This window comes from Calypte anna, chromosome 7 (genome assembly GCF_003957555.1).
Source record: "Calypte anna isolate BGI_N300 chromosome 7, bCalAnn1_v1.p, whole genome shotgun sequence".
Classification (NCBI taxonomy): domain Eukaryota; kingdom Metazoa; phylum Chordata; class Aves; order Apodiformes; family Trochilidae; genus Calypte; species Calypte anna.
In genome coordinates this window covers 37,961,106-38,249,463 of record NC_044253.1, presented here as the reverse complement: position 1 = coordinate 38,249,463, position 288,358 = coordinate 37,961,106, and the positions used below count along the sequence as shown (strand labels likewise).

The 288,358-nt window shown below is 38.7% G+C and overlaps 1 protein-coding gene across 3 annotated transcripts; it reads right to left on the bottom strand.

The window, feature by feature from the left end:
- Positions 1-104,266: 104,266 nt before the first annotated feature.
- GULP1 (GULP PTB domain containing engulfment adaptor 1) lies at positions 104,267-242,925 on the bottom strand. Of its 3 annotated transcripts, XM_030454659.1 has the most exons (14): positions 242,755-242,925; positions 220,406-220,485; positions 200,719-200,839; positions 180,060-180,149; positions 169,941-170,002; positions 146,124-146,195; positions 137,776-137,874; positions 134,863-135,000; positions 132,161-132,277; positions 131,709-131,801; positions 122,294-122,518; positions 119,395-119,533; positions 113,060-113,154; positions 104,267-106,293 (listed from the first exon to the last, which is right to left on the bottom strand). In XM_030454659.1, the coding sequence occupies exons 4-14, from the start codon at positions 180,085-180,087 to the stop codon at positions 106,222-106,224; spliced, it is 1,140 nt and encodes a 379-aa protein (XP_030310519.1). In that variant the 5' UTR covers positions 180,088-180,149; positions 200,719-200,839; positions 220,406-220,485; positions 242,755-242,925; the 3' UTR covers positions 104,267-106,221. The 3 variants fall into 3 exon arrangements, with proteins under 3 accessions (XP_030310519.1, XP_030310521.1, XP_030310522.1); XM_030454661.1 differs by lacking the exon at positions 122,294-122,518; XM_030454662.1 differs by lacking the exons at positions 122,294-122,518; positions 220,406-220,485.
- Between the last annotated feature and the right edge of the window lie 45,433 nt (positions 242,926-288,358).

The window sequence follows — 288,358 nt, the reverse complement described above, 5'->3', positions numbered from 1 at the left end:
AATTGCTGCCTTCAGGGACAGATGGCAGAAACTGCTGATACCAATTTAATGTTTTAAACACTTGACACATCTGTACTGTATCCAGCTACTCCTTTTATTAGCAGATTTGCAATATGCCTGCTCTTCCTTTTTCTTTTCTACACCCAAAGTCTGATCTGGCCCTAATGCTTCTAGTGAGAGCTTGACACTGAATTTGGAAGCCACCTTGCCTTTCTCCCCTTCCTTAAAATCTTCAATAATTTCAGCAACACATTTCAGTACTAGTGCTTCTGATATAGATCAGAATATACATTCTGACATTTCTAAGCAGCACTTCTGCTCCTAGCTAATTAATTCCTTTTAAAATGAGCTTCCAATATTTCAGTCAGTCCATGCCCAGCTTTTAAAAACTAAAGTTGTAATAAATAAATAATCAAAAAACCATAACTCCTCAACCAGCATCCCCTCCCACTACACTTCTGTTTCCATGCTCATAAATTTGATGGAAATGAGGAGTCTTCTCCCTTTCTCTTTTTCTGTATACTGTACATATCCAGTTTTCATGTATTTATCACAGTCTTCACTCCCTAAGTCAGCCAGTTTGTAGCCACCTTTCTCTCTGATTAAAGAAACATTGCCAACATTTGCTTTTTTTTCTAAATCCATCTTCCCTGTGTGTTCCAGCTCCAGAGTTCAGCTCCTTATGCGTGTGGAATGTGACACTTTCTCATTCCTGCAGTTCTGAAATACTGACTTTACTCTAACAGTTTACAATTTCAAGTTGTTCTTATTTCACATTAGCCATCTCATTTCATATTTCTTTTAGAAGTCTTTCTTGTTTTGGTTCATCTGTTATTTTGGGAGCTCTTCTATTAAAAAAAAATTGATTGCAAGGGTACTGTGAGGTTTTGTTTGGGTTTGGCTCTGTCTCTACAGCTCAGCACCCATTTGGACACATGCTCAGGACTATTACAACAGCTGCATCTGTCTCAAACATTCTGCACTATATTGAGCAACATTAAATTCTTTTACCAAGTCTTACTGATGCTTCTCCTCATCTTTATTTTTGACTGCTGAAATTACCTGTCTGACAGACACTGAAAGTAAACAGAAAAAGATAACATGCAAGTCTCCTGGTTTGGTTTCTTTCCCTCAGCTTGAGGTTTTTTTGTAGCCTAAGTTCTCATCCTCACTCCCATGAGGAAGACTGCTTTCATTCTGTTTATCTTGTAATCTCCTGAGGATGAGGGACATTTATATTTGTTATTTAGAAAGGGACAGTTAAATCTATAAATCCCCTGGGACTGCAGTATTATGTCTTATATCCATTGAGCCCATCATGTTTGCAGCTCTGCAGGAAGCCCACAGGAATTGTTGGCATATTTTAGCAGCAAAATCCTGAGCATTGAAGACATGAACTTGGGTCTTATTTCAGTGCTGCAGAACATTATTTCAGATCTATACAAAGAAAGTCTAAAATATTTACAATCTGTAGTCATTCCTTATGAACAACTTTTACCAGAACAGGTGACTTACAGTTAGATGTGTTAAAAAACCTGAAGGGAAAGTTGCTCTTTCCCCAATACTTCAACTGATGTGTAGCTGCCTTCTTTCTTGACCAAAACTACAGTTTGCTTGATCTTAAAGACAATTCCTATACAGAAAAATAACCTGAGTATTATCAGCAAAACTCAGCTAGGCAGCTGACCCTTTGCTTTCCCAAGGACATAGGAAGAGGAGGAAAGACATACTTGGTACTTCCAGCACAGAGTTGATTGTAGCAAGACAAACCTCTTTTAGGGTACGGCGCTTCAAGGTCCAACCAGGTGTTCCAGCAGAGACTCAGGAACAGTGCTCCGAGCCTATAGCCACAGGGTTGACTAGCCTGGATCAGTGCTGTTGCTCTGAGAGCGACTGACCTCTCTGCTGGCTTGCTCAGGAGTGAGCTGAGCCTGTGAGTTTGAGCCTCACCTTTTATTGCCCCCCTGGTCCTGCTCATGTGCAGTGGGTCCCACCCTAATTGGGCACAGGTGGGCTTGACACAAGCTCATGCTCACTCCCTGGCAATTAGTGGCACCTGGTTGCCTCGTTACACTACAGTTGATTAAGAAGCCAAACCACAACTTACTCAACAATTCCAAGCATCTGTTCAGCACAAAATATCAGTGATGGAATCCTACATTAATAATAAAAAGATCTTGCTGACCCTCTAAGTCATTGACAAAAGAGGCACAGAGAATCTGTTCCTCTGAATCAACAAGTATTAGCAAGTTGTACAACATGGTCTGTGCAAGAACCTTGATACTCTCTTTAGTTTAATCTCAACTCTACTTCTCAGAATCACAGAATTGGCTGGGTTGGAAGGGACCTCAGAGCTCATCAAGTCCAACCCTTGATCCACTCCTGCTGCAGTTCCCAGCCCATGGCACTGAGTGCCACATCCAGGCTCTTTGGAAATATCTCCAGACACAGAGAATCCACTACTTCCCTGGGCAGCCCATTCCAATGCCTGATCACCCTCTCTAAAGGATTTCTTCCTAATCTCCAACCTAACCCTCCCCTGGCAGAGCTGAAGCCCATGGCCTCTTGTCTTACTGAGAGCTGCCTAGAAGACAGATTCTGGCAGTACTGCTCCTTATCAAGTTCCATTTGTTTCGGGTAGTTGATTTTTTTTAGTGTAGTCAAAAGATTAGACTGAGGAGAGACTGTACTTTTAAATTCAATGAACATGGTTATAGTGTTCCCACCTCTTGTGCCTCAAAGAAATCATAAAATGTGTCATTGCTGGGACTGAGTAGTGCCCCAGGCACCACTCTGGGAGATGTCTACACCATTGCCACCTTTAGGACTGTGACTGATTCTTAATGTAAAGAGATGATAAAAAAAAGAATAGTCATTGATTGATTCCTTCGTTCTGGTTATGTCTTGCTTCAGAGCAGTTTCTATTCATTGCTAGTACTGGCATATGAAAAAACCCCAAGTAAACAGAAAACAATGTGTCAGAGCCACAGGATGACACAGAAAGAACAGACACCTCTGTTCATATCCCCTGTCAAGTCTCTTAATAGAAGCACTTGTTGTGGGCTTAGTTGGGTTTTGGGGATGTGATTGTCCTCCAGTTTCTGATGGCAGAGGAATTGTGTCAGCTCCAAGAGCCTGGGGAATTGCTCTTTTGTTGCTAGATATGTTTAGCCATTTGGATTTCTATTTATGGTTTTGCAGGATTCTGCCTCAGAGTCTCACAAAGAAAAGGGTGTTTGATTTTTCACCCATCATCCAAGACTGAAAATCTTCAGATTTTCCATGTAAACATAATAAAAGGCTAAAAAGAAAAAGGATGGGCAATTAACAGTGTAAGACAAAAAGTGGGAAGAGGTTTGAGTTGGGAATCAAGAACATATGTGAGCAGCTTACTCTAAAACATCAGCTGAAAATTCTAGAACTACATAAATGTTTCTTTCCTTCTGATACGATGATTAGATCTCTGGTTAGTGTAAGTTAAGAGTAGTTTACTGACATAATCATAATAAGGATATGACAAATAATACTCAGCATAATGACTCAACATTTCTTCAGCTTCCCAAATAAATGAAATATTTTCTGTTCTTTATGCCTTGCCCTTTTGAGTTAATTCACCAAATATGTTGTGTTTACTTTGTGAACCAGCAGTTTTATCTTACTGATATTTAATTAGTCAAATATGTGAACTTTTTTTCAGCTGAAACCAGTAAAAATGCAAACTGACAAACTCAGCTATTAATAACTACAAAGAGTGATCAGTTCTGCGAAGCTACAATCCATTTTTAGGTAATCAGATGCCAAATTTTCCATTCCTGTATGGCTTCATGATATTGCCTTCTGATTGTCTTTCTACCCCTGAAAACATGAGACATTTTCCAGAATTAAGCATTTCTATGTATGTTACATTTCAGTGGAGCCTGTCGTGCCCAGCTTGTTGGGATTGCTGTGCTGAGAAAAAGCAGTCAAAAACTCAGGCCAACCAGCTGGGTGTCTGAGTGGGTTTGGATATGTATTTTTCTTTTGTTAAACAGTTGTTATATCTAAGTAAACACTTTTCTGCCTCCTGTTTGGGATGTTTAGTTTCTTTGGAGAAAATGGTTTTCACATGGGTCACAACTAGCTATATTAGTACAACAATAAGCAATGTCTTGTTACTCGTTTTCTGATAGTAAAGTCATCTTTCTGTGAGTCATCTTTCATTTACAAAGGAGGGAAGAGTAAGTGAAATTCTGTGGTTTCAGTAGTACCATTGATGAGACTTTTAGCTCTTGTTTTATGGAAATCAGTAAAATCCAGCAGGGGAATTGAGGATTCTTCTGAATGCTGCTACCATGTGGAAATATTTAGGATGGCTGTGAGGGGCTCAGTGACTGGTGGAGGATTAGTGGTCATGAGCTGCAACATCTTAAATGCCCTTGCAGATGATGCTGTTTGGATTTTGAATATGCTTTAACTTCTGCTCACTAACTTCCCATAGCTAATTGTGTCTTTCCTGAACATCCCTGCATAAGCAAGCCCAGATGTTCTTTCAAAAGATCATGAGAAAATTCTTTTAAAAGACCATGAGAAACACTCTCCAGTCCTTGACATCTCTGTTCTGCAGCAGTCACCCACTGTTTGTCCTAACCAACCTAAATATTTAAGGCAAAGTGAAGCTATTGCAAACAACACCCCTAATTGTGTCAAAGAGCTTGTGAGACTTTATAGATACTCATAAAAGCTGTTGGTTTTAATATTTTGTTTTACTTGATTTCCACTATTGGTAATCCTTCACAAACAAATAAGGAAGGAGAAGAAAGAAAAAGGCCTTGTGGAAGGTCTCTGGCTCTCTGAGCTGAACTTCAGCAGATCAGTCTTTGCAATGGGACACCACATCCTAGAGTCATTTGTGGTTTAGGGTTTTTTTTTCTAAAACCACTGTTTACACCTGGATGTTTCTGAATGGAATTCTTATTCTGGCAGATTTGAAGGCCATCCTATGGCCATGCCATTTCACTGTTGGGCCCCAAATCAGTTTTGACAAAGGGACGAATTCTGATCTCTCAGCTGTGTCAGTCACCACCAGTGCCATGGAAGACATCAGCACAACTGGGTTCAAGTGAGTGAGGCAAGCTGTCAAATTCTCTAAAACATAACTCCCACTGGAGTTGTACAGTTACTCTACTGTGAAAAAAAACCAAAAACCCAACAGGATTTTTCTTTTAATTGAAAAAAGGATATTATTATTTTTTTTTATTTTTAATAGGGATTTGTTTATGCTTATAAGGAAGACTTCAAAGCACAAGGGATTCACACCAGTAACCAAGTGTTGGTTCCCTCATAAGGCAAGGTGACAATTTCAGCTCCCAGGGTTAAACAGGCATCAGAGAGTCTAAAAAGGTGGTTTTTAGTAAATGCCATGAAATCTCTGAGGAAACTGCCTTGTCATTTGTAAGAGAATGCTCTCATTGCCTCAAGGAAGGACTTGAAGTACTTCAAATCCTCCAGACATCTTTTCCTGTGTTTCACATTTGGTCCCACAGAAGCCAAAGGGAATTTGGTAAGAGGTGTGAGGGGAGGCCCTGAAACTAGAAAACCTGAGGAGAAAAGGTAAAAAAAAAATACTTAAAAAGGGACTGGCATGTCATTAACAGATGCACACTAGGACATTTAATAACAACCATGTACAATCATCCCTCTCCTGAATTCATGGCAAAAGGTTCTGCAGGATTTTAGCCAGGCATCAAGCTGATGGTGCTTTTAGATAGACAGTAACCACAGGACATCAGGAGTTGGAAGGGACCTCTGGAGATCATCTGGTCCAACCTCCTGCCAGATCAGGTTTACCTAGAGCAGGTTGTACAGGATGGTGTCCAGGTAGGTGTTGAGTGTCTCCAGACTCCACCATCTCTCTGGGCAGACTGTTCTGCTCTTCTGCTACACTCAAAGTAAGGTTCCTCATTGTGTAGTCTCTAAGTATGATAAAGTTTTTTACTTTTGTATGACAGAGGTATATTTTTTTCTTTCCAGATTCTTAGTTATAATTCATATTCATTTAATCTGACCATTTAGATTATTTAAAAGTTGTTTTAGGTTCTAAATGGAATGGTATATTGTTTAAGGTCCATATTGACCCACCTTTAATGTATTATTTTGTACTATAAAACCTGATTCTGACAAGAGAGAACCCTCATTTTATTTGCTGTGGCTTATTTAACCTTTTGGAAACATCAGATGTTGCAGCTTCTTTCTGTTGCTGAGCCTCCTACCCACCAATTATTTTTCTATTGACAAAAGGAAGTTGTATCATGAACATTTCAAAAAGAATATTTCAGTATTATATTATACATGCTGGCCCAATGCCTTTAGCTGTGAATAAGATCCTTTGGTGTTACATAATTTAGTACAGTAGGATCCTGACTAAGGGCTGATGCCCTATTCTGATATTGGAGCAGAAAAATGTTACACTATTAGCTGACCCTTTCAATTTTGAAATTATAGTAACTCCAGAAAACAACAAATGATTTCTGTAACTCTAAAAATGAAGAAATAGCATGCTTCCTCAGAGCTTGATAAAGTGTGCATTAACTGGGGGCCTTGCTTAGCAGTGACAGTATGTCCACAGGAAAAGACACTTGATAGAGTTGACAAGTGGCTGGACAAGAGCATCTCTTCCAGCAAGGCTGGGGCACACAAAAACCTGGTAAATCTGCCATGTCTCTCTCCTGCTGCCAGAAGACTCTGGCCCTATTATGTCTACATCTGCCTGGCAGCTTTGAGTGTGGCTTCTGCCACATCCTAAGAGACTTTCTATTTGTGTCCCCCAAAGTGAACCAGAAACTTTGGGAAGTAGCAGTGTCACCACAGTGGAACATATGAGAGGTGCTTCTAATGAAATCACATCGTGATGCCTTCATAAATCCCCCAAGATTGATTGAAGATGCATGCTGGGTGGAGGAAACAAGCAGGGGAAGAAAAATTCACTGTCACCTGGAAGTGATTTACAAAACTGGGTTGCCCTTGGTAGCAAAATTAAGATTTCCCAAACACTTTAACACTTCTCTGAACAGCTGATGTCACCGGTTCCATTTTTTCCCATTTTCTTTGGGTACTTAGGAGAAAGCAAGCTGCTCATCACCATGTCACCAGAGAACAGAAAATACTTTGTCTTGGCCACTTACTGAACAAGTTAACCTACACAGTGCTTTGAATACAGACTGTAGATACTTCATTAACCAGCTATTTCCCCCCTGGTATTCAACCTCCAGTCATTTTCAAAACAGATTGCTTTTCCTATTAGCTTTAGTTTATAGCACACCTGTATTTTACAGCACTAAGAAACGCCCAAACTAGATGGAAAATGCCAAAGGCAGAAAGCTGCTTGTTTGTAGCATTGAGAAATGTCTTTCAGCATCAGAAGCAAAGGGCCAAGCTGCATAATCATAAACTGTCAGTGATGTTTCTAGATTTTCCTCAGACTAACTCGTTCCATATACTGCGCTGGAGTAATTTTATTGCAGTTGCACTGGGAAAAATAACTTCCACAAATCTCATCTGTTTAATAGGGCAAGAGATATTTCAACAGCTGGTTTACAGCTGATCTTTAACATAGAGAACTGTGTTAAAGAGAAGTGGGCAGCTTTTTGAGAAGCTGAAATTTGGTGACTGTGGCCACTGGAACACTGCTGTCTCTGGCTCCTCACAAAATCCCAGTGGGAGAAACTTTGTTTTTTCCAATTTCCCTTGAAGTTTCAATTTGATTTCACTTGTTTTTATAATTTTCAGTTGTGAGGCTGTAAGGAAGTAGCTATATTCCAGCAAGACTCTTCCAATCTCATAAAAAAAATGTTTAGCTATGTATGCAAAGGCCTTTGGGGCAGACTCATCTGCAACACTAATAAACAAAAGCTGTGATTGCCATGGAAGTGTTGCAGGACACGAAGGAAAACAGTTTGCAGAAATACAGGCACAGGTTTGGCAGTCAAGGAGAAGCAGTAATGGTGAGAGGAAGAGAAAATAGTGCCTATTCTTTCTCTAAAAACAACAACGAGAAGCATACCCTGGCTGCTCAGGCCCTCAGAGAGCATCCTTATTGACAACAGCTACAGATGCCTGGAGTCTTAAGTACCCATGTTTAATTACTAAGTGCTGAACTAATTACTAAGTGTTGAACCTGAAAACCATTACCAAGTTTACACACAGCACAGACATTTCTGGTGTCTTGCTGTACTGGTTCTGGTGGGGAGGGAGTTCATTTTCCCACCAGCCTGTAGAATGCTGTGTTTTAGTTTTGTGACCAAAAGAGTGCTGACAGCACAATAGTGTTTCACTTCCTGCTGGACAGTGTTTGCACAAATCAAGAATTTGCATTTCTCCCTCTGCCCAGCAGTGAGCAGCCTGAGAACGTGCACGAGGCTGGGAGGTGACACGTGGGACAGGTGACTCCAGCTAACTAAAGAGATATTCCATATCATTTTATCATCATGCTCAGCAATAAAAGCTGGGGTGGAAGAGTCTTTCTAAAGTAGTTGTTGCTGTCAGCGAGTTTTACTTGCACAGCAGCAAATCCTTTGGACTGGCCCAGGTAGCAGTCAGTGTCCCATTTCACTACTTCCTTGTATGACTGCAAACATGTCACATATGCAAAGTTTTTTTGACTTAGATGTGCCAGGAACAAGAAAAAACAAGCAACCCAAACCACTAGTTAATATAGCGAGACTGGCAAAAGCCCTTGAGCACACAGTAATTTGCATTTTCATATAGTTACTTTCATGGGGTAAACCCAGAGAAAATCTGTTATTAGAAGCAAGACACCTTCTTGATGCTGATGGTGTCCTCTTCCTGGCTTAATAGAAACTGGTCTGCTATAACTACTCAACCCCCATCTGCATAGGAGGCATCATAACACCCTTCAAAAGCATCCCATTTTTTTCCCATGGGGAATTAGATGTATTCTGGTTATCCCATCTACCCTTAAGAGCATGCCCACAAGTCATTCCAGAACAGACACCACCTCTAACTACACTTACACAAAGCCTACTGGCTCCTTTGAACCGCTCTCCATGAGTCCTTTGTAGGAAAGGGGAGTTGGGGACAAAAAAAGGTGAGCTGCAGCCCAGCTCCCTGAGATGGCAGTGTGGCATGCAGGTCCCCCTCTGCACCTGGCAGAGCACAAGGTTCAGCAGCCAGGACTTGAATTTGCTGCTCACAGGCAGAAAAAGAAAGATTGCACCTCATGGTTTATGCTTCTTAATAAGCTAATAAGATTTTCTTTGGAAAGGCTTTAGCTCAGGGCACTAATACAACCATGCTTTGGCAATACTTTCACAAGCACTCTACCAGTTAAACTAAACAGCTGAGAGAATCCCAGTCAGTTTCACACAAGCACTGAACTCAAGCAGAAGAGCACATGATCTACTCAACTATTCCAAAATTACTTCTTAAACGAAGATAAAGTGCTGAGGACTATGGCAACAGAGGATAAGCTACCCACAAAATAAAATCCCAAAGGAAAAGGAAGTCTATCCAAGCCTCCTGTTAGGACCTGCAGACCTGGTCTGAAGGTAGGGCTTCTAGGTAAGCTGCCTTTGGAAGAGGTCCTATAGAGGTTTAGAATGGCCTGTTATCTAATTTTTTGTCTCTTCCAAAAACTATGGACCAACCCTTCCCTCATCTATACATCTTTTGAACTTAAGTAATCTGAGGCAGCAGAGATAGCCCTCAGATTCTTTCTGATCTTGAAATCACTTTGTGTTCCGACCAACTTCTCAGTCACAACTTTGTACCCAGTGCTATTATGGTCATGAGAAACTGCAAGAAAATCTAAAGCTTTTTCTTGTTTAATACTTGCTGAATACCAAGGCTAAGCTGCAGAAGCTGCTGTGGGAACTTTGTACACCTCCCTCAAAGGGCTAAGTGAGCCTGTGGCAAACTATGAGAAGCTACAACACAGATATCTGCTCCTCCAAGATGACTTAGAGGCATGACATGAAGTTATGATGCGGGGCACTTTGCAGGTTGCTTTGTAGTATTTGAATTAACATACATGGGCTGCTCTCAAGCAAGGCTCCTTCTGCTTGCAATTCTGGGTACACATAATGTCCTGTGATAATAAAACAAACAAACAACCAGAAAAACCAACAAGAAAACCAACTATGATTTGGCTATGATTTCAAATTCATCTGCACAACACAACTGCATATTCAGTACAATTCCAAGACTCCCTTTACCCTACATTTTCATGCTATAATTTAAAGAAAAAAAGAAACAGAATCACTTTGTTCATCAAGCCACGTAGAAATATTTTCAGTTTATACCTGAAGCTTTGTCACTGAAACCAGTATTTCTATTTGTCAGGATACCTAAACATGGACAGTCTGGACTGGAATCACACCCAACCCTTAATGGATGTAATCTCCTGCTTTTCATAGAATCATAGAATCATAGAATAGGCTGGGTTGGAAGGGACCTCAGAGATCATCGAGTCCAACCCTTGATCAGACAGTAGCTTTCATTTCTTACCATGGAATGACTTTAAAGAGAGATCAATGGACAAATACAAGCAGTAACCACGGTGGGGAAAAAAGGAAGACACAAAGAGGATTTAGTTCTCTCCAAGAAGATCTGGAATGTCTCTGTTACCAGTGTTTGGTATCCTAGAAAGCAAGGAATAAGAGGAGGGAGGTAGTCCCTAAGAAGTTAAGCCTGTTTTCTACCTGCTGTTTCTTGAAGTTTCTAAGTACTTACAAAATTCTTCTTGTTAAGCTCAACTATTTTCACTCAGGGTGTTAAATTCTGTAGCCTGAAGCAGAAGCTTCTGAGTGCAGTGAGTTTTGCTGCTGTTTTAGCATTGCAAGCTGCATTTCTTGTTCTATCTTTGAGACAAAGAATTAAATCAGGGCAGCAGGGAGAGTTTCTTAAAATGCTATATTATGTGATTTCCACAGGTATTTAATCTACTTTTTCATTGTACTTACACAAATATTGATGTAGCTTTTTCAGAGCAAACATATTTCTTTTGACACACATGGAAGCTTTTTTTTTTCCTTCTTTTTCCAAGCTTTTGTTTGTGTTTTAAATCAAAATTGGTAACTATATAAAATACTTTCAGTAAAATATGAGTTACAAAGAACTTTATGGAGTACACTCCTGAGCTTTGGAACAGAAAACCAGATTCCTCCACTGACTGTGGGATATGGCAATGTGTTGGTCTAGAAGAAGGGTAGGCAGGATCTGAAATATTCTATATTAGCCCCAAACTGCAGACTACAGTACAATGAATTTTTAATTTTATGCAATACTAAAGATCAGGACTAACTCCAGAAGGCTGTAGAGAGGACCCACACCAGAGAAACAAGTCCAGGCAAAATAAACACTTCTATTTGCAATGTAAGTATCTTAATTATGAGGCATGAAACTTAATCATGAACTTCTGGACAATTCTAAAATACACATGAATTTAAGAATACACAGGAAAAAACCCCAAAGAATATCAGAACACCACAGGAAAGAGACATGAGCAAAGAAATGAAGAATGATGCTTGGCAGATTTGAAGTTATAAGAAGCTTTGTATGTTCTGCTGAGCAAATCACTGAAGTCCTCGTGACATGAAGTATTTCCTCCCAAGGTTTAAGAACAGGAAAAGGATCAGAAAAACATAGGTTGGTGGGAATTTCCTGGGAGATTTAAGCATTAATTTAGTCCTGGAAGTTACATGTTACCTGTTTTTTTTGAACTTGCCACTTGCCATTAAATGACCATGGACCAGTTTGAAAATTTGATCAAATGTCAATTTATTTTACCCTGTTACTATTTGTTACTTAAAGCTCAATGGCTCTACCCTCAGATAATTGTCCTGCAAGAAAGGGACAAGTAGAAAATGGGAAATGGCAGGCACAGTAACAGAGAAAGCCCTGGGTGAGAACCTCAACTGCTGGGTTGACTGTTCACCACAAAGCATGTGGATATTTTATAATAATCCAAAAAGTCCTGCTAGCAGCATAAGATATAATTATTTTTTTCTTACTTCACCTATTATAAAAGGTGCAGAAGTTCCATTTGAACTCAGCATGCTGGATTATTCACACTCAGAAGTAGGAAGAAGAAAAAAAAAGAGTTCATGTAGGTTTTCTGTGAAGCAAAAGAAAGGCAGCTGACCTCACAGCACTCTCATTGCTCACTGGTGTGTGCTTTGTAGTGGCTTTGTTGGAATTGATTATTGATTTCCACATTATTAAAGACTAGTAAGAATGCCATGCAGTAGAAGAGTGAGTTCTCTGCTGGTCTTTAATTCCAGGTCTTTCATAACATACTGGCACGTGTCATTTGGCAGCAAAATCAGGGGATATGGGACAGAAGGGGAAAACAATTTGTTTCTAGCAAAACTGCTGATTTTGACAGATTTTAATTTCTCCTTTCTTGGGTAGGAAATATTTAGTGAAAGCAAGACAAACAACACTGAGGCATTTACTATCTAAAAATAATAATTTTTTTGCCCTGTTCCATCCTCTTTGCTTATTTTGGATAAGATTTTTTTTTCTATCTGATTTGATTCCATAAACAAAAGTACTCCATAAGCAAGAGAGAATAACACAACTCCTTCTTCCCTCTGGACTTTTAATTTTTTCACTTGCTCTCTTTCACATCTACTTTGTTATCAAGGAAACCTAATTTTTTGTTCTTTCTTTTTGGGGTGTGTGCAGGGAGAACAGGAATTTGGTCCTTTATGGGTCGATTACACAGCTATCCAGACCTAAAAGATTCTGTGTCTCATCATAAAGGCAAACAAATGGCTCTCCAGGTGTTGCAGAATTGAAGGACATTCTGTTTGAAGCTGTGTAGTATGGGATTGTGTGGTTTGGGATTAAAAATCCCCAAATTACAGGAAAAGTTAAACTGGGGACTCAGGACAGTATTCCATGGATCATATACCTTGTTTCTTACAGGCTACAATTACCTTATTTAATTGAGGCACTACCAGAGTACCTAAGGTATCACATGCAGAGGGAAAGAGAGCATCAGAAATAGAAAGCAGTGGAGAAGATGAGGGTACCTGGAAATGACTACTACTGCAAAAGGAAAACAATGAAGGCTGAACTACTGATTAAAAATTTCAGAGAACATCTGAAGCTGTGCTGCAAGGTCAGGGTAGCATTATGTCAAAACCAGTGACATTTTCCTATCTGTTAATTCATCTCCATTAACTTCCTATTTTTTCAGTAGTTCCAGGTAACAGAATCTGCCAAACATGTGAATTCATAACACATAAAATGACACTGTTATCCAGCAAAGATTACCAAAATGTGAATACTGTATTTTTTCTAGACCTAAACACACTTGCAAATTTTTCTTGAAGTGAAATATAATCAGAAAAGCAACATGCTGTTTCATCACCTGCAAATATTCTATGTTAAAAACTAAGTGTGAGAATGAGAACTGGATCTCTGGATTTGCAGCTGAGAGGAAAATACAACTGTGGAACACACTACAGCATCAGGCATGAGAAGATTTCCATCTCCAGGGGATAAAAACACAGTGAAGTATTTAAATAATCAGTTATTCATTATGTGGAACACTCATTCCAGTGAAATTAGTGCACAGAGACAACCTGCCCTGACCATTACCCTCAATGAAAACCTGAGACAGTTCAGCTGAAATAAATACAGAGTTAGCTGGTGGTGATAAAGTGAAACACACACTGTAACTCTGCTTATCCTTAAAAAAAGGCAAATATATTGAACAAGTTTATCTCCAGCTTAAAATCCATTACTAAAGCCAATAACAAAGTAGAAAGCTATCTAAATGACAACGATTACAGGCTTCTTCTGTAATGTCCCTTCTCTTACAAACTGCAAAGCACATCCACAGCACTTCCTTAAGCAGTTGTAATATCATAATATTAAGTCTATTTTTACAACAGTGAGACTGGGGTCAGTATTGCATTTTGGTAAGGACCCTTGGCATGCCCACTATTCTGACCATCTCAGTCATTTGTTCAGAGATAGCCAAAGGTTTGGCAGAGCAAGAGTTTGATCTTTGGAAAAAGTGCAGCACCAAGCCTTCACTTGCTAAAAAGAAATGTAATAAATAAATAAAAGTAATTAAATAAATAAAATAAATCAAACAAAAGAACTGGCTCCAGAAAGATGTACTAAGGTTAAGTTTCCTGAGCTGCTGATTCATCTTGGTGGAGCTCCACGCATGTATTGTGAGTTCCAAAAACATCTTCACTGTGTATACAAGCCCTGGCCAAAGACATTACAGAATCCAAACTTCAGCTGACAGCATCCAGAAATGTTTTGCAAGTGTGAAATATTGCACAGTAGAAAAAGGATTGCAAGCTGGACATAGGAGTTACGCTGTGCCCACAATGCAAGAAGTGGTCTGTGTGTTGAAAATGCAAGGGTGACTTTATCTCCTGCAGTTTTTCCTGCCAGTTTGGGGCACCACAACAAATCTTCTCTTAACAAGGATTTCCTGATACTGCCTCAGGAAAATTCTTACAATATGCCAGTGCCAAACTTCTGGGACAAAGACAGGCTGGGTGGATTGCTTTCAGACTGTCTGAAACTACCAGATGGTTTGGGGAGAACATTCCTGGCTCTGCATCCTTGAGCCAACTCAAAGTTAGATTCATCCATGGGTAAGTCAGTAGAGCTCAGATAGGTCCAGCTCCTTGAAGCTCCTGGAAGCTTCCTCTCCAGTTTTCTCTAGAATAACCAAATATATTTAATATCTATTTAGACAGAGGAGCAGCCTCACATGGTTACAGAACTGAATGAAACTCGGAGAGTGGCAAACCTAAAGAACCTGCACTGATGATGAAAAACACTTAAGAAAGAAAAAAAACCCCAATCATCATCTTAGAATGGTTCCACTGAATGACATTGTACAACTTCACCTTTCACAGCTCCATTTAAAAAAAAAAGATTCATTTTGCACAACTGTATAATTGTACTTTGGTGATGGAAATAGCAGCCTTAGAAATTCTGTGTATAGGAAACTACTCATAATACACCCAGTTATGTCTTTGAGAGGTAGGTAACTCAGAGCAGTATTTTAATGCTTAAAAATCTGATTAAACGCACATTTTAATGACAGATACAACACCATTTCTGCACTAGGTAACCTCTGATTAAAATGAGCACTTTTAAGTAGCATGATTATGATCTTTAGAAGTTTGACACAATGTCACATAGCTTTCAGACAGTTTTCACTTGGTCAATAGATCTGAATGTAAAAAATTTGTGACTGGAGAACAAGTTTGTCTCATTCTTAGAAGCAGGAATCATTTATTCCATTAACCAGGCTAAAGACCTGGGCCAGACCCAGAAGATGTTTGCATTTCAATGACTGCACACATAAAAAGAGGTTCCCTGATAAGTTTGTTTGCCCAGTTCTCTTCCATAGCTAATCCATAGCTATCCAGCAAAGGTGGTTTTATAAGGGAAAACAAGGTATCAGTATTAAAATCAGAACAACAAACTAGAAAGATGAAGCAAGGGCCTCTGATGCCTTTACTTCCTTTATCATCTTAGCACCAGGCTTTGGAGCTGACAAAGAGATAGAACAGAAAGGGACAGGGGACAATGGCTTTAGGAAAATACTCTTAATAGTCAGGGGGAAATCAAGAGATGCCTACTAAATATTTGTATTTGCATCTCATTCACTTTGGATTTTAACATTTAATAGCTCAGTTAATTTTAATATATGGCCAGTTTCTCTTCACTTGGTCTCTTATCTGTCAACCAAAACTTTATGCTTTAGATCTTGCCTGAACTATTGTATTGGTCACTATTGCTCAGGCAGAGTACTCATGTTTCCAAGACACTAAACCCCATTTGTGTGGAGTACAGAACCTTTTTAAGATCATAAAATGCAGGTGTCATATGGTGCCCTTCTGTCAGTCAAACCAAGAGCAGAGGAAGTTTTGCAGGTTTGCTTTACTTTTCCTGTTTAAAAACAACACTCCAAGCCCCCCCTGTCCCCCTCCCAAAAAAAGGTGTATAATAATATAGCAATGTATTTTGCTTTAGATCCTACAAGCTGCAAAAAAAGCCAAAGCAGTAAAAGCCATTACTCAACATTACTCAACAATGGCAAAATTCTGGTAACTTGCTATTAGAGTTCTGTGTGTACCCCTGGTTTTACTTCAATCTTTACCCACATTTTCCCAAAAAGTCCTATCAGATTCTTAAACTATTTTCCTTTCATTCTGATGATTTGATGTTTTGTGACTAAATCAGCATTACAGCACCTCCTTCATCTTATAGTACAATTCTGACTTCTGTTTGGATATAATCTGACTTTTTTCTTTTTTTTTTCATATTTAATAAGTCCCTGGCATGCTATCTTACTGGAATTAGAGATGCCAATCATGTTATTGTAAACATCTGAAACTGAGACTGTAAAGCCAAAAGCCATTTATGATTGTACTTAGAATCCAGGTTTTATCAGAAACTGAAAATCAAACCCACCTCCTCTGAACTCCACCCTTCTAGCAAGTGAATCTACTGCAGTATAATTTTTGAACATTACCTTTCAAAGATATAAAAGTTGCACAGCAGAATTTTGCCACAGATTATGTGTTCAGCTTTACAGCAATATTACTTAAGGCATATTGAAACAGCATTGGCACTTTTTTCCTCAAGCATTTCCAAGTGATATATGCAATCTATTACTTTTTTCCATTTTTTGTGCCTCTAACTCAGGCAGAATATTATGTGAATACAGTATTAACATTTTTTTTTCTCCCAACTAAAGAAGCTATGTCTTTTTGTGCAAGTCTTTTCTGTTTTTTGGCTGCATTATTCACCCTATACCTAATAATACTTCATTACTTGGATTGCCTACATATAACCTTCTGTCCCTTGGCTCTTTTCCTTGTTTGGAAATACCTTGCTCATGGCAGTTGCTTTTACCATCTGATCCATAAGGAAAAATTCAGATTTTGTAACTTCTTAATAGCTGAGAGTATCAGCCTTGTTTTGGTTTTCTTCTTCATTGCAGCAGGGAATTAAAAACTTGGTTTTTTAGCATTGTAACCATGAGACAGAAAAACTGGAGCTCCTGAAGATGTGAATGCAGAGTTGTTTAATATGGAAAAGAAGTCTATTTTTCATTCCTAAATCTTTTCCTTTGCTGCACTTCTGCAGTGTGGAAGCTGGAAGGCTTTCTTTGCAAAACAGAATAAAACTCATAAAATGTACTGTGCCAGCAAGACAGCCCGAGTGTGATGTTTAATGGATGACTAAAGAGTTGAAAACAGTTTCTGCAACAGTGTTTACCATGTACTGGTTGTAAAACATATCCCAGAGTGAGCAGTTTTCCTCTCCTTAAGAAACACACGCATGCAGAGCTAGAGTCAGACCATTGCTGTACAAAGAACAAATGAACATCTGCAGTAAAACTTGGCTCAAAGTCAATTAAAAAAAAAAAAAAAATTAAAAAATCACATTCCCCCTCATACTTATTTCCCCTTTTTTAGTGTTGCATGAAATAAATGCAAATTATAGCGCATGCTTTTAGTTAAGAGGACTGCAGTGCCAGTGACAGTTTTTCACTAAAACTGAAGAGCAAATGACAGCACATATAAGGATGATATTAAATATGAGCAGTTCATAAAGAATTATGGAAAACTTATACTTCTATATCTCATTATAGATATACTATGTATACTAGATAGTCTATAACTCAGTATTGTCTATAATAAAGAAAAGGATTTAAAAATTCAGATTATGCTGACGCTGCCAAACAAGTCACAGGAAATGGAAGTTAACGTCGTACCTTGTTAAAAGAATATTGCAAGAAAACCAGCTCAGTTTCACCTACTGATAATCAAAATAGCAAAACTCCAAGTGTATTTAATGCAAGAGAAGGTAATTCATGCATGAGGACCAGTTCATACATTAATCTATAATTAGCTGGCTAAAAAATTGGAATTACCTCACTTCTCAGAGATCCACAGAGTGCCTGAGGTCAGGGACAGTGCAGGAGCTTTGATCTGGTTTAATAAAAAACTGGTATTAGGTTTAGGCTCAGTTGAAACAGACATTTACCCCAAAATCTGCAAGTATGGGAACAAACTCTGCAATATAGAACTGCCCATAAGCAGTAAGCTTTAGGGACTGAAGAGGATCACTGTATAATTTGTATTACACTTAAAATGAACCATTAATTTTATTTAAGCTTCCCAGACAAAACAGTTTGGGAGCTAGCCTCAGACTCTGCTTCATAACCGTGCCTTGAAACAGATATAAGATATTTGAGCTGACAAATACAGCTGTGCCACTTGCATCCTGGGTTAAGCAACAGCTGAATTACAGGTGAAACTGGTCACTGTTCCTCCAGGTTTATATCACTGTTAGTTAAGTATGCAATAAGAAAAGGGGCATGGCCAAGGAAAGAATTACCAGGTAAAGACTTTCCGAAGTGCAATAGGAACTGGTGACTTGGCTGACTCCAGCCACAGAATCTTAAGCAGGAAGATTTTGCTGTGAGAAACTCAAGTGAATTTGTCCTACATGCAGCTCCAGTTCTTGCCTACACACAACTCCATAAAAACATCCTTGAAATGCTTCTCCTTCATGGGCTTCTCTTTTCCAGATTTGATTGATTGAATTTGCCTGATATTTGTTATATTTAAAAACCAAACTAAACTTGTCCTGATTTTTTGGGAGGGAGTTTCTGGCATCAGAGTGGTTTATACACAAGACAGCAATAAACATCACTGTATGGTCAAACACTGATATAATGAGCACACAAACTAAAAAAAAAAAAAAGATTCAAAGGCTTCTGTGGGCGGGTGTAACTTGCAGCATATCCAAAAACTCAGCACCACAGCAGACCTGGGTGAGAACACTCCTGTGTCATATACCCTTGGTGAAGAGTCCCTCAAAAGATCTGTTGAGAGTCATCTGATGGCTCTCCCTTTGGGTGAGAGTGCAGAGGGGCTCTGCAAAGAGCAAACTGCCCAACAAAAGGGACTGGTAGCTCAGAGAAGCCAGAACCAAGTAACATATGACAGAAATACAGAAAAGAGACTAAACCACACAGTTCAAGTGAGGCTCTTCTAGTTTGGCCTCACGGATAAAAAGCAGGGTATGAATCACTTCATGTTCCTGGACTTCCTAACTCTCTCTTTCCTCTTTCACTTGAATCTTGAGGCTCAAGTAAATACATATACTGCAAAGAGATTCTGGCAACCCTTCTGCTGTCTGGGTCTTGTTAAACTCCTACTGACACTCGTGCTTGTATTGTACAAAGGAACAGAAAAGGTCAGGTGCATTCTTAAACAAAATCAATGCCAAAGTTTCTTTTAGATAAATTTATGGTCAACAGTTTACACATATAATTTATTTGTTGAGCTTTTTCTCAGAATTACTGGATTTAAATGTCAGCTACATAAATTATGAAAAAAAAGCAACACCTGTTTGTGTATATGCAACAGAGGATTCAGACAACACTCTGAATGCTGCAGAGGCATTCCTCAGGCTCGGTATTCTCAAGATTTTAAGGAAAAGATCATCTCTGTTCAGGATGTTTTTTTGGCAGTTGAAGTCTATAAACCCAAATACATTTTATATTGGAAAAATTAACAGTGTTTATGCTTAGACTTCTGGTATTTGTATTGGAAGGCTACTCCAGAAAGGTTTAAAAGCTTCGTTCTACTTTCCACATTAAAACAACTTTGATTTAGTTTATACACATCTGTTCTTGTGCCAACCTTCACTGAGGAAAAAAATTCCTGAAACAAATATCTAGAAACAAGAGGAGAGCCCTTCCCAGTCCTCAGTGTGGTAGCTGAAGCACCCGAGGTGGCCTGCCACCTGCCAGACCTCCTGAATATCTTGCTTGTCATTTTTGGTGCTTACTTCACCTTTCTTTTTCTTTAAGGTCTGTGCCAAAATAGTATTAGGACACCAATATTCAAGGCCATTTCCAAAACAGGTACTTTTTGCAGCACTGCTTGCACCCTTCCTTCCACCGAACCCCAAAGTCCACAGCTTTGATGCCTGATAGCGGCAGCCATGCCTGACGTGAACAGCTCGAGGGGGAGGAGGAGGTGGTGGCATGAAACCTCCTCTCCACTTCAACAGAGAAGAAAAGTTTTACCTGAGAAACAAGAATAACCTCTTTCAGCCCTTGTCCTTCCTCCTCTTGCCTCCAAATAGAGTGTTCCGTGATCAGGGGCAGGTGATGTGCTGCTGAGGTAAGCAGGAGGGACACCTGAGGGGAGGGGAGGGGCCTGAGGGGAGGTGCCGACCCACACCTCAGGGACACCTGAGTCACCCAGCAGCCCAGGTGAAAGATGTGAAGGAAAAGCTTCCTACTCAGGTGCAGCCCATGGACTGCTCTTCATTATTGATCTTTCACATAGGCAGCAATGAAGTTTTAGGTTGGGTGTGAGGGAAAATTTCTTCACCCAAAGGGCTGTCGCTCCCAAAGCAGTGGAGTCCCCATCCCTGGAGGGATTTCACATCCATGGAGTTGTGGTGCTGAGGGACATGGGTTAGTGGTGGCTTTGGCAGTGCTGGGTTCATGGTTGGACTTGATGCTCTTATCTTTTCCCAACCACAGTTATTCTATGAAGTTACAAGCAGAAGTCCAAGGGCACTCCAGGGAGACTTGAGCCTTTGGTACACAGGTTAAGGGATGAGGAGCCCAAGGGGTGTTCTCCTCTGTCCTGACTGCAGGGAATGATGGGGGCAGAGAAGCAGATCAGTCCCTGGCCCTGAGAGGGGGGGTCAGCAGCAGAATGTGGGGGGTTTGTGATCAGGAGACAGTCTCAACAACACCAGGCCTGAGGGAAAGGTGAGCTACACCTGCCTCAAAGGCGGGAAAGGGTCCCTGCACTGGAGTCAGCAGGTTCACTGCCCACGACATAAAGTGCTCATTTCTGCTCTGTCTGGAACAGAGAGATAATATGTTTTCCTTAATACATGGAGCAAGAGAAGATCCATTTCTTACAAAATAGCTCCTGTGTGCCAGTGTGAAATTAAATGTATCTTCGGCTTCTTGCTACTGTGCAAATCTGGAGATACCTTTAATAGTTTAGACCCCCATGTAGTGCCACATACAATGATTTTTACGAAGAAATTACAAGCACTAGTAAGAAACACAGGTTTTTGAGATTCTTTTTCTTAAGCATTCCTTACACTGAAGATAGAAGTTTAAATAATAAAAATCCAACAATCAAAACGAAGCAAAAACCAAAAAAACAAGAAGCACAAACCAAAAAACCAAAACAACAAGCCAAAACCAAAACACCGAAAACTAAAAGAACCAAGCCAAAAGCAGAACAAAACCAAAAAACCCAGACCATACTATGCATACTAACTGATGATCTTCAGAAGGAAGACAGGTGTAGTATTCCTAAAAAGTATATACACCATTTTAAAGATCAGGGGGTTGAGTACTTGAGCTTTGAAGAAAAAACCCTGTAGGTAAAGCATTCCTTTTATATCTTCTTAAGCTTGCATTATAGCTATAGGACAACTGTACATGCAGACATTCAATATCAACTCCCTGCTTACCAAGAAAATGACATGGGTACTAATCCTGTGCTCCTAATTCCCCTAGATATGCTAGACAAAAGGGCATATGCTTGATTGATAGATAAATGAAAGCAGTTGTCCTTGGAGCTACATTAGTATGGCAACAACTCAGCTTTGAATCTTGGCATTGAGTTCTGTACATACTGTAACAGGAGTTCCTCAAAGAGAGAAAAGGTGCCTTTAAAATGCCAGCAAAGCCTGCATGCGAATCATATTTTTTGTTTCAGTTCATGGGCAGTTTTACCACTGACTTCAGTAACGCCAGAGGCTGAATTGCTAAGTCTGCATTTAATCTAAAAGTCCACATTGAATCTTGTAACTCTATAAGAGTGTTTGGAATGGTGGGTGCTCTCTAACACAGACACAGCGTGCTATGGATTATCTTAAAATCACCATTGCCAATATCCTCTCCCTTACATTCAGACCTTGCCTAAATTGGAGCATTTGCAAACTTCAGGTCAGATGCTAAGTGGTCAAAGTTAACCAAGTGTGGTTTAAATCTGTTCAGCACTACTGTGAAGACATTTCTTAGGAGTTTCTCTTAGCTAAAGGATGTTAAGCTACAGCAAATTTAAGTCAGCACATATTTTTACCCATGTGTTTAGAAGCAAAGGGAGGGAAAAAAAAAAAAAAAAGAAAGTACTTATTTCCAAAAAAAAGTTCTCTTGGGTTGTCTGCTTAGCCTTAATTCAGAACAGACTCTTGATTCAACAGATTACCTTAAACAACCTAATAAGACATTAGTTTCTCAAAAATAAAAGTGTGTTGAATCCCTTCATGTACAGAACAAGATTAGGCTTTCTTTTTCTCTTCCAGAACTGAGATGTTTTGAATCAACTGCTTTTCAGAACCTCTGTCCCAGCAAAGTGGGTTTCTAAAGTTTTTACAGCTCTCCTTTTGCTGCAACTAAAGCCATGATAAAATGCTGAAAAGATACCTTAAATATATATATACCAAAACATAGCATTTTAGTGGGAAATTTTTCAAGTTTTGTTGGAAATGTTATCTAACATTCTTAAAAAGAAAACCTTCTCTGCTTTTGTGTCTGTCAGGTTTTTTTTCTGTACTTGACAAAACTGTTAAAATGCTGTTGATCTTCTTGCTCTGAATCCAACAGCAGAATTAAGCAGGATTCATACATTCTTCTCCTTCCCAAACCAGTATGAAAGTCAAAAAACCCTCAGAAGTTTGAACCTGTTCTTTGCAAATTGATACCTCCAATGTCCTGTCTTAGACAGATGGGGACTCCACAGGGGTGCTTTGGACAACTACCTGGTGGAAAACCAAGTCAGTAAAGGTTTCTGGGACTTGAGTTGCAACAGACAATTTCACATTGACACAAAAACCCCTGACAATAATGTTCTGCAGAGTATAGAATTGTTCCAGGAAATATTTCAGAACAATAATGCCTGTTTGCATGCTTCAATGCTCTCCAAAGAAGGGAGGGTCATTAAAAAACCTGCTACATATTCTTACCTCTGATACTTAATTCCAAGTAAGAGCTTGTACACATAGGAAGGTGAATGAAAGTGAAGTCTTTTCGTATATTACAAAACCACATACCTTTGTCCAAACATGCAGAAATTAAAGGGAATCAGACTTGAAAACTGAGTAGCTACTTGAAAACACCTCGATCACAGCTTTTTTGAGAATGCTAATGGGTGGCATCTTGGCTAATGATGAGAAGTTGCAAAGTTCAACAAGGGGAAATGGCAAAGAGAAGCACAAAAATAAATATCATGGATCTCTAGGAAATACAGAAAGGAAACACAAAACCAGAAAAAACCCCCCCGAAATACCCCCCCAAAACCCAAAGCCAAGCAAAAAAAAAAACCAAACCAAACAAAAAAACACCAAAACCACGAAACCCCATGAAGATGAAGTAGATGCTGGAAAAATACAAACAGAACCAAACCTGTCCAGAGAGAGATACTTTGGGTCAGGAAAGGTGGGTGATCTGTGAAGTGTCTTTCATTTCTTATTTTGAGATTCCAAGATTAGCTTTTTAGGGACTACCCAATGACACTGTATGTATGCTAAAAGAGTATCTAAACCTGTAATAGCAAAAGCTCTTCAGAATAAAAAAGTAATTTTTAATTGGATTTATTCAGATACTGAAATGGAGCCAATAAAAATATAAGGAAAAATACCAAACCTCAGGTTATTAAAATTTTTTATATATGTCAAGAAACCTGCAAAGATTTTTTTTTCCCCTTTAAATGTATTGAAAAATGTGTTAAATATTAGCAAACTGCAAGCAGATTCTAAAAGCACACCAGTAAGTAATTTATATTAAATTGTGTTCACTCAACATATAGGCAGACTTCTATTCAATTTCTTAGAGCTAGAGCCTTCCAAACACAAATTCATAGGTTTTTACAAATGAAATCTAAAAAGAAATAAATAAACTAACTAAATAAATAAATCATGATGACTTTTAAATTAGAAAATCATTGGGCTTTTTGAAAAAAATCATTAATAAAAAGCTATAAAGACTGTTCAGACAGAGCCATTTTGCTTTGATACCACATGAGGAATTTTAGGCTAACTCATACTTATTTGGTTTAGTTGTCCTTTAAATGTGTCAAGACTTCATTTTAGTATAAACATCTGTGATGGGGACATGGGATTACAAGCATTGTGTACAAGAAAACAAAATTTTGAACTTCTAACCAACAGGTCTGACATCACTCTGGAGATATGAAATGAGAAGTAGAGACATTGACATTAAACTGCAGTTTTTCTTCTTGAAACAGAGATGCTCTTGGCCCTCTAAGTCCCAAAAGGAAGTAAAGCACAAACTTTCACACCACACACCATTAGGAAAAAAGGAAGACATGCTTAAAAACCATTTTGACCTAAAAATTAGAATCTGTCATTTCAACAGTGCACAGAATCTAGGAATTTTCAGTGCAAACCTAATGAAGTTATTTATATTTCCTTTCCTCCTATTACAGTCTGTCAGTTATCTGTACACTGATGATACTGCTGAGAAAGAACTGTTAGAGTTTGCAGTGTAAGCTATACAAGGGGTAAGAAGGCTGCAACTCATTTAAACTTGTGACACCATTCTGGTATTTTATCTCCTTACAGCAGAAAGTACTTCAGCCTGTAATATTTGGCCTCCCAGTGCTGTAACTGCCCCAAGTTAACTGGGGAATCAAATCCTTAAGCTGGCATCATAGAAAACTAAAAAAATCCACGGCTATTTCAATGTGAGCATTAGACAACATTCTTTTTTTTGAACTTGGAAGAGCAAAAGAGTTGATTTTATATCCATTTTGAACTCCACCCTACATACTTTAGCTGCAGTTATAATAAGAAGAAGCAGTATTCAATTCTTGGTTGTTTTCAGAAAGAGAAATTATTTGTTCTGTAATTCCTAACAGCCGACCTCAACTTCACCACAGTGAGAGGGAAAGAAAATGCTCCAATAGTTTTCCAGCTGACATGAAATGAAATTACTTTTTTTCCCTGCTCATTTTTCTACTTGTGAAATGTTCTGTAGACTACATCGTCTGTCACCTTAACCTCCCAGGAGCCTAGCAAAGGATTTCTATCTTTTCTGCAAGTCAAGGAAGTAGTTTTTGGATCATATGACTGTAGAAACAAATAAAGAATTATTCTCCCCTGTGAGGAATTCTCCTGAGCTCCTAAGGCTGACTTCACTTGTGAAATCTCCCATATTTATCATAGAATATATTACAGAATAGGTTAGTCCTTCCTTCTTATTTTAATCTCTGATCCTCTATTGATGAGCAAATGACAGCTTGCAGCTGACTGCATAAATCCTAATTCAAACCAGGAGGGGTTTGTGCCAGCTGCATACTTTAAAGATGGTGTATTCTTGCACTTCATAATTACTAAGTGGTCAAAGTCAGCTTTAGCATCAGCTGCAGTTCTCACATATTCTCAAATATTTGCCATAAATAGGACTCTGTCTCTAGACGTAACATTAGTCTAGATCTTACTTATTAATGAAGCAAATCTCCATTCTCCCTCCCCATGAGGTCTCAGAACAGATTGGCTTTGCAAGATGGACTCAGTCCTTTATTTCTAGTCTCCAATATCAATTTTACAGACACTGCTGAGCAGACAGAGAATGGCTGGGATAAAACCAGAAAAATATTTCTTCCACCAACATAAAACCCCATTCGTTTTTAATTGACTGAGAAATCCAATCATTTTTAAAGCTCTTGTTATGCATAAAGTCCTTTTAAATTTTAAGAGCAAGGGCCCTATCCATTAATTTTTTTTCTCATTGCACGAAGGGGTGAAAGCTGTTAACAATCAGAACATTAAGCATCATATTAACTGATTCTGCCTTAAATCCTTACTTGATTTTATGTGAAGGAAAATAAATAACTAAATAAAAATTCCACAAGGTTGCTGCTCTTTTTTTTTATACATAGTAAGACAATTCAGAAAATATTATAAAATTAATAACTCAACAAAATAAGTCATCCATGGTTGATACCAACGTACTCTTCTGAAGAAACAGAAAGGCTGTTACATTCCAAAGCTCAGAGCCCAAAGTTCAGCATTATTCTTTTTTGACCTAATTCCCTCCACAGTTCACTAATAACTGCCCCAGTGCCAACAGATGCAGAGTCATCCCTGGGCCAAAAATACTCCACTGGGGATTGTGGCAGATGCTTGAACACCAACTGCTGTGCTGACTCTCATACACACACACTCCCAGAACGTCTCCATTGCACATGCAGCATTCTTGTGTTTCTATGCTCAAACCACACCCCTCTGGGCATCAACATAAATACAAAACTCCATAGAGACCACAGTAAGTATTAGAGGATTGCTCTACAGCCATAAGTAGGAATCATAAGTATGATTTAATAGTTACAGTTACACTTTTTCTCTCTAGGAGGACACTACGTAACCTGACCTAATACCAAGGCTTGGTTGTGCATAGGCAGAACTTCCAAGTTCCAGGAGATGAAGTTTTTGATGGAAGATTCTTAAGGAGCTAAGAAGAAGGTTACCAAATCCAGGCCATGACAGAAACTTCATGCAAATGGCTGCTGTGTGCAACCTGTACATAGAGAAGTGTAAAAACCAATGTCAATTCAACAGAGAGTAGGGATTTCAGCCTGTATCAAGCAGCAGTGCAGCAGAAGCCTGAAGGGAGAAGAAACCTCTTGTGCTTTCAGTTTCTGTGAAAGCTGTGATGCAAAATAGGTTTAATTCAAGACAAAGGCCAATTTTAACTCACCAGAACATACACACGTTCTCTAGGGGAAAACTTTTATCTCAAAATCCATTTGCAGCAATAACACTGCCATAGATGAATGAATTTGATAGTTTTGCTTTCAGATGAAGATATTAAAAAGGAATGAAAACTATGAAGAACAGAATCCTCTGTTACAAGAATCTGACTGGCACTTCATTCCCACAGAACTGTAAATGCCACCTCCTGTTTTTGCTAACAGAGCAAAACTCTTCCTTGCAGGTCTGTTGGTGCAAGTATCTCCAATGTTGTAGGAGCAACCACATCTTCATTTCAATGACCTAAATTCCCTTGTATATTTTTTTTTCTCCTCAAATTATCCAAAAGAAAAAAAATCCAATAGAACAAATGAATGAAATACAGACTTGAATAGAATAGGAATACAGATCCTGGAGATAAAAAGTAGCTTTGAGTGGCTTGTGAGGAAAATTTATATAAGAAGACATTTACTTATTTTCATTGAATTCGTAGAATCATAGAACATCAGGTTGGAAGGCACCTCAAAGAACATCTGGTCCAACTTCTAATATTGTTGTGTCCCAGCACCCTGTCAAGCTGAGACTTAAAACTTCCCAAGGTGCAGGAACCCACCACTTCCCTTGGGAAACTATTCCAATGTTATTCCATGTATTAGAATCAATTCAATGTTATGAAGTATCACAGTTAAACAGTAAACTTTTCCCCTACAACATAACTACTTCCACCTTATTAGGGACTGAGTTCCCACACTAAGAGCACAGGTGAGTTGCACATTACTAATTAAGCTCTAATTACAATGCTCATGAGAACTATTACTTTCTCTCTCTCAGCACATACAGCTCCTCACAGCTGGGGAAGACCCAAGATGAGCAGTAACACCAAGCAGTGAGAAACCTACACAAGTGTAATGAATTCTGTATCCTGCCTAGCAGGGCTTTGGCTATCCAAAATACATCCAGGAGCACATAGTGAACTCAGAGTTCCACCACTGGAGACAGTTGATGCTAATGCCACATCCATTAAGTAGCTTACCATCAAGAAAGCCCCAAGAATACTATCATGGAGCAGTAAAGTTCTGCTTGCAAAAAAACTTTGCTTGCTCACTTACAAAGGCAAAAAATACCCCATTTTAGAGCTTAATAATGGTAGAGTGAAGTTACAAGGGTTTATAGCTCCAGAATCCAAAGGAAAGCTTTATAATTTAAGTGCTCCTCTTCACTGAGGGTTAACCAGTGATGTATTTCAAATGTCTTTGCAGTCCACCCAGACATCCTCAGCCCCTGCCTTTTAACTCAAGCTGCCCAGCCTCTCCATGACACAGAGCAGCACTCAGCCCTGCACACACCTCACAGCACTGCAGTGCTCAGGCACCACTTTCCATCACAGCTTCTCTTAGGCATGTTCATGTGTGCTGCCACATAGGTAAATTTGAATCCAGACCAAGAACAAAAACACATTGTAAGTTATAAAATCGATTAAAAGAAAAACGTTACCTCTAAGAGTGAGAAGCCCACTCAAAAACAGGGCCAAAGGAAACAGATTTAGCCTTACTTCATTCTTCCTGGGATCAAAGACATTGTCTTAACCCCAGTTCCTTCTCTTGCCTTGGCAATGGGCCCTCATTGCTTGATAGATCCCAGCTGCTTTGATCTCCTCTCCTTTAACTCATTCCTCCCCAGGACTGCAGCACTAACACCTCGAAGGGGGAGGGTTTGTTATTCACACACCTGACAAAACTGATTCCAAGTACCCTTTCCATAAGCAAAAGAGAAATGTCTTAGCAAAAGAATATGGGAAAACTTCCAGAATATTTAATGCATTTGGAGCCCTCTTGACTCTGAGAAGTCAGACTCTCTGAGAAGTTACACTTTACATAAATCTGGATAGAGGGAGCACACCCTGGCTTAGTCCAGCAGTCAGAAGTTTCTAGAGCTTTCCCCTTCTTTTCCCCCAGCACTATTATTAGTAGCAGAGATGCCTTGTCCAGTCCAGCTCTTACTTCACAGTTCCTCCTCTAGCAATTGTGAGACACGGAGAGAGAGGCAAAAGGCAGGGGGAGGATTTGGTTGTTTCTGATTTCACAGTTTAATGGGTAGCTTGAGATTCAGAGCAACTTAAACAGGCAGAAACCAAGAAGGGATTACACAGGCAAGCTACCTGAGACTGGAATAAAGGCAAGAGTTGCTGCAGTACTGTGTCCCCTGTCCCCAGTGTCATGGAGAGAGGAAGAACAGGAGGCAAATCTAGCTGATTTGGATACACCAGTGGATTATTGGGATGAATAAATCCATACAGGAGTCAACATTTCCTATTTACTGCAGATTTATGTGCTATACAGTACTACTGACTACTATGAAGTTACACACAGGCAATTTGGGCACAAGCATAATTACACCAGCTTTTGGCAGCTCTAGTTCTGCTGCTGCCTGAGAAGAATGATTTGGAGAAACCTCATTATTCTGTAAATCACTGAGTAGGTGCTTGGTGCTGGACAAGCCATGCAGAAACACATGCTGGCTTTTCACCTCTCCAAGTTGTCTTCTATGCCATTTTTTTCCTTCAAAAGTTGGAAGAAAGAAATTATATCTGCAAATTCCTTTCCAAGCTGAAAGATCCAATAGCTCAATTGTTTATTTTTTTTTACCGTGAGATTGAATTTTCTTCTGCAAATCTGGATGAGAAATGGCAAGTAAGCTGAATTCCTGGAAATCATAACCTGTTGTAGAGTTATTAAATAATATGTGACATATTTCCTCTTCAATCCACAACTCAAGTGATGGAAACCAGACCCTCTGTAAGATTTGAAGTGCACATGTCACATGTAATGCCCATCAGTACCAACTACTTCTTAAAGGTCTTTTATGAGACTGGTGCCTTCAGGGCAATGGAATAATTAGCCCTGCCTGTGCACAAAGGCTACAACATTTCTCCAAGATTTCTTCAGGTATTTAAAGAGGTCTTGAAACATCATAGAAAAGGGTTTTTGACTGGACTACAGGTCTGCTTAGAAGTATCTAAATGGAGAAAAAGGTGCAGTTGGTGAAAATGGAATGCACCTTACCCTTTGACTCTCTCATCAGTTTGGGCATAAGAGAAAGTGAACTTCATAAACACTGATATTATGAGAATCTGTACATACACAAAAGATCATCAGCATCATCAGAACTCTCAATAGGGCCAGAGGCAATCCAGCAGCACATGCCTTCCCACTTATCCCAAGTGTTCATTTGTGGATGCAGCTCCTGAGAGGTGAGTGCTTTCACTGTGAAGGATGGTGATCTGGAAACTAAAAGATTTTTTGAAGATGATAAATTTGAGATGTAAATGATCAAAACATCTCAAAGATCAGATGCTTAGTAACATAATTCTAATGTTCCCTTGAGATACAAGATATAAGCATTTGGACTTAAAAACAAGGAATCTGGTAGATCAATTCATCCCTCTAATGTACTATAATGTGGTTATTCAAAGTTACAGACTTTGCAATAAGACAGGCTTAGGAGTTCAACTGCCTACCATAAAACTATTAATTTAATTAGCTCTGGATTACACTGCTTTTGATTGTGGTTTGCTTGTTTACAATTAGTATGTCTTGATATTACATTTTATTATTGAATTTGATTTAAAATTAAGGTGGTTGTTTTTTTCCCCTTTTGTTCTGGTAGCAAGTTATACAGGCATATGAAATCAAAATGTCAAATGGCACCTTTACCAAAGGCCAAGAGACTTTTTTTTTCCAATAGAGACTGAAAATACATTATGTGACATTTGGCCCACAGACTGAATGTTTCAGAGCAGTCAGATTTATTGGAGCAGCTCTTAAAACATCACATTATGTTGAACTTGTTATACAGCTCACTACAGCAAGCAACGGTGTCAGCTGAGAAGTGGCATCTTGAACTGTAAGGTTTCATTTGAAAGCAGGAAATCTGCATGAAAATAAATTATTTCCTGCAGTAGGAATTCTCCAGGGAAAAAAAAAAGTAGCTATTACCTCAGATTATAAACATGAACTAGGAATGGGTGGAATAAAAGACAGCCAGCTTACTATACATGAAATAAGTTAAAACAACCTTCCCACTTTGCCAGTACACAAGTCTGCTGTTCAGAGGCAATTTAACTCTTCCCCAGACAAACTTGAGTGATGACTGATGTAAGAATCCGACCTCCCTGGATCTCAAGGGTCCTGCACACTTTGGGATTTTCTTCTCCAATACACAGTGGCTCTAAATAATTCAGGAATAGAAACTGAGATGAAGAAAGGCATGTAAGAACAGGACTCCCATCGGCATCCTGAGCAGGGAGTCGTAGATAATTAAGCACAGGAAATACTAAATGTCTTAAGCCCTACTCTTTCCAGATTTCCTCCTCTCACTAAAGATTCACAGATGAGAGGCCTCTCAAGGGTGATATCTAACACGAGATTAAATATTTCTGTACAAAAAGCTTGGATATCTGGTCCCTCTCTCAAATTTGATTCTACATTTTTGCCTTGGCGCTGGCTGCTGCTGAGTATTTGGGAGGAAACGTTGGAATGGATGAAAGAGGTTAAGGGTAAATCAGCTTTGTGAAACACACAAAACCGATTTTATTTTTTTTTTCCAAACCTTAAAACTGACATAACTATGAACTAACATTATAACATTTAAATTTTTTGCAGTCACGTTCTAGAAACAAAAGATTTCATAAACAATTGCAAATGAAACTATGAAGCCACAATAGGAATTAATTTATAACCTACCATAAAACAACAAATGACAACTCCCAACACAGAATCATCAGCCCAGACTATTTTATGACTCTATGGTTCAGCCCACAAAGACAGTGACAGATCACAGCTTACAGCCTACACCTAGAAAAGTTGCTAATTAGTCAGACATATAAATAAGTATGAGTGACCTTATAGAGACTAAACTCCCAAGTATTATAAAATTACTGGGTATAACTTTGAAAACCAAATGAAAGAGTTATAGTTACTTCATGGACTACAAGGAGATGCCTAATATAGGAACTTCTTTTATATAAGACAATACAGAGCCTATCCAAATATCAGATTACTGGAAAAGTGCACCAGGGCAAACCCTAGAGATGAAGTAATAGGGTAAGTGAGCCAAGGTTTCTCTTTCCTAGCCTGCTTTAAGTGATGTTTTTGTCACAGATGTAACTAATGACACACACTGTTGGAGTGAATGTGGAAAAAACTTTGCACAAGAAATGTTATACTTTTATTTTCCTTGCCAGACTTAAATTGATTCCACATACTGTTACCACAAATCCTTTGAATACTCTGTTCTGTGCAGAAACATACTTTGCTGGCACAGATATTCTGTGTTCTAGTTTTGCTGCTTCTACTCAATATTAAAACTACTCTTTGTTGCTTGAAATTTTATTAGAGACATAGGGTTTATATGACTAAGATGAAAGCTTAGCTTGTACCACAATAAAAGCTTGGGAGAATCACTGCAGCTCCCTTGTCATTTCAGTCTGCCCAGTTTTTCTTCAGCTTGAATAAGAAATGTGAATTTAGCTTTATGACCTGGGGGCCACTTTTCAAGAAACTCACTTAAAGATAATGATCATTTGAGGATGTATCCATTCATTTGGAAGATAGCTGAAGAACATTGAGTAGAAAGACAAGAAGGCACCAAAACATCCAAACTATTTTCTCCTTTCAGCAAAACTCTTACTGTGCAAAGAAGAGTTCAGCAGAAGTGCACGTCAGTTCTATGCTTTAATACAAAGGGATTGATGAAATTGGGGTCAAAAACTTTTACCTTGAGTTTTTTGTTTTGGTTTTGTTTTTCATTTTTGACACTAAACTGGGCTAAAATGCCTCCCTGGCTTCCCCATGTGCTCAAAGGGCACTGCAAAGCTTTGCTTTTCCCTTTGCCTCGAGGTCCCATATAATTGATTCTGACCAAGTGTTGGCAGTTACATCCAACTCCCAGAAATTTTTCCTGAACTGCAGTTATTCCTGGTGATTCATATGTCTGAGAATCTTACTGAAAAATAAACTATTGGAACCTTTAAAATAATTAAGTTGGCTCTTCTAACGCACAGGATCTTTTGAAGAGATTGCAAAGAGGGAAGAAATGTAAGAGGACTGGAGGGCTGGACCATGTGCTTGTGGAATCCTGGCATTGGGAAAGCATTTGTCTTTATCTACATAGGCTGGGGCCAGATGCAGAAAGCCAAGGGCAACTTACCTCCCAGATGCAATGACTAATGATGTGTAAACATATCAAAGAGATTTCCTCTTTTCCAATAAAACTGAGCCCAACATCATTTTTGTTTCAAGAGAGAGGAGAAATTTAAAAAAACCCTACACTTAGAGAAGGCTTGCACTCTTATCTAAACTGCTCAGTACCTTTCCAGTAAACCTTTCTGTGTAACTTTCCATCGCTCCTCTTCTGTGTGAACAGAGGTATTCAGCCTTGCCCACATAAAGTAAAGTTTTAAGCAAGGTAACAATCAATAAAGATTCCAAACTCAAAAGACCTGCTGCTAGGCTTGCTGCTCACACACTCAGAGAGGTTAGCAAGCTGCTTAATCTACTCCTAGTTCTGTTTGTTCGCCTGGAAAATGAAGGGGAAAGTCATAATTACATGTTTTCAAGCACTCTGTAAAAAACCATAATTACTACCTCATTAAAAATCTGCATGATTTGTTCAACTCTGTACACCATCAGTACCCTCATGTGTCCTCCTAACTCAAGGATTTACTTGTTAACATTTCCAGAAGATTTCTGTTGTTGCTTTTAGCCCTCTTCCTTCTCTTAGGTTTGGTATTCTCCATGCCAAGTTGTATACCAGCCTGCTAAACACTGAGAAAGTGCAGTATTCCCTCAAATGCACATATCAGGGTATTCAGAGGGGGGTGTACAGCAGCCATTTACTGAGGAAAAAGGAAACCTAGACAGAGTGATATGAAATGAAATGCTGACAGCATGAGGTTTTTTGAGGCCCTGAGCACTGACTTGTGTCCCTCTGGGAAGGAACAGGCAGCTGATAATTGACTGGAATCAGTATCTCTCAAATTTCAGAGGAGGTCAGGTTTGGTAATAAGAGAAGGAGCTGAGTTGCAGTGAGTTATTTCCTGAGAAGAACTCCTTTTCTTATCTCCTAATACAAAAGCTCTTCTCTTTCACAACCTCAGCTGAGATCCCCCTGGCTGGACATGTGAGTCTGCTCCATATAGAAGCCAGCACAACAGCCAAGTGCTTGCTTAATAATAGCTTCCAGCTCCTGCTTTTCCCATGGCAGGCACAGAGGGGAAAGAGTGCCCTGCTTGTTACAGTCATTGGAATTGCATCCCCTCTCCTAGATTTACATTATCCAAGGCAGTATTTCCCCTTCCTCAGAGGCATGAGTAAATCTGCTCTGGGGTCTCCTTAGCTGCAGTCTCTATAGGAGGACATAATGGTTGAAGACAAAAGGAAATGGATTCCTGAGTTCTGTCTCTCATTACTTACTTGGAGAACAGCTCTGTGTTTGTATGTGTGCATTCAGCTAGACAAATGTACTCAAAAACCCCACACTGACATCTACTTCTCTGCTTCCTTTTCCTCAATACTCCCGAGCCTTCTTTTGGCTGATTTTGGGTACTTGAACATTTTTGCACATTCTCTGAACTGAGTTGCTTTTCCCCCTCTATCTTTCTGCCCCTGGGGTCAGTGCTCTTCCGCACTCCTGGCTGCTCTGCACTCTCCCTCTGAGCCTTTATGTCCAAGCAATTAGACATTATGTCTTTGTTTCTCCACCAGGGAAATTCCAGCCCTTCAAGCTGTGGCTCTGAGGAGGATGAGGGAAAACTAAAGCTTACTCTTACTCCTTTTAATTTTTATTTTTTTCCATCATGAACAGACTGCTCAGAGTCTGTAGAACTCTGCCCTGATCCTTAACACAAGAGGGAGGTGAACACCAAAAGGCAGGAGGCACGTTCATGTGTGCTCAGAAAATCTTCCATATTGCTTCTGTTTTGTTTCCATCTTAAGAGGTAACTCCGTTCCAAACAGTAATAACTAAACTAAACCATATTCTCTCCCCAATGCAGTGAGTCACCAGGACTTTCCATAACAATAATAAGATGAATAAGTATATTTTTCAGACTTTGACAGTCAACTATGCTTCAAAGGAAAAAGGAGCTTTGACACTACTTGTGGACTTAGTCTTCACCTCCTAGTAAAACATGGGTTTACAGCAAGCTTTTTGCTCTGTGACTAAGAAAGGAGTTATGCACTTTTAAATCACAACTGAATATTGTACATTTTGGTCTTACAAGTCTAACAGCTTTTTAACTAAGCTGACCTGTAGGCAAGATAGCATCTGCAAGATGAAAATGAGAAACAGCTGCATCACAGGGCTTTGCAAAATAAGACCTTGTTTACATGCTGTACAGATATGCTCGTGGCGATCCAGGGATATTTCAGAAACATTGCCAGCCTCCTGAAAAGGAAATGTTACCCTGTCTTTAATGAATTTTTATGTTGGTTCAGAGCAAAATGGGGCACATGGCCTGACTGACCTGTCAATGGGATAGACACAGCATGCACTGAAGCCCACAGCACTGCAGAAATACAGAAATTCTCTTTCTGCCAGGGTTTTACAGGGATTCCAGTGCACTATTTTATATCACTGGAAAAAATGACAAATGGAGATGCTGTTTGCTTAAAGGGAGTGTCTCTATGTCACTGTAGAATTTAATATATCTCTGCTTTTCATGGTACAGAATTTCCCACAGTTTGTGAGATGAACATGCTTAGAAACTCAGTTCAAGCACTTCAGACTACTGCAGTTTATATAACAACCAAAAGGGAATCCAACAATTTAAGGTCTTAAATCATATATAAGAAGTTTGCTTTTTAAAAAAACTTACAATCAACTTCTATGAATTAACAAGGAATTAGTGGAATTGAAGTCCCAGCAAACCATTTTTTCACTACCAAGAGCAATGAGTGAAGAACTCTTTACCCTTCTGAACTTGAAATCCAGTTTGAGAAATCACCAAAGGCCCTGAGAGGGAGGCAGAACCCTGCTGGGATTAATCAGTGGGGTTAAGGGATTTCTAAGGGGTCAAATGATAACTAGACACCCTAGAAGCACCTTATGGCTGGTCATTTCATTGGATGCCACATTCAGAATTTGGTCATTTCAAAATATATCTACTTGTATGTCCCACAGGCCACCTACCACAAAGTACCTGTTATTTTCTGCTTGTGTTCCTATGTTTTACATTCACAGCATGTTACTGTCAGGGGCACACCAAGTCTTCTTTGTCAGCATCATTTTTGCATCAGTGTTAAGATGCTGTTTACTTCCAATCTCAGGCAATGTATGAAATTGTTAATGGAAGCCCACTAATGACTGCTTTTGTTTCTCAGTACTCCCTCTATTACCTGCCCACACACATCACAGATCAGATTTATTATTATGGCTTGTCTTTCTGATTTTTATAAACTAGACAACTTAGACTGGGAATAGAATTTTAAAAGGTACAGTATCAAATAGATTGCAAAATAATTAACTCCATAATATATTCCACAGAGCTATAGTATACCTAGAATAAGCATTCATAAACTCATTATGATGTATCATGCTTGGCACAGAGGTAAGTTGGCATGTAATTAGCTCATTTGTTTCGTGCTTCTTCACCTGGTAATACTGTAATTATTTTTTTTCCAAAGCAATCAAGTTATTCCAGCACAATTTAATTTAAACCTAGCGTATGATTTAATGTGCCAGATCTTGTGATTCTGAGAAGGCACAGAAATCCCTCCTGCCCCTCCAACCCCAGCCCCCTAATGCCTGTCCCCCTGCTACATGGCAGACTGAGCAAAACCCTGGAATGTGCAGACAGATGATTAACCCTTTGCTGTTGAGATGGTGAATTCCTTGGTTTAAAGGCATCACTCTGCTTCCTTTTGGAAATCTCTGTTTAAACAAAGAAAGAAACAAGAGCCTTCCAGTAGCTTCATTGGGTTTTCATTTCAATCTTGCAATGAAACCAAACTACATATTCATTTCTGAGCTATCATGCAGATTTGTTTTTCCAGGAGGACCTATCCTCTTATTCCACAAATTCCACAATTCCTCTTATTCCACAAGGATTTGTTTCCTGTACCTGTTCATATTTCCTTTTACTCTGCCATGCTATAGATCATCCCTGTCTTGTGAGCAACAGGGAATTATTTTCTTATTCAGAACTCAGAACCTGGAACCTATGGTCCAGATTTAGGGATTGAGGGGGAAAAGAGAGGTAAGAAGAAAAGATAATCCATTTCTGAGGCATTGGAAAAATAGTGTCTGTACAGACTGAAACTACACTTGCCCCTTGTTGCTTCTAATTGAAAACAAACAAGCAAAAACCAACTAAAAATATTTTCTTTTGTTCCATCTCAAAGCTGGTCCTGAGAGTTCAGATTTTCATGGATAGAGGTTGGGTTTTTTCTTTGGCTGGGTTTTGGGGTTGGGTTTTTTTTTTTGTTGTTGTTTTTTAGGGGGGGTTGGGTGGGTGGGTTTGTTGTGGGTTTTTTTGGCCAAAGGTAGTTAGGATATGTGTTGGATATTAAAATGGAACATAAAACCAAAGTAGAGAAGTTAGCTGTGATCCCTCTCTCTCCAAAAGAACTCTATAAACATATCTGCACCTGCCACTCTGCTTTGAAGACCTCAGATCCTTCAGGGTCACCTTGACTGCTGGCTGTTGTGGGCCCAAGGAACAGGGCAGGTTGCAGAAAACCTGTCATATGGGATTCTTAGTAGGTGAAGAGAGTACTTGCACTTTAGAAAGTGATTTAAGCCATTGTGCCTGTGCAGCTCAGGAAATTCTAATATGTCCCCAGGAGTCTGAAGTTACACAGAAAGCCTCTTACCTTACCATGTTGCAGAGAGAACCTAGGTACTCATTCCAAAGAATCTCAGAAGGAATATTTGAGAGAAAAGGACCACTCAACATTAATCATCTGGCAGAACTGAGCTCTCACAAACACTTAAAATACAAATAGAAAATATCCTGCTGCATTCATTTGCCTTGTTTGAGAAAATGCACACACTCTCTGCCTTAAACAGAGATGGAAGTGTTAAATTACTGCCTGCATAAATAAACTTAATCCACAGTGTAGCTGAAAACTGGGTGTGCAAACTGCTCAGTGTAATCAAGGATGGCATTTTGGCTTGTATCTTTTAAAAAGTTCATGCAAAACCCCCTTTTTGTATGTAAAAAGAAATCTGTTGGTGATGATGTTTCACGCTCTATTCTGCTCCTGTAACAGCTGCTCAAGCATCCTTTCTTCCCCAGTGAGGTTGTCTATACAGCCTCTAAATTCAATAAATTTAGAATTTAAATTTCAATTGATATGAAAATAATTCAAGAGATTAGAAATCTCATCTTTTTCTGGTCCTAGTCCACTTTACATTCCTATATTGCAATACAAGTTTTTAAACATATGCCAGACATTTCTTTTATCTCTCCTGAAGAGTCTTGCAGCAAGCACTCTGATTGGTTTGCACCTATATCACCTCTACCAGAAGTTGTGTGGCATCTACTGTCTGAGGCATAATATTCCCAATCTCTTGGATGAAATTCAGAAAGGGGGGTGTCAGTTAAAGCAGCGTGATGCTGTTCTAATATACACAACAATATTCAGTGCCACTGAGTCTTTAGCTGATCCTCAAGTCACCTTACCCCAGGAGTGTATCATCAGCTGTGCATGGCTACAGGCAAGTCACAGCTGAGCCTTGTGCTGCTGAAACCCACTCCTTGACAATGCACATGGAGGCTTAAAAAAATAAAAAACCAAAAACCCACCTGCACTAGATGAAACATTTAAGTACTCTGGTATTAAACTCTTCAGTCCATTTGTGGAAGTCTGGGTAATAGTTCTGCATTCCAGTGGCTTCACAGGAGGCAGCCCACAAATAGCTTCATAATTCTGTATTTGAGGTTGCATCTGACAAGAGCACAAGGAATAAAGCACAGGTCACCCAGGGGAAATTGCTTTTTAATGAGCAGTCTCAGTCCTCTAAACTGAATGAAACAGAAATCAAGTATATGAGGTTATAATCAGGGACTATAAAGAAAGAACTAAATTATAATTGGAAAGGCAATTACCTCACCTGTAATTTAGAACTGTATCTTTGCCTCCTCACAAGCTCATTCCAATATACTTTTAGTAAACAGTCTGCAATTTTGAAATTACTTTTTACCTGATATATTACTGATATCATATTTTACTGATAATCATATATTACTGATATCGTTTCCTGATATATTACTGATAGCATTATTCTCTTTTAAAGAACAGGTGAGGGTACACATGCAAACAATAAAAAACAGAAAAAAAAGAGGCTCCTATATTATATAGAGAAGTAAACATTACTACTTGCAATTAATTCTTTATTTAGGAGAAATTACTGTAATCTTTTCTTTTACTAAATGGTAGCCTCCATGCATCTACTGAATGCATGAGAACATATATAATAATGCTGGTCATTTGGGGAATACTCAAGGTGTATGTGTAGCACTAAAGACTGATTCAGCAAATTAAGTCTTCTGCTGAAAAAAAGGATGTTTCAGAAGTTGAAATCATTGGTGACAGGAAGAGAAATTAAGGCACAGCTGGAGAACAACTCTTCTCCTGCACTAAGCATGAGGGCAAGCACTGTAGCTGGCTGCTAGACAGAGCTTTCCACTTTTCCTGTTATAGTTACAAAAGTGGTTGCTTTTAAAAATTAGGGAAGAAAGATGACAGTGCAGCTGCCCCAGTCACAGTATTTAAAGACATATAGGGGAAGGCTGTGGATGTGCTCTACCTGGACTTCAGCAAAGCCTTTGACACCGTCTCCCACAGCATCCTCCTGAAAAAGCTGTCAGCCCGCAGCTTGGACAGGAGCACCCTGTGCTGGGTTAGGAACTGGCTGGAGGGCCGGGCCCAGAGAGTGGTGCTGAACGGGGCTGCATCAAAATGGCAGCTGTGGTGTCCAAAATGGCGGCTGTGGTGTCCAAAATGGCGGCCGTGGTGTCCAAAATGGCGGCTGTGGTGTACAAAATGGCGGCCGTGGTGTCCAAAATGGTGGCCGTGGCATCCAAAATGGCGGACGTGGTGTACAAAATGGCGGCCGTGGTGTCCCCCAGGGATCAGTGTTGGGCCCAGTGCTGTTCAATATCTTCATTGATGATTTAGATGAGGGGATTGAGTCCATCATCAGCAAATTCACAGATGACACCAAGCTGGGGGGAGTGTGGATCAGCTGGAAGGCAGGAGGGCTCTGCAGAGGGACCTGGACAGACTGGAGAGTTGGGATGATCCCAACAGGATAAAGTTCAACACAACAACCCCATGGGGAGCTCCAGGCTGGGCACAGAGTGGCAGAAAGGGAGCTGGGAGTCTGGATTGACAGGAAGCTGAAGAGGAGCCAGCAGTGTGCCCAGGTGGCCAAGAAGGCCAATGGCATCCTGGGCTGGCTCAGGAACAGCGTGGCCAGCAGGTCCAGGGAAGGGATTCTGCCCCTGTGCTCAGCCCTGGGGAGGCCACAGCTTGAGTCCTGTGTCCAGTTCTGGGCCCCTCAGCCCCTCAGGAAGGAGCTTGAGGTGCTGGAGCAGGTGCAGAGAAGAGCAAGGAGGCTGTGAAGGGATCCAGCAGAATTCCTGTGAGGAAGGGCTGAGGGAGCTGGGGGTGTTGAGGCTGGAGAAGAGGAGGCTCAGGGGAGACCTCATCACTCTCTCCAACTCCCTGAAAGGAGGTTGGAGCCAGGGGGGGGTTGGGCTCTTTTCCCAGGCAACTCTCAGCAAGACAAGAGGGCACAAAGGGTCTCAAGTTGTGCCAGGGGAGGTTTAGGTTGGAGATGAGAAAGAATTTCTTTCTGGAGAGGGTGATCAGGCATTGGAATGGGCTGCCCAGGGAAGTAGTGGATTCTCCGTGTCTGGAGAGATTTCCAAAGAGCCTGGATGTGGCACTGAGTGCCATGGGCTGGGAACCACGGGGGGAGTGGATCAAGGGTTGGACTTGATGAGCTCTGAGGTCCCTTCCAACCCAGCCAATTCTATGATTCTATGATTCTATGACATGAAAGGACAGCCTGGCACTTTGCTAGAAAGGTACCACAGGGCAGAGAGAAGAGCCCACACCCTCCATTTACCTGCATCAGAGGCTGATATTTTACAGGTTGGCACCAAGTTCCTATGTGTCAGCCAACAAATGTGGTCAGATTTACAATGGAGAATGTGTTAAACTTACAAGAGAGATGGAATAAATTACTCTGTTGTTCCAACAACTGAGAAATGGCAAAAAAAACCCAAACTGTGTTCAAGTCACACTTTTCTCCTGGTACTTATCCCAAAATGATACAAGTTAAAAAGTCTCCATTACTAAGTTGATGAGTTTATCATTAATTCCAGTGCACTTCAAAAATATAAATTAAGTCCATGAATATTAACCTTTTATATGTCAAACCAGAACTTTTTTTTTTCCCAGGAGCTGTGCTTTTACACCAAATTCCTCTCTGTATCTGCTGGATTTCAGATTCAGCTAATATTGAATTTTAGTGATGCAATAGGGTTAAACAGTGACTTCCCAATACTAAGGAACAATACATGAACTTTTAAATATTCTTAAATCTATCAAAACTATCATATGTAACTGACAATGTTGAGTACTTGGCATAAAGGTTTTAACTTTCAGTGGCTGGGATTAGTCAACATTTATCAGGATAACTCATTTGGGGATGCCAAGTCCAGATTTTTGCTTTATCAAGAAATAACAATGGTTAATAAATAAATAGATAAATAAAGGGTTAATAAATGAATAAAGATATTTAAGGAGATCACATGTCTTTTCTTCCTCCAAGAACATGAACATGAAAGCTGAATCTCTCTTCATGGACCTCTTCACCTTCAGATTATTGACTTCCTGGCATCTCTCCCTGTTTCAAGGGACTGTAGACCTTCTAGAAAGGAAAACAAGGTTTTGCTTGTGGAAAGCTTGATTTTGCTAATCAACCATGTCTCAGGAGTCAAGTGGAGAGATTTCCAAACAATTAAACACTTCTACATCCAGGAAAAAGACTTCCAGAATGTGTTCACAGTTTCAAGAGTACTGTACTCACAGTTTCAGAGAAGGAAGGTGCAGTTTCACACAGTGTTTTTGGCTTTTGTGACATAAACCTCCTGTGTTCAGCAGCCACACATATTACAACTTGGCCAGGACCTCTGTTCTTCAAAAATTTTCCCTGTTTTGCTCTTGGGGATTTACTCAAGCAACACTGGTCTTCTTGGTCAGCTGAGCACTGGGTTCTGAGAAATCCTCTGTATGTGTAAACTGGGTGTCATCTCAGGAATGTCTTGAGGGGAAAAAACAGCATTCAGGCATAAAGATGATATTCTGTAGAAGAATTTAGATTTACAGATAAATTCAGGAGAAAGATAATTTCGTTTCTTTGGATATGAAAGTTTTTTCAGCCACAAAAACCCCTTGTTTTCTAATTTTTCCTCTAAGTGAACAGTATCTTTCTGCTGGTATTTTTAAGATTGAGCCAACTTTGAAATACCCTGTAGTACAGTAATTTTATTTCTTTTTTAACTCTTTTCCCTGTGCCTTAGTCAAGGCTCGGTCTTCTCATGAAGAGGTAAAAGAAGCTCATTAAATGCCAGGTGTGGAGTCACAAAATGAGGGGTCCAGGAGCAGTTTTCATACAGTGTCAAAAATTAACACCTTCAGAGTAAAGAAAGGCAACCTTCTTAGAGAAGGGCATCCTGCCTCTGCTATGGAACTACTTGCCCAAACGAAGACAGCTTTTCACTCCAGCCACAAGTCTGCAACAAAACCTCATCCTCAGAAGACTCATCCTGGTGTCTTCTACAGAGACATTTTAAAAACAATGTGTGCTAAAACCAAGTCTCTGAAAGACTTGGGTTGTGTTTGGGGTTGGTGTTTTTTGTTTCGTTTTGTTTTTGTGGGGTTTTTTTTCAGCTTTTCTAGTATTTTTCCATGGTTTGGAAAACGAGCTTTCCAATCTTTACTTTTATCTCAGTTGAGCAGTCCCACTGATTCCACATTTTGTTTGAAACCAAGCAATTTTGTGGATGGAATTTCTATAATTTCCTTCAGATGTATGACTGTCATAAGGATTAGAGCAGAAAACCCATACATTTATGTGGAGAGACAGCAATCTCATGATGAATACTGATGTTTTTCTCAAAGTCAATAAAATATAAAACAATTTTTTTATAGGACAACTTGCACTGGACATTCATTTGCTCCACCTTGCTTCTCTCAGTTTCAGTTTGAAACTTCAGAATCTCTCTTAGTCCCCAAACTACCCAAAATGTGACTATGTTTCTACTTCCATGCTTCCTCTTCATTCAGACTCCACGTGTGGGTTTCCCAAAACTAATTTACAGTAAACTACTCATTCTGGAAGCTCAAACCTACAAGTCACTTTTTGTAGCTCAAGGCAGTGGAATGACTAAATTTTTGAATTATTTTGTAGGAAGCAAGGAGAATAAGTAATTCTTTCACTTGCAAAACGGGCACATTCTTGCTTCTCTGCCCTTTCCTCTTGTACCTGATTCTGAACTATTCAAAACTCACTCCAGAGCTGCCAGCACTTCAGCTCAGTTTGACAAAAATGTTGGAAAATGCCTGTGGAAATGATGCCCAGTAATTCTTCTGCTTTCCCAGCTTTGTATTCGAACATGCGTTTGAATGAGCATATTCAAATAAAATGCCACTATTGCAGTCTGTCCAAATATGTGTGACAAACTTACTATATTTAGAATGGCTTTGCAGTCTTTGGATTCCTTTCAATTAATTAAAGCTTCTGTCATTTGGTGCCAATTATGTGTCATAAATCAGGTTTTGCCTCATTCTAGGTGAACAAGGAAGGACTGGCATAGATCTGAAAGTGTTCTCAGCTGCTGAACTACAAAGATCTCCTTCTGACTTATAAAAGGAAGGAGGGTTAAATGAAATGTAACTTTGAGCTGTACTCGATAATATAGAAAATCCAGCTGTTTTAATTCATGTCAGCATTTTTTGACATGTTTCAGAATAGTTATTTTGGCTTTTTTTGCCATATTAACTCAGCATATTCTGAGGCATTGTGAAAAAAGAACATTTTCATTTGGCTTTTTTAGGAAGCCTGAGCAAGAATAACAACAAAGAACCAAATATGGGTTTTTCTGGTTGAATGAAATCTGTAAATTAAAGCTGACAGTTTAGTTAAACATCATACACAGACTAAATATTTTCAACTTTCAAAGTTTGAATTTAGGGGTAAATAGGTGAATTGCTCTTAAGCCAGCAATTATATATACATCATGTCTTTAATGGAAAAAAAGCAAATAAAATCCCTTTGGTTTATTGTAGTCCAATGTTCCAGGGATATTTCATAAACTTCCTGGGCATACCTAACTGGTTTTTAAACCAATACTTTAAATAGCAGTGATTTTTGTTTAATAGGATTTTTTTCATATCTGAGGGCTTTATACTAGGCTAGGCATAAAGATGCTAATTATAATTGAATAATAAATATAAATTAAAAATAACTTCCACTTAAACCAAACAGTAACATGCATGGAATTTTTTTTTTTTAGTGCCTAAATTGACATCTAGGCTCACCTGATCATTCAGGTGAATAAAACATACTATGAATCAAGCTGCTAAAACAGCTGTGCTTGATTTGTTTTTCTTGAAGTCCAGACCTGGGTATTTCTGGTTGATACAAAAGCTCCTGCAATAAAAAAAGCTATTTTAAAATTACCAAAAAACACTTTTGAAGAATCTCCTCTTTCTGTCTGTCTTGCATACTTGTGTCAGACTAGCTGGGTAAAAAAATTAAAGAAATAAAATAAAGAAAGAAATAATTAAGAGCAGGAATTAAGCTCAGAAATGTCAATTTGAAGGTAGCCTTGAAGTCTTGAATTTACCATTAATATGGTTACACTACAGGAACAGAGGAGTGAATACAAACCCAGAAAGTTGACTAAGCAAGGCAAACAACTTCTACTTCCAGTGCTACCTTTCTGAGACTGACAAAATTGCATTTTTAATATTTCAAGTGATACCTATCCAGGGAGAGCTTGAAAAATCTTACACTGAAAGAACCTAGATGCCATAGCAACAGGGCTAAAATGAAATAGAAATTTATCCCAGTGACAGAAGGTTCTATTAGCAATGAATTTGATTTTCCTTGTACACATCAGTAAAGAAAATATTTCCTTTCCAGTCTGCCAATAGTTAAGTACATTATGCTCCTTAATATGCTGCATAATAAAAAACTGCTGGAATAAAAATAGAATTTGGTTTAACAACAAAAATAATATTACCTATGTCACGTAGAAAGGTTTTGGTTTGAGAGCACAGAGAGATGATCTTCTCAGTGAGATGGACTTGAAAAAGATTTCCAGTTTTCATTCTGGAAACACTGTGGGGTGAAAGAAAACCAACCACATATTCATCACCCTTCTGCTTACCTGAAGAATCACCCAGAAACTTTATATCTTTTTCTTCTCAAGCACTGCAGAGGTATCCAGGGTCTGTCCAGACAGATCAGAAGTCTGCCAATGCCTGGTTAAGTCTCTAGTGAAATGATGGTGATTTTCAGGATTATGATGGTGCAGAAGTGCAATTAAATGCCTGAAGCTGGACAGCATGGGAATCATGAGGCCAGAGGGGATCAGGGAATTAGGGAATTAGTGAATTAGTGTCTGAAAATTGGGTCCTCTCTGAAAGAGCTCATAGTATTGTAACACCCAACCAGCTGGGATCAACCACGTAGCTCAGCATGAATGCAGAGGTGACCATGTAGGTTCCCAGACATGGATTGGTTCATGAAAGGTGAGGTCAAAACTAAACCCAGGTGCTTTTCAGCAGACCTGGTTAGCTGGCAGAAAGGGACCTGGGAGTCTGGATTGCCAGGAAGCTGAAGAGGAGCCAGCAGTGTGCCCAGGTGGCCAAGAAGGCCAATGGCATCCTGGGCTGGCTCAGGAACAGCGTGGCCAGCAGGTCCAGGGAAGGGATTCTGCCCCTGTGCTCAGCCCTGGGGAGGCCACAGCTTGAGTCCTGTGTCCAGTTCTGGGCCCCTCAGCCCCTCAGGAAGGAGATTGAGGTGCTGGAGCAGGTCCAGAGAAGAGCAAGGAGGCTGTGAAGGGATCCAGCAGAATTCCTGTGAGGAGGCTCAGGGGAGACCTCATCACTCTCTGCAACTCCCTGAAAGGAGGTTGGAGCCAGGGGGGGGTTGGGCTCTTTTCCCAGGCAACTCTCAGCAAGACAAGAGGGCAGGGTCTCAAGTTGGGCCAGGGGAGGTTTAGGTTGGAGATGAGAAAGAATTTCTTTCTGGAGAGGGTGATCAGGCATTGGAATGGGCTGCCCAGGGAAGTAGTGGATTCTCCGTGTCTGGAGATCTTTCCAAAGAGCCTGGATGTGGCACTGAGTGCCATGGGCTGGGAACTGCAGCAGGAGTGGATCAAGGGTTGGACTTGATGAGCTCTGAGCTCCCTTCCAACCCAGCCAATTCTATGATTCTATGATTCTATGATCTGCACTGCTGCAGTGCAAAGCCTGTGCTCTTAGAGTGTTCCTCCAGCCTTCATCCTTGGCTCCCCTCTCAGCTGGTGTGCTGGAGCCTGGAAGGGGTTTTCCAGGGAGAAGTCTGCAGCTGTCTTAGGAAGAACCTGTGCCAAGGCAAGTTTCTTTCAACAGGAAGCAGGCTCTGAGAATACCTTCTGCATCTTCAACCTTCTTCTTGGCATGAAGATACTGGAACAGACTTAGGGATATTACTCAGCCTTCCTAACAGCACTGTCTCCCTTAATACTGTTCTAAAGGATAACATTTAAGCACTGACTTGGACAGGGGATTGACATATATTAAACTGCCAATGCTATTTAATCTGCAGATTTCTCTCTAAATGTCCTTTTCAGGCTTTGCCTCTTGCTATAGGTTGACAGATAGGAAGAAAGTTTATAGAGACCTAAGATACCCCAGATGAGTGATATCCTAAATGCAGTGGAACTATATATAACTATGAAATCCATTACTGCCAAGTGATTTTTTTTATTATTACTTATTTCTGCTGCAGCACTGGTTATACACAGAGTAATAACCAAGAAAGGACATAGTAAATCATAGATTACTTGAACATCTTCCCTCATGTTTTTCTGCTTTCTCTCCCATGTTAAGACAAGAATTTCTAGAGTAAAGTAATTATCAAGAGGCCTTAAAAGTATCAGTAATATGAGTCGAGTGCATATTCTTAAGTGTATCCTTGTGTATCCTAAGTGTCTCCTTGCTACACAAGGAAGCATTATAGAGACCCCAACTAGGGACAAACAAATGAACGTGACATTTCATTACTTCATTAAAGTATTAATATCTTTCCATATAGAGTATCTTTCCAGGTACATCTTGCTTACAAAAATAGACTAATTATCAGGTGTGGTTTTGCAGAAAAAAAGTTAGAAATGATTGCCTTGGCTTCTCCTTCTCCTCCACCTGTTTTTCTTGTTCTCTAGCATCCTAAGATGGTATCGTTGCTAAATTGGAGAGATTGCAAGAAAGCACACATCATTGGCACATCCTCAGCTGGATATATTGCATGTTATTTAGGAAGCAACAAAAGCATAGGCACCTTTTTTAGAAAGCAAAGCAGTTCTTTCTAGAGTGAATAGCATTGACTTACCCATCCTGAACTCCTGTGAGAGAAGGACTGAAGATGGGACTGCCACTCTCTTTTGCCACAATAATAAATGTCCTTTTTCAGTCTTTCCCCAAAACTCCTGTTCTGGTGTACTTTTACCAAAAACAGAATAAAAATATTTCCTCTGGGATTCCAGTCTCCTCAGCTGTGTTACTTCAGGGCCTTAAACCTCCTTTAGAAAATGAAGCATCCACATCACACAGCAGTGGTAGCACACAGAGGAAATATCCATATTTCAACAAAGCAGCAAACTGCCTGAATATGCCCCCAGCCTTGAAGCCAGGTGTTTTCACTGATATCTGAAGCGTTTGACTAAAAAGCCACTAATTAAGATAAATAAATAGTAATGATCTTGTTCCTTTTAAATCTAATGCTTGTAAAAAAAAAAACACCTGGCTTCTTCCAGCTCAGTGCTAGCTTTAAGGACAGAGTTTTTTAGCTATTCACTGTTTTCAAGTGATACACTTGTGGGGGTTCCTCGGCACATCCCACAAATAAGGGCTAAGATTAGAAGAAGAAATTCAGTGTATACACTTTTGAAAGTAGTTTTCCACATTTTTCACACTTATAATCCAAGCCAAATATCCTATGGCTGTTAGGACTGATTTAATTTTTCCCTTCTTGCCACCATTGTTGGTATTATTCAAGAAAGCAAAAGAAAAATTCTGCTATACAGATTTCTTGCATCTGTCCCCTTTCTAAACTGTTTCTTTTTGAGGTAGGAAAGGTTACAGAGCCCATACCTTTGTCTTTCAGCTTTTCTAGAAATGTATTCAGGACAGACCTAATAAAATGGGGTAAAAAATGTTAGGAAAAAGAAAATGGACCAAAGAGCACCCTCCCAGCTACAATATTTGAAGGCTAGAACTGGAAGAACTGTTGAATGGGATGTGCTGGGAACTGCAACATTTAGGCTTTCTGTCTATTTTTGAGTATTGGTCACTGATAACAAGAGCCTGAGAGCTCAGAGTGATGCTGCAGGTTGGGGTTGTTCAGCCTGGAGAAAAGGAGGCTCTGAGATGACCTTATAGCACCTTCCAATACCTGAAGAGGGCTTCAAGAAAGCTGGGGTAGGGATTTTAAACTGGTGTGTAGTGAGAGGACAAGGGGAAATGGTTTCAGATTTGAAGAGGGGAGATTTAGGTTAGATATTAGGAAGAAAAATCTTTAATTTAAGGGTGGTGAGATGCTGGAACAGGTTGCCCAAGGAAGCTGTGGCTGCCCCCTCCCTGAAAGTGTTCAGGGCCAGGCTGGATAGGGCTTGGAGCAACCTGGACTGGTGGGAGGTGTCCCTGCCCATGAAGAGAGGTTGGAACTAAGGTCCCTTCCAACCATTCTATGATCTGAAGGAAGAGGAAAGAATCTCCCAAACCCCTTCCAAAACTCAGACTTAACATTAAGCCTCCCTGCTGGAAGATTGGGAGCACCATTTCAAATTCCCATACTGGAAGGAGAATGGATGAATAGTTTCATAAGACAGTTTAAAGATGAGAGAAAAACTTTTAGTTATTTAAACCAGACAAAATAAATAAGTAAAAAAAAAAATGTTCAAATGTATGCTAGTTTTTCTTACCCACATGGAATAGGAAAGGGAAAATAAATAACAGTTGTTCTTCATCATATGTCTTGGATTCTTAGTGCTTGTTTACATGTGACTTCAGAGCTGATCAGGACACACATTTGCTCTGGCAGGCCTGCTGCTTGCTCTTTTTGTCAGCAGAGCTACTAGAAATCTCTTTTTAATTTTACCACCCGGGCAAACCTTACCACAGCTGTAAAACAAAACTCATGCAAGACCAACTAGAGTATTTGCTTAGGCTCCCCAGGCCAAAAGGCTGCTCTTGGTCTGGAACAGGGGCAAGTTCAAGAGGAGAAGCCCCCGTGTAGCTCAGAAGCATGAATAAAGAGAAGAGAGGAGAAATGATGGGTGGGATCAAGGCCCAAGTCTGCAGTTCCATCCTTTATTTCATTTGGGTCACTGCTGAAAACAACAGGGACAGAGTGGATCTCTACACAACAACTTAACTCCCTTTTGAACCCTGTGAAAAACCTGAACTTGACTTGCATCCATTTACTTGCTTAATTTTGGAATACTGGGCCAGATCCAGCTGAGATCTTGGCTCATCCCATCAGGCTGCTGGGATGTAATAAATACACATAATAAATACTTGCACAGGGTGCAAGTCCTGAGGAAAAACATTTCTCATCACGCACTGCATATGCAAAGAAGCAGAACTGGAGGCCAAGCTTATGGAAAATATACATCTATCTTTTGCTTCCAGGCTTCTGCTTCCTTCTTCTACCCTTACTAATGGCTCCATCTTTCAACTTCAGAGAGCTCTGCTAATCTGTGGAAGCTTTCTGTCACTTTTAAAATTATTTTTAGGTATTCTTGAAGTGTTCTTTCTACATTTGCTCAGATTTGCTTTAAACCATGCCATGGGGGGAAGAAGTGTTCAAAACAAAGCTCAGGAAAGAAGAGCCCATTTTATGAGAAGTGCTGGCTCTCAAAGAACTATATGGCTTTAAAAAACCCAGAAGGATCCTTGGCAGACCATGATCCCAATATGAGTGGAAGAAACAGGATGATTTGACACTGATAAGCTCTCACTTTGCAAGCTCTAAGCAGAAATCAGGCCACTAAAAAGTACCATGAGATGATTAAACATGAAAGTTTGCTGTGACTAATACAGCAGTACAGAGTAGAATACTAAAAAAAAAAAAAAAAAAATAAACACATGCCAAATAGTGTTCTCCAGACAAAAAATAGGAACAGCACCAGAAGTGGCACCTTGTAGAAAGTTGGCCATGATGCTCTCTAAAGTAGCTGCACAAAAGGAATTAGGAATGTGGAGAGAGTCAGATAGGAAATAGTTTTCCTTTGTAGAGGAGAGAGTGCAAGGTAGCTACATACATGAAATCTGAATAAAGAGCTCCAAAAGACTGTCCTCACTATGAAATAACAAGCTAGATGGGCCTGGGTAAAGCAGCATGGGAAATTTAGCCTGTTAGAAAATATAACGAGGATCTTTGTAACATAAACCTGCTGGCACTTCCTCGCCAGGCTTTGTTAAAAAAATAGTTTAAAAAAGAAAAAAAAAAAAGGTGCAAAGTCTCCTTCATGACTTGCAGCTCTGGGCCTGATAACAAAGCATCATATTTGTACAGATCCATGAGGCTTTAAAGAAATGCCTCAGAAGTGTTCCCAAACCATGCAACTAATTAACCCCCCCTCGTTGTAAGGCAAGCAGGTTTTTACTATTACTAGTAAGGTAATATGGGATTTTGATTGTTTCCCTAGTCCTTAACAATATTAATTCCTTTCAAACCAAAATAACTGTGTTTCCATTTTCCTCAAGGCCCCTGGGTCCTTCCTAGAGGAAACATCTTGTTCTCTTTTGGCTTGTCTATGGATATTCATTTATTATTTTAGGACATGAGTTTTATCGGAGGTGTCAGAGGCAGAAAGGACTTAGTCATTTAGGACTGACTTAGTCACAAGCATGGTCTTGCAGTCCAGCCCATTATCAGGTGACCTTGGCTCTTGCTGTATTTAGCTTACACATTAAGAAGAAATTCTTTGGTGTGAGGGTGGGGAGGCATTGGGAGAGGTTGATCAGGGAGGTTGTGGCTGCCCCATCCCTGGAAGTGTTGAAGGCCAGGTTGGATGGGGCTTGGAGCAACCTGGGCTGGTGGGAAGTGTCCCTGTTCATGCAGGAACTGGATGGGCTTTCAGGTCCCTTCCAATCCAACCCATTCTATGATTCTATGAATCAGTGTTGTGGAAAGAGGCTCACACACAGGGTTTGCAAGAGGAAGAAGTTATTGCTGCCTGGTGCATATTTTCCATGCCAGGTTAACAACTGGAGTTTGACCCTGACTGAGTTAGCAGGATGCAATACTAGTGCTAAAAAGCAGTGAATTCTGTCACTGGGCAGCAAGACAGGATCTGTCTCCACACTGCTGGTGTTCACAGACCTGAGACAACCACTTACCTTGAACAGCCCAGGAGTCTTTAAGTCTGGGGCTTTGGTCACTTGGTTGCATATTTTTTGGGAAGCCCAAGGTCTGCATTGGGAGGTCTGAGAAGGAAAGTCCAAAATTAATCAATTCAGAATTGGAATCACAATGAACAGTAACCTATTGGTCCAGTCAAGCAAGCTGTTGGTGGTTCATTACCTGTGGGTTTAGAAAAAGGCTACAGGTTTTTGGAGTGCTGTTTTCTTTTATCATGGCAGGCTTTGATGATTTTAAAATTTATTTCAGAGGGTGAATGCATGTGATATGCTAGCAGCTTAATTGTTCATCTGACTGATAACTGAATAGTTTTAATTCAGTGTTTATCAGTCAAACCTTTTCCATTAGGTTTTCAAGTATGCATGTGTTCAATTTGTCCTTCCTTTAGCACGTATGTTTTCAAATTCTCTGCCACATTTTCCTTCCAAATGACATAATTACTTCAGGATGTCTTTACTTCTCTCCTGTTATTTTTGCTGAAAACAGTGAAAATATACTTAAACAGCTCCTTGGCAGCCATCTATATCATACTGACCCAATTTATAGCATCTGCCTTGCAACAGTCTGTACCATCATTTGCCAAACATTCTGTAATTGCAAATTAATAAGAAAATAATAGTGAAGTGTTCCTACCCTCTCATGCTCTCTAGTCTGTATCCCACATGTCCCACAGAGCCTACATAATGAAATGTTTTGTTTGATAGGCTGTTGAGTCAGCACAGAGAGGCAAACCCATGCTGGAAGCATCCATGGAGTAATGCTCATGGCTCCCCAGGCCAAGGTTCCTCCATCAGCTGCTGCACGTACAGGGCTGTGTCTGTTATTAAAGAAAGCTGCTGAAGATTAAGCAGTAAAATTTAATGGCAGAAGAGAAGATCCTTCCGCAGACAGGAAACACAAAAGAGCAACAGAAAACAAACGTCTGACTTGGTACCTAAAGGCTCTGAGTGATGGTTTGCTTTGAAGTCTGTGTACATCCCTCTCCCCTGGCTTTTAGCACTCTGCAATGAACACCGGGGCTTTTTGATTGCTAAACCTGTGTTTGTGAGCAGCAAGGGTACAATTCAGTTCAGTGCAATCAGATTGCTCTATAGATGGCACTTTCACAGCCTTCTTCCAAAGCCCTCCTGTGCATTTTGAACCATTAAAATGATTAATGGGTGAAGTACTCACAGAACTGTAAAATTAACCTTCTCTCTTCTTTTTAGTTCTAACCCCAGAAGATTTATGCCAAATGAATTAGCATTAGAAATTACATTCCTTTCTGAAAGCTGTAGGTGGAATACTTCCTTTTCTTCCCCCTCTGCTCCTCTTATACCTTCCCAGAGAGAGAATGACAAGATGTTAACCTGATACCTGCAGAAGAGAATTGAAGAATACATTGCGTTTGCTTCTGAAAGCTGACTCCTTCATCTTCTCAGCTGATAGATTGATTTTGTGCCTTTTTTCCCCCCTGGTATAACTTCCTCCTCAGTGATTTTCTGTGATTTTTCCAGTACAAAACATGTTAGCTGTATTCTCAAGATTTTCATTTCCCTAGACATTCTGCAGCATGGCTATTTTTGCTGTGGCATGTTAAAAATAATGCTCTGCATGGCCTCAAAAGGAATGATCTACTTGAAGCCTCAAATGAATTACTTGAAGATATCACTTGTCCCTGTTTTGAATCACACTCTCATTGCATAATTTACGAGAACCAGCTATCTGGAAGAAACAGTGAGATGTAAAAACTGCAATAGGTAGGAAAACTTCAAAAGCTGAGGAAGTCTTTCCAAATGGGCAAGCTGTGGGGAAGGCAAGTCTGATGATACTTTCTTAACTTTCTTATTCAATTTATGTCTATTTTTTAGGTAGAGGTAATTTGCAAGAGGCAAAGCAAAGCATGACAGAAGCCCTGTCATAACTCTACTAATGGCACAATTTCTCATTTCCAGTGCCAATTTTTTGCAGTTGCTAAAGGCAGCTCTGACCAAGATGCTCCCAACAGATGGACTGGCTTTAGGAGCAGTGCTCCATTTCCCAGATGCCTTGTGTCTGCCTGCCATTTGCAAATACCCTAAATAAAACCCAGTTTTCTTTGCAAGGGGGGCTGTATACATCCTGGCTTATACAGCCACCAAAGCTTGAATGTCAGACCTATGGCTTTCAAATGGATCTACCAGATTCCTTGCTAGTTTTATTTAACAGAAAATGCATCAAAGCTTCACAGCACACTTTTAGCAACTTAAGCAGTCAAACAGGACATAAAAGGCTTGTAAAATCTTAATGCTTTGTATCCTAAGTTAGCTGAGTCATAACAGGTGTGGAGAGGTCAGACCAGTAGGGCCACTAAATCGAAGTTAAATCATCAGGTTTCCTTGAATACACAGCAAACAACGTAACATTTTAAGTCATGGACCTGGGCCTAAATAAATGTACTTTTCTTTCTCTGCATGAGTCGGCTCTGCAGCTGACTGCTGGCCACAGAAGCCAAGATAGGGTGGGAGAAGTTGGCCTCTTGTAGCTCTCCCACCCACACGGCATCTCATCTCTGCCCTGAAATTGTCCTCAGAATAGTCTGGCACCTCACAGAATCAGGAGTTGTGAAGTGCAGAAAGACATCTACAATAAATTTCAGCATCAGCATATTTTGTATTCTGCTCCTCAGATTTTGTTTCCCTGCACAGCTGTGTCTGAGGAGTCCCAGCACAGCACCAGATCAACTGCTTTTCATGGGTGTTGCCTTGAGTCTCCCCAGCCCTTGGAAAAATGCAAGCAGCTCAGTCAAGAATAGGTGGAAGGAGGTAAATAATAAAAGTTTCCCCCGCGTTTTGCCATGCCCATTCAGAGATGCACCATCAAGTAAACGCTAAGGAGATGGATTCCTCATTCTATGACAACCAGAACTTAGATTTCTGCAGTGCTAAGATGCTGAATTACTTTGAAACTAGTTTTATTCTACTACATCCAGCAAGTGTAACAGATGATTAAACCCACCTTTAAAATCTTGGCCTTCAAATCACTGTTTGCTAAGTAGAACACCATATAACTGCTGAGGGAGGAAGGAGCAAGCACGCAGGATGTGTTGTGTTCACTCTCAAAAATTGAAACAGTTAAACAACCCCCCCTTTCCACAATGAAATTTTAAAAATGGAGTTAATTAGAAAAATATCAGTTTAATACTGAAAGGAAAATTTTCTAATTGGTTAACCCATGGGAATGCTCTGCACTAAGACTATAGAAATAGTGTAACCCTTCTGAAAATGACCAGAACATACACATTTATATAAACATGTCCTACAGCATACAGTAAGCACTGCAAAGCAAAACCTACTGAAAACTGATAGGAAGATTGGGTCATGTTCTGCTTGTGGTGTGGCTTTGGAAGTAATGAGCACCCAGACCTCTTAGTGCCTTTGTCTTTAAAGCCTCACTACCAGCTCACTGCAACTGCTGCTGCTGGATACCTGTGAGGTTTAAAGACCACAAGAACCTCTTGCCTAACATAGATCCTCTCCTTCTTTGATGCACTGAAGTTGCATCTAGAGTCGGCACCAGTGATCAAGCATTTAAACGCTACACAAACAAAAAGCACATTTTTGGATATATTTCTGTGAATACCTCACTGAGTTTGTTTACTGAGTTGCTCAGCAGCTTCACTTTCCATTGACTTCAGTTGCTGGCCCTTCAGGTCCTCAGCTTGCAAAGGGAGGAGTGATGGAAAAGAGAGTATGGGCACTATTTCCAGAGTATAATGATAACTTTTTTGCAATATTTAGATCCCTTCCAAACAGCTGTTTCAGCTAGTCCCTAAACTTTTTACTTAAAAAGACTACTTTATTTACTTAGTAAAACCAAAGAAAATTGCAAGTCTTAGGAGGATTTTCAAAGCAGTTCAGTGTCCAGCATCTCCTGAAATTCTCTGGGATTTTGATGTCTAATTCCCCTAAACTTTACTAAAGTCACCAGCTTTGTGTGTAGCTCTGAAAAAAAAAAAGTCATTACCATCAGCCATCCCATCATCATGCTCAAAATAAAAAGGTGGTTGAGAATAAGGTGAGGGTGAAAAAAAAAATAAAATGTCAGGTTCCAAGGAAGATGGCAACGTTTTATTGTCATCTGAACTTGGGTTTGCACCACAAAGAAATACAGAAAATTCTCAGTGGTTTGATTTTGAGGAATTAGGTTGCAGTTTTGTAATGATGAACTATAGGAACTTTTGTAACATCACAGTCACTTATCAACCACGCTGATATTTTATGATGAAAATCCTACACACATTAATAATTCCAGTATTGCCAACAGGAGCATTGTGCATTCCTGTTTCTAAAAATCCTATCATCTACTTCTGCATTTCTCTCCCAACCACTTTCATTTTTACCACAGTGTCAATGGAAAGACAAAAGTTTTCATCCCAAAATAAATGACCATATTATATATGGAATATATAATAAGACCATATTATATATGGATATATGATATATACAGTGAAACATGTTTTTTCCCTTCCTTAACATATTTCTGAACTATGAGTTTACAAATATTTTGGGGTATTCTGGGAATCCTGAGTTAGAAACTTCATATTAGAAATGAACCTTAGAGAGTGATGTGTTTTTTGGTGTATTTTCTTTTTTCTGAAATAAGTAGGCATTTTGAGGACAGATAAGAGCAAAGAGAATCAGAAATTCCACAGTGGAAACTGGAAACATGAACTAGATAAGGGTTTACAGGATCTGAAGATATGGGGCAGATCTGTTTCATGAATTAACATTTATTAGTTGATATTAACTTTGGTAATTGGTTGATATTAACTCCTAGGTAAAAATGAAGGTCTGCCCCAGAAACAGAACCACCAGGAAGGTGTTTAACAGGTCCCAGATTATGCTGCTACTAATTTAAAGACATAAATGCATTCTTTGAAACTGAATGTCATAGTAGGGAATTCTCTGCTGCTATCAAAAGCAAGTGTGAGAGAATTCAATATTCTACTGTCAGATATGAAGATTAAATAAAGCAGCTGCAGTAAAGTAATGGTGAGATGCTTGGCAATATTTATGAACCCCAAACTCTCCAGCCCTGTCTCTCAGACCTCACTTGGCAGAAACTTTGAACTTGCACTTTTCATCATGTGATTCATAGGAAAAATATGTTTTACACACAAAGACACTTCAAGATTTATTTCCTTACAAGAAAGCCTCCTACTTCCCGGTCTCATGCTGAATCATCTAGAATCTAAATTATCTCCAAAATTCCTCCTTATTTGATTCTATAAACCAAGGCATAGCAACGTGTAGATCACAGGAAGGCAATGGTCTAATCCTGCCTTAAAAGACTTATAGGATCAGCTGCAAACATCCATAGGGGTAGCTCGGATGAACTGTTGATCTCTGAAGTCCCTTGAGTGTCTTTGAACTAGGACCTGAATAATTGGGAGTCTTAAGTGTTCACTTTTTCTGTGAATCTGCCCATAATATATGTTTTAAGGAAAAGCAAAGACAGGAAAACCCCAGTCATTTATTTACCAAATATTCTTGAATTTGTTTTCACCTTTTTTTTTTTGCCTGTTCAACTTTAAAGCTTAATGACTACAAAACATCAGTTTGCCAAGTATGAAATCCTAACAATTACTCAGGTGGGCATCTGCAGCCTTCATCTAAACTCAGCCACTCTTTACAGGGCCAGTTGCAGAATTCTGTTTCTGTGGCATAAGAAAACTATTATGGTTTATAGTTTCACTCATCTGGGAGAGGAGCAAAGTCTGCAGATAAAGATATCATGGTAGCAAAGAACATCATTTGTGTGGGGTACCAGAAAGATTGCTTTTGGTTTTACACCTTCTGGTTGTATTCACTCTGACTGACCCATGCAAGCTTTACATCTGCCTGCAGACTACACAAGTGATGCTCTCTGTAAAGATGGGACACCCAGGTACCTTTTTTTTTTTAAAGTTCTTTTTCAAAACCTGTTTTTAGCTCTAACCATAACACATAATAGCTAAAATACTGTAGCTGTGATTCAGGACCCAGAAGATATCAACAGAGCAGAAACTGGGTATTTATTAAGCAATGTTGGTTACTGAATCATTAATGTAAGCACAGGCTGTTGTTTGTAGCAACTGGGAAAGCACATCTTTTGGGGACTATCTCATCCCATCTATTAAAAAAAAAGAAAAAAAAAAAAAAGAAAAGGTAGAAAATACTCTAAGTTCTAAAGGAGATTTGAAGATTTGAAGGCAGATTGCAAACCTCATCTGTTTTCACTTGTGGATTTAGGAGACTTAATCCAGACCTGGTTTCAGTGCAGCCCAGCATCAATACTTCTGTTAACACACTTCAAGAAAGAGCTGGAGTTAAAGAAATCATCTTCCTCCTGACAGGTCTTGTACTGCTTAGAACGGAGCAGTACGGAGGTTATTCTGCCTCTGGATGCCTAAATGCCTCAGGGTCCTTTTAATAAAAGCATTTTGGGCATATCATGGGCTTTTTATCAAAGGGAATACAGGCTTCTGGACAAGTACAAGGAGCTCAGAGGTCACTACTGCAGGTCTGGGCATTTTTGAGATAATTTTCAGAATGATTTTTAGACTGTGAAGGACTGCCTTGGGCATGTTCTTGTGGGAACTCATAGTCTGTTTATTGGTGCAAATTTAACTCCTGAAACAAGATAACTCTGTTTATTGTGAGAAAGGATTATGGTGAGAACTTTTCTGCTGATGATTTTTTTTTAAATTATGTTGTTCCTGTCTACTCCAGAAATCAGAAGAGGGTGGGTATCCATCCCAATTTCTTTCTCAAAATGACTTCCTGAGATCATGACTCTTCTCATGTGGGGGCAAGAGCACGCTCCATCACCCAGCCAACATGAAATACATCCACATAGAAAAACAGGGCCAATACAGAGAATCCCCCCCCCCAAAGAAAGAGAGAGAATTTTGTCCCAGATTAATGCTACTCAGTGTAGACCTGCCACTAATGCTCTGCTTTAATAGGTAACATCTACCCTTATAACATGATTTAACTCTGTAATTACTGTAATTCTAAGTCATAAGTAATTGTTCTATACCACAGAAAATTTTCATATAGATCTGCAACTGACCGTATGAAGACCCATTATGTTCAGATAAAAACTAAAAATACTGATTTGTGAAGGGAGAAATCACATGTCCTAACCAGAAATATAGCTGGCAGAAAAGCTAGGCACTTTTTTCTAGATTGACTGAAGAAAGTGTAGAAGTTGGCTACACGCATAAAATGGCAACTTTTGCTATCCCAGCCTGACACAGTTATTCTTGGCCCTCTCAGCACCACTCCTAGATCTCCAGTTTCATGAGGACTTCAGCCAACATCAGGCCATTGCCTAACATTAGCCCCCATCACCCTCTTTACTCCAGTTGAGATAGGCCTGAGATACCTCAAACCCCAGATATCCGAGCCCAGTGTGAATCACAGAAACTCCTTCCTCCCCGAAACCCCCATGCTAGTTGCCTGGTGTGCAACACGGATTCAAAAGCCCTTCTAGGCCACATGCCAGCACTGCCTCTAGCCTTGAACTGAAGATCTCTGGTCAGCCAGAAATGACCAAACAGGAAAGCCAAGGAGCTATGACTAAGCCTGCATCAGGAACATCTTTTTCACCCCTGCTCAACCCTGTAGCTTCAGCCCTGACTGACACCGGGACTCGACCCACATCCATCACCACTTTAACCTCCTGGCTATAACATAGTGCTGCTAATGCAAAGTTTCATTCCTAGTTCCCCTACTAAATGTAATTCTGACCCTTATTTTTCTGTGTTTATCCAGCTTCTCTCTCTGCCAGGAGAGCTGGTTTCAGCACTGGCTCAAATCCACCTCCAGTGGCTCTCCAGTTTCGCAATCCCTGTTACGTGGTTGCTCTCCTGAGCCTTCAACTGCTGCATTAAACACAAGCTGGAGAGGCTGGATCCTGCCTTGCCTGATTTGTCTCTGTGGAACACACTTGTCTTGCATGGATCTATAGTGCTGCAGGACTCAAAATGTCTGAACCCTAATATCAACCCAGCAATAAACTCATTTTCATCTAACCTGCAATCCTTGGCAACTAAACTGATCAGGATGTTCCTGCACTACGTCCCTTTCTGAGTTGGAGAAACATATTTCAATTGTGTGTAGCCCAAGCTACTTAAGCTCAGCCAGCCTAAACACTGATTTGAACCTAACTGAGCATCCTCTCCAGGAAATGGACCTGATTTTAAGTCCAACATCTTGACACAGTTCAAACTAGGCGAGCACCTTCATGTGGAGCTGCTCATTGGCAGCATTAAACTTAACCCTACCACTACTCTTAGCCCTAACTTCATCTGTCACTGTAGACAGAATAGGCTCATTGGGTCCTAAATCCTATTCTGGAAAATAAAAACAATAATAATTTATCTTATAATATAATAATCTATAATAATCTAATCTAATCTATAATAATAATCTATTTTATAGACCCTTTTAAATTCAAGCATTGATGCTAATACAATCACCAGCCCTAAGCTGAAAGGTTGTTTTATTTTTAATAGTCCTTTACAGGAGATAAGTTAAAACCAGCCCTACAACTGTCAATAATTTTAATTTAGCATCTCCTGCCATCTGAATCCAAAACCTCAGCCAAGTCTCACAATGTGTGCTAAATGTCTTTACTCTTGGCACCTCATTAAAGCAGCTGACTAAATTGACATGAACCAAAAGAAATATTTGTTTTGAAGAATCTGCCTTTCAGACTCAAAATCACAAACAACTTAAGTAGAAGGAAGAAGAAGAAGGAGAAGTGCAAAAAAAAAAAAAAATTGCATTTATCTTACTAGCTCCCCTTACCTCAGCAGGTTTCCACCCTTGATTGAAAGATGAGGGCTGCCCAGCTGGAGCAGAGCTCTGCTTGTGATCTCACCCTCAGCCAGCCCTTTGGAAAGGTGGATTTTCCACCTTTGAGCCCTGGATGGTGCAGCCCTACAAAGAATGAGCAATACCAGCTGGTCTAGGTCAAACTGGTGACTCTTTGGGCCATTTTGCTCTCTCTGCCAACTTTCTAACTTCAGGTGATTTCTCACTGCAGTCTTTTTGTGCTATTGGCAATTTGGCTGATGCAAACCAGAGCAGCTGAGAGACACGTGGCTGTATTTTCTGTTGAAATATAAATACAACTTCTTCATTCTTTATACAAAGAAAAAAAAAAAGATTAACAAAAGGTCAAGTGAATCATTAAACAGGAGAACCACAAAATATAATTATTCCTGCTAAAAGTGCATATGCTAGGATATGCAGTGCCATTTTGCATAATTAACAGGAATCTTTTAGATCTTCCAGGCAGCTGTGCTCACTAAAGTGGAACCAACCTCAGTCAAGGACACAAACATTTTGAAGTGCAAGATCACTTGAGTTCAAGAAAGAAAAAAATAATTTAAGTAGTAACAGTCAAGTCAATTGGAAACATGGCAACTGGGGGAAGCACAGCTGTGTATATTGGAAAGCTGTATTTGCCAGGAAGGGATAATGTGAAGCCTGGCAGAAACTACAGCAGGGTTTAGGTGTCCTGAACTCTTGCCCATCTCCCCATAAACCTAAGGATCTATGTGGATATATTAAGGTATGGATCTATTCTGCTCTTTCTTTATTACTCTAGGAATATTTCTGGTTTGTGACTACCTCCTGTTGTCATGGGAAACCCCAGAACTTGTGGCATTACAGGTTTTGGTGGTATCTATGCAGGAGAGGTATCAGTTTGGTCAGTACATGGGCTCTACCACCTTTTCATAGGTGCATCTGAAGCCCAGCTGGTTTTTGGAGGTGCATCCCACTTTCCCTTGTGGCAAGGCAAGAGCTGGCCATTCATGCCATATATCCTTTGCTCTTGTTCCTTGTCTTTCACTTGTAACTACTCCAGCTATTGACTGTAAAAAATAGGAAGCATTACACAGAGGTCGTGTTACACACACCAGGTTCAGACTGTTCTAATAAAACATGGTGAATGTTTTGAAACTTAGCAATGCTAAGTTTACTTTGACCTAGTATCACTACTGAAAGATGTGTGAGGACAAATTTCAGTATTATTTATGGCCATCCAGCAGAAATGTGGTGAGGAGCACAAACCTTAATGTTATGTAAGACTTGGTCATTATAGACAGCCAATCTATTCAATGGGGAGTGTCCTCTTTTGGTACTTCTTTCATCTCAAAAGTGGAAAAATGGGATCAAAGGGGAAATGTTACTGGCATTCCCTATATGTTCCTAATATCAGCAGAACTTCAGGGTTTGATTAGATGAAGGATTTTGTCAACATGAAAGTCCAATAATCATCCAAACCATGCTGTGTGTCACAACTGCTTGAACTCCTCCGTTTCCCAGATATTTCCAAGATCAGTTGCCAAAAGCAAATGCTCAGAAAAATGTCAGCTGCCAGGTGCTTGGTGACTCTGGACTGAATGCATTCACTCACACAGGGCTCATTTTCACTTTCTGATTTCTACTGAAGAAGGTTCCATTATTTTAGCTTGCATTAGGTAATACACATGTGAGCTGCTTTTAAGAATTAACTCCCATTTGGAACACTGATACCCTAGAGCTCAGTTCCCTCAATTTCTCCTTTCTATTGAAAACTAAACTGACAGGATAGGAAAGTATCTACAGGACACTTATTAAGCCAAGCCCCAAGCAATGGTTTCTCTCAGGCAATTGTCAGTTCATAAAAATTGTTGTGACTGAGCCCTTAGGCACAGCAAGGATCATCTCTGTGTGGCAGTGAAGCAGCCACGAATGCCACATTCCTGTTCTAAGAGGCAACAGCTATCCCAGGATATATTACACACCCAAGAACAAGTTCATAAGACCTGTCCTTTTCAAAAAGTGAGTCACTTCTGACTTACTCCAACAGGTTCCTGATCACTGTTCTATTAGAGAAGACCTCAAAAGAGGGTTTGCAGATGTTTTTTTAAGAGACATTATACCAAAGGATTTATAAACCAAATGGACAACAACAGAGAGTGTTTCTGTGTAAGAGCAGAGGTAGCATGAAAGACAGCAAAATGAAGCCTTAATAAAATATCGTAACAAAATAGAATATTTGGATTTAAAAAAACAAAACAAAACAACAAGTTCTGAGAAGGAAAACCAGGGATAAAGAGCTCTGTGAGGAAGAGCAGACTCAAAGGGAGGAGGAAAATGGGGAAGGAGTTATGAAAAACCAGTCAGGAAGAGAAGAAATCATTCTCCTGGGAGAAAAAAGAGTTACAATTCACAGGAGTGGTAAAAGGCACTAAGGAGAGAAAACAGAAAAAGTCAGAAATAAGCAGTCCTGATATCTCCTGAAAATAACAAATGGACAAATGGCAAACTTGCAGAAAATCATCCAAAGTCAAAACAATAAGGATCAAATGCAACTCTGCTGAGAAGACCCCCAGAATGCCTTTACACTGTTAGTAAGGCTGTTGGACCCAAAATCTCCAGCTCCTGCTACCACCAAGTGAAGGAGTGGGAGGAAAAGGCATCTGACAGGTCTGGAAGCTCACCAGCAGGACTGCAGAACTTCTACTCTTGTTAAAAAGGTGTTGCTAATGTTTAAAACCTGTTGTCACCATGACTTTTCTAGGACGAAGCCTGGCATGAGCAATCCACCTTCTTTGCTCCATAAATTCTTCCTCTTTTCTCCCTCTTTTCACCAACAAAAAGTCCTGTGTTAATTGTATTAACCTTTGAGGCACAAATTATTCTGTGTCACTACTCTGGATTTTAGTTGGGAATTTCTTATGTAACAAAGACCTTAAACTATTAATATATAACTCTCCAACTCCTGTTTTAATAAGAGTAGATGTCCTACATCAATTAGCTATCCATGATCACTGTCCTTCTTCCTTAGGATTTCTAATAACTTTGCCTAAGGCTCTTAGCAGAATTCTGGAATTGACAATTTTCATGCATTCCAGCACTCTACAAACCACCCTTTTGAGGTCCAATGTGTAGCCAGAGGAAAGAGGATTTTTTTTCTAACACATCTTGCCCTGAAGCTTCAGCATAATTGTAGTTTCTCCTATTACTCATTTGCAACAACAAAGCAGGCCTGTAGGAAACTGAAATAAACTGGGACAAAGGATGAGATGGACCTTTTTCCATTGAAAATCTGCTCTCAGAAATGAAAGGTGGATTGTAACCAAGCTAGAGATATATCAGTTAGTCAGTTCAGTGTGATACCTAACATTTTAAAAATTGCACATGAGTAGATGTTCTTTATATGAGAGAGTAGGGTTTTCTCTTTTTTTCCCCAAATTCTCCTTCCATGATAGTACTATGTCCAAGGAAATATCCATATTACTGGTTCTTATGGCTGTCTCTCTGGCTCCACCTGCTCCAGTAAATGACCTTTGCCTGAGAATGAGATCAAGTTTGAGATCAAGTGTGCTAGGCTCGCCTATGACAATGTTAGATGATTCAGCTGGAAGGCAGGAGGGCTCTGCAGAGGGACCTGGACAGACTGGAGAGTTGGGATGATTCCAACGGGATGAGGTTCAACACAACAACCCCATGGGGAGCTCCAGGCTGGGCACAGAGTGGCAGAAAGAGACCTGGGAGTCTGGATTGCCAGGAAGCTGAAGAGGAGCCAGCAGTGTGCCCAGGTGGCCAAGAAGGCCAATGGCATCCTGGGCTGGCTCAGGAACAGCGTGGCCAGCAGGTCCAGGGAAGGGATTCTGCCCCTGTGCTCAGCCCTGGTGAGGCCACAGCTTGAGTCCTGTGTCCAGTTCTGGGAGCTCAGGAAGGAGATTGAGGTGCTGGAGCAGGTCCAGAGAAGAGCAAGGAGGCTGTGAAGGGATCCAGCAGAATTGCTGTGAGGAAGGGCTGAGGGAGCTGGGGGTGTTGAGGCTGGAGAAGAGGAGGCTCAGGGGAGACCTCATCACTCTCTACAACTCCCTGAAAGGAGGTTGGAGCCAGGGGGGGGTTGGGCTCTTCTCCCAGGCAACTCTCAGCAAGACAAGAGGGCAGGGTCTCAAGTTGTGCCAGGGGAGGTTTAAGTTGGAGATGAGAAAGAATTTCTTTCTGGAGAGGGTGATCAGGCATTCGAATGGGCTGCCCAGGGAAGGAGTGGATTCTGTGATTGCTTCCCAGCTCCCAGAGAAGAGGTTCCAGCAGGTCTGACTACAGGGAATGGTCACCACAATCACTGAGGTGCCAAAATGTACCCAGGAATGGTTTGGGCACAGTATTGTTTGGAAAAAGATAACTTTATGCCAGGTAAAGTTGTGTTTAGTAGCACAGACATTCCCACTCTGGAAATGTTCCCAGGCAAGCTTGGATTTACTGACACAGAGCCAGCCAGAGGTGTAGCAGCATTTCAAGGGGACCCATGCATTAGAGAGGAGTTTTATGATCCATATGTAATTTAGATCTTCTCTTACTGGTGTCCTGTAATCTCCATGGGAGTAATTAAAAATCTACTGGCACTAGTCTGTCTTTCAGTAACATGGAAAGGAGGGAATAAACCTGGGTTTTTTTAATAGACCTGTTTTGGCTTTTTAATAAATCACCAGTTTGTGTGAAGCATGTCCTAGCTAAGCCACACAATGGGCACATCAGAGATTTGCAAAGAAAAAAAACCATGATTAATGATGGATGGATATTAAAGAGATCTTTCCAGTCATTCAAGTGATAAGATTGTCCCTGCTCACCTTCAGAGCAGTTTTGAAGTTTTTCATCTTATATGTACACACATTTCCTTTCCTGGCTTGAGAAGAAAGTAAGTGCTGAGCACACCACACGTGCTCACAAACACACAACCCAGACTATACAAATTTTGGGAAAGCACAAGCTCAGATCCATTAGAAAACCCCAAACAAACAACAAATCTAAATTAAAAAATACTCCAGAAGGTTCACTTACCCTGTTATATTCCAGCCAGTCATGCATGCCTTCCTGTGTCTTTTGGCATGAGGTTAAAAAACAAAGCTGCCTCTGAATTCTGCAAAGAGGAGGAATATACATACCCTTTACAACAAGTTGCCTCAGCTCTGCTCTGAAGCTTTTTTTAAGCTATTCACATCCTTTTGACAACCTGTCACAGAAAGAATGCAACGTTTCCTCACAGGAAAACTCGTTTGTTGAACTGGGTTTTAACAAGATTTAACACAAGCCAAGTGCTGTACAGCATCTTCCAGGGTTCACCTGGGTGTTTGTTCAAAAATAGAAAAGCTTCAGAGAAATGCTTTAACAAATACCTCCTTTGTGCAATTCTGGGTATCTTCTAGGCTGAATAAAGATGTGAATATATATATATGAGTTGTGCCTTAGTGTAGGACCTATGGAAATGGTTGAGGAAGAAACAGGATTTGCTTAGTGGGTCGTGGTGCTTCAGCTCATTAACAACAAAAAAGAAATTAGTTCCTACCTGCAGCCTGGTGGATTTGAATGGTCTGCAAAATGCAGCAATCAGAGGAATTGGTGACTTTTTGAAAAACACAGGCTGTAGCCAGCCTGGCTGCCACTCAGATGTATATAATTGTTTCAGAATGAGCAAAGAGCACAATGAGGCCATGTGAGGCCAGCAAGAGGAGAGGAGGGAAAGTTCAGATTTAGAGGCTTCCTGTATGGAAAACATCTGCACTGGAGCCAGAGAAACAGCACTTCCCTCTAGGACAGCTTAGATGTTTACAAACTCAGATGGCTGAGGCAGCACCCAGTGCTTTGTGATCCAGGGATGCAAGAGCATGCTCAGAAACAAGTCCCCTTCTCCAAGGGCACTCCCTCTATTTAATGGTGGTTGCCTGAATCTCTGAAACAACTTTATGTTGTCATCAGTTTGAATGTCAACGTCCCCCTGAAAATAAAATCTTGTACATTATTCACAGAATCACAGAATTAGCAGGATTGGAAGGAACCTCTAGAGATCATCTAATCCAACTCCCACTCCAGCAGGATCACGTAGAGATTCACTTTATATTTCTGTCAGAGTGGTTGAGCCACTAAGGTCTGTGTTTTCACAAAATGCAATTATAAACTGAGGGGATTTTTAATTTTGACTACAAATTGTACCCTGTCAGTTCTACTGATCTTCTGGGGAGAATGGTTTCATTATGTTAACTTGCTTAAGAACGTAGATACGCCTCACACCTGAAGTGGCTCAGCAAAACTCACCTGACCAAAAAGAAACAACAGCAAAAGAGGACAAAAGAGGACATACAGAGCCAAACATTTTCAAAATCTCTTTTAAGAAAGCATTATTTTGAAGTGCAGTAGTCCTTATGCCTCACCATTTTATAGAGAAGATTTCTCTTTTTTTGGTATAAACAGTATTTAGTGAGCATGCTTGAGGGGACCACCTTGTAAACCACAGTGGTTGGACATTACACCCCATGCTGCTGACATCCCACAGGTGATGTTAGGGTTTCTCTCTCTATAAAAGCAATTCTCACTCAGGCTCTCTTCCCCCTTTGACCCCAGGACCTCCTCCATCCACAGACTACCCAAGGAACAGGAACAACAGCAACTTGTTCAAAGTTCCCCAGCACATAATTTCCAGAAGTCTACCCTCCAATTGCATAATTAAGTATGTAAGACATTAGGAAAAATATGACTCAGAAAGACTTAGAGTAATAAAATTAACAGGAACAGAGGCACAGAAGGAAATACAGAATATCAGGAGAAGCTCGTTCTGGTTATGGCAGTTTAACCACTCTCTGTGCAGTTTTGGTCTTTATCCCATCAAAAGGATCCATAATGGGATGACAACAGTGTTTCAAGTGCTGAAAAGCCTACCTTGCAGGATACTGATGGAGCTCCAATGAGTTGCCATATTAAAAATATGCTTTGCAGGAGATTGATCATGAGCTGTAAGAAAGAAAGTAGCAAAGCATTCTTAATTCATCAGAGAAATGTAAAATTAGTGACTGCTAAAGCTTAAAGAAAATAAATATGGAATAAAAATTAGCAATAGTAAGCTATTAGAACCACTTTTCATTTTATGAGACATGTTCTGGTCCTTGAAGGTTTTTCCAACACGGCTTGATATCTCAGAGCTCCAGCACAAATCATGGACTACTAAGCACCCTCAGAACAGATTGCAAGCCAGAATCATCCCACTATTCCCTTCTATCTCTGTGTGACTGTCACATAAACAGCAAGACACACAGGATGTCCAACAGCTGGATGCTATGAGCCCAAAGAACACTACACATGTACCAAAGGATGAGGTCACACCACAAAAAACAGCATTAGGAGGGAGCAAGACAGGTGTTGCTTATTCCTGACCTTCCACCTTCATGAGATGTTGAGGACATGGTAAGAACAGATGTCTATTGCCAGGGGGGGAACCAAATGGTGAGCAGAAGCTTAAAGAAAGGATGTAAACAAGAACTTTCCCACTAAGTGGGATCACAGTGCAAGGTTAGGTGGTTTCTCCCCCACAAGCAACATACCAGAGGGCCTCTCCACTTTTTAGATTTTATTTTTTATTTTTCTTCCAGTGCAGTCAAGTGAGGCAGGAGCCAGTTCTGAGCCAACTTCTTCTGGCCTTGTGTGACCCTTGTAGGAGAAGCTGCTGAGAAGGAGCCCAGCTAGACACAGCTTGCCAGTGGGTGCAGTCACTGAGAAATTCCATGTCAGACTCAGTACCTTGAATATCTGCCAGTGACCCAGCAAGCCCGAACATTGCTGCAGACACGTACATTGCTGAGGGACTCGAGGGTGTCAGGCAACAAGATTGATGCAGCAAGTGATGCTATAGTTCTCTACATCCAATTTCATTTGCATAGAACAAATACTCCTCTCAGAACACTGCTGAATTCCTTCTAGCTGAGACATACTATTTATACAAGTTGCATTCTTCTGGCACAATGCAGCTACTAAACCCTGGTATATGCTATTTTATTTCATTCTATATGGCACATATTATACAGTTTCTGGTTAGTGACAGGAAAATTAAAAATAAGATTAATTTCTACTTCCAGTTGCCATTTTGGGATCATCATTCTACAAAACTGATGCACACACATTCTCAGGCTGGAAACTATTTTGTTTGTATGGCATGAATTGTTGCTCTGAATCATAAAATCCTGTGAGGAAACCACAGTTTCTGCTATAATTGTTTCTACTTTGAAAACCAGGTCATTCCCAATGTATAAATATCCACTCTGACAGTGGTATTGCCTTGCAGGATGAAATAATACCTTGTATCTTTCAAATAAAGGAATGAGCATCCTGTTCCCCAAACACTGGGTTGCTGGAGACCAAACTGAAATCCCCACTTGAATAATATTTGCATTTGAGTTCTCTCTGTAGGAAGAGACAATAACAAAGAATGGAAACACAACATTGTGCTGAATTTTTACCTTATTAAGAATCGATACATGTTAGTTTGTATCTGGGATCTTAAATCCTTTCTTTATGTGCTTTCCCAACCCAACTTCTGCAAATCTCGGGACTTTCATTGCTCTCCTTGTGCATAAACTGTAACTTGTCTTGACAAAAAGAGGCACAGACCTAACAGAACCAGGGAACAGCCTGCTGATCCAATAAAACCTTTATTTGCTCTAGAGTTCCTTCCTATGCAGCAAGGGGAACTGAATGATTAGATTTCCTCTTGTGGCAGCCAACTGATACCAAAAAGGAGCAGAAAGTCCTTTGCTACCTGTCCTCTGCAATATTTCCTAAGCACTCACCAGATCTGGTTTGCTCTGACTCCTCCTGTTCACCCCTGCCCATCTTCTCTGGGGGGAAAACCAATCATCCTGGAGAAAACAGACTGGAGTAGGGGGTCACATACCATACATAACTCTTTCTGACTTCAGTCGTGGTGGGATTAGAAATGAAACTTCTGGACACTATTTCCTTGATCAGAAGAAGGAAGACTAAAGAAGTAAGACTGGAGGCATATTCTTTTACTACTAAGGGATGCAAATAGTCTTTTTTCTTCCTCTGTTAAAAGAGGATAACCAGCTTCTTTTTTTTTGAAGTTTATTTACTGGCATCTCTTGTTTTCCATACCTATTTCTCATGGAAACACTTCTTTTCTTCAGCTCAGCCTCTTTGAAATGGAAGACTGAGGTGGAATCATCAGTCGCCAGCACCCAGTAGCAGGAGGAAGACCTCTACTTGCTCATCACCCATTTGTAACTCAGACCTCTTGATTACAGCTGCAGCCTGGGAGGAAGGAGGATGGGACTACAGAAAATATGGATTCAGAGTTGAAACAAAATATTGTGCAACATGGTCTTAGTTCTTAAACAAGGCAAGTCCTTAAAAAGTGACAATTGTGATGACAAGATTTTTTCAGAGATTATTTCTTAGGATTTATCCTACCAAAACAGTCATTAAAATGCATTGTTATCTTGGTGAAGCTTTGTTAACAGAAAGAAAAATGTCGTTTGTTAAATAAGGCATACAGAGAAATGGATAACTTATGAAATGGAAATGGTTTTGCAGTAAAGGTGTCCTAACCCTACTGGCAAAGAGTGTAGAAGTCATTTGGAAGAGGGTGTAGGGCTAACAATTAATCTCTATATGACTAAATCATTTAAAGTTGCCCTTAAAAAAAAGCAGACAGTGACTAACAGGACACAAAACACACAGCCAGTGATTCCACCTAAGACAGCTTGGGACAGAAAATGTTTTCATGAAGCAAAGCAATGGGCTCTGCCTGTACTAAGCAGGGCAGACACAGTGAGGAAGAGAAAGCAAATGCAGCAAATCAGCAAGGTGAGAGGAGGTGTCTGCTGCACAGTGCTTCTTATGCTCAGAGTACTTTAAAATGCTCTTCAGCATTGATTTGGGTTGAAGTGGAAGCTTCTAAACCCACAGGATGGCAGGACAGTATCATTTTTCCTATAGGACTGGGTTCCTCCACACTCCACTGCCTCACTTGCCTGCTTTGCAGATGGAGCACACCTTCTGTACCATAAATTTATTTATTTATTCCTCAAAAAATAAGAGAGGAATAACTGTGTCCATGACGGTGTTGTCTGGCATTGCCTGGGTAGAACAGCCACAAGCAGATTTAACATTAACTGTGTATTTCACTTTTTGGGTTGTTTTTTTTTTCAGAAAACTGGGGCTATTGGAGTTCACATCCTCCATAGGCTGCTGCAGAGAAGGACACCCTTAAGTCCAAAATGAAATCCTATTCACACTACCAAGAGTTATTTTCCTTGTGTTCAGCATTTCCTCTGCTGATCTAGATGCTTGGATGATATTAGCAATTTAATAAGATAAAGATGAGTTGGAGTTTAATGTGTCTGGAGGGATTTCTGGTTTCCAGGAAGTGTCAACCTTATTCCCTCTTTAAAACTGGAAAAAAAAAATAATAATACATTCATGAACCTATTAGGATCTGCCTTATTCAACACAAACCAGTATTTTTCTGATAGCACTCCACCTCTTCAGCTTGAATTAGTTTACTCTCCACAGTGGTTCTTCATGCTCCCTTGTCCCTTTTAAAGAGCCATTTTACAGCTGTCCCCTCTGCAGCAACCCCATGGAGATGTTGTTTCTATCCTGTGACCATCCTCCATTGCTTTGTTATTGTTTGCAAAGCTGTACATAATACAGAAAAAACAAACAAACCACCCTCAAAACCCCCAAACCAACAACCAACAACCATTCACCTTCACGAAACCACATGTAAACGTGTAATCCCAGCAGGGGAAACACAAAGGCACAGTAAAAGAGAAGAGAAGACAATTTTAAGAAGTATATTTCTGGAGCATGATCCTGTTCCTTTTTCCCTAGTTCCACCTCAACCCACTGTCTCTACTTAATCTGTCCTTTTCATGAAAATCCTTGTGATATGGGGAAGGACTGATGTTTTCCAAAACCTGGACATATGCTATATATTGCATTTAAATTGTAGCTCCTTAATTTGGCAATTACTTTTTTGGTTTTTTAAGCACAAACTTCTCTTTTGAGTTAGCATGAAATGCCTGCTTGCCACTTATTGCTCACTTTTTATTCTTTAATCTTTCACTATTTTATCCAACTATCCCATAAACAATAGTGCTAAGGATACTCTTCCAGGCTTTTTCTTCAGTGCTAATTTACTTATATTGGGATTCATCCTGCATTTACCCTGAGATCTCTCTTATCAGCTCCCCAGAAGAAACCTCCAGTGCCCCTTTAGCATCCTCTGTCCCTGACCTCTCATCCAGGTTCTCTGTGCTGGACCCATTGGGTGTAGGATCACACCTCTGCCAGTCAAAGCTGGAAGCTCTGAGGTTGTTTGGGCTTCAGTAGTTGTTTCTCACAGAAGTAAATTGCTTGCTGGAAGCAACCCAGCCCGAAAAGTATTTTTACTTTAGTCTGCATGATTAAAACTTCCTTGGGAGTTGGAAGCTCCTAAACTCCTATGCTACGTATGGCCTGAGAAGATACTTCAGCCTGGTCTTGTACCTAAAAAACCCCAAACAAACCCACTCAAAAAACCCCAGATCACATCTATCTTGCTGATTAATGTCCTTTCATAGGGTTCTGATAGATTGTGTCTTGGCTGCCTGGCTACAGTCATACTACTGAGAGCTGTCTCAGCTTATAGGGAGTTTTATAGGTAAAGAGGGAAAGGGTTCAGGTCTTGCAGCATTTATATTGAGATCACATCTTTCTAATTGATTGATTCTAATGATTCTGATTGATTCTAATGAATCTCAACATGTGAGGCAGAGTTCACCTCCACCAAATCCCTGCTTCGATGAAGCTTACCAGACAAGTAAATTAGAACAGTCACACTGAAAGAAATGAAGGTTTTCTTTTTCTGTGTGGAGGGCTATCAAGCCACCAGAAGCTCAGCTTAGCATAAACCCAGAGGTGACTGTCCCAGTCAGGAAGATCTCCAGGCCTTAGAAGTACATGAAGGGATGTGAAGATACAACTCACAAATCTGTGAGATAAATAAAATGGTCCATAAAAGGTAAAAATGAAGCATATCTTTAACTCAGAGGACAGAAGAGAAAGAGAAGAAAGTGCTATGAATTCTGTACCACAACTGCTTCACACAGTTGAACAATATGATTAGAAGAAATTCATGGGACAGACTCTTTTTCTATAGATATAATTGATCTCTGAGATTAATCTCTGGCCTCTAAGATTTCTGTTCATTTTCAGAGGAAACTATAGACTGGAGAACCCAACTATCTACTGCTAAAGAGTTTTGTGAAACAATTTTCTACTGTGGGGGCAGAACAAAGGACAGAGCAAGGGTTTCCATAGCTGAAAAGTTCACAGGGGACAAACAGATCTCACAATCCCCAGCTCACAGACTGAAGAAGTTTATTCTTTAGAAAGTACATAGTTCATAGGATTAACACTGGTATAGAACTGTAAACAAATACTGGCCCTAGTATTATATAATGGATTTGACTGTGTCACTCTTCTTAGGAAATAATTGTATTTTAATTGAATTAGTGCTCACTAGCAACTGGAGGAATTAAAACTGGAGATACTAAAATCAAATGTTATTTAGAGAGGAAACTGCATGAGTGATCTAACCAACTGCCCATACAAAGTGAACATTTTGGCTCTTCAGATGCTCTGGAAATAGATCTGCTTTGTGCTGATAATAGTGTTGCAGATTACAGGGTGAGACTGATAAAACTATCACGGGTTTGCACCAGGGAGTGGAACAAAGCAGTTTTGCTCATCTCATGAGGCAAGAGAATGGCAGAATGTGCTCAGTAACACTGTGGTTGGAGGTTGTCATGGGTGCTCTCACAGATCCTGACCATGTTCCTGGGACAAGGAGCTCACCAGCTGCAGCTACTGTACCTTCTCCCACTAGCACTGCCAAAGGGATGCTTTGGTAGAGGCACAGGGCTGCAGGCAGCACAGGTCTATCCCAAACAGAAAAGGCAAGAAAAATCAGCAACAGGTACAAGATTGATGACACTGCAAACAGCTGTGTGCCAGATGCTGTCACACCTACCTCCTGGAGGCTTGGTTGGCTGATGTAAATCAAGAAAGTCAGAATGATGAAGCTGCCTTCCAGATATCATCTTCTTTAAGGGCAAGCAAGACACTCCCAGCTTCAGGACCTAAATCAGTGTGTGCTGATCCATGGGTGTCTCCTTGGCTGCCAGGCACCTGAGAGAAACACAACTGCTGTGAAAAATTCAAGGATGGTGCAGTATTTAGCTGTCCTAGGTGTGGTTTTGAGCAAAATATCAGCCAACAGCATAAGAAATCACTGTTTCAAGGGGCAGCCTTCTCCTGCCTGATGTCAAAGGCCTCAGATGAAACACTGCTTTACCAAGGAGGCTCTGGGATGGCATTTGAAACAGTTTAATGTTATTAAATGTTGTTGGCAGCAATGCACGTGCAGTGGGCATAATGGAAAAGCAGCATACAAGACAATCTCGGGATCAGCCCATCCCATGGGATCTCAGAGGTGTCAGAGATGGTACATGAGGCTAAACAGGGAATTTCAAACCATCAGTTCAAGCAGAAAAACATGGGCTAATTTCACAGGTGAAAGCATGACATCTGACTACTCAACAAGGGACCTACAAACAGAAAGAACTTAAACATGTCCTCGGGGTAGCTGTAGTTCTACTGCAAGCCAGAAAATCCAAGTGTTCCCTTGAGAGGCAAGGTGAATGAACTCAAACATCTCTGTGGGAACCAGGAGCAGAAGTCTGGCACTGGGGCAGTGAAATCTCTGCCTGCTCACTCTCCAGCTGCCCAAAGCCAGCATCTGCACAGGGCTGCCACTTTGAAGGAAACTGCACTTTTAGGCCTTCTTTTTGGAGCCCCAAAGTGCAAAATCTCTGTCACACACAGCAGAGAGTCAGAAGTAGCAATAGGACAAATTTCCTATAAATATGCCAACTATTGTTCTTTTCTTATCCTATGATTCATTTGGGTTGGTACAGATTCTCTGGGAAAGTGGATGACTATCACACATTCTGTGTTACATATTCAGCCCTCAGCAATCTGCTCATTGCTGCAGTCAGTCAGTCAAACCCATGTTCACCAATTCCAGGAAAGAAAACTCCCTGGGGTCAGCTTGTAATTCTGGCTATAAAAACTTTGCCTTTCCAGATTCCCCTTCTCTCCTAAAAGCTTTGGACTAGATATAAGCTATGGAAGATTTGATGAAGGGTGGGCCATTGCAGGCCACAGGTGGGTCCCCAGGTCCAGCTTTCATAATAACTCTTTCACTTTTAAAGCTTTTTGGATTTTGCTGATCCCTGTGACTGCTCTGTGACATGATCTGGTCTGAAATGGGGGAGGAAAAATGACATGTTCTCTCACTGTAGAGCTTGAGCAGGTCCCACAAGTGCCTTCAATGATCCCATTAGCATATGCTGTGTGTAATGCTGCTTATTTTTTCTTTTTCTCTGAGTGGAAAAGTGTGTGTGTGGGGAGGAGGCCAGTGAGTGTATTTGTATGCATCAGTATTTTTACAGAATGATTTAACCACAAGTAATGAACAGGATTAATGAAATGTTACTTTTCAAGACCAAAAGCAAACAAATGCTGATGGTTTGCTCTACCATGTGGTAGAAGCAATGGCTGGATTAACCATTTTCCATCTTTACAGCTTTCCATTTGTATTTCTTTATGCTTTTAACATAACAAACAGGAGACGAACATGTGGATTGTGTCATGAATGGAACACGAACATGTAGATTTCTTCATCACTGCTGAAATCCCCTATCATAAGTGAATTTAACCAAAGGAGATTCTGATTTAGAGGTTTTAGTTTGTAGCCAAGACTTCTCTCAGCTCTAGGACAGGATTTAAATAAAAAAAAAAAAAACCAACTCTAATTGGCTCCTACTGCACTAAACCACTTAGATTTTACAAACAGTGTAATCATGTCCCAGATGGCAAGTTTGGTTTTTGGTTTTTTGGGGTTTTTTTGTTTGGTTTGGTTTTGGTTTTTTGCTTGATTGGGTTTTTTTAATTTAAAGGATAAAGCTGAAGTATCCAGTTCATTAGCAAAATATATTTGAGAGTATTTTTTGGATCTATCAAATTCAATTGCATTGAATTCACTTGTAATCTGAATTAAGCAAAGCATAAAAATGAGCAGAGATAGAAAAGAAAAAAAAGATGGGACCCACTGCTTTGGGATATTGAAAAGGAATCTCTGTTTATGCTGAGCGTTTGCTAGAGGACTGCAAGCCTTGAAGCCATTTTAGTGGTAGCTGTAATAGATGCAGGGCTCTGATGAAGAGGAGGATTTTCTGCTTGTTGGGAGATGATGTGTTTGGTGCCAGCAACCCCAGTTGGCACCCAGCAACTTCTCTTTCCCACGGCCAGCTCTGGCCTCCTACAATTAAGGACAATTATACAGTTTATTGGTTCAAATTCTTGCCCATTTTCCACAGGACCTGACCCTCTTCCATGAGGCTGGAATGTTTAGGGAGAAACTCCATCAAGAGGAACTTCTTGGATGTTTATGCCTATCTACTCATAACAAGGTTTAGTTGCCAGAAAAGTGGTTTATATTTACTGTTTGCCAGTTTTCTAGAAAAACCAAAAGGATCAGGACTTAAATGATCTGCATTCAGTACAAGCCATTGATCTATCCAAGCACTCTTGGATGCTGAAGCAGAAAATAATAGCCTTGTTTCTTAATGATGTCTTTCACAAAAAAACCCCACCATATTTCACTTAACTGTGGCTGACAGAAATAATTGCTATTGTGAATATACTCCACCTCTCATAAGAACATTTCCTTTTACCAACCTTCTTCCTTTTACCAGACTGTGAGAAAAAGATTCTCCTGACCAGCAATGCTTTCTACCTCTAAGTCCTTGTGTAACTTAATAAAGTTTAATCAAAGCCACAGACTTTAGACCATGGCACCACTATGTTCAGCCTCTTTTTGGTCATGTAGCTCTGATTTACAACAGAGCATTTTAAAATGCTTTACTCACATCACAGAATTTTGTGCATTTTGCTTGTTCTGGTCCTCAGTGGAAACCCCTGAAACTCAGAAAATGTGTTTCCAAACTGACCCCCAAGCCACAACCACTTGCCTCAGTATTCCAAATGTAGGTGTGAGTTGTGCCAGGAAGGAAGGTTTGGACTGAGCAGAGACAAAACTCTAAGGGGCAGCAGCTCACAACATGGAGTACTGTAACTTAAGAGAGTCAAGACTTGCCTGTTTCACAGATAGGAACCTATATGCTTGAAAACTTTTCCATTAACAAAGAAAGGAAATAAACGGAGCTGAAGAACAATTTTGGCTCACAGAATGAAAACAACAAAACACAGGAAAGGAAATCAGTCTGCAAACAAAACACAATTAAAGCATCAGACCCCAAGCCAGGCTTTCAGTAAAGCACTGCAAAGCTCCAACAGCTTTTTTGAATTAGTCTGGAAGCAATACATATGGCTTCCAAAATGTGTACCCTGGGTCTATAAACTTGGAGGAATGCATGTGTTCTCAAGATGGCTGCATCAGCTAAGGTTAAACAAAAGCATTCCAAACATGTCTCAAGTGCTTTCCAGAAAGAAGTATAGTTGAAGGAGAAGTTAAATAAATTAACCCAAAGAAAACTCATCTGAGAAACAAAATGGAAGAGACTCATTGCAGGTTCCTCTTGATTTTTTCCTTAAAAAAAAAAAAAAGGTAAAATCTAGATATGAGGCCACAAATTATAAACACACCGTTTATAAATCTCTCTATTTCTGGTAAAAAATAGACCAAATTCCAGTGAAATGACTGAATACCTTTGTGGCTAGCATTCTTTGGGCATATTAGAAATTATCTGAATACAATTTCTACATCTGCACTTGTGTTCAAAGTGGAGCCAAGTTCCTATTTAGGCTTCCACCACCAAACACAGACAAACAACAACAAGCAAAATGCCACGCAGATACTTAGGTTATTTGAATAGTATTACTGTGAAAATGGTTTTTTCATCTTCATTTTTGCCAAACTAGAACTGGTGACCCTCCCCTCAATGCTGCCTGAACCCCATTGGAAACAGAAACTGGCTCAGGTGGCATTTCACTTTGCAAGTTGAAAATAAGGGTGTTTTATTTCTGGTATTAGTAATAAGATAAAATATAAAATAAAATAAAATAAAATATCTGACTTACCTATAAATATGGCAAGTTTGTAAGTGCATTACTCCTTGTGCCTCCTCTCTGAACCTAGGACTGACACAAACCTCCCCCCTGCTGAGCTATTTAACCCCTCAAATACCATGTACAGTCTTTAGTGCATGCTCCATTTCACTGGGCCCCATGATTTCCTCCACTGAGTATTTCTTAGTTGGTAACTTCTGTTTCTTTCCAAATGGAATAATTCAGGCTGGGAGGTTCTGTATGGTCTCACCAGGTGCTCAGGACACAGCTAACACCAAAGTTAGGTCAGGCTTCTTAGGACCTTGCCTAATGCAGCATGAAATGCCTACAAGGATGGAGTGACCACAAACTCTCCAGGCTACCTGCTAAGGTGCTCAGCCACTTCAGTTGTGGGTTTGCAGGGAGCTTCCCTAGCTGCAATTTGTGATTTTATGTCTCATCCTTTTGTTTTGAACCTCTGAGAAGAGTCTGGCTCCATCCTCCTGACTGTAACCTGGGAGTTAAAGGCAGCAATGGGATGCTCTCTGCCTTCTGCTCTCCTTGCTCAACAAATCCAACTCCCTCAGCCCCTCTGTACCTGACATGATCCCATCTCAACCATCTTGGAGCACCTCTGCTGGAAGCACACCATTTGTCAGCATCCTTCTTGGCCTGGGATGCCCTAAAGGGGACACACTCCTTTGCAAAAGCCACACAGGGAGGAGCAATCACTTCCCTCCACCTGCTGGCCACGTCTGGGCTCCCAATGTTGCTGGTTTATCTTAGCACCCCTTGAAGATCTGGGGGTCAGTCTAGGCCACTCTCCAGCTTCTGTGCTCTCAGACTGTCTTCCAGCATTCTGAAAAACAAGAAAAAAAACCAAGAAAAAACAAACAAACAACAAAAAAACAACCCAAACCAGCTCCTCCCAATCTGCATTCTGCCTCCTGCCTTGGGGTGCCTTGAGATGTTTTTCCTCTAGCCTGTGCTTTCTGGAGTCTACACTCAATTTTATCTTTCGTCTACCTGACAAGGTCCCAGCCCCATCACATTCTTTGTACTCATGGTGTGTAGCTCAGAAGCTGTCAGTGACTGATGAGCTTCCTTCATGGCCACATGGCACATCTTTATGCTAATGCATGGAAGAGCTCAGTTCAAATTCCAGACATAATGAGAGGGGTTCTAGGATAGAAACATTGTTCCTCAGCAGCTACCCCACAGTCCCCCTGCTTTGCAAAGAGGGAATGCTGTGGTATTCCAAATATTGCCATATGAAAGACTTCTCTAAGCTCTCAATTTTTAATGCTCGTGGGCAGTCATCAGGTTGCTATATTCATCCTGGCAGCAAGCCACAGAAATTCCCTAACTCTGGCATGCCTCTTTTCTTGTCAAGATGGAGGACATTAGGAAAGATTGGCAGAAAATATGTCCCGTGCTCTTGTGGTGATGTTGCTTCAGAAAGGTCTTGCAACAGAAAGGGATTAATTGTAAAAGTACATCTCAGCTGTGTAGTAACTGCAGAGTAATTTTTTTTTGTAATGCAGCCTTGCTGCTGGGACTGAAATCTGAACAAATAACCTCCCTGCTCTAGCAGAAGGGTGTGTTTCTTCATCACCTGAGCCACGCTGCTTCTAAATGCAGAAACACAGCAACACAAAATAATTGTAGTGTTCTTGTTGACACTCCTGTAACAAAAGCAATCCCTGTATGTTCAGCTCTGGGCTATAAACAGAAATATCCAGTACCTGGTGAAGCTTCATCTTGTCCTACATGGGACAGACACCTTAATCCCAGAGACATGTCTTGCCTTTACAGGACTGTAAAGGGCTGCTGGTGGTATCTTAAGCCACCAGACCTTTGGTGCACTTAAAAACCAGGGATGCTTCTTTATAAAAGTGCTGCTGAGGTAAGCTCTTGTGCAGGCAATCATGCTTGGCTTCCTCCAGAAAATCTGATTTATTAAACCTATATTGTCTCTCAACTATACCAGATACCTACCCTCTAGTTTGTCAACTTTGAAGATTCTCTTTTTTTCCCACCTGCCTTCAGGCAGTGCAGAAACATAGATTTTGACTGGTTTTGTTAAATGCCCTTGGTTAGATACTGCTCTGTACAACTGAGGGATGCACATGCCTGCAGCTGAAGCTGCTTGTTCACACACTTCCTCCTTTCTTCTCCTTTCCCCTGTAGTTTTCTAAAAACAGCCAGTGAGCACCCAGGCCATTTACTTCTTGGTAATGAACTCCCCAGAGGTCACACAGCTCATGCCTTTCCATCAGGGATCTGCCTTTTTCATTCTGTACTGGACATGGGTGGGAATATAGTTATCAAAGATGAGGAAAAGGCTGAGGTATTTAACACCTTCTTTACCTCAGTTTTCAACAGAAAGACAGGTTATCCTGTTGACAGCAGGCTTCTGGAGCTTGTAGAAGGTGATAAAAATCTAAACAGCCCCCCTGTAATATTGAAGGACACAGTCAGTGACCTCTTGAGCTGCTTGGACCCCCACAAGTCTATGGGACCGGATGGGATCCACCCAAGAGTGATGAGGGAGGTGGCAGAAGAGCTCGCCAAGCCTCTCTCTATCATCTACCAACAGTCCTGGCTCACGGGGGACATCCCAGATGATTGGAAGTTGGGGAATGTCACGCCAATCCACAAAAAGGGCCGGAAAGAGGACCCAGGAAACTCCAGGCCCGTCAGCCTGACCTCAGTGCCTGGCAGGGTCATGGAACAGATCATCCTCAGTGCAATCACACAGCACCTGCAGGATGGGCAAGGGATCAGACCCAGCCAGCACGGGGTTAGGAAGGGCAGGTCCTGTCTGACCAACCTGAGCTCCTTTTATCATCAGGGGACTGCCTGGGGATGAGGGGAAGGCTGTGGATGTGGTCTACCTGGACTTCAGCAAAGCGTTTGACACCATCTCCCACAGCATCCTCCTGGAAAAGCTGTCAGCCCACAGCTTGGACAGGAGCACCCTGTGCTGGGTTAGGAAGTGGCTGGAGGGCCGGGCCCAGAGAGTGGTGCTGAACGGGGCTGCATCAAAATGGCGGCCGTGGTGTCCAAAATGGCGGCCGTGGTGTCCAAAATGGCGGCCGTGGTGTCCCCCAGGGATCAGTGTTGGGCCCAGTGCTGTTTAATATCTTTATCGACGACTTAGACGAAGGGATTGAGTCCATCATCAGCAAATTCACAGATGACACCAAGATGGGAGGAAGTGTGGACCAACTCGAAGGCAGGAAGGCTCTGCAGAGGGACCTGGACAGACTGGAGAGCTGGGCCGATTCCAACGGGATGAGGTTCAACACGGCCAAGTGCCGGGTCCTGCACTTTGGCCACAACAACCCCATGCAGCGCTACAGGCTGGGCACAGAGTGGCTGGAGAGCAGCCAGGCAGAAAGGGACCTGGGAGTCTGCATTGACAGGAAGCTGAACATGAGCCAGCAGTGTGCCCAGGTGGCCAAGAAGGCCAATGGCATCCTGGCCTGTATCAGAAACAGCGTCACCAGCAGGTCCAGGGAGGTGATTCTGCCCCTGTACTCAGCGCTGGTTAGGCCACACCTCGAGTACTGTGTCCAGTTCTGGGCCCCTCAGTTTAAGAAGGATGTAGAGGTCCTGGAACAGGTCCAAAGGAGGGCAACCAGGCTGGTGAAGGGACTCGAGCACAGACCCTATGAGGAGAGGCTGAGGGAGCTGGGGCTGTTCAGCCTGAAGAAGCGGAGGCTCAGGGGAGACCTCATTGCTGTCTACAACTACCTGAAAGGAGGCTGTAGCCAGGTGGGAACTGGACTCTTTTCACAGACGACCTTCAACAAGACAAGAGGACACAGTCTTAAGTTGTGCCAGGGGAGGTTTAGGTTAGATATTAGAAAGAATTTCTTCACGGAGAGGGTGATCAGGCTATGGAATGGACTGCCCGGTGAGGTGGTAGATTCTCCGTCCCTGGAGACATTTAAAAAAAGACTGGATGTGGCACTCAGTGCCATGGTCTAGCAACTGCTCCGGTGGGTCAAGGGTTGGACTCGATGATCTCTGAGGTCCCTTCCAACCCGGCTAATTCTATGATTCTATGATTTAGGACACCTCCCAAACTGATGCTCCTTGCAGGCTGTTTCTGCTTCTCCATCATGCCTCTGCCTGGAAGGGTGCTTGGGGCTCCATGTTCCTAAAAGAAATAAAAAACAAAAAGGAAAAAAAGGAGCAGAGGAGAGAGAGCTAGAAGAATACATCAAAGCCCCAAAACCTGCTACTTTGAATTCACAGAAGAAGGGAGGGACAGACAGAGGGGAGAGGAAATCACAGGTTGGCTTGGAAGGACTTTCAGGCTGCTCATTAGCATCAAACCTGAAGGCTGTCCTGAGAAAAGTGGAGAATCCTGAAAAACTTCTTCCCTGCATTAGTCAGAATGCCTGTGCTTCAAATTTTACTGGTATTAATGCCAGGCTTGCTTTTTGTCTCAGTTAGAAACAATCTCCACTCATTAGATGCTTGAAGCACAATTACATATCAATAAATAAATCAAAAAGGTTTTGAAATGTTGTTTGACCTTTTCTATGAAGCAAACAAACAAACAAAATCAGAACTGAACCTCACGCTGCATATCATAGACAACCTGAATAATAAAAAAGTAAAGATTAGTGCAGTTCCTCCCAGAAAAGATTATTGCTGTGTTTTAAAAATTAGATTTCTTGCTTTGCTTGAGCTTTGCAACATTTAGAAAGGCAGCATTTTTGCTAGGGTTTTATAATGAGAGTAGGATGCTTCAGTAATGGAATAAAAAGAAATCTAATGCTGAAAATACACATTATGTGAAATACTTTACATTTCTGTGCTTTATTTAACATTATACTATAGGCTAAGCTTGCTTATTAAGTTCCAGTAATAATATTTTCAAAAGATATGGTACATAATCCAAGCATCTATTGAAAGAAATAATGACATGAAACATTAGTTTCTAAATTCCCAACTACTACTATTAATTTTCCCCCTATTTTACATGAGATTTTCAATGTAAATGGTACAAAATGGTCCAATGTTCACAAACAACAGTTTTGTTTGTGAACACAACTCTTTAAACAAGACCATTTCACTCAGGTTTCCTCCCCCCATGAGTATTACTAGACTATGTTTCCATGTTATAATCCATTGCTTTAGCCATCAGGAAGCAAAGAACCTGCTGCAGCTAAATACAAGGCCATGAAGTCAATAGAAAAACTGTCATTGATATCATAGAATCATAGAATTGGCTGGGTTGGAAGGGACCTCAGAGATCATCGAGTCCAACCCTCAAGCAATCAAGCAATTTAGGATCAGCACAACTCATACCTTCTTGCAGTCATTTTTGGCATAATCTGACAGCCTTAAATTTCATCGATCTGAAGTCTACTTGTTGCCCATAAATTAATTTTTTTCGGAGAGTCAGGAACTGCCCTAAGCCTGAATCATTTGAAAGCACTGACTTGCTGCCTTTGATTTTGAGCACAGTTCCCCTATCTGCCTCAGCAAGTAAATTAGAAACTTTCTCATGTCTAATGACCTTAGGCAAGGCCAGTTTGCAGTGAGCTCCCATCTGCATGACACCAGTGTCATAATTCAGTTTATTTGGCAGCAGTGGCTTGGACAAGCCCCAGAGGAACTTGCCCTTTTTATGTAAAGCAAGGGTTAAAGTTGAAAGACAGGCCAGGATGGTCCAGACAATCTCTGTGCTATCATGCGTGTCATTAATTAAGTTCCATCCTTTATCTCATATGCGATACGTTGGTTACGATGAGACATCTATTGCTTAATGAGACATTTTTGAGACTTTATTATTGTTTCCCAACTGTTCAGGGAAATTTATATTTGTAAGTTGAAAGCACAGCCAAACTGACAGTGATAGACAGTTTGGCATTAGCCACTTTTTTCCAAGATTTAGTCCAAGGCTGCCTTATTGAATACAGCTGCACAATTCAGATCCTACAGATGGTCACCACAGTTCCCAGGGATTAAAAAGCCAAGACATTAGTGCCAGCTTATGTAATGACCCCCAAAGTATGAACATGTACAAGAAAATCCACATGGCTTTGCCGTGAGCATGGCTGGAAAGGGAATCTTAACTGTATGGTGTTCAATAGGAGGGTGGTATCACCAGAGATGAACTTGAAGGTGTGTGCTTGGACTGGAAAGTAACAAAAGCAGACTGGTAATGTTGCCTTTGCCATGGTGGTGGGAAAGGAGGAGAGCAGGCACTCTTCACTAGCTTAGTTTGTCCCCAGAGCATATTGACTTTCATGGCAAATAATGATAATAGTTTTGTATCTGAGCAGACAAACATTGCTTTTATTTTGTGTGGGCTGATCTGCAGGGAAAGTGGGAAAAAAAGATAAAAATAATGAAGCTGCAGTTAGTAAAGTAGGATTTCTTCTCTCCCCTCCTGTTTCTGCATGCCTAGCTGCCATGGCTATGAAAGATCCTGATATATCATGGAAGCCATAACTTAGCCTCTAATGGTCATCCCAAGGCTTCTACTTCACTACAGTTTGGCCTCCATCTTCTTGGTTTTAAAGAATTGCCTTAAGCTAATAGTGAGCTCTAAAAATGTGACAATAGAGAAGCTCTGTCCTTGTCATTTACATACTTGCCTTCCAGTCCAAGTGGTCCCACTTCTTAGCAACAGACACCTTAACCTGCAGCTCATTGCCTGGTTTGAAGTCACAAAGGGACAGTTATTGACTGAAATAAGAACTGCAAATGCATAAACTTGGGTTACAAAAAGCAGATCCTATTCTTATTGTGAACAATAAGCTTTGCTGAGCACTAGAAAGGGACAGAGCTGGCTCCTGAGGAAATATAAGGATATGGATTTGTCTGACATTTCCTTGAGGCACCAGCACCTCCTGGAGAAGGAGGAGGAAACTGCATGATAATCTGAAATGTGGATGATCCAGCAGGCAGCTACACTAATGGCACAGCCTTCTCTTATAACCTCCTAGAACACACTTGGTGCAGATTTTGGTGAAGCAAATTGTGTGAGTGTAGAATTCACTTTAGAGTCATAACTTTTTTTTGTCCAGTCACTTGTTACAAAATTCTGAGAGCTGAATTTCTGGCAGGGTTTTGAGTTAACTAATTCTATCTCCTTTAAATACCATTATTAAATAAGATTTGAAATATACATAACCATTATACTCTATTTTAATAACTAACAATTAAAATAAACAACAAAAATCCCTTTCATCTTAACATTATTTCATCTGTTGATTGGAAAATACACAATTATGGATATATATATATATATATATATTTCCAGATTAATATTTTGGTAGCAGGAAAAAGGCTGTAGAGCTATTAGGTTCTAGACACTTTGCCAGACCCTGTTCAAACTTGAACAAAAGAAAACCATGCCAATTTATATCCACTGCAAATCTGGGCTGTGACTATATTGTTTTCCACTTGGACACAGGGATGTGCAATGCATCAACAGGTCATAACCCCCCAAAAAAATTAAAAAGTAAAAAATAAATAATGATCCAAGAGTTATTCATCCAGAGAAATGAGTAAGTTGTTTGATTTCACACTGTGTCCATGAACTTTACACCCCACTGTGGGTGAACTTGCTGTTTTTCTTCACAGGAAGAAAAGAAGAAAATTGACCTAAATGCTGTGACCTTCTCTGCCCCATTTAAAAGCATTAAAAAGTCACCATGGAGCTGAAAGTCACCACTGTGGTGGCAAAGCTGAAGGCTCTGAGGAAATGTCCAGTGCCTGGAGAAATGGAGAGGGTTTGGAAGAGAAGAAGAAAGGGAGGTGGGAACATGGCTGCTTGGGGCAAGGGTAACCCAGAAAGGGAAGAGGGATGTGAAAGCACTAAAAGACATGAAAGGAGGAGAAGAAGCAGGAGCAGCACACCTTGTAGATATCAAAAATTAGACCTTTGAAGAATGTGCCTTCAATAAATGTCATATACACATTCATATACTGACTGTATTGTCTTGCTTTGGTTTGGTGTGGTCTGAAGAACGTTTTCCAGAATGCTGAATGCTTTCTGTTCCCATTGCTCTTCCCCTCTCTTCCCCTTTCATCACCTCTGAGCATTCTGGTTCTGCCAGCAGCCAGGGACACAGGGCAGCACTTTCTGATGCCTCCAGTCCCTCTACACCACCTCACAGAAGCTGCCCCAAACCAGGAGATGCTTCCTTTGGCAAGGAGCAGGAGATGTGGGATCTGGGGCTTTTGAATGGCACTGCAAACATCCCCAGGAATATCTGGGTAGCCAGAGTTACCACAGTAAACAACCTGAATACCCCCACACAGACTATTCATTAGGAATACTCTACAGCCAGGATTACTACCCCCTGTTTTCCCAAAAAGCCTCCCAACATCATGGTTGACAGACACCAAGGAGCTCCTGGAGAGGCAATGTCCCACCACACCACAGGCACCCTCTGCAGAGCACCTTCATCTCCCACCCCAGGAGCCCTCCAGATGTGTCACCACACCAGGTACCCTGGGGACAAGGCACAGCCACTTCCCACCAGCCCAGCATGGACTGCAACCTTCATAAAACACAAGTTGCACCTGAAACTCAGTTTCTTGTATTTTATTCTGCCTGATCTGCCCCTTGCTGCTGCACTCCCTGGGGACTGTACAGAACTTTTTCTTAGTGCTGGCACCATCACTCAGTGCTATGCAAAATATCCACATCCCTCTGCCATCATTTTTTTGGTAAGCAATTATTTTGGGTTTTTTTTTTTTCTTTTCTTACCACTCTGCTAGGTTGAAGATTAAAATGTTTTGAATTCACCCCATTTGACACAGAAAACTGTTGAGGCCTTCACTAAACTGTTGCCATCTGCCAGATACTCGTTTAAAATACATTGCATCTAGAAAAGGGATTGATTAAATGAGATCTCACAAATGTATTCTTACTGTCTGAGACATAGCCAGATGCTTATTTCTTTTTTCTCTTTCCCTCCCCACTCCCTCCCCCCCTTGTCTAAGCTTATCTGCACTTTTTCCAAGGAGCTAATTTTTTTCTTTTTACTGACATGATCCCCTAAGAGATTTTTTTTAATAATCTTTGGCACAAGCAAAAGTCTTAACAATTTTCTTGACATTTGCTGTTTATTTAAGGCCAGTGTAAAGCAGCTATTATAAATCCCATTCCTTAAATGACCCTTAAAAGTCAATTTAAACACATTTTTTTTTTCTCAGAATGAGTACTGTTGATGGCAAATAATCCATCTAGGACTACTAAAGAGTAATACTGTGCCACATTGACCATGCTACTCTGATAAATTCAATCAATTTTACTGGGCCTTATCCTTCACAAAAGTTCCAGAAAGTGCAAATTATGCTCTTTTGGAGCCTTGAAAGTTTTATGGGTTTTGTATAAAATTGAGATACGTGGTTTCTTGCTTTTCATTTCCATGAACTTTTACCATAGACCCAGAACAGTGGATCTTCAGGCATCAGGGTATCTCATGTACTGGTATTTAACTGGAAACTTTCACTATTGTTACTTAAAATTCATCCTTTTAATAGTCATTTGCCAGATCCCATTTGCTCACCTGGGACTGTTTAAAATCCCCAATCCTTCTGTTCCACTGATCTAACTCCCCCCTGCATCTGATTATTTTCTGATTGTCCTCCTTTACATCCTTTTCTTTGGATCTTTTGTTCTCATCTGCTTTCTGTTGAGTTTTCTCTGTTTCATAAGTTACCTCGTCCCAGATATACTGCACACAAGTCTGAAAAATATTTTTTTTCCTTTTTTTCTTCCTTTTTTTTTTATGTTTGCTTTGAACAAGGGTGCTGACAGCTCCCAAAATCCTGGCTGCCTTGGGATCCTGACATCCTTCCTAAACTAATAGTGCTCTTGTCACCCTACCTGCCAATGCCCTGGCTGCTCTCCTGGCACTTTCAAACCAGTTCATACTTCTGATGGAGGCTGACCAGGGTTCTGGTTTCTATATGCAGTGACAAACATGACAGCATGATATGTTTTTTGTCATCCTCTCAAGTTTCTTCGACTGAACTGGTTTGGATTCTTTATCATGTCCTGGGGCTTTCCACACCTTCCACCCGAATTGCACTGACTGGCCAACCTCTAATTATTTTATCAGGGTTTTGTTCTGATCCTGCAGAAGTCTGCAAAAAAAATTTGTTGTGGATCCCAGTTCCTGTTTTTTATTAGATTTTCAGCACCCTGTTTTCACATGGCATTCATAAATCTCTGACTGTATTTCATAACTTCCCTCTCCTTACCAACACCACTTAATTCTTGCACAACACACACAAAAAAATCAGTATCAGCAGACTTAAGAGACAGTCCCCAAAAGTACAATCTCTCAAAAAGAAAAACACATCAGATTTCTTTGTTAAGTAAGGAAGTCCCCATCATTGGAAGAGCTCATTGTTTTAAGAAGGAATGAGCTTCATGATTTTCAGGAGCAGATTTTTTCAGAGACAAGAGAAAACTGGAAAATAAATTATTTAAACTGAACCATGAAAACCAGAAAAGAAAAAACAGCCTTAGAAACTGGTGGGTTTTTTTATAATTGTATAAAGTGTTTCCCAGTATTCAGTCTGTAACTGGAGATCTGGATGATGACAAGAGATCACAGGATGGCTGCTATTATCTGTGGACATCTACCATAACCTCTGCAATGCTATATGGAGTTTTTTGAGAGTGGATCCCCTCTGGGAATTTTCTTCAGTTCTATTAAAAGCAAAACCAAAAAACCAAATAACATAACATAATATTCAACAGAAATATTACAGGAGACCATAGAATTTAATGTAGATAGTCCTAAGAGAATTTAATTCTTGCATGTTTCTACTGGCATTTGAATACACAATTATGCAGAGCTCCTCTTTTAGTTATAAGATATTACCCCATAAAACAGACACTGAGTAACAAGTACAGGATAATTTTCTAGAAGTATGGAAATATAAAGGTCCTTGGAATAACTACATTTGTTATTTGCTGTTCTATTGGCTTACTATGTTCATTTACAGTTCTTAAATCTGATTTCAACTTAAGTTCACAATCATTAGATTAATTCACTTACTTTTACATCACCTTTTTTTTGTTTGTTTGTGATTTCTAGATACTGCTTCACACGTTTTCTGCTCAGGTTTCTCCTGTGTGTACTCTGCTCATCACAGAGTCAATCACACTATTGCAGTCACAGGAACTTTAGAGTGAATTAAAGGGACAATGTGTCACCTTACTTACAGTTTTCAGTGGTTTTCAAACAAATCAAAGTATGGCCATGCAGAGAGCTTTTAAAGGCAATGGTTCATGGGAATGGCAGGGGTCAGCAAAGCAACTGCTAGATGGACCTGGAGAAGAAAGTCAAAGTCCACACACAGCCTGAATCATATTATCCTTTCAGAAAAATAATTCAGCTGCACTGCCTCAGCCTCTGTCTCTATTCTTGCAGTGGGTTTTACCTCACTAAAAGAAAAATTTACATGTGAACTAAGCCAGGCTCAGAGCACAGGCTAAGCCCCCTGAGAGAGAAGATGTAACCACTTCCTGGGGCAGAAAATCTAAGAGGTTGGGAAGAAATAAGGATTGTCATAAAAGATTCAGAGGGGAGGTCAGAGAAAAATTCAGATGAAGAGCTGGATGCTCCGGGTGATGTACACTGATTCAAGCTATGTGGAAAACAAGATACATGGAAAACAATAAGAGAGTCTTAGTACCTGCACAGAATTATTTAATGGTTACATCAGATACTGGTGGAATCTCACATGTGATTGTTAGATTGATATACAGTTGTAAAACAAGTTCATTAAGAGAACATTTTGCACTGTGAGATTCACAATATATAAGGAAGACAGAATTGCTTCGTAGCAACTGAAGCCTCAATTACTTACTTAATTAATTAATGATTAATTCAGAAAAGAAACTGGGATTTATCATGGTGGATTTTGATTCTACAGTTGTCCAAACCAAGAAATCCCTGGTTTAGTCTTTCTCAGTATAAGTATTTTAACATTGCACTTGCTTTTTTTCTTTCCTACTCTTATTTGTTTTTATGAGCTGTTGCCTTATAAAAGCTTTTTAAAATCCCTTTTTAAATAACAAGGTGGTTTAAATTATCTTGTTTAAAGCTGTAGTGAAAGGTACAGATGAGTGGCAATGCTGCTTTTTCAATTACACTTCAGTAACTTGATTTGCAGCATAAAATTCCATCTCTGCCTCATGACAGCAGGAAAATTGACTGTGTTCCACAATAGCTGGGAAAAGACCCTTTTTGCACAGCATGGATTAAAAGCAAATAAATAAATAAACAAATATCTCCTCTTTTGGTACCATCAGGCACTTGGCACTGCAACACAGCAAGGCTGGCCCACAGATGTGACTCAGAAGCTCTCTTCTGGTATTTTCTGAAGTTTTTAATCAAAATCAAAAATCTAAGTGTCTAGTTTTATCATAGGAACTATTTGCTTGCTTGTGGGGTATATTTTGGTTTTTGTTTTGTTGTTGTTGCTTGGTTTGTGGGTTTTGGCTATTTTTTTTTTTCAGTGAAAAAGCCTGTATTGAAATCCAGGGGAGTTTACATCACCTCCAGCAGTTTAAGGGAGCCTACAGATCCTAAATCTTACGCAGCCACCCCTCAGAGCTTTTGTAGAATTCCCTCTGTTCAGGCATGGAGCAAGATGGCCAAAAAAAGCTTAATGGCAACCACTTCTTCAGGGCCTGGCATGGGTTAGGCTCTTCTCAACCCTGGAGGAGAGGATGGAGGTGAAACCCTCAGCTCAGAGCACTGAGGGGAAGATTTAACACAGGTTTGGGGACTTGGAGATGGTCAAATTAAACCCAGAGATCAGACGAGGACCAGCAAGGTTCAAGTGGCTCAAAGTTCCCAGAAGCACTCAGGTCCTTCTTGGCAGAACTCTGAGTTGCTCCTCTGTCTCTCAACTACTGCTGTCTAAACTTACAGTGAGTTTTATCTGCTGGTATTTTCCACTGAATTTCTGTGGAATTTGGATACTCATTTCCTCCCCCTGGTTCCTGAGAAAAAACACTTAAAAAATATTGGAAAATCTATCTGCATGTAAATGAGGGGATCTAAGAGAGGTCACACCTACACAGGGTATCTTTTAGTGCAGTTTTGATGATGTTTAGTTTTTGGGTGTTTGAGGTTTGCAATGCAAGGCCTCTTGCAAATAGAAATTTTTCAAAGCAAATCACACAGGGTCAACCATCAAGAAGAAAAGCATGTAGCTGCACTTTCTGTTAACAGATAGAAACAGCAGATAAAACAATATCTGGCAATATTAATTCTAGAGCCAAAACATTTTGTGAAAAAAAAACCACATTGGATTTTCCCCAAGGACATCAATAAAACCAGAATAAACTAACTCCCATACAAATGAGTCAAATGAGCACATCACTGAGTTTCCTGCTAATTCTTGCTGTGATTTGGTACAGTGTCACCTTGACACAGAATGCTGTTGCAGCAAAGTAAACCACACAGAGAGTCATCTGCATGTAATAGAAACGAAACTGAGTGTCTTGTGGTCAGCATTTCACCAGGCAATCACTCAGAAAGGCTGCTACAAAGCATTGCAGGCTCCTGCTGGGATTGGGTTTCTGCAAATATGGGGCCCATGTAATTTTCTGAAATCATGGCTGTGTGATATGCTTTAGTGAACAGAAGCACAGCGATGGAATTGGACAGGCAACATCTGTAAAGTAATAAACAGAAATAACCAAAGTGAAGATCCTTGTTCTCTCCAGGGTTTAGCAAGCAATTCTGCCAACAGCCCCATAACTTCTCCTTCCAGTTCTTTGCCTGCTATCACTCACAATTGTATCCCCTGAGAGAACAGCAATAGAGCTGCAGTATGGCAATAAGTTGCACTCAGCTCACACATTATGTACATTTTATACCCACTGTTTGAACTGGTAGGACAAAGTGGCCTTAACGTATTTCAGTGTCTTGGAAGAACCACAAAAATATACTGGATGCTTCTTATGGGATGTATTTCTTACTAATCCCTGTTTAACCTGTAGTTAAATAATGACAGGAAGCACAAGTATCATAGCATTGCATAAAATGATAAATTTTTTCAAGAAGAGAGGAAAAAAAATTGTACTAAAAAATATTTTAACTCTCTGAGCCCTCGTGATCTGAAGGATTTGAGATCTCTTGTTTATCAGCAATCTGGTTTAAATTATCTTGTTTACAGTTCTAGTGAGAGGTATAGATGAGTGGCAGAGCTCTCTCCTGGCTATTTTGTCCAACTCCCATCTATCACCATGTCTGTCCTCCCTCCCTGTGAAGATCCCTGCCTGGCCATCCTCCCTTCAGACTGCTTCACTCCTAATGCCTTGGGGATCCTTCTTCCTCATCTGCTAAAACAAACAAACAAACACACACACACACACACACACACAAAACCAAACCCAAAACAAACCCAAAGTTCCAAACCAACCAAGCAAACAAAAAGACCCCTGCAGCATCAGCAGTCCTGCCACACATGTGGCTTCCCAAGGAACCAGGAGGCACCCAAAGCAGTCATGCTGAACCAGGGGATGTGGAAGCCACTTCCCAGGAGACAATCTCAATACCAACAAGGACAGATTGGAGCTGCTAAACCTAACATCTTTCCTCACCCCTCTCTTGCCTGCCCTAAACTCCCCTGTGGGGTTTTGACTACTCTTGCTTTGCTCTGGACTAACACAATGCTGCCCAGGTTTTTACAGACTTGTCACAGCCAGGTCCTGGGAGTTCTTCTGCCTTGTCTCAGCCTGGGAATGCCCCGTGGAGGTGAGACGAAACCCTTCTTGCTCTGCTCAGGCAAGGTTATTTTATCTTCCAGACATCTGAAGGCACCTACGTGGCTTGGAAAGGTTTCTGGGGTCTGCTCAGATGTAGGTATCTCAGCCCTCTTTAGCCTCTTGCACAGATCAGGTGGGACACCCTGAATGACAGCAAATCACTGCTGCTATGGCCACAGAGTAAATCATCACCAATTCAATACAAGCTCTTGAATACATCCCCTCCCTGGAAGTGGTCGGATGGGGCTGGGAGCAAGCTATGGGAGGTGTCCCTGCCCACGGAGGGGTGGATCAGAACCAGATGATCTTTAGGGTCCCTTCCAACACAAACCATTCTATGATTCTGTGATTCTCTCTCTTCTAAGCTGCTAAATGAGGACAGAAACGGGACAGGCCTGATTTGACTCCTCTGTTGTGCCAGCAGCAGCGAAGCTAGGCCAGTGGCTAAAATTAATCTAAGATTTTGGTCAGCAAAGTGAAGCAGAACATTGTTAAGATTTTCCTAGCAGAGCAGCCTGAGATTTGCAAAGTACATGTTCAGACTTAAGATCAAAACCACAGAGCATGTTGGAGTTCAGCTTGGATTTGAGCTTTTCCAGAAACAACGGAAACTTGATATCACTTCAGATCAGAGACAAAACAAAAGAAGTCAAAGCTTCATGGCAGGGTTCAGCTTGTGGTCATATCATGTGAAAGAACCTCTGGTCACTGGTAACTGTTCAAAGCTGTACTCACAGATATAATGAAAAGTAAAAAAAAGCTCATTAATATTATTAGTAGCATTGGTGAAATTATCTTCAAGTTTGCTAAAAAGATAGCTACAGACAGCCAAAACACTGACCCAGAGATCAAACTGATTTGGCACAACAGGAAATGAATGTCTCTTCTATTGCTTTTAATGGTTTGGGCTTTTTTAAGTATTGGCTGCATATTCATCTATATAATTTCAATACGTTGTTTTAAAAACGATATTTTTTGTCTTAAGAAACACAGTATTTGGAACATTAGTAATATAATTCACTTATAAATACTTGTACTTGATTTTCCTTTTGAAATATACAGAATTTTTTATTTCCACTTTAGTGTATGCTACCATGGCATTTGTTAAGCACATCAATTTTTTCTTTCTCATTTGCTCAACTTGATAATAAGCTGAAGGCCAGAAAATCAGCTAAAGGCTGCATCCCTGCTTGTGAGAGTCTGTCCTTGGCTGTGTGGCTTATTTCTTCAGAAGCCTGCAGCTATTCCTCTGAAATTTGCTTGAGGATCTAAGATAAAATGTGACTGAGTCACTCTGGCCTAGCTAATGACAGTTTTATCTGCTTCAGAATGGACAACCATAGACTGATTTAAAACTTTATATATTAGAAACGTAGGACTATCAGAATGTCTCTTTCTAAGCATTATCCTTCTTTCTTTTCTTATTATGAGCAAAGCTCTGAGGTTGGTGGCTAGCTCAGAAGTATTGGTAAGCACAGAAAGGATAAAATATAAATTACGTTAATGTCCTTTGATTTATTTTTTTTTTAAATCTTTTCACCACAGAGAAATGTGAAGGCCAAGAAGGCTTCTCCAGCCATCAGTTATTTTAAATTTTCATAGGAAAAACATGAAACCAACACAGCTAAATTTTAACTTACACAGCTCTGCATAACCTAAAAGATTGGTATGGTGTTTTTTCCTGCAAATATTTATATGGCGTGAGGTTCTGGTATTTGATCAAATATAGGGAAGCCTCCTAAGTGAGTTAGATGCCAGTGTGACCCTTACAGCTCCTGAGACAGATAGGAGGAACCAAACCATATTTCTGTAGAATTTTTAACATTATTTGTGGTGGCTCTGAATGATATTATTCTTTGAAGAAAGAATAGTGTCATGAGACTTGATTAGGAGATTTGCCAGTTTTTATCCCATTTCCCAGAAACATCCCTTCTTCCCTGTGCCACCTAAAAGTCTGTTATATTACATTAAAAAGGGCAAGAGTAGTCAAGAAAGTTGAGTATTTACAAAATGGTACCTTTAGAAGTCTCTTCTGGCAAATTTAGAAGTCATTCCTGGAGTGCCATGCTGGGTAAAAGTCTTCCAGAGGGATATCAGAAGATGAGCAGATGTGGGGAATGAAGAAGGGTGGAGCCCTGAGAAGTGCAGTCACATCTCTGCTGCACCCTCTTTCTTTACCACCATATAGAGTAGCTGGAACATCCAACCCACAGAAATACTTGGGCAAGAGAGAAATTTAACTAAGTAATTCTTCACAGTGCTAATAATTTGTTTCATGAAAAGCAAGCCTTAGGTTGTACATGTCTGAAAACATTGCAGCTATCTTGGCTCAAGTTGTGAAATGTGCTGATTCTTCTTGGAGAAGAACCTCTTCAAACCTCTTTATTTTGATGAAAGTGCCTGAGAAGCTGTAATATTTTTGGTTTCTAGATAGCCTTAGCCATTTTAGGACAACAGCGTGTCACAGGAGAAGTCTGGGTGAACAACAGTTCAAGATTTAGCTTTAATTTGGCAGTGATGAAGACCAGAGATTTTGCACCTAATTCATCTGGTCACCTGCTGTGCTACTGTGGGCTCCTCCAGAAGATCTTTCATTTTTTTTGTTTGTTTAAAGGTGTAACTATTCCTATATATATACATTTGCATTTAGAGCCATGCATATGTAAATATTTGCATGAATAATGCCAAGAGATGGAATTAAATGTATTTGTTGCTCGTATTTTTTTTCCAAATTGCAGGCTGACTTCATATAAAATTAGGTAATTGCATTATTATGAAATTAAACATTTTTCCTTATTCCAGAGGGGGGGAAAGAAAACAAAAATTAACTAAATTCCCTAGAGATAGGATTAGAAATAAATTATGTTAACTATTACAGAGGAGGAACAATGCCTGCTAAAAATGGAGGAAATATGTTACCTGGAAAGGATCTGAGGGACAATCACAGGGGAAACCACTGTCAGCTTGAGATAATTGATGTCAATAAAGGCTATTATGAAACAATACCAAACAACTAAATTCAATACATAATAAATGGCCCTTAACTCCTGCTCTAGGGCAGTTGATAATAAACAGGATCACAGGAAAATGTAATCTCCTGCCCTAACACATGCAATTCCTCACTATTAGCAGTTTCATGATGTTGAAAGGCAGCAGTGACTGGAGCAGGACTGCTCTCTCTCTGCACTGCCATGGGCTCCACACACATTGATCACTGGAGAAGAAGCCACGCAGCAAGTCCTGGGGAAGCCAAAAGGATGCTCTAAGTGTCACAGAAGGTTTGACATAGATGCATTCTGTACACATAAACTGACATGATGTATGGTTCATCTGTTCTCTGGCAGCTGCTAAAAATGCTGACACATGACAGAGTGATTAAAAAAAAAGAATTCCACAAATTTCTCCCTTGCCTTTTCCCTGCCCTGTCCTCAATTTTAAGCCCTTCCTGTGCCTCTCCCTTTTAATTCTGAAAACAGACTGCTAATGTGAAAACCTGTCATTTTTGTCCTCAACCCAAACCTTCTCTCCCACCAATCCTCACACTTGTTTGCCCAGCCAGCCTGTCCAGCCACCAGCTCCAGCTTCCAAAGGAAACTGATAAAGCTGCCCCAACCTGGCCTGCCCCAGCCCAAGCCTTGGCAGGCTGTGCACAGGCAGGATGGGCTGCAGCACACACAGCCCTTCTCTCTACCAGAACCATTTCTGACTACAGAGTATTTTACCCACAGCAAAAGTCAGGAAAGCCCCTGGTCACACTGGCAAAGACTCTGAGGTCACTGCGACCTTACGGAGTTGAAGAGGAAAGAGATTTGTGGGAGGACTTTGGCCACAAGAACCTCCTGAGAGCCTGCCTGGCCACAAGAACCTCCTGAGAGCCTGTCTTTCCATTGCTGCTTGACTTGTGTTCTCCAACCACCAAGGGAATCCCTCACACAGGCTCCTGACCATGCCCTGGAGTTACCCGAACTGGAGATGGCTGATGGGTGACAGCCAGTGGCAGTGGCACATTTGGGACTGAATCCATCGATGAAGCTGCGAGCACTGCTTGGATGTGTGGCCCTGTCCTGAGTTAATCTGGAGGACTCGCTGCCTTTGGTCCCTTTTTGATAATTCCTCACAGCACACGGGCCTGCAACAATACACAGGAGGATGAAAATATTCAGAGGAATATTGGTCACGGAGAATTACGTGGGAGGCAGATTTTGGAGGGTCAAGATAGCCAACCCTGCAGGGCAGCAATTCCCTTTTCCATGTGCATCTAATCTGCCAGAGCCACAGAGCAGTCCTGAGAGAGCAATGTGGAAATCAAGAGTACATTTGGCTTGGCCTCAACCAGCACCTCCTCACCAAGTGAACTGATGAGGACCACGATGGCAGCCACACAAAGAAAGTAGCTCCAGACAGCCTTTAAAAGGAAGCTGGGACTGATTCACAAGAAGTATCCAGTCTGCCTTTCATGAGGTTTAAATCCTCACACTTCAAACAGGTCCTGCAGCAGTGCTGCCTGGCAGCCTGGATTCTCTCCCGCCAGAGACAGACGCTCCACAGGAAGCAATTAAGGGTTGGGAATTAAAAAAAATGAAGGCCTATCAAGTGAGGTTCAAGACAGGATTTCTTTTCAAGAGCAGAAAGAGAAGAATCAGTATAAAGCAGTCAAGAAAATAGACTCCTGGATGTGGTGTGAGTATGCAAGCCTGCGGCCTGCACAGGGTGAGGAAGAGGAGAACTGGAAGAGTAAGGAGGGATCCAGAACTGATGCATTAAAGGCTCATTAAAGTTTGGAGGCAGGGTACAGACACCCCTCAGTGTGTCCAGGCCATCCTAGTGTGTAAAGGATGTCACAGTCAGAGAGAGCAGCTGGGGCAGGGACTCCTGGGCTGCCCTCACCCTGTTGATACTCTGAGAGGAATGGCTCCTCACTGCCTGCAACCTGTGGGGAGCTGGTGCCAGGCGGACCTGCTGGGCCAGGCAATGCCTCCTGCATGTTTGGGTCTGATGAACCTTTATACCAACAGTGGTGTCTATCTTGCAGGAGATGACATTTTCCAGTTACCTGGGTTTCTGCAGGTCCAGCAGGGGACAAGTGGCTTTGTCAAACAGCGCTGAGTCGATGGCTGCCACGGAGCTGTTTGTCCCTGATATTTGTTTGCAGAGATGCCCAATAACGGGGCTGTTACTCTGCTGGTGACTGTAAAGGCCCATGCCAATGGGCTTGTCTGCTGCTGGACACCAACATGGAATCCTCAAGTCCAGAGGTGACACCTCACAGCTGCCTTTGGGGTGCACAGAGACAGCTCGGGCACCAGAAACCCAGGGTGAAATCTCCTGGATGCTGTGGTCTTGAGGAATTTGGCTCCACTGCAGAGGGCCCCCAGTCTCCCAATCTCCTAATTGTGAACTTCTGATCATCTTTTAGTTTGAAAGAATAAGAAACACAGAGATGAAGCAAAATAAGATACATTTTATACATATAATTTTATCTACGTCTGTATCTCAACATCTCAACTGGTTCAGATAAACCTGAAGAAACAGGAAGGACCTGCTATCCAGTGACACTAAGAGATATAAAAAGACCAGGAATATTTTCCTGACTTTATACTACCACACATTAACAGTAAAGGAACTGAGAAACATCCAATTCAGGAGTGCAACTGGAAGGTAAACACACACCCTAAAAAATCAGCTTTGAAAAGCCTATGTGTAGAAGACAATCCCAGAGCAGCACCTGAGAATTTTGGTGTGAAACCATTACTATAAAGCAAAGGTATGGCATTGTCCTCTTTTCTTCATTTATAGATTTGAGAGTGTTTTTCTAGCATATATTCATTATGCACTGTTAGGACATAATCTGTAACACCAGAATAAAACTAAAAGTCAGCAGTTGGCTGGATTAAAAAAGGATAGACTACAAGGTGGGAGCAATAGTGCCCAAAGAAACTGTCCTAGAGCAGGAGTTCAGAGACATTACTTGGACACCAGTAAAGAGAAAAAAATAATAAAAAAAAGGAGAGGTCTTAGTGTATTGTGCAGAATTCAAAACATTCTGTACAAATAGTTTGTGCATCAAGTTGCAGTGACACTGTCTGAAAGTTCTTACTGTCCTGTCCCAGTCTCCCAAGTGGAGATGTCACTGTACTCCACCTGCAGAGGTGATCTCAGCACTGGGAGTTCCTGCTTCTGGTATTGTGGGTCAGAAAAAGTGAAGCAGGGCTCTTCGAGGAGTTTGCCAATCTTTAAAAACCTTGAATTGTCCCCACCTTTTGGCTCCCTCAGCACACACAGAGCTTGCTTCTCAGTATGCTTCCACCTAAATGGGTACAAAATCCCCATTAGCTTGTGCTGGAAGCTGAGTTCTCCTGAAAAGCAGCCACCAGTGCTACTTTCCAAGCATGTAACACTGGATCATTTTGAGTCAATGTTCAAGTCGTGTGATGCTCTTGCATAAGATGTGGAAAGAAAAGCACAAGCATAAGGAGACATGGAGCTGTAGATTACAAACTAATTCATCATTCCTGGAAGACAGCACACTTCTTGGGGCCAACCACAATATTTTTTCCAACTTTCCTTGGTAGGCTTGCTTACCCTTAGAAACATCAACATGCAGTTTGTGATTCCTGGGAAGAAAAATGGACCGAAAGCTGTTAAGAAAAAGCTTTTAGAAAGGTTTCTTGGCATTATTTCTAGGCAGAAACATATGAACAGTAAAATGTACTGAGCCTGCATCCTTCACACTTTTGCAGAAAGTTCTCAAGGAAAAGTAAAATTGTGAAAAAATAAAAATTAATTCCTAAAATCTAAGCAACTGTAAGAAAAACAAGTAGTATGCAAACAAACAGAAGAACACTCTATTTACAAATATATACTCCAAGTCTCAAAAGCTTGCATTTATAAAACATTGGGATAATGTATTTTTCATATATAGCATTAAACTCTCTCAGTCTTTTTGCTTTCATTTCAGTATGGGGAATGTGTTCCTATTTAATCTAAATCCAGAATTTATCTGAAGGTGCCTTTTCTCAGGTGTGTACTCTCAGCTGAGGAAGAGAAAGCTTTCAATGTTCTGTGCAGTAACAGCTGAGAGAGGGGCAGTATCTGGAATGCCTTCAGCATCTGCCAGCCCTTATTTACATCATGCCTGCAGCCCTGATGGAGACTGACTTGAAATTCCTACAAACCCTGTTAGCTCTCATGTTCTCTATTCCCCTCCAGAAATTGCAGTGTATGAAGCACCTCCCCACTAAACCACCAGAGGTTCTGCTCCTGACTCCAGAGCTGCCTTCTGGAGCCTCTGTAGCTGTAGGAAATGCCTCCAGCACATCCATTTGCTCATCACTCTGCACACTGCATGATGCCATGGGCTCAGCAATGGGTGTTGCCTCTCCGGATCAGCCAGGAAATGGCTCTTTAGATATTGTACAGTTTGTTCACATCTTTCTCTCAACAGTGAAGCCTACCAGTAACATGGTGGTACAGCAGTATTTTGACAATATTGCCCCCAAAATTAATGCCAATGAATATGACAACTTATGCCCCCAGTTAAACATCACGTGAGTGTTTCCTGTGCTCTGTGCTGGCATGCAAATTCAGATTTTCCTGTTGATAAACTCACTTACCTTAGCTTTCTCTTTTCATAACAACTTTCTCATTGCTTCCCAGTGTCCTTTGTGAACATCAAATTTACTTTTGAACATACCAAGAATCAGGATAATCCTTCCATGCATATTTTAAAGCAAGACTATTAGCATCATAAGATCCTTTTACACTTTTCCAGCAGCAAATGCCTTTTACAAGTCATTATTACTGTTACTTCTAAGAGGGTGAAATCACAACATGCAGTCTGCACCACTGCTCGTGATCATCAACCCTGATGTAAACTTACCTACAGCAATACATGGGATCAGAGTCAGATGTTGTTTAGAAAACCATGTGGGATTTTTTTTTTTTTTTTCCCTTTTGGCATTCAACTTTTTAACCGGGGAGGTCTGTGAGAGCCTGAATCTGTGGTCCTGAGAAAACAAATCCCTGTTTGCTTAAGTTTCAACTAAATTCATTATGGCTATGACTCATGTGGCTTTAGTGGCCTTACTGGTTTAGTTAGTTGGTTTAGAGTGCCAAGAGGCAATTTATCTTGTTTACTTCGGCCACTAGACATATTTCTGACTTTTAAATAACACTCAGTTCTTTTCAAACATGTGCATTTTTAAAGGGCCATTAAATGATGGAACTATGACATTACATTGCCTCCGTTTCATACAGCAATCCAGTAGTGTTACGACAGTATCCAATTGTGATGACACAGATCCCAGCCTTGTCTAAGCTTCTTTTACAATACTCATCAAATCAATATTCATCAATCTCTTCATCAAACCAGGTTTCACACAGCATACGGTAACAATCCATAAACACCTTGAAGAAATTTTTTGATAGACTCAGAGTTAAGGATGAGAAAACAGACACACGACTTGGAAAGTCAAGATTAAAGCTTTTGATCATTACACACTTCTGTTGATAATCTGCAAATAGCATCAGACATTTTAATTATTATTATTCTTTTATTTCTCTGATGCAGTAGATACGATCAGCAGTTAAAACTGAATAAATATCGCTTTACCTGGGAACAGAGCAGAGCTTGCCCAGATGAGCAATCCCACTGACCATTTCCATTCTCATGTAAAACTTCTCATTAACTCTCTCTTATCTAGAAAACTCTCTTACCTTATTTTTCTTTCCAAATGTAGCTGCTCACTTTGCATCCCAGGCTAATCTGCCACAAATTACCCGTGGCCATGTCATTATTTTAGAGGACTGAAGAGTTTCAGAAATTCAGATCTATTCTGCTTCTCCAATGTATGCTAAAATAAGGTTGTCAAGAAATGGGGAACCCATTCCTGCATTGTTTAATCTGCAGGGGACTTCAATCTGCATTTATAGTAGCAACCTCCATGTCTCTTACACTACAACACCATCAGTAAAGTATGTATCTGAATGATAACATTCTAGCATACCCTAAAAAGCTGAGTATAAAAAAAGAACAGATTTTTAGAGTCTATCAAGGCCCTTAAAGTAGGTTTTGCTTTCTTTTCCCCCAAGAACACATCTTCATTAGAATCTTATCCCAGTACAAGCTAAGCATTTTCCCAGGCCTTCCACAGCACCAAGGATCACTTCATTTGAAAACTATGAAAATCCTTAAAAAAATCCAACACCAAACTATTTCAAATTTAATAACAATTTACAAAAGCAAACCAGTAGATTCCTAGAGAACTCAGTTATTTTTCAGTGAAACATGCTCAAAACATTCCATTTTTTTTTTCTTTTTTTTTTGTGCAGAAGCTTCAAAACCCATCTTGTTTTTACTGAATAAAATGCTAACAGAATACAATCAAACAAGAAGTAAAACTTGCAGCAATTTAAGTGCCACATATGGCAGAACTCCAGGTTCAGTCAGAAAAGGCTGTGTGTAGGATGAAGCTGTAAGGAATAAAAATTCTTAAGGGTCTGTCCTAAGATTCTTGTTTTGGGAAAGCTATTATCATAAGGAGATCAATTCATATCATTTATTTATAAGCAGTAGATTTATTTTTATTTTTATTTTTAATCAATCAATCAATATGAGAACAAGCACAACTTTGTGTTTATTTAGGTACAAACTCCTTTAGGTATGGACACCTAGAGATGGAGTCACCTTTACTCCATCACACACAACTATTATGTATGCAGTCCATGAAACCCACTGAAAGGGGACTGCAGTTTGAGGAAGTGTTTTGGTCTGATGAACAAACAAATGTGTAGTATATTTTATTTAAGCCCCAGCATGCACAGAATGCTGAAGCATCTCCAGAAGGCTGCATATATTACAAATGCCAGACTTCTCATAAACATCACCTACCATTCTAGAGTAATTAAACAAAATTATACATTTGAAATCCTTTTCTTAATTTTATTAATGAGAACTGCTGTGTACTTTTAACCAGTTGACAATGCAATGGATGTCTCAGTCTCTCATTAAGAGTATGTCTTACTAGAGGGGAAATGCCAATTAAATATCAGTTTACTTGCTGTCCTTTAGCTGAAGCTTACAGAACACCCACTAACAGGTACTTTTGTCTGCTTGCCTCTTAAAACATAGTCTGTGATTCAGGTTTTATTTTTTTTTTATTCTTTTTAGAGCATGATCTCTGCAGCTCTGATTTTCAAAGCAGCACCAAAAAGCCAACATGTCAAATCAGGAAAGCTGACAGCTTGCCTGCAATTTATTATCACATTTCTTGTTTAAGAGGGTATCCAGAGGGTGATTATCCCTAGTGACTGTTGGGATATAATGAAAAGAGGAACTCCGGATGTTCAACCAGAGATTTCTCAGGCAGTGTCACTCTCTTCCTTTGCAAAAGAGACTCTTGTTGTGAAGCAGAATTCTTCACTGAGAATAAGACTATGCTTAGTTCCACAAATTGAAAAATAATCATCATAATGAAGTCTCTGAGCCAGCCCCATTCCTTGGCATGCTCAATCACCTCTGGGATTACACAACCCACACTTACTTCTGCAAGTGTGATAATTTTCTTTTTCCTTTCTCCCTTTCCATTGGTGAAGCCAAAATGAAACATAACTCCTTTTGCCACATGATGCCAATTGGAGCAACTTGATCAATTATAAGTTTAGTGCAAATCCCACCTGTTAAATGGAAGTTAAAAACCAGCCATTTGGCAATCAAACTGAAGTAAAGGCAATGGGTTAAGCATATAAACATCCTGCAGTGATGCTCACTGTGTTATCAAGGGTTAAAAAAAGAAAACACAAAAACCTACCATGCAGCAGCTCATTTTCCTTAAGAATTGTAACCTAAACACCTCAGTTACTTAGGTATGGTGTAATAAGCTGGCAGGAAGAGAAAAATAGTCCATATCATACAAAAAAAGGAGCAGAAGGTTCATATAGCTTGGGTTGGCACACTAGGGCTGTAGCTCTGCAGCTGAGAAGTGAAACTGAAATCTTGTATTGCATATCCACAAAGATACAGCCCAAGACAGGAGGATCAGCAGGGTGATCACAAAAGCCTTGTTCTCAACTCCTTTAGCACTGCATCTCTCACACAGTGAGCAGAATCACCACCAGATTCCCAGTCTAACCAGCTTTTTTTTTTAAGAAAGCTTAAATGTTAAGACTTTCATTAGGTAATTGAAAGGAGCAGGAACTTCTTTTAACAAGATAGCTTCTGCAGTCTAAGTTCTGAATAAAAAAAGAACACTCCTGTGTTCTCTAAACAGAGCAAGAGAGATCACCTAGACCCTTTGTACCACTCTCAAACACATTTTTAAAGTGGTAGTTTGAAGGTTTAGCAGATGACTGCAGAGAAAGAATTGATGCCATTTATAACTCACAGATCACACATCCCCCTTACCCACTGGCACCATCCATTCCCATAAAATGTCCAGGCCCCAGAGGTTTTAAGTATCAGCTCAGAGAGAATTTTTGCAATGGAAATGATTACCACAGGGTTTAAGATGAGTTTTCCCAAAAGCATCACCACCAGATGTTGCAGCCTGCCCCACTGACACAGCTGGTTTATGGAGCTTGCTTTCTAGGATTCAGAAGGACTTCAGGTACATCTTTGCTCCTTAAGTAACCATCAGGGTCATTTAGTAGCTAAGTATATTTAGGAGCTAAGTGAAAAAACCCAAACCAAACCAAAACTCACCCAAAGCAATCCCCACCAGAACTCAAACAATAAAAAAGTATCTAAGAAATTCCCAAAGCACTGTGGAGAGAGCTACTGCTGAGTTACTGGTGTTACGTAGCTGCACATACAACAAGGTTTTCCTCAGACAGCAGATGAGACCAAGCACAAAACAAAGAGCAGCCCCCGAGCTGTTTTACACTGTTTGAGACAAGATCCTTCCTGCTGGAAAGTGACTTTGCCACCTTTCAGCACTAAAACGTTCTCTGGGGCAAGTTCTGCCCCAAATTTAAGTGCCTCCCCACCCTCCCTTCCACTGGGCATTTTACTGAAGGAACAGAAGGTTCTAAAATGTGGTTTATTTAAAAACATTTATTGTAGGCAAAATTAAGCAGACATTGGAGATTACATACAAATACAATTTCCAATTGGATCACATAACCTTTTGATTAAAAATGCACTGGTGTGTTGATTTAAGTATTTTTTGTGTGGGTTGATCAGTAATGTAACACTTAACCATGCCATTTGCAATCAGCTATCATAAAAATCAGTAAAGAAAAAGGTTTCTTAAAATGTGCAAATATTATCTTTGTGTTACCATTGATAATAAATGACCACTAAATAGATGCTTATTATGTAAAGCTTTTTAAAGTACAATAAAAATACAAAATCTATTTGTTACAAAAGGCCATTGCTATGGCTGCTAAACATCCTCATTATACAAATTCCAAAATACTATATGACAAACAAAATTATAAAGACTTTTCTTTATGAAACATATACTATTCTATTTGTTAGTGATTTATATATATTTTTTATATATATATATTTATATATAATACTCTATATGAATGTTGAACAAAGGAAGAGGAAGACTAATGTAGTGTAGGACATTAAGACACCCATTCATCAAGGTACCTGAGCATATGCCAACCTCAGCAGAGGAATAATCCCCTTCATTTCAGTGGACTTCAAAGGTATATGCAAAAGTACTTTGCTGAACAAGGAATAAAGATGTGATGAGGGACTTAAAAATGCATTTTTGGTGTAAACTGTAATAGCTAAGGACAAGAAGGTATCAGGAAAAACTCTCATGAAAAAAGGAAGAAAATGTATTTTAAAAATCCTGAAGTGTTTGTTGTTTCCACAACTGTGTATTTGGAGGGAAAAGTATTTTTAAAGTTTTTGAATTGAGCTAATGTGGAGTTTGGGCATCAAAACACTAATGATAATACTTTGTATTTTATTGCTTATGTTAAAAATTAATGAGGAGTATGCATAGAAGGGTCAGCACTAAACTTAACAGCAGCTGAGAATCTGGTGTGCAGTTAATTCTGCAACATGAACAGCCAGGGGCTATGAAGGATTTACTAACTTGGAGTTCTTGCAGCAAGCTTCAAAATGAAGACATTATCACCTTAAAGCAGACAGTGAAAAAATACTTAAGAGAGCCTGAGTGTAAACATTCAGGTGTTGAAAGGAACTTACAGAACTGAGCTCAGTGGACTGGGCCTGTTCATGAACAAAATGACATCATTTCCTAAGTAAATGCAAGACCATAACCTACTTTTCAACTTATGGTTATCAGGTAATGATTTCCAAATTATGTAATTTATAGTTCAGCTATAAGATATCAAAACAAAGGGTAGTTACTTTGCCCATTCTGCAATGCAGCAGTTCTTCTATCTTCATTAAGCATTAATTAGCAGACTAGTAATCTGTTAGTTTCTAAAACATGAATTATGGACCTATAAATCTGTTTTTTATAAACTAATTATGTATATACAGCACAGAAACAATACACAGTGATGAGAATCAATTACATGGCACCCAGATTTACCTTTTAAGCACAGATTAATGGTCATTATTTTCTGCTTTTTCACTGCAACTTGAACTTTTTGCACTAGAGATTAATCATTTTACTGCTTGAATTGAAAATAAAGGCTTAAAAAAGTAACTTCAGAATGCTGCCAAGTATAGTAGAATGCAAAAATCATGCTTGCAGTCCTGCAAACAGAGAGGTACATGTGAGCTGCCTGAAGAACTTCTCCAGGATAATGGTCATAGCACAGAAAATTTGGGAGAGAAAGAAAGACAACAGAGTAATTTAATTCATATTTCATAACCAAATACAACTTTTTACATTTGTACAGGGAAAGGTGGAGCTAAATGGGGCTTTTACAGAAGCAAACCTCACAAGAGTTTACATGTTGAAAAAAGCAGGTTTTGGCACATGGGTAATATCTGTGAATACGTGTTCAGAATTAAAAAAACCCCCACTGTGTAGGAATTCCATGTTTAGTTCCTTTTCATCAGCACCTGCTGTCTAGTGGATCGAGACAAAATACTGTGCCTTCAAGAGTTAATCCCATTTTGAACCCCTCCTGCAATGAAACAAGACACCATTAATAGAAAGGAGTGTTTTGTTGAGAATTAAGCTGTCTAAAACCACCTCAATTTAGTCTCTCTTTAGGCAGATAAACCATAAGGCTACTTCAGAATGAATTCAGGGACATTTACATTAGTTTGTCATCTGATTTTTACAAAGCTGTAATGATTAACTTATAAAAGGATGTATCACATAGAACAAAAGACATGCAGTATGTATATAAACCAAAGAAAATATTGTAGAAAAAAGCCTTGATTATCTGTATACAAAGGTTGTTAAAACAAACATGTTTGACTTGTTCCTGTTGTTCCTACATAAAATTCAACATTATTTACTAGCAGAAAAGATTAGGGCTATAGGAACAAAGGGTTTATTATATTTACACTTTAGGATTCTGGTAAGTCAAGGATACTGTTACTGATAACAGGTTACTGTTACTGATAACAGGTGGCTCCTAATTCAGTAATCCCTTATCACAGAGGCAGTCCAACAATAATATAGCATTCAAACATGTCTCAGAGGTTCTGAGCTTCACTAAAAGGCAAATAAAATAATTCCAACACTATTGCAAACCAACAAACTGCATTTCAAAGGCACATAACTCAGTGAAAGAAAATACAATGGTCTTTAGAAAGCATAAAGAAATTCTTAAAGATTTCAAGTCAAAACTCCGTTTACTCCCATTGTTTTAACAGAAATAAAGAGATGGTCATAAGCTCAATGCTCCCACCCCTATATTGAAAATAAATTCACTCTGCAAGTATCTGTGCTTTGGTTACAAAACGTACTTTGCTTGCACCAGTTCCAGTATAATAACAGCACTTGTGATAGAGGACAAGTGCTCTTGGTTTAATTTCTCTTTTTGCTTTAAAAGAAGGTGAATAATAATTGTGGCTTGATCTTCAAGAGCAAAGTAGCTTTTGAGTCAAGCAACTCATGTGACATGAAAGTTTGTAAAACTATAAGCAACTGGAAATATGGACTCTGAATAGAAATGCCAACATCAGCTCCAGTGGCAGCTGTTCAGTGTTCAGTTCAGTGTTAACACTGAATGCTGATCATATGCTATGAAATCCACAAGATGTGCTTTCAGGAAGCAAAGATCTTGTAAACAAAATTCATCTCTTTGTAAAGCAATCTGTACTGGGACTGGATACGAACTCAAGTCTTTTCTCATAATGCATAGCAATACCTCAAAAACATAGCTTTTTGTTTTAAAAGACAAATCCCAAGTCAAACCAGCTTAATTTTAAGCAAATCCAAACCATAGGCTAGAACTTTAAAACCATATGAATATTTAATCACCCCACTGGCTATTGCTATCAAATGAGTAACGCTGAGAAGCAGAGTAAACTTCCTGGCAATGGTTACCAAGCAATCTGAGATGTTCCCAATAAAACCTGAATGTTTCTAGAGGCAGATTCGTGCTATGAGATGATGAAACAGCAGCACTACTGGGATGCAAACTTCTTCCAACTGAGCATCCCAGTTTGCCAAACCTGGGTGACAGAGTGCTGCCAAAGCTCAGTGGTGCATTTGACATTTTCTTCCCCCCTCTCTCTGTATTTTTCAAAGAGCATCAACGCAAATGGGATTTCAGGCAAACCCTATATGAGTTTCCAAGTCAAACACATCCTGTTATAACCAGACATTGTTCATTTACCCAAAGGCTATTATGAACTGATGTAGCTGACAATTCAGAGGATTAGCCCTACACAGTCCAGCCTGTTAAAACTGTAAACCCCACAGACAGAGTGTGTCTGAAATGCCTGAAATCTTTCCAGGTATTTACAGGCTGTTTCCATTTTTGTGGTTGTAAGAAGGATAGTTTGTGGTTCTGCCTGAAGACACTTGACACAGCTGCAGTGGTAGAACAGTTGCTGGTTTAGCAAGAACAAGCAGCTTCCCCCTGAGCAATCTGGAGAGTCCTTTTACCAAACATGCACCTCAGTCATGTCCTTCATGCTCTTAGCTGTCTTTCAGACATTTAAGCAGTGTTATATGTAAAGTATATTTAAGTGTCTTATCTAGCTGCACTTCCAATGCCCTTCTTCTGGCTAGCCATGAGCAAAAGAGATGATGCAATTTGGAACCACACATCTCACTGCTCCTGTGTTGATCATGTGTTTTTTTAATTATTTTTTCTTTTTACTGCACACAAAATGACACTTTGTCACCTGTGTTTTCTATGACTTTGAGCTATTACTACTTTTTTGAAGAAAAGTGGTCTCTTTGATCTTCTTTCTGCAACTTCACTCCAGACTACTTTCCTCACCTTTAGTCCTCCCCATTTAATCTGTGATATTCTGCATGGAAAGCAGTCAGAGTTTAACATAATTGTAATGTGATCACTGCCTATCCCTCAAGAGATTGCTGCACTGTATGTATCATTACTGTTTAAAAAAGCCTTAGACAAGAAATGTATAGGAATATAAACCAAAGAAAGCTCTACTGTTTCAGCCAATATTCCCATTAAATTAAATGCAACCCTCAAAAGTGGAAAAAAAAAAATAAATCAGAAGATCTGAAATCAGAAGACTGTGCCCAGCAGACTCTTTGGCAAAGTGATTGCAATCAAATTGGCAATAATCAGGAAGGACCTTCAGGTCTCCCATAGCCATCTCCATTACTAATCCCTCAAGCTTTGCAAAATAACTCCAAATTCTTACGTAAGTTTTGGAATCTCCAAACCTATACTTTGGCAAATATAGGATACGATTAAAAAGAATAAAATCTAATAAGCTGTTGTGGAGCAAGCTGTGTGAAGACAAGGTTTTAAGAAAAGATTCTCCTTTACAGACAAAGTTGACCTCTGATTAATGCAGACAACAAAGTACCCTGTGCTGCAGTTCTCACAGCAGTGCAGGATGATTTCAGCTTTATGTCTGCTTTCAGGAACACAGTTTATACATACACCTGAACTCCAGACAGCTCTCAAGTCTTATAGCTCCTACTTGAAGCTGCAGGGTAATTATTATAGCATCCATTCCAGAGCATATGCCCACTTCTGGCTTTTCACCCTAAACTCCATCATTCACAGCTGTAATAATAATGAAGTCAGCTGGAATGACTGAGTGGATAATAAATTATTATCTCTTTTAATCTTTTTTCTAAGAAGCCCAATTAATGTGTTAGAATATTTTTTCTTTAAAAATCAAATATATAGCCAGCACTTGGTACACACTGCATAATGTATACATAAAACATGTACCATTCATTTTAACACGCAGGGTTGAAAATATTTTGCCTTGTGTCATGCAGATATTTCAGCTTTTAATAACTTGCTGTTAGCATAGCACACTGTCTGTTCATTAAAAAAAACCATTTGTGCCATGTCTTTCTGCACTTAAAAGGTTCAGGTCAGAAAACTTCTCAAACATGCTGATTTTCAGGGACTGCAGAAGGCCAGCCTCTGATGTTGGAGTGGGAACTGGAAGGGATGTAATGTGTGGGTTTTTTCTGTGTTCACATCCCCATGACAGTGTCAGCTTCCTTACTTCCAAGATGATTTAACTCAAGAACTGAACACTTTTGTTATTCAGAAAAATAATAACTAACATATGTGATTAGCCTCTTAAACAAAGGGGCAAAACTTACTTTAACAGGAAAAAAGTAACCTGAAAATAATCCCTCTTCTAAAATTCCCACTTTTTTGTGTCTACAGCAGTAAGACATGAGCTGCTCTAGTATAAAACAAAGAACTTCCATTTTATCAGAAGATAAAGTTGCCAAAGACAACCTTAACTTACTTATCCCTGCCCTGTAACTTCACTTAACTTCATGAGCTTAAAGTCAGCACAAACCCAATGAACCAATGATAAATTCACACATCTCTGAGGAGATAATTGAGAGGGTTGAGAATAACTTATTTCAGATGGAAAGTTGTCAATCCTACTGACTGCTCTAGGCCATGAACAGAGAATGGCTTGCAGCTCCTGGAAGCTTTATGATATTAACTACCTTGAGATTTTAACAAATTACAGCAGCTGTTGTTGGTATGATTCATGATCCAACAAAACCTCTCCTCACTGCAAGATTTCTGGGAATACAGACATATTAATTTTATTAATGTCTGGATACATTCAAAATAGAGAGGATGAAAATAAGTTTAGGCATAAGGGTGGGGGAAAACAGGAGGTTGGAAAGTCATCAGAAACCTGAGCTGTTCAAGTCATATCTCAGCACATGTCACGAGTTTTGAGCTCTCCAAAAAGATCAGAGATTGGACTGGAAAATGGAACAGAAAGAGCTTCAGTGTGAAATCTGGAGCCTTGCTGAAGTTTAGACATATGATAAGAATGACCTAATATTATGAAGTGGTAGATGTGTTTGTAAATCACTTAACTTTGTATATTTAATGGAATTAATATTTACTGAAACCCAGGCTGTACTATCAGAATGTGAAGATAACAGATTCCTTCACTTGGAATTCCAGAGAAGAAGGCTACATTTTTCTTTCCTGTTTCTTTCTTAATATTAGATTTCCTAAAGGACACTTTCTTTGCCTATTTACCTTTTGTAGGTTCATTTCACATTCCCCTGTATGTGTCTAACAACTGCTGACCTCTAGCACAGCTGTATTTTGCATAAAGCAATGTTTTAAATAATTACTTCCAATTAAAAGCATTCCCAAATATGACTGCACTAACACAGAAATCAAAGGCTTGGCTTCCACCATTTCACTAATGACAATGCAATTATGAGAACTGGAGCTTTCACTACTACCCATGGAAAACAAACAGCAGCCAAAATGAAGGCTTAGTGCTAGCAGCTGCTAGGACTGACTAAAGAAAACTAAACTAAGTTAAAATACCTCAGACATTTTAGGCCCATAAAATTCAAATGGCTCAGACCTCGAGCTGGACATACAAAATATAAATCTTAAGAGTTTTGTTATATGTGCACAGATACATAAGCATAAAAATGAAACAACCAGACATGAACACATGCACATTTCAATTACAAATACTTTCAATACCATGATTAAAATAGGATATACCAACCATCGCTGACGCTAGGCACCCAGGAAAGCACAAGAAGACAAAAGAGATATTAGGAAAAATATGTTTCAATCTGTATTTTGCAACAACCACCTCAACAAGTAACTGCATTGAGCTTTTGGTTTGTTGAAACTCAATTTTTTTTCCCCATAACCTGAGAATTTCACTCTTGTTCTCAGTTGGATTATATATGAATAAGGTTTGTGCTTACATAAAGACCTACAAATTAATTCTCAATTCAAGTGTCAGGGTACACTAGACACTATGATTGTGAGACTGATTTATAATGCAGATTAAAAAGCTGGAAAAAATAAAATATACATGTGCAGGGGGGGAAACAGCTGAGGTTTTGGGGAGGTTTTTATTGACTGTCTCTTTTTTTTTTTTTTTTTTAAGCCAAATACAATGATAGGATGATAGGAGTTTTGCATTTTATGAATTCAAATATCTTTGAAAAAGATTTCTACTGTTCCATTCACTGATGTTTTGTGAGCTGATAACACTTTGCAGTATTTTGTATACTAAGAATACAAAGTTCTGCCCAAACATGAACTGTGATAAGAACTCTTGGTTTGTGACATTTAGCTACTGTCACAGGATCCTTCTTAGTATCCACAGCTACTACAGTCTATTTTTCCTGAAACAGGAAAACCTTGATATGTATCAATGTGAGGTGCTAAAAGCTTTGGGGGTTTAGTTTTAAAAGGGACTAACACTATGGCATTCACAAATCATAAGGTTTTTTACTGAAACTGCAAATAAGCCAGTTTTGGCTTTTAGCTATCTGCAACTACGTGGGCCAGAGTACAGGTGAACAAGAATCTCAGTTTCTGAGTGGAGTTTTGCCAGTGGCACCATCCTAAACCTGAGAAATAGAATTTCACAATGAATAGGAAACCAATCTGTTGGACTCTGTAGGCTTCTGAGATAAAAGAGGGCTGGAAGCCTTGGGAACATTTTCTGATGAGGAGCCAGGATCCTAGAAATTCAAGTTCTCAGTATTTTCAGCCTTCTGTTTTGCTGGCAAGCTGCTGGAAAGGCCAGATAAGCAAGCTGGCAAGGAACTAGCACTTTGGAAAATCTGACTGAAGGGAGGGATTTATTCCAAAATTCAAAGGTTTTCTCCTAGAATTGCCTCAAAACTAGGTCAATAACTGAACAGATACTGTTGAGTGCTTCAAAATCAAAAAACATGATCCAATAAAAACACACCAGATTAGAATTTTTGAATCAATTCTTGACAGTTTAATTGTCCCAGAGTGACATAGTAAAATGCAGCTATTTCTGAGGGCAGAAAAAATTGCCCTGGCCCCTTAGACACGTACTTTATCTATGGCAATGATGTGGAAAACCAGACTAATGCTACTGGGGAAAGGTTAGGGTATAGTGAAGTGGTGTAGATTGCTGGAACTGAGGAGTAACAGCATCAGTGGGTCTGTAGGGCTCTTGTCTTTGGCTCACTCAATCCCTTCCCAGGCAAGGGCAGCAGCATCCACTTTTATTACAGTGCTGTTAAAGCCTATATCAGTGCAGGTATCTGTATTAATACCATGGGCTAACATTTTTAAGGACCTTCAGGCAGACAAATTCAAACTCTAACTCAAAGGCCACGACAAAAAAGAAATAGCCAGAAGTTGGTGGGGTTTTTTCTATGTGCAGTCTGGGACACATTTTCAGAAACACATCACAGAATCACTGGTACTGTAAGTGTGTACTTCAAGAATATTCATGCAGCCATAGAAAACAGAACCCAATAGTTACCTGCATCTCATCTAGTTTGGACTGAATGTCTGGAGGGAAATCTCCTGCTCCGCAGCTAAAAGGGTCAAAAGGTTCTGCTCCAAAAAGGTCTCTCTCTGGAACAACAGAAAACTGAGTCACTGAGAGAAAAAGTACAGGCTACAACAACAGCTCTTTGAAAAACTCAGCTTATATGTCCTCACAAGCTGAATAACAGCACCTCTAGATAGGCAACAGATTCAGCACAACTTCTAACATCCACATGTGAAATCTGTTATCTTGATGAGGTTTCCAAAGGTTAAGACTCAAAAGACTTTTTTCCAAGAACATCATCAACTTCTGCTTAAGACAATTTGGCTTCCATGAATGCTTGTGCCTTCTGTAGGAATTCTAGGGATCTGATGAGAAGAAGTAGTTCCAATTTGAACAGGGCATCTTCTGCTGAAGGACACTGAAGGTGGTGTTATAGGTATTTCATAAATGAGAAGGGGACAGGACATCACATTTCAGATTACCATGAAGGCAGAAACATATTTTAGCAAGCAACCTTGCCTTCATGCCCACTGTCTGCCACACCTTACCAACCGGTTAAATACACCTTTTGCAACTAAAACTAACTGCCAGGGTTTTAAGGTCTTCGATATGATCACACCAAGAAAGAATCAAAAAAGCACAGGCCCCTGAAAGGTCCCTTACCCAAAATTTCCACTAAATCTGGATCCATAAATAGCATTACTGTAAAGCACTCTCTGTCAGTACCATACAGCTTCTCAATTTTCTTAACTTTCTAGTGGTCAGGGCTTTTTTGTATTTCCTTCTTGTCTGGACAAGAGGAGAGACCTCCAATACATTTTATTCTTAGTAGAACACAAGTTCTTCACATCCTACAGACTAAATATTTTGAGGTGGTTTTTATTTTCTTTTTTTCTTCTCAGTAATGGGATTTTTTTCTCTGTACATATAAAAGTGCCATCCATACAGACTTTTTCTATTGCTCTATTGAGTTGAAAACAATTTTGCTGTCCCAACCTTTCCAAAATGATTGCAAAATTTAGAGTACAAAGTTGATACAGTCTTGTCACTGGTGGAGAAAACATTAAAACCATATCCATCATTTAGGTGCTACCAAGCTGCACAACAAGAGTTTTAAATTATTAGCAGCTACCCGGATTTATTCCCAAAATACAGTAGAGACAAGCAGGAACTTGATAAATTACAGAATACAAAAACTGTGACTAAAAAGCTACAAACTCTCACATGGGACCAGGAGATGGCCCAGATCAGAGAGCCTTATTCCAAAAGCTCACTTAAGCCAAAAAACCCCACCACAACCTAGTCTTTTCTGCGTGCAAAAGAGACTTTAAGTGGGATAACTGAATGTAAGAATGATGATCTACCTCATCCCTTTGCCTCTTTCACAGCCAAAATGAGTCTGCTCCAGTACAACTCATGTCCTTACATGCTCTGATGCTCCTAACAAGTAACCCTCAGATGTGCAGCAGCTTTGACTTTCAAGCTAAACCTCTACTGGGCAGAAAGTGATTATACTTTCTGCTTCTCACCAATCTATTTGTTCTTTATGTAGATACATTTTCTGGTTTTTTTTTTCCCCTTCCCCTCTCCTCTCTAGTTTGTTCCTATCCTTAAAAGGAGCTGACAATTTTCTGTGTGGTCAGACAGCTAAAAGCAGCCAGTTTCAAAACCAAGCCTTAGAAAACATTCAAGGAATGTATTTCTGCATTTAGAAAAAAAGAGTAAAGACTACAACTTCTGCATTTCTTAGAACTAAAAGATGACTTATTAGTATTTTTGAAAGCAAGTATTTAGTGCACTATTATAGATACTGCCCCATCTATGCCTTCTTAATTGTCTTTTATTAATGACAACATGGAGCTCATGAACAGGAGAATGGCAAAGCTTTTCCTCCTCTAATGTCACCTGTTCTCAGGTGAAGGATTACTTCATTTATATTTGTTATTCAAGGCAGACCTTAAAACTAACCTGAGCGCATCCTGTTCTAAGTGATGAAGCCTTTACAGAATCAGATTCAAAACAGAGAAGTGTTTCCTAGCTGAGTTTCTATGAAATATTATTTTGGGAACCATGTCTATTACAACATGCTCAGCTTTTCAGCAGAGTGGCTTAAAGAGTCAATGGCAGAACTGCTTTTCTGCATTTAAAGTCTGTGTGCTGTTTGAGAGATTGCTGTGCTCAAAGTCAGGGAGAGAGAAAGTTCCATGAAATATCTGCAGCAGCACCATCAGTATTTCTCTTTTGACCAGAAGGTGAAGAACGTGTGGAAACAGAACAAATCCCAAGATGTCCAGTGCCCATGCACTATTGCATGGGAAGAACTCCAGAAGCTTATCTGTTAGTGTCCACCCCACTGCCCACAGGGGGAGCTCCTTTTTAGCAGGGATGGGACAGATCAGTCAATTTTTAATTTCAGGCCAGAGTATTTGCATGAAGATTAATTACAACAAGAATACCTTGCCTGGAACACTCCTCAAACTAACTGCAGCACAGACAGGTATTTCTTTCTCCAATACACAGCAACAATCAAGCCTTTGAATACAATCCTTTCAAACAGCACAGGTACTTCCTTTCCTTTTCCATTAATTTTTGGATGGAAATAAATCCACAGCTTGGGCATTGATCCAACAAATTCAGGACCATGAAATGCTGACATTTTATGTCTGCAGCTCAACCCACAGAGGACATAAACAGGTAACAGATTCTTGTTTCTGTGACCTATCTGATATCCTGGACAAGATGCACATAATACAGGAGAGTAGCAACCTGTACTCTGTAATAAACTCAGAACCAAACCACAAATATTTGTCTTTTCTGCTGTATTTTGCATCCCAATCTTCTTTACTCTAGCTATCACCCAGGCACAGAGTTATGCTGATGTATACTTTCCCCAGATGTCCTGGAACAGCTGTGATGACAATTAAAAATTAATCACACTGGAGACAAGCACCCAAGAAAATATTTGGAATAATGTGAGGTAGTGAAGTCCAGGAAGCCTTTCCTTTAGTCACAGGCTACTCCATTTATTTTTCATTTGGAATTATTACAGTAAAATTACAATAAAAATGGCTCCATCATTATTCTCACAATAGACTCCTAAATATCTCTGGAAATATAACATCTCAAAGCAGATGTCTACATCAGCCAGTTGTGACCTTGAATTGCTGAAGACTCATTTGAGTGAAATAAATCTTGAACAATTCAACAGAGAACTTTCCTCTCCAGTATTCTTCCCAAAGATTATGATAATGCTGTGCCATCAAGAAATACATAAATTAATTCCTCCTTTAACTAAATAAAAACAATAAATTAGTTCCATCCTTTCTGATAATTTACAAGACCATTTGCAATCCCTTACTCCAGAAGGGATGGCCTTTGACATTGCATTTTGGTTTGCACTAACTATGCATTGGCCAGCTGTTCACTGAAGCAGTTACTGTAATGTTCATGTTTAGCCTGCAAGCTGGTTACTGGAAATTCTGTATTAAAAGAAATATTTCTCAGCACCATTTTGAGTAGAAATACAACTTTGGAAAGGGCTCTTGTGTTTGAAAGAATTTTTTGCAATTATTACCTAAAGAGACATCACGTATCCATCCAATCTGCAACTTTCTGTCCAAAAATCATGCAATTCTTTTCTTTGAAATAGGTGAACCCAATGTATTTGCTACTACTGATATATCCAGTAGTGAAGAGACTTTTACTGAGAAGCCATATTGGTATAATGCTGAGGAAACATCTCCCTTTTTTAAAGCTTATAAGCTTTGAAATCACCACCTTCCTGAGAGAAGATCCATGTTGCACTCTTCCATTATTAGAATGCCAGGTTTCTTGAACTATATACCACTAGTAGTGGGCTAGTCAAAGCAAAAGATACCAATTAAAAACCCCTGATTTTTGCTGGGGAAACTGCCAAAAGGAGAGCTGGCAAGCAAGATTCTAACTCTTAGGCATTTCTTTTAATGAGAAGCTGAACTATCTGATGCCAGTTATCAGCTATGAAGGTCTTGGAGCAATACAAAGTGCTTGGTGTTGTTACTGGTTTCCTGTTTTTCCTCTGCAGCATTGGGTGATTTGTTAATTTAGCCAGTGGATGAGTAAGATGAAATCTGCCTTTGAAAAGCTCATTTTTTTTTTTGAGCAGACCACTTGTACCATCCCCAGGTAAGAGGCAGATGAACTTCACTTTGGTGAATGGAGCAACTGAGTTGACACCTGCAAATAACTTGTGCATCCCTATCTTGTACCTTGTTTACTACTGAATGTGATAAAAGTTATAAAAACGATAAAATCCAAGAAAATCACCCTATTATTTCATTAAAAGTGATGGAAAAAAACTGCTTAAGTGAAGAGACAATGTAGAGGTAAGAGCATGAGAAGCTGTGCAGGAAATGGGAGACTCCTCTTGGTTGCCACTTACCTAACTTGCACTGGAGAAAGAAATGCCAGTTTGCTTACACTGGCAGCAATAAGACCAAATAAAACAACATATTCTTGTACTTTATTAAAGAAATGCAACATTATACAGCTTCAATGAGACTCATGGGAGCTGAACTTTCTCATCTAAGCAAATAAGCCCTTCTTTGATAGTAAAAGACTCTTCTTTCAAGCTGCACTTTTGAAATATGACAAAGGTTGTTAATAGCTGATGAATGCAACAATTTTCAACATCTAAAGGACTAATGATGTAGACTGAAAAAGCAGGGATCAAAAGCATAAAGACTGAGATGCACCTGAGCAATCTTTCTCTGAAGCCCAGCACACTTTCATTACCATTCACTTACTCCCACATCTCTGCACTACATCATTGTAATTTAATGCAAATCAAGTGCAGAAGAAAAAAAAAACTAGTTAAAATAACATCACTTAAAAAGCATCTTATTTATAGTATTTTCTCTATTACCCAGCTGTAATTCTCAAGAGCACTCCCACATGATTTCTAGCCAGAGTTTCAAAAGGTAGGGCAGTAGCTTAGAAAAAAACCCCAACTTGTCCTGTAAATTCAAGTTGAGTTATTATTATTTTTGAAGCTGGGTATGCACATTGAGAATTATTTTATGGCATTTTGTGTATTTTCAGTGCAACAAATTTCAAATCACAAAAGGAGTTCTCAGAGGAGGCCTCTTGGAATTATTTTTGCATTTTTCTTTACTCAGTGATACAAATTCTCTAAACAGAACAATTTCATTTGAACATTCTAATGTTCTTTTATGGGATTTATGAGCAGTTAATAATATTCTGAAGAGAACTGTTTTAAATTCTGTTAATATGCACTTTGATAAACCCACAGAAGTTCTTCTAAATTAATTAAAAATCTCGTAAAAAAAAAACCAACAAAACCAAACCAGATTCTTTTTAACCAAAACCTCCACACCTACTTTTTCTGTAGGGCATGACAGTTGTTCTGAGCAATGGAAGTGACAGGTGTGGAGGATATGGCATTGGGGAAGACACTGACTTGGTTTACAATGCATTTTTATAACTGGGCACAGCTCTCATTCACAACTGAAAATTCTACATATTAGCAGCATTTCCCCAACCTCCTTACCTCTACTAAAACAGGCATCAGAAATAGAAGATACTAAGCACAGACTAATATTGCTACAACCTCTAACATTGCTTGTGGATGCTCTACTCTCCTTTAGCCCAAGAGATTTCCAAAGTCTTTACAAATACTTTGTGAACTCACTGAAGATTTCCACTGGAGCCCAGAACCTTACCCTACCAGCTCTGGAGAGTGAAATTGTCATTGTTAATAATTTTGTGAACATCTTTTAGGAGTGGTCCACGTATCTGGAGGGGTCCATCAATTGTAACTCAACAACAAAGCTGGAGATTCTATGAAAAGTAGCATTAAAAATAGTATTCCAAGAAAACCTACACCTTGAGGGATTTCTTCAGCTCTCCCTTTTGCATTGTCTTCACCATACTTACTCCACCTGCTGTCTTCCCCAGCTTTAGATACTACAACTGCAGCTTGACAAAGAACTAACAAGGAGTAAAAATAGTTCTTCAAGTACGTACAAAAGAGATACTGTAAAAGAAAAGCTGAGTTAAAACCCCCAACCAAAATCCTTTCAGCTGTTTATATAATAGCTTTAGTTAGGAAATAGATCTGTTTATAATGTAAGTTGGTAGCAACATCAATGACTTTGGGAAGATGGGATAAAAATGAAATGGCATTACTGAATGTGATACAGAAAAACTCTATTTGGCTTTCCATGCGAAATGTACTCAAATCTTTAAAGATGCTTTACTAAAAAAAAAAAACAAAAAACTTAATAATGTAAGCAAAAAATTAGGTCAGTTGTTACAAAACTTACTGATCTCTGTAGATCTACTGGGTACTGGAGGAGGCTGTGTACCATTGCGAGTAGGTGTTGATGACTGAGGGGATATGGGAGAAAAGGGAACCATATCAAAGATGTCAGTGGAGGGTGATTTAGGTGTCACACTGCCTGCCTACAATAAGGACAATAAATATTAGGGCAATATTTCACATGAAAAAGATCACAATACTGAATTCTTCAGCATGCAGAGAAAAGCCACATTTTCAAACCCATGAAAAATAACCATCAGCATGCAAAAACATCTCCTGACAACCAAGCAAATGGCATTTGCAGTTCAGAGTCTGAGACATGCTAAAACTCTCCAACATATAAGCAGGATTATAATTTTTCCATTTATAGTCCACCTGGTTTAGCCAGAAATGTATCTCGGTTAAACCTGAAAAAGCTGGTGACAAGCAGTTCCATATTGCAGACAGATGAATACAGACACATTCACAAGGCCCATTGAAGTTAATACTGCAACAACAAAACACTATGCTTCAGAGCACACAGAACCAGTGGTTTCAACTGGAAAGATACTATCTCAGTATTTCTCATTCACTAATTCTTCCTTACGTGATCACTTATCTGGCAAGCAAAAAGCCTGGCCTGGTTTTTTACTTATTACTGACCTTATTACTTTTTGGTGAGTAATAACCTATACATGCAATACACTGAATTTTAATATCCAAAATAAAATTCTCATCCTTGAACATGGAACAGAAGAGATTTTGTTAGTAAGGGCCAGGAATTTGGAAGGGTTCAAAAAACCATAAGCAAAGTAACCCCAAATCTGACAATTAGTATCATTCTATAGCCATATTTATTTCTTAGTAATTAATTCCTCTTGCCATCAGTCCATCACCTTCAGGACACAAATGAGGCATAGTGAAGTCAGAGTAAACTGAACACTAAAGACAAATAATGAAATAGATTAAAACTTTGATGAGTTGAAGCCAAAAAATATATGCAAAACCAGTTTGCATGTTAATGTTATTAGGCAGTAGAGCCTCCCTACACCCTGACCTTACAAAGACTGCCCCCAGCCAGGCACCAAAATATCCTCATGGGCATAGTACAAGATAAATTAGTCACATGGATTCTTTCATGCAGAAGACATGAATAGGACAGCCTGGCAAAGAAAGCCTTCAGCACTGCTGGTCCACCAGAGTTCCATGGAATTAATCCTAGTTTTGGAATGCTGCTTTCCTTAGTGCTTCTCCTGCAGCAACTGAAGGTGCCCCTGACACTCATCCCACAGGTTCCTGTGCCAAATCTATAGGAAGCCCTGAACCACCTCCATTTCTCTCTGCACTTGATCCACAGCCTGACACTGAACACACTGCATAAAGAGAAAACTGGACTCTGAGCTCCTCTATTTTCTATTTCTTAGGAGTCTTGACTTCATTTTGAAAATTTGGATTACCAGAGATCTGTAGTTCTATAGGAGCTCTATAGGAATTCAGTATCCCCCAAAATCTGGAATATTTTTACCTAAGGTATACTGAAGGATTAAAAGAAAATTAAAAATCCACAATTAACAAGTGGGTTTGGGTTTTTGTAATTAAAAAATAAAATTCTCTCTGTCACGTTGTTCCCTGGCAAGACCACAGGTAAATTAACTTCATAAAACAACTGATTTTTAAGATTTTTACTGATACAGAACTCTTAGTGATCTCAACATGAGTTAGGGTTCTTCCCATCTCTTGTGGGAAGATCTCAGTCCATGCTGTTCAGACACACCAGGCTGTTATTATTGTGTCCATGGATCTTGCATTAACCACCTGGTGCCTTTGTGCATAATCAGAGAACCAGTATAGAGTTAAGAAGATCACTGGATGTCTGCTCCCACCCAAAGCTTGACCCAAAGTAAACACAAAATCCATCTCAAATCCTGTTCTTCATACAAACCAATCCCTCCCTGATTGCAGATCAGCTTTGTCTTCAGCAGGAAGACAATTAACCTATGTATATTAACCTATGTTTCCCATCAGCATTGATGGATGTCTTGGAGATAATCAGTTCTGATCCAGATTCTCCATCTTTGCTAAGTGTTTATAGCTACCTAAAAGGCAGGTCAATAATCACAAAGTATTTGTTTGGTTTAAAATAAGTCTTTTAGGCAAAAAAAAGCAAGCCCAAACTACACTGCCAGTTCCTCTCTGTGTGCCATTCTGTTGGACCCACCAGCCATTTTAATGCTCTTGACACAACTTATCTAAGTAAAACTATGATTTAGTAATTCTGAGAAATTCTTTTCAGTACATATGAGCACAAGAAGCATTTTTTATTTAGTCAACACATGCAGAAAGCCACGATGATTGTCAAATACAGCCCAATGTTAACTTGCAAATGGAAGGAAAGTTGAGAATATGAGCATATTGCTAGGAAAAAGCAATATGCCCACTTAGTATTTAAGAATTCAACCTTCATTTTGCACAGAGTTTTTATAAAGTATGCTAAAAGGTACTAAGTGGTCAATTGGTTTTCTAATAATCCATGGGACAAGGGGGGGGATCCCGTGAAACTGGACCTTCAGAACTGCTTATTTTGAATAACTACTCTTAATATAAAGAATTTTTTAAAAATCTTGACAGATAATGCAGAGGCAATTAATTAATGGGCTAATTTAAACATGTTGGGAAAATAAGAATTTTTCTTTTGGAAGCAGGAGAGAAAAACCTATGTAGAAATAAGAGCAAATCTTTGCAAATTCCACATTTTAAAAGTATCCCTAGAGAACCTAAGACACATCTGTTCTGTCCTTTAACTACTGTACAAAATGCACACTTTAAACACAAGTTTAATACACAACAGAGAACACAGGAAAGCCAAAAAAAAAAGAAAGAAAAAAAAAAGTGACAAAGCTTTTGCTTTTGCACAGCAGGATTACACGAGGTCTTGGGCAGCTGTATTCACTGGTTGGTTTTGGAAGACCACTTTTTGAAGGTGGTGGTATTAACAATCCAGGTGGTAGCCTAGAGTCAGGAGAACTCCTAGGAGTAAGCGTAATGGAAGAGATATCTAAACAAGGAGGTGAATCCTCATTGTTACACCAGAAAAAAGCAGAGGGTCTTTGAAACATATGTTCATCATTATCACATTTTATGTGCAGCAGCTGAAAAGGAATCACAGAAAGATAAAACATTCTAAGGAACGGAACGTAGTAACAACAGGGAAAGAAGAAGAAAGAGAAACAACCAAAAAACAAACACACCACAAAGCATTTCATACTTTTAAAAAGTTTGTCTGTTCAGTGCTATAGTTAAGAGATAAATAACTTGAAAATACATTAAAGAAAACCTAAAAATGCACCAGAGTAATAGACAGCTCAATACTAAGTAGAATGAAGATGACTTGCTCCTTGATAATTACACCCAATAAAATGGAGACACACATCTTTCCCAAAATGGGAAAATGTGTCAGGTGCACTGACAAATGTCCAAATCCCCAAGATCTCAGCAATACCTCATGTCTGTGTGTGTAAAGCTGCAGGTAAGCACAGATCTGAAGGGCAGAGGTACTCTGGTGATTAAAGCACTTGTCAGTTTTCATCCTACAAACCAGGAAACACCTACCATTCATATCCCTACAATATTTAAAGAAAAACTAAACATTTAACTACAATCTTAAAGCTGAAGCTCACAGTGCACAAATATTGATGTTTACATTAATAGCAGACTGTTCTATAGAATGTGAAGACTTAAATATTTATGGACAATGATAACTCCTTGCCATCTCCTCTGTGTGAATGAATAACTAATGGAATGCAGCATTTTCAGTAGAGATCTCAAAAGTTGAACCATGGTTTTGCAAAACAAAGGAATCCCCATATCCCCACAACATTTGGTCAAGATGCAGGAGGAGAATAAAACTTCACTTCTGGGGAAATTAAAATAGTGAGGACTGTAATATTCTCTGGATCTCTTGAGGACTTTACAAAACATCTTCAAAGGAGCCAAAAGACCAATATCCACACCAGAATACAGCTGGTAAGAGTGTTCAGCTAGGACAACTAAGTGGTAACTACAAGAGGTTTTGATTATGATTTCAGGAGTCTTATTAGACTACAGGTAGGAGACTTGCAATGCTACCATGTAATACTTGCTGCTATACATATATCTGGAAAAAATAGATCTCATAACCATAAATAAATACTGGAAGATACTAAATACAGTCAAATCAAGGAAAGAAGATATTTCCCTGAAATGCAGAAGAGCAGAGGATGAGTAGTTTCCATAAGAAAGCATGTGTATGACACAAAAAAAAAATCATTCAGAAACCAGCAAAATGCATATAGGATGCAAAGTAGCAAAGCTGTGAGAATGATGAAGAAATATCACATCCAGGTAATGAAAGGTTTCAATACACAGCCAGAATATATGCTATTTGTATCACTTGATCCCTGAACATTGAGCAGTCATGTCTTCTCCTGTTTATTAAATAAGCTATAACCTTGGGGACATTTCACACCAGCCAGGGTGCCAAGCTTCAGAGGATTACACAGCAGGCTCTTAAAATATAGGACATATCACCAAATTCAAAAAGTTCAGGAGAAGGGAACAGGCCCTAACTCTGAAGATTATGACACAAAAAAGGGTATAGCTTCTGAAACTTAGTGCTCTTATACCAAATTATATGGGAAACATAAAGTAAAAATATATTAAATAGCCACGTTATGTGGCAGTTGTATTCTGTTTGAGCTTCCCACTGTACAAGTGAACACATTGAGTTTTCAGGTTGATCTATAGCTTTCCAATTTGGGCCACTTCATCATCACAAGACAACAATATGAAATCTTTCTTAATTAAATTAACATAGTTAAATGGACTTGATCTCTACTGTGATTAGATGCTATTATGTGCCTGTCAAAGAAGTTTTTTTTGACTCATTCTACTTCTCATGATGCTGCAGGTGCACTCACTGTTTGGCTGCATCATACCAGAAAATACATCATGATTGATATTGTTAATCAAGAAATAATTTCAAAATGGTTTGTTTTCACTAAGTGTCTCAAGATCCTGATTGCAATCTCTGTGCCACACCCCAGAGGAATCACATAAACGTGTTATTGGATCAGAAAATGTTTTTCTTTCTTAGAACATTGAAGTTGGTAATTTACAGAGAAGTCACAGTGGATAACTGCAGTGCTACAGGGAATCCTGGGGAACTTGGAACTGGAAATGAAGCAGTTTACAAGATTACAAGGTACATGAAATTTGGGATTACTAAGGATATATAAACTCATAAAATACTATCCAAGCATTAGCAGTTTCGTTAATTAACTGCTACATTTTTAGTTCATTTAGTATTTTTTTCCAGTAAAATGCAATCTGACATTGGCAATTTCAAATTTATTTAACATCCCAAACAATAGAGTTTTAAAACCTCAGGAAGAAAAGCTCACGACACTGAACACAGAATTTTAGAAACTGAAAGAGCAGAAGACAGACAAAGAACAAACATGTGCATTTTCCCACTTGGCAGTGCTAATGGAAACATGAAGCAAGTGATATGGCTAAGCACATTCCAAAACTGTTTTCTGAAATGTGCACACAATTCCAAGGTCTATCTTGGGCTTGTCTCATGGGTGTGTTAAAGATTTTTAATGAGGGCAATAGTTGCAGGTGGCCCATACTTCATAGTCACAAGTAAAGAACTTTTTAAAGAAATTGAACCCATCAATGTCTTTAATGTCCCGTATCAAAATGGAGGGGGGTTTTGCAACACTGCCATGACACTTATGGTGAGTGAATGAACACCATTCCTTTTGGGGCTGGTTCTCCTCCTACCATTTTGATTGCCCTTCAGTTCTGCTTTTCTTGTCTTTCACTGTTCTTTCTTTGAAGTTCTTTTCCTGAATACACCTGTTTTCCTCTCAATTTCAGAGTCATGCAGTTGTCACAACTTCCTCTCTGCTTTAAATATGTTACCCAAAACCAGGGCATGCCTGATGAAATCCAGCCATGTCCAAAACAGAATAAAAAATCTCTTATCAGGGGCTCCTTGGTGGCCTACAATGGTTTCCTGTTCAGTCAACTAAAAAAAACAAGGGTTCTAACTCTATCTCCCTGCTAAGCCACACATAGACTGTGTGTACAGCTAACCCAGGATGCTTAAAGCAACACTAGAAATATTAATAAAAATTAATAATTATACTTACTATATAATAGTTATAATTAAAAGCACTTATATTAATAGAAAAAATGCCATGTGAAGTTGTGTACCTAGGGATGCACTGATCTTTGGAGGCTGGATTTATACATAGCTGGAGCACCCAAATCCTTGCTGTGATACAAACTTAAGCAGTGTCATCACAAGCAAACAACAAAATTAAACTCATATTGTCCACTCATAATCAAGACCAAATGCAAAGAAGACCCCCAGTGACTCATGTGTTGCCAAGCCACTTAAAGAGATGAAAAGTAAACAGCACAGATATAGAAGTCATGGGAACTTCAGCTGTACATGCAGGGGAGTAAGAAACAAAAGAAAGTTCCCGTGCCAACACTTCCCATGGCACAGGGAAGAACAGCTCTAAAAAAGACAAACTCCTCTAAGGGAATTCCAACTTTGGTATAATATGTCCTTGAAAATGAAAAAAAGGTACAGTTTCTATTTCATAACACTTCAGTATTGGCAAATACAGACATTTCAGAGACTAATTTTAAGAAAACTTTTAGCAAGGCTAGCAAACTTAAAAACACCCAAAAGTAGAAAAAAATATTACTGAGCAATTTCCTGTTTACTGAATACATTGAACAGACCTAAATCTAAATAGTTACTGTACTCTGAGAGTAAAAGTGTGCAGAATATTGATACCTCAATACATTTGATGTGAAAGCATTTTATAATACAAACTAGTTTCATTTTTTTTTTTCAACTACAACCTCATTGCTTTAATGGCATCTTTGATAGGTTCAGAAAGAAATTTCATTTTCCCCATAAAGCTTATAAACTGATAAAAAACCACCTAAATTAGGCTGATGCTCATTTGGCCACATGGCTGGATTTAAAACAGAAAGAGAAAAAATTTCATAGGGATAGTAATAACCAAGAAACAAGGTAATTTGGAGAGGAAATGTGTCTTTTAAAAGCAGAAGGCTACTGCTCTCAGGGATGTGCATACTGCAAAAATGTAAAGGGTAAGTAACTGCATTATTCATGCATACATTTTGCACCTCTTTCAGCCTGCTGTTATTTTAAAATAAGTCCTCAAATGAACTCTTACATGGCCTGCCAAAATCTGCAATACAAGCAAGAGCATGGAAAGTAGTTTTAGATTAGATTTCTCTTTGCGTTTCCCAAACAAGCCCATAAATTGCACTATTTTTGAAATGGAGAGAGAAAAGTAATCCCTGATTTTTGAAGCTATTTTCAATTTTTAGAGGTGAGTGGTTGTTTTAAAACATAGAACAATTGAGGGCTAACAACTCACACTGTAATATTACATGTCATTATTATTGCCTAAAAACTAATTGAAGTAAAACAATTAGTAACAGGTATTTCAGCTGGAAAAATCCTCATATGTGAAATATCAATCACACAAAATAGTTTTAATTGTTAGCTTAAAATGAAGCTGCAGCTTCCAGTTCTCTGCTTGCACACTGTAACTCACTAACTTTTAGTTTAAGCCACCGAGGGATTTTGGATAAGACACCCTGGGTAATAGTTTTTATACACATTTTGATGTCAGAGATCAGCAAATCAAGACTTTTATCACTGCTTTGCAAATCAGTTGTTGCACATTATGATCCAAGAGTTCAATATGTGAACAAAACGAATTCCTTTCAGAGAAACAAATTTGTCAGTGAAGTCATGGACTGCAGTTCAGTCTGATCTGTTCTTGAGCATCACATATATTAAGTACCACCTTACATAAACTGTGGGCAAAATAGTTCAAAAACATTTTCGAAGTAAAAGAGGCTTTGAATTTTAAGTCTGAAAAGTTTTATAATATACAGTAATACACTAATAGTATGTATTATATTATTATATTTGATCCTGAGCATGAATTCCAGTAAATGGCTTTATGTAGGTCTTCACATTTAGGTAGCAAGGCAACTTTAAATTACAAGTGCAAGTTAAGAAAGTTTATTTTAAATGACAATCTGCCTGGACCTACTTAGAACTGAAGCATACTGTAATTAGTGTGTTTGGGTTTGTTTTTTACATGTGGAATGAGCCAAACATTTAAAACTAAATATGTATTAAGTTATCCATCCCCAGTTTAAAGAGGGTTTCAGATTCTACTGTCTTTTTGACACTTTAGTGAGAACAGGAAATGAAATATTGTCCTGTCCATGGGAAAAATGGTCTGGGAATCAGAAGACTTCAGCTTTAGCTTCAGTGTCAGAAAAAGCAGAAATGGTTTTTAAAAAAAAAAACAAACCACCACAAACTGACAGTGTCAGGGGTCACTGAAGTAACACAAAAAGAACAGAAGCTATTTTCAACCTAGTTCATTTCATTCAAAATTAATGGGAAGACCAATGTGTCTAGAGTAAGTAGAGACACAGAAATCACTCAGTTTCAGAAGGAAGAAGCAGGAGTGAAGCACTAACAGCCTGGCACTGCATACAAATGATACCAAATAAAGGGTGAGGGTGACGCTGTTTGGTGTCTGTACCAGCAGCATTTCACACTGCAATAAATGCCCAAACTCCCAAGACTTCTCTTACAGGGAGGAAAATCCCTGTAACACATCCCCTGCCAGCCTGAAATGATGCCTGCTTGGACTGCGTGGATTGTGGCCCACCTTGGAGAGGGCTGGGATTTGAAGGGGATGCAGTACACATGATGTCAGTGTTTGTATTTGTCATGTCCTGTGAACCATCATCACAGGCCCCTGCAACAGCTTCTGCTTAAGTATATACTTCTATATAAGTATATACTTAGGTATATACTTGCTTAAGTACATACTTGTTTCATCAAGTTGCTAGTGCTGACCTAAGAGCTACATTAATTGCTGATTACCAAGTGCTTCTGGGACTACACATTTAATCCTAAAAGGAAAAGTCAACAACCTATAAAGGCAGGAAAACCTTTTTCAGCACATCAGACAAACGCTGAGAAAGTACAACCAGCAAGCATAAGATATGAAAACCCAAGGTACTATTTAAGCACAAACAGAAGGAACTTTATAACCATCTGTAGCTGGATCCTGAAACTCAACATTTCTTCACAAATGACTGTGACATCAGCTAATGTCACATGTACTTTTATCATCACTGGGGATCAAGTGTCAGGGATTAAATTGCCATTGATCATTAAACAATCCCTCCCTAGACCTCAGCACACAGAATAATGTCCAGCTGACAGATAAGGACTTAAAGCTGTATCAAATTAATATAAACAAATCAAATCATGTATTATGTCTAAAAAAAGCTTCAGAAAACCCTTGTATGGCACTGGCACATCTTACAACTCAATAGCTTGGATATGAAAGCTGAGAGACAACCTAAACCTTGAAATTTAATAAATCTGTTTTAACTCATGAGAACTGTTACGTTCATTACACATACCATGGAGAATATCTGGAGGGAAGCAAGTCTTCCCTCATCTAACCAAATGTGCTCAGCAAGTGACTCAGATGAGGTATTATTCCCCATGTTGGGAACTCTGCTTCACTTTTGTAAGCTATTTTATTTCAGTATTTAACAAAATATCAGAAGTTTCAAAACTTCAGATGAGATAGAAGTACTATAGCTGTTTTCTGAATCTGAAGATGCAGAGCAGCATTTCTACAGATATTGTGAATGATATGCTATTTGAAAATTTTAAATAAGAATTCAGCAAAAAATTGATATTTTTTAAAACTAAAGTGATCCTTTTCATTGCAGAAATCACGTGGAAATGCAGGAAAATATTCTTTGTTCCACTTTTGCTTTTTTCCCATAGAGCTGAGACTTTGGAAAGTCATGCTTAAAATAACAGCTGATTTGAACCAGAAATGTATAAAATTAATTGAGAGCTGTAGGAGGCAATCAGTTCTCTTATGAATTGTTTGCAGCTTCCTCCTTCCACACATATTTATTGCTTATAGAGTAAAAATGACACAGGCATCAACAGCTGCTCTTCCAGACACTCTGACTTATGATCCCTTCAAAACGTTTCTGCTTCCTTTTCCCTACACTGGAGTCATAACCTCCTCACTCCATTCCCTCATTTATTTTCCACCTAATAGTTTTAATTCCATGTACTTTCAGGCTAGCAGAACTCAGAGCTAGGATTTCCACCCTCCAGTTTAACACAGCCCTTCTTGAATGATGTCTCCTGGTAGGGGACACCAGTTGTGTTTGGTGGATACAGTTGTGTTCCTAGATTTATGTTTCCTAGAAATATGTTAGGGTTTGTTTGGTTTTCTCTACTATTGGCTGCACAACTGATCACAGAATTATCTAAGTAACTGAATCCAAAGTTCTGCTTGAAGTAGGATCCAACTAGCTGAAGCTGCTGAGGACTATGTATGCCCAGGGGAGTTCTGAACGTCTGGAGGAGCTCAGACAGCTCCAACTTCCTTGGGCAACCTCTTCCAACACTTATGCATTTATATAAATATATTTTCTGGCCAAACTGCTTTAGGTATTAACTATGCTGTCAGATGGCACTTACTGGAATTCTAATAATGAGGAAAATCAGAAATTTGTGACAGGAAATGTCTGCAGGTTTCTGTTTCAAGATTAAGGTGTAAATAAAGCAATAAAACTGGATGAGAGCTGGATTTATGAAGTGCATTGTTAAATTTATTTAGAGCGTAGCTATAGAAATCTAGAGAATTTCTATATATCTGATACATTTCTATAAATCTGATATATATTTATTAAAATCAATTCTCATGTATCATTATCAGAATTGTGTAACTTTGTTGTAGCTAAGTGCTATTTAAGCAATATGCATATTGGTTGCACCAACAGGAAATAAAAATAAAACACTATTTTGGGAGAAAATGTATAAATGGCTGGCAAATTTAGATCTAAACTTTTTTATAAGGAATGAGACACCATTGCCTAAAAAGCCAACATAAAGAACAAAATGCAAGGTATTTGTCAGTATTAATTTTCTTCAATTTTTTTTTTGCTAAATGGAGTTATCAAGTTATTAACTGAAATAAAACAAATTCGTCTATCACAAGAGATTTAGAATTCTGTTTATTTGAACACAAAGGTACGTTTAGTTACTATAGCCATAAAAATAAACTATTTGCCTTGCCAATTAAGGAACATAAAATATTAAAGAATTTACTAAATTGGTTTTAAATGTAGCATGGAAGTTGTTTACCTATCCCTGAATGCTTCCTAAGTGAGAAGTCATCCATAATTTAACATTCTCACAGGCAGTTAATGCAGTATTTATAATTTTTGGTGCTCTCCCCTCTAAGCAGATTTTAGTCAAATGAAATGACAATTCCTCATGGGAACAGCTGTATCAGTGCCATGGGAGTGTAGAAACACTACTGAAAAATTTCCATCACTATTACAAACATATTTTTACATTACCCAGATTTCTAAACATCCATTTCAAGTGAGGAGGTGCACACTCAGGGCAGGAATAAGGTGGCCCAAAACGCACAGCTTAAAAGCAGTCCATCTTTTCCTAAGATTTTGCTACAGATACATGAATAAAGTTTATTTCTTTTCACAGTTACCTAATTCTTCATAGAAAGAACACACTTGTAAGAAGAGAGGAGTCATTAGGATCATTCCACAATGCATTTTTAGAAGCCCTGCCTAGGTGTAAGTAACAAATCCTTTTGCCATGATGATCTCTAGGAACTGCAGAAAGCATCAGAAATTTCCAATGCTGAGTAAACCACACTCTCTCCTTTTTTATCTACCCACTCACTGTTAGTTCCTGAGACCTAATGACTCCTTTGAAAGACAGACAAGATTTTAAGAAGTCATTTAGAGGATGTCAGTTGTGACAATATGCTTGTGACAGCAGCAAGTTACCAGAAAAATCCCAAGTAGCATTTGTAAACCAGACCCCTTAATTGCAAACCTTCACCCTTAGCTGGCAGGCTTAGATGTCTGCTACAATCAGTACTTGCTGGCTTTTGGCAGCAACAAACAGGTCTGACAAGGGGATAAAATAACTGCAGTTTGAGAGCCTGCAATGTGCACTTTTGGTGGCTTGTCACAATCTTACTGTTACATCAATGCTGCATTTCAAGAGGTTAAATGATCATTGGATGTTAATCACATGTTAATCCCAATCACTGCACACAGCTGGAATGCTAATAATTATCACAGCACAATGATTATGGAATTTATAACAACTTCAGAGGGAAGTTATACTCATGTACTTACTGGAGATGCGTGGACTTGTGTTACTCTCAGCTGGTTTTCCAGATCTTGAACTTTATTTTTCAGTTCTGTGTTTTCAGTTTCTAATTCTTGAATCTACAAAGCAAGTGGTTACTGCAACAGCTATTGGGATATTGGCTCAACAACAGCACTGAATTTTAACCACAACCTGCTGATTTAGAGGCAACATTTAACTAGTTATCTGATTACAAAACCTCATTAAATTCCTCTATCTTGCAAATCTCAAGCTTGCTTTTCTCTTTGATGACCTTGTAAGAGAGTAGAACATAAAATACTGTTTCCTGGTTGACAGGGGGTTTTTCAGTTTTCTTTTTTAGTATCTGCTGCAATTCTGAGCAATCACTATAAAGCTGGAGATGCTGCCATAGAGTGCAGATAACACAAATACAGGAGACTATTTTGTGTCTGTCTAAGAAAGATAGTTCAGAACTTACTCTTTTCTGTAAACCTGCAATTTGTTTCCTTGTTTCAACGTCTTTTCCTCCGGATTCCAGAAATTTCCTGTAAGCTAAGTCAAATGCTTGACCAATTGTTAAAGTTATCTCTTCTGCCTTTACATAAAACACAAGATGGAAATTAGTATTTAAAGCACATTTCCTGCAATTACTTTTATTTCAAACGAACACAAAATACTTCACACCACCAATGTCCAAAGGGTTTGCTCCCTCCATCATGAAGTCAGTGCTGGAAAGGAGCACAGCAAAACTTCTTCAGCAAAATACCCTGACAGAAAGTGACTGGAGACTGAAAGGGAGACTGAGCAGGCAGAACACAGCTCATTTTTAATATAAAGCTGATTTTTAATATCAATTTTGCCTCTAAGTTCTGTAAGCACAGATAGCATGCTGCAGCATCTCTTTTTCTGATGCTTTCTGAAGCAAATACAGGGTTTTAAGTCATTAAATAAATTTGATTAAATACATTCTAATGGAAAACTGTTTGCATGTTAATCAATGTTGTGACCCTATTGCTTTTAAATTTGGATTTCCATACTTATTTTTACAAGTGCAATAAAACTTTCAAGCCTTTAAATATTTATCTTCATAAGTATTTCCAATTACAAAAATCAAGTAAAATCTGCATTTTATTTACCAAATATAATAATTCTGTTGTCTTATGCTGATTTGCATCTTATTTTATGACATATATACACAATGGGTGCAGAAAACCTACTTTAAAAATAACAGGGGTAAAAATAAGTGTACAAGAAGATAATCCAAGGTTTCAGAATAAAATGCTGACTTACAGGAGGTACCCATAAGAGGTGAACATATGGATAAAACACTTCCCTTTGGACTTTAGAGAGAACGTTAAGACTTTTTAATAAATACTTAGTTTTACAAAATAATTTGGCAGGGAAACAAAAATAAAAGGAAAAAAATGAATATGGCTAAAACTAGAGTTTTCTTAACTGAAATGCAAACCTGCAATTGGCTGTTTCTCAGGAAAGCAAAGCACTTTTTACTTCACTACCTGTAAGAACAGGAAGGGCTGGAGGCACAAAAATAGCACAGAACGTGGTGCTCCCAACCTTTTATCCATCAGTGCAACAACTCAGTGGAGGTGTCCAAAGACCTGAGTTATACAGGTATAGGGAATCAACCTTTCTATCTTTTTATTGTGAAAAACCCCCAACATAAGGCCACCTATTTAAAACAAACAAACAACCCCCCCCAGAAAAAACCACCCCAAAATTATTTAAACCAATTTAGATTGGATTAGACCAAACCAAACCTGAATTAGGACTGCTTTAGAGAATATATACTTATATTATTAAAAGTGTCATGGACACAAGGAGTATGCACTGTTGTCTTCCTGGAGGGATGAAGATTGAAATTAAAATTATCAGCTAGGGTGGTGATAAACCCCCCCAAAAAATTATTTAAACCAATTTAGATTGGATTAGACCAAACCAAACCTGAATTAGGACTGCTATTTATATTATGAGAAGTGTAATGGACACAGGGAGTATGCACTGTTGTCCTGGAAGGCTGAAGATTGGGTGAAATTAAAATTATCGACTGGGGTGGGATCCTATGGAATTTGAGAATAGCAAAGAGAAAACCAAAGAAAATGGTACAGTAAGAAATATGGGGCTAGAAAGCAGAAAAAAACCTGTGCCTTTGGAATAAAAATTGCACTAGTGTGTAGACTGCAAGGGGAACTGAAATTCAGGGGAATGTGTAAAAAAAAGCTCAGGATAAAACTGAAGAAATGAACAGATATGTAGATTCTGAGCAGTAGCTACTGAAGGCACAGGAGCAATGCAGGTGAACAGCAATATCACCAGAAACACTCTGAAGTACCACATACTGCTACACAATTGGATGGAACCAGAAGTGAGGATACATCTTTTTGGGAAACAAAATCTTGTTTCCTTTGTATTTTCTTTGTATTGGTATCTCTGCCCTTTCATAATAAAACAAAAAGAGATGCTCCAGGTTATAAAAAAACCCCTAAACACCCATTTTCAGTCTTGATTCCAGTGTTTTTATTTGTTAATTACTTTCTGCCAGGGTAAACACACGATCCTGTTTCAGCTAGATGCCATGCTCTCCGTTTCCTCTTCTAAACTATTGTTTTTCTTTCTGCCACTGCACATTTTTGAACAGTTACCCTGCCCTGTCTCAGACATCAGAGAATGTCAGTGGTTGGTGCAATGGATTCTGTGGTTGTGCATCATGGCATTAACAAATCTGAGATACGTGGCATGGGGTCAGGCAGAGAAGGGGCTAAAAAAAAAATAAATCTAAAGCAGACACATCAGGAGCAGAGTCTGGGGGGGTATCTGAGCCACAGGGTTGTAGCAATCTCTGCACAACAGCTGTGCAAACATTTCAAGCTTGGTGGGATGCAGTCTGTTCTCTGAGAGTATTGTAGGTGCTTAAATTAGGAGACTGAGCTGAGAATAATCAACCCAGAAAAACCACCTTAGGTCAACAGAGAAAAAAGGCTCTCCTCTAACACATCTGAATTACAAGACACTACATTGGCATGCCAGATTAAATCTCAAAAGTGACCTAAATTAAGAGGCAGGCCATCTGCCTTTATTAACCATTCTTATTTAATTTCAAAGCAGCCCAGACCAAGTCAGTAACAGGCACCCAAATTCTTTTAAAGCATCTTTCATACTTACACACTTTTCACTGTCAAATACATAGCACAGATGCTTATTTGATTCTGAGTCCTTGCATATGAAAGTGAATATTCTCTTGTCAGTTTTATCATCAGCACAAAATGATATCCTATGGAGCTGGCAGTTGTGCTGGACTTCCTGCAAAAAACAAAGATGGTTCACAAGAAATTACCATACTTTGGACAAAGAGGCACAAAGTAAATGTCAGGATAATGCACACAAAATCAGGTACATAAGGCAAGATGCAGTGACAGTTCTGAATGCCTCTTGTACACAAGAGCACCAGAAAATGGGCTTAAAGTATGTAAGAAGTTAGCAAACTCATCCCCTAACAACTGTTCCCATTTTGACTGAATTTAAGATGGAAGTTTTTAGTTGGAGAGCATTTATCTGGAAGTGTTTATTTGGACAGCAATTTCTGTTCTAGAAAATTGGTTTTACTGTTGCTCTGTGTCCCTGGGCCATTTATTTAGGGGTTGATTATGTAAAATACTCTGTTCTTTTTCCAGGTGCACACCATCCTCACATTTCATCATCTCCCTGCGTTTGTAAAAATGGTTTTACTGAAATAAGTAAGTAGTACTTAAAAGAGAAATAACTAAGTTCTTAAATATAGAAAATAGAAATCAAATTACTTTGTTATCCACAGTCTTTGGGACTGTACAGCTAAATAATTCTTTACTTAAAGCACAACATAAACAGCTTTTAAACATTATTTTTTGTGTATTTTTGATACTGTATTTCATTTTCCATTTCAAAGCATGCTCCAGCTCTTTAAAAGGTTGGAGTGGCAAAGTTCTTCAGCTGAGAGAGCTTAACAGAACTGAAGTAAACTATCCCAACTTTTTTGTTGTTGTTGCTTTTCTTCAACCAGACTCTTCTTGGAATTTTATTTTATTTGGCTTATTACATGGGAAAGCAGGATTTGATTTAAAGGAAAAAATGCAGCTTAGATGGAACTGTTATCTACTTAAAAAAAAGAAAGTTTCTGTGCAGCACTGGAGTTCCCAGATTGCTATCAGCTCATAAACAAGGGTATGAACTAATTACCAAAAAAACCCCCAAAAACCAAAAACCAAACCAAAAAACTCCACACACACAAAACAAAAAAACCAAAACAAACCTAACAAAAAACAAAAAACCTAAAAAACAAAAAACCCACCCCAAACTACAACAAAAAAGACACAAAAAACCCAAACCCCACAAGTACAATTTGGGCAACCTTTTCCCTCACCCCAAATCTCTCTCCCATTTAATCTCTGCTGTAGCTCTGTAGCAGTAACTTATGTTTGTTCTGGTTCTTTCAGGCTTATACAGCCATGCAACTACTTTATGTCATTTAGGGACAGAATCACTCCTTTTTTTGAGGGCCAAATACAGAACCAAGTCCTGCTCCACGAGCAGGCCTCCTGTTCCTGCCACAATTAACAGTTCTCACAGAAATATAATCCCACATTCCTCTGTACCAACACCAGTTTGTTTCACAAAGCCACAGAAAAAACACTGTCATCAGCAATGATGACACAGAATTTCCTGCAGCATCTGTAACTTGTGCAAAGGAAAGCGAGATTCACCTTCACATGGAGCTTTAAGAGATGGAGTGAGGGAGATTAAAAGACTACTCCTAGTTGATTACCATTTGAATTGTAGTAACAACATTGGGAAAAGATTAGAACCTTCCTTTTCCCTCTGGAACTTCCATCCCACAGCTTTTGTTAATCTCTGCAGGAGGAGTTAGGAAGACTGCCATATTTTGGCATTTGAAGGTGTTATTTTACAACAGGATAACACAGTTTTTTGCCAGGATATAGAATTTAGGACCCGTTCCTGCCCTGTGACATCAGGCAGATGCAAGAGCTGCAGTTCCAGGTGACATGGATATTTCTTGCCCCCTCTGCTTAGGAACAGTTCAACTCTGATTGTACCAAGAGTCTGAAGCAAAAATGAGTTGTAAGTAGACAGAGCCTTGTATTAAAGCTATCTTCTCTCCAAAGGCACCACTGATTGGTGGTGATTCCAGAAGTCAGAAGCAGTAACAAACAGTTCATTCAAACCCAATATTCAACATATGCATAAAAGACTTAAAGAGTCCTCAGATTTTAGGAATTGCTGCCTATTTAATAAATCCTTGTTAGCTTGATTATATTTATCTCATTATTGCTCTTTGAAGTCCATGAGGAGAATATTTTGCTTACTATGTAATCCCTTCCAAAATCCAGAGCAAACAAAAGAACAGAAAACCCATGCATGGGATGACTCAATGGACAACATGGCAGAAAAGGCAGGAACTGTCATGCTGGGCCAGATGAAAAGCCTACAAACAGCTTCTGGTCTGCTATGTGAAGTTTACAGAGAAATGGGGAACACTTGAGAAACACAAGCATTCCAGGAGAGATACATTCAACATAAAAATTACAATTATAAACCACAAGACAAGCAGGAGGTGGGGGGAAAAAACAGGTTAAGGAAAGGGAGGTGCAATTCCAACCCTGCAGCATGAAGAAGGAATCACTGCAAACAAATTGTCTTCTCGGGCACCTACACACATAAACATGTGGGCACCTACACAAGTGGAAGCCTTTGGAGAAGGCTGTTTATTACATGCAGTATTTCCATTCATTTACCTCAGTGTTTTAATCTTCCTCAAAGTTTAAAAGTTCTGGTGTGAAAGGATTAAAAAAAAACCAAACTCCCAAACTATGTTAGCTATATTTTGCATTTTGGAGTATCATGTACCTTCCTGGGAAGAAGCTACCTCTGTCTTGTAACAAGAAATGGCATTTTAGAAGAATTTTTCATTAACAGAATGACTTTCGTTGTAGGGTTTTTTTTATTATTTTAAGCCAAACATTAAATGTGGTTAAAATAATATTAAATTACCAGTTTAACACTCCAAACATGGAAGTCTCTTACCTTTGTTTTCGGATCTAGGATTTTTACACCATAGATTGAGATTTGCAGTTCAACTTTAGGGGTCTTCTGGCCTTCAGATTTCTTGATATGTCTTGCAAACTGTAAGATGGAAAGCATAACAGCAATCACATGAAGAGTAAATTTCCTTTAGTTTTTAAATTACCATTTTCTCTCAACTCATTCCAACTGAAGTTGTTTCCTTCTTCAGAAAAGCTCTTTCAGATTATTTTCACACCTTTGGTTGAGCCACTTACCTTGGAGATATTTCAAAGACAGAGCTGTGGTGTTGAGGGACATGGTTTAGTGGTGAGCTTGGCAGTCCTGGGTTAATGGATTGACTCAATGACCTGAAAGGTCTTTTCAAACCTAAACACTTCCATGATCCTGTTTACTTGATACCTGTGCTCAGTCAGCTTTCCTCTCTGATTTGAAATGTGATTGTATCCTTTTATTGGCCCAAACTTTGAGGACATTTGTGGTATTTTACAGTGCACAGAAACACACCTATCCAAAAGGTAATTCTGGGACCCGTCTCAGTTTGGGACAGCCTTGAACTTGAATGATCCTTGACATTTTGGGAATGTCCCTTTCTAAACAAGATGCATACAACTATTTCTGTGCAGTGATTTAAAAGCACAGATAATATTTGATTTTACTGAATTCAAGCCATAGTGTGTGTTAAGAACAATGGTCAAATAGTTGGTTTTTCAACTGTAATAATCTCAAAGTCCTAAACAACAGCTATAACATGAAGACTTTTTAAAATAGGAAGATGTGCATAACTTGCATGAGTTTGAAAACAGCTGGCCAAAGCTTGCTCCAAGTAGTCAAGAAGTCTTACAACACTGAGGAAGTTCCAGAAGATAATTCTGTGCCAATACTAAAAAAAGATAAACAAAATGACCCTACCATGTCTCTACTCTCAAAAGGCATATCATTAATTTCAAGAAGTAGGGAATTCAAGTGAGAAGAAATAAATGATGAGCAATATGGATTTTAAAAAAAAAAAGAAAAAAAAAAAAGCCTGTCAAAACAGACAAGCATTTGACTGAGTTTTGCATGCCATTATATTTAGGAAATGAAGCAATACAGAGTATTAGTTATGTTAGCTACAGTAGTCTCCAGATGCAGTAATAAACAGGAACTTGTCATGGGGAAGATATGTTTCTAATGTATTCCAGCAGGATTTATTTTTCAAGCATGACATTAGTGAACAATGACCAGGAGGAAAATAATTACTGATAAAATCTGCAGGAAAAAAGAAACCACACAAAAAAACCCAACCCAAAAAAACCCCAACCTAAAACTAAGAGGAAAAAGTAGAGAAAGTAACTTAGCATCTAAAATCTAGAATAATTAGAGGAAGCTGGAAGATCATGAAGACTGATGGAGGCTCAAACAACCCAGAGAATACCTCATCAACCAGGACCCCCCAGATTGCCTGTATGCAAACAAACCATCTTTGTTGCAACACCAACTTTGCAAATCATACCTATGGGAACAAACTTTCTTGGGAGACTATCCTGTGAAGATGGAATTAAGGAAGTCTTGGTAGGCTTTCCTCTAACTGCAGGCCTTCTCGTGAAACTACGTTGGGAAGATTAATGCAACTCTTGGATAGTCCAAAAAGGTCCTTAAGAAGAAAACAATGGTTGCACTAGACCAGATGCTTCTCAAACATTATGTTCAGAGGTTTTCAAACGCAGAAAGATATTGACAAAATGGAGAAAGACCACTGGGTATTCCCAGATGTTATCAGAGGGCTTGAAACACACTTTATAAGAAACTCCATTCAGTCAAAACCAAGCTAATAGTGAAAGAAAAATATGAAGACTTCTTCAACGGAGGCATCGAGAGAGACAAAAAATCTTTTGAATCAAACATTTACTGAGATACAGTGAGAAAAGCACACAGAGATGATTTCAGAAAATCTGGTGTAGTTACAGTCTCAAGGCTTTCCCTGCCTGCTCCCTGTTCTGTGTAGCAACAGATACCATACAGATCCTCATCAGCAATTCCTTTGGTATCTGACCTTCTCTCTAGAAAGCCAAGTTCAGCCACCTCCCAAACTTGTGCAGTTTTACCAGCAGATCCTAACACTTAGTCAGGGATCAGCCAATTTGGGTCTTTTCTTCTATTTTTTGCTACTCATTCCTTCTACCTAAGGGAGGCCCCAGGAGACCTCTGGCCAGGGCAGATGTACAAATGCTATGTTCACTGCTCAGCACCCAGTCTAACAGAGTCATATTTGCAGCTCACATAGTAACAAGATTATTTAAGTAAAAATCTGTAGCCTCCCATTGGCATAAAAATGGACAATGATATAAAATTATAATGATTCACAGCATGGCTTGGGAAGAGATAGGATGGGCCAAATTCTTAAGCCATTAGTTTATACATATATTGTTCTCAGGCAAGACACCCAGAGTTGGCCTAATAACAATATAAGCAGCTCAGTAGGATAAGCTAACTTTTAATTAACTGCTTTGGAAATAACATATCCTTAATCTTTCAGGGAAAGCCACAGACATAAATAAATCTATTTTCTATGGTTTAATTTAGCTTTAAAAATAAACACTTCCATATATCTTATCTTTTATTACAGTAAGCAGGCAAAATTGCAAACAGTGAGACTCATTAATATTATATTTTAAACACTAATGCATTAAGTCTTAGCAAACCACAATCAGAGGATTTATCAGCAAAAATTACATGAGGAAAATTTCACTAAAGCCAGGAGCTTTAGTTAAAGAAAAACATTGGTAAAATATATTCTATGGACATCAATTTAAGCTATGAATCTCAAAACTATTTGCTTCAGTTTCACATTTACACCTCACTGCACCATTCAAGAGGCTTTTTAATAAACTCCTTACTTCAAAGGTAGATGTTTCTGAGCCAGGCTGTGTTTAGGTGCTCATCTTGAGCCCAGGGAATAGTGGTTCAACTCCTTCATTTTACATTGGCTTTCAGGGAGATCAGACACCAGACTTCAAGAGGACACCTAAAAGATGTCTGTCTGAGGGCAGTGTCTCTTAAATGAGAGGTAGCTTTGGCTTTGAAAAGATGCTTTTCCTCTGTTTTTCCTTACAAGATTCCTTACAAGGAAAGATGCCTGAAAATAACCCCAAACAAGGCCCTATTTCCTTTGCAGTGACTACATGTCATCTTTTTGGTGATATTACAGTCAGCTCTTCTCATCTGAGCCGCTTCAGGCTGTCCCTAGCTGGTCCCAAACCACACATTTTGCTTTCTCTGCTTCAAAGGGAAAAGTCACAGCCGTAAAACTTGACAGGAAACCCCTTTATCCCAGTATTAAAAGATTTTCTTTACTCCACCCTCCTTGGTCCTTTCAACAGCAAATGAAATCCAGCTTCAGCACCAAAGGGAGCTCAGAACAACGCCCATGGATGCTCCATGACCAGCAGGAACAGCAGATCAGGATCACAACGTGTGGAGGTGTGTGAAAGAGTGCTCTTCACTTTATGTATCCTTTTGGGTCAAGGAGTTGATGAAAAGCATTTCAAGAGGCTTCACAGTGATTTATTCTATTTACATTATCTCTGGTCATCTCCACTGACAGAAGAAAAGAGGAGGGCAAAAGCAGACTGAGTTGGAAGGTGGATAAGAGAACAGTCTTGAGTTTGATCCTCATATAAACCTCCCTGGGCAGACTAAAAGAACCAGCCCAAACCTCAGGTGTTTACTCCTGGTTTCTCCCTAATACCCCTCCATGCCATTCCCTTCACATCTCTGTGATCATGCTGCCCTTTCCATCTCTTGTGCCCATCTTTCCTCCTGTTCTCACCTCTGGAAAATCCTCAAGCTCTTTTTGAGAAGGACCAAATTCAGTCCTACAGTCTGATTTAGAAACTATATCCATCATTAATCAAAGCAAAGAATCACTTCATTTTATAAAATAAACATTTTACACCTTTGAATAATGTAGGCATGTTCTGACAGAACATCTGGTCACCATTTTCCTTAGTTTTTATTTATTTCTAGAAATTAGTTTGACTAGAAAAGGAGGAAATTTTTCTCTGGAAGAAATTATGAAATGAGTTCACCTTATCTTAGAAAGAAAAATACACATTTTAAAAGATTAGTGGCTAACTTCCTTCTTGCTCCTGCAGTACAGCTTCAAGAAATTTGAAAACAAGAAGGGAAATCCCAACTGGAGAAAACCACCAAACAAGGCTCTATAGAAAAATAAAGATAATACGTATAGATGCTTGAAAAAACCCTGCATGTTCTAACTGAAACTGACCCTGCAATATTACCAAGTGTTTAGAAAATACAGTTGGATTACTTGGGAGAAAGCAAATACAATGAATCTTGTACAAAAACTTCCTCCAAGTGACTATTTTATTGTAAAACATCAGCTCCACCTGCTGGTAACAGCTCATGGAGTGGAGTCCTGCGGTTCTGCACAGCCCTGTTTGGCAAGAGGCTTAGTGCTGAATGAGTTCAGAGCTCTTGATTTAAAGGCATACAGAGTTCTATAGATCACATGTCCATTTTGACATAGTCTGATGACATGAATGCTTAAGAAAAATAATTTACAGTGACAGCATTTCATTGTAAGCACACGACTTCAAAAGATTATTAGTGATGCACATGTTATAAAAACAGGTCCAAATATTAAAAGGAAGACACGTTTTTCTGCTTGCCATTAATTTTCATTAAATGCAAATTATGGAAAACATTGTGGTTAGAACCAAATCCATATAATAAATATATATAGCACCACAAGCTACATAGCTTTTAAAATTTCTCCTACTCAAAAAAAGAAAACCAACATTATATGTTTTCTTTCAATAAAGATATTTGTTTTCAAGCTCTTTTCACTGCTTTGAAATTTTAATTAACATTTTCTAAAACCAAGCTAGAGGTGTGTGGCTAATATAAAATCAATTACCTCTAGACTTCTCTTCAAAGAATTCAGATATAGAACATAAATCAATGTTGAAATATTGAGACCTCAATTAGCTGAAAATTATCTCAAATATAAAACCCTTTATCGCTCTCTGAATTCTGTTTTGAAGTTTTTCAAGATGTTCCTAAAGTTGTCTTTAATGACTTGGTGAGTTTTCTAATGAACTTGAGATGAAATGAGATTCCATGCAACACTTGCCATCTAAGCTTCAAACTTCCAATTCAGACACCACACCTCCAAAGCTGTTTCTTTAGGAAACACGTGTAGTTTGTCTAGATAGCTATAAATTCCAATGACACCAGGGGAATATAAAAAAAAATGTCAATATTGAAGTTTTAGTGCTAGGCTGACAAAGTTTTTTTCCCAAGACATGAAAATAGATCTGGTTCTTCCTGCAGAGAACAGTTATTTGAAACCCTTTTTGGACCAACATCCCCAGCAAACTATTTCAAGGTATCAAATGATCCAATCCAACCCACCCAAAGCTTCCAGTGATCCCCAGGAACCCAGGTTAGCCTGGACACAGAGACACTTGGCAGATGTTTTACTTATGATGAGCCTGATAAAACATCATTAAAACAGAATCAAAGTTTTTCCTTAGCAGGGTATTATCTTGATAGATTTCTGTGCAGAATTCACTTTGGTCAAGGTAATGAAAGTTTATAAACACAAAATGCCTAACACAACAGACTTCACTTCAATATAAGCTGGAAACTGTATGAGAAGCACACAAAACCCACTAGCAGCATCCTGCAATGGTTCAGTGTACATCAGCCTAAACCACTTGAAACAAACTATTAGGAAATTGGGTCTGATGAACTGCAGCACAGTAAATCTTTTTGGCATAAAGCATTATAAGAATTGACTAAATAAATCCTTAAGGGCAGCTGTACTGTTTTGGTAGAGTGACAATAATGGCAAAGAACTGCTGTTTCGATACCTTAACACAATTGTTAATCAGTCCCATAAAGATAGATCATTTCCAGGGAATTCTCACTTTTACAAGCTGAGCTACACAAATAGGTTTTTTAATGGCATCTTTCTTCCTTTTTTTCTTACAGTAATAATAGAGATTCAGAATTCCCAGTATCCCCCTAAATCTCTGTCAGTTTCTGAAGGAACTCCTGTTTGATTCAATAATGAAAACCCTAAAAAAAGTTATGGAAGGTGCAATAGTAGGCAGAACAACTTTTACATTTAATTAAACCTCTGCTCCAATACCTCTGAGCAGCTAAGCATGAAACAGTGCAACCCCCCAGCAATGTGAGGCAGCAGACAAATCACATCAGCATTCCCTACCAGAACTCCCAGTGTTTGGAAAGCTTTAAACATATTCAAGTCAAAGCTGTCTTAGTAGTTGGCAACCCTCAACAAACGAGGAATTAGTAAGTAGTAACACATTAAGGGTAAAACGTTTGCATACCATGAAAATGCTTAATTTTCCTGTGTTTCTTTGGTCAGTACACTTGGGTACTTTCTAATTGACTACCAAGCCCAAGGGCATGAAACCAAGAAATTGTGTATGTCTGATTTTCTCAGCCACCTCTGTGGACCAGCACACAGATGATGTTTGAGGGCACGAAGCATTTCCAATGAAACATAAAGACCTCGAGAAGATGGCAGCAATGTCTCTTGCCATAAATAGGTTTATCAGAGAATCCCAGAATGACTGGGATTTGATCAGATCATCTGTTCCCCTGCCAAAACATGTTCATCTGGAGTAGGTTGCACAGGATGGAGTTCAGGAGAGTTTTGAATGTGTCTAGAGATGGAGACTCCACCATCCCTCTGGGCAGCCTGTTCCAGTCCTTTGTAGCCCTTACAATAAAGAATTTCCTCCTTATGTTTTGGTTGAACCTCTTGTGTTCCAGTTTGTGATCCTTGCTCCTTGTCCTGACACTGGACATGACTGAAAAGAGTCTGGTATATTGGTTTGTAAGCCCTATTCTCTCATTCTAGCTCTATTCCCAGATATGTCTGTAATTATCAAAGATGGGGGACAGTGTCATTAGCCTTCACCTCCAGGACAAGACATGTTGGTTTTCATAGAATCATAGAACTGGCTGGGTTGGAAGGGACCTCAGAGCTCATTAAGTCCAACCCTTGATCCACTCCCCCCGTGGTTCCCAGCCCATGGCACTCAGTGCCACATCCAGGCTCTTTGGAAAGATCTCCAGACACGGAGAATCCACTACTTCCCTGGGCAGCCCATTCCAATGTCTGATCACCCTCTCCAGAAAGAAATTCTTTCTCATCTCCAACCTAAACCTCCCCTGGCACAACTTGAGACCCTGCCCTCTTGTCTTGCTGAGAGTTGCCTGGGAAAAGAGCCCAACCCCCCCCTGGCTCCAACCTCCTTTCAGGGAGTTGCAGAGAGTGATGAGGTCTCCCCTGAGCCTCCTCTTCTCCAGCCTCAACACCCCCAGCTCCCTCAGCCCTTCCTCACAGCAATTCTGCTGGATCCCTTCACAGCCTCCTTGCTCTTCTCTGGACCTGCTCCAGCACCTCAATCTCCTTCCTGAGGGGCTGAGGGGCCCAGAACTGGACACAGGACTCAAGCTGTGGCCTCACCAGGGCTGAGCACAGGGGCAGAATCCCTTCCCTGGACCTGCTGGCCACGCTGTTCCTGATCCAGCCCAGGATGCCATTGGCCTTCTTGGCCACCTGGGCACACTGCTGCCTCCTGTTCAGCTTCCTGGCAATCCAGACTCCCAGGTCCCTTTCTGCCTGGCTGCTCTCCAACCACTCTGTGCCCAGCCTGTAGCGCTGCATGGGGCTGTTGTTTTATATGACAAGTGAGCAGTCAGGGATAGGCAGTTCCTGTGGAGCTATCACAGCCCATTTACAGCAAGGTTTGACATTCCTACTCCTGTTGTCTGGCACCAGGAGCTTTCCAGAAGTGGGTGGATATTCTGTGTTTTGCAACAAGGGGCAACTCACCCAATCTGGGCTCGCTGGAAATCCTGCACAGCCCAGAGAAATGCAGGACAGGCATTGCTCAGGTCACTATTTGGTCATTTATTTCCTTAAATTCTCTGACATTACCTTTGGAGTGCCAGAATTGAAGGCATTCAATAGCCTGAAATAGAACCTGGCAGCTAAAACAAAGTGTTACTACCTCAGTTAGGATTAATGATGCCCTGAAGTTTTCCAACAATCATTACACATTAAGGTACACAAAGTTTATACCCTAAATAACTGCATAATCTAGAAGAAAACTAAATGTATGTACCTCAGACCATCTGATAATGTAGACACCATAGGGAAGAGCCCACACATCACTGAAGATCCTTTTAAAAGCAAGTGCTTCTAGAACCAACAAATTTACCTAGAAACACTTATAAATTGTCTTATCTAGGAAAGGCTCTTAAGAATATGTTCCATTTATATTTAAATAAAAATGCTTTCTTACCTTCAATTTTCTAACAGCATCTCTTACAACTTCTGTGCCTTTGGGCTGCTCCACTTCTGTACTGCCAAGAAACTGAAAAGATTGTCATTTGTGAGAAAGCAGTTCTAGACTGAAAGGCCTAATTGATTCATGTCACCTTCTTTTCTGCTTATTTCCACAACATAGTTTCTATTATAGATAAATCACACAATATCACACAGCTACTTCTAGTCCAGCTAATAACAAGACATAAATTCTAATTAGAGAAATATAAGAGTTATTAAAAGCAGCTTTTAATAAACGTTCTGTTTGTCTTAATCTCTTGGGGAAATAATGAAAAAATACCAATATAACATGCTTCCAATGAATCAACATGAGCCAATCGTTGCAACTATGCTACTGAAACTTCCAAAGAGTGATGCAAGATAAATTGAGAAGCCTGATGTTGCTTTCAGAGTTACTTGGTGCAGTAACTTCATAGACTTAAAGGACCCAGTCTCCAACTTACACCATACCAAAGGCACACATTCAAAATATTTTGACTAGCAATCATATTTTAAATGGGTAAAATTTTAATGAAAATTAAACACATACCTATTAATATACCAAGTAGAATTCAAAGAGACATTACCATTTCTTTATTTGCATACTGAAATGCTTTTACATTCTGCTATACAGTTTTGCTTGCATTCAACTATACTGTTACAAAATGGATGATAATCCTGCCTGAAGCACATTGGTGTAATAATTTAATTAATTTTTAACTACCTGATTTTCAGATTGAGGTACAGCTGATTTATGTAACCCTGGGTACCTGTATATACTAAAATAATGCTATCAAGAGAAAACACACCCTTTTTTTTCTCTGAATTGCACAACTTCTAATATGATGCAGAGACTTGTCTAAGTTTTAAGTCCTCACTGTTTCAAAAGGAGCTTTGATTTCCCAAGTTACAGGTAACTCTAAAGTTAGTGAAACTTTGCAGCTCTACCAATTATTAAGTCTCATTAGACATTTGTTAATGACTTTGGAATAGGATGCACCATCTTGAATAAAATGGTGTGGAAATCTCATCAATAATCTTCACTACTACAACTGTCCAACCAGGAGAGCAAGATTCTGTAATGACAAAGCAGAAACCTCTACTATTGATTTGTTGTCTTTCAGGCAACACCTCAGATGATTTTAAACAGGGGGTGTTGAAACAGCTGCAAAAAAAAAATTGCACACAAAGAACAATCCTTGAACATTATGGATACTACATGTGACAGAGACAGAAAGGGAAAGGTGAGTGAATGTGTATGAGCAAGGTAACCACGAGCTTGAATGGACAAGAAAGAGAAGAGCAGGTGAGCATTTAAAAGGAATACTGCTGATACTGGTATCTGTACACAGGCAGCACATACTTGGCTTGCTGTAACATTTATGAACAACCCAGGGTACATATTGTGCAGGGCAGGAATCCTGCATAAGCCCAGGCAATAACCAGGTACAGGTGTGGACAAGGCTCCATGAAAAGAGCTCAGGTGCTGCTGTCCATGTAGGAAAAGGTCTCTAGATAGCAATAGAGGCATTTCCCCTTCCCTTCCCTCTTATTCCAAGTCCAAGAAAGATGCTGTATTCAATAAATCCAGCAGCAATAAATCCATCATTCCCTGGACAATAAATTCCATAAATACATTTTCCCTGGGGCTTGTAACTCATGCTAGTTCACATAACTGCCTTAAAAGCATAAGGACCAAGCTGAGCTTCTGCCACAGCTGGGGCATCTCTTAAATTTCACTGCATTTGTAAGCCCACAGTAATGTTCCCCAAATCAGATATTAGCATTTCTGATCAAGAATGGGGGGAGAAGACAGCATCTAAATAGAAAGATTACCTGCTGAAAGCACACCTTTAAATGACTGCAAATCCCGAGTAAACACACACTAATTGGGTAGGATCAGCAAGTTACAAAAGAAATAAATAACCAAGACTCAAGTGTATGAAAATATCATGAGTGTTCTATCAATATTTAGGGAACAAAACAAATCTGAATTCAACCAGTCATTCCCAAGGCACTGTTTTCCAGATAAGTATTGGTTTTGACCTTAAGCATCACTACTGAAATGTGTATTGCTCTCAGAAGTTTTGAACTGGATGTGGAATCAAAGCTTATGCTTAATCAACTATTCAGTGTAAGAAAATATAGTAAGATAGCATTTAATCCATAAATACAAAGGAGATTTGTAGTGCAAGTTTTAATATCAGAGATGATGAGATCTTGCCATGGGTTGCATTGCTTGCATCTGATATCTATTTTCATCACTTAACTGTGGTTCTATTATTTCTTTATTCAGGTAAGGTCAAATTTTAGTCATAAATGCTTACACATTTCATGCCTGCCCTTCATATGCTTTCTCATGTAATTTATTTAATTAGTTAGGTTTAGTAAGGCAGTAATAAAAACAGCAATTAAGAGCAAAAATTCTGAATGTTTGAATTAATTAGACTGATCTACATTGGGACAATAAACTAAAACAATTTCATATCAAGACAATTTATTTTCTAATTCCAACAAAGGAAACATTATATAAATCATAGCTAATTGGAGGCTTTTAATTGCTTGCTTTTTCATCTGCTCTGAACCTTTTCAGTGTCATCTGCCCCATCATCCCATTTTGTTTAATATTAGGTACCAATTACTACAACATTACTCAGAATACTTAAGCAAAGGAAACGTATATATTTGCAAAGCTGAGACTTAAGCTGACAAGCTCAATGTGACACAGGTCTCTGAATAATCCCTGACCCACAGTGGATGTGCTGCCACCTCTGGGGCTTCTAAACTAAATAACTAGCAGCTCATTCACCATCCTCATGACACGGGGAAATAGGCATTGGACTGTGGTCATTTCAGCAGATTTTTCTCACCAAATCTGACACAGAGAACAAGTATTTCTTCTATCAGAAATTCAGTACAGGTGTGGCATGAATTGAATAAATATTCTTTGTGGAAGATTTTCTGCAACAAGAAATTCAAGTGAAATTGGTAAATACAAAATTTCCCTTTTCGAGATAAGGCATCTTTGGAAAAAAAGCAATAATAATGCAGAATTCTAGCTAGGAACTTTAAAAGTCAGCAATTGCTTTGATCACTTCAGGTTCCCTCCCACAGCTCTGGCCTCCTTACAGACCCAGAGGATGAGAAAAATCCAACATGAAATACAACTGTTCCTGAGAGCCATGTCAGAACAACTCCTGTGCTTCTTTTAATCACAGAATGCAGAAGCAGAAAACTATGGAGCAGTTTCCCTTCCGATCATTCACTATTAATTCTATATCAATTTAATAAATGCATTCATTTCCTAAGTGTTCATTACCATAAAATACATACTACAGATTTAAAATGTTTACATAGGATTGTTAGATGTATTTACTGCTTCCCAGAAGCAAAAGGGTTATCCTTGAAGTACTTCATGCATATACCAATTTAAACAAGACTTATCAGTAAGTTAGACATGCCACTAGACTCGACACTTTAAATCTTTATGTACTGTTAGGTTTAGTGCTAGTAAGAGTCTGAGCTGGGTATTTTAAGTTCAGAGAGGCTGACATTTAATATTTTGTACAAGAAAGCAACCTAAAGTATTTTTTTCTCAAATAAATTACTACACATTTTTCATTGCAGCCTGACATTCTTCCAAATACATTCACTGTAAAACTGAGACAAGGTTATTTCTCTAATATTTTACTTACCCTGCTCTCACTTGCAGCTGTCTATAATCAGAAGCAACTTTAATGAGGTCAAGAGATCTTATCAGTCGAAACAGTTTAACTTATTCTTTTAAGTATTAATTAATGCTTCTTCTTCCCTCACTGATGTTTGCTGCTAGGAATGTGAGCTGATGACCAGCCACATGCAAGGCAAACACCTCAGATCAAACTGGTTATAACTGAGTATCAGCAGACAACCAGATGTGCTTGCTCCATGTGCAAAGATTTAAAATACAGCCAATTTACAGTCAACAGGTATTTATCATTGAGACTGAATGGGAGAAATTCAACCTTGTGTTAAAATGACCGAGACTCAATATTCCACTTAATGGTTTAATTAATTAATGAAATTGAAATTGCAGTGAGCAAAACAGCGCTGGGTGCATGGGGAGTCTCTGCTCCAGCCACACGCACACCTCTAAACTCTAGAATTACCTTATATTGATTACAATTATATGAATATTCAAAAGGAGGTGGGTTTACCTATATATTCATAGGGATTATATCATGTTATTACAATATTCATGATAGGTGGAGTCCTCTCTTGGGGAGATATCTTTGGATGAAGTCAGAAGTCTTCCTCAAACTTGAACCATTTACCTTTCTTTTTTTCGCCGACTTCATTATCTTGTTACAGAGCAAAATTAGACCCTAGCCATAATTTTTCCCTTATCTGCTGGTTGTGGCATTTTTATCTTGTCTCTGTGCAGATGTTTGCATTCTTTTGGTGCCTCCTTAGCCTTGGCAGGGCCTTGTTTTAAGAACAAGACCCAGAAGTTCCTCTCGTTAAGGCCTTGTGTTGCTTACATTGGTTTTGTGGAAAATTACATGTCTCAATTGCTTTGTCTAGCCCCATATTCACTTTCTTCTTAGTTTAATTCTGAATTTACTGGCTAGGAATACAAACTCATAAACGTATATTACAACCATTTATTACACTTGGAGTGGTCTCACACAACAGGCTCCTGGTGGTGAATGGTTCTTCCTTCAGAATGTAGTTAGAATGGAAAGTTTCTTATGCATTTAACTTAAGCAAGACATACTTTAGTCCAATTCCAAAGTGAAATGATCAAAAATGCCTTTAAAGTTTTTTTATGACTGGAGAAATTGAGAAAATAAAAGGAGAAGTGAGCCTTTCTTAAAACTTAATTTGATGGCTCCATTAGAAATTGAATCTTCACGTAGGGATCTTCATGTATCCAGAACCCTTTAGAGTTCTGAGAAGTCTATTGCTGTTATCACATCTGCAATAGCTATTGCTGAGGTCAGGTGAATTTGTTAACCTTAACTTTCTTCCCCCTGTCAGCTTACATCCAATTTGTAGGTTGTTTTCTTTTTTTTTTTTTTTAAATGCAAAGTATATCCAGATGCTTTTCTTCAAAACTTAGGGGAAATACAAAAAACCTCATCCACCCTTATGAAAACTTAAGCTTTACAAAAGAAAGAAAATAACTAAAAATATAAATATAAAAATAATTAAACTTAGATCTTGACTAAGAAATCTATTTAGGAGCACTTTGGAGTTTTTAACACAGACTTCCACTCTTCCAGTAGAGAGCAGTGTAGGATATTTTAATAATAAAACAACATCTGCTTCCTTTTTGTCATCACATTTCAATCTTTAAACAAGCCCAGTTTTTCACAGAGCCACATTTCTGTGAAAGCCCTTGAGCATTAAAAGTTCTTCTATGCAGATTTAAGTGCAGTTATAGAAAAAAAGCACTTACAAACTCAGACAATAAAGAAGGGGAAAAAGCAATGCAGAATTACTGGATACCTGCTGCCAAAATTTGACAGATTTACAGTGTAATTGGAAGGGATGTTGATTTAGTGATGAAAGGAAGACAAATGTATCCCCATCCTGTTAACATCAGAATGACAATAAATAATAGAAAATGAGAGTGAAAAGTTAGAAGCTATGCAGAAAATCAATGAATAAATGTCTAGACTGGGAATCATCTCCCAAGATGCCAACAGGTTTTGTTCAGCCTTGCGTGAGTGAATCTTCTCCATGAATTAAATTCATCATGACCTAAAAAATAAACACTTCTTTCACCTCTTTTTATTTTGGGTTCCTTCTCTTTCTCTATTCTACAGCCCAGTTTCCCATCTGTAACAGCTTCCTTGGTTCTCTAGTGACACAGGTTCTCACCAGAGCACATAAACGTTTGGATTTTTCCCTTCTGGGGAGGCTGAACTCCAATAACACCTTCAGAACAAATGCATCTCCCAGGCATCAACTGCCCACAGGAGAATATGAGAGAGCAAAGTGCCACAGACTCAGCACATTCCCCAGATGTCCCCTGCTTGCCTGGCATGTAATGCTCAGCACAAATGGTGACTGACACAGGAAAAACATTCTAAGCATTTTTCAGATGAGCACCCGGGCACAGTTTGCAAAAACAAAAAGGGAAGGGCTGCATAGAATCACACAGACTCATTCTGCTTGGAAAAGACATTTCAGATAATTGAGTCCAACCATTAACCTAACTCTAGCAAGTCCAGTGCTAAATCGTATTCCTAAGCACCACATCTACCTGCCCTTTAAGCATCTCCAGGGATGGTGATTCAGCTACCTCCCTGGGCAGCCTCTTCCAGTGTTTAATAAAGCTTTCAGTGAAGAAATTTCTTCTAATACTTAAGCTAGACCTTGGCTGGCACAACTTGAGACAATTTTCTCTTTTCCTGCTGCTTGTCACTAGGGTAGAAGACCAATTAAGATTAACAATATAAAGAAAACCAGAAGTGCCTTGTGATGGAGATCAGATCTTACCAGGTATCTCATCCATCAACAAAATCAAGCCAAATGCCTGTGAGAAAACACAGGTGAAAATCTGCACAGTAATTAAGATAAAAGGAGAATCTACCTGATAAGCTATTGAAATGGTTTGGGGGAAACAGCATTAGAGAAAGAACCATAACATAATTAGGAAACTGCTAAGAAAAGAATCTTTTGGATGCAGTTCTCAATTTTAAGCTTCGCTGGTTTAATTTGTATTTTCTTCTAGTCTCTAAAAAGGTAGTAACTAAGAGCTCATTAAGACTGCTTGTGTAAACAAATAATCTCAGTCTTTAAATTTACTTCAATGACTAAATAATAAAGAACATAATTTGATAATTAAAGCTTAACATGTCTTTGAACAGACAATATCAACATCTCCCTTGAGCAGTCCTCCTCACCAGGCTCTGGATGGGCTTCTTGCCAGGAACCTGAATATATGGAAACAGGAATACCTAGAAGTATTCTGGTAAAGAATATCCTGCCTACATCTGTTTTCTCAGTCATATTTAGATCTGATGAGAAATTATCAGGCTGCTCACTGGGAATCATGGTCCAAATAAGCTAAATCTAGTCGGGTACTACTTTAAAGCCAAAAGAAAAATGACAGTAATTAGTGGTCAGATGGGAAAAACTAAATGACACAGAAAAATGAGAATACAATACATTTAGATTAACAAAACCATTTCAGAACAGCTTAGGGGATACCTTGTAAATGATCAGAACTCAGACCTTTTCCAGAGGGATCCATAAAGTGATATACTAAAGTGGCTATCAACAAGGATATACTTAACATCAAATCAGATTGCAACACAGCTACCAAAGCTGTTCTCTGCATAAAAACATGTAACCCAAAGGTAAAATAATGCTCAGAAATACAACTAGTACCTCGTACAAGGAAGATAAGAGCAGGCTGGAACAGAGGAAAAAAGCAAAAAGGTAAAAATTTTAGCTTGTCAAGAGTGTCACTAAAGAAAAATACCAGTTGTACAAGAAAACACATCATTTCTTCAGTCCATCAAACCACAGAGCACTTCAGAAGCACGTCTCAAACTGTATTATCCCCTGAAGCACTATCAGGCTGAATCTGAAGATTGTAGTGGAGCTGGGGAGGTGATGGGGTGTGTACACTGCTCTCCCATTGCATACCCCATTATCAGCCAGCTGAGAGCTACCCAGAGTTTAGCTGAGAATAAACAGAGCCACACACAGACTCCCACCCTTTAACAACGGGATGAGCAAAAATGAAGTTCTCTGGTTCTGTCCTGCAGACTTGTTGGCTGGAGCAAACAGTTCACTACAGGTCTAAGGGAGCTCTACATTCCCACCCAGTCAAGGCAGCAGCAGGAGGCAATACATCCCTTAGGAATATCCATTAGGAATACTCCAGCTTGAAGTAAAAAAACCTGAAAGCTCAAGTAATTTTTTGAAAAATGCTTAAAAGTCTCTGGTGCATAAGACAAGTGCTTAGAGAGGAAAAGATTAACAATACCCAAATGACAGTGATACTACTAGTAGTAGAATACCATCCTGAAGTGCCCTGGTGCACTCCCCATAGCTGATAAATAAACAATCAGAGATAATATTTGGTGTGAAACAAAGATGGGCACAAAACAAGGTGGTAACGAAAAGAAACTTAGCAGTATAGAAAAACTATTTCTTATTGTGTGTTCTCTGGTAGCACTGCATTCTTCTGGCAGCATTCTTTCTTTAGGTGTGCTGCTTCATTACCCTTCACATGCAAGAATCCTGTGCTGAGAGACTGGATAAAAGGAAGAAGTAAATTTAAGAACACTGCTTCCAGGCTTTATCCTCTGGGTTACAATTTGGACACACTCAGTGCTTACAACTTTGGTGTTTACACGTGGGAACAGATTTTTTTTTTAAATTCTTTTAATTCCAGAAGTATCTGTCAGCTCCTTTTACTGCAACACGAGATGTCTGTGGGTAATCCAAGGGCACCCTCATCAAGTTATTACAGCTTTTTTGCTTCAATACAGAAACTATGAACACTTCACACAGATTCATCTGACACCAAACAGCAGCATAAAATTATTACCTTCTGTTTCTCCACTGCTATTCAGCAACTCTGCAGAGCCTCCTGTAGGCTACCACTGTTACTGCCTGGAAGTTTTAGGATAACTAAGAGGAGACAACTCATCAAATGAGAGTATTGTTGACTAAAGTCATCTAGTTTGACCATATTCATGGTCTTTCTGATTTGCTTCTGGCTTGCCTAGAAAATGACTGAGGCATTCAGCTACAGATACTGGAACTGCCAGCTCCTGCAATCCTCTATCATTACTTTCCTATTAGTTTAGATCTTATTTAGTCTTTGATCTCCAAGAACTAAGAACTGGCAACTCTGAATTCACTGTTGAGAACATATTATCTCTCTATTTCTCTAAATTTTAGCACTATTCAGTGGGGTGTTTATTCAAACAGATTACTCTGCTGATCCTGTGGGTGCTCAGGGATTCCTGTAAATTCTCAAGAACCTTTCTGTATCCAGGGAAGGAAAAGAGAACCAACTATCAAATTTGGAACTTCCTTTTGAAAAGTGTATTTCAAACACAAAACCTCTGATCCTCACTCACTGAAGACATTTCATATTGCTTTAATGCCTCAGTTCAGATTTGTATTCTTGACTGGATTGTTCACAGTAAAAAATTATTACTCTAAATTAGCTGAAGAGACTCCGAAAAATAATTCAGTCATTATTTTGAACATCAACTTCTCAGCATCATAACAGAGAAGATAAATCTGTCAGCTCTACAAGTCCATAATTAGAGAGTAGTTCTGCACCACAGGAACTGGATTCAACTCCAGTATCTTTTCTATTAAAATCAGAATACGCCCTCAAATTTATGAAATACCATTTTTCACCAGGTCCTAGATATTTTCAAATATCTTAATATAAGAAGGATGACATCTTGCTTTTTTTTTTTTTTTCCCATAAACCAGATGTCAATATGGTGATTTAATTTATATTAACAGTAAGGCACAACTTCAACAGTTCCTATATTACACTCAAATGTAGTGAAGTAGTACAAATAGCTCTAAATCTTTTGCAAAGACTCTTTTGCAGAGATGTCAAATGTATTATTAGAAACTTAGGACACAGAGAGCAACTTTGCTTTAATTCCCACTTAAGTGTCAGCTGACTAGCTAGCAACACTGGCAAATCCAGAGGGAATCTCACTGCACTGCAGAACAATGTTTTCATTATTACTGCTTCTCTAAACCCACTAAATCTAGGTTTCAGGTCATTTTCTTTAGCATCCCCATAAAGGTTACACTCTCTCTACCCCCTCAGAACCTCCCAATCTAGTTCGATGCTACAATTAAAGGAACAGCAAGATCAAGATCTTGCTGGTATTCTCACAACTTTTTTAATAGTTGCCACTGTAACACCCCACACTAGACATGCAAAACTGTTGTCCTAGTTTCTGGCTCTCTTTTGCCCTGCTCTGTCAGGCCACTGCTTTTCATAATCCCACTATTCCTTTAACTGTAGCTGCTCTGCTCTGTATTAGCATTCTGCAGGCTATCTTGCTTTTTTTACAAAATACAGCAAGCTAAAGCTTGAACTCACTATTCTCAGGCTCCATCTGTCCCACTAACACTATTTTTCCTGTTGTGATCAAACAACACCTCTCCAAGAGCAAAGAAAATTGAATAGAGATGACAAAAAACACCCTATGAAGAAACAAGCTATGTTGTCAAGTATTCAATAACAAAAGCAATCTCAGTTCATAAAACTGGCAAAAACATTCTGCTTCAGCAATAAGGTGAAGCTTTCTATCACTTGGAGCATTTTGGTTAAAACTCAAAACTTAAGAGAGTGAAGCAGCTGAATTAGGGGAGCATCTCTGAGGCAGACGAGTAAAGAGGCCACGATGTCACTCAGCAAGTGGCTGTTCCTTCAGAGATGTCTCCCAGCTGACCTCATGGCAAGGCATGAAGCTGAGAACAGCCTTCAGATTCTTTCTTTCAAAACAACATGTAAAAAAAACAGTCAGGAGTTTCCATCTGCTGTTTCAAGGTAGGGTTGTGCAACTCTGACCATTCAGCTTGCAATAACTTCTCCTGGGACACAAAACCACTGGAGTTTTCCTCTACTCAATGTAAACAAACTCTCCAAGTTGTGGTAAACACTGTGATGGATTTAAAGATAAACAGCATATACATTAATAAAAAAAGGAAATGTTTTGAAGTTACCCTCTTATACTGGAAAATATTACCCATATCTTATAAAAAACAGACCTACAATTCCACAGACGTTTTTGATGTTGTGAATAAAGTTTGTTTTGCTCTAAACTAAATTCCACCTTCTTAGTCCTTGACTAATGGGATAACACTGAACTTTTAGTAGCACACTTGTTTTGCCATGGCAACATACACTGACACTATAAACAAACAGGAATTCTCTGTAGGACAAAACCTAAAAGTCCCAGGGAACAAAATGATCATTCAAACACACTCTCCCTTAGTAGTATGAACAAATCAGTATTGCCCATTACTCTCGGTTTATCAAAGCCCTTTCCCAGCACAATGAGAAATATGAAATTGTCTGTTCTAAGGACATCTCTACTGAATCAGGACTTTTATGACTGTGAGCATTAAATCACCACAGATTAGGATAAATGACTTGTGCTTTAATTCTTGATTCATGGACACGCTTGGCTGTCAAACAGAGGACAAGCAGTGCACCAGAAATAGTTGCTCTGGAGAAAGAATCATAAATGTGTGGAGCTAGTGCTTTAGTAGCTTGGAAATTTAATATCACTTTGGGTCATTATTTTCATGGAACTCAAATTCTGAAGAGAATCTTAACCTTTTCCTTTTAAACTGTTATTACCACAGAAGATCATCTCCTCTTTCATTTGTACTGTATTATACAATATTTATATTATATATATAGCATTGTAATGACTTGAGTGTGTAGGAAATTACACGTACATTCTGTGTGGGAGGTAACAAGACACCACAGGACAGGTAGAGGGGTACTGAGATGTACTGAGCTTTATTAAGGGCAGAAGGGAGAAGTATGAAGTACTTTTGTTGGGGTTTTCCTTGTTCTTCATTTCCTAAACTGTAGAATTCCTATACTGGGCACATACACCAAAAAAAAGGCCCTAACATTTTCTTAGTAAAGCAACTTCAGTGGGGAAATATGCTGAGTCAGTCTGTAAAGTGCAACCCATAATCACATGGGTAATATATGAGAATGTTCCATATTCACATCAATTAATAGTATTTTCATATGTGACAAAGAAAATGACTGTTTTTTCTAGTAAAAATGTGATTTTTTTTTTCTTTGTTCCCCAAAACTACTTCCTAAGCTCTGTCTACTACTTTATATGTATTAATTTTACACAAGTTTGGATAAAATATCTTTAAATAAAATGGGTATCTTGTTGGAAAAGGACATGGAAGCCATCACTGGTTCTGGGTGCTTTGATTATTTGAACTGAGAAGTGCTAAGGGCATTAAAAAAGCATAAATAGGAGTCAGGCTGAAAGAAGAAGTATCCTGAAGTATCCTGGAGTATACTGAAACATAGAGAAGCTTAAGACTTGATGGGGGCCACTTAAACACAGCAGTTTGATAGCATTTTTAACTACTACCAGTTTTATGACCACAGCACAAGGTAACCTATTAAGGGATCTTCAGGAATAACATCTCAGATTTTTAAGGAAAACATAAACATACTGGAAATCTTAAAGTCTGGGGACATACCCTGAACATACCTCTGCCCTCATTATCCATGAATAAAATGCTCTGCCTGCAGAGAAGTTAAATCCTCCTCTGAATCCCTCTCCTTCAACACCATCCCAGCTTTTGGAAGCAATGAGCCTTCACAAAATAAAAACACAAAACACTTCTGACATTGCTGTACTGGATCTCTCCCTTTTCCTACATGCAACTGGAAGTGTCTTGTCTGCAATGATTATTGTTTTGTGAAGCTGTTTATATTTATATAATGTTAATCTGCTTTTTTCAAAAAGACTGTCCTTCCTTCACATAATCTCACCTGAAAGTCAGCTATAAAGCATCTGGAATCACCATAATTCATCACTTGGCCTTCAGACACTTCAACATGATCAACAACTGAGTTTCTTGCTAGGGCAAGAGTAATTTATTTTAACAGAGTATTTGGAAGAGAGAGAGCTGCCTCTTTAAGTTACCATTCTGTAGATGTTCAAAACAGATTTGCAGAGGAATCCCTGACCACAGGAAATACTCTTCCCTCTGAACAAAACAAAATAAAAAACTAGAATTTTTTAAATGAGACCTTATTTTAGCAAACTGCCAAAATGTTTAACAGTGACTGGTTTAACCTCACAAAATCAATTACAAAATGAAACCACTGCTGTCATGACCTTAAGATCCATCAGCAGATGAGGTGAACACGTTGGATGAGAACATAGCTGAGTTGGAAAGTAATTTATAAATTATTTTACAATGGCAATTAATCCAACAATAACATTGGCTGTCTCATTCCTTATTTCATAAAAAAATATTATTCTTTACAGTAAGACATGTTCATGTTTTACTGCTAAAGCAGTAAAATTAATCTAGTCTAGATCATCACAGGGATATTTGCATCATTAGGTGAACGTAAAATACAAGAACTGCATTTAAAAATCCTTTACTTAAGGATTCAGAATCTTCTCTAAATAGCAACATAACCTTTTGTACTAAGAGATCAGGTAGTGAGGATACATGTAGTCCTGAGCTAAAGGCATTAAAGTAGAACTAAAAATTTAAGCTAATATTATGAGATTTGGAGCAGATTTGTGGAAAACTTCAAGTTTTCCACATTTTCCACATTTCTTGTCTGCATTATCACATAACATTTCAAGTGAGAAGAAAGTTCATGAGAGCTGAGTCCAAGTTCTTCTGTTGCTTACTTATTCTGAAATTTGATCTATGACTGCACTGAGGTAGCATCTAGAGCCTCCATCTCATTCTTTTAGAGAGTGTACAAGCATTAAAAAGATAAATCTTAGCTTCAAAGAACTTATGAGAGAGGGAACTGGAATAATTTACACTAACCACTTAGAAATCCACAACATGATTTCAGTTGGTACCTCTGAGTCTTACTGACAAAAATCAATAGTACCATTTTTCTTTGTACACATCATCCTAACAGCAAATAGTAATACATATAAAAAGTAGTCCAATATTTATAGACTGTATGTTGATTTTTAAAATACAAAGAATGTGAAAAGGTCCCTCTTTTCTGGTTACCCAAATGGAAGAGAAGATGGGAAACCCCTGAAGTACAGCACTAAAGGAGTAAGGAGGATTCAGCTGACCACATACAAAAACAAGACCCTTTGTACTGTCATTTAGATACCTATTAAGAAAAAAATCCAAAATTCCAACCCAAAATCTTTACCTACTTTTAAAGCTTTTTAATGGGATTTGAACATTAAGTATACACATGCAATTCTGGGGAATGATTTTTCATTTGGAGTATAGGGTTGCTTGTAACAGTTGCAGGTCCTCAAAGACTCTAAATTCTGACTTAGAAAGACCTACACACTTCTCAGTTGATAGGATTGTTGCTGAAAATCTACTGTTCAAGAGTAGACAAGACCTCCCTCCTATCTAATATTATTAAGAAAATACTCTAATTGACATTATTTACTTATCTCTGTCTCCCTAATACCTCTAATTTCAAAAGCACATGCTACAGCAATAGTAAGAAATGCAGAATTTTAAGTCCATATTTCAAATGACCTGTTCCTGCAAATGCCACCTTTTGTTCCACACATATCATTAGGATTTGATGTGTATCCTTGTTTCCACATTTTCCCTCTTTCCAGTGATACTGCAGTAATAAATTTTTAAAAATACAGAGCTACAGGAGTTACCTGGATTTTGTTTGCCTTAAGGATTCAGAATAAAAGTATTACTTCAGCAAAAATAATTTAAAGTTAGACAGATGTAACACATCACTCTTTCCAGTTTAGTGGCCAATAATAATTTCTAGTGAAAATGCAAAACATTTTAACAGTGCTTTACAATTTAGTTCACACTGTTTAAGATAGGCCAAGGTTGGCTTTACACTTGCTGAATCAGTCATCTGAGGAAGGAAGCATTTCTAAGAGAAATATTCATTACAGTTCAGGATCTACAACTGACTGGAGTGCATTATTATTCTATTAGATTTAAAACGTCAGACACCTCAGCTGGTGACTTCTTCAGTGATTTCTTCAGGATGAATCCTCATGGGGAACAGTATGTGAAGCTTTTCTGAATGATGAGCAGCCTGGCTGTTGGACAGATTCCTGTAGTCTTGCAGACAGATTGATGTAGTCCTGCAGACTTGTGGCCTTCCTTTTAGGCTCTGGTCATAAAATTATACATCCTTGTAGAAGTTTCTGTTTGAAAAGCTGTACCTTCCTTTTATTTTCTGGACCCAGTTTTATTTATTTGGTCTTTATTTTGAGAGTGTTTCCTAATTATTTTTTGGTGAGCAGTCCATGTAGGAAGGCAGCAGTTGCTCTGTACACATACCTAAATCTGAGCAAACATCTCTCAGAGATGAGAAGGAGTTAAATCAGCTGCAGGCTGATTCTAATTTAAAACAAGAACAATCTATAAACCTTTGTGGGCCACCCAGCCCACAAGTACAATAATCCAGATGTATGAGCTCTGCAGCCTGTTAGTTCCAGTGTCAGACACACAACTCGCTTGACACTTGACAGACCAGAGGCTGAAAAGGCTGCTTAAAGAAACCTCCCATGGAAACCTTGCTGTGCAGAAAGCAGCCCTGGAGGGCATGCTAAGGGGACGAAGTGGGAGTTTCAAGCAGACTTTAAGAGAGGCAAGGGAATAAATACCAGCAACAGAAGGAAAAGAAAGGGACTTGGAGAGTTGCGCAAATCTTTGCCGTGCCTAAGATCTTTGGAAGTTCTATCATTTCTCTTTGCACACTTTTTTTGTTGTTGTTGTTGTTTTAATAATTCTCTTTGAACAAACTTCCAAACCTTTATTCAGCTGTCTTAAACAAATCTACATAGCATTCACTGCCTGGTAGTCAATTGGCCCTTGCTCTTGCCTGGTGCTGACAAGCTCCTGAGTCAGAGTAGCCCTCGCAGGCAAATCAAGATTTACACTCAAATTCATTTATTCTTTTTCTGAAGAATAAGAAAATGGCATTATAAAAGTTGTGTCAAAGCTAATAATTTTGAAACTCTTGTCTCAGCAGTCTCATTTCTCAGCTCATTTGAGACAGACACCAGGGAAGGGCAGCAAAAGCTTGTAGTTAACACAGTACCTTTAGAAATATGCTCTAGATGCTCTGTTCAATATTAAATAATATTATGAAGAATTGCTGTTGAAAGAAAAAATGCTACTTGCCTTTTGTGTACATCATATGTATATACACACCCATTCTTATACTTTCAAAACTTGTTGAATTAACATTTCAACATATGGCTTGTCCTATGTGCCAAAAAACAACTCTTCTACACCAAGACCTCTGGATAGAATTATAATTTATACAGCAAAACTAATCTAAAAAATGTACTTGGCACAGGTGTTAATGCCATCAAAACAAGCCTTCCTAGCTGCAGCCCATGCCAGATGAATCAATCTGATGGAATCCCTCAAGATTTTCAAAACTCACCCAAAATATATATTATACATAGCTAGGAGATCAAATCTTACAGTAAAAGCCCACAAAAAGGCTTGAACCAGAAATAAGTTTCCCATATATATAGCTTATAAGTACACGTGTAAACTGTGTGCCTCATAATCCAGAAGTCACAGGAATTCCAGACTTCATATTCCAGCCCCTCAGCACCTCTGCTCCCAAGATGCAGCAGAGCAGCAACACCCCATTCTTAAAGTAAAACCAAACATAAGGCTTAAAATGCCACCTAGGCTTGATTCCTCCCTGTAAACACAAAGAAACTGAGAAATCTAGCAACAACCTGAATTATTTTAGATTCTTAAATTTCCATTCCCAAAGCAAATCCTAATGCAAGTGCAATGTAGCCAAAGGATAACCCCAATATTCAAGGAATCATACAGAACTCCACCCTTCTAAAAAGGAGGGTGCCTTAAACTCTGGCAGTGAGCTGAATCTCTTACAGTTTTGTATTTTCAATCCAGGTTACAGTGGCTAGAATTTATATAAAGAGTGCCAATACTGCTCATGAAGAAAGAGATGAGCAAAAAAGGCTGTAATTAAGCAGCCAGAGTGCAAAAGAGAATGGATGTGAAGGAAATTTATGCATGAGACAAACAGCTTGTATGCAAAAGAAACTTAAAACTTGTTTAGAATAGGGAATACTGCAGGGCTGTGGTAGGTTACAGCTCACCTTCTGGCTCTGGCCCAATCCTGCCTCTCTATAATTTTACTATATTACTGAATACATTACTGAGAAAGGGGCTTAAAATATTTTCAGATCCTATGCTGCAAACACAACCTTTAATTGGTGTGATCTATTTTTAATTCTCGCCTTGAAATTATAGCTTCCATCTCTTATTTGCATTACAGAACCTCTTTCATTCTTGTAATTGAAGTATGTCACACAATACTTGGACATTTCAAACAAAATGGAGCTTATGAACCAAGGGATCACAAGCAGAGCCTGAGAGAAGATGACAGCTCTGGAGAATAGATCAAAAGCTACTGTTTTGTCTTTCAGTTGCAGGTCATAGTACTAAAAAAAAAAAAGACCAACATTTTTAATCTCACTCCAGCAATGAAATTAATTGATTTATATTTTTTTTTTTTTTTAATCTGGAACCTATAAAAAATATTTCACTTAAACACATGTGCTCTACTGATTGCTTTTCCTGAGAGAGGAAAAGAAATCAAACATTATACATTATATTATTTCAGAACTTTGGAAACCCTTTTTGGTTTTTATTAGCCCTGAGTGGTCAAATGATGATGCTGTGCCAGGTATAGATGCAACACCCCATTCTTAAAGTAAAACCAAACATAAGGCTTAAAATGCCACCTAGGCTTGATTCCTCCCTGTACACACAAAGAAGGTTGTTTTCTGTGGTGGCAACTGTGCTTTGGGAGGACTTTGCAATACACACTGCTAGAGTACTAAAGGGACAAAACCAAAAAGCCCTTACAATGACTGTAGTTCCTGTTTGCTTAAAACCAGCTGTAATATCTGTAAACTAAAAGTTAAGCATTAGGTAAAGTACCTTTATGAATCTGTCTCTGCTTCCAGTGTATGTATGCATTCATCTTCATGCTCATCTATTATAGAGCAGAATTAGCAGGTTATGTACCTCTAGTATTGAGATATAAATCACTTTCCATTCCTACTCCTCCCCTTTGCAAGTGTTTATTACCTTATGGAATGTTAATTACTTGGGTCTAAACATTCCATCTCATATATTTGCCTCAAAGTGATCTATATGGTTTTACATTTATGCATGACACTGGGAGATTCACTTAAACCTGAATCTCTCTGTGCCAACCACACACAGACAAAAAAATGTGTTAAGAAAGAAAAATGGGAATTGCTCACAAAATTCATTCATTTCTTGTAGCAGATCATCTTCTGGAGGACAAGAATGATCTGTAGAGCCTGACTTTTTACACGCAGAGGGCTACAGTGACCTGGAAAGAGACTACAGACTTACCAAAACTGACCTGTTGCTATTTCCTGATTGTTTTCTAAACTTCTGAGCCGATGTTACAAGATACCAGCTTATTTATATGATTATATATTATTTATATTATTATAAACAAATCACATTTTTCAAAGCTTTCAGATAAGCAGTTGTCTATGAATGTGAAAGAGAAAACTGTGGGTGCAGATGGATACAGACACCATAAGCCACATACCTACTAAATCTTGCAAAGGAACCCTGAGGAGCTGAGGTGCTGCAGGCACTGCAGGTTACTCAGGCATAGGCAACACCCCCTCATACTGCATTTGAACTTGGGTGCATTCGTACACAGATGAGATATCTGCAAATACTGCTCAACTTCCATTGCTATGGAAACTATTGATGGAAAGTAAGAGGTGGGTTTGTGCCCCAAAGAGTGAGGATATGCAGATTAATTCACATCCATTTGCAAACTGGCTGTGTAACCTCTGACAGGACTGACTGACAGCTTTCCAAAAGCACTCAGTACCCCACAGAGCCCTCTGGGGAAGGAACAAGTGTTCAGATATTAAAGGAGCTGAAAAAGTCACCAGCTGTCAGAGAGATAAATGACAACTGAAATTACTTGATGCTGAAGAGTTAAAATTCAACTCCTCTCCTCTATCTACTTACATGAGATTATGTTTGTTGCTGTTGAAAGGTTAGATACAATCCTTCTGCATCAAAGTCATCTATTTTGTAGAATATCTGTGGGTTTTATGCTATCCCCTCTTACTCTTCTCCCATTTTAAATATCTAAGTTTCTAAACAAGTTAGAACAGGTAGGTTCATGTCCCTGAAGCAGGGATGTCTGCTTACTGCACCCCTCTCAGATTCTAAATGTGTTCTCTGTTATTTACATGATTATTCCATCTTTGGATAATGACTCCCAAGTTTAATGACTGTAATATATCAGAAACAACCATGTAGAGATTTGCATTTCCTTGTAAAATTATAATTTTCTGCTCACATATTTCATTTGGATCTTTTCACAATACTCATTTTTCTTAAATATTAAATTATTATTACGTTCAAGACATTCTGATGCTGTAATGAAAGCCAGTAGAATTAAGTTATTAATTCTAATCATAATAAATTAAATGCAGAAAAATTAATTCTTTCTTGTAATGCTCTCTTCATTAGTTTCAAATTTTCAACATTTCCCTGCTCTGTTTGGGATACCTTATTACATCTAACTTCACCACATAAATTTAAGTATAGTTTAAATAGCATGTCTTGTATTTATGTTTATTTGGACAATCTACATACAATTTCCCCTCTGATCTATGATCATTCCCTGGCCTGCTGACTAGGTAAAGAGAAATTGCTTATATCACTATAGCAACAAAAAATTGTATTTTAAGTGCTGTTTATGCCATGAGAACGTGTCTTTGATAATACTGCACCCTAATCATAGAATCATAGAATTAGCCGGGTTGGAAGGGACCTCAGAGATCATCTAGTCCAACCCTTGAACCACCGGAGCAGTTGCTAGACCATGGCACTGAGTGCCACATCCAGTCTTTTTTTAAATGTCTCCAGGAGCAGAGAATCTACCACCTCCCCGGGCAGTCCATTCCATAGCCTGATCACCCTCTCTGTGAAGAAATTCTTTCTAATATCTAACCTAAACCTCCCCTGGCACAACTTGAGACCCTTTGTGCCCTCTTGTCTTGCTGAGAGTTGCCTGGGAAAAGAGCCCAACCCCCCCCTGGCTCCAACCTCCTTTCAGGGAGTTGTAGAGAGTGATGAGGTCTCCCCTGAGCCTCCTCTTCTCCAGCCTCAACACCCCCAGCTCCCTCAGCCTCTCCTCATAGGGTCTGTGCTCGAGTCCCTTCACCAGCCTGGTTGCCTCCTTTGGACCTGCTCCAGGACCTCTACATCCTTCTTAAACTGAGGGGCCCAGAACTGGACACAGGACTCAAGGTGTGGCCTCACCAGGGCTGAGTACAGGGGAAGAATCACCTCCCTGGTGATCATAACAATATGCAGATATTCAAAAAGACCTTGCTGCACCTATAAAATAAAACTACACTAATTCAAATGAAGAGAGGTTTAAGAGTCTTTCTGGGGAAAGCTCTGCTTGTTTATATCCAAAATCTCAAATTTAAACTCCATCAGGAATTAGAAATAAATCAATATAAAACATTTTAAAATAAAGAAGTAACCATTAGGACAGTAACTCTCTCTGCTCTAGGAAGCTATCACACCTCTTGGTCTTTCAACAAGACAAGAGGGCAGGGTCTCAAGTTGTGCCAGGGGAGGTTTAGGTTGGAGATGAGAAAGAATTTCTTTCTGGAGAGGGTGATCAGGCATTGGAATGGGCTGCCCAGGGAAGTAGTGGATTCTCCGTGTCTGGAGATCTTTCCAAAGAGCCTGGATGTGGCACTGAGTGCCATGGGCTGGGAACTGCAGCGGGAGTGGATCAAGGGTTGGACTTGATGAGCTCTGAGGTCCCTTCCAACCCAGCCAGTTCTATGATTCTATGAATAAACCCAAGGGTTTACCATGCCATCCTGTTATTTTAAGGTCAAAGCTACCCCACAGGGAACTAGTAGCCAACACAAACATCAGTCTTGCAAAGCAAAACCTCTTATCTGCAAAGAAATAGAAATATAAGCATGTGGAAATTTGATATAAGGCAAAAACCAGCCAAGTACTATAAACGGGAATGCGTGTTTATATGGAATTTACTACAAAAGGGCATAGTAAACATTGCTGCTCTGCCAAGTGGCAACTTTGTAATACCAAAAATACAGCCTCGGGGTAGTATAAAGTTACTTGATGACAGCAATTGGTCTGTTTTTAAGGTTGCAGTCAGATTCCATTAAAAAGTCACACTTTGATCACTTTTGTTTTGGAGAGAAAACAAACAAACCTGGCCTAAAATCAAGAGAATTAACTTTTGTTTCCCCTGCAGTATGGAAAATGACACAAACATCTGTTCCTACTTAGGGAACACTACAGAAAAAAAGATGACACAAAAGAGAAATTTGGGGTTGCCTTAACATTTTATATCCTGCTAACATAAAAAATAAAAAGCTTTTGTTAAATGAAAACTGCCATGCTACTTCATCTAAGAGAGTCCTAGATCCCCATATATGACAATAGTTTGTCAAGATTTTAAATGATAGTTTTGGAAAAGAACTTGCACTTGAGGTGGCATAGTCAAGGAAAAATATAGGATCACAGAGAGCCAAATTCTGACTTCAGTAAGCCAAGGTTTCACCTCCAGAGCACACAGAAGTGTGAGGAGTCTCAGTGCTTTCAGCAAGACCAGGACTAGGAAGAACATGAACTGCATTTTATCAATCGTCCTTCTTTAATTCTTAAAATGCCTTGGGAATCAAGTAAACAAAATCCCATCTTTCCAAGCCATTCTTCCTAAGCTCTCCTTTTTTTCTGATCATCTCAGCAGATTAGTGTCAGAGAAAAGATTTTTGTCTTATAAAGAAGAGAAAGCACTTTCACCCCTGGCAATTTGAATTCAAGAAACTATATAGCAGCAACTCAGTTGCCTGTGGAAGAACAACACTGGTATTGTTTTGCATTAAATTGATTTGATTTTCTCAACGTGTCATTCTACACTCACATAAGTACCTTTTGAAATAAATGAGACAAGTGTTGTCTTTTCCTCCTAACAAATTTAGAAATCATATGAATAGAATGTGGTACAACATGAACATTTGGGAAAAAAAACCTAAATCAATCAGTCCTTTTCACTACTACTCCCTTTATGAATGCTTCCCGAGTTGTTTATCTTTAGTTCACACTGCAGCTACAAGACATTAAATCAATGGGATATTTTAGTTAAAAATCATAACATTACAGTACCCAAATGTGTCACTAATAAAAACATGCTTCCCTCTTATCAAGGAAAATATTGCAAACCATCATGAAAATGGTAGTTGGGAATTGAGGTGGAAACACTGTCTACATCTAATAATGTTTTGTCTGTGTATGACACCTAACCTCACAAAAGCTGTGCAATTTATGCCAGACCTCAATAATAAAAAACCCCAATGAAAATCCAATGCCCTTTGCACTCCTGTCACAGTTCAATTTTTTTACTTGCTTTGGAATAATGAATCAAATAACTGACAGCTCTAAAACATCATTTTCTGCTGTGATCCAAAATGGAAGAAATTAGTAACATTTTTCTGGAAACACACATGCTGTACATTGCAGCATCCTCCAGACCTTAGAGCCAACAGCATGGAAGAGGTAAGGGGGCCCTGGGAGGTCAGAACCCACATGAAACTGGAACAGAACTGGAAAGGGCATTTGGGAATATATTAGCCTAAATAAAAAGAAAGACTTTTTTGTACTAAGTGTCTTTCTAATAAAACAAAAACCAGACTTCCTTTGGATAGGGCTTCCCTATCCCTTTTTTCTCCCCCAGAAGCTGTTGGTGCTGTTGTTTTCTACAGTTATTACCACCTTTTTTATTCTAAACATTTCTTCTGAATAGCTGTACTGAAACCTATTAATGAGATATGATCCTAACACCAGTGACACATGAAAGATGAGGGAGGCTTCTTCTTCCTCCTGAGTAAGGACCATAAATGAATGGATATTTTTCAGTGCTTTAATAGAATTCATAGCTCCAGCTTGATCTTAAGAGATGGCAGTCACCCCAGCAAGTGTTCCTGCCTCTCAAAAACTGAAAGATAAAAGCCAGTTTTGGCAAGGCTATGCAGTTAAATGGTAATACATCCTTTGGTCAAAGATTCAGTTGGAGAGCACACAGAATAAAACCATCTTCACCTGGCAACTGGTAGAACGAGACTCAAATTTCCACTACAAACACTCACTCACTATGTGGCAACACTAAGCAAAGGAAAATTGCAAATAAAACAACAGGGAATACCAGTATAGGAAACTGACTTTTGGCTTGTGAAATAATTTTCCTTTTTATATTCAGAATACAGATCATAAGAGAATTTCAGCTAGAAAAGACAGAGGTGGAATCTTACTGAATTATCCTCCAGTTTAGGCAATTAGCCCATAATTCAGTTTGCTCTGAGGTCTGCTGATTACTTTTTATTCCCTCCTCCTTTTAGCAAATCATTTTCTAAGTTTTGATTTTGAGGAGATGCATTTCCTGTGAACAGATCTCTCTAGACTAACTGAATACTGCTGTAGAGCTATGGTATAACTTGGGTAAGGAAGGATGAGTAAGGCTTCTGGTTTTATGATGCAAAACTTCTATGATTATTCTACCATATTTTCAGAGTATTTGACATTTCACTGCATCCAGCAGATAGGGTTGTTATTCATTACCTTTGCTATTGTTCAAAAGAAGTTTGTGGTACTAATTTTAATATTCACAGGGCCACTATAAGCATGTGGCCTGATGTTTAATTCCTTTGCACTCAAACTTTCCATTCATTTATAATCCATTAAAAGGAAACAGAGAATCAAGCACAACAAGACAACAAGAACACTGGTTTGTTTTCTACAAATCCATCAGCTAATTCAGAACAAGAATCAAAAGGCCATTATTTAAGAAACAGATTTTCATGTGCAAAACAGATGTTTAGTAAGTTTTTCTTCACTATTTGGCTAATTTATGTGTCTGAAGTTTTCAAATGAGAAGTGAGATAGAATGCACTGTGTTCTAGAGGTAAGAGGACAAAAGAATTTCAGGTTTTCTTACCTTTGCATTATAGGGAATATAATGCTTTGATAAGGCTTCGGGAGTGTGCATCCATGTTTTGTCTACAGAAAAGCAAAATAAAAGAAGCACTGAATAGGATATTCAATTGTTAATGGAACTATTACAGTATCTACCTGGAAAGCATCAATAACCCTCCCTTTACTCAGCTAAATATCTGTCTGAAGTACTGACTGGGGCTGGAGCTGGATGCAGCCTATCTCACAACTTCCTGAACATATACACAAAAGAACCAGTTACTTCTCCTGGGCACACTTCCCCTTCCAACCAACTTCATTTACCATAAGAACTCAAACTCCACCCCACACATCCTTATTGGTCTCAAGTTTGCTGTTTCTGCCTCAGATTATTTTTTGCATCTTGCTGTTTGAAGCACTGACCACACATTGTGCTTCTAATGATTTCTGTTTGGTTTTTAATGAATTAGGTGCTTTTGGGGGGATGAATTATCAAGACACTAAAGTGACAAAGGAAATAATTTTTGGAAAAATTACCAGAGTGATAACCAAAACAAACAAAGCCATAATCCTACAAGGAAACAGAAGCAAGGCAGATTGTAACTGATTGAGAAGTTTGGATCTCCTTTAATCTTTCCTTACACATCCTGAATGAACGTGCATCATTCCTTTTAATGATTTTCACACCACAGGGCTGTGCTACTTTTCCCACTGCATGTTTCATATGGTGACCTGATGAGTTGACTGTGAAAAACATCTCCCCTCCTTTTTAGCAGCCATAGATAATGCCCTACATAATTTAAGAAGGAATTCTAAGCATTTTTATGAAAAAGTTCTTTCTCTTAGAAGTTTAGAAAACACTTTTTAAGTTTTCATATTTGAAAGCATTTAAGAAAATTTCAAAATACTAAATCCTATTGCCAACTGCATAAGAGATTCTGTAACACTGAGTAGTATTTTATACTCCACACATTCAATATTTAATTCTATTTTCTAAGATGAGACTACTCCTGTTTTAATTAGACTGAATTAAAGTCACATATCTGGGATTTTATTGAACTAAGTAACAGAACAGCTTAAAGGAAAATTCTGCCCTTGATTATTCCCAGTTTCCTTTGCCTTTAATGTGAGTTGCAGTTCTAGCAATTACTAACTTATTTGTTAGTTACACATAAAACAAAATCCTCCTGACCCCAAACTGTTCAAGAGGAAATGCTTTGACATCTGTTGGCACTAAACAAACAACTGAATATTTTTAAATACACAGAAACAAGAAAACTGTTAAACAACACAGTCACCACAGGAACAGGATCAAAACTGCAAAGCCAGAGGAAATTATTTTCTTTAAGCAAACTTCATTCTAAATGACAGCAATGTTCAGATCCATTACTGAAGAGGGATATGATCACTTCTTCATCAAGGAGTTCTCCATCCAGCAGCACCCAGCCCCAGGAGGATGCCTACGCACTCATCTGGCTCTTCCCTTCAACTGTGCCTTGTGATAGGAATCTCAGACACAAGAACCACACTCCTTTCCCAGGATATTTTATGATCTGACATTGACCTCTCCATTTCAAGTACAATAACAAAAGCTGTAATCCACTAATAAAAAAAAAATAAATTAAAAATCACAACCAGTGTGGATTAGGACTGTTAGAATCAAGTGTGACAAGCCAAAAGGTAAGTGTCCTGTGTCACTCAGAGGCTGGCCTGGGAGTCCCAGGATGAGGAAGCCAGGAGGAAAGGCAGGAGCTGCTCCCTATACCATCACATTTTGTGCAGCAGTGACCATTTGTACAGTGCAGGAATTAACTCCTAAATACATATTCACATTGCTAATTCCAACTCAAACCATCTGTGATCATCCTCTTATCAGCTATCAGCAAGGATACTGGCATCTTTAGAAGTGCATAAAAGGAAAAATCTGGTAAAAACAAACACTGAAGCCATTTAAAAAATAATAGCAACAACCTCCATTCATTTCATGCCTAGTATTAGTACAAACAAGCAGCAAAGCTGCAGCTTCTAAAGCAATTTTACAGGCAATTGACTCCACAGCCACCAGGTAAACTATTCTTTGTAAATGTTTCCTCCTCCTTTCTTCCCATCCCCAAGGGAAAGTTTAAATCTGAATGAAAGTTATTTAATTTCAGAGCCAAGTTTGAAATTAAGGAGCTTAACTAGGCAGTTAGTAATCTTTACAATACTGTAGTTAAGTAGAAAGCTTTACATTTAGACTTTTTTGTGAAGTCATGGACTTGCCTACCAACCTCTAACTGTAATGCTAGAGGGATTCCAGCAAGGAAAATCACTGCTAGGAAAGGGTTTCCTTAACCATCAGTACCCTTGTTAAGGAAAGATGAGGAAACATGGAGAGGTGGTCTCGGATCAAAAGGAAATCAGTAACTTAGCAGGGTAATGAAAAGATGCCTGGGTTCTAAAAGTATTGTTCCATTGATTAAAACAGCAAGTCAGCAAGCACCATTTTTAAAATACAGGTTTAGATCCTGCAGACACTAACACACAGGTATTAATATCTAATACATAGGTATTATGTTATTATTATATTATATTACAGTAGAAGCCCATTTCCTAGAAACAGGTAGTAATTACAGTGTGGTGGCATTTATGAAAGAACTCCTAATGCTAAATAAAGTTCAATATATGGCAAAATTTACATTGATAGCAAAGACATGCAAAAAACCATTCAAATTTCTATGGGCAAGTTTGTTACCAACATTTTCTTCTGAATTGTAAACTGATTTTGGACCTATGCCACTCTCAGCAGCTCTTTGAAATACTGCTTAGAGTTTGATTTAACAGCAGTTGAGAAATACCAAGTTTCAGATACTTTGCATCCAACAAACTAGAAACATATGAAAGAAGAAAACTTATAAAACAGGTCCTCATTCAAATACCTGATATAGATGTGGCCTGTGCTTTGCATGATCCCTCAGTTTTAAAAGTAATTTAAAATGGCTTTTCACAGATTACAACTTAATTATTCATTCTGAAGCAAAAAAAAAACCAAACTCTACAATGAAAATCCCAGTTCATATTATTATTTTATCAGTTATATAGCAAAACTTCTAGACACTTTATTGATAAATAAAACAGTAAGTCCTTAAAAAGGACCACAAGCCTAGATAAAATCAAAGCTGACCACTGCATGTATCTAACATGGAAAGTGAAGCAAGACTTGTGCTATTGCACCCTGTGAAAGCAAATGTTATTTTAGATCTTGTCTGAAGCTCTTAATCTAGGTTGCCTTAGCATTTATATTAAAGTTTAAATAAATGCCTGGTTATTTTTTGAGAATTATGAGTTTGAGCCATCCAAAGTCCATTAACACCCATGTAGAGTTTAGCCTGACTGAGGTATGAGAGGTTCTAGGAGGTAAAACCCAGAGTATGTGGTGATTTTGCCAGACTTAGTGGCATTGTATGGGAGAAAAGATGGGAAAAAGGATCATGGTCCAGAATTCAAGGGTACAAGGTAAGCCTTGGTTAAAGACAGTAAGTAATCCTCTAGTCTCTACTCAACACCTCCTCTTCAGGAACATGGCAAATTTAACATTTGCAAGAGTTGGGGTTTACCAGACAGAATTGCTGTGTTCAGAACTGAGACTTCAGTCCTTCCTGGTTGCCCTTCCATCATAAAGGAAATGTTGCTTTACAAACTGCATTTCACATCAGATGCTTGGTCATGGCACAAGCTGGGAGCAGGGGTCTGAGCCATTCCAGCAGCTCAGGGAGAGGTGCAGAAGAGGAATGTGCTGACAAATCACCTGCTGAAGCCAACAGACTCAGGGACTTCATAAAGTATCCAGAACAACCGTGCTGTACTTCTCAGAGGATGACATTAGGTTAGATAACAGCACAGCTGACCATTTATCTACCACAAAGCAAAGCAGCGATGGTGCCAAGAAATTCTTCTCCCTTTGAGATGAATTTCTCCACACATTACTGCCCACAGTTATTACAGAATGGATTTAGTAGACAGGCATTGATGAACTATTTTCTAAATGGCAAAACAATGCTCAGCAGTGCAAGCTTAGTTAACTGCTTCCCTAAGCCCCAGCCTCATCATTAATTCATGCATGCTAAAAGTGGCTCTGCTTAACTATGTTTCCAAAGCAGTTATCAAAGCCTATGAGACCTCGTGGCCATTCCATTTAATATGATGAACACAGAAAGACTGATTTTATCTTTTGTTTAGTGCCACAGTCAAAATAGAGTAATTTCTAGAAGGGAAAAACTAAACTCCTTTTTTTTCTTTCCTGTATCAAAATCTCTTTGACATCAATGTTCTTGGTAACAGAAAGTAAGGAATCTTGTAACTGTCTTTTTTTCATGCTTTACAAAGCTTGCTATGGGAAAAAAGGTCATATATGACAATCAGACTAATGCCACTCTCCTGAAGAAGAAGGGAGCATTCCACATGATCAATGCTACATCTAGGTATTAGTGCTGTTAACTCATGTATTAAAGGAACAAATAGCTTACTTGCTTCAGTGTGTGTACACACAGATCTCTATCTCTCATTTTTCCTGGATTATCCATTCTTGTAGAAGTAAAGATAGGACATCCATGAGTTGTCTCACTGTCAAATAACTTGTTTTATCCTGCACTGTAGCAGAAACAGGCAGGTTCCCACTAACTTCACTTTTGCTAGTCAGACAAGGTGCAATCTCTCTTCTTGGCTACTACAGACCCTGGATGAATGGATGTGCTGAGCCACGAGGCTTAATGCACGTTACCAAAGTGTTCAGCTGAGCACAATACCTGAACACAATTAAAAAGATAAATCTAACTATATTCTTCTAAAATTCAGCAGCAATATTACTTCCAAGCTGCTTCTAGAGGAATGACTGAGTACAATTGATGTGTCTAATAGCAGTAATTTTGCCAAGTTATTACCAGGTTACTATGATGAAGCAATTGAAATTGAGTCAGATCCTGCCCTAAGCATGCAGAGGCAGATGCCCATCAATAGACATAATTCAAAAATAATTACTTTTTTTTCTTTCTTCCAAACATAAAATGTTCTTTGGAGGGGTATTTATCCTCTGCCAAGGCAACAGAGCTGTATCTCCCTAGAACAGAATGAGCTTTGCAGAATGCTTTGCCTTTCTCTGTCCTTCTCTCATAACATTTAAGAAGCTAAGACTGGTTTTAAACAGCTGACTACTAAAATAGCAAAATGATATCATAGAATGCTGGGCTGACATAGCTACAATATTGAAAGTCTCTAGTTACATTCCCTCTGACAGAAACACTGCAGAGCTTATGCATTTTATAGCATGTATTTTTAAGATATGGATTCTACTGGGCAAGTTTTGGTAAGAAAGGAAAGCAGGATCAAAATTAATTACTGATGTTATGAGCTTTTAACAAGTAAATCAAGGGGGAAAGCCAGAAAAAAATGCTGAGCTATTTAGCCTGTACACCCTAAAACTTCTTGCCACAAGAAGAGCTGCACTGTCTTTGATAAAAAGCTTCTAGTATACTACTGGTGTATGTGTATACATATATATATATAACTTATTTAAAGTGATCACATTTTCACAAGTTTTCACTAAGAAGTATGTACAGATTTAATCTCCAACTCCACCTTTCACTTATGGAGTCAGTTTGGTCAACCATTGCAGTATAATTATGAATAAATTTGGAGAAGTATCAATAAAGCTTGTAAAACACTGTTTCAAAGGCAATTTGCTGAAGAATTTTTAACTCTTACAGCAAGGACATTACACGTGTCCCTTTGGTGAGGCAAAACAAAGAACAGAAATGTGACTCAATGCAGCTAAACTAGAACCTTAGCTTTCTAATTCAGGAAAATAACATAACAGCTAACTGGAACTTTTTTTTTTTTTTAATGCAAATACACTGGAAAGAGAAGAAAGGAGTGGTAGCAACAACTCAGAACAACTACAATATGTGTAGGTACATCCTTTCATGTACCTAGAAGGATTTGATTTCACAAAACAGTATTTTCCTGAGTGCCATATTTTGGATGTTCTTTGCCTTATCAAGCTGTTGGACAATAGCCAAGTGCCACAAACCAAAGTAGTCATTGTGATTCCTATCAAGGTATGGCTGGTACACATCCCAGTTCATTTCACACAGGATAATACATCATCTTTAATTAGGCACTGAGTGAGTTAACTAGTAATGTATCTATGTAACTCAAGCATTTAGGCTGTAGCTTGGGGAAGTTATTTGGAATAGTACACTTGGACAAGAACTCTACAGCATACACTAGGAACAGCTAACATGAAGAATTTATTACCTTGTAGATCTCAAAGATATGCCTGCCAAAGTGCTGGGTGAATCATTTCACATCCTGTAAATCAGGCTGTATAAATTTTAATAGGGTGGAAACCAAAAAGCTGAAGACTCCTTCAGTGCTGTTCCCATTCTAAAGTCAGTATTTAGTGCTTTATGCCTAAGTAGTGCACATGTGTTCTTGAAACAAGCTCCTTAGGTTCTGCAGAAGCAACAAATAGTTATTGTCCTAAATATCACTGTTAAATTGCCTGGATTGTTGTTTAAAGCAAGTGATAAGATAATTTCTGCAATACCTTTCTGAACAGCCAACAGGAATTTACCCTCCTGTTCTCATGCTAATGGAAAGAAAAGAAAACTTAGGATTTTCCAAAGTGTAGTCTCCATTTGTAGCTGTGCCTTTTCCAAAGACATACTGTAATCATTCCTTTTCCCAGCAAGTGCATCTGTTCCTTCTGCTTTCAGAATATAAATAAATCCACAGACAGATGCAGACAAATGGATGCAAACACAGACACCCTGCAGGACCAGCCACTTCTTCGGCCCACCAACTGATTACAATTTGGTCCTTGCCAAATGCAGGTACCAACCCCTCAGCTCAGCTGTTGGTATGCTTAAGGGGGTACCTCCTAATCCTGATGTAATACAACAAACAATATTTTAAAAGACATCCTCAGTTACCAATCCCAAATAAGGGCTTGGTCACTGAGAACTGGTTTTCCACATGACCCCGTACTTTGAAACCCAGGGAGAAGTATCTGGAACACACAAAACCTCTTTGCAAAGGAATTACAGAAGAATTAAGATAACTGATTTTTGTGTCAAGTAAGATTAACTAAATACAGAAATGTTTGGTATTCAAAAAAAAAACCCACCCTTTTTTTTCTCCCAATCTTTCTCTTAAAAGAGTACTTCTTATAAAAATTCCTAAAAACAGCAAGCAGCATCTTTTTTGGGGGTGGAGGCAGTGAGGAGATTTAGACCTCGGGTTTTTCTTTTTTCCTAGAAGGTGAGGAGTGCCTCTATGAAAGGACAAACTTTAATCACAAGAATATCTGAAGATTACAGTGAGGAAGATTATGGCCACTTACATGCCTTTGAAATCTATGAGTATCTTCTCCCTCTTTATGATTTTTCTTATTAGTGCTGATGTGGAACTCCAGCACACAATAGTTCATTTGTTGAAATCATTGATGTGAAATATAATCTCTGACAGAATGAAAGTATTTGCTGTAGAACTATACTTATCTCCTTCACCCTTTTGAGGCTTCACCTGTTGTCTACTCATTTAGAAGAAATATAAAGCATTTGCCATCTCTGGAATGCAGCATAAGTTTACAATAAAAGTGAAGATGACATTATAACCAGTCCATTCACATCAAAGAGACTCCTGTAACCTTTGATTGCACTTTTTTTATGTCAAACCCTGCCCATTAAATGCATCTGCCTACACTTCCACAAATCAGACTCATAAAAAGCAACTGCACAGAGATGTTAGTGCTAAAACTTATGATTTATGACAGGCTGTTACTTCAACAAATTTCATTTAGCATTATGAACATTATCTACATCCCATGACAATATGGCAGATATTACCAAACTTATGAACTGCTGTAATACAGAAAAAGAAAAAAAAAAGAAAACCAAAACATTAGAAAATCCAGGTTGCTGCACAGAACAGCAGGTTTGGCATTAAACTTTGGGCCATACATAAACTAAGGCTGGCATTTATTCTGACAGGAAAGAGGAACGTTGGGGTGTGATAAAGAATGAACCAAATTCAACTGCAATTTACACCCCCCCAAATTCCTCTGAAGTACACTGAATTTCACACCTTGTAATTCAGTACTAAGTTTAGCCCAAAGCAGACAAACATACCTGTATTGTTAGCACTATTTTGAGACACCAAAAAGCTTCACTTAGCTCCCAAAAGGTTTGGACTATGTCATTCCCTATTTAGAAATGCCTCTGTCTGGGATAAACAGTAGTTCTTTTGCACATTTCTGATGAGGTGAAAGCCAACAAACATTAGTTCACTTTTGTTTATTTATATGCACCAGTTCTTATACTAACAGCTTTGAATGGAATCACTAATGTGTCACTCATCTGGGAGAGTCACCTTCATTCACTAAAAAAAGAAAAAAATCCATCCTCACTGCTTTCTGGTTTGTGTAGATGTGTTAAGCATACAACCACACAGAAACTAGAAAGACACTAACAATGAGAACAATTTATCTGAAAATACAGCATGCAGGAATATCTCTTCTAGGAGAATAAAATTAATATCCCTAAGCTTAAAAGAGAGACTAAGTTATCAAGATACAAACATATTTCAAGATGAACAGACTTCCATCTGCACTACAGACTTCTCAAACTATGACATTTCAAAATGAGCATCATAGCACATCCCACTTCAAAGGAAAAAAAAACAAAAATAAAAAGAGGATTCCTCAAAAATCATGACCAAAACCTGGACCACATCCAAAAGCAAGCTCCTGATACTGTGATACATAAATGGTTTCACAAGCTTTGTCATAACAACAAAGCAGCAAGAACATACAGAGCATTGGTTTTCAATGGTTTGTGGGAGAAAGAAAGAGATTCTTTAATTGAAAGCCTATAAAAACTACTTTAATAGAGCACACTGCACTCATTGTGCTCTATATATATAATAGGATAGTAAACAAGGATAGTAAAACAGAATACATGTTTTTGTACAGTTTGTACAGCCATCTAATATTTCTGCAACAGAGACTTTTCTCCATAAAAAATATAGTTGGGTAGACCAATCAACTTGGAGTCAAGAGAAATTGGCAAGAAAAATATGTAATTTTCACTTATTCCTGACAATTGCCTAGCTGAAAGTTCCATTTTTCCTAGGATATGAGAACAGAAATGTAGCATCCATCATGCTCCCGAGCTACCAAACTCTCTTTCATCTGGTTGTGTAGCCTGTGTGAATAACTGTTTCTTCTTTTTGTGATCAAGCTATGCCTTCTGATATTCTGGACTAGTTAAGTTCTCGTTTCTATTAGCTTTAACAAATTAATGTACTAGGCATGCAAGGATGCAGTGATGTTATTATGTTGTGTCAGTGCAAGATATGTCAGATTCCTTTTATTCCCAGCTTTAATACTGATACCAAAGTAGAAATTCTTGTTACATTTATACCCAGTTATTAAGGCAAGGGCTTAAGCTCTCTGTGTATGACACTTAGGGATCTTTGAGAAGAAAACATGCAAAACAAAGAAATTAGACTTACTCAAGATTTTCTATATTACAGACAAATGGAAAAATTGCAATAAAGTTGTCAGTTAAAAAAGGTGCATCTCTAATGCACCCAAAAACCTGTGTTTAATCATGAAAAGAGAATCAACAAGCCAGAAGAGCAACATATATCACTGAATAGTGAATTGATAGTCCTTTGGAAAGCATAGCACTTCAGATTGCTACAAATTCAGAATAGCTTCTTAAAGTTCAGAGATACTCTGATATATAGGACAGAAGTCATTAAATCTTTCAAAGTTCTAAAACCCCTGGCACATATTTTGGTGTGTAGAGTGAAAGTAGGAAGTGTGCATTTTATATATATATGTATATAAATATATATATTCATACACACAGACATGTCTAAATAAAGAAAAGATGACAAAATTCAACACAAGTGTTACAAACCAGATATCTCTATTACTATCACTTGAGATTCTTTGCTCTCTACTTCTTACAAAAGGCTGCAGATTTCTATCTAGTTAATTAGCTGTGATTATTCATAAGTATTCCTTGAACAATTTTTGATATTCTAAAAAAGTTATGCAGGATATTTGTGCCTCCCAGAGAACATAAGCTGAATTTCTCACCTTTCTTCCTGCTAAAAGCACGATTCATGTTGAAAAATCTCTCCAGTCAACTCTGCTTCTGGGTTTGTTTCTTTTTCTCCCCACTTTAACCTGCAGAACAATAGAGATAAAACAGAAAAGTCCATTGTTATACTTGAAGTTTGCTCACTATCTTCCTATCAAAAAAATTACAGACTATTTTAAGAATTCTGAAATCTTTCAGAGAAATAAAAGGGAGAAGAAACTGCTGAATTGAGAAGATTTATGTCTGAATGCTCAGTGGTATTTAATACAGAGGACATTTCAAAGTTTTCTGTGAAGTTCTCGCTGAGATTTCAGAGAGAGCAGAAGGTATTATATGTATCCATGAAGACAAATACCACACAGATCTAGGTTGGAATGAAAGCCTTAAAACGAATGCTGACTACAAGACTCCATAAAAACATTCAGTTCACATTTGCACCGCCCTGGTTTGTGTCATTTGGGCTGTCAGATTATTTCAAGCTATGCTTTCATCTTCATATGGTCTTGACATTAGGGAAAAAAAATAAATCACATTATAAAGACTTCTCTTTACTCAGGGATTCTACACTGAAAAAACTGCCTAACAGTGCAACTACCTCCTTGCTCTGATTCCATCAGACTCTACAGTATTTTCAGTATTCAGTTCAAAACACTGATACATTCTTGAGTTTTATTATAGTTTTTTATTTACAATATTGGTTTAGAATTTTATTCTTTACCAATCTTTGCAGCCAAATAAAATCCAACATATCCAGTGCTGTTTAAAACCAAGCTGTTCTGTAGTATGGCAGTATTAATTTTTCAGTGATATTTAAAGATATTCCCACTACTCCTTTCCAGTCTGCTCAGATCTTCTAGCCAAAAGCTACAGTAATGCCCTTTTTCTGATCTCAAAGTAGTCAACATAAGAAAAAAAAAAAGGGGGGAGGATGCAGGGAGGGGAGGTGGTGATGATGAGTTTTTACCCCCAAAAAAACCCAAAATTCTAAAAAATAAAAAAGAAAATCAAAGCTCTTGTTATCAGATTGTGTATGAAATCAGTTAGAACATTACCTTTGCTTTAAATAAAAACCAAAGTTAAACCAGTATTTCAAATGTCAGCATCAAGATAGCTTAGAAAAAAGTTTTAAGATACTTCATACAGCTCGTGAAAACTTTTAGTGGTGTTTGCTCCTCTTTTTCAAATAATAATAATAAAATTCAAAGCCAATTACAGCAATTATATCCCAGTTTCCCTGTAAATAGCTGACATGTTTCAGATTAGAACATGTGGGCAATTAGAGCTAAAAACCACCTCCATTTTATTTACAAACAATCACTGATGTGCTGGGGCTTCTTTTCCATGCAGTCCTGTGAGAATGAAGTGAACAGCCCCTGCATTGCACACCAGTGCAATACCCTACAACCACCCAACATCTGCTCTTTGAAACACACTTAGCAGATCCTTTGTGTTTAAGATTTTACTGCTTATTTAAGAAGGGGGGGATGCCATAAAAAAAGCAAAGGTAGCAGGACATACTTGCCATCTAGTTATTGTGATACAAAAATCAAGAAACTCTGCACTGGGGACACTACACTAGTTCTTCAAACTAAACTAAAACTAAAAAAAAACCTAAACTAAAAAAACTAAAAAAACCCTAAAACTAAAAAACTAAAGTTCAAGCTTTACACAGCCCCACAGCCATCCTTGCTGGCTGCCTTCACCCCCATCACTGCCACACAGAAAGCTGTGAGGATGGGAACCTGACCAGGTTATGAAGTCCTAGGAATGTTTTCAGGAGCATCCCTGGAAGGGGTAATGGTGTTACTGGGTGTCCTGGTTTGGGCCAGGATAAAGGTGATTTTCTGTTTTGTACTTTTACTTTTAGCTCAGTCTCTTTAAGTAGTTGCACTTGCTGAAATGAACAGCAAGTTTCTCAGACAGTGTGTGCTTCTAGAACTGATAACACTTGATGTTTATAGTTACTGCTAGAGACTGGTGTGCAGAGCCAAGGACACTGCTCAGCTCTGAGGAAAACATTTTACCGTCCAGGAGGATAAAGAGGTCCCACCTGAGCCCTCCTTTGGGGAGGAACAGACAAGATAGATGCCAGAATTGACCAAACAGAGGATTCCATCCCATATACGTCACACTCAGTATAAATTTGAGGCATCACGAGGGCCGAGCCAGATCTTTTCCGGATTTCTGGATTTCCTGATTTCCTGTTTCCCTTCCTTCACCCGGCATCCTGGAAGGATTCCATCCCTTCCTCTGCCTGTGGTCCTGATCCGTGCCAGCCCATATCTGTGTGTTCCTGCCTCCAGCTCCAACTGCTGCCAACTCCAGGAGTCCAGCCTGGACTTTCCCAGGGCTGCCCTGCAGCCTCGGTGGTGACGTGAGAGTTATTGGGGGAGAGGGGGGAGGAATGTGGTTTCCATTTTCCTGTATATTTGTATATATTTAGTAATTTTTCCTATTTATCATTACTGTTTCATTAAAGTTGTGTAGTTTAGTTTCCAGCCCATAAGTCTCTCTCCCTTATTCTCTCTCCTTTCTCTATCAAGGAGAGAGACATTAATAGAGAGCGTCTGTTATTCGGTTTAATCGCCGGGCCAGTGTTAAACCCTGACACTGGGGTAACATAGAATAACTCACAAGTGAGGGATTTTCACCAAAAGCTGCTGAAGGCCAAGGAGTTCTCCTGGCAGGGAAGGCAGGGAGTAGGGCTTTCAACAGTGTAAATGAGAATAAATTCCATTCAAACGAAGTATCAAGCAGTGAAGAGAACATTAGAATTTCAGCTTTTCAGGCAACTGAGGAATGTGTGTAAGTTAGAAGTTTGCTCCCACCAGGAACACAGGCAGCCTTGTATACAGTTAGGATACATCTTCATGATGTTAGGATATCTTCATGAACTGTGACAGCCAGTGAAGAAAGCAGTTTTGAGTAAAAGAATGATTTTTCTTTCATATGTCTGGCAGTTTCCCTGCTCAGCTCTAGACTTCAGTTCTCCTCAGACATGTACTTTCTTGGAATTTGTTGGTTACTTTAATCCTGTACTCTTGTGCTCACCCAAGAAGCTAAGTAGTGAGTAGAGGATCTCCTAAATAGAAACTATGGATACACCCTGTGAAACTGCTGGCTGGCTGCATTTCAAGGAAACACCATTCAAGTATTTTGTTTAAAACAGTGTAACCAAGAGAAGAATTTTAATTTATTTTCCCCATGTAAGCATGTGTTTAACTATTAAAAGGCTGCGTGTATTTGTCCAGTTAATGTGGTAAGATGCAATCAAGTTTTCATTACATTTTTGTGCAAAAAATGGGAAATTTGACACATGGGTGTCTACCTCTACCACCAACCCCTACCATGAACAAGAGCATGTATTAGCATTAATCCACACTAATTTAATGACTACTTACATAATAATGGACAGTATTCTGCTAAATGTGTTTATAATTTCAATTCCATCAGCAGAAAATAGAGAACTGGCTTATAAGCAGTTCGAATGAAAACACCTAACCAGTGGACTTAGGACAGAAAATGTCCTTGATGTCATTAAGGGAAAGAAACACAAATAGATATATGCAACTGCTTTTAAAATTCCCTGAAACTCTAACATGAACAACCCGATCAGTCTCTCAGATGCAGAAAAAGCAGATGGTTAGATGGGTTTACAATCTAAAAAAAGCAAAACAAAGTGCAAACACAGACAAGGCTAATTTGAAATCCTTCAGTTGAGTTGGAGGAAGAGGGTGAGATCAGATTGTGCTCAGCTGCCCAGCTAAGGTTTTGATGAGAAGAGGCAAGTTATGGTTTGATCTATCCATGATAACTCTGCTCACAATATGCCAACAAACAAGCAAAACTCTGAGAAGCAAGCAAGTCGTGCTCTGATCGTGGAAGCTTGACAAGTTTTCTGGTGGAATACTGGTTCACTTCTGAAAATGCTTGACCCACAAAACTTCTGAGTTACAAACCAGCCTGTGAAAAGCTTGTACTGAAGTCAAAGGGAAGGGAAGTCAAAAAATCCCATCATGGTACTGGGAGCTTCATAAAGATGGGGCAAGTCCTTCCCACAAAACCTCTTGTTTAGAAAGGGTAAAGCCATTGTAAGAATCACAGACTTTAGGGAATAGGAATGTGGACAATAACATTTCATTACTCCTCTCTTAGGAAGACACACCCATGTAAAGAATGTTTCTCCACCTTACTCCTAGGAGTTTTCTTCAGCTTTGTCCAGAAACCAGACCCCATGAGGAAATACAAACCCACATGTGATTTCACTAAACAGTAAATTGACACAATATGGAGAATTCTGAGAGGGACAAACTAGGGAGTTATACCAGGTCATTTTTATTAAGCCAAAAATAATAAAAATAGAAATAACAGCCTGTGCAGGGGACACAGTAGCAGATGTGGTGCCTTTGGTGTTTGCAGGCATTTGGAGTGCAGGGGTGGTAAGATGTGAAGCTGAACTCATCACCTCCATAATTACTTTGTACCACTACAGATAATGTCTGCTCTTGGCTTCTGCCCTTTCTGCAGCAAAGGAAGCCAAGCAAAGGAAGCCGAGTGGCACTCAGCCAGCACAAGCAACCACAGCCCTCCCTGGCTGCTTAAGCAACACCAAAGCTTCCACACAGACATCTTGAAATGCCTGATGGCTCCTTCAGAAATGCTCTGTTTTGATCTATTTTCTAAATTTAGAGCTGTCTCAGACAAGCAAAGAGCCAGGGTACTTAGGGAGGGGATGAAACAAGACACCAGTGTAATTGGTGTTCTTTTTTTCCCTTAAAACCTGAATATTTCTTCCTCGGGATTGATTTGCGGTTCCCCCCAGCCAGTCCCTTTGGGTGGCATGGGCTAAAACAATTACCAAGGCTAAACCTTATTTTTGTGTGTACCTCTTTTTCATCCTACAAGTAATTTTCCCAATAAAACCTCCATAAAAGCCCCAACTTGCACCATTCCACTCCCTTTAATAAAACGTTTTTTTTTTAAAAAAAAAACAACAACAAACCTCCAGTCTGTCCCTGCAGCATGAAACACACAGTTTCCATCCAAAGACAAATATAGCTTCAGGAGACCTGAGACTTTTTTCCCCTTTCAAACACCAGCCTTTCAAGATTACTGGATAACATTTCTTAAAGAATGAAGCACAAAATGTCTTAAACCCTGTTTTCAAATGGGCTGCAGCACACAGGAATGTGTGATTCATTGACTTGAAATGAAACTTAGGCTTATAAAGTTACTTCTGAAGGTAAGATGAGAAACTTGGGAATATGCTAACAGCTTGAAAATCCTTTTCCTGAGTAAGAGCAAAACACCATGAAAATATTGTTCTGATATGAGAGAATATAAAACCATGGTAAGACATGAAGTGGTACACAAAGCCAAAACTCATCATATCGTGATGTGCTCCCCATCCTACACACAGCCTTTCACAATGTCAAGGGAGCAAGGAGGTCCCTTCATGGTTAGGAAATTGTGTCCTTTAAATTTAAAAGTGATAATCAAATAGTCAATAGGAATTTAAACCATAACTCAGACCTTAGTGCTATGAAAACCTGCAGGAAAAAGACCTCTTCAAAACCAGCACAGCTCTATGGGCTTCACTAAAACTGAACAAACTGCTGAAGTTCTTAGCCTGTGCTTGGGCTTCCTAGTTTCACAGCAGCAGAAATACAGTATATTAAAGGAGAACTGAAAAGCTTTACTTTATTAATCTCTGCATTTCCTAAATCAGTCATTAGCCTGCATCAAACACTAGCTGTACATTCTGGTTGGAGGCAAAACTGCCAGAGCTCAAGGCTAATTCTTGTCATTTTTCACGTGTCAGAAGAGCAGGAAAAACTGGTCAAGAATGGGTCTTCTATGCAACACCCTCATTTCCCCACTCCCAAAGCAAAGAACCTTGCTGTTCTAATAGCCTGACTGGGACAGAGAGGGGGGGTGGGAATGACCCTTGGTGTCACTGAGCCTCACTGAGTGCAAGTGAAGAGAAGACAGAAAGGGGCTGGGAAATACCAAAGAGGTGGCAACAGCCACCCTAAAATACAGCTCACCTTCTCATATGCTCCTGTGAAAGGGATGGGCAGGAACACCTAATCTGAAGAACAGAAACACTCCTCCTGTCTGACTGAGATCATAGACCTTGTTCTTTCCAAATTCTTGAAACCAGTTGGAACACGTAGAAGAATCACACACACACAAAATTATTTTTTTTTCCACTCTTAACCAGTATAAGCCCAGTAACATTGTGGCAAGTGTTTTTCTCTCCAAAACAAGAAGTATTTCAAGACTACAGGTGAAGCATTTCTCATAGAGCAGATCTGCCAAAACTAGAGAAGTGTTCACAGAAACTCTAAGGAGAAACATTCAGTCGTGTTTTGCTAGCAACATCAAACAGAAGTCAGAAACCAAAAAGATCTGTATGAAAGTCACATATTTCATCCCAGTTTCCAAAACATTTGGGTAAGTGCCTTTTTAGTCTCCCATTTCCTAAAAATAACCTGCTGCTTTCAATAGGGAAAAAAACCAAACCCTAATACTGGCTTTAAAAGCATTAGAAAACAGATTTAATTTTTAAAACACTGCATTTTCCAGGATATTTATTTCTGAGCAATTATCTTGTATTATGCCTAACAATGATTATGCCAGTATGCATTAACGAATTACATTACTCTTGGAACAAAGTATGTATGATAGAAACAAAAGAAGGAATTTTAAAACCAGGAATATTCCCTTCCTTCCAAACTTGTTCTATCTGCAAGAAAACCTGATAAGCTTACTTTGTTCTCTGTGGTAGAATAATCATAACTGGATACAAAAGGAGATCCTTCTTCCTCCAGTTGACAAGCACTGTGTCTAGTGAAACCTGGGGAAGGATTTCAGTCCTGTCAGCCTAAATTATACTCTGCTGTACAACAAAATACAGATGTCAGAGCTAGTAGAAAGGCTTTATACATGTTCTCTCTCAAAGAACTCTGGTATTGTCATCTGCTTCCAAAAGGCTAATACCAGGCAGAGAAGAGGATCTGTCCTGGACATCCCATTAGCCATTTGATTATCTCTGTTGAACCTGAACAGGATTTTTCCCACTGCTTTCAGATGGATGATGGAGAACTTGGGGAGCAGCAAAGTGAGATTCAGAGATGGAGTGCACCATGAACAGATGAACACAGAACAGCTCATAAAAGTAAAAGAGTTCTGGTAGAAGGGATACTGATGTCTTGAGCTTTTTGACTTGCACTATGAAGAATTCTCCAAAATTTTAAACTCAGTCCTTGACTGGCTAGACAGCTAGAATGAAAGTTATGTCCTGATACTGAAGATGGTCACTTTTGTGTTATAGCATTGTCCCCTCTGTTAGCAGAGCTGGTTGCTCCATACACAATCTAGAACAACCATCTATTTAATTGCTGGCAGATTATTGTCACACTCTCCACTGTATTTTCCTTATGAGAGAAAAAAAAAGAAAACAGAAAAAAAAAAAGTATCTGATATCTTCAGATCTTGAAATAAAATAAAAAATAGGAAAGTCTTCTTAATATTCTGAAGTCTTTAAGTTTATATTTATTGTATTCATTGAATTTGCATTTTGACAAGTGCCACGGACAGAAAGAAGGCAGAGATAGAAAGACTCACTAGGTATGTAAAAATAATCTCCAAGTAAAGCCCAACAATTGTAGAAATAGAATTGTAGAAAAGAATTGTAGAATATAAATTGTAGAAAAGAAAGAACTGTAGAAAGGAATTCTGCTTACAATGGAAAGTCCATTGTATTTAGCAGATCCCCCATAGAGCCACAACATTTTATAAAAGGTACCATTTTAGTACTTTACCAAAGCACATTTTGCCAAACTTGAAACGTGTGTTAGACATATCCATAGGGCCACACACACTCAACAGGTCCTGTAAGGCCACTCTCAGTGTGCATTGAAGTTACTTTAAGTTCAGAAAGTGAGTACTGACATTCAAAAAATCTGAAGAGGAAGTAACAAACCCAGGGGTCTGTTTAGAGGGAAAACTTCAAGATAGGCTCTAAGGAGCAGCCAGGAAGAGAATGAGAACTGTGCCTGTGTCTCTACACACACATGCCCTGCTAAAATCTTTACTCCTGTACAAAGTTATAAAAATGTCAAAAGGATGGGAAAACAAATTTCAACCTATTTATCTGCAGGATTTCAAGTCTGTACTTTTATACCTTAATTAATTTGGGTACCCTTGTTCCTCAGCTGTCCCTTAAAGGAGAACCAGAACCCTGTATAAATTCTATGAATTGCAGAGTGTATATCTACTTGTTTTCCTTTACACTCCAATTCCCTTGACTGCTTCCCTCACAGGGAGTAAGGTCACATGTTGGAAAAAAAAAAAATCCCTGAAAACTTTGTAATAACTTATTTCCTAATAACCAATCTATTCACATCAATTAAGACTTCTGAAACAATGATAAAAGTGTCATGCATTTAACAGAAGTTTAAAAAGCATTGTTCATTTCAAAAAGGTTTTGAAAATCTGATACTAAACACAGTCCCTCACTATGAAAGTCAACAGACTTCTCTTTCATGTTAACACATTCAGAATCTTTGCTGCAATTGGTTAGCCTCATGACAGCATTAAGCTGGGTTTCTACAGATCTGACAGGCTTTCTTAAGTGATTTTAACAGTGCTCAAATTTGAAAAAAATTGGCAATATCCGTTTTGTCACTCCTCCTAAATGAACTTCAGAATATCTTGAGAACTTATTGTATGGTTTTTAGGCTTTCTCATATTACATTCGTACATATTACATATTACAGCTGTCTTTAGCCTTTCTGAAAACATTCTGAAGAATCCCAACATTTCAACAAGGATGTCTATTAAGTCAAAAGCACAAATTTTAAACTGATCACAAAAGTATGGGAACCAAAAGGATGATTATGACAAATTAATCTCCTTAATCTCTGTCTTGTAGACCACGTATGTGTTAAGGTCATTCATTGTAATGTGTGCTAAGGAGAAACATTCAGGTCTTGCACACAGTTATGGCTATTATGAATCTTATTTCAAGACATAATCCATCCTAGAGTAACTCAGTGGAACCTACTGAGATACAGACTACCACTTATAATAGAATTTCCAAGCTCACTAGATTTGAATTTCTTCAGTTTTCCTGGGTAGGAGTGCTCTATATCTTTTAACACAGTTAAGATCAAGGAGAATGTATAGGTTTTTAAAAGCATGATAGAGCAGCAAGTGCAGACTCATCACATCACAGCCATAATGGTACTGCCTGTCTGGGGCTGGGAAGGCTCTATTCCAGTCCCTGTTCCCTGACAACCCTTTGGGGGAAGAAATTTTACCTAATACCCAACCTAAACATTCCCTGGCACAACAGGAGGCCATTTTCATAGAATCATAGAATGGGCTGGGTTGGAAGGGACCTCAGAGATCATCAAGTCCAACCCTTGATCCACTCCCGCTGCAGTTCCCAGCCCATGGCACTCAGTGCCACATCCAGGCTCTTTGGAAAGATCTCCAGACACGGAGAATCCACTACTTCCCTGGGCAGCCCATTCCAATGCCTGATCACCCTCTCCAGAAAGAAATTCTCTCATCTCCAACCTAAACCTCCCCTGGCACAACTTGAGACCCTTTGTGCCCTCTTGTCTTGCTGAGAGTTGCCTGGGAAAAGAGCCCAACCCCCCCCTGGCTCCAACCTCCTTTCAGGGAGTTGGAGAGAGTGATGAGGTCTCCCCTGAGCCTCCTCTTCTCCAGCCTCAACACCCCCAGCTCTCTCAGCCTCTCCTCATAGGGTCTGTGCTCGAGTCCCTTCACCAGCCCAGTTGCCTCCTTTGGACCTGCTCCAGGACCTCAATCTCCTTCCTGAGCTGAGGGAATATACAAACACAACTTCATGAACACTTCTTAGATGCTGCTTTTGCGAAGAACTTCCATGTTGCTATACCATTAAAGAATCAATCATACAAGAAGGAGAGCTGAGCACCTCTACGGGTATTTATGTATTTCACATAAGGTCATTTCAAAAGAAATAGCAGGGAATACTGAAAAAGAGCAAGCTTTCTGAAATCACTGTTTAAAAAGCCTTGCTTCTATTGCAGCTTTAGATTTCTGTGGAAAAACAACTGAGCACAAAGGTAGTAATTGAAAAAGGCAGCAATGTATGAAAATTTCTGTACACATTATGGCCCAATACTATCAAGTTCCTGCTGAAACACACTGGAACTTTAGCTACAGTTTTCTGTGCCTTTCTAAAATTCATTCTGTTTTAATGGAAAACTTATTCAAGAAGACTTTATCTTCCAAAGGTCACTCTTTGGAAAGTGCTCAAATACATATGCACATGCATAAATGTACACTCTCACTGGCTCACTGATAGCATGCAAACAAAAAGAGCTGCTGCTGAATTCTTAGGAACATCTTTGATTCTACCTTTAAAAACTTAAATAGGTGTTACAGAACAGCTGGGAGGGGGGGAGAACGATGGAAATCAAACTTGCTAATTACCAGTTACCTTGAAAATTGAAAGCATTATTTCAGCTAGAAGAGAAAATTACCTGTGGAATTCCTTCCATACCTTGATAAGCTGGAAAGGAGCAGAAGAGGAAGTATTGCTATAAACTGGGAGTACTGGAGACATGAAGTACCACGGTGTATTTGTAGACAACTCCTGGTATCTTTGCCAAATCTCTATGCTCCTTTTTCTTCACTTAGTTTATGACTGTGAGCAAGAAGGTTCTAATTTCTTCTTTGAACTACCCATGTTCAAATCTTTCTGGAATTCCACTGCACAAATGATCATGCAAAATTAATGTCAGCTTTCTCTTTCGTCCAAGATTGTGTCTCTTTGCTAACTGTATTTTTAAAAATATACCTTGCTGGTCACAACTCTGTTATTTTTTTAAAAAATAGGATTCAGCCTTGTGTATTTAACCTTCAGTAAGCTATCCTTCACTGTAACCTGACTCAGAAGTCTTAAAGAAAGCCCCAAAATTGTTAACACCACTGTTTTTAAACTCCAGCAAAATCACATGCAACAAGATGAGGGCATAATTACAACAGAAACAAAATTTAAATAGTTTTCTCACTCTGAAGCTCCTTTTAGAAGAGCTGAATATTGCTGAAGCTGCAAGTAAAACAATTCTATCCAAGCAGTGAAACCTCAATATGCTGCCCCTGAAACTGAATGGCTTTAACACTCAGACAAGGTTCTTCACCAGCTAACAGGGATTAAATCTTCAAACGTTGCTGGAATCAATCAAGTGTGAGAGAGAATGTATTTTGCAGTCTTTTCATTTACTGGACAAACACACAACCAAACAGCAGCACCTATTCAGCCAAAAGGAAAAAGGTGATTTGTAAGCAACCTTCACTAAAACAACTGAACCAGCCCCTGAATTTCCTTCAGATTCACTGGAGAGTTTTATAACTCCCGTTCCAAGGGGACAAATTAAGTCAGAACTAATAAGACAGATGATTTTTTTTTTTTTTATGCCAAAGTAATGTTGGAGCTAAGATTGGTATAAGAAAGGAAGGTAGTTGCTTGTTAATACTGGGGAAGGTGCTTCCTCTCCCATAGAGCTATTTAACATTTCTGAAATCTTTCAACAAAGGATGTAAAAAAACCCATTGACATTAAGTAAAGTTGGTAAGTACCACCATGGGATTATTATGGCATCTTGTAGATGCATAAATTAAGACAGAGACGTAAGACTTGGCCTCCTGGTATCACTGAAAACTGGCAACTGACCCAAAACTTCCAAATTTCACATTCCTGTTAAAAAATTTCTCTAAACTGAAAACATTTTTTAGTTCTTCCTCACTTTTCTTCTCCTTTTCTACTCTGGAACCACAAACAGGAGAGTGTGCCAACTTCCACCAATCTTATGACCCACTCTTCATGTTCTAAGTGAAAACACGGGTAGGATCAATGAAAGGGGGTAGATGATACCCCAACCTTTCCCCCCCTGTCATAAGTAGGATAACTGTTCCCATGGTAATACTGGGAATCACTGAATTAGTAAATAAGTGAGGCACTGCCCATGGATTCCAGTGAAGCTCTACAGTAAACTCACCCTCCTCACTATGCTTAAAAAAATTAGCACTATTAAAAACCAACAAAACCAGAATTTTCTCCAAATAGTATAAATGGAGTGATTCAGCACCATACCTTGATTCTGCTCAGTTATCTGATTTGGAATTAATCATGCATTTGCCATCCAATTTTCTTCAGTTACGTGGTGCTATTTGCATTCAAGTATCATGAAACTTCAAGTTCATCGTGGTTTTATTGCTATTCCATGACACTAAGGGGATATCTTCCCTTCAGATACTCTGCCACTGCTCATTATTTAAAATTTATTATTGCTACTGTAATATTATTTAAAATTCTAGCACTCTTAAAGTCCTGCAGGTTTGGCCTAAATATTTGGTATAAATACAATGTTCACTGGTACACTGACAATGACATTGACAATGTCTAAAGAATGTTATTTTCAGGGTTTTTTCCCCATTTTTGGCACACACAAAAACCAGCAAAACGTTCCTGTGCATCCTTCCTAGGCTGCATGTGATATACATGTTTGCCCTGAATTGTCATCCATGTTTCACCTTCAGTTCTATCCCACAGCTCGCATTAAATAGAAATAATTTTATTTTTTTTCCATCTGCATTCTGGCACTGTGTCCATGGTCTCCAGCACTGAATAGTTTCATTCCCATGAAACCAAACTTGGGATTGTTTACATCTGCTGATTTGCCTGTTTTGTGACTATTTAATTACAATAGATTGATCAAAATTCTAGAAACAGGTTACAGCATTAGAAGATCTGCACTTTTCATCCCCCAATATTTCTTTTAACTTTTCCTTTTTTTTACCCACACAAAGAATCACCATTTCCTATCTCTTGTACAGTCTGTATTGTACCAATTTCAACTTGATACTTTGGCCAGTCTCAGACTCAATAACCAGATTGTATAGAACTTCCTTAGGGATGATGGAAAGTTGCTGCCAAACACTCTTATTTTCTCTCCCTGATGAAAAAGTTAATTTTAACATTTTAATTTTAAGAACAATCTTTACCCACCAGACTTCTAGCCACCCAAGATCTGGGCATCTTCCTCTTCAGCAAGAGTTAGAGTTGCATTTCTGCAGTTGAAAAGATGCCCACCAAGCACCATAAAATTGGGAGCACAAAATATCACTGTAAAGGCCAAAAGGATAGATAGCTCAAAGGCTCTGAGATACCCACCACTAAACTCCGTGACAGATTTTAGTGCAGTCCAAGCTGCAATACAATCCTGTGATAGTTCCAAGTCCAGAGTCAGTTTTATCATTTTATCTGTCAGATGGAGAAACATCAACATGGCTTTTAAATTTGTAAAAACACCACTGCTTTCACTCAAGATTAAAATACTGTGGGTTTATCTTGTACCTATCTGTGCAATTAGCACAGTTTAGCTGATTAATAGATATTCACTAATCTGCAGTAAATCATTTCTCTACACCCTTTTGAGTTACCCAGAAAACCACCTGGCTTAACTGTTTTTCTTAAATAACCATATTGCTCCCATTATCCTAGGTTTTTTCCACCTTCTTTAATTACATAATAAAGGTTTACCAACTTCATATGTCAGAGTTGCATTTTACAGCTAGGAAAGCAGGGACAGAAACTGAGGATAAACTCAAGAGACTGCATTGCTCCCAGCATTTAACAGTAAAGGATGAAACATACTGACAAGACATGTTCAAAAGCATATATAAAAATGCACAAAATAAAGCACAGGAAACCAAACACCTGGAAACATGTTCTGTGTTGTGAGAGAGTGCCCACAGAGTTAAATAATCAGGGTATAATAATAATAAAATAATATTCAGTTTTACTTTTGAACAATTTGGTGGAGGGGAGCACTAAGCTAGGAGTCTTCAGACTGGTAATTTTGGATGAACACTTCTTCTACTTTTCCTAGAGTTACTTTTGGAATAAGAAGTCTGCAAAAAGTCTTAAATTCATCATCACCAGAAACAGAACACAAACTTGAAGAGGAAGGGCTGAAGGCAGCATGGAGAAGACCTGAGAGAATCCCAACTTAGCACCACACAACCAGGAAACCCAGAGTAGCAGAACTTAAAAAATAAATTGGAAATCTGGTATGTTAATGTTCACGTTTCTGATTTTTTGAAGTTTCTTTAAAAATGCTCATGTTATGGGTGCTGCAAACTTAACAGAAGGACTAAAGTAATTATTGAAAAAAAATCCAGTGTTAAAAACAGGGCAGGCATTTGTTTTCTGTTGTTCTGTACCAGAAATCAGAAATCTCCTCTATTTGGACTTTTCATCTCCATGTCAAATTCCATACTCATTTAAAAATGGAGACAAGGAGGTGTTTTAAATAGTGAACATGTCTAGTGAGCCAATCAGATCAGTTGGTATTAACAGCTAAGCCATGTATCAAGATTTTGAGCTATCAAAGTACAGACCTACATAAACCCCCTCAAGATATTATGAACCAGGCTGTCATTTACAGCCTACACAGTACTGAGGTGAAGCAACACATCTTTGCCAGACACGGTGGATCAAGGGTTGGACTGGATGATCTCTGAGGTCCCTTCCAACCCAGCCAATTCTAGGATTTTAAGTTGTGTTTGTGCTTCCATTTCAATAGCAAGTGTCACACTTACCAAAGAAGTTGCTAAAATCAGGAAATGAGTTTAGAGAACTGTGGAAACATGATTTGTCATGCACCTAGGACCTCAAGTACACTTTGGGGTAGCTCCAGTCTTCCCACTACTGTGGTTTAACAAAGTTAAAGGTGAGGATGACAAGCAAGTGATAATTTATTACAAAAAGGAAGCAATCCACCTGGGGGGATGCACTTTACTGCTTTTATTCTTATGTTTTTATTAACCTTTTTTTTAAATTTAGTTACAGCACTTCTATCTGTAAAAGTCCAGAATCAAGCAGCCTCATAACTTAGATTAACATGGTAAATAAATCTATCCATTTTTCAGTACTGGAATTGAATTACAAGCAATGATTTATAAATATGAAACCACATACACAAATGATGAGGAAAAAAACACACAATGAATTACAATATAGTTCCTTGTTTCTTCAAAGAATATTATGTTTTCATGCTAAAGCCATAAACAGTGGTGAAAAGTAAGTCTTTCCCTCTCTCAAGAGAAGTCAAATACTGCAGCTGATCTTTTAACTTAGAGAGGACATAAAAAATACAAATAGTTTCATACTTGTTAGGAATGTTAGATTTAGGGAAAGAGATCTGAAAAATGAAGCAATTTATAATAAATAAATCTTTTGCAATTCCACATGTCAAGTAAGAGGTGTCAGATGAGGAAAAAAAATGAAATTACCTAAAATATAACTATCTGCTGAGCTAAGCCATTTGGGTACTTACCAGAGATGGATTGACTGTGTTTTTAATTTAATGCCTTACCATGACTTAAAGGCATGGAAAACTCAGACCTGCATTTAAAACCAGGATTGAGGGTTTTAAACAGGGTGACTGTGTAACTTTTCTGTCTACAGCTCTACTGCAAAGAATGAAACATACTATAGACTTGTCCCACAAAACCATTTGAGATGACCTCTGACACTTCAATTCATCTTTTTATTCATAGTGAGAAGTATACCTCTGTAAATGAGAGAGAATGTGGTAGCTATTAAGTGTTTCTCTTAAGCCCAGATGTCTTACTTTTGAAGGAAAGAAAGGAAATAAGTAGTTTTGAGAATGAATTTCAGTAGCAGAACAGGATTAACCCAGGTAAGCACTTAGGGAAGAGGTAAACTAGAGACATGGGGATTTTTTCCTAACACAGTTCAAACAGTATTTGTGGTTTTGGGGGTGACTTGGAAGAATCACAAACATAAGCAAAAAATACATAAAGTTTTTGTTAGTTTGCTTTGTTAAACACAGATCACATGTATTTGGGCTGAGTGGGACACCATTCCACTCCTTCTACCACACCAGGCTACTTGGTTACATTACAGCAAATTAGAAAGACTGGAGCACTGATGCAGCAGGGCACCCAAGAACTTCATCAGCTCCATCAAGTAGGTTCCCTGGGTGCTGAGACTTCTGAATGACAGAGCAGACCTTGGTACTGATGAACCCCTTTCTTCTCCAGGCGAGTTCTCAGTTCTTATGGTTCATTAAATTTACAGGGATGAAGCAGCTAGAAGTACATGTCTCACAGACACTTTAAACTGTCAGAGTAATTAAAGTTTGACCTTATACGTTATGCCAAAAGGCAAAGCAGTGGACCCATTTATTTTAATAATACTAAAAAAAGTTTGAGATAAAAATGTTTTAAAACAATATAGCTGCTTGACTTTCAGAGATGCTAAAATGTAATGCTGCACTAAAAATAAAAACAATGCCAGCTAGAAGCAGGTTTAAAAAAGGATAATTGCCTATAAAGAAGAATTTAATTAGAAATGTGGCAGAATCTTCACCACCTGCAAACTTTCAAGTTTTATGGCTCTCTAAAAAGGGGTGACTCTTTCCCACATGGCAAGATGCTTGTAATGTAGATGAATCTTACACTAGAAGCTCAAGGTAATACCTTGAAACAGATCTGGGAGTACTTTTAAGTTTTTAATCCTTTGGCTGAAGACTTGGTTGGCTCCTTGACAGTACCACAGGGAATAAAGGGAACCAAGGAAAAGCAAGGCTTCAAACCAGTTGAGCTGTTTGGCAGACAGGAGGTATGGTAGCAACTTGGCAGAAATGGTGAAGGAGAGAAACAGAGCTTTACTTGAGCGGCTCATGGCCAACAATCCCAAGCAGATGCATTTTTACTGGCACACCAAAGCTTGGTGTGTCCCCATAAAACCAAATCAACTTGTGAATCTAGGAAATCAACACACACAACAAAATCCTAACATCCCAACCAAGCAAACATGTTGCACTTCAGACTAAATTCCACTGGTTTTCTTGTAGACTTAAAGATGTATAGGAAGCATTTCCAAAATTCAGATTATGTTCATAAAAACTCCCCCCTCCCATGTATGTATGCATTATTCACATATATATACATTCTATAAATATGGTTTTAATTGTTTTAGGAGAAAGCATCTTTTTAATGCATATGTTAATTACTTATACACAGTTAATATTCTATATTAAATTATACAGATCCAAACCATGACCTGTTAAGCTAGTTATCACCCTAGGAGCTGATGTTTTGTACAGTTTTGTCTTAGTCACATTGAAGCTCCTTAAAGAACAATCTAGACAGTATATTCTGATCCTGTACCTACTCACTGCCTATAGCTGGCTGAAAACTATTTGGCAGCTGCATAGCCATTCAAACACCTTTAGCTCTGAGGTTACTCTATCATTAATCCCATAAAGAGTTTTACATTTGATTTAAAACACTCTTAGAGCAATTGTGCTCCTCTCTGCCTCCTGTCCCCAGACCATTATTCCCACTTGTGCTGGGAAGCCTTCTCTGCACTGTACCAACAAGAATTCCTGCATGGTCATCTCTGCCAGGGAACTGGGCAGAAGGGAAAAAATAACAAGTCAAAACAACTGTGTTCAAGTTTTCTCCTACCATATGCCAACAAAAAGCAAGGGCATAAAATAAACACTAATAGTGGAAGAGCAGCAGGATTCTCTCTGCCAGCTTCTACAGTGGTTTCTACTGGAGGACTGAACTGGAAACAACAGCATGAATGTACATAGGAAATCTTTCAATAAATAATGACCTTTTCCTGGGTGAAGTAAGAGTCACACTTCAGTCCACAGAGGGGTTACACCAAAAACTGTCAGGAAAGACACAAATCCAATTCCTTTATCCTCAATCTGCTGCCTCTATACAAACCATTGACAAACCATTTAGATGTTGACATGGAGGTAAATTCCCTATTATCTTATAAGTAAAAATTTTTACATAACTACACACAGCTCAACATTGAGCTTACAAGAAATGCAAAACATCAGTAAATGCACAAGTCAGAGTTCATTAGCTTGCTCTAATGGCACAAAGACATTTTTATGATGCTCATTTATTTGAATAGGCCATTAAAATATAAATTCCAAGACACTAGGCAAACAAATATTAAAATTTATGAAACAAAGCTTTCTCAATGAAATCTTAAATGGCAACTGTGCATTAAGTGCAAGTGCTTGCTTAATCTTCCTTGAGATTTTAACCATGTCTATTGACAAAAAAAGAACACGAGGGGCATTAAGTGTCCCGCTGGCCCCTCCTGCAGGTCTCCAAGGAGTACTTAACATAAACACTAATTTATGGCATTACACACTTGTACTTCAAGTATTTCTAATTCTACTTCAGGGTACTAGGCCAACTGCTGTTTAAATTATGTGTAATTTAGCTGAATCATGACCCTCCACTGGAAAAATCTGCCTTATGGATCATGCCCTTAGAGAGCTGAATGCTGTAATGCCAACTTACCACTGAGCTAATCAAGAATCAGAAAACCAAGCTCAAATTAACTAAAGCAGAGGCACTGAAACAGAAAAATTAATTAATAGTGTTATCCAGGTCATGCATTCTAGAACCTTCTAGCATTTACTGCTGCAGTAAAAATAAAATTTAACCCTCTGCAAAATAATGTAGAAAAGTTGAACTGTTTATTTTAACTCCATTACAGTGAAATTAGAGCATGTTCATCAATCAGTTTGGAATGTTTAGATCCCATCACTGGTCAGCATTTGATTTTGACAGTGCTAGTGCTTAATCCTGGTCCTATCTGTGTGCAAATCTATGAAACTTCCATATCATTTCTGCTATAACTTTGGAATGCTACATGATCCTTTTCCTAAGAACACGTGGATGGACAGAAAAACTACACAGACCTTTAACAATCCAAGGATTTTGTGTTCTTAAACTACAGGCCTTTGCACATAAAAACAGCTTTGTCTTTTAAGTCCAGAATTCCAAATATTATGTAAGTGTGTTGCAAATCAGCAAAAGAATTTGCATCTAAGCATCTTAAATAAATCTCTTTCAAGCGAGTCAACATCTAAAAAAATTATTCTGTGTTTTGGACTCACAATCAGTCCTATCAACATTTTTTGCCAATGGGTCTGGCTTTAGCCCACCCCGTGGCAGGAGAGACCATTAGGTAGTCTTTTTCAAGTGCAGAGATAAAAGGACAATCCAGTACATACATGAGAGATATTTTCAGTTGCTCTTGTCAGCCTTCCACTTGTTTTCAGGCTGCAAGATCCTTTTACAACTGGCACACTTTGAATTTTATTTTAAAATTATTCTTTCTCTTCCCCCTGTATTTTTTGTCTCAGCTCCAAACTGCCCCAAGAGAAACCTTTCAAGAAGAAAGTCTTGGCTAAGTAGCAAAAGAGTAAGGAAAAAGCTAAGACCTTGGATACCTGTTGTTTTATTTCAGAAAGAGTCAAGAATGAGAGCCTTTCATCCCAGCTATCCAGTAAGTAGTGGATTCTCCGTGTCTGGAGCTATTTCCAAAGAGCCTGGATGTGGCACTGAGTGCCATGGGCTGGGAACTGCAGCGGGAGTGGATCAAGGGTTGGACTTGATGAGCTCTGAGCTCCCTTCCAACCCAGCCAGTTCTATGATAAATGAGAACCAAAGAACGTGGCTGAGCCAGAACTGGGAAGCAGCAGCACAGAGTCACAGACATACACAAAAGCTTCCTGAACTAGCAGCAAACTGAAGTCATCCTTGGTCATGCTACAAAATGATACCAGGAATTCCAGATCCAAGGAGCTTTTTATTTGAAACAGTGCTTGCATACCACCTACCTTGAGGACATCAAAAGGGAGGTCAGAGGGAACTGCAGACTATTGATCTGGTTTTGAGAAGTAATAAGATGATGCCAGTGTGTCTAAGAGGCTGTGATGTCACAGCAACAGCCATCTTGGTGCCAGAGTAAAGATAACCTTTGGGAAAACCAGCAGCACCAAGAGATCTGACTTCAGCTCCACACTTCTGCAGAGATACTTCAATGGATTTTGGGATTTATAATCAAATGGATTTCAACTTGATGTATAATCAAATGAACGTGCTTGCTCTAAAGCACATTGCTGCAATTGAATTAAGCAAGCCAAGAAAAAGTTTCTGGTAACCACTAGTTTGCTAAACAGATGCTGGTGCTTATCCTCATGTCAACACAATAAAATTCTGCTACATAGTTTCAGCCTAGCCTTCCTTTCACAGAGCTAAATAAAATATTCAGTTTTCCAGAGGCTCCTAATTCCCTTATTCAGCTTTATTTCATGTTTTTGGGAAGTCTGTCATACTGATACCCATAAATAAACTCTTATCCATAGCACTAATCCCCCAACATTTTGCTGTTTTTTCAATAAGTCAATGGAAACTGCACAGCTGCTGCATTCCCCCTATCCAGACAACCCTTTCTCTCTACACTAAAGAGAAGAGAATCAAGGAGACTGCAGCTTCAGTGGCCTGTAGCTGTGTTTTCAGTCTAAGTAATGAATTACCAGGTGAAGAGATGGGACATAGAAAAGGCTAAAAGAGAAAAAACAAAAAAGACAGAGAGGAAAAGCCTATTTGTAGGGAAGAAACCACAAGTCTGAATTGAGTCATTTGTTTCAGTCTTTAAAAAACCCTCTATCAACCAAAACAAAATCCAAATAATCCTTTTCTGCCAAGTAGTTCAGAGCAGCAATTAAAGCAGCTTACCCTTCTGCATTCAGATGTCTTGCCAAGGTGTAGAGCAGAGAATAATTCTCACGTGGAACATATCACTTGTTTGTCAGTGTTTTTGAAGGTTTGTCAGTGCTACTTTACAGTTTCTCATGTGCTAGAATAAAAAGAAAGAATGACAGTTATTAGCTATGAACTACTACCTCATCAAAACGTAGAAGTTGTTTTCCCTTTCTATGAAATTCAGTCTGAACAACTTCATGGGAATACATTTTACACAAGCTTTTTTTAATAGAATTCTGCTGGAAAAGTCTAACTCAGACTAGAAAGTTGGCAGCAATAGAACCCCAGCTTCAAACTGAAATTATAATTCCAAATATTTTCTTATAGTTTCTTTACCCAGAACTGCCCTACATTGACAAAATAACCACTTAATACAGAGAATCATAGCTTAAACATTTATTGATTTCCATTAAACATGAGACATGTAAGGCATGCAGAATTAATCCAAAATCCTTTACCTTTAAGGAGAATACTACACTCCCACAGATGCATCTGTAGAAATGGTCCAACCTAAGGAAGTTCAATCCACTCCTGCAGAACCAGGATGGGATGCTCTGTGATACTTAGTGATATTATTGCCTCTTGGATCTATTAACTTTAAGGTACTGAGATATCAAGATCTAAAATTTAACCTAACCAGCAAGGGAATATCATTTCCCTGAGCCACAAAAGTAATAAATTAACCTACATCTTTGGCAAATTCTTTATTTCTCTGTCTTTTGCTACCCCAGTGTAAAAACTCATCTTTGTGAGGAACAGGAACTCATGCAACTTTTCTTTTCCCTACATGTCTAGGGAAATGTAAAGAGAAATAAAGAGCAAAGAAAGGATATTTTCTTCATGGATAAATTATAAATTGACACAAAAAAGTGAAAAAAGTCAATAAAGTTCTTGATTATGTTGAACTAGTAGAGTTTTCAGTCTATGAATGATTCAGCTGATTTACAAGGAAGGCAAACTTTACCTCTTCCCAAGACTCTAAGCAGCCTCATTTGGGTGCACGTACTTTGAATTGTTTCTCAAGGGTAAATAGCTTTCTTCCTGGCTCTCTCCCTTTTATTAAAAATAAAGTTGTGCTTTCTTTTGCCTTTTCAACTTCTCTATTTGTTTTCCTATGCTCTGTTCTCTTCAGCGTGTGTCTCCCTAGTTCATTGAAGTCAAATGTCAGTAACTGGCTCAGAAAATACTGTAACAGGAACACATTTGTCAGGGCTTCCCAGATGAAGGGCTGGTATTTTCAAGACTACAATATTCTGGTATGTTTAAAATTCTGATTTTCTATGTGTATCAGTCATTATCAAACATGTCATTGTTACCACTAGGACACCCTTAGATCTTCATAGAAACACAAGAAATAGCAGTAAAACAGATGGCAAACTTGCTACTGACTATCTGAGCTTTCTTTTGGTACTTTTGACATCTCCAAGCCTCAATACCATCACACATGAAGTTGATATTTATGGCAGTGAAATTAAGTTGTCACTGTGATCTCAATTCAGGAAGAGTAAAGCTCACAATAAACTTTAAGCTCTGACTGTCTCTACTGAAACACTACCCACATGAGACAATATTACTCAATATAGACCTAGACTGTTACATGAAGTTTATTTTAGGTAAAGGTATTTTTTCTACTCAAGAAACAGAATAGCACTGGAGGCATCACCTTGCACCAAGGGCTTACTTGTTCTATTTATGCTACCAGGGACAGAAGTCAGACTTACCAAACAAAACTTATTTGAACACTTAAATTCCAAATAATTTCCTCAAGCTAGTTGATGGTAGCTTGTTATTTATGTACTCCTAAATAGTTACTAGTGGTTCAGCAAGCTCATTAACTAAATCCTTTAATACTCACTAGAGTTTGTCCTTCAGACAGCTTGATTTGTAACTGCTTGCATTTACAACCCTTTCACTACTGGCTTTTCATCAGCAAGTTAGTAGAAAAACACCATGACTTTCCTCCTCATTTTTCCTATAAACCTCTAGTTAGGAAACAATCGATAAATCCTGAGAAAAAAGAAAAAAAAATCTGATAATTAATTTTCTTTTGTATTTTGCCTCTGCTTCTATAATTGGTCAAAATCCATTCTGCCTTTCATGCTTTTCCTGTAAAACTTGGTAAGCTAAGTCCAAAAAAGGCCCAGAAAGTATGACTAGTGCTACAGCATACCAGGAGAAAAAAAGCTGAGTGCTAATGCATGAGAGACTTTTTCTAACAGGCTGTATACTGCACCACAACGTTGTGATTCCACTGCCTGGGGTTTCTGCCCAACAAAATGTGTGTCAGTTTCTGTAATTCTGCAATACATCATGCTCACCTATTTCATTTGCTTCCATTATGCCTTTATAGGAACACCAAGAGAATAAATGCTGAAGGTCATTTGTGTAAAGAGTATGTACTGGAGCTACAACATACAGATTTCTTTTCCCTTGATCTAATGTGAAATGTATGCTGTGCCATTTCATGCTGATGACAGTACAGAACTCAACAAGCAAATGCTATACCTTCACCTTGATGCTGTAGTTCTTAATGCTTTCTTTAAGAAAAGAGGTGGAGAAGTGGTACTTTCAGCTTTTGCAATAATGTATTTTTATTTCTATTTTCAATTCTACTTGAAATCTGTACTACTTAAGAGTCTGATACTCTAGACAGAAGATAAAACCATTAACCTATTCCACATGTAATGACTCTGTGGCTCTGCTTGAGCCTGCACAGCCAAGCACCTCCCATCTCCCTGAAGACAGCACAACCTCTAAATCTTCAGCTTGCTTCTGCAAACTCAGGGTTTAAAGATAGCATCCTACTGACACAGGATTCAACCCAGAAAACAAGTCTCCAACACATATTTAAGCATTATTCACACCCAGATCAACATCTCACTCATGGGAGTCAAACCTTGCTTAATAAAAAATGAAAAATAAAAAAATGTTTGAACACTTTGATTTGCTTCTCTCTACTTTTCTCACTTAACTACATGGTAGCACTTATTCCAACTCTACTTTCCATGCTAAAAGCAGGAGAAAAGGTCACAGCCCACTCTGGAAGGCAACACTCATTATTGCACTGTTCAAGGTGGGATCAAAAGGAGCAATGGAACTGGGAACCACTGACCCCATGGCTCTACTCTTTTTTGCTTACTTGCCACTCATTGTACAGTGCCTAAAGGCACTGACACAGCTGCCTTCCAGATAACTGCTCTTCAGAAACTGATTCATATGGCAGGGTTCACAGTCACAGTTACCAATATTTCTAGAACAGCTCTCGACAGAAGGGCTCAGATGTGCAGCAGAACCTTAAGGCAATTCACTGCCTATACTCAAGGCACAGACACTTCAGAAATCATGCAGAGAGGTTCTTAATAAACTGAAGTTAGAGAAAAACATGGAAGTCCCTTTGCTGTGATCTGCTCTTGTACAGAAGCCAACAATTTGTTTCAGAGTACAGCATCAGCTCTGACATTCAAGTAGTTGGTAAACCAGCATTTCTAACACTGAGTAGCACTCCCTCTCCTCATTTACACCTGATTATCACAATAACAAAAATATTTATAAGTGCACTGTATATAAAATTCTAAAGAATATTTTCACTAAAACATGTCAAAATACTTGCAGTCATGCACAGGCCAGTATTACCCATACCATAGAATAACACACAAGAAGGAAAGGAAGCACAAGAAACTCAGCTACCAGAATACAGTCCAAAATATACAAGTCCCAGCACACAGAATAAGATTTTCCTAAATATTCAATTTTTACTTTACTTTCAAGAGTGGGAAGATGCCTCTTTAGAATTATAGCTTAAAGGAAGCCATGACAACTTTAGAAGACACCAAACAGCATTTAGTCTAGGCTATAAAACCCTTGCAAGATACACTATGCTTGACATCATCTCAGAGCAAAACGTTCCAAACCATTTAAACTTTGCTCTTTGAAATTCTGGGATAAATAACCACACTTGCCCTAGTGGGCACATACAGCATAGCTGGTGCAAATAAACTCATATTGATCATGCTATATAAAAAAACATTCCAAACCTTAAACCTACATGAAAAGTAAAAGTCTCCTCAGCTCCCAACACTCTCAACTAAACTTCCCTTTCCAGTGTTGGTTGCAGCCATCTCTGTTGATGTGTTTTCTTCAGTTCATACATCCATGCCCTGGTGCCTTCATTTCTATGTGACTGGCTGTGCAATATACATTATTCTTCCTTTGAGTGCTTATAATATTTATAGACATTCTGGGCCAACAGATGTAAAACACAACCTCTTTTCTATAATAGGAATAAAAGTCTTATTACCTCAGTAGGTAGTGTACATTACCAGTGCTTTTACCTATGCAGTAACTACTGCTGAAACTATCTTGGATCTGTGGTGTAATGCTATATAACCTTGCCTAAATCATAATGCTAATATGTAAAGGCCTAAAGTAAATTCTAAAGTTGGGTGATACAAGAAAGAGAAAGCAAAACTGAATTACTCGATTTAAAGCCACCCTGAAATATAAATGTTACAGTAATGTCATAAAATAATGACCTAGAGCAGCTTAAGGAAGGAAGCAACCAGAACATGGATTAGTTGTCAGCAATTGGATTCAAATTGAAACCTCTTGTCAAGTCCTATGATTGTCCCAACAACCTGTTCTGTATAATATCTACAAAAGGTTGGGGACAGAGCTTTCAAAACTTTGATGTCATGGTACAGGAAGCTTTCCAGGTAATAAAAAAGAGGAGGGAAAAAAAAAACCCAGGGAATTAGGGTGCTTCTCAGGAGAGAGCTCTGACTTTTTACAGTTCAAAATAACATTGTGGAAAAGACAAGAAAAAAAAAAATAAAATAAAGGATTAAATACATTCCCAGACTAGACATAGTAATTTCTTGTTCTCTAAGTAAGACTAGATAGCAAAGATGAAACTAAAGGTGAAGATACTCTTAAGCAAGGAAGAAACATCAAAGTAGAATATAACTTAATTCCTCTTATAAGAGAAATTTATCCCAGGGATATGCTGAAGATCTCCAAGACTAGAGAGATGAGCAATATATACAGCCCTACCATAGGATGCAACAGCTATTTTATTCCTACATTTTATGACCAACTACCAAAATAGCTCTGACCAGATGAAGAAAAATCTCCTTATCATTGCAAAAGAAGCCCCAAAATCTGACGGTAGCCTAATGAACTGAAGTAATGCAATCTGTCTAAAATCCTACTTATTTTACAGCCTCTTGATAGGCAGCAGGCCCAGTTACAGCTATGCATGAATTGTTTTAACACATTTATATGGGATGCTTAAAACTGATTCAGAGGACAACATCTTTACACCAACCTACATTTTCATTTGGCTCAGCAGGTATTTAGGCAGAGCATCACCACTGCTGGGTAAGCAGCTGCAGGGCTGAGCAGATCCCATTCCTGCAGGGCTGAGCAGATCCCATTCCTGCATACTCCCCTAGAGATGGTGACCATGAATGGAGGGGCATTTTACTCAGCAAAAGTCACTGCTCATCTGAATTACTCTGCTCAGCACAGACAAGCCAGCAATGGCTCACTACTCAGCTTCACTGCTGCGAGGAGGGGCTAACTGCCAAAGAGAACAAATTAGTCATAAACCCGTTTTGTTTTCAGATAATATTTCATATTTAATTTTTTCCTGATCATGTCAGGAATTTATTGCCTGCTTATTCTATTGTTATTCTGACTAAAAATCAATACTGGAGAAAATGACAACTTTTGACACTGTGGGAGTGCTGGACAACAGGAATTTTCAGAAAAACATGAAAGAACAATGAAGCAGAAAAAAACAGACAAGCAAGAAGACTTGAGACTTCAGCTATAGTTGTATGCTTATTTTTTTTCTGACCATTAAACATCACCTAACTGTGCCTGGATTACTGACCTGGAGAATGGAGATAGCTTGAGTGCACCAAGCTGAATGAGTAAGCAAAACACTCTGTTCTGGTTTGGGCCAGGATAAAGGTGATTCTCTGTCTTGTACTTTTGCTTTCAGCTATCTTGTAAATAGCTGCACTTGCTACTTATTAGTCACTAAAATAGACTATATGGAAATAATTTTATTTATTGCATATTTTAATCTGAAATCAATGTACTATTTTGATACTTACACTATGAAAACACTCCTTTAGCAAGAAGCAAGCAAAACAAACTTTTAAAAAGTATTTTAGCTGGGCTTCTCAATCAGGTAAAGGTGTGGATTTGTTTACAAATCTTAAGAAGGTTAACATCAATTTTCATCTGAATTTTTAAAAGCTCTCAGAGATTTATTTGCTAAACATATTCCACTACAAAAGCCTGTTTAGCTCTGATCAGTGGCCTAAAGCCAGATATACTCCAACCTTGTTTTGCAAATCACATTACATAAAGCAAGGATAAGCCTGAGTTATAATGAAAAAATCTATTAGATTGATAAAACTCTTTTAGATAAGAAGATCAAAAATTATGCCTGAACCTAAGCTATTAATAGGATTGAATTTAAACTTCTCTGGCAAGTTTCAAGCAAAGTACATTCTAGATTCACCTACATGAAACACAACACCCCATAAAACATACTTTCAACATTATTTCTGTTTCTTTAAGGAACCTATAGTCAACCTGACTAAAAGGAAGTTTTACTAGAAGCCATCCATCACTCTGCCCCAAGGTCTCACCTCTAAAGTAAGAAACTCCTGTGAAATAAGAGTCATCCTTTAGTATTTCTGTGGCTCTGGATCATTGACTGCAGATTGCACTTACACTGGATAACATCTTCCCTCCCTGCCTTCAATGCCATTACAGTAATGCCCTCAAGGAAATCACTGAGCATCACTTCTACCAGCACAGCTCCATCCAACACAGACACTCTCCACAGTTTTAAGCAAACTCACTCTCCCTGGAATGCAGTGTGACATTCCAGCCAGGCACAGACCATCTACACTTTATCTCACTCTGACTCCCAATGGCTATCTAACATCTCCCCCTAAAACACAGTATTGGGCTTTGTCATAATTTGGATGCAGTTTGGAAGAACAGCCCAAGGTCTTGGCGAGGTCACTGAGCACTGTAAATGCATTCAGCCTCTTGTAGAGTGATAAGCAGTAAGTGAATTAGAAGAGAAGGTATAGCCCCTTCCTTCTCCTAAAGCTTGTTTTGGTCTTTTGAAAAGGGTAAAAATTACCTTTACAGAAATTCTAAAGTAGATGGGATCTTACTCTTCATATTCTTTGCTAAGTTTATGTTCCTGAAATACCATCCTGATTCTAGTGCTTATTTTTTCAGTTAGTAACTTGTTTTCTCCCCCCTCCCTGCTTAAACCATTTTCCACTTCATCTGAGTGTCTCATCTTTAATTCTTCCCTCCTTGCCCTTTTTGGTTAAAGCCTCTCTCTGTTGAGATGACAGAAATCACAACGTACACTGACTGCTGATGGGAAATCAATACCTGCAAAAATCCACAGTTTCTGGGTGGGACTGCTGCCTGGACCTTGCATTTAGTCCTCTGCAACAGCTTGCTCTGGCTGGCTTGGGGCAGCACACCATTCCACTTCAACACAACTATGAAGGAGCTGTGGTGATGTCATGCTTGGCAAACTCTTGACTGAAGAAGGGAAAATATTGCTTCTAAATGGTTTCTAACCACAATTGTTGTTAAAAGTCCCAATGGAGTAACTGCTGGACAAAGGGGCAGCTATTATATAGTCAAAAACTGCATTGCTACTCCATATATATTGTAACTTCAGCCCACCACCATCTTCTTGCCAAGGTAAACTTTGAATCAATCCTTCCTTTCCAAAGGAGATTTTAAAAACCTATCGGGTACTCTTTCATTTGGTAACATTTATGATTATTAAACTTTCATAACTGCGCTTGTTATTAAGCATTTTTTAGCAAAAAGAGATCAAGAAATGGACAACCCTTCTTATTTACATATTACAGATGTAACTGTTCACTTTCCCACCAAGTAGAGGGTAAAAGCCTAGTGGGCCCATTTGGCACTTCCATTTTGCTTAAGACTATTGCTAGAGATTCCAACATATTCTTCAAGATGCATATTGCCTTTTCCTTCCTAGTAACACCACCCCAAAAAAAAAAATGGTATGAATAAAATTCAGGCTGTATTACAGAATTTTAATCTTACTTCTATTTCTTGAATTTTGTTAAGAGACAACATTGTATTCACTTTCACAAAGATTAATTATGTCTGCAGGAATTCCATCTGAACCAACTTCTACCTTCTCTGCATTCACTTCTCAATAGATACTTTAAAAATATGTATAATAAAGAAACACCTAATCTCTGCATTTTTCCATTTCAGATCAGAAGCCACCTAAATTTGCAGTGGAAAGTGTTTCTTTTTTAAAACAATCAAGTATAAACCCATAATGCATTCTTGTCATATAAAGAAAAAGCATGATTGCATTTTTCAATATATTACAAAGAGATTGTGTGTATGCACATAGTCCAGCAGTAATAGACATTTCTTCAGAGAGGCACAGACTACTAGACTACTAAAAGCACTATTTAATTGCAAAAATGCAGCTGTCAAGGCACAGTAATGACAATACAGGCAAAGCCAAGAGAAATGCAGCCCCAGTGGAAAAACATTAGGATATGTCCACTCAGAAAAATCCAGGATATGAGATACTTAGTAGGGACTAGCAAAACACATCATCAGCAGTTTAGAACAGTCAGGTCTTTTGTCAAGGCTCATTTTCCAGAATCTCAGATTTTGCACTTATTTTACCTACTTAATTGGCTACTGAGTTAAGCTAAACTTCCCTCCATAAGGAAGAAATGTCCAGCAAAGACTAAAAACCACAGGAATTAATATTAAAAGACATTCATGATACCAACACGGGACACTTAAGTAAAGGAAAACTACCCTACTATTATCTCACCTGATTCTATTCTACAATAAAACAGTAACTGTAGCTCTTAGAACTCAAAAGCACACATACTCCCATACCTAAGACCCTAATTACCAAAGGTTTTTCATCACTTCCTATAGAACTCCTAACAGGGTGCTAACCCCAAGCAAGACTTTTGCATGAACAAAGGACAGACTATGATTTATCACAGTAAGGTGCAATGGACCACAAATCCACTTGCCAGCTCGTATCAAAGCTTATCAGTTTCCCTAAGTGAAAAAAACCCTGGATGCCATTTGAAATCATTAGAAACCCCAGTTAATACTTAAGTTCCCCTGGTGGGGAGAGCTGGGGCATGGGGGATAGCTGATGGAACCCTTTTTGTATAGCTCAGTATAACTTGAATCAGACTCCTACTGCACTATGCCCTAATTACTGTTTTTTTCTTATTAATGAACAATGTGACTATTAATCAAGATTTAAGTGATTAACATATGCATGTTGTTAATCACTACAAAGTTGTTTTTATTTGAAAAGTATATTTCATTTGCTCTATCTGTAGAATGAAACTAGCAGAGCTTTACCAATTATTGGCCCCGTGTCAAAATGGGTTTTCTACAACCAGACTTGTAACCAGATTAGAATCCCAAGGACACCCTTTATGTATCAACTGTGTATAAATAACCACACGATAGCAGCATATTCTCTGTGGATGAAAACATAAACAAAACTGTGAACAAGAGAGTTATTGCAGGAAACACTGGCTTGGTGATCATATAAAAAGACAGAGATGTCAGAACTGCCACTGTGAAAACTCAGCTCCCATAAGAGATACTGGTTAAATCAGGTAGGGAGTTGCATTGTACTGGAAAAACTGAAAAGAATTCTGGATGGTAAGCTTCTGAAGGCATTCTTCCTCTGTCACACATGGAGTTGTCTCTCTCAGTACAGCCATGCTGAGTAACATCTCTAAGATCAAGGGCTTTTTAATTAGTCCATTCCACATGTTGGCTACGTTACCCAAACCCCTCTCCCTTCCCACAGCACCAACAGCAAAAGCTGTACCTATAACACACACTGAATATGTTTTTGCCTTCTTTCTGGATATCTCCCAGCAGCACAATGTCTAACCTTGGAATTTGCTATATGAGCTATTCAACTTTACTTTTTTTAAGGTATTTGTTATCAAAGACTTTTAGACATCCATGCTCAAACAACTTCTAAAACTACGCCGCGAGTCCATTTCCCTCCTCGTTCATTTTTGCAAGAATCTTTCCCATGCACACCAGAAAACAGAAGTTTTGCACTTTTTCCTGGAGCACATGCACTCAGTCTTTTTACAGTATTACAATTTGGGGGGCTTAATTCGTAGGATAACTAAATTTACTGAAAAGAGCAAGATAAAGAGCACATCCAAAAAGCCAAGTAAGGTATGACCTCCTTGGGTCTATATAAGCAAATCCTCTGAATTCAGAGAGGTCCAGTTGAAACTTACATTTACATGTATGAGGGACTATGAGAGAATGATATAAATATGAGAGACTGATCTAAAAAAATAGTTTTAGCAACAATTTAATTCAAAAACTCACAACCAGCCAGCTCTGTAAGATGCTGTGTGCCTCCCACAGCATTCTCCTACAAGGTCACAGTGCATATTTTACAAAATTAGGTACAACTGCTCGTTTTTTAAAGTACACAGAAGTGGCAAAAAGATATCCTTGCTTTGATTTTTAATTAAAAGCTCAATAGCTACTACAATACCTCTGTTTTCTCACAGTTCAGTTATTCACTAGATTTTTATACATGGGAATGTCATTCATCTTACATTATTGTGCTCAATTTCCTTTTGAGAAGTTCCTTCAAAGGCCTTCCAACATCAGCCTCCCATTTTTCTGAAAGCAAAACAGCTTTTAAGTATACACTGAGATTTCTGAGCCCCTTTCCTGCCCCACACCAGTGATTTAACACGGGTTAAGATAAAAATTAAATAATTCAGCTGTCTTTTTCAAGTAAGCTCTAATATTTCAACTAGCAGGCCAAAGTATTGAATAGATGTCCTCTAATCAGGTAGTTAGCTCCTGAGAAATCATGAAAATATACTCAAAATTCCTTAAGCAGCCAACTGCAACCCACCTGCAGAAACCAACAGCTCAGTACAGATGTTTGTCAACCAGATCAATATCATAACATAAAGTTTCTCCTGTGCACTGAATCAACAGTCAGAGTTTCTAACTTGGACACTGATAAAAGCTTATGCTTTCAGCACACACCAAACTTTTAAATATTCAAAAAGTATTTGGACAAACCTATGCAGGTAAAACGTTCATGAAGTTCCCTTAAGCACAAAATAAATCATCTTTGATCCAAGTTGTCCTTGACATACAGATCACCAAGAAAGTAGCTCTGTGTGCTGCTTCATCCTTATACTCATCCCCAATAAATAAGGAAAATTAGTAGACAAACAGGATATATCAAAGACAGAGTATTAATATCATTCCACACAGTTGTTCTTAAAAATTCTTCTAAGCTCCACCATAGATCTATTCTAGCAACTACAGCTTTTGTTTGTTCCACTCATCCAATACTAAGGTCCAAAGCTCCCACTTAATTGCTCTCAGATGCTCTCCCAGGAATCCAAGCTGGCCCGAGCTAGAAATGAATTTGCCCACTGAATCTGTTCTACAATAAGCTGCCAGAAATAATCCAGAGGTTTTTAAAACTGAAAAGACAAGTTTTATCAAAACATCTGCCATAAGCAATTTGCTTAAAGAAGAAAACTCAGTGTGATTGGTTCAACAAAGGAGGCAGGAGCTTCTACAGTGAAAATAGGAGGCAGTTAAAAACACATTGTAGGTATCTGGACCCTAAGACCACACCACATGTTCACAAAAGAGCAGTAAGGAGAGGATATTGCACAACATGCAGCAGCCAACAACATACCAAAGTGCAAAGCTAGGAAGCAAGAGTTTTCCTAAACTGTAGGACAAAATTTACCTACTGTATCTGACACAGGCTATTAAATGTAGCAAGACGAACCTCTCTTAGGGAATGGCGATTCAAGGTCCAACCAGGAGTTCCAGCAGAGACTCACAAACAGTGCTCCGAGCCTATAGCCACAGGGTTGACTAGCCTGGATCAGTGCTGTTGCTCTGAGAGCAACTGATCTCTCTGCTGGCTTGCTCAGGAGTGAGCTGAGCCTGTGAGTTTGAGCCTCACCTTTTATTGGCCCCTAATCCTGCTCATGTGCAGTGGGTCCCACCCTAATTGGGCACAGGTGGGCTTGACACAAGCTCATGCCACTCCCTGGCAATTAGTGGCACCTGGTTGCCTCGTTACACTACAATTACATTTCATCTAGTCAGGATTTCCACCTGTGAAAAGCTAGAAGTTTCAATTGAAACACCTCAAAGCATTGCTACTGTGTTGTTCCCAAAAGGCAGTTAACTCAGAAGAACATCTTCACTGTGACATCTTCCCTGCCCAACAAACATGCACCACCTCCAAAGCCAGTTATCCAGCACCTGGATTCCTGATCAGTTCCTGTTATGTCTCTCCTTCACTGATGTTTTGGAGTATAGCAAAGGCATTTCTCATTTCTCTTCCTGAGAAGCATTAAGTCTTCAACTGCCAACTTTTTATTTATTTTTGTGGATCTTTGAAACTCACCCAGTTTCTCAACAACTTTATCTGCAAGCAGGCATAATGGTCACTATGGCTCCAACTTTGAACCTAATTTTATTAAGATACAGACAATACAAAAATCACCTACTACATCATTTACATTTCATCTCATTTTCTCTACCAGTGCTACATCCTTCACCATCTCTCACTAATATGTGAGAACCACAACGCACACGCAGCAGCCTCCTTCTTAATTTACATTATTTGAGACACTGGTGCTTGGCAAGGCCTCAAAACAGGGATTCAGATCAACACAAATACAACACACACAATACACATCACAATAACTCACAGTCACATATGTGGACCTGAAGAAGTAGCATCTGGAGGACACTACACAGAAATAACCAAAAGAAAAACCACCTCACATAAAGAAGTAGTTGGCCCAGCTGAAGCTTTCCAAGCAAGAACAGGTATCTGCTGAATGTTGGCACAGTCAAGGTTGCCATCTGGTGTAGCTCACCTGTTTCATTTAACACCTCTTACATAAGGTTGACAGAAACTGGAGAGAAAGAAGCAGTGCATTAAACATAATTCCAACTATCTGGCTTCCAATGTTGTCAAATATGCCATGAAATACATGACAGACACAAGCTGGCTGCTCTAGCCTGCATAATAGAAAATTACCATCAAGAAAGTCTGGTATTCCATTGCAGCATAAAACCATTGCCACTCCCCTCCTTAGAAAACCAAGACAGACAGTTTGGAAGATACAGTTCACCTTGTTTTGGCAGAACATGAAGATCTTGCAACTAAACAGCATGAAACACAGGCCACCTAGGAGACTTCCAATAAAAATTCCATTCCAGCTGCCAGGATTCATTTCACCTTGACAATACTGGACTCTAATAAACTTTATTCAAGTATTTTTTACAAAAATGGAAACAGACATAATCTGACTGCAAACTTCAGGCTGCTGCTTACTTTAAACAACATCTGGGTACTGCCAGTGCTGGAGAGGTATGAAAGTTCACTGAGCCTTCCTGGCTGTAGCAGCACTCCATTGCTTCACCTCTTCTCTCTCTATTCCCTGACCTTTCTCAGAGCAGTCTTGTCAGAGATAAAAGCTACTGGGTTTGAAAGCAAGATGTTTCTAAGATGGTAAAAATCTTAGAGGAGTGTTATTTCATGGTTGTGATTAAAGTGTGTATACCCAGGGGAAGAATAACTGATGAGTCAAAATTATTGCTGATACAGGAGGCTTACAAACAACTTTGCTTCACACAGAGATGTACTCCTGTGTATTAAAACAGCTCCAATTTGCCCCAAGGCAACTCTAATCCCACAAGCATGCACCTTTTGCCCAAACCTTGAACCTTTAAAGAAATTCCAAAAGAGATGTCAAACTGGAATAGCAGCCTTTTCTTCACCCTCTTTTATTTTAAAGCAACAGTGGAATTTAATGTTTCATAATGCTAAATGTTCTTTGGTTGTGCTGACTGTGCAGCTGTGAAAAGGCATACTCCTAAATCCAGGCATTAGCTGTGTTTCCCAGTACAGCAGCACAGGGCTTCTAAGAACACTGCACTCTGGGCATGCCCTGTTTGGATACTTAAGTCCCTGATCATCCACCACTACAAAATTCAGACAATAAAGTAGTCTTGAAACTACAATACTGGGTTTTTTTCTTTACAAAACTAAAAAGAAAATCCCACTCTTTATTTCCATGAAGTCTGGGTATCTGTAGCAGTGACAGAAAATCATTTTATCTGTCAAGGGGAAGGCAAGAAGTTTGGGAGACTCAAGTGCCAAATTTAAGTGACCCTACCTAGGGACATTAGAGTAATACTTTTTTAGTAATTTCTCTGATGAAAGAATATCAGTAAAACAGACTTTTTTCATGTTCTTGCTATTATTCCTACTACTGTATGAGTAAAGATCTATGAGAAGCAGCAGAAATACCACACTAAATGGTGCTGCTTCTAGGGGTGGCCAAAAAACAGCCAATATGTCAAGACATTAAAAAGGATGACATAGATTCCACCTTAGCCTGTTTATTTGGAAGACAAATATAATTCCACAGCTTCTTCTGTTTTTTCATTACATATGTGGAAAAAAACCCATGAGCTACTTTTTTTTTTTTCTTCTTCTTTACAAAATGGTTTCAGATTTGCAATTTTGTGATTAGTATTAGTTTTGGGATTAGAGTTAGTTTTTTGCAAGCTTTTCTTGCACAAGTCTGCACTTTTGGTACAAGGGATACATGTCCCATCCAAATCACCTACCCACTGCTCCTCTCCTGCAGGCCAGTACAGTCAAGTTGCTCATGGGATTCTGATTACATCTTTAGCCTCCTTTTTTGAGGAGGGAAAAAAATCTTGCCTATTCAGACACCCCAGTCTTAGAAGATGAGAATTACAACAGGAGGTCTTGCAGTATTTTCTTAGTTGTTCTCGTAACGTCACAATATGGTTGGAGGAGAAGCAGGAATTCCTTTTGTAAATTCAGAATTAAGATCCAGAAAAAGAGCACAGAAGTACCTAACTCCTGTTGGGACTTCAGGAACTCCTGCTATCACATAACAAGTAGAAGGAGGAATTTCTAACAGATTCTTGCCCTGTACAGTACTAACATGCTAACTCAGAAGCACCATATTCTGCTTTTTATTTAATGAAACTGTAACAGGAGCTCATTCTACAAGAATATAATGGATCTTCCTGGCTGGTATGAAAGTCTGAAGAGTTTAGGTTCAAACTTCACCCAAATGTTTTATTAAGGTCCAGTGCTAATCTGCAACCTTCACCAAAAACTGCATAGAGTGCATACGTGCATCAAGAGGTGAACATTTCCATGTCCTATATTGAATATTAAAACTTTTTTTACAATAAAGATGAGAAAGCTGCATTCATACTTACAGTGTCAGTACAGTCTTGTAAAACCAAACTCCAGAGTTGTGGTTAGCAAATCAAATGTCACAGATGATAGCAAACACAGAACTCTCTGAGACACTAAAACAAACCTATATAGTGCCAAGATGTTGCTGCTTAAAGACAAAAAAACCCAACCCAAAACAAACTAAAACACATCTTTGTGCAGTGATTGGGTTTTGAATAGTTACATTGTAAGAGGGAGAAGTTACCAAAACCTAATCCTTTAAACAGAACCCAAACCAAGTACAGCACTTAAAATTCTCCCCATCAGTTTAGAGATGAGCAGTAGGAAACTCTTGCTGGTGACTGAGAGACACAGCTTTACCTCTAGGAGAAAAATCCAAATTGTATCATGCTCTTGGACTTTCCTGTTTAAAGGGATACTTTAACATTTATTGGATATTAAATATAAAACCCTCTTTATCTTCCTTTTCAGACTCAAAAGCACCTGTCCAAAGTGAAGGCACCTTTAATGACAGCTCAGAAACTCCCAGGGTAAATCTGGTGTTTAGAAGCCTTTCCTTTTAGAAGTATTCCACACACTATTTTTCTACCAAATCCCAGGTGAATATGACAACACAAACTCTCCAAGAGCTCTCTCATCAATTTGGACTAAAGTATCTCTTTAAAACTGTTATCATACATAATGTAGCTTTACTGCACTATAGAGTTTCCTGTCAAATCTCAGTCACTACTCAATGGCCCTTTCTTTGAAAGCAACACACAAAGATCTGTCATCACAGTTAGCTCTCAATCTGCTCACAGAAAAATGAGAAAAACACCTGCTCAGACATGGTAATAATCTGAAATATGTTTTTTTTTTATTCTATATTCTTAACAGAATGTAGGGAAGCTGCATAGAATCATTGTAGATATTAGAGTCATTTACTATATTTAGGAACAAAAATTTATTTTATTATTAAGTTTTCTTAGTTAAGGCATTTCTGAATTAGAAACAAAATGCCATGTGATTAGCAAAATACTAAAATTACCAGATGTTACAATCTAGACCCCAAAAAATTCCAAACCCACCAACCAACACCCATCCCCAAGAACTAAAATTGAACCACTTGCTGCTTTTCAGGCACAACCAATCAAACTATTAGCTCCCACTTTGAAGGCTCAGTGGCTGACCTGCACATTGAAAAGCCTTACCTTAAGAAATGCCTTTTAAACTCAGCTGCCTTCTAAGTGCCACCCATCATCAGAAAAAACAGATTATTCTCTTTACATTTGGCTACTTTGTCAAATTCTTCTGGCTCTGTTTCATCAGTCACACCCACACCACCCTTGGGCAGTGCAGACCCTAAGTCTGTATCTTCCTCTTCCTGAAGCACAGAATAAACAGAAATTGGATGCTATTGATAAGGAAACCGAGGCAGAAAGCTCTATCATTTACCAGCCCCCAGCTCTGCCCCAGTCAGTAGTTCAGAGGTGGCAGTTAAAGGCAAACTGTGAACTTAAAACAGGAGGAGAGTTGAGCTGGGAATAAACCATGTTTTGCATAACACAGAACCATAAACACTGATGTGCAGCAGGCTGCCCTTTGGAAGCCCTTCTAAAAATACATGTACACACACTTGTCACTGCTACAAAACACCATAAGGGTTATTACTTGCTGTTCCAGCACTCAGTCTCACAAGATGGTCTAATAATGCTGGTTTGCTTTCCAGTAAGGCTTCCTCCCTGCAGTTTGTTTATACTCAAGAATTATAAATAAGATTCCCTTTTCAAATCAAAACATCCGCTCTTCCATTCAGAGTAAAATGAATCAATTGGAGCATATTTATGTACAACTAGAAAACAAAACCCAAATGCCTCCAGATGTGGCCTTTGTCTACCCATTATTGCCCTGCAGACCCTGCAGAAGGGTCTTCCAGCTTCAACCTTCCCCCAGTGTCCTGGGCATTCATCCCACTGCAGAAAACTCCTACAGAACAAACCACGGCAAACCAGGACACAGCAGGAGTCTGTGTGACAGTCAAGAGGCATTACAACCTGGATGGTTTGTCTCCTGGTGTACTGAACAGAGTAATTCCCTCAGTTTGGGTTTTTATAGAAGGGCTATTTCATTCACAGAGAACTGGTTGTCTTGCAACTGATGACAAATTGCAAGATGAGAGCTATGTTACCTTAACTAAGTTGTCCAAAAGCAGAAATAGTGCATTAACTTCTGGATTTTAACACTGAACTGTATTCTCAACCCAAGCTTAGCAGGCTCAGTCTACCTTCATTTCTTGCTTCCAAATAATTAAATTCCAATCTAAATTCCAATCTATGCTGATTCTGACTAATTACTGCCTTGCTTCCAAAAATTCTTTTAATTTTTTCAAAACCAGGATTAAAATGGAGAATTTCTTCTTTAAGAATTCGGAGTCTCCAGTTGTCTGTCAGGTCTAATGAATCAACCTTTCTATCACTCTAATATGGTCACAGGAGAAAATTCAAGGCTAAGTCAGTTCTGCTGTTCCTCCATTTGCTCTGCATTTTGTTATGACTTCAGTACACTGGTTAGTTGTGTTATTAGTGTTTTGCCTTTCTAAAAACTAAACTAAATCTCTAAATCTAGAGGAAGGATATGCAGTAACATGTAAAAGGATATTCAGGGTCTAAATACACGTGTTCCAAAACTCATGTGCTCACTGTAGCAAGGGATATTGCCTTCTCCAAAGTTTTGTACAATAAAAGAAAAAATCTCAAGTGATTTCATCTATTAAGCTGGTCAGATGTTTATCACCTTGTCTTTAAGCATGCTATGGGAAACTAAGATATGGGAAACTAAGATAAGATGAACTGTAGACTTCTGTTACAATAGAAGCATTTGGATCTGTAACAGAGTCAGGAAAATTATTTCCCTTTTCATTCCATACAGGCTCCACTATGTTTGCTTCTCACCTTAGATAAATGTTACCACCAATTCAAAGTAAAAAATAAAAATAGCCTGGTTTCATTATACCCTTGAGTAACAGGCTTTTTTCCTTTCCATTTTGAACAGTAGAAGCACCCAGTCCTACTGTGTAAATGAACACTAAAGGCAGAAGGGAACAAGGGAAGTAAACAAAATCCTGCATTAATCCCACAGGTGGGGTTAAAGATGCCAGGAGAGAGCTTCAGACTAATGCTACGTATAGTGCCCTGGTCTAGCACTATGGAAGCACAAGATTACATCAGCAGACCAGGCCTTGTTCAATAAATAAATAAACAAGCAATTCACAAGGCAGTTTTTCATTAGATATTTGGCATGCTAGTGAGAGTAATCAGGGAATATAGATATCAACAACAGTTTTCTATTTATCTCCTCTCCTCTTTCCAAATAAACAGGACACTGGAAGAGTGTGCTCACTGTAACTATGCAAATCTAGCAATTTTCACTATGCAAGTATTAAAATGTGGGGGTTTATTCCTAGGCAGTAGGCAAAGGAAAAAAATTGACAAGTGAAGCTCATAGAGACTCTTACACAAACACTGATTGTCCCATGTGACAAGCACAAGCAGAAAGGGCCCATTTATATTTCTCTGTCACTAAGAATCACTGCTGAAATGAATCTTTAGGAGCCCGATCTGAAGTTCAGCAGACTTTTAATTCACTGCTCCTTTTGCACAACTGATATTTCTGGGTTCTTTTTTGTGTCTCCCATTCTTTGCAATAGAACAACTCAACCTGATGCTACAGAATGCCAGAGTAAGGACTGAAGACACACTGAATGCTGCCCTGAAACATCACCTCTTCACCAACAAGAAATAGTTTTATAGCAAACAAACAAACAACAAAACACACCAACAAGCCCCAAACAACTTCTGCAATCGCAGCAAATCCTGTTTACACCAGGCTTCTGTTAAGCTCACAAACTGTGGCATGTCACCAGAGCATCTAGCCAATTTTTGCTTTATTTCTCAGAAATACTTCAATCAAGAAACCTCAGCACCAGCTACACTTGGTGTGCCAGAGCATCCTTTGTTACACACTGTAACTCCCAAGGCTCTGACAGCACAGCCCATGCTGTTTAGTACTGCTTATCATAAAGTACATGAATGTATCTGTCCCTCACCCCACGCTCCTTTATTCCATCACAAGCCTCCTATCTGAAATGCACCTATATTCTTACCACACAGACCATATATATTAAAATATGTTTTGTCTTGAGAGAGAATGATTAAAGGGATATTGCTAAACAAGCAAGCAAAACTATCATGGTATTTCACTTTGTTGGGAACCCTGCTATGGCTTCAGCAAGAATAAATCCATACTTACCTACTTCCCCATCTTCAGCACAGAAAGTGCTTGTCAAGCTCTAGAAGGGATTTCTGCACCCCAAACTCTTGGATCACAGCCTGAAATTTAAACCAGTAGCCCAAATCATATAACAAATCTTAACCACAGAGCTCTACTCATTTCAAAATCCATCCGACCAGACCAAGGATACTCACTCCTTGTCCCAGTATGCAACAGCTTGTATGGAAATGAAACAAGCTGAACAAGTACAACAGAATTAAGAAGTTTTTAAGCACTATATTTTCCTATGAGACTGTCACAGTAATACAAATGATGTCATCCTCAAGAGATGTCTTCTAAAGCACTGATAACTACATCTGTATGTTCTGTGATCTAAAGCATTGAAATATAAAGCAATAGATAAAATGAGCAGCATGTGAAAGTGAGATAAAGAGCAATGAAGAAGTCACATCAGGCAATCATGAATTAGTAATAAAAGTTGGCATAAATTCAAAGATACATGCTGGTTGGAAAAATCTTTATCACACTGGTCTAGGATAAAGATTAGCTTCCTCTATTACAATTTTTGTGGTTTCATTTAACCTGAAGTGACAACAGAAAGCATTCAGATGGCCAGAGTTTTATGAGTTTTTATAGACTTTCTCTTGTGCTAATAGCACACTAAAACCTCGTGTCAGATTTCTAATCCAGCAAGAAAAACAAATTAAGCCCATCTACATCACATAACCAGTATAGCTAATGATCTTCTAGTTAGTACGGGCATTAATATGAGCAGGAGTAGATACTCAGTAAACCAAACCCAGATGACACCAAACAAAAAAGGGTTATTACTGAAACTAGTCTTAATTGTTCCCTCCTCTTCACTTGTCTCACATCTCACCTCATCTGCCAAAACGCTGAGGACCCCCAGTCACTGGATCAAACTCTTTCTAATGCCTTCAAAATCTTCAGTGCATGTTTGCATATATTACTAATACTTTAGACATTAGAATTATGTAGCTTAATCCTTGGTCAGACAAGAACCAAGAGATGATTTGTAGCAGAGCTGATCCTTTGCATTTAAACCTCCAGGGGGAAAAAACACCATTGCCAAGGGATAACTCCCAAGGGCCCAAATGCACATAAGAATTTTGATGAGTACCACGGTCTCTGGGACACAAATCCACTGCAACTATCCCAAGAATTTAGCAGGCTTCTATGTGCTCTGAAATGCCTTCTTTGAACAATTTAAATATGTCTCGTATAGGTGCTTTACTATGTCTACCGCTGAATAATCTCATCAAATGCATTAACCATCTGTTTTCTCAAATATGAAAAAATGAAATTAAAAAACAGGTTTTAGTAAGCAGAGGTATTTTCTCTGAAGATACCAAACGTGGAGATATTTTAACAAGAAAATACAATTTTCAGAGGCCCGAAGAGGTTTATATTGAACAAAAATATTTATCAGCATCCACAGACATGTGAAACTAAATGCTTTCCAATACAAAAGCACCTTGCTCACCACACACCTCTCTGGGCACAGAACAGCTCAGCACCCTTTGCCCTCGAGATTTACACACCTGGGATAAGGTCATTTTTCAGATTTGCCACAGGAATGTGTAGACTCTGCCACCTGAACTCAACAATGGAGAGAAGCCCTTCATCTTTTTTCATCACTGTGAAAAACCATTATTTCTGGGATCCAGCCAGTGCAGTCATGCACAGACATAATACTGATAATTAATTATTTGCTAATCATGCCTTGGTTTCAGGATGAATGCCACCAGGAATACTTCATTTATTCTTTTAATTCAGATTAGACACTGTTACAATTACAGAAACTGAACACAGACAATTCCAGAAGACTGTCTCTGGCAAAGGCTTCAAAAGAAACTCCATTTCTTATCTACAACTTAAGCAGATCATCTCACAGTCACCACACTATGCAGAGCTGATCTGCAAAGGAGAAGGCAGTTCTGATTCTGAGAGGAGCCATATGGCAGAAGTTAAATATTTTGGTGTCTAAATACCCATCAAGGTTTAATTCAAACCTACCACATTCTTCTCATTTTAGGGAAGTTACAACCCAGAGATCATTTATACTGCAGAATTTTTCTACTGATTTTTATGGACAATGATCAGTGAATGACTTTCCCTGACAAGTGAGTGACATTTCAGAGCTGCCTTTCACCACAAAGCTGCCTGGATTTTCAGAACCAAGGGACTACGTGTTTCACTTATACAGGTACTCAGGCAATCAGAGAACAAACTATTTCAGAATTAGTAAGACAAGTTTTAGCAAGACAAGTTTTTAAGCAGCAGTAGAATTTTAGTTCCAGGCTTGCTTATGCTCAAAGAGTTCTAAAACTTGAATATGCTAAGTATAAAAATGTTTACAGCCCAGTCGAATATGACCTCCTGTTAAATTATTAAGGAATAGAGGAATAGCTCATGTTCCTAGGACTGGATATGCTACCACATACACACAGCCAGATTTTCCTGGGCCATAGCTGCCATACACTGTATTTTGCCCCCATAACACTGGCTATTATCAGCACCTATTAGTAAGAAAATAGGAACATTTATAAAGCAGACACAACACTCTGATTTAAGCACTAATGCATGTAATTGCTGATACAGATCCATATGCTGAAATTTCATCTCTCTTTACATTTAACTTTTACAAGCTAGGCAAATCAGGTAATTACAGAGCCCACAGTCTTCCAGAATTGCTTACTAAGCAGAAAACTGGAATCTGATGCCAGTTCAATTGTTTTTGCAACATTCTAAAACAAAAGGAGGTCTATTGCCCTGACTTGTAAAAGAGTTCTAATTAATGCCAATTATAAGAACAATTAGGGGATCAAATCAAACATCAGAGGCTTCTCTATTAGATTTCAGCTCACTGGTTCTGTTTGGTTTTGTTTTTTAATAAGCTAATTATTCATGGCCATCAAACAAGGCATGGATGGTCCAGAAACAATGATTCTGCAAAAATGTATTCTGTCAAATCCCATTAGTAATGTAATCCCCATAAACAGTTTTTATAAAAATCACAAATAACCCTGGGCTTCCAGAAAGAATTTGACTGTCAAATCCTTTAACTGTATTAACAGGAACAACTTATGAACAAAAACATATGAAGTGCTCCACACAAGACAGGCTTCTGCATAGTTCTTACATGTCCAGCATTTACCAGTATTCCCTCTGGCAGAAGTTATGTTGGTAACCAAACAGAAGACAAATCTACAGGGACTGAACAACAGGAAGACAGAATTAATTCTTCCATAAGGAATGAAAGAGCAGAAAATATTGTAGTTGAAAATGGATGCTTCAGTTGAAAATTGCCTTTTCCAGTAAGGCAAGCCTGGCCAGCAGCACAGCAGAGCAGAAAAGCACTGTCAGTATTTCTGCAAACTCTCAAGTCCTCTCTCATACCACTCTAGCTCCATGTTTACCACACTGTAATATTACACACAAGGTTTCAGCAATGTAAAACACTCAAAAGCTGTAAAATAGTAGAATAATGTTTTTTGTGTGATCCTAATTGGGATTCCTTACATGCAGGGATAATGTGATTGGGTCATGAAAGCCTTTTCCTACAGGTTATTACCTCCTTCAGTACACAAGGTGGATGCTCTTCATCAAACAGGCAACTTGCCCACTCTCCATTTATAAAGCCTGGGGCATCCTTTGCTGCAAAATCCTCCAAGCAGTCTGAAGACAGAGGATTCATTCAAGAGACAGCTCTATAGCACAGTTCTCATACCTGAGAACTTTATACCCACAAATACATTTCCAAACTTTCTTTCAGAAATAGTAAAATGTAAATACAGTTTACATTTAGTCTCTCTGGCTATTCAACTTTATCAAAGAACTGGAGAACCTAATCTGAAATCATTATTAGCAAACATTTAGCTGCCTGTTCTAGCAGGAGGTAGCCTCAAGTCAGCTGCAATTCAACACTCCTTTCAAGTGATTTGCTGCAGGTACTATCTGCCATGGAAACCTGTGTCTAAGCCCTCAGATGTCATTTCCTAAAGACCTATAAAATATGGAGAACTTCATATTCAAAGCAAGCTGCCACTGATTTTAGGTGTGTGAGTCAGCACTTCCTCAAACCAGAGCCAAGAGCTGAAGCCAAGTATTTCTATCAGTTTACTCCAGCATCTTGACCAGTACTGAGTAGGAAAAGTGAAGAGAAAAATCACTTACTTCAGACAATTTGATTGGTTAAGTTCCATTTCAGGCTCTGGAGAGTGCAATAAGTTCTCAAGGACAGGACAAAGTCCTGCCTTTCTGTTTAAATGCCCTACAGCATCTCTAGTGGTTGTTCTCTGGTCTCTGCTTAAGAGTCTTATACCTCACTAGTTCATTACAAGGTTTCAGATAAAACATTTTTAAGATTTTAGAATTAGGACCTAGACATTTTAAATTAAAATTTTAGTTTGTTTGGTATTTTTTTTCTTTTAACAATATAACTCAAGTAGCAGACCAAGGAAAGTTAAGAGTTTAGTAAAGATCAGGTGAAAAGTATCCTGTACTGGAAAGTGCTTGACAGTCTTGGTGAGTCCAATTCTGTCATCTGCACTGATGCTGTGCATGTGCATACCACTGCTGGCAGAGAGAATTCATAACTAAAATGACTATTTAGTCTCAGACTATTCTGTAGAGTAGCTATGACTTGCTCTAAGGTGCTTCTGGAGTAACAAGTAGATATTCAATCACAAAAGCCAGTCATACAGTTCAATGAAAAAGAAGTTTCTGGAAGCTGCAAGCAAAGTGACAGAGAATAAAAATTCCTTTTTGGGAAGCCTTAGCATGAGACAAGCAATGCTGTGAGCAGACAGTATTGTTCCATCAGAGCAAATGGGATTTAAGAGCAAGCCACTCCTGCTAAGGCACCTTCCCTCACTGGAGGTAGCTGAACCTTTCTGAGTCCATCATTCCCATGCTTTAATAGCCATATTCTCATCCAGCTTTTTAAAAACATTCAAAATACGGAAGTGCAGTGTAATAATTTGACCAATTTCTCAACGTAAACAAGGGACAAATGTGCAGCTTACAAGTGGGTTTTTAGTCTGAGGCAGTTAAAAAAGCCCAAAATATTGTTTGCTCTCTGTTACAAAGTAAATAATTTAAGTAAACATTTTCTCTTTAGCATATTCATGTCTTTGAAGGGAAGTATATTCGTGCTTTGTAAAAGTATCTATTCTTAGGAAGAAAAATACAGCTGTGTTTGGCTACAAATCACAACCCAAATACCTGAAATCCAACAATACCCATGGCCAGACCTCCCTCACACCTCCCCTCTCCCATCCCCCAAATCAACACTTCCCTTCCATTTGGCACACACAGCAAGTTCAAACTATTCAGTTCAACAATGTAATCCAAACAGTCTGGGGGCATGTTTACTTACACATGTACACAGACCTTTGAAAAAACAAATCCCACCCCACAGAGAAGCCACATCAAAGCCTTAGGCTACAATTTATGCTGAGGGAACCCAAAACAAGCACTAGGTATTCAATGCAGACAGAAGCTTTTACAAGAACCCACAGCTTGCCCAGACTCTAACCTACTAATTGTTATGAAAATGAACCTCAAGCCCTCTTTCAACATGTTATTCTGAATAGCTTATGACTAATTCAATACCTAACAAAAGCAAATTCAAAATCTAACAACACTCTGACTGTAATACCTGGCAAAAAGCTACAAAAGGATTTTCACCATTCCTCGTGGACTACCTGTTGTGGAGACAGCCAGATATTGCATCAATAAATATAGAAAAATAAGCAATAAAAAGAGAGAAGCAGTAATAAACAGGAATATCATGGATGTTAGAGGTTTCCAAGAGTTGCACTTGGGGCTGATGCCACCAATCTTTGTCTCCTAACCAACCTGTGCGACCTCTGAAACCTCCCACAGGTTATGACCACCTCAGCATGTCAAACAGGCTCCTGGATTGTCCTAAGAGTGTTACTGAAGTGTGGTAACACGACTGTATAGGTAGGTATACATCCAGCAGTTCTGGAACAGAGCTGTCTCCTATCTGGTCTGCTTAAACCAGAAGCTGATGTGCTCAGATTTGTGTTCATCAGGGTGTAAGATAAATAAGGAAGTTTGTAACTTCAAACACAAGACTGTATGTTTTTTCTTAACACAGAAGATTCTCAATGAAATCACAGAAGCTGTCACTACATGTATTTCTGCTTTTTTCTACTTCTTTACTCCTGTTAAGCCCCTGCAATCCATGTTACAGTACTGCACTGACTGTCAGGGTTCAACAAACAGAACTAAAACTGGACACATGAAGCAAAGTCCCACATGCACTACTAAAAACACCTGCAGTGATTTAAAGATATTCATTTCAGCAAAAATCTTTCATATAAGGTAACTGTATGTCCTACAAAACAACCTTTAGGTGCATGGCCATGAACAAACAATTCATGAAGCAGTAAATAAAGACAAGTTGGCTTTGCTGTTGTGCAAATCAACATCTTCCTAAGGTACACCACACAGCCACAGCCATCCACCTTGATGAAACTGCCAGCTGCTCAGATTTATCTTAACAAAAGCAATTCCTTAAATGAATCACAAGCACTGAAGAATTAGTTAGCCTGCTTGGTTTGGGGGACTATAGACAGTAACATGTATGCAGCTAGCATGGAAAGGTACTTTTGTTACTCCTGGAATATACAGGACTCCATAGGACTGCAGATTCTACATTTGTTAAAGTCTTCTCCTTTTTAAGGACTGAATGCTTTTTACCAAACCTTACAAATATGACAAGTCACTTTGGGGCTGTTCCAAAATTAAGTATGTCTGTTATTTGTTGAGAGGGGTAGTCAAGTGTTCTTTGGAATCTGGCTCCTTTGGGCTGGTTCAACCTGAGTGACTGAAACACACCACTTGCTGTAACTAATAAATAGGTTTTTTAAGTAGCCAGGATCAAGGTGATCAAGTATGAGTTCAATATGAATGAAAAATATTGAAATGTATGTAAGAACAGACACTTTTGTGTAACTTCAAAGTTTTAACTGAAATGGTTTTGACAGTAACACACAGTTCATCTAGTCACACTGATAAAAGGTATTTAAAACTCTTTGTTTAAACTATCTTAAGAGTTAGAGCAAGAGTTGAAATCTTAATAGTGCCATTGCACTGTGGAGGTGGGGAGATTTTCTGCTAGACAGAGCAAAACATGATGGTCCTGCTTCCTGGCAAGGATCCCTGAGGTTTGAAATAGATTTAGATGCTAAGCAGAGAAAGAGGGAGATCTGCCCAAACAAAATGGAAATTTGTAAATATTCCAAGCAATAAACTCAAGCATTGTAAACAAACCAGTGGACTAAAAAGACCCGTGGACTACACAGATATTGGTGCAGAAATCTTAAAGGAAAAAAAAAAAAAAAGCCATATAAACCCATCTAATTTGTTCAACAGTGCATTTCAAGCTAGGGGTTGTTTTTAAATATTTCTTGCACCATATGGAGACCTTTCATCATGTTCTTTCTATCTTCACTCCAGAGCTCTGTAGAATCCAATGTGTTCTCCTTTCAAAGGTATCACCACACTCAATATGTGCCTTTGGACTGGAAAAGCAGCAGGTCACTGCACTGCCAGTTTTGCCACCAGAAGTACAACACTATTATTTCAAAGTCAAGCATAAAAGGACTAATGTAGTGCATTCATTATAAACCAACTAAAAAAAAAAAAATCCACACTAAAAAAAAATAAAGCACAGCTCCCCCCCCAAGCTAGGATTATTTTTATGGAAGAAGCCTACCTCACATATTATTTTTCACTGAAATGGTTGTTTTCTCTTGGAACTTGAAGAATGGAAAAAACTTCCTTTAAGTATACTGGCCCTAGTAGTTACCATAAATTTTCAGAAAGACTTCCTGAAACTTGTGATATTATCATACTTGCATCTTTAAGTCCTACTCATGTAGATAAGCAGTGTATTTGAGATAAAATTATATACAGTGCTTTCTTCAAGACATTTGTCTTTCTCATCACAGAAGACAGGAGAACAATAAAAGGAAGAGCCTCCTCTGTAAAGCATAATAAGTATTAAAAGAAAAAAAAATCACACAAGGTTAAAAATGTCCTGTTACATGACATCATTGCAATGCAGTAGATGAAGGGAAAAACAATTTGAACAGTATTAATCTTTTGATCCAGAGAAGAGCAGCAGATCAGATTTAACCCAAGAGATTTTGGTAAATTTTTATCATCTGCAGTCTGCAGCATAGCTTAAAAACCAGATTAGGAATTTGGGGATGTGGAGTCACAGAGTGACCCCAGGAAAAGTGTATTCATGAGACAAAGTAGAGACTGAAATTGCATCCTCCACTGAAACTGCAGGGGCATTTCTAACAAAAAGCCATCAAAGAGAAAGAGGAAAGCAATCCAGTGTTTATGAGTCAGGGATGATGACCAAATCAGCCAGTATCCTTTGTGTTTTAAATTCCTGCTTTCATCAATTAGGTTATCACAAACTTCTGTAAATAAACGAATATGCATACGAAGAAAAAGGGACACTGAGCTGTAGAAACTAGCAAATAGGACTGTAAAGTCCTGCATTTGTCAGGTTAACAAAAATGTGTTGGAGAAATATAGGTAGAGAGGAAATAATGGAGAATATTAATAAAAAACAAAACCCAACCCAAACCAAACCAAGTCAGCAGCTGAAAGAGACAACTGGAGAAATCACAAGAAAACAAAATGTAATACTGTAGCATTTTATCCAATTAAAAAGAAACACAGGAAGGAAAGAAACCTTCCACGCAGAGACAAAAAAATAAACAAGCAGCAAATGGCAAAAGAAATAATACATAGAAAAGCTACCAACTGAAAAAGCACAGTTGATGAAGCAGCCCTGGGAAGCTTCCTTGTAAAAGAGAGAGGATGCTGAATTTTTTTCATGTAACATAACCTTCAAAGCCTCTAGACAGACATTACTACCCAGCTGCTCTCAAAGGGAGAGCAGAGACAGGGCTCAAGATTTCCAGCTCCATTTGTTTCTCCTTCAGTTTACAGAGTGTTAAAGCAAACCAAGCTACACAGCATCAGAAAAGTAAATATAAGGAAAAAAACTAGCAAGCCTGAACTTATGCACATAGAAAAACATTTCTATGGCATTTAGGACACCATTGAATATAAAATATTGGAATAATATCTGAAAAGTAACAAGTCCACTTGGGATCATAAGCTTTCCCTTAAAAAAAATACACAGAACAACTAAATATATTATTCAGTTTTAAAGCCATCCAGACTTCTGAAGGAATTTACAAGAAAAAAAACTAATTGCAAATTCTAGGAGCATGTGGAATGCATAGAAGCCCTTCAAGCCAGTAAAAGACAACCACAGCAAACTGAGAATTCCCACAGAAAAATGGGCAAGCTATTTGATTTACACCCAAAACCCCCCACACCCAGAACACTGATGAGACTTTAACAAAACAAGGAAATTCATATATACTGTATGAATATTGAATATATCATGCCAGTTCTGCTAAAGCACAATTAATTATGAGTGAAAGATTTGTCTAGAAGGAAGCAGACTGAGCAGGGCTAAGAGGAAATTTCAGAAAACAGAATGTGACAAAAATAGAAAAGAAATAAGTACTAGAGATGACTGAATGAACTGCATGAGCATGGTAAAGAATGACAATAAATGTAACAATATTAGGCACCTGTAACATCACTCCAAAATAAAATGCTAGAAGGCTTTTACACATTATGACAAGGCTTAATGGATAAATTTTTAAAAACAAGGAAAAAATCTTTTTGTCAGGGATGTTATGACAGGTACCTGTCACTAAAAGTCAGCAGACTTCAGGTAATGAACAAGAATCCATTGTTTCAGCCACATCACTCTCCAGCCAGCTACCTGTCTTCTACAGGGATGCTAATGTCAATCTCACTTCTTTAGCCATTCATCAGATTGAGAAATGTATAAAACTTTACTTGCAGCAGGCCAAGAAGTTTCAAAATCACTGCCAGGGAGAGAGGGAAAATGAAAAATGGCATTACTCAGCTGTAACTTAATTCCTCTAGTGACTAGTTTGAAAATAAGCAGTTTGAATGGTCTGCCTTCAGTCCCGTAAGCACCAGAATCCTTCTCGAGTCAAGCAACATCTTCAGCAGTAAAAAGATCATATTTGAACTGGGGGTGAGTGGGGCAGCCTCAACAGTCACTGGACAAGTCAGAACCACCTCACTGTTGGTTCTGGCCTGAAAAGCTATCAATCAGCCTGTGAATCCAGCCTACATGGTAATAATCTATATATTATTAACCCTCTACTGATCTGTTAAATGGCATTAAAAATATTAACTCCTGATTGACAGAGAGCAGTACCCCCCTAATTTCAATTTAATAGCATAAACCATAGTCTTAAAGAAAATAAAATTAAGAACATTCCTAATCTCCTATAAATATCTGAAATCTGGGACCAAAATTCTGCATAGTACCTTCAAAGTCTTGCAAGGATTTCTGATGAACATGGACAGATATATGCACACAGAGAATAAAGTAACAAGACAGCTGTAATTGGAGTGCCACAGAAATGCACATTTTTTGCCATGAAATTCAATCTATACAATGGAGAGCCAGCCTGGTGGTTAACATGATGCAATGTATAATTCCATAAAGGTCAGATTAAGGCATTCTTGGATATTTGCCATGGAAAGAGCACTGATAAACAATGCTTGTTTTCTGTAAGTGATAAAAGATTGCTATGTTAGTAACAAAAGCACAAAAAGAAAATCATCAACCTCACTTCTCTAAGTGGTTACCAGGGCTAATCGAAGAAGTCTGCATTTAAAAAAGAACACAAAGAATACAAGATGAAAAGATTTTCGATTTCTGTTTCTTTTCTGTTATTATTTAATGGAAAAATAAGTGTCCTGCTGTACTCAGAAGTTAATGTATTCTCCATTTTTAGAGAAAGGTAAAAGCCAAGAGAATTAAAAAAAAAATTTAAAAAAAAGGCTTTTGAGGTTGTTTTGTGATAGAGCTCAGAGAGAAAGCAAAACTTCCCCAATACCAAACCCAAATTTCTGACAAAGCTAAATAAAGTGGCTATAATAATGACAAACTTAATGTTTTTTTCCATAATCCAGCACTGTTCATCATCATCTGTTAAAGAAGCTGTGCCTGGAAGAGTTTAAAACTCCATCAGTGCAGGTCAGTTGGAGTCTGGTTTACAGAGATGAATCTGTTCTGGTCATGTCAGTGATGAACTACACTGCAGGCTCAAAAAGCAATTTTGTTCCATCTTATACTTGCTCCACAATCCCACTGAACCAAAGAACCTGCACCTCCCACTTCCCAGCTCTTGATCACACTTGACCTGGGCCCCAAAGCCATGTTAGAAATACCTGAGCCAGTAGGCAGAGAAAGGCACATCAGGCAGGACAAGGGTGGCAATGGATAGAGAAAGGGTCCAACCCCAGTTGCAGCATCACTGTTGCCAATATCTACATGCCATGGCAAACTCAAATAATTTACATTATTCCAGATAAGTGACAAGATATGACAGAGTGGAGAATCTCTATCATTCACCCCTCCACAGTTTAGGAAGCTGAGAGTACACGTTCTGCAGGCATTTTACACATATATGTTTGAGTTGCAAGATCTTTTTGAAGATCTCACCTTGTACATAGCAAAATGCAACTTTCAGAAATCTCAAAAGTTAAAAGAATTCAGCTGAGAAGAAATACAATTCACATTACTCTGCACAAGTACTTACATTTGTATCATGTCTTCTAAAAGGCAGCTGAACATAATATCCAATTGAATACTGCTGTCTGGGGTGGTGGAATGTAGTTAGACCACAAACAAATTGGATCAAATTACCCAGAAAAACACATGCTTTGCAGCAAGCACAAGAAAATCCATAGTAAATACCATACACAGATCTTCTTCAAGAGCATCTGGCACAATTCAACCTAATGAATTCAAAATATTCAGAGCAATTATTTCCAGCCAACCACTTATTTCTTTCAGAACAGAGATCTTTAGCATTTTATTATGTTCCTTACTGTCAAGGAATATTTCTTCAGTAGTTTGACTTTTTTTTTTTTTTCCCCTGCCATTTGGCTGAGCAACAAAGAACTTTATTCAGCAAAAGTACCTTCCAGATGACCTAGCAAATGAAATTGATTTGGATTAAATAACAACAGATTACTTCAGTGTTTAAGCAGTCATGGGTATGCCATTAACATAACACATCTCAAATACATTCCACTAATCTTACTAACTATGCTTTTATATATCTTTCACTAAACATCTATTTTATAGTCCATTTCTTCATACCTTTTAGTCACTGCTCAGTTCCAATGGCAAAAAACTTGAAACCATGAAAACTGAAAAGCATGAAGTCACAACACAGATCTGAGGAAGCAGTACATAAAGGCCTGCTCTAGAATCATTTACTTTTATGACTATTCTTTTGCATATTTTAAACAACAGATTTATTACAGTTTTAAACCTTCCCTTCTGGCTCTTTCAAAGGACAGCTAGGCATACTCCACCCAGTTGTCTGAGGAAGGCAGAATAGAATTTTCTTTACTCATTTTTCTAAGGGTGCAAGGACAAGATAAGGAAAGGGATGAGGCAAAAAAAGGAAGGAAAAGGTTTGCATGCAGGGGAGGGAAAACATACCTCTAGTTGAGAGCTGAAAGGATTTAAATTACACTGAAACCAAAAATTTCTTCCATTCCTCAGCTTTTGCTTGTTCAGCCTTTGTTTATTTTTCTGACTCACTACTCAAAAAATTCCAAGATCCTAATCAGGTCTAACAATGCTACAAATGAAATGCAACTTCAAATGGGAAGGAGGGGAAAATATCCTCAATAACAATATGAAAAATGCTATATAATGAAGCACAATATCCTTAAGTCATCAAAATATGACCTGGTTCTGTATTCTGTGTGGCAAGAGCTTAGATGATGACTGTCCACTCTGACACTGAACTTCTGATTGAGTACTGATTGAATTCTGATTACTCCAGGAGTGGGGTTTGGAGGGAAGTTAAGGTTCAGACAACAAGTAACAAAGATGAGGATATTCTTTGAAAATACCAGAAAATCAGTAACCACCAAAGATATCTGGATACATAGAGTATATGACACACAAAAAGTCCATTTTAAATGATCAGTGTGGCCAGCAAAAGCAGCACATGTCCCACTTCATCTATCAACACCTGAAAATTCCTCACTTTGCCCACACAATACCATTTCTCACCTGCATTAGCTCTCTCATTTTCTTCATCCGGCTTTGAACAAAATATGTAAACAAATTATGTTGCATCTGTTTTTATCAGGTTTTAGTGATTACATTTCTTTCTTTAGAGATCTAAATGACTACACTGTCAATTCATTTATGAAATTTTGCAATTTAAAAGGAAACAGACAAATATGGGAGTAGAAGTCACAGAAAAACTGACATTTTTTGGAAATGCATTCTAGTTCAACAAAATAACATTTTCTCTGATGATACTCTTTATCCTATAAGGCTCAACCTGGGCCCCCCCCAAAAAATGTAAACCTTTAAGTAAGCCTCTGCAAAGTGTTCACTAAACCATGTCGATCTTTGCTGAACCTAAGGCTGCATTCAGATTTCATGGCATTTTTCTACATTTTGAAGACAGATAAGATTGAATGCCATCATTTATATTGGGAGCAAGTTGAAGTATGTGTATCAGTGGGGACGTGTTTTGCTTGCCATCAAACACAAAATGCTCTATATAATATACACCCCCTTATTTCTTAGTTATGTATTTTCAATGCACAGCTACATGAAGCATGGTACCGTGGCATCATTTTAGTGCTTTTTCTTCTCCTTAGAAAACCCAGCAACAAAAAGAAAATATAAAGAGCTCAAAAAGTGTTGTGGATAATGACCAGCAATTCCCTGCTGCAGATGTACAAGACTGCAGAGTAAACATACATCAGACAAACACTCTGTATTGATGCAGTTACTCAAGAGACCAGCACACTGCCCTTGCCTCCTGTGACACAGATACCCTCATTGCAGCAGCAATGTCACTTGTGCACTAAAATCACTTTTGCTTTGCCATTTGGTACAAAAGCAAAGGAGACAGTAGCACCTTCCTATGAGAAACTATCAGCAGTGCTGTTAACTGCACTTCAGTTTCCTGACTGATACCTTATGTAGACTGTGCTTGCTCTATGAGTTTTCCATGCTTATAGATTGGGCATGTTTGTCACCATGCCATCAGCTGTCTCATGCCATCCCAGTCAGAATCAGTCAAAAAGGAGCTGCTGACCACAGACAACGTAACTGACAGCTGTAGATCATACCAATGCAACCATGCTATTCCCTATTACACGGCTGAAATGCCAGCTAATCATCTAGATTCAAGTTCACATTGGAGAAAATTGCCAATACAAAATCAGTCTGGCAGTTTAATACCTATCCTCAGACATAAAACCCAGGGAGTGAAATGGTGACCTTTGGGAGAACTATGTAATTCTGAAAGCAAAGCCAGTAAGGAGCTCATACACTCCTCTGTTATTTCCTAATAATGACAGCCTACTTGTGACAAACAGGAGACTTCAAGTCAGTATGGCCAGTTCAAAAGACAGCTGGAAGTTCTGCCATTTTTCAGTGTAGAAGCAACAATCTTTGAGAGAGCTGAAGCTGAGAACTCCAAAGATCCCAAGTGGCCTGTCCCAGACTGGCTGATTTTTTGAAGAGGCAAGAGATTTCCAACCTGAGGGCATTCAGCCAGAAACAGAGCTCTCATCACTGCATGAGACGGGAGGGAAGGTTGTAGAATCATTTTTACAAGTAGGAATGTTCCTAGGTGAGTTCTAAAATAAAAACAACTTGGGAAAAAAAAAAAAAAAAGAAAAAAAAAAAAAAAAAAGAAAGAAAAAACAAAGAATGAAAAAAACCCCACAAACAAAAAACCCAAGCCCTGCTATTGCTTTTAAAACAAAAAAAGTAGACTCAACTTCCAAGAGCTGCACTAAATGACATGAATTGTGAGCAACTTCATGAGAAGCCAAATGGTTTTAAGTGGCTGTGTAAAAAAAAGTTATTTTGTTCCACCCTGCTGTCCCAGCCCCATCCTGCTGTTGCTTTTAGCTTACAATACACCACACAAAACTATGTGTGAAGCCCAAGCTGTTATTGTGACCAAACAACTACAAGCTTTTATCACAAGAAAAGCCACGAAGCACTGCACTGGTAGCTACACATAAGATGTTTCATGCAGTTGGGTGAAAGCTGGAAATTCTCTCTTTTAAGAACATTAGGATTATACACACTAATGCTGCTGTTTAGTGGTGTTGACATTCTGCATTTCACACCACAAAACACAGCAGAAACAAACAATTCCATGCAATTACTGTATGGCACAGAAAGATAAGAGAATTAGTAACAGCTCCAGCTGCAACATTTGTTGGAAAAGTATTTCTTCCCTCCTAAGCCTACTTGCACACCAGGAGAAATTAAAAATTATTACAACATACCACTTGGAAAATTAGTAATGCATTTTTTTGGCTGCTTGAATCAAGAAAAAGATTGTACTAATCTCAGATGTTAAAAGACCTTTGTGCTTATGAATCCACAATACTCTCTAAAGCTTACACATGTGAAACAGATTAAGGGGCACAACGGTGGGGTCAGTCTCTCAAACTACTTTCTGCTGGCTACATATATCAGTCTCCTGCTACTACTTTCCATCCCAAGCAAAGATTCAGCAAACTGCACCAAATACACCTCACCAATGCTTATTACTTTGTTCCAACAAGGTTTCTCATGTTATATTTTAACTGCAATTACTCTAAACCAGGTATGACTTGGACACATCATACCCTTTAATATGAGACCACCCTTTAGCTGTCACCCAGACTGTGAACTGTCTTGGAAGTGATGGTTCTATCATCAACTGGGAAGCAGAAGAACAAGATAGCTCTCAGCTAGGATTTTCATCTCTGGAACTGAAACTCCTTGGACTTCAGCAGTCAGATGAAAAAGCAGTCAGAACCATCAGCAGAGCCCTCTTAGTTACGTCTGAATATAATCACAGATGAAAATGAAAAGCCAAGAAAGCCTTTTGACTCTCTTTTTCTCATTTAAGACTGAGGAGCTCAGATAAAATGGTGCCATCACCCATCATTTTAGGGCAAGTCACAAGACCTGTTTTTCTTGAAGACTCAAGTCCTGAAGTTTTGAGTTTGTGTTTAAAAAAAAAAAAAAAAGTCCTTAAAGAAGGAAAACAATTTTAAATGTTCAAAAAAGACAAAGCCTCTCTTATTTTTAATCTCATTATTTTATGTTTTTTTTTGCTAGGGAACCTGACTCATGATCTTTGAATGCATAAGGCTGCCAACACAGCATGTAGGAAGAAAGCTTTAGAGACAGCACATATCTGCACAGCAAGGCATTTGGAAAGATGGTCTGCACAAACATTAAAATAGGTTGGACAACACACCACGTTTTTTCTGAAAAACTCCTAATGGAATTGGCATGCAAAGATGACTGCTGTTCTGAACAACATTTTGAGATGAAATTGCAGAATCTTTTTTTTATTTTATTTTTTTTTTATGGGGAGCACAGTCCTTTATCGAGGCTCATTACCTCACTTCTGTTACACTTTCCAGAAGGTTTCACAACAGATGAAGAAAAAAATGCTGTTGTTTCAAGAGATCTCTTTAAAAGATGTACACTCAGACACAAAATAAAAGCTCTCTATCTGGCAAAAGAGAAACTACATTGATGATTGTACCTTTGTGAATCAACAGTTACAGGGGGCAGCAGACAGAAATTGCCAGGACTAGCAAAGGAGCTACTTGCCAAAGCCCAGATGGCTCAGACTGCAGCTGTGAAGGATGCAGCTCTCCCAGGGGTCCTCCTGCTGCAAGACTGAGGTGAGGATGGGCAACCACCTCCCTTCCAACCACTTCCCACTGCAGCACTTGTCTGCTGAGAACTCTGAAAAAAAGGCTGAAAAAACTTTTAAGGGCTACACTAATTTAGAGTGTTCCAGATCACCTGGAAAGTTTAAGCACCCTATTCAAGTCCCTAGCAGCCCATTCTGCCTAGAGGGAAATGGAGATCTAACATCTGCATTTAAAAGGACAAAAGTGAAAACAGATTATTAAATGTCACAGCAGGTAGAAGTCAGGATTCTGTTTTGCACACTTCTGCATTTTGCCTTTGTCCAAGGTTGCCCCATTAAAACTTAGTGGATGAAGAGAGCAGAGAAAGAAAGAAAAAAAAAATGTTAAATCACATTGAAGATCTTGAATAGCTTCAGTGTCCTGTAGTTCTCAATAAAAAAGATTTCATCTTAGCTAAAAATAATAAGTAGGAATTTGAATGCAGTTTTAAAGTTTTCATGTTATTTTAGGGATTATGAGAAGATAGAAGCACATTGGAGATTAGGCTCCTTTATCCATACCTATTTCCAAAAACTGGAATCCCCACATACCCTAAAGCAATACAGTATGGTAGAATCAGCCATCAGACACTTCTGAATGCCAAAAAAATTTGCCTTAAAAGTCATACTACTTTCAAAATGAAAGTATTATTTACTTGCATTGGTTAGCATCTACAGTGCAGGAATAGTCATCATGTCCACAGATCATAGTTCTAGTTTCCGGTTATAAAATCCCAAATTTTAGCAACAACTTCCTAGTTCCATAGAACTAAAAAAGACTGAGACTGAGTTGGCTGCAGTCTCTGCTCCCACCAGGGCATTATTAAGAGCACTGTTCACACTTTTTCAAGTTCATGCAAGGCAAAGGTGTTGATCAGGTATAGCTGACAGAATAAACTGAAAACCACTTGGCTCCACAGATGTTTCTGAATCCTTATAAGAGCAAGTGATATAAAAAAAAAATGAAAAAAACACAGCTGAATTTTCAGAATAAAAACCTTAATATGCAAGCTTGGAGCTAAGACATAAAATACACACTGCTAACAAAGTGAGCAGGATTTTCAGTGTACACTAATAAGCTGAGTAGGTCAGAGTCTGGAATTAAAATAATAAACAGAATTTCTCATTGCCTTCCCTTCAAAACAGGAAAGAATTTTGCAGAGATTAAAGAAATCCAGTATCTTATTGTAAGGGACTTCACCACATTATCAAGTAGCCTGTGCAAAACTATAGGTACTGAGAAGCCCAAGTTCTGCTTCTTCCTCCAGTGAAATCTTACTAGTTATGGCTCCTGGAAACTCAGGTCTTGTATCTTCTGGAGGAAAGCTGGTTTCGTTAAGCTACGCTATTCTACGTTCTTTCTTAGCCTAATATGTAATTACCCCAAAAAAGACTAAGTCATTTCAACCCGAGGAAATGATATTTTAATCCAGAGCACTCTCTCAGCTTGGTGATTAGAACATCTGCTTAAGCTGGCAGAGGGGAGGAGGAATGAAAGTGCAAATTCCTTCTTGGGAAGTCATGATGAGTTTCCAGCTGGATAATTATTCTACTGAAATCCTGGATAAAATCTATGTGGTAACATCACTTCCTTGTCTCGATGGTCTGTTCAGTGTAACAAACATGTTTTGAAACCCTACAGCAAGAGGAGGCATTTCAGGTGACCTTCTGCTTAGGCAATGGAGTGGAGCTGCACCCTAGATAGAAAGCAGTTTAAGGATTTAAGAACTACTACTGACAATTCCTAGAGTTCTTTCAATGCCCCTGGTTCAATGATCTGGCAGAGGCAGGGTATATACTTGTGTATCTAAGACTAAAAGGGTGTGAAATAACTCACTGTAATGTTACTGCTGCATTCTGCCATTTCTGCTAGGTCACAGGTACTTGCCTTGAGGATAAGCCAAAAATGACAAGTACTTCAATACAAGTAATACCTCCTTCCTCCTGCCCCTGACCACCACAGCCCAGGAGTGAAAAACCAAATTTAGGCTTCATATTAAATGGAAATAGTTGTCTATTCCACAACAGCAAATCCAGAAAACAGTTTGATGTAGTCTTTAAGCCATGAGGCATCTTCACTGAAACACTGACAGTAGGGTAATGAGATGAAATGCATGAAAAAAGCCAGGGTTCTGATCTCGGGGATTTCAGAGAAACCAGGAAGGAACTGACTTCCACTGGGAATAAGGTTGTTAATAAGAATATTTATATAAAAAGTTCAATATCGAAGGTAAGACAACCAAAAAGAGCATTGTTAGGCAGCTATGCAGAGGTACTGTGTGCTGTGACAGGTATTGTTTGTTCTTTCCTGGGTTACAGCCTGCTTCTCTAAAGGTGCTTATCCCTACAAAAACTGGAAGACATTAAGGCAAAAAAGTGGATGGGGGAAATGTTTATTTGTGCCCAATTAGTATCTACTCATGTAACAGCTCCACTAAGTCATTTAATTCAAAAAATTTGTCCCAAGAACTGATTTACTCGAAACAGCCTCAATCTCTGTCACGTATTTCACTGTTGACAGTCACTGAAAATTCAAAGGGAGCAGCAATTGTTGTGAAGTGAATCTGGTGGACACTTCAGCTCTCTGTGCTCTGCTCCTTCTCTTAAAAAAATAGACAGAATTAGAATCCTGCCATGAGTCGTATTTGATATCAACAATTCAGGGATAAGATAGTTCATTCTCCTTGTTCTCTTTCAAGCTATGTTAGTTACCCAGTTCAAGCTGAAGTTGGCCTTAAATTATTTCACGTGGTAGTTTCAATCATTTTCTTATGACATGTTCAAGCAATATGGTCTTGAGAGATAGTCTTGAGAAAAACTAATTCTGTAGTCATAATACAAATGCCAGTTTATTGTATTTGTCCTCTTGAGTTCTTCAGATCAGTCTCCTATGATTTACATATGTTGTATGAACACACTGATGCAGAAGCACTGCTATTGAACCTTGTCTACAGGCCAGAGAATAACTTGTTCTAATGAGCACATAGAGGAAATTCTGAAATGTCTCATCAGGTGACTCTTTTGCAGAGCAGCAGATGCACAACCTTGAAGCTCTAAAAAAGATGTTGAAAACATTACAAAGTTGTCACCAAAGACTAAAGAGGCACCAAAGACAAAACAGGCAGTACCAACAGTTAAGTTTCTGTAAGGAACACTCATTTTATCCTCTTATTAACTACATCTTCCTACCTTTCAGTCCTCTACTATCAGTTTGGCATTTTCCCATGTGATCCCAAGTACTTTACACAGAACACCACAGCAGCAGTTCACTTCTGCAATCCAGTGTTATCTTCTTTTTTTCTGGCAACAAAGTCATTTTAAAGTCTGTGCTCATCAGTCACAAGGCATGCCCAATATTAGCAAGATCCTCACTTCTATGGCAACCTGATTTGTACTTGTTTCTGCTTATTTCCAGTCTCTTTGCACTGCCACTGTTAAATGCACAAACAGAACAGGTCTTTTGCATCTTTCAGCACTGTGCCATAATTCCTAGGTTGTTAATCCATAAATACCTCTATTCAACACCTTCACATAAATAATATACCTTTAGGTGGCCTACAATCACTAACACACCCATACATTAAAAAACAAAACGCATACCAAAACAGGATCAGGCTAATAATCAGGGAATTATCACCCTTTTTTCCCCACTGTTTTGTTGTTCCTTTCCCTGTGTGCATGTGGATAGCCTCCAAATAGCAGAGGTTGTCCCTGACATACTATTCCACAACAAATCAATCACGCAAACCAACAATTACAAGGCAAACATTTCTGTTTGCTTTGAAACTGACATAAAAACAGAAGCCTGACCTCCAAAAAGGCTTTTTTTCCCCCCTCAGGTGAATTATTTTGATTATCATAATAAATGGCAGAAGTTTGAAACTCTGAGGCACTGCTTAACACCACAACAGCTAAAAGGTATGACTAAAGGTATGACAGGGGAAGGGTAACTGAAGAAAAACCCCCTGTGATTTAGTATTTCTAAAAACACAAAGTCATAGTTAATAACATAAAGTGTGAAAATCACTGCTTAGGGATACTCAGTAGACTGACTGTACTGTTAAATGTTTGATTTGTATCTGCACACACACAAAGTACCTTCATAACCACCATCATGTATGGCTTGCTTTCCACTGCATTAGGTTTTTTAACATCTTTTTAATTACACCCACAGAAAGATGACTTTTTAAAGGCTTGCAACTGCAATGCAATGGAAGGAACCAAAAATTTGGAAAGTGGGAGTTGCATGGTATTTAAATTAGGTATGTAATGACTGTCTTAAGAAAAGACCCCAGCAATCTAGGTCTTCTGAAGGAGGCAAATTCCTCTGCATGAAGAATACATTTAACCTTTACGGGCCTTTGATTGACTCCTGGTGCCTTTCAAAAAATGACAAGGATGGTGACATTAAATGAGTAACATACTTTTTCTCTATATTCCTCCAGAAAACTATCATTCAACTTTGAGAGCCCTTGAAACTGAGAAATTCTCCCCGAATCTCGCCCAACATCCAACCGCCGGCTGCAGTCCTTGCTCAGATTTCAGTTTTCTATTTGCGTGATGATCCGACAAACTACTCCATCCCTTCACCCTCCCAACCCCCGCCTGCTCCTCGGAGTTAATTTTAACTCCGTGGTTTGGGTTTGTCCAGGAGGCGAAGATCCTCCCTTGGAAAACAATTGCGCGTTCATCAGGCTCAGCGGCGAGCTCGGCTCGCCTCCCAACACCGCCGGGCTGCCACAGCTCAGCCCTCAGAAGAAAAACAAAACCTTGTCTCAGATAAATGGCTTTACTGTACTGGCAAAAAAATAAAAATAATAATAATAATAAAGGAAGCATTTCCTTATTTTCAGCTACCAAAATTCAAAAAGAAAAAAACAAAACAAACCAAAAAACCAGCTTTGAAGCACGGCATCTCGCATGTCAAGAACCCCCGGGTCTTCGCACTGTTCAAGTTCGAGGAGAAAACCCCCCCCAAGCTGCGTCCGCCGCCAGTTTCGCACCGCGCCGGTGGCCCCGCCGAATACCGGCACTCCGGGACGGGCCGACCCCACCGCGGGTGCCAACGCTTCCCGCAGGTGTGAGCTGCCCGGCAGACAAACCCCGACAGCCGGGCAAGGCTGCTCCGCCGCCCGCCCCGCCAACAAGCTCCGTTACTCCCGCCGCCCCCCCGCCTCGGCCACCCCACCCCACTCCATCCCATCCCGCCCCTCCCCGCCGCTTCACCCTCCGGTTGCGAAGTTTTCAGCCCAGGGCAGCGCTGCCGCCTCGGCGATCAACAGGCGCCCGAACCTCCCTCCCGGCTGCCGCTCGCCCACCGCGCCTCGGGACCCGGGGGGAGCGGGGCGGCCGCGCCCGTCCTCGCCTGCCCTCGTCCCCAGGGAGGCTCGGAGAAGCTCCGCACCACCGCCCCAGGTCCCTGCCGCGCAGCCAAGCCGCCCCTCGGCGCGGAGCGCCGCGTACCTGACGAGGGGATGGAGGTGATGGAGGTGATGGAAGCCGTCCCGCTGCCCCGCCGCGCCGGCACACGGCGCCCGCTCCGGCCAGCTCCCGCCTCAAGCCGCCGACAAAGTTTCCTGACGTCAGAGCGGGCGGGCAGGGGACCCCGCCTGCTGCCTGCCTGCCTGCTTGCCGGGCTCTCTGCCCGCCGGGCCGGGCCACCGCTGCTCCCGGGCTCCCCCTGCCTCCCGCCGTGCCCCGCAGTCAGGGCCGAGGGAGGCGGTGTCGCCGGCACCGGCGCTCCGCGGCGGCGGAAGGGGCGCGCCCGGCGGCACTCGGTAGGGCGCGCGGTGGAGCGCGAGGGGCGGCCGTTGGCGGAGAGCCGTTAGTGCCTGCACGCGCGGCTCTGCGCTGAGGCGCCCGCAGCCCCAGAGCTTGAGGAAGGAAGGGGCGGCAGTGAAGTTCCAGAGGTGCTGCTGCCCCTCAGCTGCCTCCCGGGAGCAGTCCTGCTCCCTGACCCGGGGCTGTAGGAGCTGAGTCGCGCTCAGGAATCTGCGCTGTACCGCTACACCGGGGCAGTTCGAGGGAGGACGAGCTCGACCTCCCTTCCCCAAGGAGCCTGGGTGCCCCTCGACTAAAGGGGTGCGTCCGGCGGCTCCTCTGTCAGCTCAGGGATGGGCTCCCGTTCTGCGAGAGGCGTCTTCGAGCAGAAGGGAACAGGGTCCTTCAGGACAGTACTAAACAGAAGATGTGGACACCTCACCGTACTTAGGTTAAGCTCTGACTTCAGGGAAGTCTGATGAAGCAGAGAAATGCGATGAAAAAGATGGTGAGAAGTAAGCAGTAGTTGGGAAAGTGGAGGGTACAAGTTAGTATGTCAGGGAAAGACTTTTCTCAGGGAAAGACTGAGGGGAATAAAAAATAATGGAGACACTTCCACAGGTTTGAGTAAACCTGCAATAAAGAAGTGTTTTGGGAGAGGTACAGATATGTAACATCATTCCGACTTTGAGGATCCTGTCAGTGGCATTGAGGCTCAGTTCTGCTGTTTCAGGAACACCAAAACTGTAGATCAAGGTATTTTTATGACAGTCACAGGAAATGCAAGTTAGTGACAATGTATTTCTTGTAGAAGGACAAGGAATTAATACCTGCCGTATTTCTTTAATTCCTAGTGGCTTTCTGCCACAATTCTATGAATAAGGGGGCATGGAGTGTCTTAGGTAAGGCAGGACACACAGCTGTCACTGTGGAACACTGGAAGATGCCTTTCATTTCTTTATTAAAAAGAGACAAACCTCAAGAATAACCATTCAGAGAGAACAAAACTTGTCACTGACATCAAAGCAAAGGTGTTTGGTCTGCAGTGGGCATTTTGCTTCCTTAACTGACAGAAAACAGTTCAAGATGGCAATTTACAGCTTGGAGTAGACAGATCAAGATAGGAAAATACCCATGAAGGATAAGATTCAAGAACAGGCAGCTTTTTTAATCAGTAAGCCCTAGAAAAACGCATGCCTAGTGTGAATTAATTACATAAAAAATTAATTAATGTGTCTGCCTTTTCCATTCACTTCCAAAACCCCCTCCAAAATACATACACAAACCCTAAGCAAGTTAGTAGTGAATTTTTCTGCTCTAGAGATTATTATATGGCTTCCAATTTTTTTCCATCAGTTCATTCTCTCCTGCAAAGGAAACAAATGCTAATTTCTTAAATGGTTTTTGAGTTATTGGTAATCTTTACTAACAAACTAACAGGCTGTGAAGCAGTTGCAAAGGATCATTGTGTGAAAAGTTGTCACTGGGATAGAATCACACCAGCTGAATTCCAAAATACTGACAGAAATAAAATTCTGCAAAGGAAGGGAAATGGAAAGCACACTGCGGGAAGTTGTCTGGGAACTATATAGTAAATAGCAACACAGCCAGGAATTATTTTCAACACTCAGAAAATAAGTCTTAAACGTTTGTCTAGAAAAACAAACAACCCAAAAAAAACCAACAAAAACCCCCAGCCCTTAATCAACCTGTCTTTAGTGCAATATTAAGACAGTTACAGGAATAACTAATGGATTTGAGCAAAACACTTCTTTAATTCACAGCAGATCCACGACTGGTAAATACAAAAAATACACTTGCTTCTTTCTTTTGCTGTTGTTGCTGACAGCTTTTCCCACACACAATTTCATAGCTTCTTGTTGGAGCTGACAACTGCATTGCATGCATCTCCTTAGCCATTTGTGCCTGCCAAAACCAGTGACAGGAATGATAGGAAGACAGATAATCTATGAACTCTGAAATTGTGGAAGGAAAAGAAAAGTAAATTGCTACCAAGAACCTTGGTATTTTGATAGTTTCTCACAAATAAGAACATAAACTAATCTATTGTGTAAAACATTTATACTTCTCCTGTGTTTCATGCTTGTGTGGGGTTTTTTTCATGCAACAAGGCAGGTCTTGTACTGCTTTCTTAGGCAAAACTCTAGTCCCTTTCAGTGTCAGGAAGCATTTTTATGTATTTGGCATTTCATAACATAACATGCATCCAAAGTTTGCCTTTGCTGTGACTAGTAAAGCACTCAGACTAGTTCAGGATATGTACTGTTTTTATTTTGATTAAACAAGATCAGCTGCAGTCTACTAGATTGCAGTCTCTAAGTTTTAATTTATCAATTAAGAATGTATATATTTACTTGTAAAGTTATGGACTTTCTTACTTGTTTTATGTCTCCCAAATCTAAGCTGATGTAGAATTCTAATACAGCTCTAATAAAGGTCAGGAGCTCAGTCATAGCAGCAAAGCAGAGCACACACTAGGCAAACTAAAGGCATTTGGCTATCAAAATACATCTTATTTTCAGTCTTTCAAAGATAATTCAGAAAGCAGGTAAAATTCAGGTTGCTTTCAAATAGCTTTATGGTGTCATTGCAGATTCTTCATCAGAAAAAGTAAAAAAAATTGATGTGTTGTGGGCTTTTTTGGTTACCAGGCTTTTCTGAAGTCAATTATGCTTGATAAATCAGTGTAGATTTTGTCCAAAATAAAGTTATACAGTTTTAAACAAATAAAAAATATATATAAGTATATATTACCTCAGGAAATAACGTATTTCAGAATCCCTTCTGCATGAAATACTTTTTCTTAAGTAAGATATTTTATAATAGAAGACAAAATACTCAGTATATATTTCCTCTGAGATATATTTTTATATTATATCACAATTCTTAAACAAAAGGAATGTAGAGAAAATCTATTTTTTACTTAAATCTAAAGCATATTATTTGAAGAGAAAAGAATAAAAGGTGATTTCTTTCTTCTGCTGTCATTTTTTCCCCATCAACAGTGGCAGCCTAGTGATAGAGCGAGAACTATATTTGAGAGGAAAAGTAGAGAAAAAAAATTCATTAATTAGTATCTCTCTTATTAGTACTTCATCTTCATCGTTAATTGGTTTGCTCCGGGAGCAAAATGAACAGAACAGCAACCAGAGTGCCCTACAAAGCACTCTCACCTCTCACATAGACCAAAAGAAACCAAAGCAACCCCCTTTCATTCTCTCTTATGAAGGAACACTGACAGGAAAAACTCTGTTTCTGGCTTCACATTTGATTTCTAGGCCTTTTAACATTACCATGGTGGTATAATCTACATCCCCAGTTTAAATTTTCCTTACTTTGCCTGTATTATTACTTATATACCTGTATATTGCTACACTGTAAACAGAAGTCACATCCCTATGTTGGTCCTGAAGGTGTAAACGTTCTGTATTTCACCCAACACAAGGACATCACTAGCACTGTGATCAGTTTCTGTACCAGAGACAGCCAAGGTCAGGAGTGCCTGGGGACCCAGACAGCTACTTACCTTATCTTCTATAAACTTCATCACCCAGATAACAGGGTAACTGTTAGAGCACCTTAGAGCAGGTGTTGGTCTTCTGATGACAACTATCTAAAAAAATCATGGTAACTGAATTTTCACTTTTGTTTGACAGTTGCCCAAAAACTCCTGAGGCAGGATTTACTGAGAACATATGACAGACACTTATATTCATTAGAAGATCTAATATTAAGTAAGCTGGGAGAGGGGGAGGAATAGAAGAAAAAGCCATGTTTTCTAGCTCAATTAATTGGGAATACAGTTGTGTTCCAAAAATGTGATGGGTTATTGACTCAAAAGAACAATACTTCTTGTGTTCCTTTATGTTTCCATTTATGAAAGAATTCTTCCTGGATATTTGATATGATTTTTAGTTATTATGTTGTTAGAGGTTTTTTCATCATGATAAGAACTTAACTGCAGAAATAATTATAATATTGATTTAGTAGGTGTTTGAGACTACTCAGTTTTATCCAAGTGTCTTAATTATTGAACCATTAAACTCCATCCAGGGCCTGAGAGTAGTGTGAGATAAATGAGGAAAACAGGGTGTGCACCATGCTCAAGTGTAGGTGGTGGCAGAGGAGACTGATTTACTGTTGATCTTTGTAAATTTCAGAAGGTCCTCTATTCCATACTTCATAGAATTTCCATCCCAAAGGGGATGGTCAGTCTCCACATCCCTGAAAGCTTTTTTGTGGAAATATGCAACATTTTTTTTTCTGAGCCACTTATCCCTTGAAGTGTGGCTGAATGTCTACTTCTGAAATTATTTGAAATGAAGTTGCTTGATTGGTCCATGATGAAAACTGAGAACAAGAAGCCTAAAATTTAACCATGCCATTAGCTTAAGATGGAAAGAATACAAGAAACCATTACTCATTTGTACTACCCATGGAAATCAGTTTTTAAAACTCTCTATTACTTGAAAATAGTGATAAAGAAATGTACTCAAGGGTACCTAAACCAAAATAGTATTTTAAGCCAGCTCTCACTGACCTCACAAGGATTGTTTCCTGCAGATTACAGAGAAATTAATATGGTATTAATAAAATATTTATACAACAATAAAACATCTAAATAGACATAAAAAACTGTTTAGAGCATTTGGCTTTTAGGGGTTTTCTTAGATGAAATGTTAGAAAGGAGACTGGGCTCTGAAAGAGTCTCCAGTCCTCCCTTGACAAATACTAAATCATCTATCAACAGGTAAATTGGAAATTTAAATCTTCAAAGCTATTTAGTGAAATAGCTTAGGGCAAGGTCTCACAAAGACCAGGAATTATTATTATTAATCAAGGAAAAATAAATAGTTGATATGCATGTGTCATAGCTCAGATTTGCCTCTATTTTCCTGTGCTTCTTTTCCACAGGTAATACCTTCATTCTACTCTACATAAGACAGGGTGTAGATGAGTTTCACATGCATCTCACCACAACTGTGATTTATATCTCTAAATCTATGTAAGCCTATATAATCTCTAAATAATATATATATATATATAGTCTCTAAAACTATATAAGTGATGCTGTCATTTAATATGCATGTTAAAGAAACTTGGATTATCTTCCACATATCCTGTAAACCAAAAGTTACAAACAAGAAGTTTGGTAATACTGGTGGAAAGCTAGAGGAAGGATATGCAAGCTGAAGACAGCTCAGGGTTAACACTGAAACAAAGATTGGAAAATAAATAGTCATGTTAATCTGTATTTGTGAGCTGTAGGAGAAGCAATAAACATCCAATTACAACCACATTGTAGGTAAAAATCTGGAGTGTAATTAATTATCTACATTATTTGTATTCTGCAGAAATTTACTCTTTTCTTTTAATCGATTTAGTTTATCATCATTTTTAAAACCACTTGCCTCCATCGTGGGATATTAATAGTATCTATATCACGACACATTTCGTGATTAATTTTTCATAGAAAAAAACATTTAAAGCTGTAAATATTTCTTTATACCCTCTGTCCTAGAATATTCATGTCTGGAAAGCAGAAAGTGCCATTAAACTCTACTAGTAGCTGTCCCATCTAAGACTAAAAATCCTTGGTAAATTTTAGACACTGAATTTTAATTTTTAGGTAAAACAATAGGAGTATGCATAATTTTGGAGTTTCTGGTTGGTGGCTGCTAGATTCTGGTGCAGACTTCAGAGCTGGCACAGTTACCTTCAAGCAAACCACGTTTTAATTGAAATCCAGTTCCAGTGTAAGCATCTGCAAATAGAGGCTTTGAACTGACTTGTTCAGATACTTCAATGAACTTCAGCATTTTCCTCTTAGCTTCTTGGGTATTCCTCTTGAATTACAGGAGTGAGAAATGAGCTATAGAATTATTTTTTTAGGTGACAATTGATATATGTGATTTATGAATACATTCATAAGTCTTAAGTGCTTTCACCAGACACAAATTCACACATTTCCATAGCCACCAGACCATGAGACTTCTCTATATTCTCTGCCAAACATTTCAATCTCAGACTTTTTTCAATTTTCTTGGTAGATCTCACATCACTATTGTCAGTCTGGCATTTCATAGTAATCCTTTTTTTTTTTTTTTTTTATTGCTTAGGGTGAAAAACAGCTCAGCCTCTAGACAGCTTGTAAATGGACTTCGATGACGCAGGTAAAATTCAACTCTTGTCTAAAAGGTATTATATAAAATGAGTAACAGGTGTATGGAACTTCTACAATCCAGAGAACACTAAAACATGCCTAAAATCCACCTATGACAGCTGCCGTGCTGAATTCCCTGAAGTAAAAATATTGCCTGTCTGGAAACTGTAACACTTAACAAAACTAAACTCCGGTCTTTCACACTTCCCTCAGTCCCACAGATCTGCCTTTAGTTATGGACAAGGCAATCCATTGCTCAGTGCTGTCTGACACATATTGGGGTTAAAAACATTCCCCTTACCAAATATGGTTAGTATTGCTGTTGAAGTTCAGTTTGTAACAATGATCTTCAGGTGCTTTTCAGGAAAACTATGTATGAGAAATTATAGGAGTAACAAAATGCCCAGAATTTGGATGACTGGGGGGAGGGGAGGGGGACTATGTCTGAAATGCTTGTTGCTTAAAACTAACCTAAATCTGGATGGGTAAAAAAAATCAGCTGAGCTTTCAGAAGAAATGCCATTTTAAGTTTATATGTAATTACATGGAGTACAATCCTCGTCCTGAAAGTCCAAAAACTCCTGTTGGTGAAGCAGCATTTTAATATTGATAAAAACTTGTTCAAGATGAACCCTAACTCTATCCAGAATTCTTACATCCCTCTAGTGACTATTTAACATTCAGTACATCTCAAAATGGAGCCTAACTGTCCCTTTGAAAGTAATAACTGTTCTAATTTGTGGTGATGTTATTACTCAAATAAGTCACAGGTATTTATTCATTGAATAGAGAAGAAACAGGTCATAAAATGTAAGACTTTGCTAGGCAAACTAGAGTAGTATATTATAGCTGTACCAAAGACAACAGGTATTTGTTTTTCTGGGTGATGGACCTTGCAGCCTCTTTTCATATAAGATCATGAAGGGACAGAAATTTACTTTGATTTTGAAAATGGCATCAGTACTGACTCATCAGTCATTAAACTTCTGTGACAATAAAGTATTTCTCCAGCCACCTGTTTCTTGCTAGTTAGTACCTAGCAAGTAAATGTGTTTTTGCATGCTAATACTTCCTGATCCCATCTCACAAATTAATCCTTACAGCTGAGTAACACACAAGTTTCACACTCCCACACGTGTGGGTGGAGTGAATTTCTGGTATGTCCTGCTACTTTGGATACCTGCCTCTGGGTAGCCCAACCTATCCATGGCAATAAACAAGACACACAACATCATATTTGTTCTACCAAACAAAATATAGTCTCAAATACAAAACTGTGAATAAAGTCACCAAAGAAATCATCAAAACAATTAAATGCCCATCTGCTATCAATCTTCTTTCCTGCCTGTCACTTAAAATTTCTAAGACCTGTCTTAGTGATGAATTGTTCATTATGTTTCCACATCAATGTTTCTGTCCCTTTGTTCCCTACCTAACAATCAGGATCACCTTCAAAATTAGTGTGAGAAAAAGGGAAACTTCAACTAACATCTAGTTAAAATGGTGATAATATTTTCTAAATACAAATATTTTTATAAGAACTGTGCATGTTCTGTCAATTGTACATACTTACTAATGTCAAAGTCAGTGTGATGTTTTCATAGAGAATAGAAGTTTGACACTTAAATTTTTTTTTCTTAATTTCTCTTTTGTACTTGTACATTGCCTTCCCGTGTCCCAAAAGAAATACCAAATTGTTTCCCTTAATATATTGTCCTTCCCTTGGGCAGATATTAGTCCTCAGACATCAGCAGTGATGTGGCTTCAGGTGTGTTTCTCCTTTCCTCCCCAGTCCTATGGTTCAGGTTTTACTACTAGGAGGGACCACCACAGGGGTGTCCCCACCAACTGAGATGGGTGCAACATGAATCTGCAGTCCTAAAACCATAATATTTTGTTTACTAATTAATATTCCCTATTTTTATTTCTATTTTCTATTCTATTTCTATTCTATTTTCTATTCTATTTTCTATTCTATTTCTATTCTATTTCTATTCTATTTCTATTCTATTTCTATTCTATTTCTATTCTATTTCTATTCTATTTCTATTCTATTTCTATTCTATTCTGTCAGCCCTGAAGCTACTCTTACTACAAAATAAGGTAGTCCTGAAACCATAACATTTTGTTTACTAATTAATATTCCCTAATTTTTATTTCTATTCTATTCTATTTCTATTCTACTCTATGTCAGCCCTGAAGCTACTCTTACTACAAAATCAGGGAAGTGTGAGCAACCAGGTTCTCATATTTCCAGCTGTCTACAAAATGGTTGTTGCCATTGCAGCACTTAGGGTAAAGGTCCTCCCTAAAGGAGGTAATGATGTAATGTACAATATGTAATGATATCACAGCCATGCTTTATTCATAACAATCGTCCTGGAACCAAACATGTTGCTACATGAGCTTTTTTGCTATAATTGTCCATTTTTATCTAAAATTTATTATGTAAACCCCACAGGTGAGGAACACTGCTTTTCTTCCCATTCTCTTACTCCTTCCATGAATCGTCTAGAACCTGCTACATGTTTTGCCATAGGCTCTCTAGGCCCCTCTAAATCTTTCCATTTTCTAGTAAGTTGACAGACTCATTTTTCCCCATTTAAGAAAAATATTATCTCAAAAGTAATTTTTCATGTTGTGTCTAAGAGAATAGGAAAAACCTTAGCTAATCTTCAACTTAAAACTCTTATTCCTGTGTTGTACTGCAAGCTCCTTAGTTCACCCTGGAGGAAGGCAGCCTTTTAGAGCTTTGCAGTTTTTGACATTTAGAATGGCAAAGCTTTTGATATTTAGGAAAAACTAATGTACCAATAGGCAAGTAAATTTACATTAGTGTATAGTGATATTAACAGTACAAAACAATAATGCCCCTGGAAATCCTCCTACCCTCCCACTGCAATCTCACTTCTCCAGCTTAATGAAGCTAAAGGATGTCTGCTAGGGCAATTAAATTATCTTCACCAATGGCAGAAGATGAAATTACCTTCTCTAAAAGGGCATTTTCTTAATATTTTCTCCTAGAGTATTTTTATCTAGTCCTTTCTCTCTCTGCTTCTAATATAAAATAATTCTGAATCATTCTTTGTGTCAGTAATACATCTAGGGTGGGGGTTTTTTTATTTATTTAATATCCTAGCTTTGCTGATTATCTAAGAACAGTTCTATAAACTTTTCCCTTTAGTTTTTGATGCTCACTTTTTAAAATGATCTCGAGTATTTCTAGTCCTATTTCTTTTACTCTCTCTTGTTCTATTAGATATTATTAATGATCTTTTGTTAGTACTTTGTTTGGGACCCCTCTACCCCACCTTGCACTTGCACAACACAATGCAATCCAAGTTCTGTGTGTTTAACATTGCCTAGGGCTAATCTCTGGGTAAAAATCATAGCCCCAAACCACCTCATTCATGGTCAGGTGACCAGAAGTAGTAGAGACAAAAAGATAATTGTCACTCTGTACCTATGTTTTCCAAGTAGAGATGCATACACCCAGCTTCTCAATTTGCTATACAAAACTAGGAGACATTCAAAATCGTGCAGCCTCAAGTAGCTTCTAGACTATCAGACCTCTTTGCACTCTTTTCTCATGAACAAAGCACTGATGAACACCACAAGTTTCCATTTTCTATATGTCTGCAGAGGACAAGATGGAGGCCCCTTATTTAAACTGCAACAGAAGAGAGCTATAACTGCTTGACAACCAACATACCAAGAAGTAAACATACAGCACAGCTTAAATACGTTGCTGTGAGCTGAATGCCAACTTCATGGTTACAGCAAACATCTGCCTTTAATCTATATTGCTCGTTAGCTGAATCTATTGCACACTTGGGCTTAGTCATAATAAATAACGCTGAAATGGATAGCACATGGATGCATTTTTCCTGGACTAATGCAGGATGTGAAAGGAAACACAACAAAGTGAAAGGCTGCTTTACCAAAATTAAAGTTATGCACAAAGGGTCAAAGAAAATCATGTGATTCCTATGAAAATTTCTGATTGCAAACACATTTTAAAGGATTTCTGCCCTTCTCAACTCTTACAGACTTACCTTTAATTATGCTGAGTTGTTTGTGTGGCCTCTTTGCAAGTTTGTATACAGATTTTCTATGCTGAAGAGAAAAGCTTAGATATATAGGGTTCATTTTTGCTGTTTCACTTACCTATTTGAGAGCAGAGTCTTAAAATGACTGATCAGGATAACTAAAAGGAGTAAACTGCAACTGGGAGAGATTGAGGGAGAGACAAGAAACAGAATCAGATTGTAGGATCTGCTTAAGTCAGCTCTAGGTTGACCAAAATCGTAGGGTGGAATCACATGCTACAGTGGGATATTTATTTCTTTCATAAAAAGGAAATTACTCCAGTTTTGCCACTATCCCTAGGTTAACTGATCCCACCCTTTGGTCAACAGAAGGAATACACAATTGCATTCTCAACATGAAATACAAATGAGCAACTTTCTTCAATTATCTTCAGTGTCTATGATGTAAGTCGTTGTCCTCATACAAATTGGACTTAGAAGTTTATTTTTAGTTTTAGAATCATAACTTAAGGCATGAATAGCTTCCTTTCTAAAAATTTCTGCCTTCATTTTTCTCAGCCAAAAATCTCTTCTAATCACTAGTATTACGTTTGAGAGGATTTAACTAGTTTCTATTCCCTTAAAATTACTGGTTTTCAGTGTCTGGCCTCAGTTAGTTGATTTTAGAACTTACAGAATATAAAATTTTATTTTTAAAGCAAGTTTTAAGATTATTTATAAACTTCTAAAAAATCCAGCAAGTTCATACTGTTACTACAAAGAAGTATTCAGCATCTCCAAATTGATAATTTTCTAAAGAAAAGTTCAGGACTTCAGTCTTAAGCCCCTTTCTCAGGTCAAACACATGCCAACATAAGAAATGAAAGTATTTTAAGTACCTAATTTTACAGTTCTGTAGAAATACAGCAAGAGTTAACTAACCAGTTCAACTTGAGAATTAACTCATCTAGGTGTTTGAAAATTACTGAGTTTAAAACCCCCAGACATACAAGGAACACAGCTATGAAATACATTGATAACTGGGGATCCAATAAGCAAAAAATAAGAAAAATTAAAATCCTTACTTTTGGTCATATAGGAGCAGAAAATAAAGCAACATCCTTTTATTTCAGCCACTTTTTGCTGTGTTTGGTTGTGCTCATGTAGTCTGAAATGTGTCTACACTGTACACCAGTAAATAGGATAAAGAAAGCCTCTTGCCTAATTGACAGCTGATGAGGATACAAATGAAAGCACAAGACTAAAGCAATGCAGACAGTGATAAATGGAGTCCAGCAACTCCACATATCCACAAGCTTAGTATGGATAAAAAGAAATTCTTACAGAAGTGTGTGTAATTAAAAAAACCAACCAAACAAAAAACCACAACGTAGATACCATGGGGAGAACTGAAAAAAGGAAACTAATAGGAAAAGGAGTATAAAATAATGATACCTGAAGACCTAAGAAAGGGAACAAAAGGCTCAAAGAATGGATGAGACAATAGAAGCACCTGGATTTACAAGATGTGGGACACACCTTTTGGTTTATCCATTAACTACTGTCAGGGCTTACTAGAGGGAAGATGTCAACAAAATGGACTGATGATTCCCTCCCTGACAATCATAATTGTTTCCCACAGTTGTTTCTCATATTTTGTCTAGTCAGAGTTTCTCAAATTTTGACCTTACAAAATAAAAAAAGGAAAGAGAGAGAAGAAATGTTAGATTTTTATGGCTTTAACAAGTAAAAATTTACACTAGTGTGTGTGAAGCTAAATCTTCTCTGCACTTTTATGAGTTTTTTATCAGCTTGCATCTCATATCACTGCATCTCTTTCTTTGTCATTAATCTTGCTAGGCTATACAGTGCCAAAGAACATTCAATTGTTAAAAGTTTATGCATTTAAAAAATGCATTCATAAAGACACAGCTACTTCTGCAGTTTCATTGTTTTGGAGACATCTTCAGTGTCAGTACAATTGGGGATATTCTTTTGCAATTTTATTGAAAAGTAAGGATACTAAACTAATGTCTCCTTCTTGAAAACACCAGCTGGATTTTATGTCCCCCTTGTAATGCATAAAGTCTGTGTTCAGCATATGCACGGCAGAACAGAGAGGTTCTGTTGTTTATTTCTTTTTATCTAACATGCCAAAGAGAAAAAGCATTAAAAAAATAATAATAGGGGGAAATGGATCAGGTGAAGCAGTGTTTTACAGATTCAGGTTTGAAGAAAGTTAACATTGATAGCAGTCAAAAATACTGCTTAGTTCTGTGTATTCTTTTCCAAAAGAAACTTTCAACATTTAACCAAAGCATAGCAAAACAGACACAGAGTGCACAGAATCCCAAGTTTAAACAGCTGTTTTCAGAGAGAGGAGATTTGCTGTGCTGCAAAAATATTTTTGTTAGGAAAAAAAATCAGGAATAAAGAACACAGTCGCAAGTCAGCAGTCTAAGTCAGAGGTGCTTTGATGTCCTTGGTTAGGAGACTTGAAGGAAAATACCTAGAAAGAAATAAGTAGTCTCTATTCAAGGATATATAACACCTTTTCAGACAGATTTGTTGTATCAAATGAATATGGTTGTCCTTCCAGTTCTGGTGGAGGACATCAGATATGAACAGAAGTGGGAGCATTCTGCTACCAAAAAAAAAGACCAAAAACCAAAACCAACCAACCAACCAAAACCCAACACAAAAAACCTTTGATTGTTAAAAAGATAAGTTTAATAAATATGCATCCCCTCCTTGAAGTATAGAATGCACATTTATGAAGATTATTGTTTCAAAATGTGATATTTTTCCCCAGTGTAACTTGGTTTGCATTAAATCAATGAAAATATTGATGTGTTTGATGATGATGATGATGATGCAAGGATACTCCTGTTCAGAGAGAAAAAGTTGCAAGAGGACACCATTTTCCATTTTTTCTAACCATAACACTTCAAAATTCTTAGAAAAGAAAGTAGAAGAGTCAGTTGGTATAAAAAAATCCTGTATCTAAAATAATTGGAAGTGTTTGAAAACTGACAGACTCAGTTGCTGTAAGTTTTCAGTTGGACTTGGAGGGTAATACTAATGATTTCTATCAGCTAGGAAAGGTAACTGCTGCATGAAGCTGACCTTTAAGAGCAGTGCTGACTTAAGTGAATCGTTAGCAGTAGTTACGAACTAATACTGCCCCTGTGCTCAGCCCTGGTGAGGCCACACCTCGAGTCCTGTGTCCAGTTCTGGGCCCCTCAGTTCAGGAAGGAGATTGAGGTGCTGGAGCAGGTCCAAAGGAGGGCAACCAGGCTGGTGAAGGGACTCGAGCACAGACCCTATGAGGAGAGGATGAGAGAGCTGGGGGTGTTGAGGCTGGAGAAGAGGAGGCTCAGAGGAGACCTCATCACTCTCTCCAACTCCCTGAAAGGAGGTTGGAGCCAGGGGGGGGTTGGGCTCTTTTCCCAGGCAACTCTCAGCAAGACAAGAGGGCAGGGTCTCAAGTTGTGCCAGGGGAGGTTTAGGTTGGAGATGAGAAAGAATTTCTTTCTGAAGAGGGTGATCAGCCATTGGAATGGGCTGCCCAGGGAAGTAGTGGATTCTCCGTGTCTGGAGATCTTTCCAAAGAGCCTGGATGTGGCACTGAGTGCCATGGGCTGGGAACCACGGGGGGAGTGGATCAAGGGTTGGACTCGATGATCTCTGAGGTCCCTTCCAACCCAGCCAATTCTGTGATTCTATGAATACAAAATATATTGCTGGACATTTATTTGCACTGTAGCTCTGAGTTTGATTTTATGCCCTGATACAAACTTCAGATAATGAGGCTGTCATTCAGATCATCATTCAGTTGTCAGGGAACAGCAAACACAAGAACAATGCTCAGGGCAATAAAATGTGAGCTCCCTGAGGAGTGAAGGTCTTTGGATCTTTAGCTGAATGCATTGAAACACTCCAGATTAGATAAGCATACCTGGCAGTTCTCTCTGAACATGTGTATGATTGCCCAAATGCCAACTGCTCTGTACATTCCTGCCTTTGATCTAACACCAGGAATACAAAAGTTCAGAGACATTCCTAATAATTTTTCAAGTGGGACGTTGGAATGAATTAAGAAATTTACCTATTTATGAAACCTACTTAGTATATGCTAATAGCAAAGTTTTAATTGCATTTAAAAAATAATCACATAAACAGCATACAGAAAACTGCATTCATTATTCACAGTTCAAATTCTGCAAGATTAGGTTAATGGAAAAGAACTGTGGCCCTTAATATTGTTGGCAGCAGCATGGAATCCTAAAATAGTTCTCAGAAGGACACCAAAATTTATTCCTCATTCCAGATGTTTTTGCAGAATGAAAACAAAACAACCCTCCACTTGCCAGTCCTGTAAGAATATCCACCACACTATTTAAAAAAAAATATTTAAGAGTTGAATAAAAATAATCTTGAATAAACAAGAAAATCAGGAAAATTTGTGTATGGACTTTGCATAGGACTGCAACCATTTTCCAGTAAAGTGAGTTATTTCTCAAAAATAATCTAATTATAAAGTATTGTTAATACAATATTTGTACAAATCAGCTGATCATTTGGTTATATTCTATAACTAAAGGTTCTATAACTTTGAAATACAATTATTTATTATTTTTTTACATAATCATATTTGTGTCAGGACTATCAAACTAAAACCAATAGGTTGTCTCTCTTACACTACCAGGTTTAGTTGCCTTAAGAGAGGCCCAGGGAAAAAAGCCTTCAAAAAAACTCTCCTTTGTCCAGGAGGACATCAGGAGAAAATCAGTACACTCAATGGTATTAGATTCTGCTACTCCTCAGAGTGCAAAATATCTTAAAATGCATCAGAGTGTTCAAAGCACAGAGCACATCATAGCTCTCTCCATAACATGACTGCAGGATGGACTGGATATTCCTTGAAAGCCATCTGCACCTTGTATAAACTCTCCTTTGAATGATACTTCCACCCCTGTGGAACCTATTAAAACCACACTGGAGTTCAGAGACGTGCTGCAAATTTCTATACAAAACACTTTCATTATCATGCACTTCTTTAAGTGTGTCTTCCTATTTTCACTATTTAAATAGAAAGTTTGTGTTAATTTTAGATTAGTGCACAGACTGCAAAATACATCTTTCTGTATTATACATTATGATTTGAATGATTCACTTTCTAGTGTCCTAGTCTTAGTTTTTATCCTACTTCTCAAATTATGCAGTTGCAGTATTAGCACAATTTCCAGAGATGAAGAAACAGAGAATGAGAAAGTTTACAAAATCTGATGTACAGAATTAAAAGATGCAGAATTGCAGACTAACTTTACAATGCAAATATATGTCCCTCATTCATCTTACTATGATGATGCCCAGCTAGCATCATCATTTCTCTGACCAATAACTCTTCATCAAATAACTCCAAAAAGTCAAAGTCCTATTGCAAGTTGCTTCCAAAATGCACACAGCAAATGTTAATCCCTTACCTGAGCTCCTTTTCTAGTCTGGTGCTTCTAGGTCACTGGCAGTCATTACAGCACTTCTGCTTCTGCTACAGGAAATCCACAGAGAAGTGGATGTGAAGTACAGTGAAATGCAGGTGAATTCACAAGGAGTTCAGCAGGTTGGTGGGGTGACACAAAGAGCAGAAGGTGAACAAATTGGATTATTTGCTCAGTGAACCTGCCTGCAGATACACTTCACAGCCTTTTCCAGCTTGTTTGATGAGCCTTTACCAGGGAAGGTTCATGTTCCACATCATGATGGTGATCTACTGAAAGCCTGAAGAATGGCAATGATGGCAACTGTTCTAAATAGTCCCTTGCTCGTTTTCTGTCTGAGAACTGGAGCAAGCAGTCTACATGGTGTTAAAGAAATAAAAATCATGCATACAAAATGGCTGTCGTTGATTTGATTAATACATGGGGAAAAAACCTAATTCATCTGTTTTTTCGTAGGAGGAACCATTGCCCAACTGCTAATCAACTTGTATACAAGTTGTTTACCTTGCTCTGGGAGGTAACAGATCACTTTCATTACAAATTCAGAGAAAGAGGTAGCAAGCCTCAACATAGTTACTAAGCTACCTTTGCACCTTGCTGTGAATTAACCTCATTAGCCTCTCAAGGCTTAGTAAGCATGTAACACTGAAACAGAGTTGCCATGCCTCTCCTAAATTTGTCTTGCCTCATATCTAATGTGATGATAACAAACCAAAACCATCTCTCAGGCATGATACAAAATAAGTAACCGGTGTTTGGATAGTGTAATGTTTCTACAACACTAAATTGTTAATGGGAAATAAATCTTATTCTTCTGCCTACTTACACACTGGAGAAAAGACTATTATAGTTCAACATGTGGCTTGTTTCTACTTACTTAGCAAATAAACAGATAACTTATCTCCTGATGCATGTTGTTCTGTCATGCAGTAATCTAAACCATGTTTGGTATGCATGGTTGAAACTGTTGCTTGTAATACCGCATCCTGTTGATACAAAGAAGCTTTGGAGCCAATGCAATGCTTATTTCCTCAGTTACTATGGATCTGTCCCTTTTGGAACAAGCACTAAGCTTGGTTAGATCTCTGTCTCAGTAGAAAGTCAAGGAAATTCAATAGCAGAGGAAAAGCCAAGCAAGCAAGAAACAGCCTTTCCTTTGAAGGACATTGCAGAAAAAGGCAACAAAACAAGGTATTGACTTTCCTCAATACATTCCAAGGAAAATATTCCTACCTCTGTCCCCTATCTAATATATATCATATATATATACTCAGATATCTACTTCTGGTTTGCAATTTTTTTCCTCATTGCTTGGCATATGTTGCTATACTGGACTCTGAAAAGTAAAGGTTACTTTAGAGATGAAATAGCTTTGCTTCATAGCAAGACTGAACTAAATACAGACAACACCTTCTGCAGATGGGCATCATGCCTGCTAAGATTCCTGAAAGTGGTTTTGTATAAAAACCCAAATAGAGATGGAACTAATGTTTTTTTTAGCATTTTCACATGAGTTGACTACCTGGGAGGAGTGCCAAGATATTTTTTCTTTAAACCTGAGACAAATCAACCCCATACTCTTCCCTGCTCTCCAGGTTATTTTCTTGACAGCTATAACCTGGAGCAAGAGCCCAGAAGAAAAATAACAGGGGAATTTGAAAAGATTGATCAAACTGCCACTGTGTTGTAGTTCCAAAAGAAATCATGATATTTTTCAGAGTATCAGAGTACATCAAGATACCATGTAGAAAACAGACACATCATGAGCATCTAACGGACTGGAGAGAAGATAAAAATACAACTACAGAGAGAAATGTATCTTCCTTAGTGCAGATTTTTCTTATAGAAAATCACTTTTGGTTTTGTCTTCTGAAAAAATTCATACATACAATATAAAAACATAAAGAGCAGCTGTGTTTGATAATTCTTCTGTACAAGGAAATAATAGAATTTAAATAAGAAAACAGATCAACTAGCTGCATCATAACAGGTTCAAAAATTTCTAAACTCACTTTACCCAAAATGTTTAAACCAATTACTAACTAATCCAGTCAAGATACAGATAGTGCTTAGTTGCATGTGGTCTTCCCAAGGCACTTTCTGTATGGTTTTTTGTCATTGTTGTTCTTTGGGGTGGTTTTAAGTAGAGAAAGATATTTTTTTTTAGTTAATCTTGTCTTTTCTGGAGCAAACCTTATCCTTGAAGATAATATAAAAACCAGATAGTGAAAGAAGGAAGGTAGGGGGGAAGCATATTCCTCATTTGACATCTTTTTTTAGGAAAGAAGGAAGAAAAACTGAAAAGCAAAGTTGCTTACAGGAAAGTGACTGGACAGTCACACTGGTACAGAGTTATGATGGCCTTTAAGTAAGACAGCTCTTTATCAAAAGGTAATCTTTTGCTGAAGGAAGAGTATTCATCACTGCCCACATGACTCATTTACTGTTTATGCCAGAGGAACCTGATCTACCCTCTCTTTCCTTTTGAACATGATCAGCTACACAGTTTTCTGCTAAATTACAAGGAGTTTACATAAAATATTATGAGCAATGTAAGTCTTGGAACCTGATACAACATAGGGATATCATCGTGATTAAACTCACAGCTTTTCCTTTATCATATACATCTCCCATCTGTCTCCTCAGACATTTGTTTTAGTGAAAATTATGACAGCTAAAAAGCATTTTCAGTTCTTTTCAAATTTGATTGGAACTGGCTCAAGGTTTAAATAAGAAGGAAAGGAAAAGGTGAGAACTGTAAAAAGTCAGAGGTGAAGATTCCTTAGATAACTAACCTAAAATATCTAATCCAACCAAAGCAACAAACATCTTCCTAACTCAATTCAGATTTTAAATCATTTTACTTGCTTGTGTGAAACAATTCTTTTAAGACACTATGAAAAGTGTTAGCAGTGGAAAACCTTTTTCCTGGGATGATTAAAACTTCCCATGGGTCAAATCCTGAGCCCAGGATGATTTAGTGAACTTAGTACTGAGACATAGGGTTGGGAAAAGTATTGAAGACCATCCTTTGCTTCATGACAACAGCCATTTATTGTACCAGTTTAAAGATAAATTGTGACTCAACTCCCGTTATGCTTGCATGTTTGCCTTAAAGTTATAACTGGCACAGACTCAACTGATTAAGAACTTCTTCCCCACATCCTTCCTAACCCAATCAGCCTGCCCCAGCTCTTATACCTTACATGCAGGGCTGGGTAGGAAGTCCTATTTATCCATTCACCAATATTCCTCTTCCTCCAGAAGATTCTGAACTGTTCCTTTGGTTGGTAATTGCTGAGAGGCAGGACTCTTTATTTCCCTAATTCATACAAAGTGTTGTGTTCTACAGTGCTGCTTAACAGCTCATCTTTATATCTGGTTACCTGCTGTCATGTTGAAAAGAGCCTCTAGCCACAGATTCTTCCTTCGTCTTGAAGGATCAGATGATAAATATCACTTATGTCTGCTATTCTGAATTAGTCCCTATCAGCAGCTCTTATCACTGGCAAACTTCACAAATACTTCAGCAAAGTTTTAATTAAGTCTGCACATACTTTGAAAATAAAACCTAGAGACTTAAAGAAATACAGAATGTAATTCTTGAGTAATTTATTTCCAGACCAATAATTTAAACTGCATACAGTAGAGAGCAGTGATACTTTGCAATGGTAAGTATCAAGATTCAATGGACTAATTGGTTCTGACATTTCTATTTACATGGGAAGAAAAATCATACCCATTCTGGCTTGCCAAATAAATACTGACCAAATATAAAATATCAGAGTATAGTAGCTCCAGAATGAATTCTAGAAGACAAACTAGATTCATTTGTCAAGCTGTGATTATAATTTGTGACCATATATATTTCATGAACCAGGGTTTTTATGGCTTTGCAAAATGGGGATAATCTGCAAAATTTCATTTTTTTTTACATATATTCTGTATTCAGAGAGAGAGTAATTGAAGCAATGAAATAATAAAAACTTGTAATTATTTTCAGGTTGTTTCATGATAAGTGATGGTACTCTAGTTTGGAAAAGGAAAATATTGGAGTTTTAGAATACCTTACCCTTTTAGAATGTTGCAGACTTAAAAAGAATCCCCTAGAAAAACCTAAAAGACAGATAAACAACAAGTGTCCAGTGTGGATGGCAGTCCTATGTCCTCATACCCTTATAAACTGGAGATTCTGACTGATGACAGAAGAAAGGCAAGTGTCTTTTGCCTTTACAGTATAACCTTACTATAATGGGCAGTAGGTGTTACAGAGGATTTTCACATCAAAATTTCCTTGACAGCCCAAAATGCATTAAAAGACTTATTCACCATTAACAGCCAGAATGAGACAAATACTAGAAAATCAGGAAAGTTGAAGTGTAAAGCTTCAAACCTGAAGGCATTCAGACAGCAGGGTGATTTATCAAAACTCCATCTAAACATCTAGGCAGCACAACAACTTGTAAACTTGTTAAACTTTGACTTATCCATCTTCCTTTTGAGAAATGTTAGTCTTTAGACCTGTAAAAAATATCTTCCTCACCTAAAGTTCAATCGATGGTCATACTACCATCAATTAATGAACACTGGTGAATAGGAATGTACACTGTTGGGAGGACAACAATTTGAGAAATATAGAGCAGTATTTTTTTCTACAATGAAATGTGAAATACAAATGTTTTTCACACCCCAGAAGTATATCCAGTTCACAGAGTACTAAGTACTGTGCCTTCAACTCCATTATTTTTTACCTGTACATACACAGTATGTGCTATGCTGGTCCAGAACATACACTCCATTAACCACTGGGCTGCTGGAAAGGGGTGCTTAGCACTGCACCTCACAGTCCAAGGCTTTGGATGATCCAAAGCAGTGGCCTTGCTGGCCCAGGTCTTGGGCCTCTTCCCTGCTGCACATCAGAATCCATTGGAAGGAATCCTGACTCTTGCATTACAGCACAGGTGGGTGAGGATTCAACCTTTGTCTAATTGAACCCAATTTAGACAGCCTTTTGAAATGGATCTACCAAAGTGGTCTCCTATAACAACCTAACCAAGATCAGAAGGCTTGAATATCTAAGAGTCCACCTAAGTTCCCTTGGGTGTTTGGTCATGCCTTCTCTTCCTGAGTGTCTTGTGCAGCTGCTCATCTGCTGCATGAGCTGCAGGTCCTAGCCCACAGCAGCAGCTCACCAGTCTAAACTCCCAGTCTTCAAAAAAAACCCCTACGGCCTTTCCCCTGCCACACTTACCCCTTCTGTCACAGGATATCCACCCAGCAAAGAGCACACAAAGCTATTTCCATCTATCAGAACTGTGTAATACCAACTGAATGTTGGAGCTATCACGTTCTTGGCGGGGAGAGGGGTGCCAGGGGGAAGAATATTTTTGCTACTGTCAGTGTTGCAGGAGTTACCAAGCATTTTTAACAACTTCTTGGTAATATAAGCTTTGCAAAGTAGGTCTGTGCGGTGTCATTTGGCAAAGAAATAGCAATTAAACCTTTATGTCATATTGTGATACCTGACTGAACTGATAAGGAGGTTAAAGAATCCAGACAGGGGTATGCCTGCTGGAGACCACTCAGTTCCTGAAGTCCCCACTGTAGTCAAAGTGCTGTAGGCTCAAGGTAGAAAAGCACAGAGCTTTCAGAATGAGTTGCCTCACAAAACATCACATTAGGAAGCAGACTGTGTCATTAATTACTGCATTAAGATACTGAATATGTCACTTCATCAGAGTAGCTTTACTCAGGCCTTTCAATTTGTGCATTTCTGAAAAAAGAAGGGCCCTATTAAGCCTTGAAGTCATAAGCAAAAAGCTTCCTAGACAAAATCTGCCAAACCAAAGGCAGAACTAACACAAAACCTCCATAAAAATTGATACTGTTTTGTTCTAACACATTGAAGAAGCACCATTTCTTATAACAACTGTCATGTGAAATCAATATTTGATGGCAGAGACGTGAACATTAAAGCATTATTGTCTAATGCACTATTTAACCAAAAGGATCCATTTTTCATACTGTCTAAAAAGCTTCCTTCATGTGCAAGTCATCTTTAATCTGAGGCTTAGACTTCACACTTAATAACCAACAGTTTGTTGCAGTTTCTCCAAGTCAGTTTACACTGAAAAAAAGTGGTTTCCCTGCTCCAGCCAGGAGCAAAAAGGGCATGGCATCCTTTAAGCTTTAATTAACAGAGTAGAAAATATTCTGATTTATAATGAGATGCACACAGATGTATCTAAGAAGACAAAGTTTCTGGCCAAAATAAACCATAGCCATGGTTTGTTTTTATTTTTTGGTCCTGTTATAATTTAGCAGTCAAGAATATCTGGAGTTTCTAGAACAGCATAGCTTTTCAAGAGAAATAGACTTTATGAAGTAGCTGATGAAATCAAGATAGCAATCACACACTGCACATCCAAGCTGTATGCCTGAAATAAGTTTTCAGCTTTTTCTTCTTTTCCTTGGGAAGCTATTAGATAAGAATTACTTTGTCAGAGTTATCTTTTTCTGCTGTAATCTATCCTTCAACAGATACAAGCTTTAACATTTACTACTTTAATTTTAACACTATAAATAGCTTAAGAAAACCATTTAACAACTTGTAAAGGCAATATAAGTAGCATTGAGTCACAGACTGTTTCCCATCATCCTGGAAAAAGTTAGTTAATCCTGAGAAGCAGGGCAAAAAATACTTTTTTACACTACTCATTTACAAACCCTCTTGTAACTAATAGCCCAAAAGAAGCAACTGAAACTCCTCATGCAGAAATTATATTAAACTTCACAGCAATTATTGCTCTTTTCTGATCCATGCTAGCTTATTTTCTACTCTTTTCAGAAGTTACAGAAAGCCTTTTTTACAGGCTTGGCTGTCTGCTGGAAAGCTGATATCACCTCCTCTACCAGGAAAAGTAACCTGCTAGGAAGAAGCAGTCCTTACTTTCATCATATGCCTTCTGAAGTCTTTGGACACTGGGTCAGGTCACAACCCCAAATACTATAACCCATATAAAAACTTAAAAAAAACCAAAATAACAAGGCTAAAGTACTGTTTATAGAAGAGGAAGTGGCAAGAAAGAGCAGGGCTGTTCCCTGAAATAAAGCAAACTGGCTGCTAAGGGCAGCTACAGCCTCACCAGCATCCCATGGGCAGTGAGGTGAGAGCAGCAGGTCCTACCCACAGTCTGGAAGTCATTAGACACACCAAAACCAGGAGTCAGCCAGAAACACCACCCAGCCCCAAAGGAAAAGAGTCAGAGCATGTCCCAGCCTGCCTTTATATAGAGCCCTGGCTGAGAGGAGAGCCCAGGTGAGGCTGGGCAGGGCAGTTAAAGCCCTGGAGAGCACCAGGGGCTTTGACAATGTTTATAGTAACCCTTTGTTCTTAAGATGCTCTCTTTTTGTTATATTACAATGTATTACGCTGTAATCAGAATAGAATAGTGTGCTCTGCCAATCTTCTTTAGTCTTCTCTCATTCTGGGTGAAAGGCCTCATCTTCTGCATTTCTTAATAGAAAATTGGTCTCGTTCCATTATTAATGTACTCTGAGTTGCTGCTAATGCTGCTGACCCAACATTTTTTATGAACTCCTACATTATCTATAATATTCCTTTCTTTCCAAAAGCTTAAGTAATGCATTGTGCTTTGACTTAGTTTTACCTGTTTGTAGCTTTAAACCTTCTGATCCCAAGGAATTCTGCTAATTCCTGTTAACTGTTCATACTGCTTTCATGAAGTATCCATGGAATGCTGAAGTATTAACCTTGATAATAGAGCAGGTGCTCTGAGGGTACATGCAGGGAAGATGAGAGTTTGAGTCATCAGCTGTCCTGTGTGTATTCCTATCAAACAGTTGTGAATTGCTGAGTTTCTGGAGACCATGCTGTAGGAGCTACTGGTCTGTGCATGAAGCATGCACGTTGTTGCATTTGTCTCAGGTGTTTACTCTGCAGGTTTTATTTTGCACAGGTTGTTGAATTTCCTGATGAAAGGAACAAACAAGTCTATTTTTTCTAACCCTTCACTTTGTTGCAGTTAGGAAAACACTTCAAGATTTGTATTTCCACAGTTTGCAAACACAGAACAGAGAATGTTCTAATTATAATCATGTTTAAACTAAGATTTTATTTTGTTGAATATAAAGGGCTCTAATGACTTCTACTGTATTCTCCCATAAACAGGGTTGTGCACAGCCAGAAGCTGCTGAGGACTAGAGTATTATATGTATTAAATCTTCCATTAAAATCAAGGAATGGGCTTCCTGCTGTGGGTTCTTGGTGGGGTCCTGCTCATTTGACTTTCCAGAAATGTAAGATAAGATTTCATATACCTAGTAGCTCCTGAAGTCAGTAGTTGAGAAGAAAGTTCTTGAGCAATTTCTTTCAGCTAAACAGGTTGCCCAGTTAAAAAACTTGGGGTGCTGACTGATAAATTGCAAGCCACAAGAGCTAGAAAGAAAGCCTGCTTCTTACTTTATGTGCTCTCATGTTTGGTCTAAACTTTTCATCCTGAGGAGTCTTTATTAAGCCTCAGCCTTAAGAAAAATTTATCTTAAACTAAAAACATAAAGACAACCATTCCTTAAAAACAGCAGTGCATTATTATGGAATATAATAATAAAAAGAAAAAGAATTACGGAATTAACAGATAAGAACTGAAATATTATAAGCAGGAAATTCAGGAACTTTAAGTGTACTTCAAAGTTTGCATTTGAAATACTAAATTTTTGAAATCAAAACTCCAGCAAAATGTCAGGCTTTATAGGATGTCTCTGCCTTCCAACCCTTACTTCTGCCAGGATGTGCTGGGAGCAATCCAGGGCTGATCAAATCCTTCCTGAGAAACAAGGATGTGTGAAGCTCTTTCTGCTCCAGACTGAGGCTAGCAAGCTTCAAACAAGTATAACTGCGCTGTGAATAAGAACACTGTAGTCTGATAAAAATAGTGATTTTTTAATTGATATTTCTCACTGAACAGGAAGTCTGTTTTCTCATTAAAATGCTGGGATGAAAAGCAATGACATGAGAACAGTAAAACAAGCTCATGACTTGAGTATGGACTGGCTACAAAAATGCTTTTATTGACATTTCTCATGTAAGAAGAGGTCTAGCTCATGATATACTTGGGATTTTAGCCATGAAGTTTATATTTTAGCAGAGAAAGAAGGGACAGGTTTAGATTTTAGTGGATTTAGATGATTTATAAAACTCTTCCTTTTTTACTTTGGTACTTCCAGCCTTATCTCTAGTTAAGGAATCTCAGTTTCCTTATCCATCTTATATAAAAATACTGTATAAATAAAAAGGGAGAAATGGGAGTCCTGTCAGTACTAACAGATTTTGTTAGTACTTCAGCACCCTGAAGCAAACTGTGTTCCAAAATAAATTGTAAAAGAAAACATTTATCATTCTCACTGATCTTGAGGCATTTCTGTATTATGCAGGATGTTTCCATTCCTCTGGTTTTTGACCATGGTTTAATTTCTGAAGGCAGAACTGGATGAAGAAAGCTGTCAAAAAAGGACATGAAGGAGAAGACAATAAGCTAAGAGCACATTTATATGCAGACACTGGCTATGCAGATATGATAATACCAGAAAAATATTTGCACTGCTCTCATTCTCTCTGATTATTTTGTACTATATTTTCCTATTATTTTAGTAGTAACTGCCTCTGATTTCATATACATCTGGTACTAGTTATGAATCTTGGGGGACTGAGAATGTCAAGGGCAGGGGAATAAAATAGTTTTATAAACTAAGGCATGTGTATAGATCTTTCTAGGAACAGGGCCTGGCTTTTGACATTAATATAACATTCAACTTAACAAAGGACAGAAGTTCAGCATATGGAATGTGAAAAGTGAAAGGCTACAGAAAAATTTTAAATTGAAAGCATTATATATATATCTAAATTGAAGATGTCTGATGATAGGGATTCTTGGATATCAAGTGAACGATTTATGTTCATCTTCATGAATTTTCTAAATGATATTGCTGAATCTCTTCTTCCATCAGCTGGTAAAACTGAGGGAAATCAGAGCTCCTGCACACTATGATTTTTTCATGAAGAGTCAGCATAAAAAGAAGTTGTCATGAAACTGAAGCAAAGGGGAATGATGGGAGACTCTGGATTTAATAGCACTTCAGTAAAAAAATAAATAAGTAGCACGTAGGAAAGAGTTTTATACAGTATCATACAAAAGACTAATGTATGAGGTCAATCAATACTGTACAGGGAGCAATGAGTAAAGCAGTAGTTTGAAAACCAAAGCCAAATGATACCTATATTAAATAGAAACAACTTCAGAAAAGTATGTTAAACCTCTAATACTTCAGTCCTCAGGATTGCAGTTGAAAAGCAAAATATTAACACACTGATTACTTTGGGTTTTGTCATTTAAATTGAACTATTAAAAACCACTTATCTGCAAGGTAATTAAGGTTTTTTAAACCAATTAGGTCTTAAACATGAATATATTTGAAAAGAGGAAGAAAATAGTCATTATTCCTGATTAGTTTTGGTTTGGGACAGGAAATTACAGCCCTCTCCTAATGCTGATCATTATGGGCATGTTTTTACTGTTGAAGAAGACTTCTGAAAATGATGAATCCAATGAGTGTGAGGTGTTGACAGGTAAATTTGTTCTTTCCCACCTCCCTTTTATGGAAAATATTCTCAGGCTATATAGAGATTTTATTTGGCACTGTCTATTTGGCAGGAAAATGTAACACATGTTTTAAGTTAGAAACCTTGATGTCCATAGTGGCTGACAGTCCATGTATGCTGCTGGTCCATAGGCAATATTACAAAGCAAGTAAGAGACTGGAAATTGTTTAATGCTTTATTCTTCTATATGGAAGGCAAAATGGATTATGAAAAGCCTCTGGTCTAATATCAACATTTAATTGGGTTTGTGCATGCAGATCATGGTTTCCTCTGAGGGAGGAAAAGTATGGCTGGAATGTTTGGTAAATTTTGAGATTCAAAGATGCATGTCCAGCTCTCATTTTTTTTAAAAAGTGATGACTGTTACTGAAGAGAACTCACCAATTAGCAGGAAAAGAAGGTAAATGCAAGAAAAAGGTGTCACAACAAGGGTGGAGCAGTTGTCAGGAGATGCAAAAATCAAAACATAAAAACCCCATGAAGAATTAAAGTAATTCCAGGCTTGGGGACCCAGAACAGTTTGTAAAAAATTGAGGAAAGAACTTTAAAGTTTATTATTAGCTTTAAAAAGTCCTATCAAATGTGAAGGCTGTAGCTTATTCATCTTGAATACTACAAAACCCTGGATGTTGGACTACTGGAGCAGAAAGTTCTGCCTTTGGTCTGTTTGTAGAACAATCATCATCTATATATAGGAAAGTGCCTGTAAACTACTTGATGCAATTGCTAATTCTCTGGTAAATGCCTGACAGAAAATGGGCTTTTTTAAAGGCTGAAGAGAGAAGCTGAAAAAAATAAAATAAAATAAAATAAAAGGTTTGGGAACTGAGAGGCTGCAGTGTGGGAGGGCTGGGCTGGATGCTGCTGTTGTGTTGAACACTAATGACAATATCTGGCAGAAAAATAGAACTAAATATTGTTCAAATGAAATTTCCATGAACAAAAATTCTGTCTTATTCTGATTCGTCGTGACTCGGAAGAAATCCATTGAGGCTCTTTCTAGAGTGGTATTGATAGCCAGTTTGAATACACCAGAAGAACTAATTCTCTATATTGTTTAACAGTCTGATCTGCTTCAACTGTATGTGTGATCAGTAGCAGAGGCTGTTAGAAATGTTGACATATTTGCTGGTCAGAAGTGAGGGAATAGTGGTGGTAGGGTGACAAAATCAGTCATGGACTATTATTTGCACTGCTTATAGTAAATAAAAATAATCTGGTGACAACTGTATTAATACAGGCAACCCCTGAAGTTTTTTCTTTGCTGCTTGTGGCTTTTCCTGCTTCCTTGAAATGGCTTTACTAGAAGGTATTATAATTACAGCCAGGGCAATTCCTTTTGTACTGAATGTTACACTGCTTGACAGGGAAAAGGCTTAGGGGCAGGAATTTGTGAAGTGGGGATGTATATTGCTGCTTATACTCAATACTACCATATCCTAATTCAGGAGGAAAAAAAGATGTCCAAATATTAGTGAGATTTTTTTAATATAGGTGTAATTGCTGAGGGAAAGGTGTGTGGTTTAGCTACAGAACAGCAGAGGAAAAGCAAGTCAGCTGCTGAGGTAAACAGAAAATGCAACACATGAAAGGGAGCACACTTCAGAATGGTGTTGGTGTCAAGGTCAACAGAGATTGTGTCCATGTATTTTCAATCACAACTTGATAATAAGCAAGAAGTGCTGTCACCTGGCAATGGGTCTATCTTGGGTGAGGCAGGGGGAAGTAGCTGCAAGCGTTGGAGACAGCTGGAGTTCATTGTCCTGTGAAGGCTGAGGGAGAGAGGAGCACTGCAGAAGCCATTTATTCAGTCTTTTCAGCTCTTGTAGGTACTGAAGCTTTCTGTGGTTATTATGAAGGACTGTAACTAGCTCGGGTATGCAGGGCAGAAGGGTCTCCCTCAGGAACTGAGTCTGCAGCAGGTGACTTGGGGCTGCAGGAGTGTCTTCAGCTACAGGAGTGTCTAGTGGGTGTGAGCTGCTAGGGTTAGGGTCTTGGCTTCTGTTACAGAGGAAGAAGGGAACTGCTGATAACCCAAGGTAAGATACTGTGAAGAAAAAGGTTGTTTGCTCCAAGCCCAGACTCTGAATGGTGTTGAACAAAACCCCTCGTTTTGTGGATGTGGGACCTGGTGGTAATAGGACGGCGTTTGCACATGGAGCTAGGGAATGAGCGAGCAAGGTCTGGGCAAGGTGTTAGAAGTGAGCTTGAGGTTGAGCTTCTGTTGAGCTTTAAAAACAAAGCTGCTTTATGCTTATTTTGCTTCGATTGAAATCCAAGGAAAGCTCTGTGGAGTGGGATGTGTTATCTGTTGTAACCTGTTCAAGCTGGCGACAAAGGTCAAATGCTTTCCAGAAGATTAGGAGTTGTTATGCAAGGTGAAAACAAACTTTTGAAGAAAGCTCGTTAGTAAATGTGTCTGAAAGCTTAATCACTGGATGTAAAGCATATGCACATGCTTCAAAATTATTTCAGTGAACTGCAGGATAAGTCTTGAAGAAATATATTCTTGTAGGACTGTAAATTAAGGGACATCTTAATCTTCCAGTCAGATTATGAATAAAGCAGATGAGCAAAAGTGTTCCTTTGAACTTTCTCATTAATTATTATGCTGAATGATAGCTCAGATAGTCACTGGAGGATGTAGGCTCCTGCCAGCTCCAGGTTTGTGTAAATGGAAACTCAATGACAGAATTGAATTTTAAGTGCTACAAACTAAGCTGTTAACTTCTCCTTGTGCAGACAGAAATACGTAACCAGACGTAACCTTGTTTCCAAATTCAAAGCTGCAAGCCTAGAAAATATTTGGGCTTGTAGCTGCCCAAAATGTAGCAATAACATTAACTTCTGTGGGCTTTTAATGTGGAAATTAAAGTTATCATCTAACTGGGCAAATGGCTTCATTTTATTTGAGTTAGAACCTCCAGGGACTCATGCAACTGAAATGTTGAATGCATGGGCCTGTGGTATGCAAACTTGTTAGGTTTAGGAATAGGTAAACTGCATGAGTGATCTGGGTGAATTTAGACCTTGAGGGGTCTGCAAGTGCTTCATAAGTGGTTTAATTCTACTGAAGAAATGACAGATAACGACAGGTTGTCATCTGTCTTTTAGAAGTAAGTTTGTACTTACCAGACCCTTCCAGAGAGGGGCATAAAGACATAAAACCAAGAATAGGGAAAACATGAAATCTGCTGAATGTGTCTGTCAGAACAGATAAAACAACTCCGAAGTTAAGATAGTGAGTCTGCCAACAGGCTCTGATATTTTGAGACCCTAATCAATTGTAGAAACAGCAAGGTGTGCTTCTATTGTACAAGTAAGCTTTAAGCTTCAGGGGAAGACTGGTGCACAGGTATCTTCAGAAGTCAATTTAGACTCACACTGATTCCACCTCTTCAAAGTAATTCTGCATAATTTCTTTTTCTGTGCATTTTCTGCAAGAAGAATGGGATAATAACTAGACGTGTGGTTTTGCTATTTCTATAGATTTTTTTTTCCCCTCTTATACCTGCTAATTTTCCTTGGAAGTTAGGAATTGGTTCTGCATAGTGGATTAAATTAATCTCTACAGATGGTATCTGTTTTTATAGGGACTGCTACAGCTTTTATAAGCTCAGATAGAATTGCAAGACTCAGTGGTTCTTAATGTTATATGTTTGATTAGCCTAGCCTAAAAGCTGGGATAAATTACTTTGCTAAAACCTTGTTTTGTTGGTTCCAACATTAAAACCTTTCATTTATTTCTTGAATTAGGAAACAGCAATCTGATTTTGCCTGTTCCTTACCTTTAGGCTTGCTGGGTAGGATAGTCCAGCTGAGATGTTTGGTATTGGCACCACCAGAGCATTCAGCCTTGTGTGGCAATAGAGAGTTTGAAAGTTATTAAACGTTTCATGGCATGACTGTTAAGTCACTTTCCCAGAGCTGCTAAGATTTTTCCTTTCCTGCTCACTAATAAGTTTCTAGAGCTTGTACATCAAGAGTTAAGAACCCCATGGGAACTTCAGGATAGGATCAAGCATAAACAATCTGTCTTTCTCTTTCCACCCTCCAAGAAAAAGGAGAGAAAGTTTCTGGTGTTCCAGTTTTCTCTCTGTAGCAGACTTGGCACATCATTTATTTGCACTCAGTGGATGTTTGAAAGGTTTCCTTTGCAGAATGTGTCTGGAAACTTTTCTTCCCTTCAAAGCTCAGACTTTGTAAATGCTAATGATTCTCATGTGAGAGAAAGGGTTGCTGTATATCTTCTTCCTTCTCCTTCCCCCTGCCAGTGAAGAAAGAAAGCCACTTAATGGCCTTTGTGTTGTCTTCCTGAAGATTTGCTTGATAAGGACTTTACCATTTCTCTTGCTTGATTAGCTGCAATAAGCTCAGCTACTCTCTGGGGTTTTTTTTTGTTGTTTTCCTGCATCAGCCACAACAGAATACTAGCTGTGTATTTGGAAAAAGCACATTTTTTTTCTTTAGGAAAAAAAATTACAAATCTACATTATAATGTGATTAGGGAAACTCCGTTCTTAGCTCATTTACTGCACTGATTTACATGAATGCTTCAGAAAATAATACAGTTCAAGCAATTCTTTCCTTTGGAATAAAAGGCATTTGAATGATACTTTTGGGAAGGTTTATAAAATAAAATAAAAAAAATTGATCTCTGAGGTCCCTTCCCACCCAGCCAATTCTATGATTCTATGATAGCTGAAGTTGATAGCTCATGTTGTTAGAGTTCAGATTATTATTTTGCTGTCCTGAAAATTTCATTCTATACTTTTTTTTCAATTAATTCACAAAGTTAAACCCTCTTTAATGTAGCAAAAATTTGCAAGTAATGAATTTTTTTCTAAAAGCAGTACTTGTAAGTGGCCTCTGCTCAGTTCCACAGGGCTTGCATGCCAGGTGAGCATCTGATGTGAGAATGTTTGAGCATTTCCAAAAAACTGCTCAAGCTGTGGGTTTTGGAGAAGGCAGCTCTATTAAGGAGTTCAGAGAGGAGGTTTTCAAACATTCTACTGTACTTAATCTTGGGTTTTTAGACATAAGACAGATTGGTGAAAAGCAGCATGTCAGTCAGTGTAAAAGTCTAGTTCAGCCCTTTGGAATCTGTATTTTAGTTGAAGTTGAGAAGTGTGCAGTGAGCACCATCATTTTTGTGTTTGTGTGACAAATGGTTTAAGTTATGGATTTTTCTTTTTGAGGGGTTGAGAAAATAAAACAAGGTTTGCTTCTCCTTGTGTAGAGTTAGCACTTTGGAAAATAAAAAAGCAGGAAAGAATTATGTGGAGGGAACAGTATGTTAGGTTAATTAAGAGTGTTTGTGCTAAAGTAATACAGAACCTGTGTAAATTTAGCCTGTGTACTTTTACATACTTTAGATATTTACTTATATTCAGTTCTTGATGTGCAAAAGAGTATATCTTTGAAGCTTGAAGAAAGATTTGCAATATTTTGCTTTCTCTCTAGCCTAAAATTCATTTCAAGACAATAATCTGGAGGCTTACTTTACAAAGGTCACAAATTGCAACAGATGAGTTATTTAAATACTGTATAGCAAATTATTTCTGAAGACTTCTGACTCTGCAGTAGAATTAACTTGCTTATGAATCAGTCAAAAATCGAATCGTGGCTTAAATAACTTGTTCTCATCTCATGAGGATGAACATGAAGTACAGTAGTCATTATTGAGCCTGAATATATGAGCACAGATAATTTGTATATTATTGGTTTATCTTGGTATCTTTTCTACAGATTGATGATATAATCTTCAGTTGTCCCCATATTAATTACCCCTTTGGTTTTGCTCTGCTCCCCTTTTTGCTGCAGCCATGAAGTGGGAGGTGTTATGAATGTCTTTTTGATAGGTTGTGTCTGAGTCTACTTCAGAAACAGATTTTTCAGATGTTGCATTCAAGTTTGTTGGCTAATGAGTGATTTTACTGCTAGGTAAAGTGTGATGATGAGCATTATGTGTCACTATAACCACTCTGGGCAGTCAGGAAAAAGAATTTTAATGAAGTGGGCAGGATGCAAGGAGTGTGGCAGTGGAGTGATCCTATGTTGTGATATCTCTGGGTACTCTTAGCAGAAAGAAAGCATTGTTACTATCACTTCTGTGGTGTGATTATCATACAGTTCCTGAAGTGACTACTTCAATTCGTACAATTTTAAGTTCTCCCTGACTTCAGCTGTCTAAACTGATTTTTCCAGCCTGTACTATGCAAGCTGGATTTCAGTTGTTAAAGCTTTTCAGTTTCTGCAACCACTTGATTTCTAATGTCAGGCATGTCAGTAGTCATAGAATAGTCATAGAAACTATGACTATTTATGCTGTTGATTTTTCCTCAGATCCCAAAGATATTAACTTAGGCTGTACTTGACAGTACACTGACTGTTTTTATATCTTTAAATAGAACTTGTTGGAACTTGAGACCAGGAAACAAAGACCAAGTTCCCAAATGAGAGCAGACCATATTCCTCTCTACAGAGTTTACCTGCAGATTTAGAGGTGGTACATAGAACAGCATGTAGAGACCTACTGAAGTGGTTCTGAGATTTATCCTTACTTACAGATGACAGAAGGACTCCTTCACCTTTTCATGATACTAAATATCTCCAGCTTAGTCCTTTTTCACTATTATTTTAGAGACAAAAGGCTTTTGGAAGGAAATAAATGTGAAAATCAAGAGGCAAGGGGGACATGGTGCATCTTCCTCTTCAAAACAGATTTTTTTGTTCCTTGTTGTCCCCTTGGTTTTTGTAATTTTTCTCTCACTTTCTGTGAATACTTTAATCTTCTCTTTGAAGACAGGAGTGGAAGCTTTATTATTCTCTGAGGAGAAAGTGAGCTAACAAGTCATTAAAAGGAAAACGCATTTTTTGCCTGACTCAAGGTGCAGTAAACTCCCACAGATGGCTCTGAGTGTAAATTGTTCTGACTGCTGGCAGACAGATGGTTTTCTGAATCATCCAAAAGAAATGTGATACCTGGAATTATCTGTTCTTCCTGGGTCTTCAGTGTCTCCCATTCTCTGCCAGTGAAACCATTTGTGATAATATTGTGTTAAATTCAGATCTAGATAGTCCTATCCTCTCACCTCTGGGTAGAGGAGGAGTCAAGGAAATGATCATCCCCCTTGGTGACTTCTCTTTGCATTACTGTTTTGTATGTGGTCAATATTTGATACTTCATTCTATAATCAAATTGCCTTGTGCCAATGTGCTGTTTTACAGTCAGCCAGTTCAGATAATTGATTCAGTTCTGTCAAGGAGCATCCAATTAAAATATATTGTCTAAGTGCCATGTTGATTGCAGAAGAAAAGTCTGTTGGCTTTGGACAGTGTAGCAAGCAATCTTTAATCTGATATCACAGTGTAGATGAGTATTTTGTTGGAGAAGGGTATTGAGGAAATGAGCTTTCTACCTTAGAATATGTTGCTGTATATATTGTGTATATTTCCTTTTGTAGTGGATTTTTTTGTCTTCTCTCCTTTTTTTTCCCTTTTTCTTGAACTTATGAAAGATTGCATAAGCTGGTTTTGAAGACATTCCTCCCTTGAACATATATAATGTTTGACTAAAAGTTTTGCCAGAAACTGAAGCTGGTCCAAAGAGAGAGAGAAGAATGGGACTGGAAAACAAATGTTGTAGCAAAGGAACCATTACAGGTGGTAAGATGCTAGTTACAGGCTATTACTTGAGTTCTCTTATGATATTCTCCTGCTTATGGTACAGTTAACATTTCTCCAGTTGTTCAATAGTTTTTTGCATAGGCTCAGTGAATGTGGACTTAAATTTTTAGTAGTAGAATTTTATATTGGAAAAATCAGATATGATAAAATGTGGGCTATGTTTCTGTCACGACAATTAAAACTGATACATCAGAATCAAGAAAAAAGCAAACCAAACCAATCTGGTCTGGCCATTTTGTCTCCACCCTTCTTACCTGCAACAGATTATCTCCAGTCTTGCTTCAGGCACTTTGAGATTGGTTTATTTGTTAGAAACTGGCAATATGCTAAAGCAGTCATTTGTGTAGAGTGTGCTGTTAATTACAAGTTACATTAATTAAAGTAATTAATGGGAGGGAATGCTGACAGTGTTGAAGTTAATGACCCAAGACATTATGACTTAGTACAAATTTGAAGTTCATTCATAGAATGGTGGAATCATCCAGGTTGGAAAGGACTTTTGAGGTCATCAAGTCCAACCCTTGATCCACTCCCACTGCAGTTCCCAGCCCATGGCACTCAGTGCCACATCCAGGCTCTTTGGAAATATCTCCAGACACGGAGAATCCACTACTTCCCTGGGCAGCCCATTCCAATGCCTGATCACTCTCTCCAGAAAGAAATTCTTTCTAATCTCCAACCTAACCCTCCCCTGGCAGAGCTGAAGCCCATGGCCTCTTGTCTTACTGAGAGCTGCCTAGGAGAAGACAGATTCAAGAGATTTAAAACTGTAGGAATCAGACTGAGGTATGTGTTCCTAAAATTCTAGAAGCTGTAATTTTGACCACTGAGTTGGCCCTGAGGGATTTCATGTCAGCTTGATTAAAAATAACTGTGTGAGTAATTGCCCAATACATGTTTTTGGATAATACTGAATTTGCAAAAGTTTACATACTGAATTTTTACATAAACATGACATGTCTTTTATATGCTGATCTGATGAAGGGAAAAGCCCAAGTTGCATTGAAGTACCCCTTGTGTTAAGTGCTGCAACAGCTTTAGGAAGGCAGTGTCCTATTCAGTGATATTCTGTGCAAGTAGATATTTGGGCTTCTTTTAAGGCTGAATGTAAAAACTTTTTTTTTCCCCAGCATTGTATTAATGATAAAACTTGAAGTTATAAAGGAAATCTGTACTGTCATTGTTTGACCTGTTTTTAATGCTTCTTCATTTATCAGTCTCGTAGGACTCTAAATAGCTAGGACTAGCTCAGGCATCTAGTGTGTTCTGTTTTCATAAAAACAGAAATCAATGGGCTTCTCACAAAGCATCTTTGAGTACAGTCATGAGTCAGGCCTGAAGTACTGAGTTATGGCAGGGTCCTTCCCAGGAAAATTGAAAATTTAGTTTTACTGAATGAACACTCAAAAGGTCAAGTGGGTACAGACTTCTCTCTAAGACCAAACAAGTTTTGCAAAGGCGTGCTCTTTTTTTCTCATATTAATGTTTATCCAGCAAAGTCCTAGTCCCATAAATTTAGGTCTGCAAGAGGCAGGATTAAACAATTTGCTTAAGAGGCAGAAAATAATTCAAGGAGCCATTTTATTTCCATGCCTCTATTTTATCAATAGATATATGATATAATGAAGTATGTACAATCTTTAGGTATGCTAGCACTCTAGTCAGAATGTATGGGTAAATCTAGAATTTAAATTTTTTAACTACTTCCTTTAAATACTTTCTGCTAAAATTAGGAGTACAAAAACACAAGTCAGTTGAATGACAGCCTTTACTGAACCTTCTGCTTGTTTTGGCACTCTTTTGGCTATTTAATTTGAGGTTAATATATATAAGCAAAACCATGCTAACTTAAGTCATAACAGTAAGAATATGTAACTGTTAACAAAATTACAAATTGCAGACAAAGCGGTGGTTTTCGTGTTAAACAAAATACAGTACACATACAAGTGAGTGGTTTAGTCAAGCTGTCTGTTTATCTGTGGCTAGCTGAAGTGGCAAACGTGAGGTGCTGCTCACTTCAATGTTTCAGCTCATCTCATTTCAGTGAATAGCATGGAGTCTGATCTTTATTGGTAAAAAAATCTTGAGAAAAATCTGTGCTATTACCTTTTTTATTGAATGTTTAAATGACATTATTGAGTGAGACAAAAAGGCGAGATTGAAAAGATGTTTAAGCAATTCTTTTCATTAGTCTAATGTTCTAGAAATTCTCCTTCCAAAGAGGAAAAAACTCATTGTGAGCAATTCTGTGTAAGAAGCCAGTCAAGGGGCATTAAATCAATAAATTTTAACAATCTCTGTGCTTGTGCTAACCTGCAGTATTATAGTCCTTGCTGTAGACTGCATCTTGGCTCAAAACTCATAATAATATCTGATTTCCTTTCACCTTCATAAATTATTACAGATGAGAAGCAGACCTTTCAACATGAGTGTCCTATAGAAAGGAAATTATCAGAACTCTGATTCTGCTGCTGCTGTGAAATCCCCCTGCTCTATTGCCCTACAAAATCTTGCACACTATTCCTTTAGAGCAGCACACCTAAAATCTCCCGTGTTGTAGGAACAGGATGGAACCTGAAGTGGAAGTGCTAAAGAGGAGTCATGGAATCTCCTGTACTGTACTGAAAAACAGCTTCTGAGGCTAATAAAACTTCTCTTTTCTCCAAAGTTACTTCCAGATATCTCTTTCATGACCTCTGGATATGCTTACAGTGTTTGCCACAAGATTTGCCTGGGCTTTTAATGTGCCTTCCCTAGGCTGTAAATTTTTTTCAAGGCTGCCCTTCTTCTGCATTCCTCCAACGATCTATTACTTCCAAACAATCTCTCTTGGCTTTAGCAATTTTTTTCCAGGTTCAAACATTTATCAGAGAGGAGAATAACTCAATGTGACATATTTGTCCAAAGCACTCTGTAAAAAATATGTCAATGATTATACATGTCAGGAAGAAATGAGAAGTGAATCCTCAAATGAGGGCACATTTCTCGGAATTCTTGCCAGCAAATGAAAGTCTCAGATGTGCAAACCACATAAACCAGTAATTAAATAACAGCAGCCTTATTAGCTGCACTGAGGTGAATACCTAGCCTAGTAGAGATGCTGGAGGGAGAAGGCAAGAAGGATGCCAAAATGCAGCAAGATACAGCAAGGGTGGGAAATGGAGAGAGACAAGTGGTGAAAAGAAATTGAGTGATGTCGTAGCCCCCAGGAACAAACTGGGGCTGTGGAATGGTGTTCATGTATTTCTAGGCAAACCCACTTGCCTGTATATAGACCCCTGAGCTGTGTCATGTTAATGGTGGGATTGGCTTAATATGACAGTGCAGATAACTAAAAGCATCTGTCAGACCCAAGACATCCTGAAGGATTCTGTTCTTTCTGAACTTTGTACTGATTAGGAAAGGCTTTTCACTGCTGCTGTGTTGAATCAAAACAGATTTCCTTCAAGTACAGAAGTTTCATTCATGTTTCTGGAAGGGGTGAACATTGGGAGATTTTTATGTTTCCATGTCTCCCTACTGTTTTTATGGCAAAATGGAGCAATGTGACCAAAACAGTCTCAATATCTGAGTTTTTAAAGAAACCAAAACCAATATTACGTATCTTGAATGTGGGAATAAATTATTAAGAGTCTTGTGGGATACTTGACAGTCTTACAGATACAAAATTGATTTTTTCAGCATATTTCATAACAGGCCTCTGTTTTTTCTGCACTTTGTGTCTCCTCCATACAGATAATCTAGTACAAACAGTACTGATATTTTTGTGCTTGTAACGTAGCTCTGTGCAGAAGCCTCACTGATTATATGAAGCAGTTTCCCAGAAAACATAAGAGTTTTAGAAATGCTGCATCTGTTGCTGTAGGTGTGTGGTTGTTTCAGAGTGCAATGGGAGCTGCAGAGCAACTGCAGTAATGTTGGCTGAAACTGCTTCAGTGAAAAACAATTCTGTGGCTCTTTCTGCTTCACGTGTTGTAGGCATCTCTTTCATAGCTGCTAACTACATCTGCCTAAAGGGCTTGCTGTTATAGCATGCTAGAATTATGGGTTTTAATTTTAGTCATTATTATTGTGTGTGTGTATAATATAGAAAGAGGTGTCATTTAAAAGGAAGGTAAAAAAAGGCTGTCTTCATACTTAAACTATCCAAGATATGTCTCCTTTTAATTGTGTTTACAGCTTTCCAGAGAAATCCCTGACTTACTTGTTATTATTTCAAGCAATGTCATTGGTGAAACTCTCCAGAGGCATTAAACAATTAAGGTGAAGAACTGGCACAGTTAGAAATGTGTGCAAGTGAGGAAAGTTAGTTACACATTCTAATTCCCTCCTTTCTACAGTGGGTACCTTGTATGTCTCTCATTCTTTCTCTGCATTTCAAGTTCCTAATGTTTAAAGGGTGATTTCTTAAATTTCCCTAAAATAACATTGCTATGCCAATTGAAAACCCAACAATCTATGCCAAGAAATCTTAGAGGAAACAGAAATATTCTGGTGGTGATCTTTAGGAAAATAAAACAAAACACAAAACCAATCTACAAACGAAAATCCAACAACCAAAACTCAACAAAAGCCCAGAGGTAAGCTGGGGATGCTTAAGTTCTGTGTTAAGCATTTCATTGTTAGTTTTGCAACATGTAGCTAAGCTTAATCACATGGTCATATTTATCAATATTAAAATGAAGATGAATTTTGAACTTTTTTCATTGTGAGGGGAATAATGACGTTGGTGAACTGCTGGTTTTGGAAAATAACCTTTCTGTCCTGTGGAATTCAACCAGCTGTTTTAGAGATACTGTCACAGGTTAGAATTTAATGACTCTGCTTGAGGTATCTGACATTTCTGCTTCATGATTTGCACTAACATTCAGGACTATCCTCTGGCCCAAATTTTCCTGGGTTCAAATGAATCTTCTACAAACTGAAACAATAGGGCAGCCTGGCAGGAAATTACTTTGTGCATAAAGATTTTAACACTGATATCTGTTAAATCTTTATTTCAACCATGACTGTATCACTCAATACTTCTGAGTTACATTAACAGAACATTTGGATGACTTATACTGCTAGTTAAGAATATATATATATGTTCTACATATATATAATGTGGAATTTGTCATGTGTATATATTTTTTTCTTAGATAATAAAGAAAACATTCTGCTGCACTTCCCTTCCTGTAAGAATTAAAATATATTTGAATGTAGGAATCTACTGGGGTCTTCTGTGTGCCAGGAGAACAGCACAACCACTATGCAAAAAGTCATCTTCACATCTACTTTAAGTTTTAATAGTATTGTCAAAATTCTAAATATAATTAACCAGTGCTTTGGGACTTAAAACCTTTCAGGTCTTTATGCAAGAAAACATAGATAATCAAATAATTCATTATTCAATAATTAAAGTAGGCACAAAATTAACTGAAGATTGGAACACGTCTGTTCTCAATTGCTGTCTGAGGTATTCCTCAGCCAAGGAAAAGAATAAATTCTGCTAACTGTTCATCTGCTGATTCACTGAACTGGGAAATAGAGAGATATAATTGGAACAAGAATGAAAGCATTTTTTAACATGCTAACTAAAATGTGATCCACCACCATAGAGGAGGCCTGAATCTAATTGATATTAACACTGAGAGTCCTTATTCCTAGTTTTCAATTGCTCTGCTAAAATCCTAATCATTTGCTACATTTCCTGATCATTCTAACTGCTGAATTTCTCATTTAGGCTGATTGTATAGATGTACTTCTGCTACCTTTGAATTAAACAAGAAGGAAAATATGAAATAGGGAGTTTTTACAAGAAAAGGTGCAGACTGGGGCACTTTAACTCCTTTCCTAGTGATTAAATGAAGAAATTTGGAAATAGGTCATTACTTGTGAGAGCACTCGGCTCTGAAGCCATCAGTCAGGAGCTGGAATGGGCTGCCCAGGGAAGTGGTGGAGTCACCATCCCTGGAGGTATTTAAAAACCATGTAGACAAGGCACTTCAGAACATTCTCTAGTGGGAATGGTGATATTTATATAAATATATTAATTATTATATATTAATATATTATAAATTATATTTATATTTTTTTAGGGGGGATGTGGGGGTGTTGGTGTTTGGAGCCAGTGATCTTTCTCAGATCTGGATGGGACCCAGAGTTCTTTTCCAACCGTGACAATTCTATGAACCTGAAGGCACGTTCATTTTGCTGCTTAAAAATTAAATAAAATCCCAGCCAACAAACTGAATTGTAAGACTGGTTTAAGTGTTTGACATGGAGGGTTTACTTGTGGGTAACATAAAAGCCAAAGCACTTTTGATTTATAGAAGACTGCATTGTGACACGGGTGGGGAACACAAAGATGGAAGCTTGGAGCTTTTGGAGTTGGGATGTAAAAGAAAGGTGATTTTGGAGATGAAAATAAGGAATAAAATGTGAGTACTTCTTTCAAAGAAACTCAGCAAGTTACTATTCTGTAACAAAGGTTCTGACAGTACCTTACAAAACAAACCTTGTTATTGAGGCATGTGCTTTTGAGGCACCATTGAAATTAATTCATAAGCTATGTTTCTTAAGATGAGTTTGCACAAGTTTTGGGATCTCAATTTATTATCTATAATTTTCTATTAACAGAAGGAAAGATATCTGATACTAGAATCTCAATGTAAACCAGAATAGCCACATTTATCCAATGTTTTCAAGGCTGCTTCTTATGTTATGAATAAACCTGATTCCTGTCAAGAATCTTTAGGGGGAATTACTTGTAAATCTAGCAGTAGGTTGCATCCTATTTTGTAAAAAAACTGTGTTTTTAAAGACAGTTCTTGCTTTCACATTTTAGAATACCTTTGAATATGAAATGCTGGCTTGTGAAATTCTTTGTTACAGATTAAAAAAGATATTTAGAACTAAATGGATGATGATTTTATATTGACTTCTATAACTAGCTGTAAGTTATAAAAACTTTAGTTTTCTAGGAGGGTCTTTTTACAACCTGATATGTCGTGTTTAAATATACTGTTCCTTGTATCAAGGAAGATGGTTTTTGTTTTAGATAATTGCTGTGGTTTGAGCTTCTGTATCTGATTACCAGATCAGAATAGGTGTAGCAGCTTTATGGTCTTGGATACCTATTAATTACCAGCTTTCACATGCAGTCTGCTTCTTCTATTAGCTTGGCATAGAGAAAAGTTTAATCAGCTCTTGTTTGCACCCTGCTGTTCCTTCAAATAGGAAGCAGTGGTTATGGGGGATGTTGCTTTTCTGTTTCTTTTCAAAACAGTTGGCTGGAAAAGCAGCTGACTCTTTGAAAAACTTGTATTTGCATTATTTTATTGTCATAATGCATGCAGTATTTTCATAGTAAGAGTAGGTAGCTGTGCTTGTTGGGATCCACTGTCCTTGCCCTGTGTCATCCCATGTTCTGTAGTTCTGTATTATGTTTTCTAAGATAGGAAGGCAATTTGTGAAAAAATCCTGTACTAAGCTGACTTATTTACTGCCTGGCTTTATTTGAATTGCCCTCTCCATCCTTTTTGCCAATGTGTTTTAAGCTCAACAGTGGTACCTATATTTTATTCCTTGACAACACTTGTCATGTATCTGACTTGAAAAATCAATGTTTTGGAACACTTTTACCTGTAACTGGTTTGCTAATCTAGGTGTTCATGTTTATAGGGGAGCTGCTAAATTGCTGCTCATGGAACAACTTAGTCAAAACTTGTGACTCAGTTTTTAATTCACCTAGGAAAAACTTGTTTAAAAGACTTGTTGCCTATCCTCAGGCCCAGTATGTGCTGCAAGGAGTTTTGTTTCATCATCACAGAGATGCATTATAGATGTCCCTGCAGCAGCAGAAGGCTACAGAGGTTTAGTCTGACTCATACTGTCTTGGTTTTTCTGGAGAACTGTTTGAAGGTCACTGTGAAGTGGTCAATAATTGATAATGTAGCTGTCTGCTGGGGAACTAGACCTGATCAGTGCCTTCTAGATCAGTTTTTCCTGCTTTTTAAGATGTGAAATGTAGGGAAGATGATCTTTTTTTAGCTGGTTTATTTTCAAGAGGTTTCCAGAACTTGTGAACTTTACTGGCAACCTTACATTTAAATCCCATTTCTTTGGCAACATGAGAGAAAGCAATCAAAGTCTGTTTCTAAAGTGCTGCTTTCTCTCAATCTCTCTAAAAATTCTCAAATATCTCTGCAGTGTTCTCCAGACTAACTTGAATGAGGCTACAAGTCAGAAGGTTCATAAGTAGCTCAGGTAAAAAAATATGGGGGAAACTGCCAAGTCCAGTGAAACTGGTGTAACACTGCTTGTGTGCCTAGAGGCTTTTATTTAAAAAAAAAAAAAAAACAGACAGAGGGAAATCCATATGCTATAGACAAGCCTATAAATGGTTACTTACTTAAATTCTATGTTCTCATTTTATCTTGCAACCTGCGTTCCTGCCTTTAGAATTTTTTTTCACTCTCCTCAGTATTTGAAAGCAAACAATTCCCTTTCTCATGCTTATGAGGACTTTATCAATATTTCTGCTGTTTTCACTTGAGAATTTTCAAATTACCTTGAATAAAGTAATAATAGACTAGCAGAGAATACATAAATATTCATACTATTTCCTTCCCTTTTCATACTTGCACCTATGCATATTTTTGTATAACATCCTCATCAAAATTAAGATTTATAGAAGTTAATATTAAAGAAGACCTTGAAAAATATCATACAAGTTCTCCCTATGTTGGGTATATTTGGGTATACCCTATATATAATAGGGTATATTTGTTGAACTTCAAATCCTAGGTATCTTGCAAAGGGAAACTGTAAAGTGGGGGCTGCAGGGGCAGCTTGGATATGAACAGTTAAGTTCCTTGTCATTCTTAGCACTTACTCAGCTGTGCTTTAGCACACTGCAGAGCCTTCCTATGCATCTGAGAGTCCATTCATTCTTAACTAGAATATACCTAAAACTGCTTTACATGACTTTGATACTCTAATACCTTTCCTCTGTTCAAATCTTCATGTAGTATCAACTAGAGCTGAGCTACAGCTTTGGTTTCTATTCAAAGGCTGATTATTGTGATAATTACTTGAAATAATTTATTCCTGATTGGATGCATTATAATTTTCTTAGAGGGTGAATGCTCATAAATTCCTGTGATCAAAGTTAAAATGGCATCAGCCCTGATCTATAAAATGTCTGACAGGTAAGGGTCTTAAATTTTTGGCCCTGTGTTTTATCTCAGACTGCAGTCAGTCCCAGTAGTGCAGGGGTTACAGCAGACCCATCAGTGTAGACAAATGCTGGAGTAATTAAATACTTACAATTAAAACTAATAAACAGGTACTGAGGGTTTGATCCTGACAGAAAATTTTGCCTTATGAATGAAAACTGTTTTAATTTGTTGATGAAGTTTACAGTCATCTTAGAAATAAAGTTTTAGGTTTTTTTTAAAGGAAAATGCACAATAATTATTATTTTAAAGAGCTAAATGGATAATAGGTTTGCATATCAGCTCTATCCACAAAGTTATCATCTATCTGCTGGTAATCTGGGGAGGTTTTAATCAGTATGGTTTTATAGAATTTTTTTCCAGAAAGTAATTGAATATTACAGGTCTGACACTTCAGGTACAATGATTTTAAGAATATTTTTTTTAAAAAATCTGGATTATTGCTTTGCCCACCTGAATTATGGCTCTAGTTGACATTGGTTTTCTGTAAATATACAGACACAGGAGAATTAATTCCCTTTTTTTCAATGCAGTTTCTCTAGGATCTCAATGAGATACATGTCCTTAATGGTGACTTGTTACCATTTATCCTGAAATAACAGGGGCTTTCAAAAGTGTGACTTCTTTGGTGTTCATATCTGTTCTCAAACTTACCTCTTACCAGAACACCTGCATTACTGCATACTTGCTCAGTGGCTGCTGTTCTGGAATCCCAGAAAGGGCAATCTAACAGATGGCCCCTCTTTACAACTAAACACTGGTTTTTTTAGTTCTCACCATAAACTGAGCAACTAATTTTCCTCCTGGAAGCAAGTGATTCTACCAGGTCACTTGACTGTGCAGTCTTGTACACAATGTCCTAAAGGTGATTGCTAGGCTCTGGTATCATTTAGTGTAATCAATACAGATTTTGTAAAGGTTAATGATGTCTGGCCTAGAAAAACTGACTCATAAAAAATCCTGGGTGTGGAATATGTAATTAATGGCACTCTACTTACATTTGAGGAATGATTTGTAGTGTCTGGATAAGGTTGTGAATAGTGAAGAACGTACTGAAAATTAGTAAGGATGTAAATTTTATTTTTCTTAAAGGGCATCTTCACACTTCATTAGTGGAAATACAGCAATGCTGTGGAAAAGTTCTTAGAGCAGGGGGAGCCATCTAAGTATGCAATCAAAAGTGTAGGAATGAAGAGTAGGGAGCATCTTGATTTTCTTTTGATTACTTTTCTCATGATTTCTGATTGTTTTTAATTTCCCTATGAATATGTTTATTGAATCTTGATTCAGTTCCTTACACTTTTTAGGGTTGGGGAAGACCATCTTTAAATGGGCAAATGAAGCTTTCCTTTTGCAAAACTACTTCAGTTACACTTTTGCTATGTATGAGGTCTATTCGTTTCCTTTTGGAGAAATAATGGAACCTTTCCTGAACCTCACTTAAAGCCTTAGGACTAAAGAGAACTCTGAGTGATTTGGAAAAGGCTAATTTCTCCAGAACTGTTAAAAGACTGTGTGTACCTGGTGGTTGCTTATTCATGTTATATATGCATGGCTTTGAAACACTGAATTTAATTTTGAAGTGTTTGGATCATCAAGCTTCATCTCAGCCAAGATCAGCATCTAAATAGCTCCAATCCATAGGTTAAAGCTCATTTCTCCTACTTATCACTGGAGCCCACTGAAATAATGGGAGACTCTTTGAAAAGTGTACAAGTTACTTACAAAGACAAAATAAATATATTAAAATAGATTTTTTTTTTTATAACCTTGAGTAAAAAGTCTGTAAAGAGCCTGAAAAAGTATGTCTAATGCTGTGTAAGTTCATACTGAGACTGAATGGATTATACTTAGAAATGAGTAGTGCATTCAAGCAATGATTGTGACTTGTCAGCAGGACATTGCATCTTCCTTGTGATATTTGGTTTTGTACATTAGAAAATATGGCATTCTTTCCAGGCTCAAAAAAGCTTCCCTTTTTCCCTGTTTCTCACAGACTCTTTCAC

What these genes read in the sequence shown, in the direction of transcription:
- GULP1 (XM_030454659.1), bottom strand. Translation starts at nt 180,087, where the DNA reads ATGAATCGTGCTTTTAGCAGGAAGAAAG. An exon ending in TATTTGACAGTGAAAAGTGT is followed by an intron (nt 132,278 to 134,862) that starts GTAAGTATGAAA and finishes TTTTATGTAAAG; the next exon opens with GCAGAAGAGATAACTTTAAC. An exon ending in CAGTAGATCTACAGAGATCA is followed by an intron (nt 113,155 to 119,394) that starts GTAAGTTTTGTA and finishes CTGTTGTTCCAG; the next exon opens with AGAGAGACCTTTTTGGAGCA.